The 238,584-nt window shown below is 48.3% G+C and overlaps 1 protein-coding gene across 9 annotated transcripts; it reads left to right on the forward strand.

Moving 5' to 3' along the window:
* Nucleotides 1-710: 710 nt before the first annotated feature.
* On the forward strand, nucleotides 711-201,537 carry GAS7 (growth arrest specific 7). Of its 9 annotated transcripts, none has more exons than XM_074970637.1 (15): nucleotides 711-950; nucleotides 102,775-102,898; nucleotides 128,281-128,358; nucleotides 136,678-136,763; nucleotides 144,416-144,469; nucleotides 157,693-157,782; nucleotides 161,029-161,175; nucleotides 161,736-161,851; nucleotides 164,429-164,503; nucleotides 171,916-171,994; nucleotides 173,249-173,377; nucleotides 177,787-177,910; nucleotides 191,312-191,391; nucleotides 195,765-195,863; nucleotides 200,310-201,537. In XM_074970637.1, exons 1-15 carry the CDS (start codon nucleotides 768-770, stop codon nucleotides 200,421-200,423), a joined length of 1,578 nt encoding a protein of 525 aa, XP_074826738.1. In that variant the 5' UTR covers nucleotides 711-767; the 3' UTR covers nucleotides 200,424-201,537. The 9 variants fall into 9 exon arrangements, with proteins under 9 accessions (XP_074826738.1, XP_074826739.1, XP_074826745.1 ...); XM_074970638.1 differs by having other exon boundaries at nucleotides 102,778-102,898; XM_074970644.1 differs by lacking the exon at nucleotides 161,029-161,175.
* Nucleotides 201,538-238,584: the final 37,047 nt, after the last annotated feature.

The raw sequence follows: 238,584 nt of genomic DNA on the forward strand, positions 1-238,584 counted from the left end.
CACACCTTTGAGTCACAGCCATTCCTACCCTGAGACAACCCCCCCCCACACACATGCCGTGGTGTCACTCCCAGCCGCCCCCCCCCACAGCTTAGAGTCACAGCCATCCCCACTTGAGACACTCCCCCCCCCATGGAGTCACTCTCAGACACCCCCAATACATCCCTTCACCCCCCACCACAGACCATAGTCACTCACAGCTAACCCCAACATCCCCCCACACCTTGGAGTCACTCAGCACCCTGATACATCCCATCACCCCCCCTTCCCTCCCATCGCCACACTGTGGTGTCACTCCCCCAGCCACCCCCACCCCGACACACACACACACACACACCCCCCTTGGAGTCACAGCCACCCCACCCGAGACACCTCCCCCACACACCATGGAGTCACTCTCAGCGCCCCCGATACAGCCCCTCCCCCCCGGGGGTGTCACTCCCAGCCACCCCCCCAAGACACCCCCTCGCACACACACACTCTGGACTCATTTCCAGCCCCCCCCCACACCCTGGGAGTCACCCACGGCTACCCCCGATACATCCCATCACCCCCCCGCTGCCCCCGCGGTGTCACCCTAGTCTCACCCGCCCCGACCCCCACCCGAGCCCTGCCACTCCCGGAGGCCGGGCCGGGCCCGCGGCGAGGGGCGCTGCCCGCGGGCGGCGGCCGGGCGGGCTGGGGGCGCGGCCCGGGGGCGGCTCGCGCTCGCTCGCGCTCGCTCCGCACTGCCAGCGCCGGGCGGCCGGGCAGCTCCGCGGCGCAGCATGTCGGGCTCGCGCTGCCAGACGCTGTACCCCTTCTCCGGGGAGCGGCACCGGCAGGGGCTGCGCTTCGCCGCCGGGGAGCAGCTCACGCTGCTGCAGGTGCCGGACGGCGGCTGGTGGGAAGGGCAGAAGGAGGACGGGCTGCGCGGCTGGTTCCCGGCGAGCTACGTGCAGCTGCTGGAGGTAGGAGACCGGCGGCACCGAGCCCCTGGCGCGAGAGGCTCGGGCCGCGAGGCAGGGCGGGGTAGGAGGGGAGGGTAGGATTGTGGGGAAGGGGCTCAGGAGAGGAGTTGGGGGAGTGCGGGGTTTGGGGAGCAGGGGCAAGTGCAGGGTGGGGGGGGGAAGGGGCTCAGGAGGGGAGCTGGGGGAGTGCGGGGTTTGGGGAGCAGGGGCAAGTGCAGGGTGGGGGGGGGAAGGGGCTCAGGAGGGGAGCTGGGGGAGTGCGGGGTTTGGGGAGCAGGGGCAAGTGCAGGGTGGGGGGGAAGGGGCTCAGGAGGGGAGCTGGGGGAGTGTGGGGCTTGGGGAGCAGGGGGAAGTGCAGGGGGGGGAAGGGGCTCAGGAGGGGAGCTGGGGGAGTGTGGGGCTTGGGGAACAGGGGGAAGTGCGGGGGGGGAAGGGGCTCAGGAGAGGAGTTGGGGGAGTGCGGGGTTTGGGGAGCAGGGGCAAGTGCAGGGTGGGGGGGGGAAGGGGCTCAGGAGGGGAGCTGGGGGAGTGCGGGGTTTGGGGAGCAGGGGCAAGTGCAGGGTGGGGGGGGGAAGGGGCTCAGGAGGGGAGCTGGGGGAGTGCGGGGTTTGGGGAGCAGGGGCAAGTGCAGGGTGGGGGGGGAAGGGGCTCAGGAGGGGAGTTGGGGGAGTGTGGGGCTTGGGGAGCAGGGGGAAGTGCAGGGTGGGGGGAAGGGGCTCAGGAGAGGAGTGCAGGGTGGGGGGGAAGGGGCTCGAGGGGCCCAGGAGAGGAGTTGGGGAGTGCGCGATGGGGGGGGGCAAGGGGCTCAGGGGGGAGTGCGCGATGGGGGGGGGAAGGGGCTCGGGGGGTGAGGGGGGAAGGAGATACATGGGCATCAGCCCAGGTCCTAGGAGGGAAGGATTGCACAAGTGGGGCCCTGTGATGGAGCATACATGAAAAACGCTAGGTGCTGTACGAATCTGGTGGCTTCGTGCAGGTGGCTAGCTCAGGATGGAGCTGTTGCCTTCCCCAGACCCTCTGTCTGGCCATTTGCCACTGGCTCTGCTCACGCTCCTTAACCTGTGTGCAGGGCTGAGGCCTGGCAGAGCAGTGTTGCCAGCTTGTGGCCCAGGCCTTCCCAGCATTGGAGGAGAGAGGACACCTGGGGTTAAGGCTCTTGTTAAAGTTGCTAATCACCAGTTGTATCCCAACTCTACCACACCAGTTGTATGTTTGTTAATATCACTTTTCACAGCAAGACCTGGATAATTAAGACCTGGATGGGGTGGGGATTGAGGCAACGCGGGGGCCAGGGAAGACGGATGCAGGGCTGGGGGAGGCAGCAGAGGCCAGGTGCAATGGATGGGGGCCCCCTGCTACCACATGGTTAGGGGGTGAGGATCAGTGGCTGGGGGTCAGCACCTGCTGCTGTGTGGTCAGGGCTGGGGAACGGCACCCACTGCCATGTGGCCGGGGGTTAGCACCAAGGATTGGTGCTTGGGGTCCAGGAGCAGGAGCCTGCTGCCACGTGACTGGGGCAAGGGGTAGGCATTGGTGTCCAGGGCCAGCACCCGCTGGATCCCGGGGTTGGCGTCTACTGTCATGTGACCAGGGCCAGGGATTGGTGCCTACGGCCAGCACTTGCTGGAGCCCAGGGTCGACATCCAGGAGCAGTGTCTGGTGTCAGTGGCCAGGGCTGGGGGTCGGAGTGTGTGGCCAGGGGTTGGCACGTGGGACCAGCAGCCGCCACCAGCGGTGGCATTTGGGGTCTACACCTGCTGCCGTGCAGCCAGGGCTAGGGGTTGGGATCCAGCACCTGCTCCTGCCGGAGTCTGAGGCCGGGGATCTGCATCCAGGGCCAGCAGCCAGGGCTGGGGATCTGCACCCAGGGCCGCCAGCAGCTGGAGCCCAGGGTCAGCACCCAGGGCTGGCACCCAGGGTCAGCGACCATGGCTGGGGGTCAGAGTGTGCTGCTGTTGGTCAGCACCTGGGGACAGTGACGCCATAAGTGAGAGCTGGGGATTGGAGCCTGCGGCTATAAGGCCAGGGGTTGGAGCCTGAAGACCTGAAGAGCCTGTGGTTGAAGGCCAGGGCTGCAAGGCCAGAGCTGGGGGTCAGAGCCCCAAACCCCGTGTCCAGAGCTGGCTGTTGGCTCCTGAAGCCCCATGGCTGGAGCCCTGGTCTGCAGCCAGGCTCCTTAAGTCCCCACCGCCCAACCACACCAGGGCTAAAGTGTGAGCCCCACTAAGTCTCCCTTCCTCCCAGGTAGAGAACTCACCTTGCTCCTTCAGCATTGTTCCCCACCTGTCTCCAGAGACGATGCAGGGTGGCGCATCCAGGAGCCACAGGGAGGGAGGGAAAGGAGCCGATGCTTTGCCTCCCCCTGCCATCACAGCCCAGGAAACCCCCTGATGGCTGCATGTGAGAAATGCTCATTCCTTTAAAACCCTTTCACCTTTAGTATGTTCCACACCTTGCTGAAGTTACTAGTTGCTGTCACCGTGCAATGCAGTGATATCTCAACACCCCAGTAATACAGTGCTGGGAGCTCACCAAGGGCATTTATTCAACTCACATCTGTAGTAAAGCTGTATGTCACAGTGCTTTGTATGAGGCCTTTCCTCCTGGGTTAGGGAGCCTCCCAGTTGCATCTGCTGCATAAGTATGTACCCCTCAGTGGTGAGCTTGTTTGCATCCAGATCCATGCCCTCAGGTCAGATCTGATTTGCCCTGGATTCATTATTGTATTATATAAAGCCTTGGTGTCCATATGACCTCCTGCTTGGTTAGAAACGTGTGTGTCTTTCTCTGGCTAGTGCTGCATATGCTAACAATGACAACCCGCCACTAACACAAGAACTCTTTGGGAAATGGAAACACCCCCTTCATAGCAGGTATTTCCATCTTTGTCACTAACATTGACATTTGCTTCCACCACCCCAGATCCAAGCCGTCTTCAGGGCTGTCCAGTTTTAGATTTTAGTCCTGCACTGAAAACCAACCTCAGGTACACCTCACCACCAAGCACTCATGTTATCTGATTTGCAATAGCTGAAGAGCTGCTGAGAAATTCTGAGAGTTGTGTGTCTGAGTGTGTGGTGGTGTAAGTACAGGAGGTGAGCTGTGCAGCCACATGTGACCCTGGGAAGCTCCCTCCTTACCCATGTAAGGTGTAGGGGGTGAGCTGAGGGCAGAAGAAGGCTTGGCCCTCAGGACCACTCTCAGTTATGCCAAGGACTGTGGTGGCCCCTTTGAAGGGTGTAGAGACGACATACAATGCTTGGGCTGTGCTATGATATGTCCCCAGGAGCTGTCACCTGTTGTGTCGGATTGTTTTCTAGGAAATATTCCCCTCAGAACTGAATAGCGATGTGATTGGGGTATAGATCGGCTTCCGTATGAGGAGAGATTAATAAGACTGGGACTTTTCAGCTTGGAAAAGAGGCGGCTAAGGGGGGAATATGATAGAGGTCTATAAAATCATGAGTGGTATAGAGAAAGTAAATAAGGAAGTGTTATTTACTCCTTCTCGTAATACAAGAACAAGGGGCCACCAAATGAAATTAACAGGTAGCAGGTTTAAAACAAACACAAGAAAGTATTTTTTTCACACAACGCACTGTCAACCTCTGGAACTCCTTGCCAGAGGGTGTTGTGAAGGCCAATACTATAACGGGGTTCAAAAGGGAGCTAGCTAGATTAATGGAAGATAGGTCCATCAGTGGCTATTAGCCAGGATGGGCAGGAATGGTGTCCCTAGCCTCTGTTTGCCAGAAGCTGGGATTGGGTGACAGGGCATGGATCACTTGATGATAACCTGTCTGTTCATTCCCTTTGGGGCACCTGCCATTGGCCACTGTCAGAGGACAGGATACTGGGCTTGATGGACCTTTGGTCTGACCCAGTATGGCCGTTCTTATGTCCTTGAGGTAGCAGAGTGTGCTACTCTGAATCCTATTTGTGAGTGTTTCATACACGGGTGAAGACATTTACACGATAGCAGTGTCTCAAGGGGGTTGTTTAAAAGTACATTTCAGTATCTGCTTTTCTGATTTGTGTTTAGTCAGAAATCCCTTATATAAGAAGCAGCAGTAGCATATGCAAATTCTGCATCACTGAAAATTGTCAGCACTTTTTATATCTACTGTCATCTCCCCTAGCTGCAAATCTTTGTATGGAGCAGAACGTGTCTTCCAACAATGCTGGAGATGGCTTGGGAAGCTGCCTTGGCCAGCAGCCAGCTCTGGACCAAGAACTGCCCCATTATTTTGCCTTCATTGGGTGGCACTTTCACACACTGATGTAAAAAGCAATACAAGGCACTTGTAAGGCCTCTGCAACCTCTTTGTTAGCTGTCTAGTGGGAAGTAACAGCACAGAGAATTTGTGTGTGGAGTGGAAAGTGCAGTGGCTACGTGGCTCCATTCCTGCCTTATGGCACTCCATATCCATCTCATTGCCCTCTGCAGCCTCAACATAGTGGCTGAGCTGCAGGTGGCCAAGGAATAGGATGTGGGAGACAGCTTCTGCCCATGACATGTGACTTAGTTACCAACGTGTTTAAGACTTATGTAGGTGCCTAAGGAACAATGTGTGCTGTGCCCGGAGTCTCTGGTGCTTTGGGGCAGCAGTAACTCTCTCATCACAGTGTTTTCAATCCAGGGGCTGAAAACACCTTACTGTCAGGGAGGCCAGCCATCACAGCGCTGCTGAGGGATTTGTGGGGGGCACAGGCCAGCTGAAATGTACGACCCTGGGCCTTGACAAGAATTGCAGTCTGTCCATGGGCTGGCTCCAGCAGGAAGTAGAAGGGAAGAGCGCAGGACCCCACTGGTCTTTCTCCTGACCTCTTTTACCAAAGACAGAGAGAGGATGCAGGTCTGAGGGGAATATATTCAAAAGTGCCTCATTGACGTGGGAGCCAGACTCCCACTGGCTTCCAGTGAGTCCCAGGCTCCTAAGTACCTAAGTCATTTCTGAAAATGGGTTTTGGGCTCCCAAGTCACTCAGGTGCCTTTGAAAATGTTCCACTAAGCAACTGTCTGCATGTGCACTGAAGCAAAGCCAGCGGCCTGGCAAAGGCAGGGCCAGCCTGCCGAGAAAGGTAATCTCAACAGAAGCAGATGTCAGGAATTCAGTCCTGTCTGCCCTGCCCTGCCAGACACAAGGCACAGTAGATTTTTCTGCTAAACCCTCCAAACCTAGCATAATCCAGGCAAAGAACCAGGGGAGAATGAGCAGCCATGCTGTGCTCCTGGGACGTGTGTGCCCACTGCTATCAGACACTGCAGTTTTCGATGTCTTTTAGCAAGAAAAATGTTGGCTAAATGTCTTTATCAGAGGTGCTTTGATATCATGATGATGGGCTCGGTATAGGAACCTAAATAGCACTGAATTGACTGGATAGTTCATACAGCAAAACTTAACCTGTTCCTTCTAAAAATTCCACACGTTAAATTTCCAAAAAATTGTTACACAATATGTGCAAATGATCCAGCCAGTGGCCCAGCTTTGGGTTTCTTAGTATATTCAAAGGTTTATAGTAAGGTTTCAAACACTTTCACACCAAATCTCTTTCCAGGATGTCTTGTCCCTCTCCACCTGGGGCCAGCCCTCACTCAACCCTCTTCAGACTAATCATTATTCCTTTATTTGGATTTCTTTAAAACACCATCCCCATCCTAAGCTGGGGCCCCCTTGAAGGACAACAAAACGTTCAGACAAAACCTGCTTTATATTCAGCAGCAGCCAACATGACCTTCTACACAAAGGAACCAATAAAGAAAAAGAATCCGCCCTCCCAAAAAATCCCTCTTGAGCCCGAGGAGCCCCATGAATAAAGGCGGTCCTTCCAGCGTGCTCTGCTGGCTCCAGCACCATGGGTCGATGACAGACTATGCAGGGAGAAGGCTCCAATGCTGAGGGCCCCTCATGGAGAACACCCTGTTGGCAGCTCCCTCTTCCACACTGAAGGGAATCCAGTTGGAGCATTCCATTATCTTCAGCAGTGGCAGGGTGGCACGGGCGGACGTGTATCTTAGGGAAGCAGAGTGGCACGGGGAGGTGTGTGGCACGGTGACATGGGGGAGGAGTATCTCAGGGAGGGCCACCTGGCCACAGGCAGTGGCAGGAGAGACAGTCTGTTTCCTCCCCTTGCTGGCAGGCTGGGGCTGGAGGAGTGGACTGTCCCTTCCTGAGTCTCTCCTGCAGACTGAGGTTACAGACAGGCCAGTAGCTGGGCCTGGCAGTGCTGTGCTGTGCTGGCTGGCTGCAGGGAGCTCCTCGTCTCTGGTCTCTGTGCGGGGCAGGAGCTGGGCTATCCCAGCTGTGCAAAGGGTCAGAGAGTGCTTGCAGTCTGCCTGGCTGACTTCTGCCTCTCGGTGGGTGCTGGGGTTGCTGTTTTCTCCCCTTCTCCATTGGCTGAGGGAGGAGGCTTGCCAGGATGACTGGGGGTTGCATCCCCTCCCCTCCCGCCTGCTGCTGGGGGAAGTCAGCAGCGCAGGGCTCTGTGGTAAAGCCCATGGGGCGAGCTACAGCTGCTCGAGGAGTTATTTTGGGGAAGTTCTCTGGCCTGTGCTGTGCAGGAGGTTGGACTAGTTGATCACAGTGCTCCCTTCTGGCCTTAGAGTCTATGAATGTTATTGGGTGAAGGAAAGCTCCCTCTATTGCAGTCATGAGACAGGGCTGGAGGTGAACGGGAATACATGTAGGCTGGACTAACTACAACTAGCCTTGGCTATGCAGTGTGACTTTGGAGAATTTGGAAGACCCAGGCTTATGTGCAGTTCTGGGCAGCTGCTTTGTGTCTTGCCCTGGGCTCTGGTACTCAGTGTTTTTTTTTACTGATCGTGTGGGAAGCTAATTATCCCCTGCCAGTTTAACCTACAGAATCATAGAGGGCAGCGCACAGAAGGGGGAGTGAGGGCAGGTATATGATTGTCAGTTGAACAGAACTATTATATAGAAATGAATGCAGTGACATCACTACCCATTCCAGAAGCGTTAGTTGTAGGGTTCAAGGAAATGAAAGTACTAGAAATGGAAACTCACCAGGGACTGAAATTCAGCCTTGGAATTTATGCAACAGAGATTTTCAGAATGTTGATAAAACAAAACCAAACCAAGCCAAGCCAAGCCAAACCAAACCAAGCAAATGCTCAGCACTGGGTGATCATAGGGGAAGAGCAGTCCCTGCCCACAAAGGTGATGCTCTATGGGCTCAGAGCCTGCTGGGCTGGTTTAGTAACCAGACGGTGGCACAAGCTCCTAGGCAGCCTCAGCATAGTGATTAGCTGCTCCTGATACTACCAGCTTAAGTGAAGTTAAGCTACTTTGCTCAGTAACTGTGTGGATCTACAATTTATGTCAGATTAGAAATACTTACATTTGGATAACCAGCTCAGTACAAGGCAAAGCGAAGCATCAGCAGAGCTGAGTTCAAATCCCTGCTATGCCACCAACTTATTTCATGAATGTGTCCAAAACACTTGAACAATCTCACTTTAATTTTTCTAAATGTAAATATGGAGGGAAATGATGCTCCGCTGCCTTTGCTTCCATCGATCTCCTACAGATTTATAAACCAAGTGCTGTATTAGTAATAATGTTATCATCATGTTCTCAAAACACATGCATTCCCCTTCACTTTGATAGTACTGCAGCACTCACTTCTTGTGTTAGAAGCATAGGCAAGCCAGAGCACAATATATCAGAGTAATGTGGGGGTGGCTGGGCGTGGTGAGGGTGACTCCCAGTGCTGTCAGGAATACAGCACAGCAAACCTTTGCATGATAGCATGGGTGAGGTCTAATTAGGATTTGTAAGTGGTCGGTGACAAGTCATAGTTGTTTTTGCAATGGCATTCTTGGATTTAACTGAAGATTTTATAGTATATAAATCAGAGCTATTGAAGTGTGATAGGAATACTAGCATACAGCAGCATCCCAGCCATGTAGTGGGTATGCTGCAGACCCCAGGAAAATGTGCAAGTGTTTGTTTAGAGGAAGCACACTCCACTAGGAAGCAATGCCTGTAGTTAAGATTGCACAAGCATTTCCATTGTATGGGTCTTTCCCCAATATCTTTAACTTTAATCTTTCAGTCTGAAACTTTGCACATTGATCACAAACGATTCAGAGGCTCTCATGTTCAAAGACAGTGGGAAAATGCTGTTTTGCCATTACAAAAACAGTGTTTGCTCCATATTTTTAAGGGTCTAAGGCCCCAGTAGGACATGACAGACACGTGACACATTTCTACAGTTATGGTTCCCATGTCATAGATGTGGCTAGCACTGACTTGGTGAAAATTGGTTTGGTTTGGCTGAGTTACATGGGTTAGTTAGGTACCATGTGCATCAACACTGGCTGTTGTTACACTACAATAGAGTACTGGGCACTGACCCATTGACTTTGCGTGCATGTGCCTACGTACTCCAGGTGAACAGATCCGTGAACCAATATGAAGGGGCTTCTACGTGCTGGGTGGAGGTCTCTTTGGGAGACTGCTTATTCCTTCTGTATGAGGTGAGAGCTCTGCAGGAGCCTGGGTTCGTGTGTGCAGAGCTTGTGTAGGTGACAAACTACTGCTCTGTTGCAAATAGTTGCACATGGTGGAATTTATTTCTTTATTCACTTTTGTAAACACATTAGGAAACTCCATTCAAAAACTACATGAACATTAAGATTGCAAAGTGACACACTTGAAAGTCCGGAAATGGCAAAGATCACTTCTGCAGCCTCAATTCTGCTACTTGTGTGTATGTATTAGGATTAGGGTGCAGTCTTTAAATAACTTGATCAGAGACTATTTTTTCCGACCAGATCGACCTGTCTCACTCACGTGGAGTTTGCGTTGCAGTGAGGCTGGGATCCAGAAGAATACTCCCTCATTCAGCAAGGGTCAGTGAATGAGATAGGGTTCCATTTGGCTGCTGCCTCATTCAGTGCAGTAGGCTGGTGGTATATGGTGGCTACACAATGGACAATAAGTGTACAGATAAACCTTCCTCAGTCTCTGAGCTCTGTTTCTCTTGTTCACTGAATGAGGCAGAAGAAACTAGTATGTGGTTGTGCAATTCAAGACTGTATCATCCTGTACATATACAAAGTGGCAAGGGCAACTCTATTGCTGGCCTGTCCTAACTTTGAGTGTCTGAAATTGCAACTTTAACAGCATTAATTGCATTTAGCTATCTATATGTGTAGCGCCCCAGTCCACCCAATTACCTCCTTTAGTACCCATCTCCTTACTGGTTTTGATGGACAGGTCTGGGTTCATCTGGATCCCACCTCCAGTTCAGCAGGGTGTAATTTCCTTATTTTCTTCCCATGTGAACATATTTGGTGATGCCTCCACCCCCGTCGCTCCTTTCTGGCAGGGTCACTGGGCAGGTTGGAAGAAAAATTGTAATTGCAGGTTACCCCCTGCTTTCATGCCACATAGTTAGAGACTCCCAAGAAATAACACCAACACACAATATATATTCAATAGAGTAATTATAATAAATGGGTGGTAAATATAACACAACAGGGTAAAACACAAGTCTCAGGGTCACTGGTGCCCACACTGTTAAAACCCATGAATTTCCCCAGTCACGTGATCTGAGATAGCAAGAGTAAATTTCAGTGTCGCATTGATATGCATCCTTGGAGGGACCCTTGAATGACCTGTGCCAAAGATATCTTCTGTAGTAGCAATAAGCAACTTGGGTGACTTGGTTCAGTCCTGCCCAAGGACTCGCAAGTGGGATAAGAGGGTGAGCCCCTCTGCAGGTTTAATAGGCAGCAGGTAATGAAATCCCCAAACCCTTTTCTCTGGTCTGAGGATACAGGAGCAGGGGTCTCGCAAACAATTCCCCTGACTAGCTAAGTGAAAGATGGTGCACTCAAAACTCCCTGAGTAATCCTTGGGTTCAGAGATGGCTCTGGACTCTTCAGCCACTGTTGATCACAGCTGGCAGGTGTCCTCTTCATTCAGGAATCAGGCTGCTTCTGTTCCCAAGGTTTCCCCTCTCCACAAAGGGGTGCAGGGCTCAGGTAGTAATTACAATAACTCTGCTAAAACTGCTCATTCCTGACTCCTACCCCAGCACTCAGCCACATGCCCGGCAGGCAGGCAGCCCTGAGCTGGCACCAGAGCAGCACTTGTCATGTGGTGATGGGTTTATCTAGGCACTGGAGGGCAACTCCCCTGGCTGGGGGGGAGTTTTCCAAACAAGACTCTGTACACTGGGTGTTACCTTGAACAGGGAAGGGACCCAGCTGACAGGTTGCTGCCCGGCACCCAGAGGCCGGTTCTCCGGGGACCCTGATGCACCCTGGGACTCACCTGCTCACCCACAGCCAGTCCTGCCCTTTCAGTGGCTGGCTCCAGACCCCACAAAATGGGTATTCCTCTCTTCCAGTGCTCCTGGGGATGGGCGTCTCTTTGAGGACCTGCCTGTTGGGCAGGATAGCTCTTCTTCCCAGGCTTTTACTTGTCAATCGTTCAACTCTAACCCCCCACCCAGACACTGGCCCGCCTCTGAGCAGGCAGCTGGTGGCCGTCCAGGCACCCTACCATGCTCCCCTGAGGTGACAGGGCCCCTGTCACGCTGACTTGCGGCTCTCCTCTGTCCCTCTTGGTTGCCCAGTAGACTGAGTCTGCTCTTGGCCCCCTGCCACGCAGTGACAGTGGACTACCAGCACACACACACCCTGGGAAGCTCCTTGGGAATTTGTATTTCAGGTGGTGTGTAAATAAAGCTTTCGGGAGGACGGGAGCTGCTCGGTACTGATGAATTCTGAAAGTCTGGCCACTCCTTTTTGGTGCAGTCGGTTGGAATTTGGTGGGGTTTTGCTTTCTGGAGTCCTTTGATTTATATTTGTGTGGTAAATAACTGGCCAATCAGCATTAATGAGATGCAGTAGTCATAAACTATACTACTGCTTTGATCCCTCCCCCGGCTGTTTGCTTAGGTGAGCATTTATTTAGTTTGCACATCAATGACATGTTATCAGGGCCCTACTTTCCTAAGTATGCACTTATACAGGGCTTGTTTTTATTAGAGCGTGGTGCTCTGGACTGCGCTGACTGCTCTCAACTGACACTCTCGTTGAGATTGCAGAGGTAAGCTGTTCTTTTATTAGGGCAAGCTCCCATACTTGTGGTTTTAACTCTGCATTACAGCAGCATGGCATAATAACCAGTTTTTATGGGAATCTTTGGGAATTTTGCATTTGTTTTCACTGTGGACAGAATCAGGGCTGTAACTGAGTGTGGTGAGGGAGTCATGGATTGTGTGTTATGGATTTCTGTACATCTGTCTGTTTGCAGTAAGGTGTGGGGCATGGGGAACACAACCGCTGAGCATGAGCTCATTCATTCAGCACTGCTGATTTGCACCTCAGGGCCAGCGGCTGTTCAGCTGCTCACTGCACCTACTTGCTGCCATTGTGGAGTAGCATACCACAGCGACATGTGTTTATCTTGAAAAATAAATGTATGATTTAATGGAGCTGGAATTTTTATGTTTTGCCACTGTGCGGCTGAGTGTAAAACATTACCTGGTAAAGGGTCATTGTGCAAGAAGCTTTGTATGTGTGTGAGACCTGGGATGATAGCTACCAGGGCAGTGCTGATGGGTGTGCTTGCAGGTCCAGCTGAGGCCAGCTCTTCACTACACACTTCTGCTGGCACAGCTCTGTCAGGCGGGGAGTGATCCCTGACCAGCACAGCTGTGCCAGCGAACCCCTAGTGTAGATGTAATTATAGCAGCAAAACTGCCTCTTTATAGCTTGTTTTGCTCAGGGGACTGGAATAAATTTATCAGTAAAAAGCAGAGTTTTCTAGGTGTGGTGTTCTGTCCCATCTAGTGGCACCAAGGCCACTTAGAGAGCAATTAATGAGTCTGCCCTACAGCTTAGCTAAGGGCCATGTGGCTTTTAGCTCAAGTGGTAGAGGCTCATGCACTAAACTCCAGAGATCCCAGGTTCAATCCCTCCTGCCGACAACCAGGGTTTGTTGGTGTTACACTGGTATAAAATACGATCACTTTGCTGGCACAGTACAGCTGTACTGGCAAAGCTCTCCTAGTAACGATAAATATATAATTTATATCAGGAAAAAAGTCCTTTGGCCAGTATAACTTATACCAGTTCCCTGAATGAAATAAGCTATGCTGGTAAGAAGACATGTCGGGTATGTCTACACTTAAAATGCTACAACGGCTCAGCTGCAGCGCCTCAGTGTACCACCTATGCTGGCTCTCCCGTCAGCTTAGGTACTCCACCTCCCCGAGAGGCGGTAGCTAGGTCAACAGCAGATTTCTTCTGTCAACCTAGTGCTGTCTACACTAGGGGTTAGGTCAGCATTAGCTACGTCTCTCGGGGGGTGGATTTTTCACATCTCTGAGGGACGCAGCTATACTGATGTAAGCAGTGATGAGCTGCCAAAATCTTAACAACTGGTTCCCTCCTCACCCCACGAGGCAGTCGTTGCCCACCCCCGCCCCCCGGGACTCCTGCCCCATCCAACTCCCCGCGTTCCTTGATGCCCGCCCCCCCAGGACCCCTGCCTCATCCACCCCTGTCCCCTGACTGCCACGGTAGTGGGTGCCCACCCCACCCCTAAGAGCCAGAGGGACCTGCCAGGGGGCGAGGTGGGGAGTCCTGGGGGTGCTTACCTGGAACAGCTCCCAGAAAGCATCCAGCAGGTTCCTCTGGCTCCTAGGGGTGGAGTAGCCTAGCTAGGGGGGAGCAGGGAGAGCAGCCGCTCCCCACACTGATCACATCAAAAGTGGTGCCTTAGGCGCTGACTCCACGGGTGCTCTGGGGCTGGAGCACCCAATGGGAAAATTTGGTGGGTGCAGAGCACCCACCAGCAGCTCCCCGCCCCGTGCCCGGCCCCAGCTCACCTCACCTCCGCTCCGCCGCCTCCCCTAAACGCACCACCCCGCTCTGCTTCTCCGCCCCTCTCCCCCGGCTTCCCGTGAATCAGCTGTTCGGCGGGAAGCCTGGGAGGGCTGAGAAGCAGGCGGCGGCTTCACACTCAGGCCGAGGGTGGCAGAGGTGAGCTGGGGCGGGGAGCGGTTCCCCTGCGCCGCCACCCCCCCCCCCCGGGGTTACCTGCTGCGGCGCGGGCGGCCCTCCTCGCGCCCCCCTGCCCCAGCTCACCTCCTCCTCCCTGGGCCTGAGTGCGAAGCTGCCGCCTGCTTCTCAGCCTGCCCCGGCTTCCCGCGCAAACAGCTGATTCGCGGGAAGCCTGGGGGGTGGGGGTGGAGAAGCAGAGCGGGGCGGTGTGTTCAGGGGAGGAGGCAGAGCGGAGGTGAGCTGGGGCCGGGGGTGGGGTGGGGCGGGGAGCTGCCGGTGTGTGCTCTGCACCCACCAAATTTTCCCCTTGGGTGCTCCGGCCCTGGAGCACCCATGGAGTCGGCGCCTAAGGCGCCACTTTTGGCCGGTTAAATTTAGAAGCCCTTGCGGAACAACTGGTTCTAAAAGGGCTTCTAAATTTAACAACCGGCTCTAGTGAACCAGTGGGAACCCGCTCCAGCTCACACTAGATGTAAGTTCCTAGTGTAAACCAGGCCATATGCACCAGGGCTATGTCAGCAAAACCTCACCCCGCAGTGGACATAGGTATGCCAGCAAAACTTTTCTGTGGAGACCAGGCCTAAATTATACATCTTACAAAATAAAAAGCACTTGGATAAAGCAGCCTAGAATCCAAAGGCTAGACCTGGGACTGAGCACTTCAGCCAGAAGATAAAGAGACCTCTGCACCTGGTTCCTCCATTGGTTGGATCATAGCTATCTTTGGTCCTAAGAGTACAGGCTTCCATTGATGATCAGAGCAGAGAACTGAACACTGATCCTAGTGGTATCTCAGATTGTTTTGTAATTTAGCATCTTGAATGCTAGATGATAACACCTAGGGGGCACAGGAGCTAGTAATCTGTATTTTGTAGCAAGGCAGGGGTACATAGTGTATCGGAACAAGGGAGTATCCTTTGGAATAGTTTGTGAGCCCTCTAGTGGCCCTTGGCAAGAACTGGTAGTAATCACTGTCCATTCCCAGAAAACCATTTTTATGGCTGGGCTGCTGTAAGAAGAAGCTTTAGTCTTGTCTGAAGGCGCCCGAAGCCAGCTCATGCAGCAGTGTGTGTGTACCAAGGCCAGGCATGCTGCACACATTTAGTAAACATGGCACTTTGGGTTGCACTGTGCCCGTGCAGTTCCGTTATATCGTGTGTTGTGTACACAAGAACTGGCGATGAGGATGGGGTCCTAATGACCGAATACTGAAACAGAGAGTGACTGCAAAGGCCTAGGGAATGTAAGAAGGAAACAGCAGCTTGGAACACTGGAACCATCAGTAAACTGCTCATTTAGGAAAAATAGAAAAAGGGTTAAAACATCTGGCTGTTTGGGGGAAATGGGCTTGTTTGATAAGTCACGTATTGAGGACTGGTTTACTTCTGTCAAGAGACTGGCACCGTGTACAATCAATAACAGTATAATTGAGGAGAAAAAGATGGTGGCTTTCACTATGTGTAACGGGGGCTAAACTTCGTAACTTGCTTGTCATGCTTTCCATTGGAAGTGGCAGATAAGAGTACTGGAGTGGAACCAGAGACTGTCTGTATGACACAAACCGAACCCTTGCTAGTGACAAATGCCATGGTACAATGTAACTGTAAAATGACCTAGTGCTGGCTCAAGACCATGACATTATGATGAATGGATGGCCTGACGCACACAAACAACTGTTTCCATCAGACGTTGCTCCAGAAGAGCAGGTAAGTGTATCTCAAGGGTGCCTGCTGTGTGTCACTAGAGTGGTTATTCCTATGTAGCTCCAGTCCCATGTTCTCCAAAAATTATACAAAGGCCAGTTGGGAGTTGTAACAATGGAAGTCCTGGCCAGAGGTTTTGTGTCTTGGCCAGGGATTGGTACACAAACAGGAATTAGCAAACACTGTTAAGGTTGTCAGCAAGTACAACACATAACTAAACGAGCTCTGTTGGATCATTAGGAGTGGCCAGGTGCTCCAGGGCAGTGAATCCACATAGATTGTGCTGGACTGTTTATGGGACAAATGTTTTTGTTTGCAGTAGTTGCCTATTTTAAATGGCCTGAAATATTGTGTTTGAATTCCACTGGTTCTTTGCTGATGGCGGAAGTATCAGACTCTTGTTTTCATGGATGAGGGTTTCTGAACAGATTGTAAGTGACAAAGGAACTAATTCATATCGACAGAGTTTCAGCTGTTTGTCAAAGGAAATGGTATTGAACATGTCACATCAGCTCCTCAACATCCTGCCACAAATGGGTTAGTGGAGGAAAGATTTATCCAAACATTCAAGCAACTGATTCGGGCCGGGTAAGGTAACTTACAACACAAGGTTATAGGAATGCAACCCATGCTACTACAAATCAGATGCCAGCTATGTTGTTTATAGGATATAATTTAGGGTGTTGCTGGGACTTGTTTAAGCCTCATCTACAGAGAGACACTGGTAAGAAGCAGGGTGATCAAATGGCACAGGCATCCCTGATTGCACAGATTTCACGAAGGAGAAAAGGTCTCAGAAAGAGATGAGCAAAATTATTAATAGCAATGTGGACTTCTGAAGTATTCTTTTTGAGATGGGATGAACAGTCCTGCACATGGGATCCAGGCGAGGCTGCACGTTGATTTATATAATGGCAGTAGGATATTGTTTGTATTGTCTCACTCTTATTTGTTATGCTTGATAACACCTTGTTTCAGGGATGCTGGAACAATTTGTGTAGTGGGGGTGCCGAGAGCCATTGAACCAAACTGTATAGCCTGTATATGATGGAAACCACTTCAAATTGGGGTGCGGCAGCACCCCGAGTTCCAGCACCTAGGCCTTGCTTGCTCTTTGGATTGCAGCTGCACAGGTCTTTGTTGAACCATGTACAAAGATTCCCAGGTCTTTTTCTGAATTGGTATAGTTTAGAAACCCAGTAAGGTGTCTGAGTAGTTCAAGTTTTCCCTCTCATGTCCCTTTATCACGATTAAATTTAGTTTTCCATCATGTTGCCCATTCACCTAGAAGCACAGAAAAGCGGAGTTGGAAAGAGGTCATCTAGTGACCTGCTCTGGGGCAGGATTAAGTGTTCCTGGGCCATCCCTGACAGCTGTTTCTTTAACATGTTCCTAAACCCCTCCAAGGATGGTGATTCCACATAACCTCCCTAGGTAGCATGTTCCAGTGCTTAACTATCATTAGAAGTAGAAAGAAAAGGAGTACTTGTGGCACCTTAGAGACTAACCAATTTATTTGAGCATGAGCTTTTGTGAGCTACAGCTCACTTCATCGGATGCATACTGTGGAAACTGCAGAAGACATTATATACACAGAGACCATGAAACAGGTATATATAATGTCTTCTGCAGTTTCCACAGTATGCATCCGATGAAGTGAGCTGTAGCTCACGCTCAAATAAATTGGTTAGTCTCTAAGGTGCCACAAGTACTCCTTTTCTTTTTGCGAATACAGACTAATCACGACTGTTACTCTGAAACCTGTCATTAGAAGTAGAAAGTTTTTCCTAATATCCAACCTAAATCTCCCTTGTACAATTCCTGCAGTCTCTGAGGTGAAATGACGAGGGCTTGGCCTAGAAGCAGCAGCCCCAGGATTGGGCAGGACCCTGGCTGCAGCGGGAGATGGAGAGAGAGGCATGTGAGGTGGTTGGGAGGGTAACAGAGCTGTGTGGTGGAGCTCGCTGCGTTGTGACATGGCAGGAGTCTCAGTGTGTTCTGTTTGTGGCGGCAGTGGGACGTGCAGGAGATGTGAGACTGAACACAGGGAGAGCCGTGACTGGAAGGATGAACAAACATGTCACTAAGGAAGGAACAGCCCAAAGCTGGGCTGATGAATTCAGTGCTGTTCACTCTCCCCGAGAAAGATGTCTGGGGCTTCCAATTTTATTTTTTTTTTAAAAGTTGGTTGAAGAAATCTTTCCAGCACATGACTGGATGATTTCAAGTTTGCCAATGCAATTGACTGCCTGAGCAGCAGATTTGCTTCCCCTGCACCAGCTGTTTTATAATAGGACTAGCTCATTATCTAAAGCCAAGTAATCACTTTCAATAGCAAGATTTAGATGCGAGCCCATGATTTACCCTTCTGCAGTATGTGCCACTGGCATTCACAGCGGTAATCCCGCTGTCGGATTGGGTTTCTGCTCTCAGCACTGCTCAGATATACCTTTGTGAGTCTGGATAATTGCTTTGGGAAGCCACCGCTATGGCATGCATGTGCCAGGAGGGTTAGTGATAATTCTCCAGACTCTGGATGGGGGTGTAGATAATGCGGCAGTTGTGGCCTCTCAGGCAGCAGTCCTGGCAGGGTTCATGCTGGCACCATGCTGTTATCAATGGGTGCATGTTTAACAGCAGGGCCACAAGGAAGCGTGCTGTTCTGAGGCGCTCTGAGGAAAAGGGTGGGCTGCACATACCTGAGCAGTGCCAGCCTCCAGCAAGCAGCTGTTATTCATTTGAAGGGAGGTGAGTTAATTGAGCTGAGGGGCCTTTCCTCTGAGCAGATCAGTCAGCCTTCTCTGTGTTTCCTGATCAGACTCTGGGCTCCAAAGTCTTTGAACAATAGGGCAGGCTGCCACCTGGATCTGGGTTGTTTCCTGATCCTGCGGCTTTTGTTCCAAAGGGCTTTGAACTAGTGGAAATGACTGTCTTTTACTAGCTTTGCCCCTGGTGTTCATATGTGTTCTCTGTGTCCTAGTGGTGCTGTGGGTACTCAAGGCACAGGCAGTGTCAGAGAGAGGGGAACAGTGGGAGAGGACAGGAGCAATGGCTGTTGTTGCCATTTCCTATGGCAGCCCAGGGCCCACACCAGACTTCTACACTCAGCCACCCAGCCAACAGCGGCCTGTGTTCTGAAGAGTAAGCCCGGATTAAAGAATTTTGGGGCTGTGTGCACCATGGAAATCGGGGATGTTGTATTAATTTAGGTGGACTAAATGGGCCCGAAGAGTCAAAAGTGTTAACATGATGCTTTCACTGCCTTAACATTAAACAGTTTTAAACAAGGTTTGGGATTTGGTCTACAGAGACCTCTGCCTGCTCAGGACTGGTGAGACACCAAGTCCAGCTGCATGGGATCGGGGTGGGGGAAGACTTACCATGAATGCCTGGGATTCCATTGGCAAGAAATTCTTTGCTTCTGTGATTCTGATGAACAAAAGCCATCACTCCAGACAGGAATCTGCTGCAGGTCTTCAAGGGGAGGTGCTAATGTTCCCACAGGCCAGACCTGGTCTGAAGAGACAGAAGAGAGACTGGGTGATCCCTCCAGTAAGGGTTCCTGAAAATGAGAGGGGCCCGTTCCCTAAAAATCTGGTTCAGATCAAATCCAATATGGATAAAGAGACTGAGGTCTTCTACAGCATCAGAGGGCAGGAGTGCAGATACCCTCCTAGAGGCATCGTTTTCATCGAGGAAGAGATGGGCTGGGTGAGGGTTGGACCGAGAAGAGACAAATACCGTGACAAGCAAATTGCTTGAACCTTTTACTAAAGATACAGAAAAGAGGGAAAAATAGCTAAAGCCTTTGAAATGTAAAGTAAGGCTTTTATTTTAACAATCTCCCTTATTCCCTTTCCTTTTATCTGGGGAGAGCCTTTTGAAGGGACCTCCCGTGTTTGACAGTCTTAGATTGTAATAACTGTCCTTTTGGGGAAAAAGAGAAGAAGTTAGTTGAGATGGGCTGGGGCTGCTATTGCTCCTGCTGTTGAAGTCCAGTCATAGAATCATAGAATTTCAGGGTTGGAAGGGACCTCAGGAGGTCATCTAGTCCAACCCCCTGCTCAAAGCAGGACCAATCCCCAATTTTTGGCCCAGAACCCTAAATGGCCCCCTCAAGGATTGAACTCACAACCCTGGGTTTAGCAGGCCAATGCTCAAACCACTGAGCTATCCCTCCCCCAGTCACGTTTCCCAAAAGACAAAACCAGACAAACACACATGAAGTGGGACAGAAAAGAACAGCAAAAAGAGAAAATGCAGCTTCTGTCTCTGGTGCTGACTCTCACCTGCAGCCTCACTGCTGGAAAACCACAGGCCCAGCACATGGGCTTATCAGCCACTCCCAGACCTGGCAAACTTGTGCCAGCATCTTTTAGCTGCCTCTTTCTGGTCACAGGCTTTTACAGCAGGGTTGCAAATCGCACCGATTTGGACAACTAAGCCAGGTCACATCCCAGGCAGTTGTTGGGATTTAGCTGGAGCTAGTGGAGGTGGTGATGTCATCTGTGCCTCTCTCTTGGCCCAGACTGATCAGCACGTTTCTCAGGATCAGGATGACGAAGGCCCAATAATGTTATGGTAGATCCCAGAGTCATAGGAGGTGGCGGGAATGGCAACCATGATGGAGAAGCTTGCTCCTTCTCCTTCTTCTTTCAGTCAGCAATTATTGTGCTCGCTTCTGTCCATCCATAATTTCCCTCCAAAGGGAGGGCTCCAAAAGGGAGTAACAGGTGGAACAGCTCATCCCCTTGTTGTTTTGTTCACCAGGGTAGGCCTAATTTTTAACACAACAATTTTTGTCCATTAATTTCTGGACCCACACTTCTCCTGTTTACCTGGAATGATCTTAACACTGGTATTGGGTTATATCAGGAGGCCTTTCATCGGGACTAATTCAGTCTTTTTGTCTCCCTTTTACACCTTCTAGTTATAGGTCACGGTGACATTTTATGAACTTTATCCACTTTTCCACAGTTAGGCTCACAAGTGGGCTAAATTTTTAGGCCCAATTATTACAACAGGTCCCCCTCTCACCTTTGTTAAATTAGACAGAGCATGTGATGCACAAGACAGTCTCTGCCCTAGGCAAAACTTTGGTATGCTGCCCCCCTCCAATTCCCTAGAACAGAGGTTTTCAACCGGTGGATGCATTAAACTTTTGGGGAGGAGCATAGCGAGCCTTCTGATGGTTATGGTAGAAGTGGAGAAGCCAAGCACCAGGTCACAGTGCCATTCACTCAGGTTTGGCTCAGCCACCCCCAAACCCATGGTCAGGACTGGGGTGCGACTGGGCCAAATTTGAGTGAGTGGCATTGTGTGGAATTCAAAATGATCTTAACTGTAGAAATGGTCTGAAATAAACAGGATGAAATTCAGTAAGGACAAATGCAAAGTACTCCACTTAGGAAGGAACAAACAAGGAAAATGACTGCCTAGGAAGAGAGTACTGCAGAAAAGGATCTGGGGATTACAGCGGATCACAAACTAAATGTGAGCCAACAATGTAATACTGTTGCAAAACAAGCAAACATCATTATGGGATGTGTTAGCCGGAGTGGTGTAAGCAAGACACGAGAATTCTTCAGCTCTACTCAGCACTGATAAAGCATCAGCTTGCGTACGGTGTCCAGTTCTGGGTGCTACGCTTCAGGAAAGATGTGGACAAATTGGAGAAAGTCCAGAGGAGAGCAACAAAAACGCTTAGAGGTGTAGAAAACATGATCTATGAAGAGAGAGTGAAAAAAATGGGTCTGTTTGGTCTAGAGAAGAGAAGACTGAGGGGGACATGATAAGTCTTCAAGTACGTAAAAGGTTGTTATAAAGAGGATGGCGATAAATGTTTCTCATTAACCACCAAGAACATGATAAAAAGCAGTGGTCTTAAATTGGACCAAGGGAGATTTAGGTTAGACATTAGGAAAAACTTCTGTCAGGGTAGTTAAGCACTGGCACAAATTGCCTAGGAAGTTGTGGAATTTCCGTCATTGGAGGTTTTTAAGAACAGGTTGGACAAACACCTGTCAGGGCTGGTCTATAGAATACTTATTCCTGCCTCAGCATAGGGGCTGGACTAGATGGCCAATGGAAGTCTCTTTCCGCCTTACGCTTGTATGATTCCATAGCTCTCTGAGGTCACTTTTCTGCCCACTAAGATGTCCCTCAGAAGCAGGAATGCAGGCCCTGAACAAGGTCAGCTCTGCAGCACCTCTCCTTGGTTGCTGGAGGTGACTCCGAGGGCTCTGAGCAGTCAGCCAAGATTTTCTCCTGTCCCCTCTGCTCCACTCTGTCCCTCTGCTCCCTACCTTGTTCCTCTTTGGGTCTCTCAGTGCAGCACGGGGCAGGAAAGGGAGGAGCTCAGGGCCAGTGCTGTGCTTCCTGGCCTTGAGCAGCAAGGCATTCCCTGTTCCCCCTCCCTCCGGAGGCAGCTGAGGCATGAGGGAGATTGGGAAGGGGGTGACAGAAAGTCCAGGGCAGACAAGGAGAGGGCAGAAAGAAGCCAGTAGGGAGGGGTCAGGGTGCAGCGGGACAAAAGGAAAGGCTGGTGAAGGGAAGTAGCCCAGGAGAAAGAGTGGGTTTGGGGGCAGGGGAATGGATCTGAAGGGACAAGTCAGGGAAGGTCTTGTGGCTAATGCACAGCACTGGGGGTGCTGGACTCCTAGGTTCCATTCCCAGCTCTGCCAGCTGACTCGCTGGTTGCCATGGGAAAGTACCATCATTTCTCTGTCTCACCTTAAAAGTCTACTTAGAATGATAGTGCAGCCTGACCTCCCAGGTGAGAGACAACTCCTAGGGGAGCATGGGGGCAGGTCTGTTGTAATTAAAGGGGAAAACAAGCTGAATCCAAAAAACTGCTCTCTGCACATGCTCATCTCTGCAAAGCTGTCACTCAATGAGCTACTTGGAACCTAGCAGCAGTGATCTATGTAGCTTAACAAAGAGGAAGTTAAGGGGTGACTTGATCACAGTCCATAAGTACCTACATGGGGAACAGATAGTGGGGATAGTCTAGCAGAGAAAGACTAACACATTCCAGTGGCTGGAAGTTGAAGCTAGACAAATTCAGACTGGAAATAAGGTTTGTTTAGCAGTGAGGGTAATTAACCACTGGAACAATTTACTAAGGCTCCATTACTGACAATTTTAAAATCAAGATTGGAACTTTTTCTAAAAGCTCTGCTGTAGGAATTGTTTTGGGGCAGTTCTCCGGCCTGTGTCATTCATGAAGTCAGCTTAGAGATCACAACGGTCCCTTCTGGCCTTGCAATCTATGAATCTGTGGTGGTGAAGCAGCTGTTGGCTCTTGCGTGTGGATCAAGCAGAGGCCAAAAGTGCTTTATTCTGCCTGGTGGGCAAGCAAAGCTTACCTGTGCTTGTTGGATGTAGGCGCTGTACTCCATTACCAGTGGAGAAGTGTAGCATGCTTTGCTGGGGCCGCTCCGTGTGTGGAACGTTGCTACAGGGGGCCCGTGACACAGAATCGGCTTCACAGCTGCCTTGCCTTCTGAGTCTGAATGAGATGTAATTCAAGGTGGGCATTTGTTTGAAGTAAAGTATTTAAATTTAGTCCATGGACATACGAGGAATAAGGGCAGTTTAGAAATCACACCTGCTCAGCAACATGAGTGTGCTGGAGGCAGCTCTCCTGCCCAGTCAGTCCCAACTTGTTGCAGTTTTATCCTTTTGGGCTCTAGAGATTTGTAAGAGCTTCCATCAGAGCAGAGTGGAAACACTTTGAGCAGACACCTGCCAATGCCATCAAGTGATTATCACCAAGAACAAACCAGAAGCGGTCCCAGCTGTGAAACTGAATTTGCTTCTTTTTTATCAATCCCCTGGCTTCCCCTGGGGCCCAGATTGCAGTTGCCGCTTATGCCTTCCCTGTCTGATTGTTCGGCAGAGTGACTCAGCTCTGAGTGGGTTTCCTGTTTGAAAACTGCAGGGGCAGTGTAGTGGGAGGGTGGATCTTGGCCAGGGTGCTCAGGAAGAGGAGGCTTTCAAGTTAACGCTGTCCCCAGCAATATGGAATCTTTCATACACTCTGTGCCCGATGCATGAGATGGCTCCCCAGTAAGTGCAGAACTTGGAACTTCTTGACTTTTGTGCATAGAAAATCTTAGTCACCCACTGAATTTCCATTGTGAATGTGCATAAGTGTCAGCCAGAGGGCTTTGAGCTGCAACAATCCAGCTCTTGAACAGTACTTTACACATAAGTAAATTTACTTATTTATTTATTTATTATTTATTTGGGGATCTCAAAGAGCTTTACAAAGATAATTAATTATGGCTCACAGCTGTACAATTTGCAAATTGGGGCATAGAGAGGTTAAGGAACTTGTCCGAGGTTATACAGCAAGTCACTGGTATAGTGAGAAACAGAGTCCAGGAGTCCTGATACCCAACCACCTGCTCTAACCACTAGACATGCTTCTGCTCCATTACTGCTAAGCCAAGGAGTGCTGTCTATTACAGGGGAGCAGTAGCGAGCCCAGTATTACAGCTGTGTAATGCTTTCCATTAAACAGATTCTTCAAACTGTTTTTATGAAGAGCTCTGGTGCCTCCATGGTTTGCAGCAGAACTTTGCAATGTGTCCAGGGGTGGTTGGGATTCGGGGAGGTGCTTTCTGCCGCCTCTTTGAAAATCTGTGCAGATCTGGCTGAGATGAGCAAATCCCCATTTCCCATCTGTGTTTTGCTCACTACAGGCTGTTCTTGGTCTGCCGACCATTCTGAGCCCATGCACTGTACTTCGCAGCATGCGACACGCACTGCGCCAGAACACAGGACACAGGCTGAGGGATCTGCCTCCTGTCCTGAATCCTTGCCTCAGCAAAACGCCCTTCGGCTTAGCGCAGTGCTGGCCAGCTCTTGGCCTCAAGGCCACTTGTTGCCCCAAGGGTTGGAGCCCTTACAGGTGATTGTTGCTCAGAAAATGTTGATTTGATGATGAATTCAGAGTGTGTCCCTGAGATCCCGCCATTTTTAAACTGATGTGTGAATCTGCCCTGGCGCTCTAGGGAGAAGGAACGCACACGGACTCTCCCACCACTGCCCTGACTGTCCTTCCCTGCTATAGCTGACCCCATGGTGCATTGCAGGGGTGGGAGGAGAGTAGCTCTGACTGCTCCATCCCCCACTTTGCTACTAGGCTGAGAATCCAAGGGAGAGCCTGACAGAAGTGTGACTGGCTCTGCCTGAGCCTAAGGGACCCCCAAGCAAAGACAACTCCCCTCTCCCACAGCCCCCCGGGCACCCAGTAGATGGGGAAAGAGGAGAAGCTGAGACACAACAGCTCCCTGCCCCATTACCCCATGCCTGGGGACCATGTTCCCATACCAGATGTGGTCTGGCTACAGATCTTGCTTATACACAGCAGGCGTGTTCATCATAAGATTCTTCAAAGCTCTGCCAGCTGAGGTTTGTTTAAATAAGGTAATTTACACACAGTGTTATCTAGTGGATAAACAGTAAATACAGTTTAGCATTCCATTACATCTTCCTCTTTAAGTTCTGCATTCCTATCATTTACAATATTTATTCTATCACTCTGTCATTGAGGTTCAGTCTGTTAAGTGGCTCTGAATCATGCTGAATTTTTAATTACGCATCCCAAATGCGTAACAACTTGGTCATCTGGCTGTCCATTAGTTGCAATGACTGTCTGTGGTAGGTTTGGAATCCTTGAGTAGTCTTATTCTGCATCTGCAATCTGTAGAGTTTGCTCTGTTGATTGCTCTTTCTGAGGCACAAAGTGTAGATGTCAGTGGTTTCTGCTGAACTCTCCACAGTTGGTTCTGATCGCATATGATCTGAAGTCTTTTTCTTTACAAGAGCTGGAGCTGTCCATCCATTTTCTCCATCCAGTTTGACATGAACATGATCACCAGATTCTATAGCTGGCAGTTCTCTGATTGAGCAGAACTGACAGACCAACACAACACAAAAAACATTTGTAAAAATAGTTCATAAGCGCTTTTATCTGCTTTGCGCCGTACTTTGCTACTCTCAATGTCTGGGCACTTCGAAATGGATTCTTTTCCAAAGTTGGAACAGTCTTGTCTTCCCATCAGGAGCTGTGCTGGATTATGTCCAGTAGCCACAATTGGTGTTGATCTGTAACTCAGAAGAGGAAAGAATGGATCTTCCTGCTGTTGGACTTTCGTGGCTGTCAGTACAGCTCTCTGTCTCTTCGTTCACTTGTGGGTAATGTGGGCTGCCAGTAATATCGCAATCCTATTTCATTCAGAAGGACTTAAATTCTGCTGCAATCCATTGTCTGCTACTAGTTGTTCTAGAATACCAAAATGAGCAAAAGTGCATGTCAGTTTCTTGATAATACTGTGTCCTGTTATGTTTTTCAAGTACATTACTTCTATATTCCTGGAAAAATAAGCCATGCCGACCAGGTAATGATGTCCTCTGAATTCGCATAAATCAGCAGCTATTCTCTTCCACAGTCTCTTTGGTCAGGGTGTTGTTATTAAATGTTTTTTGTGTTGTGTTGGTCTGTCAGTTCTGCAATATTCACATGCAGGTACGTTATTCTTTATGTTCTTGCTGATGCCTGGCCGCCACACTGACTGGCCCATTCACAGCATTTAGTTAATCCTTGGTATCCTTCATGGATGAGGTTTAGGATTTCTCCTCTTATTTTGTTTGGAATTACGATGCAATTGCCTTTAATCATGGGTCCATTTGACTTGCTTAATTGCAACGCACCACAAAGTACTCTCTTTCAGTTCCTTAGTGTCCTTTATACACTTGGGGGCCAGCCACCTCTAACGTAACTTAGAACTTCCTGAAGTTGCCTGTCTGTTAAGGTTGCTTTTAGTAGCTGGAGTAGTCTCTTTTCTGACGCTGGTCTGTATGTGTCTACAGCATTCACATACGCCTTTACATGATCTTTGAGCTCTAGGTCGTTGAATGTTGGGCTCAAAGGTAAAGTGTCTGCTATTACCAGGTAGTTCCCAGGAACATATTTAGCAATGATCTGAAATCACATTAACCTTAACAATAGATGCATCTGATGAAGTGAGCTGTAGCTCACGAAAGCTTATGCTCAAATAAATTTGTTAGTTTCTAAGGTGCCACAAATACTCCTTTTTTTTTTTGCGGATACAGACTAACATGGCTGCTACTCTGAAATAGATGTTTGGCATCTCAGTAGTGCTTTATCCAGGTCTTTTCCATTGGTGAGGGTTACAAGAGATTTATGGTCTGCTAGCAGTGTAACGAATCCAGTCTACATAGATATGTATAAGAGTTCTCACATGCCCACACGCTTGCCAGACACTCCTTTTCAATCTGTGCATATCATTTTTCTGCTTCTGTGAGTGTGTGAGAACAAGATGCACGTGGCTTCCACTCAGAGGCATGTTGTTGCAACTATACATCATCTAGGCCACAGCTGCTTGCACCTGGGCTGACCACTGTGGGTTTGTTCACATGTAGTACTGGAAAACTAGAGCTGTTGAGGTCATGTATTTTGCCTGGCTGAAGGCAATTTATTGATTTGGCCCCCATGGCCAAGATTTGTTGGACTTTAGCAGTTCATTCAGTGGTTTTGTCATTGTAGAAAGGTCAGGTAGGTATTGACCAATGTGATTTCCATCCCCAGTATATGTATCAGTTCTGTATCAGGGGGTAGCCGTGTTAGTCTGTATCCACAAAAACAAGGAGGAGTCCAGTGGCACCTTAAAGACTAACAGATTTATTTGGGTATAAGCTTTCATGGGTAAAAAACCCACTTCTTCAGCCATGCATCTGAAGAAGAGGGGTTTTTACCCGTGAAAGCTGATGCCCAAATAAATCTGTTAGTCTTTAAGGTGCCACTGGACTCCTCGTCATTTTTGTCTAAGTTCTGGTACATTAGTTGGTACATTTAATTTTCAAATTGCTTTTACTTTCTCAAGGCTAGGACTGATTCCATCTTTGTTTGTCTGTCCCAAAAACTCGATTTGGGGTAGGTGGAAAACACATTTTTCCTTGTTTAACTTCAGTCCAGACTAACTGATTAGACTTAGGTCTTTGTTGAGGGTTTTGTTGTTTTCTTTAGGATCCACATATCAGAATATCATCCATGAAAACTACTATGCCATTTGTGTCCATTAACAGTTCTGCCCTCTTTCTTTAGAAAATTTCAGGTGCACTGGTAATCCCAAAAGGTAACCTTCAAGAGCAAAATCTCCCAAAGGGTGTGATAAATGAAGTCAGTTTAGCACTTTTTTGGCTAAAGGAATTTTCCAGAATCCTCTCAAGGCATCCAGCTTGGAGAACACTGTAGCTCCTTTCACTTTGGGGAGGAAGTCATCCAGTGTTTTTCTCTCACAATTGCTTCATTAAATATTTTAAAATCCACACAGATACATATTTTTCCATTTTTCTTTATAATGCATACCTTTGGGGCACACCATGCTGTTGGTTCAGAGATTTTCTCAATTATGCCAATCCACTCCATTCTCTTTAACTCAGTTTCCACTCTATGAAATAATGGGATAGGAATTCCGCGAGGTGTATGTGTATGGTTCAGTGTTGTCTCTTAGGGTTATTGGTACTGGATCTCCATTCAAAAGTCCAATATCACCACATATTCCATCAGGTTCTTCCACCTGTCTCACTAGGCCCATCATAGCTGTCACACTGCAGCTGAAAAGGCTGTTGGTCTGTGATCCTTTGGTCACATGCATTCTGAATGCAAAGCTTTTGTCTTTGCAAGTTGTCTCTGTGGTGAACTGGCCCATGCAGCTCAGAACTCCTCCAGAGCTAGACAGAGCTGTGTCAGGTGATTTAATCTATGGGAAGGGATGCAGCTGTTTGTAAATCCCTTCTGAGATGAGTGTGATATAAGCTCCTGAGTCAATTTTGAAGTGTTGCCATGAATATTCAGTTTCACTCTTCAGGCAGGCTCTATGTCATCACATATGATAGATCCCAGAAACAGTGGCTTTTGATTGTCTATAATATGAGTTAACTCCCTGACTGCTTTGGTGCGGCAAAGAGCTGCAAAATGTCCAGATTTCATGCATTATTACTCCGTGTGCCTCTGGCTGGACATGCATCATCTCTTGGGATATGACTTGTTCCACTCCTTGTGCACGTAGGCTGGAATTTGTCCCTCTTAGCCTGGGGATTCTTTCTCTTTGCCTCAAGGGTTTTATGATGATGACTGTTAACACTCAAATGTCTCTTTACAGTTTCTAAGCTAGTTTCACATTTTTCAAGTTTGGCAAGTTGCTCTAGGTTTTGCTGTCTCACCAGCTCAGAATGCTTTGCTCTTTGTATAGCTGTGGCTAGGGTTAAATCTCTCTTCAATTGTTGCTGCTGTGAAAGGTTTGTATCTGTTAATCCAATAACCAGCCTGTCTCTGATATTTTCATGTTTGTGATTCCCCAAATCACAGTTTTCCACCGCTGTATGCAGAGCTCTTATAAAACATTCACCATTTGCCCATGATTCTTGAATTCTCCGGTGAAAACAGGCTCTTTCACAAATATTTCTCTGATGCATATAAAGTATGCATCAAACATAGACCGAACTCTTTCATAGTCATCTTCAGTAAAGTCAAAGGATTTAAGGAGACACTCTTTATTTCTTCCCTATAGCATACATTAAAGAAGATATCTGTATATCATCAGTTTCCTTGTGGAGATTGATAGGAATGTGAAATCTTGCAAAATATCATTTCCAGACTGTCCATTCTGCGGGTTTGTCAACGCTGAAGTTCTCTGGGGCATTGAAGAGTGGCATGTTGATGAGAGCCTGAAACCTTTGTTGCTGTTTTCCTTCTGTTTCTGTTCTTAGTTTACTCCTGATTCCATGTCATGTTCCTGTACCAGATATGGACAGGTCACAGTGTGACATTATCCAGGGTACAGTCTGGACTGATGAACAGCTGTGTCCCCTCAATTCTCCAATCTGGGGTGCTTTTTACACTGCTTCGCTGTGAGAGCAGCCACTCCTGGTCTGTTCTCACACAGCCTCCAGCATGTAAATCACTCCCAGCTATATTGTATGAGTGCTATAGCCAGCCACTCCTGAGTTATACTACAGAGCAACACCGGCAAACTCCCAGTCCCAGACTTGTCCCCAGAAATGTGTGTCTTGTACTGCCCAGCACCCTCCTGGATAATACAAGCTCATATAAAGTCAGTCATTTCTTTAATAGAAAATGAAATACACAAATCTTGTTATCTCAAATGAAGTTTCCCAAACACTTCAATCGAAACACACTGTTTTAAATAAAACAATAAAACAAGTTTATTAACTACAGGAAGATAGATTTTAAGTGATCACAAGTAATGAGGCATAAAAGTCAGAATTGTTTGTAAAGAAATAGTGAAATGTGACTAATACCTAACTTATCAAGCTACATGAATTCAAAGCAAATGTTTCTCTCACCACATGCTTAATGGCTGGATTCCTTTTAGCTAGGACCCTTCCCTCAGTTGAGTGTTACTTCCTTTTCCTTCAGGTGTTGTTGGTGCTGTGAGCAGAGAGAAAGGCAGAAGTATTTTGAAGGCATCTGTTTCTCTTTTTTAGGGTATGTCTTCACTACCAATGTTAAAGCGCTGCTGGGTTTGAGACTTGTGGGTTATCACATCACCCCCTCCCCAGGAGTGCCCTCTGGGCTACTTGGGTCCAGGTTTCTCTGCGTGGCTTCGATGGAAGATCTGAATCTGGGAGGGAGCGTGAACATTCTCAGCAGGCTCCCAAATGTGTTCATTTGGGCTGTAACCTTCCCGAACAATCAATTACCATAATTTGCCCTGCTTCATCTTACAGTTGAGGACTTTTTGCAGTCTATTCCTCCTGACCCTGTACTTGCACTGGTGGGGATGGTGATTGGGCTGTATGGGGAAATATGTTCTCAGTGTATGATTTTAGAAGTGAGATTTGGAATACAGCGTGGACTCTAAGAGAACCAGGGAGCTAGAGCTCAAAGATGGCCAAGTTGATTTGTCACCGAATCTGGTATGGACCAAGGAACTGAAGGTCTAGTTTCCATGAGAGTCTGTCCGTATGGAGGTCCTCTGCTGAAAGCCATACCTTTTGTCCTACAGAGTGAGTAGGGCCCAGTTGTCTACGTTTGCCCATATGACTTTTGTAATGTTCCTTTGCCTCGTTCAGATGTCTCTTCACCTCCTCTTGGATGCGATGGATATGTTGTATTAGTCTGAGGCAGATGGGTTGGGGGAGGATGTGGGTAATTGTGGGTGCAATCTGGGGTGGGACCCATAGTTGATAAAGAAGGGGTTGTGGGGGGTGGATGCATGGTCCCCATTATTGTATGGGAACACTGCACAGAGTGACAGTGAAGACCAGTCAAACTGGTGATGGTTGATGTAGGATCTGGTTGATGTTGTTTGACTCAGAATGGTAGGCAGAGAACCAGTGTGCATGGACTCCTAATAAATGTAGGCCCTCATGTCAGAAGTGGGCAATAAACCATGGCCCCCAGTCAGGAGGCCATGAAGACAAATTGTGTTGTTTATCCAGAGCTGAGTGGTTTTCTCTGTAGAGGATAAACCCATTCAGGGAATGAAGTGAGGCATCTTAGAAAATTGATCTCTCACCATCAGAATGCTCATGAAACTATTGAATTCTGGTAGTTCCACCACAAAGTCCAAGGAAGTGGCCTACCAGAGCCAAGATGGGGTGTCCAGAGGTAAGAGGAGATTGAGGGGTCTCTGGTATAGGATCTTGGTGCAGGCACACACCTTGCAGGAAGCCACAAAGTCTGTATTGTAGGGCACATTCAGAGCCACCAGAAGAAAGAGGACATTAATCGTTGAGTTTATATCACCCTAAGTGTCCTGCCACGGTGGAATCATAGCACAGCTGAAGACCCGTCACACTCACAAATCCTGGGAGAACATTGTTGCGATCTCTTATGAACATTATCCTGTCCATGGTATTGTGGAGTTCCCAGTTGATAATGGCCATCTTGTTGGGCAAGATTCCAGAAACGGAGGCAGAGTGGGTGAGTGACAGCAGATTCTGGCAGCAAGTTGCATAAAGGTAATTATGGGACTTGAGAATGTGGGTGGGTTCTGGACTGGGCCTTTATGGGTTGGAGCCATAGCTTCAGAAAAGGGTGTCAGCCTTGCCATTTCTGATTCCAAGGCGGTAGGTCAACATGAAGTTGAACCAGGAGAATAGGGCCCATCGGAGCTGTTGTTGGTTTAGGGCAGGGGTCTCAAACACACGGCCCGCGGGGTTCTTTCGTGCGGCCCGCCAAGCTCCCTACGCCCCCCGCTCCCCGCGTGTCCCTCTGCCTATCCAGTGGCGTTGAGAGTCCCGTGCCGCTCCCTGAAATGGCCGGAACCATGCCCCTGCAGGCCCGGAGAGGGGGGAAGAGGGCTCTGCGCGTTACGCTCACTTCCAGGCAGCGCCCCCCTCAGCTCCCATGGGTTGGGAACGGGGAACCGTGGCCAATGGGAGCTTCGGAGGAGGTACCTGGAGGAGCAGCAAGAGCAGCACACGGAGCCGTGTGCACCCCCCCACCCCCGCGGAACGTGGTTCTGGCCGCTTCCTGGAGCGGAGCAGAGCGACGCGAGGCCAGGGCAGGCAGCGAGCCTGCCCTGGCCCCAGTGTGCGCCGCTGTCACCCTGGAGCCGCTCTAGGTAAGCGGTGCCGGGCCGGAGCCTGCACCCCGAACCCCTCCTGCACCCCGCACCCCAACTCCCTGCCCTGAGCCCCCTGCCATACCCTGCACACCTCCTGCACCCCAACTCCCTGCCGAGCCCCCTGCCGCACCCTGCACCCCTCCTGCACCCCAACCCCCTGCCCTTAGCCCCCACCACACGCCGCACCCCTCCTGCTCCCCTTGGGGGCAGGGAGGGGGCGGGGTTGGGGTGGGGACTTTGGGGAAGAGATTGGAATGGGGGCAGGGAAGGGGTGGGAAGAGGCGGGGCTGGGGCAGGGCCTCATGGAAGGGATGGAGTGGGGGTGGGGCCAGGGGCAGCAAGGGTGGGGTGTCAGTGATGCGGCCCTCGGGCCAATGCACTAGTCCTCATGTGGACCCCTGGTTTAGGGCCTTGGCCCTGTGTGGGTATTCCAGGTTCTTATGGTCAGTAAACGCTTGGACCAAATTGTGGGCCCCTTCTACTTAGCGTCACCAGTCTTTGAAGATGGTCTTAATTGTCAGGAACTCCTTGTCCAACATCTCGTAGTTTCACTCAGCAGGGGTGGGCTTCCTCATGTAGTAGAGAACAGGGTGCAATATTTGCCCAGATTCATATCTTTTGGAGAGGACTTCTGTGATTGCTGTACTAGAGGCAATGGCTTCCACAACAAAAGCTTGCATCACATCTGGGCGGGCCAGTACTGGAACAGTAGTGAAGACAAGCTTCAGCTGCTCAAATGCGTGGTTGGCTTTGAGCTACCAATAGAACTGGGTGTGTTTCCAGCGAAGGGCAGGGAGGGACTTGGCTTGTTTTGAAAAATTGAAAATGAACCTCCAGTAGATGTTTGCAAAGCCTAAAAAATATTGTAGGACATGCACATTGAGGGGGGCTACCTAGTTGCAAACTGTCTGGACCTTACGTGGATGCATCTTGATTCCTTCTGGGGACGCAGGATGAAATTTAGAAACTTGGTTGAGGTCTAATTGAATATGCACTTCTCAAGCTTAACATGCAGCTGTGTTGTAGTCTCTCCAGCACTGTGTGAATGTGAGTGGTTTGTTGGCCCAGATCATCTGGGAAGATCAATATATCATCTAAGTGCACCACCACGAACTGGTCCGGTCAGTCTGATCGCACATCGTTAATGAAGTGCTGGAACATCACTGGAGCATTAGGTCAGTCCAAATGGCAGAACTAAATATTCAAAGTAGCCGTAGTGGGTCCGAAAGGCTGTCTTTCATTTGTTCCCCTCTTGGATACAGACAAAACTGTAAGCTCCCAAGAGATCCAGTTTGGTGAATATGCAGGTGGCCCACATGTGGTCCAACAACTTAGGGATCAGGGCACTGGGTAACTGTTACAGATGGTGATCTGATATTCGGATTGGTAATCAACAATTCAATACAGAAGTGGAGGCTGCCATCCTTTTTTACCAAAAGGACCGGGACGCCAGCCAGTGAGGTCAACTTGCAAATGAGCCCTCAGGCCAGGTTCTCTAGGAGGTATTCTTGCAACACTGCCAGTTCAGGCTCTGACATTGCATGTATCCATCCAACCAGTATCTTTACCCTTGGCTGAAATTCTGTGGCGAGTCATAGTTCCAGCATGGGGGCAGGTTTTCCACATTCTTCTTCTCAAAGATGGTCGTGGTGGTAGTTGTACTCGCGGGCAGGTTCCGAAGCTCCCCCAGTGGGTGTTTCACTGCAGGCGCCTACGCCTACTTGAGCTTTGTTGGGTCTGGTGCAATGTTTGCTGATCCCTGGCCATGCTGTTGGCAAAATTCCAATGGGAAAGTGAACTACTGTTCTTACCAGTGAATGAGGAGATGCCAAGGATTATGGGAAAATGCAGGGAATTGTATTATTTCTCTGTAATTGTACAACAGCCTCCAGGAGGACAATTGGAGCTGAAGACAGTGGGGAACCATCAATAGTTTCAGTTGTGTCAGACGTGGCCTTGCGGAGCAGGGAATCTGTCGTGCCTGAGCTGTACCTGCATCCATTAAATTGTCCGCTGCTCCCGAATTGATGAAGACCTGTTAGAGGGTAATCGGTTGAAAGTCTCCTTGTGTGTGCAGCTGGATACACATCTGCAATGATTGTGTTCAGGGTGTGCCTCAGTGAGGACTAAGGTATGGGCAAGGTTCTCCTCAGTGTACCTGGATCAGCTTCTTCCCTAAGCTCCTTGGCGTTTGTACTGGACAAGGCGGCGTGGCCAGGATCATAACAACAGAAGCACAGGTGGCATAGATGGCCCCATTCCTTTTTTCAAGAGTGAGTCGCTGACAAGTCATATCTTCTTGCATGCGTTCAGCAGGCAATGGAGAAGCTGAGGTCATGGTACCCAGGTAGTGGGGCTTCCGGGAACCACTTTTCTCCTCCGTTCATTCTTGCAGCTGATTTATCTATGTGCAGGGTAAGGTCCACCAGGGTGTCTAGGCCCATAGGCATCCCTACATGGACCAATTCATCTTTCATTTCTTCCTGCAAGCTATGATGGAACTGATGCAGCTGCTGTTCTTCATTCTATTCTGTAGCCACTGTGAGGCGGTGGAAGTGTGCTGCCCCTGCCGGAGTCCCCTCAGGGAGCTCTAGACGAGTTAACGTCAATTGGAGGAAGATATCCCAGTTTGACAGCACTGGGCTATGGCCTTCCAGCAGAGGGAAGGCCCAATTTAACACATTTATTGTCAGCAGTCTGGTTACCAGGGCCACCTTGGCTGAGTCAGAGGCATAGATTTGGGGACGCATCAGAAATGGAAGGTGGCTTTGGTTTATGAAACCCCAGAACCATCAGCGGTTCCTGTCGAACCATTTGGGCAAGGGTATTACAGGCCCCTATTCGGGGCAAGGTGCTGCAGCCTGAACTGCATTGCTTGCTCCTGCAGCCCCTGGTTGTCGGAGGTCAACTGCACAGCTTGGGCCTGCAGAGATTGATTATCTGCCTGGAGGTGGGAGGCCCATTTGGGTAAATCCAGTGCTTCTGACGGGTCCATTCTTCTCACACTAGGCTTAGTCCTGCAGGGTTATTGTCACAGCCAGGTCCTGGGCAGCCAGAACAAGGAGTCCACAGTCACGAGACAGAGTCGGCTAGATCAGTATATCGGGCGGCCAGCAGACAAACTGGAGATGAGAACCACGTGACAGGACCCAGACTCAGGCTGGGTCATGATACCAGGGGATCGGAAGGAGGAGACAAACTAGAGGTCGGGAACCACAAGTCATATGCCCTGGGACTCTGCCAATCAGACCTCCCACTGGGGCTGGGTTTCATGGGTTTCACGTAAGCTATTGCTAGCAGGCTGCCAAGTGGCAGGTTGGGGCGTGGCTGCTCCAATGGGCCTGGGTTTGAGACCCATGGGCCATGACAACCCACTGGAAATACACTGGCTCACTGACAATTCCTCGTTCACAGTTACATTTTGAGACCCATCAGTTAGCCTGTTTTTAATCTATTTAATGTGTGCCATGTTGATTTCATGTATGCAGTGTAATTGTAGCCTTGTCGGTCACAGGATATTAGAGAGACAATGTGGGTGAGGGTAATAGCTTTTATTGGACCAACTTCTGTTGGTGAGAGAGGCAAGTGTTCTCATGATAATTTTACATCTTTTTGACTTTTAATCAAAATGCCAGAAGGTACCAAGTCAAACAGCTTACAGAAGTCTAAGTAGATTACATCAGCGCTATTAACTTTACAACCAAATTTGTAATTTCATTGAAAGAAGAGATCAAGTTAGTTTCACACGATCTATTTTCTGTACGTCCATGTTGATTATATTACCCGCATTTAATTCTTTATTCCTGGAGTCCCATATCAGTCATTTCATTGTTTTACCCAGCATAGTTGCCAGGTTTATAATTACCCAGGTATCCTGTTTACTTTTTCTAAGTATTGGTACAACAGTCTTCTGGGACTGTCTCAAGGTTCCATAAACTACTGAAAATCATCATGAACAGTCCTGCAATCCCCGCCGCCGGCTTTTTTTTAAATTCTCGGATGGGAGTTATCTGGTCCTGCTAATTTTAAAATGTCTAACTTTAATAACTGCTGTTTAACATCCTCCTGAGTTACTACTGGAGTGGAAATGTTCCACCATCATCATACGATATGATTACATCATTTGTTTGTTTCCCAAATACAAACCAGAATTATTTATACAATACTTCTGAATTTTCTGCATTATTTTTCACAGTTTATTTCCATCTAGTAATTGGCCAACATCATCGTTAGGATTTTGTTGTTGTTGATGGTGGTTTTTTCATTAATGTAGCCTTCTTTCTTGATTGTGGCTCTTTGAGCATCTAGGAAGAAGTTTACAGATAGTTCCCAATTATCATTCACATTTTTCTGTTTACATTCTCTTTACCAACTATTTGGCTTATAATTGTTTTCACCTTTGTGAAATTGGCTCTTTTAAAGCACCGAGTATATGTATTACTGGTTTGGACTTTATTCTCTTGGCAGATTATAAATATGATCTAGTCATGATCACTTGTACCTAAGCTATCATTAAATTTTAGTCCTGTGATCATTTCCTCTTTATCTGTCAAGAGGAGGTCTCATATAGAATTCTTCCACGTTGGATGCAACACTTCTTTAGTTAGAAAATTGTCATCTACTGTATTATAATTAGAAATTCCAAGGATGTTTCAGTCCTTGCAGCATGAGACCTCCAGCATATGTCACTCAGACTGAAGTCTCCCATGATCACACAGAGGTGCTGAGACTGCAGTCTCACAGACAGCTGTATAATCCACTGGCAAAGTGCGTCTAAGGGGCCCTCTCTGGGCTACTGGGCCCCAACGCTTGGTCCTTCTATGCTTAGAGGGGAGTTATTTTAAAGCTGAAGTTTATGACTATATGCAAGTTGAATAATGTGCATAAAATGTCACACACGGAGCAGGCAAACTACCCTAGTTGCTTTCAGACTTTGGTTGTCGAGTGGGCCTGGATGGCCGAGGCAGAAGTGAAGGTGCTATCCTCATTTAGCAGAGTGTTATTCTTGGGGAGCTCTGTTCTGCCTGACCATCTCCTTCCAAGTTTTCCATTGACCTCAGTGGGTTTTGGATCAGGCCGAAAGTCTTTACAGTCAGTGGATTTTATTAAAATCCTCTAGCTTGCTGTGAATGGGCTTCTCATTGCTCCCTAGCACTCTGTCTCAACAGCCAGCCTTTTGATGAGAGTGCGGTGGGGGGCGAGCTCTGACAGGCACTGCTGGTCTGGGCTTAGCTAGCAAAGTGGCACATGCTGCACACTGTGCAAAGCGGTAGCTTCTGGGCCCCCATTCTGATGTATCAATGGCAACCATTCTTGTAGGGAACTAGGGCTGGTTCCAGCTAACAAAGTGATTGGTTGGCCGGTAAGATGAGGAGCTCTGACAATGAGTCTTTGAGATGGCGACATGGACGTCCTAGTGCAGCTGAGGGGATGAGTGAGTATTCCGTGTTTCACCAGCTGTGTATGGGAGCTGGGACTGGCTGTGTTAGATGGTAAGTGTCTGGATAGAGGCTCCGAGCCCTTCCAATCCTGAGCTGCCAGCAATGAAATCAGACAGCTCCAGTACAAGGCAAGTTTCATGAGACATCTAGAAACCCTGCTGTTCTGCCCATTTTTCCCATTCTCACACAGTATTCAGTGCCACCTGTGGGGCCTGAGGGTGGGCTTTTAGCTGGCTTGGTAGAGGTCCAGCTCTGCTAGGACAAACACATTGCCTCATATCTTGGGCCAAGTTCTGCCCCATGCCATATTTCTCACCCATGCTCCTAGCAGGACATCAGCAGGTTATGTATGTGCAGGTCTGATCTGGTAACAAGAGTCCCTGGCTCACTCAGCTGCCCATGGCAGATGCCCACTCACAGTTTGCAGCTGTTCGCATACCCTGCTCTCACACCTATGTTTTTAGGCTGGGAGTCTCAGATTTAGGCTTCCTGGGAACTCGTGTGGAGCTGTACCAAGGTGACATGGAAGTTAGTTTGGTAACTAAAGAGCCAGTGCATTGGGAAACTTCTTTACCTACCTCAACGGGGGTTTTGCTGCAAGGTGTTTCTGGGGAATGTCTGTCACACCTGCTGCACCCAGGCCTTTCTCCTCCAGTGTGATGGGCTGGGACTCACCTTGCCACAGGACCTGGAGGGACAACTTCTTTCTCTGTTTTGGAGTTCTTGACCACTGCACTGATCTGCTTGTCACCTTATCTCCAGTGGGCCTCTGAGGGCTGAGTGGGTCTGGGAAGGGCTACGTGGATCTAAGGAGCTAGTTAGGCTGTGTTCCCAGAATGGACAGCCCCTCCTGGGACTCAGAGGCCAATCTTCTCCTCAGAGAGTCCAGGAAAGCCAGGCCTGCCCAGCTAGGTGCCACTGCCCACAACTGATCCCACTCTCTTCAGCATCTTCCTGCCCCCGACACTGTTCAACCAAAGTCTTATCATAGGGACCATTTAAGCTACTGGTGGAAGATTAACATTTCCTTTAATTTAGGAAACACATCTTCTCTGTTGCTCAGCAGAGATGATCACATGATTAACTCTCTGTGACGCTGTTTAGTTGCTGATTTATTGCTGACTCTCGAAGCACAGAACATGTTTGAATGGTTTAATCTCACTCTTGTACTGCAAAATACTTTAAATTGTTTAGTTCCCAGCTCAGTAGCAGGGAAGTGGGAACACAACTGCAGTGGGCAAGTCTGGGATTGAGCCTTTCCCTACAGAGGAGTGGCTGCTGCGCTCACACAGTGACATCCGGATTTGCTGCCACTCGGCAGTCTGGTGCAGGTGATCACCAGGTGGCATCCCCGGAGAGCCATCTGTGCACAGAGCTCCTGTCACAAAGCTGAGGCATCGTGTGTGAAGGGAGTGGGTAACCACATAGCAGAGGGAAGACTGAAAAAGCCAAATTGGCTCTAGTGCCTCTGCTGACTCTAACACACATTAAGTGTTTGTGCTAAAGGTCCAGAGGCAGAGTTGCTGAGCAGCTGCAGCTGCCGTGAGCCATAATTAAAGACCACACCAAGATTGTAAACAATGATCAACAATTTTGGGAGCCTCATTTTTTGAGAGCTCATATAGAGACACCTTCAGATGCCGGATTTTCAGAGGCCATCTGATAATCAGGCCCGGTTAGGACATCTCCAGATCACTAGTCCTTTTTGAAAATCTTGGCCCCAGGCAATTCCTGTGTCTTGCTTTGCGTGATGGAGGAATTGAGGGTGTTTTCTAGGTGATAACTTCACACATTTCCTACTGAAAATGGAAGCCCATCTTCTCCTCACCCTGCTGCTAAGGCCAGCAGGGGAATGTGCTCGTCGCCACTGTGGCAGGGAGGGTACTGATGCAGTCACTGACAATATGGCCTGGATGTAATAGACACTGGTGCTGCTTTGGCTCTACGCCCTGGGGCGTGGCATGCTCAGGGTTGGGTTCGTTCTGGAATCCTCGGTGCACTGGTGCTTCTCCATCGTGGAAGGAAGCCCACATGTGGAGGGACAGACTTCTTCCAGCTTCCTATAGCAGCAAACACCTGTCTGTGGTGCTCCTGAAACTTTAGCCTTCTTGTATCTGAAAGGGGAAGAGTCAGGTCTGGGTATCGGGGGACTTATGAATGGTCCATGTTGCACAGATAGCTGCTGTGTTGGGACCAGTAGTTGTCCCGATCTCCCACCCCACTTGCCTTGATCAGGCAACATCTGAGCATAGAACTGATTCCCAGGACCATTTCTATACATTCTTAAGAAAGAGATGTTTCCCTGTCTGCCATGGGTTTCTTCCTTTGATTTATGGCTTAATATTGTTTAATTATTTCCACATTTTAGAGTTGGGCATTCCTGCTGAGCTTACGTCTTCATGTTCTTTGAGTGATTGCTTATGTCCATTCCAAGTAGGTGTGTGTGTGTGCCGCTTGCACGATCGTCGGAAAGTTTTTCCCTAGCAACCCCTGTCGGGTCAATTGTGGAGCTCCCTGAAATGGCACCTTCATGGCAGTGTATATAGGTCCCTGCTGACCTGCCGCCTCTTCAGTTCCTTCTTACCGCCAGTGATGGTTGTTGGAGCAGCTCCTCTCTTGCATTAGCAAGCGATTCCTTAGTGGTCTCTTTCTTTACTCTCTGTAAATCGTTAAAAGTATAGTTAGTGATAACGTTATAGTTAGTCTAGTTGCTAAGTTTTAGTTGGGGGTTACCTCTCCACCACTACTTTGTTCCCGTCCTGTCTCAGTCTCAGGGCTTTAAGTCATGTGGGTTGAGCCTGAAGCCCATGCCGAAGGGAGACCTACACGACTCCTCTCTTGGAGAAGGACGCCAGTCCAACAGGTGTAAAATCTGCAAGGGGTTTAAGCCCAGAACTAAGAAGGAGCAGGACTTCTGCTTAAAGCTCCTTCTGATGGAGTCAGCTCTTCAACCCCAAATGCATTAGGTGGTGTCTGACCTGGCGCTAGGTGCTTCGGTGTGCAGCGCGCCGGCCTCGCTACGGGAAGCCTCGGTACCGAGAAACGATTCAGCCAAAGTGCCACGGCACTGCCATTCCCTGACACCAAGGACCAGCTGTAGTGCAAGGCACTGCTCGCAGTCACTGGGGCTGCATAAGAAGAAGAGTGCTGACAGGGGGCTCTCCCCTGCTAGGGCAGCGGAGCAGACGAGCACTAGTGAGGTGCGTCCCGTGTCAGGATACCCAGCCTAGGGCCTGCCTAGACCAGCACTATTGGCTCCGGCCTCTTGGGGAGGTCCATTGAGTCCGGCTATGGTGGACTCCTTGGTGCGGGAAGATTTGGAGGAGGACTTGGATGCTCCCTCTACGCCAGACACATTCAAGATGGCCAGGGAGATTGTCATGACGGTGCAGTTTACCACTCCACTGGCAGGTGAACTGTCACCAGTTCAGGCTCCAGGTCTGGCACCGGCAACATTGCCAGCATCGATGCCGATCCCACATGGGGCAAGCCCACAATGATGCGGCACCAATCGCGTTCGCCGCGGCACCGATCCCCAACACCATCTCAATCTGCACTGCCCTGGTCAGATTCGGACTTCTCCTCGGAGTCAGAGGCAGACTCCTATGGTTCCAGGTGGAGCCGGCACCACTCTCGGCACCGCCCTAGACAAGATGAGGGGCAGCTGGTGCCTGTAATGTCCTGACCTCCACAATGGCAGGGAGCGATTCAGTGGCCCTTTTTGACACAATGGGCCTACCACCAAATCCAGGGCCTGGATTCCAGGTCCCTGTTGGTGGTGTCAGAGGCACGAATCCCTCCATTGGCCACGTCTGTAGCCTGGGAGCCTCCCTGGGGTAGGGATGCACAAGCTCAGGCTGATGAGAATGTCTGCACCGGCTCTGGCACCGAAGTGGCTGTGGCACTGGGTGCTACTGCCACTTCCTGCACCTCTCAAGTGGTGCAAGAGGATCCCTGTGAGTTGGAGGGGCAAGAGAACCCAGTGCCTCCGCGGGTGTCGTCTTCGTCCTCCCCAGATGAGGCAGTAGCAGGCACCCCCACAACTCTGCCCACTATGGACACCAGGGCCCATCAAGACCTGCTCAGGAGGGTGGCCCAGAATCTGAACTTGCAGGCAGAGGAGGTCTCTGAGGACACGGATCCCATGGTGGATATTCTGGCCCCTGAAGGGCCCTTGAGGATGGCTCTGCCCCTCATCAAAACTATACAAAATACCACCAAGGTACTGTGGCACACACCTGCCTCTACCCTGCCAACAGCCAAGGGCGTAGAGAACAAGTACTTTGTGGTGTATGAGCATCTCTTCACCCACCCCAGCCCAGGACCCTGTTGGTGGAGGCGGCAAACCACAAAGAGTGTCAGGGGCAACCGAGGCCTACCCCCAAATCCAAGGATGCTAAGAAGCTGGATCTCTTCGGTCGGAAAATCTACTCCAGTGGAGGGCTCCAGCTTCGCATAGCGAATCAACAAGCAGTACTGAGCCACTATGCTTATAATTCCTGGAGTTCTCTGGCCAAATTCCAGGAATTGCTTCTAGCGGATTCCCATTCGAAGTTTGGAGCGGTTCTGGAGGAGGGAAAGATGGTGGCCAGGACCTCTCTTCAGCCCGCCCTGGACTCAGCTGACTCGTCCACTCACGCCATGGCCATGAGACGCAGCTCTTGGCTACAGGTCTCAGGGCTCCCACACGAGGTCCAGAATACAATTCGGGACCTGCCCTTCAACTGCTCTGGCCTTTTTGCGGAACAGACAGACTCAAGGCTACATAGCCTTAAGGACTCGCGGGAGACCCTCAAGTCTTTGGGGCTTCATACCAGCCCCATAAAGAAAGACATTCAATCCCCAGGCCGCCCAATGGTTCTACCCTGCCCCTCCAAACAGGACTACAGTCAGAAGCAGGGCAGCAGTAATAGGAGGCGCCCATCTCAGTTCTCCTCCGGCCAAGGGCAGGGCTCGGCTAAGCAGCCCTCGGGCTAGAAGCCAAACTTTTGAAGGTGTGCCCAAGGACGGAGCACCAGTTTAATACCCGGATCCTTCCCCTCCCTTTGTGAACCACCTATCCCATTTCTACCATGCCTGAGCGCAGATAACCTCAGACTGTTGGGTCCTGAACACGGTAGAATTGGGATATTCTCTATAATTATGTTCCCTCCTGTCCTCCCACACACCCTCCATGTCCTTCTTCAGCAACTCCATGTCCTTTCTCACGAGCAACTTCTAGTGCAGGAGGTGCAAACGCTTCTACAGCTGGGGGAGGTAGAGGAGGTTCCCCTGGAGTTCAGGGGCAGGGGTTTCTACTCCCATTACTTCTTAATCCCCAAGGCTAAAGGTGGGCTCAGGTCCATTTTAGACCTGCAAAACCTCAACAAATTCATGAAGAAACTGAAGTTCCGCATGGTCTCCCTGGCCTCCATCATTCCCTCTCTGGATCTGGGGAACTGGTACACCACCCTCAAGTTGAAGGGCACGTACTTCCATATCTCCATAATCCCTTCCCACAGATGTTTTCTGCAATTTGTGGTCAGTGGCACGCATTCTCAATTCACGGTCCTCCCCTTCGGCCTACTGGCGGCGCCTCGGGTGTTCACCAAGTGTATGGCAGTCATGGTGGCCTTCCTCAGCATGGCAAAGTCAACTCTGGCTCCCAAAGAACAGAATTAATCAAAGCTCTCTTGGACTCCACCTAGGCCAGGGCATGTCTGCCCGAGTCTCGTTTTCTAGTCATGAGCGTCATCATACAGGGTCTCCACCAGTTTCCCACCATGACAGTCAGAAACTGCCTAAAATTGCTCAACCATATGGCAGCTTCAAGCTTCATCTGCAGCATACCTGGCACAGGTCCCCGTCCAGGACATCTGCAGGGCGCCGACGTGGTCATCTATTCATACCTTTACATCACGCTATGCCATCACTGAGTAGGCTAGAGACGATGCTGTGTTTGGTAGAGCAGTGCTCCAGTCTGCAGCTCAGTGAACTCTGACTCTTCCTCTGGGGGACTGCATGGGAGTCACCTACTTGGAATTGACACGAGCAATCACTCGAAGAAGAAAAACAGTTACCTACCTTTTGTCACTGTTGTTATTCAAGATGTGTTGCTCATGTCCATTCCAAGACCCACCCGCCTCCCTTCTGTCGGAGTATCCGGCAAGAATATAAACTGGCCATCAGGAAGTTTAGACTTGAAATTAGATGAAAGTTTCTAACCATCAGAGGAGTGAAGTTCTGGAACAGCCTTCCAAGGGAAGCAGTGGGGGCAAAAGACCTATCTGGTTTCAAGATTAAACTTGATAAGTTTATGGAGGAGATGGTATGATGAGATAACATGATTTTGGCAATTAATTGATCTTTAACTATTCATGGTAAATAGGCCCAATGGCCTGTGATGGAATGTTAGATGGGATGGGATCTGAGTTACTACTGGGAATTCTTTCCTGGGTATCTGGCTGGTGAATCTTGCCCACATGCTCAGGGTTCAGCTAATCGCCATATTTGGGGTCGGGAAGGAATTTTCCTCCAGGGCAGATTGGAAGAGGCTCTGGGGGTTTTTCGCCTTCCTCTGCAGCATGGGGCACGGGTCACTTGCTGAAGGATTCTCTGCACCTTGAAGTCTTTAAACCATAATTTGAGGATTTCAGTAGCTCAGACATAGGTGAGAGGTTTATTGCAGGAGTGGGTGGGTGAGATTCAGTGGCCTGCATTGTGCAGGAGGTCAGACTAGGTGATCATAATGGTCACTTCTGACCTTAATATCTATGAATCTATTAGAAGGAACTGAAGAGGCGGCAGGTTGGCAGGGACCTATATACACGGCCATGAAGGTGCCACTCCAGGGGGCTCCACAGCCAACCCACCGGGTACCGCTAGGGAAAAACCTTCTGATGATCATGCACGTGGCACGCACACACCTACTTGGAATGGACATGAGCAATACATCTTGAAGAACATCAGTTACGAAAGGTAGATAACCGTTTTTTTTTTTTCCTTTGGCACTCACCCTCATTTCCCTCTCCGTCTGAGGTCTGCTATTTGCCAGCTTCTTTCCAGTGGGCAAGTGACAACCAGTAGCCACATGCAGGACCAGCTCTAGGCACCAGCAAAGCAAGCATGTACTTGGGACGGCACAATTCCAGGGGTGGCATTCCAGCCGCCGCCTTCTTCTTTTTTTTTTTTTTGCTTGTGCAGTTGCCCTCTTGGAGCTTGGGGTGGCAAAAAACCTAGAGCTGGCTCTGGCCAGGTAGCACGAATTAGTAATGTAAGGGAGTTAAATATATCAGCCAGATGTGTGAACTGTCATTGTAAAGTTGGCTCTGAACTTAGACCTCCTGCTTTGTGACCAAAGACTTTTCTCTTTCAAGGAAGATCATAGAATAAAATGTCACATTCTTTTCTGTTGCTCACAGAATGCAAGGATAACTGCCCTCTGTTCTAGAGCCCTTCCTGGCACCCTAGAAGAAGCTAAGCCCCTGAGGAGTGAGAGGCACAAGTCACAGTGCAAGTTGAAATGATACATGCTTTTTAAACAATATTCTTTGGAGAACAATAATATTAACTGTTGCCATGGTGTAATGTGGGTGTGGCTAATTAGACAGAGTCATTGTGTTCTGGTATCCATGGCAACTATCTGGCCAAAAATACAGTAACTCAGAATAGTTTTCCCCATATAATGTAGTTCTTGTTTTCCATCACATTGTGAAACATTGCAGCTGCCCTGACACAAAGTTCTAACCCTGAATCTCTGCAAACGGAGACAATTGGAATCAGCCTAGAACTTCCCTCATTCCACCTGGTGAAACAGGCATGGGTTAGAACAGAGTACGTTTGCTGTCAGGAGTGCCCTACCTGAAATAGAGGTGAAAATGGAGCCCTGGGGGTGACGCTGTGTGTGTGTGTCCATGTCTGTCCCTGTACGGGAAGTGAGCCCTGCACTGTGTGTGGCTCCATAGGGGAAGTGAGCCCTTCTGTATTTGTGTGTGTGTGTGTGTGTGAGTGAGAGAGATGGCTGGGGGGGTGGCACAGGGGAGAGTGTACTCAAAGGCTGAGCATTAGCCACTTCTCCTTGTTCGTTAACAAGGGCCGTTTGCAGTAAAGCAAATGGCATGGTCCCATCCACAGTCTGAGGCTTCAGAAGAACATACATTCACAGGTCGTCAGGAAGGAATCTCTGTTATCCAAAGTGTGGAGTCTCTTGTGGGTTCCCACTGCTGCAGGGCATCCCTGAATTTCCCATCGGGTACACCATATCTGACCTGCACTGGCCATGCCCATACTGTGTTTTTTTTGGTTCAAGCAGTGAGGACCAATCCCATAGAAGGCTTGGAAATTCAGACTGTGACCTTGACCTGGACCCTGTGTTCAACAGGGAGCCAAGCCAGTGCAGAAAGCATTGTACTCTGGAACAAGGCAGCCGGCCCCCAGGGCGGCATGCTGGGCAGCAGAAGCAGCTGGCTAGGAATGATGGTATTTTCAGATAACTTCAGGGGTGCATTTATGTGTTTTAATGTGATGAATTGCTGCAGAAGAATGCACTAAATGGGTAAGTGCATGTACAAATGGCCAAATCAAGAGAAGAAATAGCTGTGGTCACTGCAGAAGTGTTTCGACCACTATATGATGCTGAATGCAGCAATAGTTGTACCTAAGATGGACTACTTCCCATCTTGATGTCTGTGCCCCCTGCCATTGTTACCAGCAGGAGAGCTGCCAGCCACCCAGGGTAGTGTATGGCTCGCTGTTTTATATCTGACCCCCAGACCACAATTTAGAGTAGAATCTGACCCTCTCCACAGAATGAGTTTGACATCTCAGGTCTAACACAAACCTTCTAGAGCTTTGATGTGCAGATACCAAACCCAGCAGATCTTTCTCACTGTACACACCAGTATTCCCTGTGGCGAAGAGCCCAAGGGATTTCAGGTGGAATGGTGGTAGGGTGAGATTGCTTTGGGGTGCCTTTTTGAGAGAGTGCGGTCAGGAGAGTTGTGTGAGGGGGCAGTGCTCTAATCAGAGAAAGGAGCACACAATGGAATAGAGTGGGGATGGAGGAAGGGAGTTTCCATAAGGGATCCTGGGCTGGGAGATGAAACTGTCAGCTCTGCACTTCAGCCTTTGGCAGACACTGTCTGCGGCAGGGCCCTAAGGCTCTTGGCAGAGACCACTTGGCTCAATAGACTCTGTCCAGGTCATAGGTTTGTGAAACCCTCTGAATAATGCAGTGCAGCCTGGCTTTGGAGCTGCACCAGTGAGTCAGACCGAGTTCTCTCCAACACTCCTGGGAAATGGGAGCTTCCCTGCTTGTTTGATGACTTTATGCACTGCTCTTTTAGGAGAATGTCTACACTGCAGTTAGACACTTGTGACTGGTCCGTGCCATCTGACTCAGGCTCGTCGAGCTCAGGTTAAGGGGGTGTTTGATTGCGGTGTAGGTGTTTGGGCTCAGCCTGGAGCGCGTGCTCTAGGACCCTGTAGGGTGGGAGGGCCCCAGAGCTTGGGCTGCAGCCTGAGGCCCGAAATCTACACTGCAAGAATGAAAGGGTCTGTTAGCCTGAGCCAGCTGCGGGTGTCTAATTGCAGTGTAGACATTACTGTCATTGTCTGTGAGTCCTTGCTAATGTGAGCTAAGGAAGCCCTCCCCACTCATTCCAGAAGCCTGCCCTGCTCAGAGGGGTGTTGTGCAAGTCCACAAACCTGCCTCACATGAATGAGGAGTCATCTGCACAGAGGTGACATGTCTGAGCTCCGCAATGAGCAGGGACCCTCTAAGCCATTTGGAGAATGGCCGTCTGTCCAGTGTGAAGAGAGCAGAGGTTGCATGTTTTGCTAGTGAAAGCTTACTTGCTCATGTTGGCTCATGCAACTCAGCATTAATGAGGGGTCAACACTCTGTCACTGCAGGCCTTAATGTTTTACCCACTACCACTGGCACTTGACATTGCTGTGTTCACACCTGAGTCTGTTACAGTCTAGCACAAAGAGCTAGAGTGCAAAGGGTGAAACTGCAGCACAGTAAATCAGTTTCTCAGTGATAACACTACTCATGTTGCAGGAAGAAGTGTTATGTGATGACATTGTTACAGACTTTTTCATAATGCACATACCCAGGTGGTAGGGTTACGGTTGCCCAGGCAACCTGAATTCTCATGTTTCCTGACTTTGTGGTGCTTGCCTTTGAAACCTGAACAACGTTCTGTTAATGTAGATGGGGGGTTGGATGATTGATTATGTAATTAGCTAATTTCTGTTTTCATATGATATGCAAGTATACCAACCCCCTTGCCCCTCAAAGGCCGTTGGCCTTGTTTGAACTCAAGAGCTTTGTAGAGAACTGTACAGGAGTAACTAATAATCTCTGTTGGAAATTCCCTATGTAGAGCTTGTCTCTGTATCTATGTATGTACAGCAGTGGGCACAAGAGGCCCAGTCCTGATGAGCTTTGGTGTGACCACCTAATAACAAGTTCACTAGCTGGTGGTATCAGAAGGGCATTATCTTCAATGGACCAGCCACTGGACGGGAACATGTAACACACTGGAATGATGGTTACATAAATAAGATTTCCCTTTATTATAGACAGCACAGCCAAGCATGTAGGTGTGGCAGATTCCTTCCGAGAGACAGTGTGGCCAAGTCTGTCACAGCAGAGCTGTAGGCTCTCTTCCTAGCTCTGCCAGAAGTACACCCTCACTTCCTTCTCCTGTAAATTGTGTGAGTGGATACTTGCTTCCTCCGGAGGGTAGGAGGAGTCCTGCTTAGTGCACAGAGCTATTAACACTAGTGCGGAGAAGTGGTTAGTCTTGAACTCCTGGCACAGTGTAGATCCTCTTGGCCAAAGGGCAGGCACATGAGCACCCATTTTGTCTGTGGCCCATCTGAAGGCTCCTGCAGAATGACTTAAGAGGGACGGGGGGCTGGGTTCATGAGCAGGACAGACTGACTGTCAGGAAAGACAGGAGGGAGCCTCTAGGCGGCACTACTGCAAGTAGCAGCTTTTGTGGTTCCTAACTTGGCAATGCAGCCTGATGGTCACGTGCCAGCAAAAGGCCCCTCTCAGGGGCCAGCACTATCCCCTGCAACATTTCACTTTCCTGCTCCAGACTCCTGCATGCTAGAACTCTTTATAAGCAGTGGTTAATGCTGGCAAAGTGACTGATTTCCCACCAGCCTCATCTTGGCAATATCTGCACCATCTCTGCTAAGATATCTAAAAGATCCAAGGGGAAGCAGAGGCCCAACCTGGAAAACTTCAGCTCCAGTGGTTAAAGTGTGGCAAAGTTCTAAGCACTGAAAAGCGTGGGCTAGAATGGGAAATGTTAGGCAACCCCACCACAGTGGTCGCTACCAGTGTCTCCTAAATTAATAGCGTGTCTGGAGCAAGAGGGGAAGGGGAAGGAGGAGGGCGAAGTGAGAGGAAGAGCTCTGGGGAAATACGTGCCCTACAGAAAAACATCTCTGCGTAGAAAAGGGAGGGCAAGAGCATTTGCGAGTCAGCAAGCTGGATGAAGGGAAGGAAGTGACAAGTGGTCAGAGGCAGAGTTGCTGGTTCCCAGCACATCCTGAATGCCAGTATGGGGTTGAGAGCGGTAGAATACAGGCTGGGCTTGAAGAGGTGGGGCTAGGCGGCAGGGACACATCTTTAGCCGAGGTTGGCCCTGCCAGGCGCTTGGTCCCTTGGCTCTCCCATTGGAGCTATAGCCCAGCTGTGCCCAGCATGTCACCCGTTGTTTGTCAGCTTAAGTCTGGCTCAACATGGAAGTGGTGAATGGCTTGTTAAGGGCCTGGCCTGGTGTCCACAAAAGCCATCAGGTTCATTGGGCTCAGACTCAGTCTCTAAGTGAAGGAAGGCACAGAGCGCCGGGCAGCGTCACTTCTGCATCCACGGGTGGCCAAGAGATACTGTCACTCACTCCCGTTGCATGCATCTGTAGGAGGCTAAGTGCAGTGAGATGAATCCAGCTCCAGACACCCACAGCTCCAGCGCCATTGCAGTGGGCACCAGTCCAGTCCACCTTTGTGGAGCCCAGTCACTGCATTCCATGGGCCGGCGCAGCAGCCATGTCTGCAGGGCCCCAGGAGTGAGTGTGCCTGCCGGAGCTCGCTTGCTCGCAGCGGAGAAAGGAGAAACGGCAGCTCCCTGGAGAAAGCTAGCACAGCAGGGCTTGTGGGGAATGCTGGGGTGGGACAGAAGGGGGCTTGCAGGCCTCCTCCTCACCCAGGTGGACTGCGAGGCAGGAGTTACAGTCAGAGCTGTGTCATGGCCTGGTCATGGTGGGGTTTGTCCTGGAGGAGTCCCCCACCCTCCCAACACCAAGCCAAACTGCTGCGTGTCACTCATCTGGTGTGCCTGTCCTATTTGCAGCGTGACCATCACACCTGGCCATGCTCCTGAACTAGGGCAGCCCTGCATCACCTTCCCTTGGCTCCTGGGGGTGACTCCCAGGGCTCTGAGCAGGCAGCCAAGGCTCCCTTCTCCCTCCAGTCCATGCTGCCCCTTTGCTGCCTCTGTGGTGCCCCTGGGATGCTCAGCACAGCACCAGGGCAGGAAGGGGGAGTACCTGAGGGCCAGTGCTGTGCTTCTTGGCCCTGACCAGCAGTGCAGCGCCCCCCTCCCTGGACAGGAGGTGGCCATGCTGCCACAATGGCCTGCAGAAGCTGCTACCTGTTTCCCCAAGCCTCTCAGGGTGTGTGAGAGGGGGCTGGGGTGAGGTGCAGTGTGATGGGTCCACAGGACACAGGCCAGCACAGTCAGTGCAGTGGGGGTGTGTGTGGGGGGTCATCTTTTTGGAGCCCAGCAGCCTCTCTGCTCCTTTCTCTGCTATTCTTCTTTAGCCTCTTTCTTGCAGGTCTTCCTGCTCCTCAGCAAACCCAGGCAGCCTGGGATGGGCAGGGGCAGAGCTCCCAAGGGCTGCTCTAGCACCTCTGCTGGGCATTTCACTGCTGTGTCTGATAGTGGGCTTTGGACTTTCTGTGACTATTTATGCAGGGCCCCATGCTCCTCAGCTGCAGGGTGGGGCTGGATTATAAATGCAATGATGGTGATTTCCTCCCACTGAATAGCTGTTTTGGCTGGTTTTTTTCCACAGCTGCATTTTTCCAGCCTGAATCTCATGTTGTTTCCTGCTCATATTTCTGACCTCTCCACTTTGCTGTGTGGTATGTCTGTCCTGGCTGGAGTTCATTACCCCACACTTTAGGATCATCCATGACTCTTTCTCCCAGCCATGAACGAAGATCATTATGGCCCTCCCAAGGCACCTTCCCCTAGTTTTGCCTTTACTCTTCCCTAAAGCCAATTTGTAGGCTGTGCTCGTGTTCCCATTGGTTTGAAGCCAGCCTGAATAAATACTGTACTAAGCTCTAGACACACTGTATTATTCCCTAGGGTAGCAACTCTGTCATTTGATTTAAAAAATAAATAAAATGTATCTAGTGTAACTTCTGCTTTCTAAACTCATCCGCAGTGTATAGTTCATGTTCCTTTTTCTTCTCTGTTGTTTACAGACCTTTCTCTTAATAGTTGTTCTGTTGTGTTTCTTGGCTTGTTCACACAGAAAGCGAAGCCATATTAATTAAAGGTGTGACTGTAAACTGCATTAGGGCAGGTCTGTACTAAAAAGTTAAGTTGACCCAGCTATGTTGCTCAGAGGTGTGAAAAATCCACATCTCTCAGTGACATAGTTAAGCCAGGCTAACCCCCCACTGTAGACAGCACTAGGCTGACGTAAGAATGCTTTTGTTAATTTAGCTACTGCCTCTTGGGGAGGTGGAGTACCTACAGCAATGGGAAAATGCCTCCTATTGACATAGTGAGTGTCTACACCAGTGGTTCTCAGCCTGTGGGCGGCCCATGGGACATCCTCAGGGCCATATAGGTAGTATATATATTGTGTGGATGTGGCCCACATAACACAGAGAGAGCTGCATATGTGGCCCACAGTGGTAAATATGTTGAGAACCACTAGTCTACACTGATGCAGTTCAGCAGCACATTAAGGCCCAGCAGAGCTAGAACCTTTGCCTGCCTGGCATAGGTGCTGGAACTAGCAGCACCCCCTGGCTTGAAGTGGTTTCTGTTATACACACGGTTTACAGTTTGGTTCAGTGGCTCTCACCACCCCCACTATAAAAATTGTTCCAGCACCCCTGCCTGCCACTGTAGCTACCTTGCGCCCTACTACTCATGACTATTATGGACACAAACCATGGGAAGTCCTGCCTCAAGGGGTCTGACAGGCAGCAGCCTCATGGCTCCTGATTGGCTCCCCACCCTATGCAAACCCAAAGGGTATTTCAGGGAGCATTCCTGCTCTTGAATGCCTGGCTTGGACCTTGGCTTGATTTGGACTTTGCTGGCTGATCCAGAATCTGAAACCTGACTTGGACTCTGACCTTTGGTATTGATCCTGGCCCGGAACCTGAGTGCCAACTCCTCTGCTACTCCTAGCCTCAGTCTGACTCTGCTGTGCCCCTTGGTCCTGGATGCCCTTGTTAGGATGTGCAGTGGGACTGGTGCTGCTGTAGTGGTTTAAATGTAGACATATCCTTAGCTATATCTACACTAGAGACCTTAAAGCCGCAGAGGTGTACTGCTGCAGCTGCACCACTGTAAGATCTCTCGTGTAGCCGCTCTATGCTGACAGGAGAGAGTTCTCCTGCCAACATAATTAAACCACCCTAACGAGCGGCGGTACCTAAGTTGACGGGAGAAGCTCTCTCACCGACATAGTGCTGTGCACACTACTACTTATGCTGCAACTTACGTCACTCAGAGGAGGTGTTTTTTTCTTTATTAAACTTCTTTGTGGACAATCTCATTCAGAAGCAAAGTGGCCTTAATTTGAGATCTAATGTGTTTTAATTAATGTACTTCACATTTACACATTTTGCTAATTGGGCTTAATTTCCTATGTAGACAAGCCCTGCAGACTGAGATCAGATTTACAAGACAGTAAATGGTAGCACTGATTTTCTCTTTAAAAGATTAGTACCATATGTACTTTACTCTGACCCTGAATATTATTTTACTATTAAAGTGTTAATATTCCCACACAATAAACTTTGGCCTAGTCTATGCTAGAAAAAGTATGACCATATACAGGTATAGCTATACTGGCAAACCCTTAGTGGAGATGTATCTTATACTGGCAAAAAATGCTTTTGCTGGTTTAGCTTATATTAGGTCCCCCAATGAAATAAACAATGCCAGCAAAAGAACATTTTTCCAATATAACTATGCCTGCTTTAGGACTTTTGTCAGTAGAAAAATGTTGTTCAAAAAAATCACGCCCCAGCCAACGCTATTATACCAGTAAAAGCTTCTAGCATTGACCTGGCCTTTCTTAAGGTTGCAAGCACACATCAGCGGTTTGAGTGCAGATTATTTTCCAAGAACTCTAGAAGTAATGAAATCAAAACACATGTCCCACCTACCCAACTGTTTGAAACCCAGGAATTTCAGAGTTAATGTTAGACTTAGAAACCCAAATCTTTGAAAGTATGGAAATTCTGATTTTAAAAATAGTCACCATTTATATATTTCCTATATTCATGATTTGGGACTAAACTCTTTTAATGTTACAAATGTTTTCTTAATTTCACACACATTCTATGAATATTTGTAGACTGTAGACCATTATTTCTGAGCTTTGGTCCTAGGCCAATGCAAGTTTCTGGTTCCTGTAATTATTTATATTGTTCTTTCAAACTATTTGTAACCATAGCAAGTTGTAAAATATTGACCTTAAAAGTATTACCTTCCTAGTTTCTCACTACCAGCGTTGCTGATTATAATCAGTATTAGGGACACTTGCTCAGTCTTGTAGTAAAAGACCAATTCTGCAGAAAAGGACCTGGGGATTACAGTGGACAAGAAGCTGGATATGAGTCAACAGAGTGCCCTTATTGCCAAGAAGGCTAACGGCATATTGGGCTGCATTAGTAGGAGCATTGCCAGCAGATCGAGGGAAGTGATTATTCCCCTGTATTTGGCACTGGTGAGGCCACATCTGGAGTATTGCATCCAGTTTGGGGCCCCCCACTACAGAAAGGATGTGGACGAATTGGAGAGAGTCCAACGGAGGGCAACGAAAATGATCAGCGGGCTGGGGCACATGACTTATGAGGAGAAGCTGAGGAAACTGGGCTTATTAAGTCTGCAGAAGAGAAGAGTGAGGGGGGATTTGATAGCAGCCTTCAACTACGTGAAGGGGGGTTCCCAAGAGGATGGAGCTAGGCTGTTCTCAGTGGTGGCAGATGACAGAACAAGGAGCAATGGTTTCAAGTTGCAGTGGGGGAGGTCTAGGTTGGATATTAGGAAAAACTATTTCACTAGGAAGGTGGTGAAGCACTGGAATGGGTTACCTAGGGAGGTGGTGGAATCTCCATCCTTAGAAGTTTTTAAGGCCTGGCTTGACAAAGCCCTGGCTGGGATGATTTAGTTGGGGTTGGTCCTGCTTTGAGCAGGCGGTTGGATTAGATGACCTCTTGAGATCTCTTCCAACCCTAATCTTCTATGATTCAAGGGTGCAGAAAGGTCTACAGCCTCAAAAGTTACTTCAAACCTGAATTGCATAAGTGAATATTCCCAGACAAATCTTTGCTATAGTTAAGATTGTAAACAGACAAATGGTCATCTTTAAAACAACATTTTTACACTGCTGTGTGGCTGTTTTCAATTTTAAAAGCTAAGCAAGGTTGCAGCAGTACCCAAACCTCTGCCTTTTTGGCTCCCTATCACCTCCACCATGTTACTCTCAACCAAAGGCCACAGAGCCTCACGCAGCTTTGATTACACGGCCTGTCTCTTGGGGAGGTGGGGGGGGGAGGGGGCAGAATGTGTATGCACAATGCCTAGCATGGTGGGGCCTAGATCTGTGACTGGGCCCTTAAGCACTACTGTAGTACAATCATACATCATAATAATAAGTATTATTTATTTATTAATTCTGGAGATCATTTCAGGCACTAGCCCGTATGCTGAGAACCCACCTCCTAATTAGAGGCTGGAAACCAGATTCTCCCTCCATTTTTGTCCTTGAGAGAGAAGGGCTCCTGCCCCTTGTGGCTCTCCATAAAGACAGCTGTAGGTAGGGGGAGTCAGGGGAAGAAGGGGGCTTGTTGGACACAGCTGGGGCCCTGGGAGCCTGAGTTATAACCATGCACACCTCTGGGTGCTTCTGGATCTGAACCGAGACATCCGAGACCTCAGTAATTAAGCTTCCCATTAAAATGTAGGCTAAATCTCATCCTTGTGACTATATCAGCCCAGGACTTCACGGAGGCCGCTTATGCTGTCATAGTGACCAAGGAACTCTTTTTCTGTAGCTGCCATCTTCTGCTCCAGAATCTTATTTTTAAGAAGTCTCTCACTTTTCATAAGGTAAAGAAAAACTTTAAAATGTGACCCCAGTGTAAGCATAGTTGAGTGTGCTGAGATCGTGAAGCACTAGTTCTGAGAGGTGTGAACTGCCCAGTTCACCTTGGCGAAATGTTAATTCAGATGCTCAGTGTTGCTAATTTGAATGTAAACTTGAGCTGTTCTGGTATCCATCAGAGCCTGCCAGGTTGCGCACACTGTCATGATCTGCATGCTCTGCTGGGAGTGGCAGCAAAGTCTGGTGCCATAAGTGGGTGGCATTTGGAAGGGGGCCCCAGTTTTTTTCCTAATTTGACCCATGGAGCCGAAAGGCCACAGGGGAAGAGAGTGAAAACAGAGGGCATCTGATAGAGGAGCCAACCCCAGAGAGCACTGCATGTCTCCCAGTTCCCTCCTGACCAGCCCCGACTTTTCCCAGAACAACCAGGGCCTGGTCTGCTCTGGAGGTGGAGGTGGGGCTGGCTGCAGTAGCTGCTGCTGCTCCCTGCACGGGGGGCTCCCTGCAGACTTGGACAGCCATTGCTGCATCGCTTACACTTGTCACTTTCAAACTCTTCTTCACAACTACAAGAGCTAGAAACGTGGGTTTTTTTTTTTTTTTATTTTTTTATTAAAGAAATGCAGCTTAGATTCTGCCACCATCAGATACCATTCTGGGAGCCTGTCATGTGCTTATTGTGCCTGTCTTATACCAGTCCTGCTCCTGGGCTTATCCAAACCACACTGCATGGAGCTGAGCCCCAGTGGCCCAGCAGAGCACATGTAAGTAATACCATGAGCTAGCGGAGCTTGGGAGAGGGAGGAGCAGTGCTTTGTTTCTGAAGTGCTGTCTCTACCCTCCAGCTGGGATGGCCTCAGCCTCTCAGTTTTCACTCTCCTGCCCCTCCATGCCTTTCTGGGCATGATGCTCCCACTCAAGGCTGGCCAGACACAAGACAGAGAGAAATACCTCCACATAGAGCCCAAAGAACCCTCGTGACCCCCCCACCCCATCACTGCCAGCATCCTGCCCCCCTCCATCAGCCAGGGCATGGATCTGAGATCAGATTGGCAGAACTGATGCCTGATCTCCTTGTGGCTGTGCTCTTGCTGCTGGGCTGCTCTGCAGTGCTGGCACCATTAATCGTAGAGTCCTCTGTCTCTCCTTAGAGGTGCCAGGGGTCAGTGGGATTGTGCTGGTGTCAGTCCTTTCCCCAGGAGTCATGAATGGCAACTGATCCTCCAGCACAGGGTCCATCTCATTCAGTGTCTGTTTAAACTGATGGGGGGTGGTGATGATGTAACAGCCAACAAGGTGTAAATGACATCTTGCCTCACTCAAACAGCACCATCTCCTGCATATCCAATAGCTTGACTAACCCAGCCGAATCTTGGTAAGACGAGATGTTAGTGGGGAGAGGGAAGCATTTCCAAACCATCGTCACTATACACTGAGGGCATCTGCTCTGAGATTAGGAAGGCAATCTGCAGGCTCTCTGCGCTCCTGGATACTTAATAGCAACTGCTGCAAACGGTGCTCTTTCCATCTACAGCTGGCAAGGAAACAGTGCTCCCCTTCAGTGGATTCAGCCTTTGGCCGCAGAGATCCACATATTGGAGATCTCTAGGCTTGGTTACTGTAATTCTCTGTACCTATAGAGGGTCTGTCCAAAATGCAACGTAAGCCCAGGGTTAGTAGAACTTGAGTTAGCAGATCTTGGGTTTGTTAACCATGGGTTTGAGCATCTACACTCATTTGTAACCCCAGGTTAGGAATTGTTGAACCCTGGGCCCTAATCTGGGGCTCCAATGTCTGAACTGCATTGTGCAGGCCTGAGTCCAGCCACTCATATCCCAGACTTGCCGCTCTCGCTCTTTGTTCATGGTTCAGTGTGGGAAAACGTGATTGTCCATCAAACTTGACTGTCCAGAGGACACAGAAAGTTGGCCAGTGCATTGTGGGATATTTTTGGTGGACTCCCAGGGAATGTCTACACTGCAATAAAACGCCCATGGCTGGCCTGTGTCAGCTGACTCAGGCTGTGGGGCTATAAAATTGCAGTGTAGATACTCGGGCTGGAGCCCAGGCCCAAACATCTACAGCACAGGTTTATTCCCCTGCAGCCCAAGCCCCATGAGCCCAAGTCAGCTGACACATACCTGCCATGGGTGTTGTACTGCAATGTAGACATTCCTTCAGAGCACGAATCCAGGGGGCTGCATCTTCACGGCAGAGCAGTAGAGCTTGATCCCTGGGTCTGGGCTTGACTCAGGCTTTGATCTGAATCCCCGTGGGGTCTGGGACCAAGCCCTGGGTTAGCATGACTGGAGTGTAGACAGAAGAGAGCTTAAGGCTTGAGTGTGAGTTTGAGCCCTGGGCTTACATGACAGTGTAGACATGCCCAGCAGGACAGCTGGTTGAGGCCCCAGGAGCCTGTGTGATGAGCAGCACAGGCCATTGAGAGCCTCACGCTCCAGCACTCTGATCTCTGCCTTGTCTCCTTGTGGAGTGTTATGCCAGAGCCTTCCTGCCCTCCCATAACAGCTACGGAACGATGGCACCATCTGCCGCAAGGGCGAGGCTCATTGTGCTGGAGACGGAACTTTCCTGGTGACCAGCCTGTGAATCGGGAACTCGCTCCCACAACACAGTGAGTGCTCGCAGACCTCAGAGCAAGGTGCAGAGCCCACTTCAGCTCTTGGCCATGTTGTTTTAGGCAGGGTGTGGGGCACTGCCTAAAAGGTTGCCTGTCACGTCCCATTGTAAGATCCTGTTTTCAGTTGCTTATAGCTTTGCCAAAGTAACTATTTGGACTGAAATATCCCATGCTGGGAACCTGCCTCAAGGCTGAATTTATTAGAAAACTTCAGTCAAAATGTTTCAGCTGTTTTCAAAAACAAGGATAAAACGTTGTTTTGCCCATGTTAAATTCTGCTGAACTCTTCCTTTGGAAAGCTTTAGTGTCCCCAGGCTTTGGAGAAGGGATTTGGCAGGTGGGTGGCTTTTGTGTCAGGGATGTGCTTTTTGGTGGCCCTGTCGGAAAAAATGCCCATGTTTGGCCTAGTTATAAAGCTTTGAAAATCACTGTTTGTACGTGATCAGTAGAAACTTCTTAGATTTTAGATTCTGCACTGTGCATGCTCCAGCCTAAGGCTGGGCAGGATTTTCTCTCCAATTCTTGCTCTGGGCTGCTGTGGGCCGGGCTGGGTTCAGGTGCTGTAAGTGAGGCCTTGTTGGACACCGTTTGTGGAAGTACCTGTACAGCAGTTTCCTGAACTACAAACACTTGGTGAGAGGCATGGCATCCTAATGCTCCGGTCTGAAACTGGGTGTTGTGGTTTAGCTCTAGTTACAACCTTAACTCCAGCTTCTTCAATGTCAATTTCTTCCTAATACCACTCTTAAAACACTATTTTTCTTCCAAGAGATGGGAGACCTCAGATTCTCTGTATGATCACAGGAGCAGAACTCTGTAAAGAGGGTAAAACACTCACAGCTGCACATGTGCTCTGTCAGCTCCCATTCATGTATATGGGGCCGCAGAGTGAGTGCTGGTTAGCAGCAGATGCTCTCTCCAGAGACCCCACCCCCAAGGGAGGTGAAAGTGAAATGTTTGGGGGTGTGCATAGATACATATTCCATAGGCCCAGAAAGACCCACTACGTCAGTGGGCTCTTCAGGACAAAGAAAATCTCCCCCCCACCCCCCCTCGCGCGCAAGCAGCTGTGTCTGGGCCTCTTGGACCCACAAGGTCACTCTGCATCTGCAGAGTGCATAAGACATATGTGAGTCTCAGGGGCTCTTTGGACAGGGGAATGTATACATTTATTTTAACTTATAAAAGCCAAAGCTGCCTCTCTGGTGCCAGATAAAGGGACACTGATAGCGTACAGATCTGTGCATTGTATCATTTTACAGCAATAAAAATGAAAATTTAAGTATTACATTTGTCTGAAAATGCTTTACCTATGAGTGGTTCAAGCCGCAACTGAATCCTCTGGCTGAGAAACATTGGGGTGGGGGGAAATGTCTCTCTCTTTTTCCTGTTTGCTTTGTGCATTTGACAGCACTTTGTTTCCAATCACTTTTATTGTTTCCCTGCACAGTCATTTTCCCTCTTTGTTTGTGTGGGTCTTTCACACAGAAACAGGGGAAAGAAAATCTCATTTTAAAGTGTAAGAAAATAGAATTGTAGTACCCTGGCAGGTGTGGAACCAGAAGCTAGTTTCACTATTTTTAAAAATTGTTTAGATTTCAAGTTGATGACATCCCTTCAAGATATCACATACAGCGTTTTAAAATAAAGAAAGTCCGCCCTAAAATACTGTGGGTCCTGGTAGGAGGATGAGGAAGGATTTATAGTAATTGACTGTTGGCATGCAGAAGTCTCTGAAAGCTGTGGGCATCATGTTTGGGAAGCTGCAAAGCACAACATGCCTACAAATAAGGCAAGACTTAGAATGTCGTATTGGAATGGGCAGTGAATTTTCCCAAGCCACTGGCAATACTCGATAAAAGCCAGACCCTCTGCAAAATGCTTAGCATATAGTACCCACTGCACTGTTTACACGTGGCTGTGCTGAGTTGTGCCATTCTTTTCAGAACAGTGCTAACTTGCCATCAGTGTTCTGCAGTTACCTGTTTTTTCTGGGGTAGGGTTTGGTTTTACCCTGACTCCTCTCACTTTCCTTATCCTCCTTTTTGGACTTCTAAACGGAATATTATAGCATCTCAGCCAAAAAGGCGATTTTTGGCTTGTGTACAGAATTTGGAAAGAATGTGCATAAGCTGTGAGAGCAAATGGTGCAAAGTACTAGTAATTGCAATGGCAGCCACTTAAATGATGTCAGAACTCAAGTGGAAAACTGCCGGATGGTAATCAGAATGACACACATGAGTTGGAGCACCGATATTTCCTGACCCACAGCTTGCTTGGAAAAGCTCCCCAAATTACGGCACCTAACCCTGATGCTTTGGGATTTAGCTGAGTTTGAAATGGGCTCTGAGCCTGGGGATTGTGGCAATACTTTTCTGGCAGGTGTCCAGGGCTGAACATAGTAAGTCCCCATGCTCAGCTGAGCATTTGTGTTTAGAGCTTCAGTCTGCCCTCATGATCCCTTCTGGAACGAGGCATTACATTAATGTGGGCAGCAAAGAGAGAATCTTAACCAGATTGAACTTTCAGGAAGGCCACAAGCTCTGTACAAGGACACTTGGCTTAATTCCTGGCTGTTTCATTTTGTCCAGATCAGCTGCAGTTGGAGACTTCACAGAGGTTAATAATGATATGTGCCACTTACCACTTCCAAAGAGGTGTACTTGGGGGCTACCTCCCTTACTGTACTTAAGTGGTGTCTTCTATATTGTCCATCAGCCCAGTATGTAAGTGCCAGAGAAAGAATACCTTGTTTGCTCTTGGGGAAATTCTGTACCAACAAAATAAAAAATTCTGCAACAACAAATTAAAAATTCTGCACGCAATATTTTCAAAATCTGCAAATTCTGCATATTTTATTTGTCAAAATAACAGGATATAATCACACCTGTTTCAATTTAAACACACTGGATTAGATAAAACAAGTTGAACTACAAAGAGAGAGATTTTAAGTAATGAGGCATAAAAGTCAGAAATGGTTACAAGTAAAATAACGATAAAACATGTACTGTCTTCTTCTGTTTAATGGCTGCTTCCTTTGTCCCTTCTCATACAGTGAATCAGTGGGCAGAGAGAGGAGGGGTGCCTTGGAGTGTTTGTCCCTCCTTTTTGCAGTGGCAATTTCCTCCTCTTGGAAAACACTTCCAGCTGAGACGCAGGAGACAGAGTCTATAGGAAAGGATGTTCTCTCCTGTTTTTCCTCACCTGTTGAAGCATTTTTATTTCCCTTCTTGCTTGCTTGGGGACTCTGTTTACTGGTTAAATGCAGATTAAGCAGAGCACACATTCCTTTGTCTCAGACAGACCTGTTTGCCTACCTCAATTTGGAACATGTGTTTATAACACCATACAGTGGAATCTTGTAACTTCACATACAATGTTGCCTCACATATTTAAGCAAGACAATATTGACCAGCAAATTATGAGTTTTCAGATTATACCTCACAGGGCATACTTTGTACACAGATTATTACACAGCATGTAGGGTGTGTACACAGGTACATTGTGTCACACTCTCCCTAGCAAATCCTGCCATGAAGCGTTGACAGGCTAAAGAGATAAGGAAGAGTGATCCTTCCCCCCTTTTTAGGCTACCAAGGGACAGAAAGGCTGCATGAGTTACCTGGGGTCACAGGATGGGGGGGAGTCAAACTCTGGTCTTCTGAGTTATGGGGCATGTGTTTTAACTACAAGGCTAACCTCTTTCTCTCTCCAAGAAACTTGCCCTACCCCCACAGTAATATTTGAATACCTGATGCGTGTGTGACATTAGGGACATGTGAGGAAGTTTGCAGAAGGATGGGGGAGGGGTGTTTGGAGATGACTCATTCACCAGAAGGGGAGGTTTGAATGTGTACAAGGAAAAATATTTTTACATGTAATTATGAAATTACTAATTCAGGTTTAAATCTACTAATTTTGCAAGCACTGTGTGTGTTTGTGTGTGTGTGTGTGAGAGAGAGAGAGAGAGCTGCCAGTTGGGTCCAGTGAACACAGCAAATAGTGCTGTGGCCACAGGGAGTTTTCTTCTCCAGCACACGTATGGCACAGCACAGGCTGTGCAATGCTGGTCTGATAGCAGGCATGCCATGGTGACTTTGAACGGGTTATGGCCCTACTGGATTCCCTGCCCAAGCCCCAGGCTGTGTGTTGTACTCTAACTGCCCAAGGTGTGTCTGCTGGACTACATTAATGCACTAGAGTGCACCAACAGGGTCCACCTGGGGAAGTTAGAGCACAACACAGAGCCTGTGGGTTGGGTGAGGAACCCAGTACCCCAAACCCCACTGAGAATCACCATGGCTTGGCTCCTAGCAGACCTTTGCTATGCAGTCTCCACAGGAGGAGAAGCAGGAGGGAGTGCTGGAGGAAGATTGTCCCAGGAAGGATGTCCAGGCCCAGGGCTGGCCAAGGCAACTCTGACACTTCCCAGGAGGACCCAGGGTTAAGGCACCTGTCATAAATATAAAGGGAAGGGTAACCACCTTTCTGTATGCAGAACTATAAAATCCCTCCTGGCCAGAGGCAAAACCCTTTCACCTGTAAAGGGTTAAGAAGCTAGGATAACCTCGCTGGCACCTGACCAAAATGACCAATGTGGAGGCAAGTTACTTTCAAAGCTGGGGTGGGGGGACGACAAAGGGTCTGTCGGTCTGTATGATGCTTTTGCCGGGAACAGAAAAGGAATGGAGTCTTAGAACTTAGTAAGTAATCTAGCTAGATATGCGTTAGATTTCTGTTTTGTTAAATGGCTGGTAAAATAGGTTGTGCTGAATGGAATGTATATTCCTGTTTGTGTGTCTTTTTGTAACTTAAGGTTTTGCCCAGAGGGATTCTCTATGTTTTAAATCTGATTACCCTGTAAGGTATTTACCATCCTGATTTTACAGAGGGGATTCTTTTACTTTTTCTTTCTTTTCAGAACCTGATTGCTTTTTCCTTGTTCTTAAGATCCAAGGGTTTGGGTCTGTGTTCACCTATGCAAATTGGTGAGGCTTTTTATCAAGCCTTCCCCAGGAAAGGGGGTGTAGGGCTTGGGGGGATATTTTGTGGGGGAAGACGTCTCCAGGTGGGCTCTTTCCCTGTTCTTTGTTTAACATGCTTGGTGGTGGCAGCATAGTGTTCAAGGACAAGGCAAAATTTGTACCTTGAGGAAGTTTTTAACCTAAGCTGGTAAGAATAAGCTTAGGGGGTCTTTCATGCAGGTCCCCACATCTGTACCCTAGAGTACAGAGTGGGGAAGGAATCTTGACAGCACCTCACTATCACCTGTCTTTAATATGAGGAAGTCTTGTCTGTGCCCACAATGGATCAGCTCCCTGAACCACCAGCCTCTAACAACACAAGCCCAGGCCTCACTCTCTCCATAGATGTTAGTAACTGGTGTGCACCAACCTTTCAGCATCCCTCTGGAGTGCACAGTCCCTGTTCCACCCACCACTCACAGAACTCTGAGATCTGCGATTCCCAAAGAAGTAGGGCACAGCAGCTTGTAAGATTCAACTGAGGATTAGCCCTTTGCTTTACACACAGCACTTAAACAGGTCTATAGTGAACACAGGCATTAATTGTATTATTAAAGAACAGATTCAAATGTTAGTGAGAATATTAGAAACAAATGGTGACATATCAAACAAAATCACAACACGCTTTCTAGAGACTAAAATTAACTAATAAGTTATCCTCTGTCTAGAAAAGTTTCTCACCCAAAGCTTTCTCCAGCTTTTTCAACCAAGCCAGTTTGAGAATCTTTCATGAAGCAAACTCGCTGTCCCTTTACTTCTTAAGAGAGGGATGCCAGAGTGTCTGCTTTGCCTCCCAAATATACCAGAACAAACCTTTGATGTGCACCTCAAGATAGTTTTCCCCACCCTCCTCTGTTACCCCCTGTTACTGTCTTTCCGAAGTCTCTGCAAGCTCTTCATTAGCATTTGACTTAGAATGTTAATGGTTGCCTATTGAGAACTGGAGTATACTGTACGTGTAAACAGATAAATGGATAAACATCTCGGGCCTGGAGAGAAACCTCCTTTCACTTTTCCTGGTGGCCAACCCCTGCTGTATACCCTAAGAACATATTTTCAGTCTATATGCATAGCTCCTTACACAGTATCTGTACATACATTTCTCAATAGTATTGATGACCAGTGTGACACCAGCTTTCTTCTTCAAATGCTTGCTCATGTCAATTCCATTCTAGGTGTGTGTGCACCCACATGCACAATTGCCGGAGATTTTTGACTTAGCAGTATGTGAGGGGGTCTTAAAGATTGCCAAAGGCCTCTGGCAAACCCCCTCTTCAATCCCGGTAATCTCCAAGAGGGCTGAAAAGAAGTATTTCATCCCAGCCATGGGGGTCGAATATTTATACACCCACCTGCCCCTGGGGTCAGTGGTCGTCTCTGTGGCCAATGAGAAAGATAGACGGGGGCAATCCAGTTCTACCCCTAGAAATAAAGAGGCCAAAAGGCTGGACCTTTTTGGAAGGACAGTGCATTCCACGGCCAGCCTTCTGTTTAGGGTCGCAAACCACCACGCTCTTCTGGGGAGGTATAACTTCAATTTATGGGACTCAAGGATTCCCTGCCCTAGGACTTGGCCTAGGAGTTTGGGGCCCTTGTTGAGGAGAGTACTACAGTGGCAAGATGCACCCTCCAAATGGTGTGGGATGCAGCCGATTTGGCGGCTAGGGTGGTTGCTTCAGCAGTGGTCATGAGGCGCAGTTCCTGGCTTCAAACCACAGGCCTGTCCCAGGAGATGCAGTCCTCCATCCAGGACCTCCTGTTTGGTGGGGTTGGACTCTGCAGAGCAGACGGATGCGAGGCTGCATGGGTTGAAGGACACCCAGGCTACCCTCCACTTGCTGGGCCTCAGTCGGTGAGGAATTAGTTCCGTACGCCCCCGCTGCCAAGACCCTGGCAGCCTTGTCAAGGGTCTGCAAGGAGAAGAGATAGAGACATGAGTTTTAGTCATCGTCTCCCTTCCTCCTCCTGTTCACCTGTGCAACCTGGCCCAGCAAAATCTATCATGGAGGCTAGAAGCGCTCATTTTGATGATGTGCTCGAGAGCAATGCCCCAGTCTAAATCCTGGATCTGCCTCATTTTTTCTTCAACTGTCTTCATCCTTACCATTCAGCCTGTTGCTGGTCACCTCAGACGGTTGGGTGCTAGAAATTGTATCTCTAGGCTACACCTTGCAATTCTCGGCCGCACCCTCCTCCCCCGTCCCTCTTCAGGGACCCTTCTCACAAGCAACTCCTCGTTCAGGAGGTTGACAACCTCCTACGGCTAGGGGCAGTGGAGCAGGTCCCTCGGGAAATGAGGGGGAGAGGGTTCTACTCCCACTACTTTCTGATTCCGAAAGCAAAAGGGGGCCTATGACTTTCCTGCCCAAGGTTGTTTCACATGAACCAGGACATGTTCTTGCCTGTTTTCTTCCCAAAGCCTCATAAATCTGAGGAGGAGTGTAGATTGCACTCTTTGGACATCAGGAGACCGTTAGCCTTTTACATCCAAAGGACCAAGCCATTCCGCAAGTTGACACAGATTTCATCTTGATGGCGGACAAGATGAAAAGTTGTCCAGTGTCCACCCAGAGGATTTCATCATGGATCACCACTCATAGGAACTGACTTCCCCTCTACCTGGGGGGGCTCATCCCCCTCCTGCCCAGGCCCTGCCCCAACTCCACCCCTTTCCCCAAGCCCCTCCGCCACCTCTTCCCTGCCTCTTTCCGCCCCTTCCCCTGAGCGCGCCGCATCCCTGCTCCTCCTCTCTCCTGGAGCCGACCTGCACACCGCAAAGCAGCTGTTCATAGAATCATAGAATATCAGAGTTGGAAGGGACCTCTGGAGGTCATCTAGTCCAACCCCCTGCCCAGAGCAGGACCAATCCCCAACTAAATCATCCCAGCCAGGGCTTAAAAACTTCTAAGGAAGAGGATTCTACCACCTCCCTAGGTAACTCATTCCAGTGTTTCACCACTCTCCTAGTGAAAAAGTTTTTCCTAATATCCAACCTAAATCTCCCCCACTGCAACTTGAGACCATTACTCCTTGTCCTGTCATCTGCTATCACTGAGAATAGTCTAGATCCATCCTCTTTGGAACCCCCTTTCAGGTAGTTAAAAGCAGCTATCAAATCCCCCCTCATTCTTCTCTTCTGTAGACTAAACAATCCCAGTTCCCTCAGCCTCTCCTCATAAGTCATGTGTTCCAGACCCCTAATCATTTTTGTTGCCCTCCGCTGGACTCTCTCCAATTTTTCCACATCCTTCTTGTAGTGTGGGGCCCAAAACTGGACACAGTACTCCAGATGAGGCCTCACCAATGTTGAATAGAGGGGAACGATCACGTCCCTCGATCTGCTGGCAATGCCCCTACTTATACACCCCAAAATGCCATTGGCCTTCTTGGCAACAAGGGCACACTGTTGACTCATATCCAGCTTCTCGTCCACTGTCACCCCTAGGTCCTTCTCTGCAGATTTGCTGCTTAGCCATTCGGTCCCTAGTCTGTAGCGGTGCATTGGATTCTTCCATCCTAAGTGCAGGACTCTGCACTTGTCCTTGTTGAACCTCATCAGATTTCTTTTGGCCCAATCCTCCAATTTGTCTAGGGCCCTCTGTATCCTATCCCTACCCTCCAGCGTATCTACCACTCCTCCCAGTTTAGTGTCATCCGCAAACTTGCTGAGGGTGCAATCCACACCATCCTCCAGATCTTTTATGAAGATATTGAACAAAACCGGCCCCAGGACCGACCCTTGGGGCACTCCGCTAGATACTGGCTGCCAACTAGACATGGAGCCATTGATCACTACCCGTTGATCCCGACAATCTAGCCAGCTTTCTACCCACCTTGTAGTGCATCCATCCAGCCCATACTTCTTTAACTTGCTGACAAGAATACTGTGGGAGACCGTGTCAAAAGCTTTGCTAAAGTCGAGGAATAACACGTCCACTGCTTTCCCTTCATCCACAGAACCAGTTATCTCATCATAGAAGGCAATTAGATTAGTCAGGCATGACTTTCACTTGGTGAATCCATGCTGACTGTTCCTGATCACTTTCCTCTCCTCTAAGTGCTTCAGAATTGATTCCTTGAGGACATGCTCCATGATTTTTCCAGGGACCGAGGTGAGGCTGACTGGCCTGTAGTTCCCAGGATCCTCCTCCTTCCCTGTTCATGATAGGCTGGAGGTGCTGGGAGGGAGGAGGAGAGGTAATCAGTGGGGGAGAGGCTCTGGGGGATGGGGACAAGCCCTGGAGCACCCACGGAATCAGCGCCTATGTCACCATTTGCATCTGGTTTTGCTACGAACAGGTGAAAGTGCCTCCACCGACAGTTGTAACTGCCCACTCGACTAGGGCGCAAGCCTCAGCAGCAGCCTTTCTGGCCCAAGTGGCAGTTCAGTATATCTGCAGAGCCACTACGTGGTTGTCCGTGCATACGTTCACAACTCACTATGCGCTTACCCAGCAAGCCCGAGACGACGCTGGCTTCGGTAGAGCAGTGTTGCAAGCTGCATGTCTATGAACTCCGAGCCCACCTCCAGGGATTCTGCTTGTGAGTCACCTAGAATAGAATCGACATGAGCAAGCACTTGAAGAAGAAAAAACAGTTACCTACCTGTAGTAAGTGTTGTTCTTCAAGATGTGTTGCTCATGTCCATTCCATTACCTGCCCTCCTGCCCCTGAGAGGGCATAGAGGTGGTGGCGCCTCATATACCGATGCATGAGCATGGCACTTCACAGGGCGCCACAGCGGCCCCTACAGATACTGCTAAAGCAAAAATCTCCTATAACTGTCACATGGGCACACACACCCTTAGAATGGAATGGACATGAGCAGCACATCTTGAAGAACAACAGTTACGAAAGGTAGGTAACCGTTTTTTCTGTAGAGACCTCACATGACACTCTTGGGTGAACTAGCCTGTAAATATCAGACCCCGGTATTCTAGTAACCTTTGTGCATCCCTTATGCCCTCAGCCAGTTGGCAGCAAGAGGTCCCTGGGTCACGGTAATGAAGGGCCCTAGGTGGATAGGAGGTCAGCTTTCCTTGGGCTAACACTCATCTCTCCCTGCTTGCTCCCCTGACCCCCACGCCCAGTGAAGCAGGGGCCTAGGGGGTCCAGGCCCCCCAGCCATAAACAAAGATGGAAGAGGTCTTGGTCCCGCTTGGGGACGGGAGGGGAAGAGTGAGTGCCAACCAACCTCCTTAACTTTTTTCATAAGCATCCCTAAAAGTGTCAGACCAAGGGTGGCATCTCTTCAACAGCCCCCGCCCGCCCGCCCGCCTTTAAGGGTGGAGTCCTGCCCCTCAGTTCTGGCTGGCAGAGAGTAAGCGCTGCACCGAGTCCAGCTTCTCTCCTGTAGGGGGCTGCAGTGAGTGGGCCTGAGCCCTAGGAGCCAGTCGAGTGGAAGGCTGGAGATAAAGGAAGCAGGGCAGTGGGGGCTGCACAGGGTGCCTGGAGGAAGAAGAACCCTAAAGGCTGGAGGAGGGTACAAAACAGAGTACCCTGGGCCCTGGGGGCGGGGTTGGCAAGGAGAGAGCACCCATTGTGTGTGTGGGGGGGGTGGATACACCTGGGGCAGGGAGGGGGCAGAGCTCGAGTCCTGTGGGGAGCAATCCTGTATAGAGCCTGGGTAGACAGGGCAGAGCAGAGCACATGTCATTCATACGACCCCTTCCCCGCACATGCAGCCCTCCCCGGGGAGAGCAGTCACCCTGGCCAGGGCACTCCCGGGTAGTGCTCCGGTACCACGGTGACAGGGCTGGTAGGAGAACGCAGACAAAACTGGGGGGCAGCACAGATCACTGGGGGGGAGGGGGAGAAGGAAGCCTCTTGGATGGAGCACAGCCCTTGGGAGACAGGAGGGACAGAGGTGATAGGGTGTGGGTAATGGAGAATGCTGGGGAAGAGCAGGGGTGGGGCTGGGCCCACATGGGTTAACAGGAGCATAACAGCAAGGGCTGATCTTGCATTGCCCGGGTGCTAAGGTGACGGGGCTGGGGCGATTGCAAGATGTAATTGAGGGCCAGTCCCCTTTGGCCAGAGGCCTGGATCTCTGAGGGCCAGGACCATGGCATCTGCAAGGACTGGTCCCGTCTCATCGTGCTCTGGGGTAATGGCAGGACTGTACGAAGAGGGTACTCATATGCACCCATGGGGCATGTCCTGCTGCTTGTGGTGATGGAGCCAGACCCCATTCTGGCCCTGGAGTCTGTGCTCAGGAAGCAGTTTCCCTTTTCCTTGTCTTACTTACAGCCCTAGTTCTGGCAGCTCCCCCATGTAGAGCAGCCAGCAGCCCGCCCCAGCCACAGTGATCATCTGTCCACCCACTGTGCAGCCCAGGTGTCTCCCTTCTGGCCATGCCATTCCCCTGCTGCTGGGGTGGAGGTTTGTGTCACTGTCTGCCTGGCAGCAGATCTCTGCGCCCCACGTTCAGCACAGCTCTGCAGCTGGCCTGAGCTGGGCCGTGTGCCTGCATGCATGCGGGGGTGACTCGTGCAGCACCAGGACTGCTCAACAACAGGCCTATTCTCTGCTGCAGGAGAGCACAACAAAGCCCCTTAGAGAGTTCTGGCCCAAGTGCTCTGGCTTGTACCAGGTTATGATGTCAGAGACGGGAGCTGGGACCATCCCCCTGCAGTCTAGGCTTTGCAGAGCGACATCCTGGGCCAGTTTGCACCGTGGGCCCTGAGCCCGCCCAGAGTGAACACACCTGAATGGCATCCAGCTCAGAGCTGGGGTGGTGGACTCTGCCCCTCACTGGCTCTGCCACCCTCCTTTTAGAGCCTGGGGGCCTTGGCCCCTCCTAGGTGAGGCTCTGAGTTCTCTGCAGGCAGCGGTGGATTCCGGCTGAGGCCCAGTCGCGGGCTGCTCCATGCCGTTAGCCAGTTAGCCGTTTGCAGGTGCCAGTCTAAGGCAGAGCCTGTCGTGATTGCCTGCTGGCAGCCCCGATGGCCTGCCAGTGCGGAGGCTGCTCCGTCTGTCAGACAGTTAGCAGCAGCTTCACACTCAGTCAGATGTGGCCATGGGGCATGGCCTCCCCTGCCCCTCACGGCTCACTGTCCTGGGGATGTTCCCCTCAGCCAAACCCTCTCTCACAGCTTTCTTCACTGTGATATTTAAAAGCAGGCAGCTTAGGCGTGCCAGACACCAAAGTGGTGGGGAAGTGCGGGGCTGGTGATGTTCAGCCCTGGCCCTTTCCTGTTTCTCTGGACAAAGGCCTCGTCACTTGGCCATGTGATAAGCCAAGTGGTGGCACAGGGGGCTGGGCAGTGAATCAAGGAGCTGTCCTACCATCAGCTCATGCTGGGATCATCTGGCCCTGATCCCCAGACCCTGCTGCTCTGGGGGGTGTGATGGGGCACAGAACAGCTTGTCCAAATCCCCCTCATTTTCCAAGAGCTGAGGAAAATGACAGTGCAGTGCAGTGCACAGGGTGCTCTCAGGGCCTCAACTGATACATTGTACAAAACAGGTGCTAAATAGACACCCATTGAGACTGGGAGAAATCCATGTTGCACGGAAGACCAGATGTATGGGAAGAAAGCATGTCTTCTAGTTGTGTGGGGGTAAGGGACTCTGTGGAGGGGGAGAGGTTTACAGACAATTAAAGGACATAGGAAACCTCTCAGGCACCATGGGAGGGATGGCAGAGTTCCAGGATGGAACTGGACTGCACTGAGTGGGAGGACATGCATTAAAAGCCAGCTCCTTCCTCACAGGCAGGCCCAGCACTACCAGGAGGGCAAAGGAGACATTTGTCCCCTGAACAATCTTCCCAAATTACTGTCAGAAAGGCCAAAATATGTACAAAGTTACCCAGTGTTAAGCAGTGGAACAGGAGACTATATATGTTATAAATCACAGCAAAATGTTAACCCAGTAGCCAAATATAGATTTTTTGCACTTAAAATCCAGGATTTTCAAGGGGTCTGATTAGCTCTGGGGCTTCTGGAAGGTTGTTTTTTAAATAGCAACATCCAGGGGCTTCAGATTACCCCCTTCCCCCACCCCCTAATTGATGGGGCTCTAGCCTGGGCCCTGCTCAGGGTGATTTAATTCTGTTCAAGCAGTCTTCTCCAACCTCCATTCAGCAGAGAGAGCTGCCATCCCCTTGGGCTGCGCCTCAAACTGGACAGAGCTGCAGAGGCACTGGGAGCTGCCCCAGCCTCCCCTCTGTGCCTGGGGCCCAAGTGCTGCTGCCAGCTGATCACTGTCCTTCCTGTGTGCAGTGGGTTGAAGGCGGCCAGGGAGCAGCACTGGAGCTGAGCATGTGCAGACAGTGCAGTGGGCACAATGAAAATGTCTCTGCAACTGGTGGAAACTTTCCAAACCGTTTTCAGAGTAGCAGCCGTGTTAGTCTGTATCCGCAAAAAGAAAAGGAGGACTTGTGGCATCTTAGAGACTAACAAATTTATTTGAGCATAAGCTTTCGTGAGCTACAGCTCACTTCATCGGATGCATGCAATGGAAAATACAGTCCAAACCGTGCGCGCTTGCGGGAGCCCAGGCTGCTGTGAACGGCACCTGCTGTGCGAGCTCTGGCAGCCCAGGCTGGTGCAAACGGTGCCTGCTGTGTGAGTGCTGGGGGGCCCAGGTTGGTGCGCTCTGGGGGCGCAAACTGTATTTTTCTATCCCATTAGTTCAGCTCATCTGGATCTTTCTCTAGTTCTGTCCCCCCTCCTCCCCCAGCCCACAGAGGCTCATCGGTGTGAGACTCTGTGTGCACTAGAGCTGAGCAAATCACTGAGTTTTTGGTTTAGGGGCCAAACCAAAAAATTTGGCTGGACATTTCGACCTGATGCTGAGTCCAGTTTTCTTGCTGAAATGAAAAATCCTGAATGCATCCGATGAAGTGAGCTGTAGCTCACAAAAGCTTATGCTCAAATAAATTTGTTAGTCTCTAAGGTGCCACAAGTACTCCTTTTCTTTTTGCGAATACAGACTAACACGGCTACCACTCTGAAACCTGTGACACTTTTGTATCTTTATGTCTGATTTTGTAAACTAGTAGTTTTGAAGTGAGGTAAAAATTGGGGGTACATAAGACAAATCAGGCTCCTGAAAGGGGTACAGTAGTCTGGAAAGGTTGACAGTCACTGTTGAAATCACTGTTCAGTAAGACAAACAACAAGCATGCTTATTTGCCCTCTTTTGCTTTCCCTTCCTGTGAATCAAACATCCTTTACGCTCATATCTGATCCCAAACCTAGTTAATCAGCAAAAAGAACGAGGAGTACTTGTGGCACCTTAGAGACCAACAAATCTATTTAAGCATAAGCTTTCGTGGGCTAAAACCCACTTCATCAGATGCATGCAGTGGAAAATACAGTAGGAAGATATATATATGTGTGTGTATATATATATATATATATATATATATATACACACACACACAGAAATTGCTGACTTTCTCCTTTGTACCACATAATTATCAAATAAATCATTTGGAATATAAATATTGTACTTACGTCTCAGTGTACGATATACAGAGCAGTATAAACATGTCATTGTCTGTATGAAATTTTAGTTTGTACTGACTTTGCTAGTGCTTTTTATGTAGCCTGTTAAACTAGTGGTATGTCTTCACTGCAAAGTTGTCAACAAAACTTTTGTCTTTCACAGGTATTTAAAAAAGCTCCCACACGAAAGACAAAAGTTTTGCCGACGCAAGTGGCGGTGTGAATGCGGTTTTGTCATCAGACGCGCTCTCCTCAACCAAGAGCCCGTACCCTCTCCTGCACCCCAGCCCTGAGCCCCCCCAAACCTGGAGCCCCCTCCTGCACCCCAGACCCCACACCCCCACCCAGAGCCCTCACCTCTTGCTCTACCCCAACCCACAGCCTCCTCCCACACTACAAATCCCTCGGCCCTAGCCTGGAGCCCACTCCTACACCCCAAACCCCTCATCCCCCGCCCACCCCAGAGCCTGCACCCCCAGCTGGAGCCCTCACCCCTTCACACACCCTAACTCCCTGCCCCAGCCCAGAGCCCCCTCCTGCACCCTGAACCCCTCATTTCTGGTCTCACCTCGGAGCCCACACCCCCATGTAGAGTCCTCACCCCCTCCTGCATCCCAGTCTCCTGCCCCATGCCAGTGAAAGTGAGTGAGGGTGGGGGAGCGCGAGCCATCGAGGGAAGGGGAATGTAGTGAGTGATGGGTGGGGCCTCAGGGAAGAGGTGGAACTAGGGTGTTCAGTTTTGTGTGGTTAGAAAGTTGGCAACCCTACATCCATTGCACTGTGAGCCTGGCCTGGAGCGAGGGACCGGGGCCTCCACTGCTCTGTGACCTGGGGCGAGGGTCCGGAGCCTCCATCACTCCGTGAGCCTGGCCTGGGGCAAGGGACCGGGGCTTCCATCACTCTGTGAGCCTGGGGCAAGCGTCCGGAGCCTCCATCGCTCTGTGAGCCTGGCCTGGGGCGAGGGACTGGGGCCTCCATTGCTCTGTGACCTGGGGCGAGGGTCCGGAGCCTCCATCGCTCTGTGAGCCTGGCCTGGGGCGAGGGACCGGGGCCTCCATCGCTCTGTGAGCCTGGGGCGAGGGTACAGAGCCTCCATCGCGCTGTGAGCCTGGCATGGAGTGAGGGACCAGGGCCTCCATTGCTCTGTGAACTGGGGCAAGGGACCGGAGCCTCCATTGCTCTGTGACCTGGGGTGAGGGACTGGAGCCTCCACTGCTCTGTGACCTGGGGCGAGGGACCGGAGGGTCTATGAGCTTGGCCTGGAGACTGAGTGGAACAGGCTTGGGGATGACCTAATGTCTAGTGTGGGACTGGGGGCTACAATTTCTCTTCCAGAGGCTGTTGGAGGGATGGGGAGTGGAGATCGGGCAGGGGGTTTCACAGGGTTTTGCAGCACTTGAAATGTGGGTGCAGCACCAGGTCTCTCTGTGTCTCTGGCGTCTCTGACCCTGTGATACCACGCTGCGGCCACAGCGTACCGAGGGACACAGTGGGCAGGCCAGTACCAACCCAAGAATCAGGATCTGTTAGATTCATACTAACTAGGAGTTTTGTTGGTTGCCATAACAACTGAGAGGATGTACTATAAAGCTCACATGACCCGCTCCACTTTCTAAATATAAACCTGCTTTCACACAGGGCCAAATATTGTGTAAGAACAAGCAGGGGGAAAGCAGAAATGCAGAATGGAGGATAATACTGAGATAGGCACAGCTGGGACCCTGCACCAGGCTCGGTGGGTGCCCCAGGTCCCCCACCTCTTGCTCCATCTATTGCTTGTTGCCACAGTGAATTGCATTCTCACGTTACTCTCTGAGTGTAGGCAACAAACGTCCCAGGGCCATGTGGCCCCTGGAGCGGGCAGCAGCGAAATGGCTGTTCCTTGTGTTTTTCAGCCATTGAACATGTCTCCCTTTTTGGATGAGCCCTGAGCAGAGCCCGCTCCCCTGGCCACTGGCACTATCTAATTGGCACTGGCATCAGGGCTCCTGCTGAGGGGTAGAGTGCATTTGCCAGTGTTGCTAGGGCTCCTCTTCTTCCTTCCTCCCTGACCCCTTGCTCACTGTTCTGGTGAGGTGATCCACTTTTAGCTTTGCTCTGGGTCCCCCCAGGGTATCTGAACTTTCCTCACCTGCATCTGTGAGTTGGCAGGATCTTGGGCTCCCACTGCATGCCTGCTGTGGGTACCAGTGTGAGTGTCTGTTTCCCTGGGACCGGGCCAGGGACCCTGCGTGGGCATTTCATAGTGAAGCACCCCACCCTTCTTGAGTGTGGGACCTGAGCCTGGGATCTCAGTGTGGCCAGGCCCTGTCTGTGTGGTTGGAGGTTCCATGCCCTTTGCTCTGCTGGTGGCTGAGCGCACTGATCCCTGGGGCTGCACTTGTTGTTCTCCTATAACTTTTGCTTTGCCTGAGGGTGGGTTTCAGCAGGCCCCCCAACGGTGAGAGAAGGCGCTGGGAGTCAGGTAGTGCTGGGGCAGGGCTTGTCTCTCTCTCCGCTTCCTTTGGCGCCACTGCTGGGGTCTCCTCCCTCCTGCTTTCACAGCACTGCTTCCACTGCACTGGCAGTGTGAAAATACTCAGTGCCTCCAGCCGCCGACAGCCTCTGCTGCCCCAGTCCTGGCTCTGCTGCCCATGTGCCTGCCCTCGCCTCTGCTACTGCCACCTCCACGCCCAGCTATCCCCCCACTTTTCTCTGCTCTTCCAGGGCCCCACTCCTGGCACCACCACTCCCATCTCTGCATCACTGCTGTCCTGTGTTGGCTGCTGACATCCCTGTGCTCATCTCTGCCCCTTTGTTGTTCCCACACCCACCTCTGCACCCTGGTTGCCCTCATGCCTGCCCCAGTGTTCCTGCACACCCTCTGTTGTGCTATTGGCTTATGAGACCTCCAGCCACAGCGATCAACAAGGGGACGCTCACCCTGTCTGTTGTCTGGGGGCAAGGCAGGAGTGGTCCCTACAAGACCGGATGATGTCTGGCGTGTTATCCAATTCCATTTGAGTAGCCCTAGCAACTGTGATGGGGCATCTCTCCCTTTCTTGGGGCTTTCCCTTCCATGCCTATCAGCTCCAGCATGGAAGTGACGTAGCCAACATGTCCCCTTCCCTAACTTTGCCCTGTCACTCGGCAGATGGCACAATGGGAGCTGCAGGCCTGGCTTGTGCTGCTGGCTCAGCCACGGTCGGACTATTTTGAACCAGCCAAACAACCCCCTTGAGCCTGGGAGATCGCAGGGTCCATCTACTCTGCAGCCATAGCCCTGTGGCAGCGGGCCTTAGAGCCTGGCTCAGCTGCCTGGGGCTCATGAGGCTCATGCTACAAGAGCTAAAAATATCAGTGTAGACATTCCCGCCTGGTTTCAGAGCCCAGGCTCCACTAGGTAGCTGCAGTGACCTGCTCTGGGGGGCTGTGAGTGGTGAGTCAAGTCCTTACAGCTCCTCAGCTGGGAGGGGCTAGGAACGCATGCCAGAGGATGATTCTTGTTCCTCCTAGTCTTACCCCTTGTGCCCACTACACAACCCCTCTCCTTCCTGAGTTACACCTGCAGATATTTGTCCCATGCCCTAAGTTTTACATCTCCCCTTGTTAGCACACCGGGCTGTCTGGGACAATAGGAGCCAGGGACTTGGAGCTGTTTCTCCGGACCGCTCTACATCTGCTGCCTTGCTCGGAACTGCTCCCAGCTGGTCACTGTTTTCCCAGTGATGAGTTGCAGGTGCATTTGCACCTCAGCCCTGTACAGAGGGACGACCCTGTCTCTCTTCCCTATATGCGTTTGCGTATGGAGTTCAAATATCAGTTTACGCTGGTGCCCTATCGCATTGCAAACTCACGTCTAATTGGGTCCTCTGGATCCCTGTTGCTGCCTCCTAGCTTCCTCCCTCCCATGCAGTAGGGGTGTGGGGTCTGTTACCCCCAGGAGGATCATCGGCATTTGTCCAGATGGAATCTTAGAGTGACACTGCTGCTGGGGGTCACTTTGTACTGCTTCTTGGCCCCCATTGGGGGTCAGAGATGCTCCTAATTTACTGTCCTCTGCAAATGTCACGAGTGCTCTCTCCTAGCTCAGCTGTGAATATGACTTCAGCTGGCACCTAACACATGGGGGTGGGGGTTAGATGTGCTAACTCGAATTGTGTGTCTCTGGCAAAGCTCCAGCCCTGACTCTGTCAGCATGTGCTGTGAGCTACCGTGACTCTGGTGAGTTACACAGATGTTTCCTCTCTAGGATCCCTCCTTTCAATGTGGGTTTTCCTGTCGTTTGAAATTGGGAAGCAATTTTTCTTTGTTGAGCAAGCTGAACTCATTTCACAGGGTCACCCAGCTTGGAAGGGCTCAGGGGCCACGTGCAGCACGAATTCCCACAGTCAGCCTTTGCTGTGCGAGACACCTCCACCTTGTCATGTCTGGAGAGGGAGCAGGCTGGCAGCTGGGCTGTGAAACCCTGCCGAATGCACTGAACAATACTGGCTTCTCTGGATACTGGCGAACAACCAGGGAAGAGTAACTGCAACAGGACCCTTCAAAGAATTCCTGAGTTGGGTGGAAGTCCGAGAGGAAGGGCAAGTTCTGCAGGGAGCCTGCTGAGCCAGCTGCCCCGCATGCACACTGGCACTGCTGCAGGGCCGCCCACATTGAGCGCAGCCAAAGTGCTGGGAGTGAGGGGTGGCAGCACAGGCCTCAGTGCTGCTGCTTCTGCTCTGCAAGAGATGCTCTTGTTCAAAAGGAATGACTCTGGGCCATTTCTCTGGCCTGATACACAGGAGATCAGACTACACAGTCACAGTGGTTCCTCCAGGTCTTGGAATCTATAAGACTCTATTAGTCGTCTTCTCTTGCTGAGGTTCAGATACCGGTTTTGGGGCGGGGGAGGGGTGATGCAACTGGGGGGCTAATTGTCAGTCTGCTCTGGGAAGTTACTTGATTTCTCGCCCTGGTATATTGGCCATAATGGAATGTTTCTGCCTGGGTCTCCCTAGCTCGGAGTGTGGTCTCTGGTTATGTGGCAGTGGGAGCTCTGGCACAAGGTTTCTGTGAAAGTAGTTAGCCCCTCCCCCCACCTCCTCCAGCAACTTCCAGCTTTCTCTGTCTCTCAGAGGAGCTGTGTTCAGAAACCCTGACTTCTCTGTTTCCCGCTGGGATCCCTCCTGCATTTGCTGCCTCTTTCTCTGTGACATGCTGTGACCTTAGCCCTTGGGGTGGCAGGGGCCTGCCTACACCTCCTGACAGACAGCGCTTGGCTTGGGGGAGAGAGCTTGTCAGGGATGGTAGATCAGGCATGGGGTGATTGTCATTAGATGTCCTGGTGCCTCCCTGATCTGGCTGTGGGCATTTAGTTCCCTGCAAACTCTCCCAGGGCAGACTGCTTAGGGGCACGGGGTTGGAAGTTTCAAAAGAACTTTTTCCAAATGATACTTTAGCCCTTTTTCAGTTCTGCAAGCGAAGACGGGAGTAGGAGTCGTCCCTGCGGTTACATGTCTTTCCTGCTCCTACAACTTTATAATCCCCCGTTTCTTGCAATGACACGCCTCAGATAGTTAGTTCCTCAATGGGCCAATACATTCGGGTATTCCCCTGCAGGAGACAGTTGTCACTCCCATGCATGAGAGGAAGAGGCGGAGTGTCTGTTCTTCTTGCAGCTCTGCCACACTGTCATAGCCAGAGATTTTAAGGCCAGAAGGGACTCAAAACCAGACTGATCTCCTGCAGAACACAGGCCGGAGAACCTCGCCCAGTGATTCCTGCATCCAGCTAATAACTTGTGGCTGAGTCAGAGCAGAGCTGTTAGAAAGAGACAGACAGCCTTGATTTACAGACTCCAAGAGATGGAGGATCCACCAGGGCCCTGGGTAAGTTGTTCCATGGGGTTAATTACCTTCACAATCAACAGTTTGTGCCTTTGCTCCAGTCTCAAATTTCTCTAGTCTCAGCTTCCAGCCATTGGCTCTTGTTCTGCCTTTGTCGGCAAGACCGTTTTCTCCTTGTGTAGGCACTTCTAGACAGTGATTTATAATTCTCATCAGTTATCCTGTCAATAATTCTCCTGCCATAGAAGAACTGGAAACCATCATAATAAAAGGGCCTTGAAAAATCATACAAATGAGAGGTGGAAAAGCCATATTAGGTCAGCTGCCGCATCTCCTCCTCCCCAGGTGCCTCAGCCAGGGTTTCAAGGTACACAACGGGTAGTTTTATTGGTGTTACAAAGCCCAGGAACAATGCTACATACTCATGAGTGCCATCTTCTGATACCTTTGCAACTAACCTACTAGTTTACATCTGTCAGCTGGCCTGCTGGGTGACTTCACCTCTCTGGTCACTTCACCTCTCTGTTCCTGTCCCTAGCTTGTCTTGCTGTCTGTTTAGACTGTGAATCTTCAGGGCAGGAGCTGGCTCTTACTCTGTGTTCATACAGCTTTAGTTCAGCCCTGACCCATGTGCATATGTACCAAAGCTTTACAACAGCTAGGTTGCTGGTCATGCTAACCAGCCCTGTCTCATTATGTCTTGTACTCCCCGGCCAGTCTGGCTCCATCTCGTGTCTCTTGGCAGCAATCTGGGGCAGGGACCATCTTTGTGTCCTGTTTCTATGCAGCACCTATTTCAGCACATGCTACCTGACCTGGGCTCCTAAGTGCTACAGATAAATAATAATAATGAAGTATGACACAGTCTTTAACGATGCGAGTTGAGATGAAGGCAATGAAAGCATGAAGTGGGTGTGAATAGGACAAATAGGCAGTGTGACTGCAAATTAATGCCTATTTATGCAAATGTATGCAATTTAGAATCTACTGTTTTATGCTGGCTCTCGACCGGACTCCCCCAGGCACAAAAGTATCTGAAAGCCATTGCTGCCTTCCCCCCGCCCTCTGGAATGCACCTGTGCATGTTGCACTTCCAGGAGGTTCAACCCAGCCCCAAATTCCCCCCTCTCCTGGGAGGTGGGCTTTGCACTGACTGTGCACTGGTGTCATAGAATCATAGAATATCAGGGTTGGAAGGGACCTCAGGAGGTCATCTAGTCCAACCCCCTGCTCAAAGCAGGACCAATGCACAACTAAATCATCCCAGCCAGGGCTTTGTCAAGTCTGACCTTAAAAACTTCTAAGGAAGGAGATTGCACCACCTCCCTAGGTAACGCATTCCAGTGCTTCACCACCCTCCTAGTGAAAAAGTTTTTCCTAATATCCAACCTAAACCTCCCCCACTGCAACTTGAGACCATTACTCCCTGTTCTGTCATCTGCTACCACTGAGAACAGTCTAGATCCATCCTCTTTGGAACCCCCCCTTCAGGTAGTTGAAAGCAGCTATCAAATCGCTCCTCATTCTTCTCTTCCACAGACTAAACAATCCCAGTTCCCTCAGCCTCTCCTCATAAGTCATGTGTTCCAGACCCCTAATCATTTTTGTTGCACTCCGCTGGACGTTTTCCAATTTTTCCACATCCTTCTTGTAGTGTGGGACCCAAAACTGGACCCAGTACTCCAGATGAGGCCTCACCAATGTCGAACAGAGGGGAACGATCACGTCTCTCGATCATGTCCCCCGACATGCAGTGTCAGGCAGAACAGCCAGGGCCAGGTGCTGTCAGTTGAACTCTTGTCTTTGTCCTTTATGGTCACACCCAGAATGTATGCCCAGCAGGGGAAATAACCCCCCCCCCCCCCCCCCCGCCCGAGTCGATCCCAGTCATTTATATGCTTCAAGCTGCTTTCTAGCTTTTTTTATGAGGCTGGTAGCTGTGGCCTTGTTTATGTCATCTGGCATATTTGTTTGTCTCTCTGTATTAGCGTAACCTGATTTGTTTGACTCTCCATATTAGCTTAACCTAGAAGCAGGAGAAAAATTATATGCAGGGGAAGGAGAGATTGCCATTTCAGTTTGTGATTCAGAAATGATCAGGAGAGAGTAATTGACAGCACTTAAAAAAATTCCTCAACAAACTCTTTGTACAGAAAGACTTAGAGCTGGGAGTACACAGCAGTAATTTAGGGCGGAATTCATTTACAGGGATGATGTCATCACCCGAACATAGGTGTTTTGAACCCAGGACATTCAAAGTAAGAAACCCAAACATGGGTAAAGTCCAGAAATGCAGGTAAGGCACCCAGACCGACATAACCCTGCCCTGCTGTGACAACATGCGGTTCGGAGGGGGCAGAGGAAACATAGTACAACATGTCTTTAAAAATCAGATTAAGCTATTCCGGGACCAGCCCCCGACATGCAGTTTCATCATTCTGTGGTTGTTGCCTGGGGTCAATGCTGGGCACCTACTGAGTGAGGCTGCTTCTGTGCCTTCTCTCCTGCCTTTTGTGTCTTTGGCCTCTGGGGCTGGCTCCTCTCTGGAATTCATTCTTCCTCAATCCTGCTTGGCTTAGGGAAGGAGGGCACTGCCTGGGTCCTACTGCCCCTCTGGTGGGCTGTTTCCTTTGAGCTGAGGATAAGAACAACTCCTCCTTCTGTGCACTGAGTGGGGCAGGGTCCCGTGGAAAACTGCTCTGGGAGGAGGGCATTCTGTGCGGACACATGCATGCACACACACACATGCCTGCAGTAAGGTGGGGTGGGCAGCTGTAAATTGGCGTTGGTTAACTTTGCAAACATCACGGCTTTAATACCTTTGATAGTGATCTGAAGAGATGAAATCTCAACCTGAGATCGTTTTGAAAGATTCCCCTCTCAGCTCAGCTTCACTGGTGTGCGCTGACTGCCACACGGCACCGGGGAGCCGTGTAAAGCAGCCGGTGTGCACTGGCCAGTTCAACTGGATTGACTGCTGTTTGCATGGCCAGTGCATTCAGAATTGCATGGCTGCGCACCCTACTTCCTCTTCCCTCTTGTTCTTGACGTTTCCCTGCACACCCCCTGGAAATTCCCACTGACCATGCCCCCCTCCATTCTTCTGAGCACACACATATGCACACACACATTCCTGCTTGTGTCTGCTGCATCCCCCTACTGACCTCCTGCCTAGTCTTCCCTACCTTCCTTCCCTCCCTGTGGGGTAGATCTAGTACAAGAGGTAGTGGCTGAAAAGAAAATATTTAGGATTAATGGTGATTTTTGGCCATTATTTTTCATAACAAAGTTTCTTTGTCAGCAGAGGGTGGCACATAAAATCTCCATCAGAGAAACACATGAAGAATTCTCTCTGTCAAAAGACAAGGGGTGATACAGGGCAGTACAGTTCTTTAAGTGCCTATTTCACAGTGAATCTTAACTCCTAAACTAATTAACAGATTAACTTTAATCCATTCTGTGCTCAGAGTAGGTGCTGCATGTTGGGGGAGGAGACACAGAGTGCTTTATACATACCCGAGAGGGTGAATCCCTGCTTTGAGTGCAAAAACCAACTCGTGGAAAGGGACCCTGTGGTGGACTAAGCCTTGAAGGTCTAGACCTGCAGTTCCTGTCTTCATGTATGATTTTATTATGTTGTTATGGATCATCCTTGCCTCTCCCTGGACTGTTTGCAATGTTCTGGTTGTGAGAGTCTGGAATACTCCCTTGTACACAGTACAGCCCTTGTGCATAGTACATCCAAGGCTTTAAGCTTCTTGGCTATGGGAAGCTGCAAAGCTACGACAACTTACTTCTGCCCAGCCCTTGGCGGCACTGCACTGGGTGCGCGGGTGCGCCAATGTTGGTGGGAGGCTTGGCAGCATGAAGCAGGACAGCACATGCTGCCTGCCTGGCCCAGCCCTGCCAGCCTCCCCCTCCCCTACCCACAGCTTGTCCGTGATATGCCGCTTCCGCCTCTGCTCTGTATTTCACAAGCAGGATGTTTTAAGCAAAGTTGGTTCCTCATGCTTCCAGGCAAGAAATAACCATTCCCCTGAAATTTCTCTGGCATGTGATGTTTCCAGCATATGGACGCCCCCATACAAAGTGGCGATTGTCTCTGACGGAAGGGATGTGTTACAGGGGGCGCCTTCGCTCTTGTCTTCTTGCCCTGCAGAAACTGTGCTGACTGCACAAGTTGTGCAACCACAGTGCCATTGATTTTGAGTTCTCTCCACCAATATCACTATAGTCCCTGTGCAGCAGCCTATTACAATATCCTCTGTGCTTTAGGCACAGCAGGAGCTGAGGGGAATGGAGGTCTCCCTTCCCTGAGGCCACTGTGTGACTGGGTGCAGCTAGCCCTGTTCCCCTCTCTCCCCCCTAGCACTTCCTTCCTGTGCCTCTTTATCTGACTTGGGCTGATGGACTATTTATCCCACCCAGCCTGGTTAGCTAATTACCCCCAATCACCTTCCTCCAAGGCACAGATTGGCAACTAAGTGATCAGGGTACAGGCTCCCCTGTTCGTTTCCTGCACTCTGTTCCAGTGGTTTGACACAGTGTGATGGGTTTTCCCAGGGTGCAACCTGAATTGGGGTACTGCTGAGCCCTCTGTCCCACCAACCTGGGCTCCCTCTCGCACTGTGATGTTGTTGCTAAGTCACAAACTTCTGTCAGGTCCTGCATTTACACAGGCATCCACAGGCAGGGACACACCCAACTGAGTTAAATGAATGCTTCTCCCAGCCACTCATGAACCAACAATAGAGAGAGTCCAGCCAGTTGTCCCCAGCTTCCCAGCCCTGCACCCCAAAACTGTACCATCTTGCCTTGGTCAGACGCCTAAGCAATATACATTTATAACCCAGTCTGCCCCTCTCTCACTGTGGAAAGGACATGCACCAGTTTTTGTTCCTGAGCAGATTTCCCAAGCACTTCAACCAAAACACACTGTTTTACATAAAACATAAAGCAGTTTCTTCTTTGAGTGGTGTCCCTATGGGTGCTCCGCACTAGGTGTCAGTGCATCCCTGCGCTGGAGATCGGAGATTTTTCGCAGGAGTACTCGGTCGGGGGAAGGGTGTGCACAGGAGCTGTCTCGTGCAATCGTTGGCGCCTCCTGTAGCGCGCGCACCCCCGACCGTCCCCTCAGTTCTTTCTCCACCATCCTCCACTGCAGACGGAGCTCCGTGGCAGTGCTCTCTTCGATACTTTCTGGGGAAAAAAAAAGTTACAAATTACATAGGAACTTCTTATTAGTCTATACTCAGTTTCCTTAGTATTAGTATATACATAGTTTCATTAGTTCCTCCTAGAGGTTTTTCTTCAACAACAGCAACAAAAAATTCTTTACTTAGTTCTCCATTTGGGAATAGCTCTACGGTTTAGCACTCCCACCCTCATCTATCGAGAGGAGGGGAGAGGCTTAACTGAAGTCATGCTGGGCTCAACAGGGTTTAAAAAGTGTGATTCCTGCCGTGAACCGATGCCGGTCTCTGACCATGCATCCTGCATTAGCTGTCTGGGAGAAACTCATATCTCCCAGAAATGCATACATTGCAGTAACTTGAAGTGAAGAGCAACATGTGATAGGGATCTCCATTTGAAAATGCTTCTGATGGAGAAATCCCTCCAACCTCTGCAAGAGACGTCCTCTGGGGAGTCTCATAAACCGAGATCCCTAAGCGATGATAAGGCTCCGACTTCCAAAACTATCAGGAAGCAAGCCTCGACCTCTCCAATAACAGACAACCACAAAAAGAGAGCTTCCCCAGCGAGGTCTTTACCCTCAGTGTGGCACTCATCCAGAGAGGCACCGGGCTCCTCCGGCACCGTCCCTCAGCGGACCTCTGCTGAGCCCCAAAGCGCGCCACTGGAGTTGAGACGTCAAGTCTCCTCCACAGCACCAACTACCCTGGTGCGGAGCGCAGCTCAGGCAGCGGCACTGTAATGAATGCTGCCGGCACGGGCACCGACTCCAGACTTGATGCTGGCTAACAAGGCGAATCCAGGACCGGTCAGCACTCCAGTGGTCGACTGCAACCCCAAGGCGGGACCAGTGCAACTCCTACATCATGCTGACATAGCCCTTCAAAGCGCTGCCCAAGCTCCGCTGCTGGAGCCCCTGGGGTAGCGGCGGCTGGGCTCTGGCAGCGCTTTAAAGGGCCTGGGGCTCCAGCCGCTGTGGGGAGCCCCAGGCCCTTTAAAGCACGCCCTAAGCCCCACTGCTGGAGCCCCGGGGTAGTGGCGGCAGTGCTCTGACGGTGATTTAAAGGGCTTGGAGCTCCGATGTGGTAGCGGCGGCTGGAGCCTGGGGCCCTTTAAATTGCCCCTGAGCCCCAGGGCTCCCAGCCGTCTCTGCAGCTGGTAGCTCTGGGGGTGATTTAAAGGCCCCAGGACTCCCAGCTGGAGCCGGAGCCCTGGGGCCTTTAAATCTTGATTTAAAGGGCCCAACCACGCCTCGTCTAGTCGAGGCCACACCTCTTCCGGTCGAGGCCATGCCTCCTGCTCAGGACTCTGGAGTACCAGTAAGTCCTTTACATTACTTTCACCCCGATCACAGTGTCATGCTTACCGGGATGCCAAAACACTACGGCCAACAACATCAGCAGGCACTTCTCATAGGAACTCGAGTGGGAAATCCATGACAGTGTTCTCAGCACGATACTCCAAAAATGAGATCACCCAGTAATCGACCTGCTCACCTCAGCAACAAACTACAAATGTCCACTTTTTTGCTCCAGGGCAGGCCTGGCGCTGGGATCATTAGGGGATGACTTCCTCATCCCGTGGAATGCGTTGCTCATGTACTCTTTCCCACCGATACCACTGATCCCACGGGTCATCCACAAGATACGACTTGACAGAGCATACATCATTCTCATTGTCCCCACATGACCCGGACAGACTTGGTTTTTGTACCTGTCACACCTAGCAGTCTGTGCCCCACAACCGCTGCCCTTATTGTCCCAGAACAAGAGCCTGACACTCCATCCAAACCCAGCGAAGCTCCATCTCAAAGCGTGGCTCCTGTGTGGTTCCAACATGGAGAATTGAACTGCTCGGAGAAAGTAAAACAGGGAGTACTAAATAGCTGTCACCTCACCATTAGAAATACTTACCACCACAAGTGGAGAAGATTCTCCCTTTGGTGTCAGCAAAAACAGCTGGACGCGACCAAGGCACCTCTATCTATGATCCTAGACTACCTACTAGAACTCAAGGAAACGGGGTTAGCTATAAAGTACACCTGGCTGCCATCATGGCCCTCCACGAACAGATAGAAGGGGCTTCAATATTGGCTCACCCAATTACACTGTACTTTCTCGCAGGTATATAGAACATGTACCCAGACGTAAGCCAGCCTACACCACCATGGGATCTCAGTGTTGTGCTCAAATGTCTCACAAGACAACTCTTTAAACCTCTAGCAACCTGCTCACTCTACATATGTCAATGAAGGTCGCATTCCTAGTGGCAATCACGTCTGCAAAATAGGAGCGCTGATGACTGAACCACTGTACACGGTATTTAGCAAAGACAAAATCATGTTACATCCTCACCCAAAATTCTTGCCCAAAGTGGGTACACATTTTCATATTAACCAAATCATACACTTACCTGCCTTCTATCCCAAGCCATATAAGGATTCTGGAGAAGCAACATTACACATGTTAGATGTTAGATGGGCTGTAGCCTTCTACTTGGACAGAACTAAACCATTTAGCCAGTCACCAAGACTATTTGTCTCTACAGCAGAGTGCTCCAAGGGCTCTACAGTATCGACCCAGAGATCCTCCAAACGGGTCTCTTCCTGTATTCAAACTTACTACCCCCTACATAACAAAGAACCCCCAAAGAACCCCACTCAACACAAGTCATGGCGACATCAGTTGCATTCTTGAACAATGTCCCCTTAATAGACATTTGTAGAGCTGCAACCTGGACATCAGAGCACACTTTCACAAAGCATTATGCTATCACCCAAGGCCTTGTCTCAGATTCTATCGTTGGCCTCACAGTGCTCTCATCACACACTATACATAACTCCGAACCCTTGCCACCCCTGCTGGGGCACTGCTCTACAAGCACCTAGAGTGGAGCACCCACAAGGATACCACTCGAAGAAGAAGAAGTTACTCACCTTGGGCAGTAACAATGGTTCTTCGAGATGTGTGTCCCTGTGGGTGCTCCACTACCCACCCTCCTCCCCTCTACTTCGGAGTTCACACAGCCGAGCTCTGTGGTAGAGAAGGAACAGAGAGGACGGTCGGGGGTGCACGTGATACAGGAGGCACCAACGGCTGCACGAGACAGCTCCTGTGCATGCCCTTCCCCCAACCGAGTACTGTTGCGAAAAATCGCCAATCTCCAGCGCAGGGATGCACCGACTTCTAGCGCGGAGCACCCACAGGGACACACATCTCGAAGAACCATTGTTACTGCACAAGGTGAGTAACTTCTTCTTTATTAACTACAGAAAGACAGATTGTAAGTGATAGGCATAAAGGATAGAGATGGTTACCAAAGAAAATAAAAATAAGCGCACAATCTAAGTTCTGTAAACTAAACAGGAATTGAATCAAGGAGTGTTGCACCCTGATAGATAATACAAGCAATAATTAAAGATCTTCGATACACAGGCTGGAACTCTCCTTCAGCCTGGAACCACCTCCCCAGTTCAAAATCTTTGTCCTCCAGACGTGTTTCCAGGTGTTGAGTTGTGGAGGGAGTGAGGCCAAGTGATGATGTCACTTCCCCTCTTTTATAGTTTCTTCCAGCTTGCTGGAATGATCTATGCTCATGACTTGGGGGGTCACCCACATTGTTCAAGGCTTCTCCATTGTACGCATGCTATCTCTGAGAAGTCTCCATTGTGTACAGATCCTGGGATAGTCCTTGGGAGTGTGGATTCCCTTTAATGGGCCATCACTGCATCTGGCTGATCCATTGTTGCTCCTGAAAGGCTGGTTGTGGGTGTTCCCAACCTCATAACTTATTTCAGTAACACACATAGAGCAAAACTTTGTAACTTCCCATACAATGATAGCACATACAATCCAACAGAATATTAATGTTCAACGGATCAAGACTTTCAGAATGATTCCTTGCAAGGCATACTTTGTACAAAAGTAACAAAACATATAATTATATGACAGTGGAGAATATGGGGTTCCAGGGTGCTGCTTTGAGGTACAGAGTGCCACATGCAGCTCTGCTCGTAACCAGTCTGCATGGTGGCTCCTCCATGCTGGGAATGGGCCCCACAGGCCACTGGGTGGAGTGAACATGGAACTGAGACTATTGCAGAAACTCCCAGGCAGGCAGCATAGAGAATACGAGCATTGCTTTGAGACTGGTGGCAGCAGCAGCACAGGGACTGTTGGGTGAGGGGTTCAGGCTCCAATGCAGCGCAGAGAGGAACAGCCAAGCCTTGCTTGTGTGGGCCCTGAACTGCACAGCAGGAGGCCTAAAGGTCTGTAGCAGACTGTGTGTGTATTCGTACTATATCCAGCCTTGTGATGTTTAGGGATGTATTACAGGGATTAAGACTCCCTGCTGCTAACATACTGCAGCAGGCCAAGCCCCTTGCAGTCCTTCCATCCCCACCAGCTGTGAGGCAGATCGCACTGCAGGTACTGGGTCAAATTAAGGAAACAACTGCATCTTGCACTACTTCCTGCAGGCTGCCAAACTGCTTTGGCAAGAGGAGCCATCTGCTTTTCAGCTGCACTCCTCGCCAGAGATGGAACACCTGAGATTACACTGGGATTCCTTATCCCCATAGAACTAGTTCTTCTTGGTGTGCTGCTCAGTTTTGTTTTGTGGCTCCCTGCTGCCCACAGCCTTGTCCAGCCATGGACTTGTTCTGGCTGAGGTGTGAGAGGGTGCTTTGGGATCCCACAGCACAAGGTTTGCTGGACCTGTCTGAGACACACAGGTGTTGAAATGGATCTTTTAATGGCCCACAGCTGGGCAGGTGTTAACGGTACCAGTGAGAATTCGGAAGCCAATATGCTTAATGCACTGTAATTTATTTGAGAGAGAATCACACAAGCAGTTACGGTTACATAGTACACATCTTTTTCTATAAGCCTTAACTCCCCAAGCATAAATCCTCAGTAACAGTAACAGTATCCTGATTGGCAAACAAAGCAGGCATATCTACCAGTTCTAGATGGAGACTTTTTCTCTTCTCTTCTTTCCCCTCTCAGGTAACTTGGTCTGTCAAGGGTCCCTCAAATCAGAGTCTTGGTTACTCCGATGACCTCTGGTTCTAAGATCTCGCAAAGGTCCCTCAAGGCGGGGTGTCGGTTACCCCGACGACTTCTGTCTCACAGCCTCAAATCTCTTCAGATGTTAATTGGGGAATTCATCTGACTCATTTACTTTGCTTAGCACTTATATATACCTTTTTGTTTTCAAAGGAGTCAGGATGTTCCAGAAATATGCCTCATAGGCGTTTATTACTGGTTTTCTTCATAATTTTGGAAGGGATTGCAAAGCGGACACACAGACCAAAGCTTACCCTCTCATAAATCATTCACTTAAACTCTTAGTATGAGGTTATCCAAAAAGGGTCATTTTGACCCATGTCAGAACCAAGCACTGATTGCATCATCTTAGGTGTTCTTTACTTTGTGAGCGGGTTCTCTGCAGATATATTCCAAAGTTTGGGGTTAAAACACACATGCCCATTGAGCCGTTATTAACCATTCTAATGCAGGTTTCAGAGTAACAGCCGTGTTAGTCTGTATTCGTAAAAAGAAAAAAGAAAAGGAGTACTTGTGGCACCTTAGAGACTAACCAGTTTATTTGAGCATGAGCTTTCGTGAGCTACAGCTCACTTCATCGGATGCATAGCATATCGTGGAAACTGCAGAAGACATTATATACACACAGAGACCATGAAACAAAACTTCCTCCCACCCCACTGTCCTGCTGCTAACAGCTTATCTAAAGTGATCATCAAGTGATCATCAAGGAAGGCCATTTCCAGCACAAATCAAGGTTTTCTCACTCTTCCCCCCCCCACACACACACAGACACACATACAAACTCACTCTCCTGCTGGTAATAGCCCATCCCTCTTTGAAACCTCTCTTTATAATGCGCATGATAATCAAGGTGGGTCATTTCCAGCACTAATCCAGGTTTTCTCACCCCCCCCCCCCACACACACACACCCCCTCCAAAAACCACACACACAAACTCACTCTCCTGCTGGCAATAGCTCATCTTACAATGTGCACAGCAATAATCCAAGTTTAACCAGAACGTCTTGGGGGGGGGGGTTTGTAGGAAAAAAACAAGGGGAGATAGGCTACCTTGCATAATGACTTAGCCACTCCCAGTCTCTATTCAAGCCCAAATTAATAGTATCCAATTTGCAAATGAATTCCAATTCAGCAGTTTCTCGCTGGAGTCTGGATTTGAAGTTTTTTTGCTGTAAGATAGCGACCCTCATGTCTGTGATTGCGTGACCAGAGAGATTGAAGTGTTCTCCGACTGGTTTATGAATGTTATAATTCTTAACATCTGATTTGTGTCCATTTATTCTTTTACGTAGAGACTGTCCAGTTTGACCAATGTACATGGCAGAGGGGCATTGCTGGCACATGATGGCATAGATCACATTGGTAGATGTGCAGGTGAACGAGCCTCTGATAGTGTGGCTGATGTTGTTAGGCCCTGTGATGGTGTTCTCTGAATAGATATGTGGGCACAGTTGGCAACGGGCTTTGTTGCAAGGATAGGTTCCTGGGTTAGTGGTTCTGTTGTGTGGTATGTGGTTGTTGGTGAGTATTCGCTTCAGGTTGGGGGGCTGTCTGTAGGCAAGGACTGGCCTTTCTCCCAAGATTTGTGAGAGTGTTGGGTCATCCTTCAGGATAGGTTGTAGATCCTTAATAATGCGTTGGAGGGGTTTTAGTTGGGGGCTGAAGGTGACGGCTAGTGGCGTTCTGTTATTTTCTTTGTTAGGCCTGTCCTGTAGTAGGTGACTTCTGGGAACTCTTCTGGCTCTATCAATCTGTTTCTTCACTTCCGCAGGTGGGTATTGTAGTTGTAAGAATGCTTGATAGAGATCTTGTAGGTGTTTGTCTCTGTCTGAGGGGTTGGAGCAAATGCGGTTGTATCGCAGAGCTTGGCTGTAGACGATGGATCGTGTGGTGTGGTCAGGGTGAAAGCTGGAGGCATGTAGGTAGGAATAGCGGTCAGTAGGTTTCCGGTATAGGGTGGTGTTGATGTGACCATCGTTTATTAGCACTGTAGTGTCCAGGAAGTGGATCTCATGTGTGGACTGGACCAGGCTGAGGTTGATGGTGGGATGGAAATTGTTGAAATCATGGTGGAATTCCTCAAGGGCTTCTTTTCCATGGGTCCAGATGATGAAGATGTCATCAATATAGCGCAAGTAAAGTAGGGGCGTTAGGGGATGAGAGCTGAGGAAGCGTTGTTCTAAATTAGCCATAAAAATGTTGGGATACTGTGGGGCCATGCGGGTACCCATAGCAGTGCCGCTGATCTGAAGGTATACATTGTCCCCAAATGTAAAATAGTTATGGGTAAGGACAAAGTCACAAAGTTCAGCCACCAGGTTAGCCGTGACATTATCGGGGATAGTGTTCTTGATGGCTTGTAGTCCATCTTTGTGTGGAATGTTGGTGTAGAGGGCTTCTACATCCATAGTGGCCAGGATGGTGTTATCAGGAAGATCACCAATGGATTGTAGTTTCCTCAGGAAGTCAGTGGTGTCTCGAAGGTAGCTGGGAGTGCTGGTAGCGTAGGGCCTGAGGAGTGAGTCTACATAGCCGGACAATCCTGCTGTCAGGGTGCCAATGCCTGAGATGATGGGGCGTCCAGGATTTCCAGGTTTATGGATCTTGGGTAGTAGATAGAATATCCCAGGTCGGGGTTCCAGGGGTGTGTCTGTGCGGATTTGATCTTGCGCTTTTTCAGGAAGTTTCTTGAGCAAATGCTGTAGATGCTTTTGGTAACTCTCAGTGGGATCAGAGGGTAATGGCTTGTAGAAAGTGGTGTTGGAGAGCTGCCGAGCAGCCTCTTGTTCATATTCCGACCTATTCATGATGACAACAGCACCTCCTTTGTCAGCCTTTTTGATTATGATGTCAGAGTTGTTTCTGAGGCTGTGGATGGCATTGTGTTCTGCACGGCTGAGGTTATGGGGCAAGTGATCTGCTTTTCCACAATTTCAGCCCGTGCACGTCGGCGGAAGCACTCTATGTAGAAGTCCAGTCTGCTGTTTCGACCTTCAGGAGGAGTCCATTCTAATGCAGTTTCAGCACCTCCAGTAGTTTGCCAGATCATTCATCTAATGCTGAGAGAATTCTGCTCCCAGAATCCTCTAGCAACTTCAGACATACCAAGCCATACCAAACTCACGCTTGCCACATTTATCCATATCAATGACAGCAATTCATAATAATTTGGCACCATCTCAACAGAAGGCGGGGCAGGGTGAGGTGTCCCACTCCAAGGCCTGGCAGTGGAATGCAGCTGTCAGCGCCACGCACAGTGGAATGGCACTGGGAAGCTGCTTGCCAGCCTGCAGTCTCTGGCTGGCAGCACAGGTGGTTTTGCCTTTCGGGGGGTGTTCCTGCCACCAAGGCCTCTGGGGCGGTTTTGTTCAACATCTTCATTAATAATCTGGAGGATGGTGTGGACAGCAAGTTTGTGGATGACACTAAAATGGGGGGGAGAGGTAGATACGCTGGAGGGTAGGGATAGGGTCCAGAGTGTCCCAGACAAATTGGAGGATCGGGCCAAAAGAAATCTGATGAGGTTCAACAAGGACAAGTGCAGAGTCCTGCACTAAGGACTGAAGAATCCTATGCACCGCTACAGGCTGGGGACCGACTGGCTAAGGCTGGGGACCGACTGGCTAAGCAGCAGTTCTGCAGAAAAGGACCTGTGGATTACAGTGGATGAGAAGCTGGATATGAGTCAACGGTGTGTCCTTGTTGCCAAGAAGGCTAACGGCATATTGGGCTGTATCAGTAGGAGCATTGCCAGCAGATCGAGGGATGTGATCGTTCCCCTCTATTCGGCACTGATGAGGCCACACCTGGAGTATTGCATCCAGTTTGGGGCCCCCCACTACAGAAAGAATGTGGACAAATTGGAGAGAGTCCAGTGGAGGGCAACGAAAATGATTAGGGAGCTGGGGCACATGACTTACGAGGAGGGGCTGAGGGAACTGGGGTTATTTAGTCTGCAGGAGAGAAGAGTGAAGGGGTATTTGATAGCAGCCTTCCACTACCTGAAGGGGGGTTCCAAAGAGGATGGAGCTAGGCTGTTCTCGGTGGTGACAGCTGACAGAACAAGGAGTAATGGTCTCAAGTTGCAGTGTGGGAGGTCTAGGTTGGATATTAGGAAAAAGTTTCACTAGGAGGGTGGTGAAGCATTGGAATGAGTTACCTAGGGAGGTGGTAGAATCTCCTTCCTTAGAGATTTTTAAGGTCAGGCTTGACAAAGCCCTGGCTGGGATGATTTAGTTGGGGATGGTCCTGCTTTGAGCAGGGGGTTGGACTAGATGACCTCCTGAGGTCTCTTCCAACTCTAATCTTCTGTGATTCTATGACACCCTCAGGAATGAGAGCTTGACTGAATTTTAACGGATATGCCAGTCGCTCTCAGTGAAGCAGGGGAAAGGCAGAGATGCTGTTGCCTTGTGAAGGAGCAGCCGGGGGGAGCATTTCCAGCAGCACTTTCTTAACTTCCCTTCTTATGAGATGGGAGGAAGGCTGCTCGGTCACTTTCTCTCTCTCTGTGCTGGTGACAGTGATCCTTCCTCTCTGTCTCTATTCAGAGTGAGAGGGGTGTGTCTGCAAAGTGCCCAGAACAAGGAGTCCCTGATCTAGTGCGGGGTCTGGAAGCAGAGCTGTCACCCCGATAGCACACAGCACTTACCCCAGCCTGGCAGCAGGGAGGGCAGAGCCACTCCAGCAGGGCTCTTTTCTTTTGCAGTGTTACATTCCATCAGGCAAGGCATTGTACAAGGGCCTGGGCTGAGACAGATCCCCAGCAGGACCGGAGGGGACTCAGAAGGTCATAGCGACTGACAAAGCAGCACTTGTTCGCTTGGCCTGTGCAAGGAAAGCAACCGGTCAGTGGCACAGATGTGGCCATTGTGCTGTACCACCAGCACAGCTGCTCTCAGGCTCCCAGAAGCTTTGCATCTGGGCAGTCTCCAATGAATCCTTTGGATTCTCAGCCAAGAATAAAGCAGTGCTCAGAGCTTTTCACAGGGCCCTGGAAGCAGGCCCCAGTCTTGCTTGGGGATTCAGCCATGCCGTGGAAGCTTTCCACATCCAGAGCAAGCAGGCAATGAGCTGACTTCATCTGACAACGAGGTCCTTTGTCCTTTCCCTGCTCGGCCCCTGAGCAGTGCAGAGCTGTGGCCAGCCCCAGCTTGGAGAAGATTCACGCTGGGGAGCCGCTAGCTCCCAAATGGTAAGTGAGGGGTGGAGGTGGGTTGGCTTTAACTAGGAGGAGAGCTACTCAAACGGCCTGGGCTGTACCTGGCAGTGCTCCTCATGGTTCAGCTGGAAGTCTAAATGTATTCAGAGCATCCCGGGGGAGGGGCTGGGCAAGGAGACTCTCTCCTAGGCCTTCCACTGATCCTAAGAATCAGTGTGGGGGGATAATTCCTTGTCAGCCAGAGCTGGGGGAGCTCTTGCTGTGGCTGCCTGAAGCCCACAGCGGATGTGATTCCAGCTACAGAAACGGTGAACCTGACAGAACAGAGCCCAGCTAGTGGAGTATCTGCCAAAACAGGAATCAGCTCATGTCAAACAAGACATGCTGACCGTAGCCCGTTTGGAAGCCTGTCTCCTGCAGGCTGCTCATGAGCAGCAGTGTCCTTCCAGCCACTAGACTGTAGCAAGGCCAAGCATAGGAAGGAACAGTGACGTCTCAGCATTTGAAAACCAAGATTGATAGAAAGAGGAGATGGGAAGTGGAGATGAGAAGCCCTCTCTGAGTCATGGCTGGGAAACCATTCTAGCTAGGAATAGGCGGTTTTTGTTTGGAAGATATAACACAGAGTGGCGGCTGTGGTGATGAATGAGAGAGCTGGGGAGGATGAGCATGGCTGATGAGGGGATCCTAGGAGGAGAGTCAGCTGAGCGTACTGCTTGTCAACTGGCTCCACAGCTAGTGGTCAGAGCAAAGCAAACAGCTAAGCTCAGTAGGTGGAGCGCCACCAAAAGGCAGCAGCCACCTCTGGGGTTGACAACACACTGCACCAACAGTGAGGGCAAGGAAGCTTTGCCTAGGAAGCTCGGCAAACTGGGACTTGGTGGCTGTGATGGGTTAGATCCCCCTTCTGGGATGCCACCTGATGTACTGGGTTTTCACGAGCCTCTCCTGCTCCACTAGCCTGGATTTCCTCTCCCTGTTTTGCTGAATTTGGCTCTCCAGCCTCTTGCAGCACACACACACTGGTAGGGACACACCCAGCTGCAGACACAGACTGAAGTTAGCTCTGTGTGAGAGGATGCACCCAGCACTCATGTGTACACCCCCTTTGGGGAATAAACCCAACATAATACTGTCTTGCGCTGTATAGAAAGATCTGTACAGTGCAAGCTCATAAAAATTCACCCTCTCCCTCAATGTGAAAAGAAATATGCACAACTTCTTGCCCCCCATTAGAAATTGCACAAACTGGGTTTAATAATAAACAAAACAGATTTATTAACTATAAAAGGCAGATTTTAAGTGATTATAAGGGATAGCAAATAAAACAAAACACACATACTAAGCTTAAGATCTTAAAGAGACTAGTTTCAAGAAGTAATTTCTCACCCTAAATGTTATTTTAGGCAAGTTGCAGAGTTTCTGTAGCTTAGAGTTCCAGTTATTTCTTCTTACAGACTGGACTCCTGTCTCAGTCTGGAGTCACCTCTGCCTTTCCCCTCAGGTTAGTTCCTTTTTCCCCTCAGGTACTTTCAGCATTCTTTCTTCTTGGGTAGGCAATGGAGGAGAGACTAGTTTAGCCCCCTTCCAAGCCTTAAAAAGGATTTACCTAAGACGGGAAACCTTTGTCTGATCCCCATCCCCCTATAGAGGAAAAGTACCAGCAGTGTCCAAGGTGGTATTTTGTATCAGATGATCTTATCACCTGACCTTGCAGTGTCAAAGCAACTATGAAACCAGATTTATTTGCAGTGTCCACAGGAATGAACTCCAGGCAGATGGGAGATCCACTTCTTCAAAGACTCATTGTCTTTTTCTAATGGCCCATTAAGGCTGACTCCGTACTGTCTGGTGGCCGTTTCCCCAAGTACACACACAGTTGTAATGGTTACATAGTCAATATTCCTAACTTCAGGTACAGAAATGATACATGCACACAAATTGGATAATCACATTCGGTAAATCATAACCTTCCCAGTGATACCTTACATAAAGTATATCTTAGTTATGTCATATTCATATCATAACCATATTTCTATGAAGAATATGGGGTGTAATGTCACAGTGCCAAATCCCCTTTAATTTTTAGTGGCCACACAGTACCTCGTATTTTAAGATCCATTCAAAAGCAACTCCTTGGCATTCCCCGCACTTTTGACGGGCTCCGTGACGTGTGCAGCCAGCAGACACTAGCGGTGACTGAACGTGCCACCTTCCAGCCACTGATCGGTCTGCATAGATCTAGTCATCAGCTCTCCAGCCATGTGCTGCTTATCAGAGCTGCCTGAAGTGGAGACGCTCTTATTGTGCAAACAGCTGAATGCTAGACGGCTTCAAAACCTGTGCATGCTGCAATCAGGAGAGTGTCACAGCAGAGTGCCCCTCACCCTGCCCCCTTGCACAGCTGATACAATGGTGCCTCGCAATCCCAGAGCCCACGTGGGAGTCCTCCCTCTAGGAGAAAAATCCTGGCTTGTCAGACAAATGGTGTGTCATTGATTTCCTTTGAAACATCACTATTAATTATGCCAAAGAGTTTGCTGAAACTCCCAATAGGCGAGAACCTGGTGCTGCCAGTGCCTCCTGTCCAGCAGCTGAGCTTTTCTAAGTGGAAACATCGTGGGCTCATTACGTTTGTCCTGCTGCCCACCGGCACTGGGAGCTCCTTGTTTCTTTTCCAGAGCACACCCATCTCCCATTTACAGTGACACTCCAGGCCAGAGTGGAGAGGGCTTGGGGACAGCAGATGTCTTGTCACTGACTGGCCCCTAGTTAATGGGAAAGGGAGGGCCAGTGCTGTGCTAACTGCACCCCAGCCAAGCTAGTGAGCCATGGCCAGAGACCTTCACTGCCCCTCAGGCTGCTCAGCAGACCTGCGGGATGGTCCCATAGTCATCAATCGTCAGCCTGCTGAGAGAGGCCCGGGAACAGTATCACCAGCCCCAAATGGCTAGAAATCAGCTGTCAGGCCCCCTAATACTGGATTAAAATATAGGGAATTTTCAGAATAATCAGTGTTGGGGGCTTTTATTCACCTCCTGGCTTTTGAGCCTTTGGGTCCTGCTCAGATCATGTTTCCTGGCTTTTCTTCACAACCACAGGGCTTAGAAATAGAAGTTTTAAAATGGAAGATTCTCTTGTAGTGACCTGACTCCAGGAGCTGGGGCTTTAAGGAAAACATCAAATATCACAAGAACTGGCCCCACTATGGGGAGCCTCAAACGTTGGTGATGTGGCAGGACTGGGACTTCCCCAGCACATTTGTTCACAAGATGTGGCCCTAGGAGCACCCCAATGCCTGAAGGCCAGGGCTGTTCCGGTGCTATCAGTCAGCCTCAGCTGGCCTGACCAGCTCAGCGAACCCAAGCTCACTGGTGTCATAATCTGTGTTTAGAAGGCATTGTGGAAGGTGTCATGTGTACACTGGCGACATGCTGGTCATTATTATTATTGCGTGGTGCATGCACAGGTGATATGTGAAAAATTATAAATATGCCCTGGAAATATGTTCTTAAAATTTGGTTGGCATGTAGGGTTTAAGTCACCTCACCCTGGACAAATGAATGTGGTTCCACCTGCATGGCTGTCTCTCCAGTGTAAATTCAGCAAAGAGAGAATATACAAGTATATTTACATAAAAGGTAAATACCGTAATCAAATTAGCAAATTGCAGAGGCAGCTGCTTAACTATTTGGGTGGGGAAGGGGACTGCAAAAATTTACATGGTGTCAACTCCCTGACGCCCCCAGGAGGACTGCCTGGCTTTGAAAACAAAGATAACCTTTGAGGATAACAGGCAGACAGAAAAAGGCATTTTGGCATCCTTCACTTGAGGGGACAAAGAAAGGCAGCGCTTTGGGCTCTGTGTTGGACCCTGGCTAAGGCCTGGCCAGCCATCTGGAAGAACAACTGTGGTGGCAAAATTACTTTGCTTTGTTAAGTTAGGGTTGAGTTTTATCAGCATATTTTTACTTTTGTTTGTTTGTAATCATTTCTATCCCAATTGGTTCTACTCGGTATCCCTGAAACATCTGCTCTTTGGTAATAAACTAAATCTTGTTTTATTACACAACCATCTCAGTGCAGTTTATCAAATGGAAGGGTAAGATCCTCAGCCAAACTACCAGGTGGGTGCTGTGTCCCATCTCTTGAAAGGAGCAGAGATCTTGGGAAGGTTTTATGAGTGCTGCAGGGAGAGGGGCTGAGCAGTGCAGAGGAGACAGTTTTGGGAAGACTTGGGACTGAAGTGCTGTTGGTGGTGTCACCCTGCGAGGAGTAACCAGGCTGGTGGAAGCCAGGGTGAGGCTGTCGTGCTGTGAACAGGCTGCTGGCATCAGGGCACTGAGCCAAAGCTGCACAGCATAGAAGCACCCAGGGTTACAGGGAACACAAGCCCCTACTGGTCTGGATTGACCCTGCAAAGCATCAATCCTGGTAGTGATGGGCCAGCCCAAAGGAGACCAGAATGCCTGGAAAAAAGAGGCTGAGATCCTTGGGGCTCTCTTGAGTGCTTTGACTGTTAGATTAATTCAGACTGAAATGGTTTATTGTCTTGGTTTTTATTTCTAGTCTGCAGTAAAGGTAGCACACGCACCTCAGAACTCCAGCGTGCACTCCAGCTCGCAAGGGAACCGGGGAACCGCCTCCTACCCCCACTGCCTGTCAGTCACAGCAAGGGGTTTAGGGATACAAGTGACTCCTATTGCTCCTCTTTGCCTAGCTCTGCAGGAGGGAGCTTAAAGCTGTTCCTTCAGAACTGCTGCCTGGGCCTGTCTTCCCGTGGGAGCACACAGGGGTCGTGGAGGGTTTCCAGCCGCCCTGTCCGAATGTGTCGGGGTTGGGTCTGAGCCCTCTTGGTTTCCTACCCTTGCTTTAGTATTTGGGCTTTTCTCCTCTTCCGTCATGGGTATAAGGCTGATCAGGGCAGACTGAGAGCGATGACGCCTGTCAGATAGTCTGAGCTGTGAATAGAGACCAGGGCTGAGGCTTTCACTGCTGCAGTGAGAGTGACTCGTGGCTGCCGTTTGAAGAGAGAACTGTGCAGTGGCATGGCAGGTGCCCTTGGAGTGGAGCCTGGCTGAGCACTCCACCTGTGCACACAGCCTCATTACTGCCCTTCTGCCTGGAGCGGTCACTTCTCTGCAATTCCACGTCATTCCAAATACCACAGCTGTAGCTGCCGAGCCCTCTGCTATATGCTCAGCTCACAGTGACCTCGACCAGCAGCTCTCTGGCCCATGGAGTTACCCTGAGGGGGAGATCAGATCCAGGCTTCCTGTCTTCCAGATGAGACTTCGGTATAATGCCCCCAGAACCTGACCAGCTCCTGCACAGCCATGCCAGCTCTGCCCAGCCACCCTGGCCACCACACTGCTTCCAGTACACAGCAGTGTGGCCAACTCTCTCCATTCTATCCTGAGTCTTGTGCTATTTGGTGTTTCAGTGAAGGCCCCAGCTCCTGAAATCACAGGAGCCCCTGACAATCTCAGCTTTTGTCTGAGTGCAAAGTAAGTTTCCAGCCCTCATGGTTGTGGAGAAAACTTTAAACTGTCCAACATCCACAGGCAAATAGAAACCCCACCGCTATTATTTTCAAATCTCATGGTTTTGGGGCGTGACTGATGCTTTTCAAATGCTTCGGGCTAGCAACATTACAGTGACCATGACAATGCTGAGCACTTGGCAGCCATGGCTCTCCAAGTGCATCCCAAAAGGCAGCTGGATGTACTGGCCCCATTACAGATGGCCCAGAGAGGGGATATGATTCACACAAGGTCACCCAGCACATCAGTGGCAGAGTCACAAACAGGACCCAGATCCCCTGTCCCCCAGGCCTGGGCTTAGGTCTACACTTAAAACACTACAGTGGCATAGCCACAGTGCTGGAGCTGCGCACTGTACCACTTCAGTGTAGACACTCACCATAGCGATGGGAGGTGTTTTCCTGTAGCTGTAGTTAATCCACCAGTGACTAGGTTGGTGGAAGGATTCTTCTGTCTACACCAGGGGTTAGGTCGGCATAGCTACGTCTCTCGGAAGCATGGATTTTTCACACTCCTGAGAGATGTAGCTGGGCTAACGTAAGTTTTCAGAGTAGACCAGCCCAGAGTACCTTTCTCAGACCTGAAGAAGAGCTCTTAGTAAGCTTGAAAGCTTCTCTCTGTCACCAGCAGAAGTTGGTCCAATAAAAGCTATGACCTCACCCACCTTGTCTGTCTTATATGCTGGCACCAACATGGGTACAACAAGACTACGAACAACAATGTGGTTTTATTTCTTTAATCTCACACTGAACTTTTCTTCCATTGGAAATGCAATGAATTCAGCTCTAAGATTGTGGGTTGTTAGTTGGCCTGGAAACAAGAAGAGAGCCCTGTCGATGCATAGAGTTCCCAGTGGGGTAGAGTTGGGGTTGATGTTGCCAGTGGCAGCTCAAAAGCTTGAAAGGAGCAACGCTGCCCTAGATAGGAGACTATCAAAAGCCTCTGGAAGCCAAAGCTTTTCAGTCTCATATCTACAGTAGGATGAGTGAGACTGCAAATTGTTTTGACTGCAAATATATTGATGGACAGAAGCAAATGAGACATAAAAAATCATGGAGATGGCAATCCTCTGACTAGTTCTTAGCCCTGTGCAGCGCAGCACTGGGTAAGGCTGCCTCAGTGAGCCCAGTGCTTAGAGTCTTTCAGACATCTATAGACTTGTGAAATATTCCCCTGACTGCCTGGCTTTTCCTTCTCTCTCTCTCTCTCTCTCTGCCTGAAGAGTAAGGTTTAAAGTCTGAGCAAAAACAGTTCAGTTTTTGTGGATGAAGTCAGTGGAACAAATGCATTTTGGCTTATAAACATTGTTTGTGCCCTTTTGGTTCAATTGGTTCAAAGTGCTCACGGGGGGGGAGAGTTGGAATTTGGTCTGAAGAGTGCTTGTGTTTGAGTTTTACATCATGTGTAGTAACCTAATGGCACAGGGCGTGTGTGTGCGTGGGGGGGCGGTTACATCATATGTAACCAAACACTGAAACCCTGCCTGCTCCCTGAATGAGGCTCCTTAGGAAGTTTGCAGAAGCCTTGTGCTCACCTGGCTCTGTGGAACTCCTGCCTCATTGGCAGCCCATCCTGGGTGGAGAGAATTGCTCCAATTCCGTTTGACACATTGTGTTTGGTCTGTCCCCTCGCACCTGCATCTTTTCTTTTCTTTTCTTTTTTCTTTTCTTTTCTTTTCTTTTCTTTTCTCTTTTGAAGAGATAAGTACCTAGCAAAATAAATCCAGTATCGATGTCCCAAGAATGCCCAGGAGGAAGGTGACTCCATCTTGCGCCAGACACTGCTGAGGTTGAGCCTGTGGTGCACTCACAGCAGGCCACTTGCGTATATGCATTCCAACAGTTTTTGCCCACGTACTATTTCCCCAGGACCCCTGTTAGGGTTACCAACCCTCCAGGATTGACCCGGAGTCTCCAGGAATTAAAGATTAATCTTTAATTAAAGATTATGTCATGTGATGAAACCTCCAGGAATCCATCCCACCAAAATTGACAACCCTAACTCCTGCCCAAGTTCAACAGGAAACAGTGAATGAGGCAGGGACACATAGGGTATTAAACAGGAGCCCAAGGGCCTGTGCCTCATTTGGGGCCAAAGTCTCTTTGCAGTTATTCCAGAATGCACCTGGAGTAAATCCAAAGACCTTGAGGGACGTCCTGTGAATGAGATCAGATGTGGGGCCCACCAACAGAGCTTGCATCACTGCAGGCTGGAGGATGCAGGGTCAGTAGGCAGGTCACTGAAGAGCAAGGATTAAATAAATATTCCTTAGCTACCTCATACACTGGGCACTACCCAGAGGGCTTTCCTGGAGCGTGAATCAGGCCTTGAACAGGGTGTGAGTAATGTGGAGCTCTCATCACATGTAATTGAAGACTGTCTCTGGGTGCCTGGGGGCTGAACAGAGGGGGCATGGCCCCCTAGCAGCCTCAGTTTTGCCAGTTTGAGTGTTTGGCTTTGGAACCTGAACCTTGTGTGAAGGCAGATTTGAGACTGAACAGGTGTAGTGGCACATAGCTCTGATGTTAGCAATCCCTGGGCAGGAACACCTAAACACCATGCACCATAGCATGGGGCTGAGTCCTCTACATGCGTTGTTATGCCTGGTGATCTAGGTTATGGTACTGGCCCTCAGTAGTGCCTTGATGTGACATGCTGGCTGGCACAACCGGGACAAGGGCAGTCAGATCTAGTGGTTGGAGCAGAGGCAGGCCGAGTCAGGTACCGGCAGGTCAGGGTCTGAGACAAGCCGGAGGGCAAATGGAGAGTCAGGCAGGATCAGGTCACCAGGAGATCGGGGTCAGGTGCCAGCTTGCAGGCAGCAATCGAAGAGCAAAGCCAAGGACAAACCAAAGCTGGAAGCCAGAGTCTAGGGTCTATTGCGAGCAGGGGCTGGAGCAGTTACGTCCTGGTTTAAGTCCTAGTATCAGCCAATCAGTGGGCTACAAGGGGCTGCCACTCAGGGCCTGCTAGGCCAAGTAGGGCCAGCTTTGGGTGTGGGCAGGCTGGGCGACGGCCCAATGCATGCCTTCCTGAGAGGGCACGTCCAGAGCAGGGGAGCCCTGTCCCTCCTGCTCCCTCCCGCTGCTCTTCAGCTGTCTGTTGCCACTGCTGCTCCTACCTCATGCCCCTGCTTGGAGCTGCCCCATGCCAACCTGCTCCTGGGAGCCTCCTGTGTGCTGTGCAGAGGGCAGGGGGCTGATGTTGGGGTGTCCCCATCCCCCTGCCAGTGTACCCAGTCTCCACTGAGCTGGGGTGGGGAGACAGGCCCACCACTGGTTTTTATTTGCTGTGTAGACAGACCCTAGTGACCCAGGCAGGGACTTTCCCTCTCACAGCCTGGCCTGCTCACTGGCTGCTTTGCACCTTGCTGTTCAGTGGGTCACATTGCTCCTCCCCAGAGAGCCTCCACCTCCCAGACTCCTCCCAAAGTCATATGCTCGGCACAGCATGTTGCATCAGTATAAACAGTTGATAGAAGACACACAGCAGACCTCTGCACTCTGTGCCTCTCCAGGGAGTGTCTCCAGGAGATGCGGGGCGCTTCACAATCTTGTTGGAATCCAGGGCACCCTTTCCAGGCTGGGGATGGGCAGAGCGTAGTACTGGCATTTATTAGATGTGTTTGTCTGTCTCACTCCTTCCCTGAGACCTCCAGATTGGGGGCCCACTTTCCATATCCACCTCTGTTTACACTTCGCCTTGTCTCAAAGCCAGCTTAGCAGGACTCTCTTCTTCTTCCCAGCAGAAACCCAGGAAGGTCACTCCTCAGCCAGGAGAAGATTCTCTGAATTGCCCTCTGCCCCCCGGCTGGCAGAGCTACATGTCTCCCCAGGGCCACAGGTATTATGTGAATGCCTTCACCAACGGTAAGCCCCATTCAGGCTTGTAGCACCTTGGCTCTGCTATAATGAAGGGTCTCACAGGGCTGTTTCTGGGCACTTTGAATTCACCTCTGGGCTGCCGGTGGTGGTCCACACTGGTTTTCAGGGAAACAATGCAAAGAACAAAAGCATGTGAATGGTACAAATGAATTTCATTGACAAATTCCAGTGACATCAAGAGGAACTCCCAGGAAGCACGGTTAAGCACTCACTCCGAAGTGCCAGAGTGAGGGATGTCTGTGCCACCTTAACTCTGACCCCGCAGTGTGTACTCCAAGAGACCGTCTTTAGTTCCATGGTATTTCTCTGGTGTACAGGATTCAGACTGGTGCATGTCTGATTTCAGAAGTGGCCATTATATTTTCAAACTGAAAACTATTTTTTCCATCAGCTAATAAAAATGTCTGTGTGATTCCAAGTGCAAAGTGTTCCATCGCATAAGATAGTGATAATGGCTGTCCATGTGTCTTGTCTCTTACAGAGCCCATGTGCTGTGGTAATTGGTGCTTTATAGGCAGAGGGATAAATATGGATGTAGAACCACTGATCGTGTGCAGTCACTCAGAGTTTGAACGTTGCAAGTTTGTTCTGATCTCCTATAAATGAAAAATGGCTGTGGGTTAAAACTTCCAAACGTGGTTATGTGACTTAGGAGCCAAAGTCCTCTTTTTCAAAGGCCCTTAGGCATTTAGGAGCCAGTCTTACTGGATGTCAATGGGACTTCAGCTCCTGTGTCACTTGAGCACTTTTGAAAATTTTACCCTAATTCTTAAACTTGCAAAAAGACCCCATTTCTAACCTCACTGAGTGTGTGTCAATGCAAGGGGTCTGTGGACAGCCTGAACCAGTGGCTCTAAGGGCTGTGAAATAGCTTGGGATAAGCACAGAATACATTGACAGGAACCCATTCATCTTTTTTGTCTGAGCCAGATCTGTCTAGATTTGAGCCACTGGCATCAGGAAGAGAATGCATTTTTCAAACATGGGGCTTAGGTCACTCAGGCTGCCACCCCCTCCCAAGAGGGCCTCTGCTATCGACTGCTGCTTTGAGGACTGCCCTTTTCATTTCCTTTTAAAATCCAGCTTTTCTCTTCACTCTAAAATGTTTGTGCTAAGCATTCCCCCCCACATCTGTTCAGACTCTGTGCATGTGTAACCCACACACTGCCTGGGTGTGGTGTTATGTCCCCTCTAGTGGCACCAAGACCACTTAGAGAGAGAGATTAAGGAGTCTGCTCTACAGCCTTAGCTAACAGCCATATGGCTTTTAGCTCATGCAGTAGAGGCTCATGTATTTAGCTCCAGAGTCCCAGGCTCGATCCCGCCCGCCAACGACTGGGGTCTGTCGGCATTACACATGGCCAGAGATGCTGGGAGAGAGCGAGTGGACTTTTCTCCTGCCCCATGCAGTGCTTTGGTCCTCCTAGCTGCAGGGGCAGATGATAATAATGAGAGCTGTCCCCAGAGCTGTATTTTTACAAGGCATCATCCCAGCATTCCTGACAAGGTCTGCACAGAGCTAGGGCAGAGCCAGTGGCCTACTTTTCCAGATGGTGAAACGGTGGAAAAGTAGCTTCCCAAGGCTGTGCAGCAAGGAAGTGTCCGATGGGGTGGTGGAACCCAGGGCAGTGCTAACCCACCCCACATGTTTCAGAGTAACAGCCGTGTTAGTCTGTATTCGCAAAAAGAAAAGGAGGACTTGTGGCACCTTAGAGACTAACCAATTTATTTGAGCATAAGCTTTCGTGAGCTACAGCTCACTTCATCGGATGCATACTGTGGAAAGTGTAGAAGATCTTTTTATACACACAAAGCATGAAAAAATACCTCCCCCCACCCCACTCTCCTGCTGGTAATAGCTTATCTAAAGTGATCACTCTCCTTACAATGTGTATGATAATCAAGTTGGGCCATTTCCAGCACAAATATCCAGCTGCCTGTAGTCTCTCCGCTCTTCTGTGTGAACAGTCAGGCTGACACAGACTCATGGCCAACTCTCACACAGCACATTCTCCACTGGAGATCTCAAAGTGCTGACAAAGGGGAGGCACAAGTAGCCCTATTTTCCAGGCAGCATAACTAAGCATCTCTAAAGCCACTGTTTCTGAGCGGGTCTGTCAGCTGGTGTCTGAGGCACGGATCTATCGTCACATCAGAGATATGGCTCCTGGTACCTGCTCCACCACAAGTCCCCCTACTCTCATTCATTGTTCCTCATAACTTGCCCCATCAGTTCAGGAAGAGGCGTGACATTTACAGTCCACGCGCGGCACGTGACTGGAGGATTCCCCAAGCAGCAGAGGTGAAGGGCAGAGGATTGTTAAGGCCAGTTGTCAGCATGGGTGGGAATAGAACGTGGCTTTATTTAGCCCAGGGATCATAGGTGCTGGAACTAGGGGTGCTGGGGGTGTGGCAGCACCCCCTGGCTTGAAGTGGATTCCATCATATAGAGAGTTTACAGTTTGGTTCAATGGCTCTCAGGCCCCCCACTATAAAAATTGTTCCAGCATCTACGCCTGGGTTCTGAGGTGCTCAGGGTGGGATGAAGAGGGCAGGGGAGAGTGGGGACCCTGTTTCCAGGCTGTGTGACTCACAGAACAGCTGAGTGCTGACGGCTGTAGGGCATTCTAGGGGTTCTTTAACTGCACTCCATGTCTGCTGCTGCCAGCGCTGGTGATAAGCCATAGAACAGAGTGGCCAAACCGTGGCTCACGAGCTGCATGCAGCTCTTTTACAGTTAAAGTGCGGCTCGTGGAGGACCACTTCTCCATTCTCCACCTACCAAACTCATAGACTCATAGATATTAAGGTCAGAAGGGACCATTATGATCATCTAGTTTGACCTCCTGCACAACGCAGGCCACTGAATCTCACCCACCCACTCCTGCAATAAACCTCTCACCTATGTCTGAGCTATTGAAGTCCTCAAATCATGGTTTAAAGACTTCAAGGTGCGAGAATCCTCCAGCAAACTGACGGGGAGCTCAGGGCTTCTGCCCTGTGGCGAGGTGTAGGGCTAGGGGCCATGGGCAGCGCTTGACTCCTGATCCCCTGATTTCCCCCCCCGTGGGACCCTCATCCCCCTGCCCTCCCCTGCTGCGGGGCCCTAGTCCCGCTACCCTCCCACACCGCAGGGCCCTTGTCCTCCTGACCTCCCCCCGTAGGGCCCTTGTCCTCCTCCCCTCCCCTGCCGAGCGGCCATCATCCTCCTGCCCTCCCCTGCTGCAGGACCCTCGTCCCCCTGCCCTCCCCCGGCACAGGACCCTAATCCTCTTGCCCTTCACTGCTGTGGGGCCCTAGTCCTCCTGTCCTCCACCTCCCTGGGGCCCACATCTTTCTGCCCTCCCCTGACTTGGGGCTCTCATCCCTCTGGCCTCCCCCCACAGGGCCCTCGTCTACCTGCCCTCCCTTGCCATGGGGCCCTAATCCTCCTGCCCTCCTCTGCCATGGGGCAGTTGTCCTCCTGCCCTTTCCTGCCCCGGGGCCCTCATCCTCCTGCCCTCCCCTGCCTTTGGGCCCTAGTCCTGCTACCCCCCCTCCCCCGCCTCAGGGCCCTCGTCATGCTCTCCCCTGCCGTGGGGCCCTCGTCCTCCTGTCCTCCCGTGTCACAAGGCACTTGTCCTCCTGCCTTCCCTCCCGCAGGGCCCTCATCCCGCTGCAGGCCCTCGTCTTCCTGTCCTCTCCCCTGCCGCAGGGCCCTCATCCCTCCGTGCTCCCCTGCCTTGGGACCCTCGTCCTTCTGCCCTCCCCCACCATGAGGCCCTTGTGCTCCTGCCCTCCCCTGCCATGGTGCCCTCCTCTCCCTGCCTCCCCCCCCCCACAGGGCCCTTGTCTATCTGCCCTCCCCTACCATGTGACCCTCGTCCTCCTGCTCTCCCTTGCCACAGGGCCCTCATCCCTCCATGCTTCCCTGCCTTGGGACCCTCACATAGGTGCCGACTTCTCCTCTGCTCCCCGTTTACACACTGCTGGGATAGGGGCCAGTAGCTGGGCACACCAACAGTCAGGCTCTGCCGCTCTGGCATTAGAGCACAGGCCATGGTGGGCCGCCATCTGATGGGGTTCATCCAAATACAAGTACAGGCATCTCTTCTAGTGAGTATTGAATGGAGAGGGTGAGAGGTGATCTAGGGAAAGAAAGAAAAAGAAGTTAAAAACACACAAAGCCAGTCTGAAATCCTGGAGGTCAGGGAGCTGAAATCGCTTGGTCCATTGGCTGTGCTCCTTCAGTGGTGCTGGCTGCCTAGATATGTTGGTATCTCTAGGACAGGCAGGAGGTAGGATTTCAGGACTGATGGATGAGGTGCTGTTCCACTTCAGAAAATCCTACCTTCCTTTTTTGCAACATCAGCAAAAGGCTCTTATGAAGGGCTGTTGTTTTACAAACTAAGGAACATGTTTGATATGCTGCAGATAAAACACGATCTTTTATTTATTCCCTTTGCAAGATTAGGAACAGAGCATTGTTTGTTGTACAAAATATGCATCATACTTGCATGATTTGTCCTTTCATGAACATGTGGAAAATTTGGCAACAGCTTGGCTCATCTTATCCAGTGCTCCGTGCATTTCAGTCTAGTATGTATGGGAAACTTCAGAGAACGTTGCCTTGTTGATCATAGCAGAAAACAGGCTGTATTTTCAATTAAGAAAGTCATAGACAAATTCTACGCTCCTTTCATTCTTGTAGACAATGGATTAAAAAGGTAATAAAATAGTGCAGAATTGTGGACCCATTGTATAGTATATTATATATCACCACGATCACCAAAAATCAACCCTTTTCCCTAAAAGCAACAACAAAAACCAACCGTTATTTAGGTTGCAAACTCAAGTGCTTGAAAGTTAGGGGATGCCAGATTTAAGGTAGCTTTCAGAGCCTTCATTTGGCCCTTTATACTATGTATTTTAAAACAGTGTTTAATTACATGATCACATATTTTTTCCTCAGTGGGTTTTCAGCGGGATTTGAATCTAGAAGCTTCGACTTCCCAGCACAGACTTCTGCTACTTCAGCTAAATGAGCAGTAGTCTGTTATCTGTGGCCACTAGAGGACACACTACATTTGCCAGTTGGTTACACAGCTATTAGAGTCAGAGGTGGAGTGTTGAGTATCCGGATTCCTGCATAACCAAGCACAGACTTGGTGCGTTTATTCTGAAATGCAGTGTTGTGATGTTCATGAAATGTGATTTTGTCCAGTTTGGGACCTAGGTTCTTCCACCGGCAGTTATCTTGTGCTGCCTTTCAGTTACTTTATTTGTGAATTGGATGAAGGATACTCGTCTACCTCCCAGGGCAGGGATATGGGGTCTAGGTCAGTAATGAAAGCTGGGAACAGGAACATCTGGTAAGAGAAGTGAGGGCAGAACCCATGTGTGACTGGTTGGACCCCCCTTCTGGGGTGCCACCTGATATGCTGGGGTTTAACTGAGCTTCGCCTGCTCAATAAGCCTGGGTTCCCTCTTACTGCTTTGCTGGAATAGGCTTTCCGGCCTCTTGCAGCACACACACGCAGGTAGGGCCATGCTGTGAGAGGGCTCCCCCAGCACTCATGTGCCCACTCCCTTTAAGCAGTACAAACCCAAAGGTTTAATGAAATTCGCCTGCTCCCTCAATGTGGAGGAAGATATGCACAACTAAATGATATGCCCCCCCCCCCCGTTAGAAATTACATAAACTAGGTTTTATTATGAACAAGCAATACGTTTTTTAACTACAAAAGGTGAATTTTAAGTGAATATAAGAGATAACAGACAGAACAAAGCAGATTACTGAGCAAATAAAACAAAATACTCAAGCTAAGCTCAATATACTTAAGAAACAGGATACAAAATGTAATTTCTTACCCTAAATATTATTTTAGGCAAATTGCAAAGTTTCTGTGGTCCAGAATTCCAGTTATATTTCTTTTCAGACTGGACCCCTGTCTGAGTCTGGACCCACCCCCCTCCCCCCGACCTTCCCTTTGGGTGGCTTTATCAGTCTTTCTTCTTGGGCAGACAGGCCATGGAGAGGAGGAGTCCCGTTTGCCTTCCTCCCCACCCTTAAACAGGATTTACATAAGGCGGGAATCCTTTGTTTCCCAAATTTGTCCCCCCTTCCCTTCCAGAGGAAAGTTACAAGAAGTCCCAGGTAATGTTTAGCACCAGGTGACAAGACCACCTGACTGTAGTGTCAGAGTTACCCGCCTCCCAGGAGAGAGATAGAGATTAGTATATCCTCGTTGTTGTTCCTTCAGGATGGCTCATCAAATTTGATGGCCTGTGGTCTGTTGGGTGTCTTCCCAATACACATCCAGTTGTAATTGTTACATAGTTCATATTTCTAAGTTTAGATGCAGAAATGATACATGCATACGAATTGGATAATCACATTCAGTAAATCATAACCTTTCCAGTGATACCTTACAAGATTTATCTTGCATAAACTATATCTCAGTTATGTCATATTCATATCATAAGCATATTTTTGTAAAGAATATGGAGTGAAATGTCACACCATGGATTGCAGCAAAGTGCACCATTTCCAGAGTCAGAGAGTCTGTTCCATCACATGGCAAATTGTGTGACTGAATTACCTACATCAGAGGGTTACAGAGGCTTGGGACTGAGTCTGTCTCTGTGTGTGAGAAAGTAGGGGAGTTGGGAACCCATGCGCGAGCACTGCAGCTCTGATCTGAGAGGGCAGAGGGGCTAGTTCTGTGGTTCCCTTCCCGGTAAATCCCAGCAACAAGCGTAGCCACAACCCAGCCGGGTGTGAGAGTGCCTGCCCTGCCCATCTCTGCTTAGTGCTGCCCTTCTCCAGACACTGGGCTCTGACACAAAGTTTGTGCTAATAAACACAATGAAAAACTTGATTTCATACCAGCTCAGATTGCATCAGGACAGCCCCTCCCTGCCACCCAGAACCTTAAAAGCATGGAAATAAAGATAAAAGTCTCCAGCATTCCTTGCTCCTGGACCATCACCCCAAATGCAGTACAGCACACTGCAGAACCTTAGCTCTGACCTCATGGAATCATAGGACTGGAAGGGTGTGATGAAGTGGGGATTTTCCCTTGTTATGTTGTATGTGAGTCTTACTGTTGAGCCTATGTGAGTTTGACTGTTTTGCATGAATACTGTGTGTGCCTCAGTTTCCCTGTGTCAAAATAAGGGTGTGTGACTTTGGCTGAGACCTCTGGGGCAGGTGAGGCTGCTCAAGCTGCCTGTATATATGCTATGACCGGTGCCCTTGTAACGCGAGACCCAGGATAGGGATGCGACCAGGTGACTCTTTGCCCAGAAAGCGAGACAAAGACAAGGAGGAGGAGCAATGGGGGAGGGGGGTCTGAGGTCGGGTTGCTGGGAGCTGGCAGTCTGCTTGTGGGGACTGGAAGAGGGGGAGTCCAGAGCTTCTGGCCCAGGGCTCCCCAAGATGGACTTGGCTGAAAGTCACTCATTTCTGTGATAGCAAGCTCTGTTCTGTGCTGTGTTCCTGTCAACTAATAAACCTTCTGTTTTACCGGCTGGCTGAAAGTCACATCTGACTGCGGAGCTGGGGTGCAGGGCCCTCTGGCTTCCCCAGGAGCCCTGCTCGGGCAGAATCACTGCAGGAAACACACGGTGCGGAAGGGGATGCTGAATGCTCCGAGGTCAGACGCAGGAAGATCGAAGCTACGTAAGCTTCTTGCCCTGGCGACAGTATGCTCAGAGAGAGGAGGCATGCTCCCCCAGAATCGTGACTGGCTTCATATAGAGTAGTTCCAGAGCATCACCCGGTGACTCTGTGACACAGCTTCGATCTTCCTGGGCCTGACCTCGGAGCATTCAGCATCCCCTTTCACACCGAGCTGATGAAAACCAAAGACTCCCTGCCCAGAGCTCTCCTGAAAGAGAAGAACCTAGCCTCGTCGTGCAGCACAGCAGAGAAGTCCATTTTGAAATCTGGCAATGGCCAGGGTGGGAGGGCTGGTACACACTGAAGATTGGCTTATTTCATTTCAGGCAGTGAGAAAAACAGGTTTTACACTTCTACACTTCAAGCCCATGATGATGCGGTGTATGGTGCAGTATGTTACTTCCTCTGTGTGTGTTTCACCTACCACAGGGGAGGACAAACTGCAGGCCAGATCCGACCCATCAGGGCTTTCAATCCGGCCCACGGGATTGCCAGCCCTGGGGTGTAGCAGGGCTAAGGCAGGCTTCCTTCCTGCCCAGGCCCCACCCTGCTCCCGGAAGTGGCCAGTGCCACGTCCCTGCGGCCTTTGGAGGAAGGTGGGGGCAGAGGGCTCCGTGCGCTGCCCTCGCCTGCAGGCACCGTCCCCCCACAGCTCCCATTGGCCAGGAATGGGGAACTGCAGCCAATGGAAGCTTTGGGGGTGGTACCCGCAGGTGAGGGCAGCGCGTGGTGGAGCCGCCTGCCCCACCCCACCCCCAGGAGCCACTGCCAGACATGCTGGCCACTTCCAGGAACAGCGCGGGGCCAGAGCAGGCAGAGAGCCTGCCTTAACTCCACTGCCACCCTGGAGCCGCTCGAGGTAAGTGGCACCGGACCGGAGCCAGCACCCCAAACCCCTCCTGCACCCCGCACCCCAAACTCCTGCCCTGAGCCCCTTACCCTCCTGCCTTGAGCTCCCAGCCGCACCTCTTCTGTACCCAACCCCCTGCCCTGAGCCCCTGCCACACCCCATACCCTTCGTGCACCCCAACCCCCTGCCCTGAGGCCCCTCCTGCACCCTGCACCCCTCCTGCACCCAAACCCTTGCCCTGAGCCCCTTCCTGCACACCGCACCCCCTCCCACACTCCGCACTCCCTCACTCACCACAACCCCCTGCCCCAGCCCTATATTCATGGCTCTGCATACAATTTCCCCACCCAGATGTGCCCTTGGGCCAAAAAGTTTGCACACCCCTGAACTATCAGCTCAGGTGGAGATGCAAGGGTGCTATCCAGGCTGCTGAGGGTATTGAGGAGGGGGCCAGGATATCCTACCTGGGCTTCTCATTGCCCCTCAGGTGAGGGAGGAGGGTCCCTGTCTGTACCGTCCAAATGTCAATTCATGCTGCCCATCCCCTGCTTACAGTTCATTCTCTCCCCTCACCCTGCACATGCCTGAACACACACACACACGCCCATGTGCATGCACCCCTACACATACATGCACACACACTTCATACAGAAAGAGCCCCACAGCTCAGGGAAGGCTGGCCCCTAAAAACCCCAGTCTGCCAGGCAAGAATCTGGCATGGAGCAGCTCTCTTCACCCCCTCCCCACTTAAGTGGTGTTGCTGAGCCCTGGAAGCTCCTTTCTGAGGGGCCCCTTAGCAGACCCCAGCTCCTGAATGGCCTGGCCTGACCTTATCTTTTACATTGCTCTTCTCCCTTTCTCTCATCTGAAAAGAAAGAGCATTCTGTGGCCAATGCTGTTTGTGTGAGTGTCTGTGCCTGGCATTGCCCAGCCTGCAGCAGCGAGTTCTGCGCCTTCCAAGCTGTTTCTCTGGCCTGGCACACTGGGCATTCCCTCCGTAGCTATCATGGAGAGGTGACATCTGTGCATCTCCCTCACACATGGCCAGGGCTTTCCCTGACTTTCATCTAACTCCTTGCTGTCGGCACTTAGTCTCTGAGAAAATGAGAACTTGACAAAGATGTGTTGTCACTTTTGGGGAGGGTAATTGTAGTTTCAGAGGCAAATTATGGTATAGCTCTTTTCAGCCTTCAAAACATGGCAGAACCTGCCCATTGGGAGAGCGAATATTGTCCTGTCAGCCAGTTCCAGCACAAACAAGGCTCCTGTTCTCCCATTCAGGCTTAGCGTCCTGGCAATGTTTGTGACTGTCTGTCAATGTTACCCATATGTCCCAGTGGCTGTGCTCTGGCAGGGGAGTGGGGGTGTCTGCGTGCTTGAATGCTCATTGTCTGTAGCAGGGAATGTGAGGAGTCAGGCATTTAACTGGAAAGAACGAGAACTGCTACAACACATTCATATTCAGAAAAAGCTTTATGAAAAGATCTGTAATTTGCTGTAGGGATTGGAATGGCTCCTTGGGAAGGGACAGGCCCTTGTCAGTACAGCCAAACAGTCTCATGGGCATTCTCGGCGCCACCCCTCAAAGGCTGACCTGGATTAACTCCTGGATCAGATCTGTTGGGCCTTGGAACTAGGGGGCCCCATCTCGCCTCCATTCTGCAGCCAGAACTCCCCCTAGGTCCTGCCTGTGCAGTGTCTGAGGAGCTCGTCCGATGGGACCCTGTTATGGCTCAGTTCTCCAAAGTGGAAGGCTCATTTGCTGCTGCAGCAGGAGCTGCTGTAGAGAGGATGGTTCTGTACAAAGTCCAGCTACCTCGAGCTTGGTCCGACCACTCGGCATCTCCCTTGTGTGACATTTAGAGGCACCCTGATTTGTTACACCCAGTATTTCATGTGGAAGCTCAAGTAAGGGAGGGAGGAGCTGGCTAGCCATTCTGGAGGGCTTCGACAGGGCCTTGTCCTGCAGCCTCACTGGTCCTGCTGTTGGGAGGTGGAGACCACAGTGTCTGTGCCCCAGTTTGGGGTCCCACTCCGTGGCCCAGCTCTTCACTTAGAACCAGGTGGCAACTGAGTGTGACTGAGAGACTGGAAGACAAAGGTACGTCTGCGGGATGTCTGGCTGGTGTTCCTGCCATCATGGCTGTTCATTGGGCTAGAGCACTGCTTGCTTCTCCAGACTGGGACAGCTTCCTCCAGGCTGGGACAGCTTCCAGTGTAGGGACTGGAGGAGAAAGGGGACATTAGAAAATCCCCATATATTCTGCATTGTTCACTGTATGGGACTGCTCCCCCTACCACGTCTTTGGACAGGATTCCACCGCCCCTCCCCCTCCCACCACCATACACCATCTCTTCTTTAGCCTCCCCTGCGGAGGATGGGGTGTCCTATCTCTAAACTCTATCACTACTGCTGTTGCAACAACCACATACACAAGCACACACTCACCTCACAAAGATATAAACTTTAAGGCCAGAAGGGACCATCATGATCATTTAGTCTGACCTCCTGCACATTGCAGGCCACAGAATCTCACCCACTGACTCCTGTAAGAGACCCATAACCCTAAGCTAAGTTACTGAAGACCTCAAATCATGATTTAAAAATATCAAGGTTACAGAGAATCCTCCATTTACTCTAGTTCAAACCAGCAAGTGACTCATGCCCCATGCTGCAGAGGAAAGCAATCTGACCTGGGGGAAAATTCCTTCCTGATCCCAAATATGGTGATCAGTTAGACTCTAAGCATCAGGGTGAGACCCACCATCCAACCAGCTGGGAAAGAATTTTCTGTAGTAACTCTGAGTCCTCCTCATCTAATGGTCCATCTCCGGCCTTTGGAGATATTTGCTATAGCTGTTGTGGATGGGCCACATGCCACTGTAGGCAATCTCATCATACCATACTCTCCTTAAACTTATCAAGCTCAGTCAAAACAAATTAGGTTTCTTGCCCCCACTACTGCCCTTGGAAGGCTGTTCCAGAACTTCACTCCTCTGATGGTTAGAAACCTTCATCTAATTTCAAGCCTAAACTTGTTGATGGCCAGTTTATATCCATTTGTTCTTGTGTCAGCATTGGCCCTAAAGTTAAATAACTCCTCTTGCTCCCTGGTAATTATCCCTCTGTGTTTATAGAGAGCAATCATAGCTCCCCTCAGCCTTCTTTTAGTAAGGCTAAAAAAGCCAATCTCCTTAACTTCCTTCTCGTAAGGTAGGTTCTCATTTCCTCAGATCCTCCTTCTCTGCACCTGTTTGAATTAATCTCTCTTGTACCTGGGAGGCCAGAATTGCACACAATATTCCAGATGAGGCCTCATTAGTGCCTTGTATAATGGCAATAACTCTTCCCTATCTCTACTGGAAATACCTCGCCTGATGCATTTTACGGCTGCCTTAGCCTTTTTCATGGCCGCATCACCTTGACAGCTCATAGTCATCCCCTGTGATAGTCATCCTGTGATCAAAGTCATCCAGGGCTTTCTCCTCCTGTCACTTCCAACCGATATATCCCCAGCTTATAACGTCATCTCACTCTTTCTGTGTCATTTACGCACATATGCTTGTGCACACACACAGATACACATCTGGATCCCCCCCACACACACACCCATGCGCACACACAAAGAGTACCTGGTGCTGAGGCTCTACAGGAGGGAGGCCATGGAACAGCCTGGGCTAAATTGAATACCAGGAAGAGGGAGGCCAGACATGGGCAAAAAATGAAGCATTGGGCTGGAGTCCCTGACACAGCTAGGAGTAAAGGCAATAAAATGGAAAAGCTGGGCCCAGCTGGGTCAGGGAACATCTCCTGGGTGTAAACGCCATGGAGGGAGAGAGACTGTTCAGGGTGGCACATGGAGTCAGAACTAAAAGGATTGGGATGAAGAGGTGAACATAAGGGGGATACTTGGACCCATGCAGTCATTCCCCCAGCCCACGCTCAGTCCCTCCCTCCCTATGCTCACTCCCCTCAGCCTCACACTCCCTCCCTCCTGCCCCTCGCTCAGTTCCCCCAGCCCGAGGCTCAGTCCCTCCCCCCATTCTCCGTCCCACGCCAGTCCCCACAGCCTCCACTGGAAGAGGGGCCTATATTGGGTTCCAATCTGGGCCCTCCAGTCTGCACGTTCTGGTCCTGTCTGGCTTTAGATGTGAGGTGCTGATTCTGCCCCCTCTGACACAAAGTGAAATGAGGCTTCGGGGAGCTGCTGGTTTCTTTAAGGTGCAGCCTCTCAACAAGCACTGCTGAAACTGTGAACTGGAGAAGATGTTTGACAACACCCGGGCTCACTCCCAGCTGGGAAGAGCAGAAATCCCTGCTTTTCACACCCACTCGCTCTTGGCTGACTGGCTGGCGGTCAGCCAAGTGAGGTGTAGGCTGGGGTGGTGCCTCCAGCACTGTCTGGAAGTGGACGCTGTTCAGGACTTTAGGCAGCTGTTCTGTCTCTGCGAAGTGTTGCACATGTCTGCTTCCTCCTGAGACACAAATGTATCCAGTTTGCTGTCCAGCTTGGGTTACTGGCTGCTTTTCAGCACACCAAGCAGCCTGTATATTCTCTCCAGTGTGAAGAGTCAACTAGAAACTGAGTTGTTCTGCCGGAATATCAGGAAATAAATGTCCCCAGGCCGGTTTGGATTGCAAAAGCCATGGTGTTGTGAGGCATACATAACCTGATGGAAGGAATGTGTGTGGGAAGAACATATCTGTCTGAGGCAGAAGGTGACTTGGCTGGGTGCTGACATTTGGATTCAAACTTGAGCACGTCTCTAGATACTGTGGATCTTTTGGGGGCAAATCCAGGTAAGCTGGAACCATTTCTAGTCTCTCTTTTATTTTCCTGCTACCTTGACAGTCACAATGAAATAAGAAATAACCTGACCAGTGGATACACCATTTGGACAACCAGTGCCGAATTCCTAGCTGGCACTATCTGAGCCCAAAGCAGGGAGCATGGTACTATGCCTACCATGTTACAGGATGGGGACTCTATCCTGGAAAAGGACATGGGGCTATGGTAGATAATCAGCTGAATTTGAGCTCCCAGTGCAAAGCTGTGGCCAAAAGGGCTAAAGCAGTGCTTGGATGTATAAACTGGAATCTCGAGTAGGAGCAGAGATGTTATTTTACCTCTGTGTTTGACACTGGTGCAATCACTGCTGGAATCCTGTGTCCTTCTCTGGTGCCCACAATTCAAGAAGGATAAATTGATAAATTGATAAGTTGATAAATTGGAGAGGGGTCAGGGAAGAGCCACAAGAATGATTAAAGGACGGGAAAACATGCCTTAAGGTGATTGAGCTCCTTGAGTCTATCTATTTAGTTTAACAAAGAAAAAGTTAAGGGGTGACTTGATCACAGTCTGTAAGTACCTGCCTGGAGAACAGAAATTTGGTAATAGAGGGTTCTTCAGTCTAGCAGACAAAGCTGTAATTCGATCCAATGGCTGGAAGACATTGAACAGTGAGGATAATTAACCACTGGAACAGTTTACCAAGGGTCTTGGAGGAGTCTCCATCACTGACAATTATAAAATCAAGATTGGATGTTTTTTTCCCTAAATGCTCTAGTTCAAAGTAGGGTGTCAGCTCAGAAAAATTCTGGAGGGTGGGAGGGGGGTCAAAACTAGATGAGTAACAAAGGCGAAGGATTAAGAGCCAAGTCAGGGGAGAGCACAAAGTGGAGGACATAATAGAGCATATCGACCTATGAAAAAGTGGGGAGGGTAAGCCAAGGTCAGGGGAACAACGACCCCCTTTCCCCATAGTAAATGGCACCCATAGTTCAAAGACCAGTTAATTCACTGTAGCCTGTGTAATGCAGGAGGTTGGACTAGATGGTCTTTCCAGCCCTACAATCCATGAGTCTATGGAATGGGAAGGGAGGAGGGACCAGACAAGGGGATACAGCGAGGGGGCCAGGCAAGGGGGAACAGGAGGGGAGGCGGGGCCCGGCTGAGGAGGAACAGGGGAGGAGTCAGCCAAGTGACTGATGTACTGACTCCCGTGATGTACTGTGACACTGAACTGATCCTTTTAATGCAGAGAGAAGCTCTCTTGTGCTGGGTGGGGCTGTCCCATGCCAGTGTCTGAATGCTGGATGCAGAGCAGTGTGAGACTGGACATGTGCCCAGGATGTGGAAAAGGGCTCTGCTCTGTGATTGAGGTGACTTGCTCAGCGCGAGACCCTGATTCAGGACCGCCTGTAAACACATGCTTGCGCCTGTCCCTACTCAGGAAAGCACTGAGGCTTAACTTTAAGCATATGCTTAAGTGCTTTTACAATGAATGGTGCCTTGCTCAACTGGCTGTTATGGGTGTGAGTGTGCAGTGTGTCTGCATCGTTAGGCCATCTGGGTGAGCAGTGTTGGGAAGCTGGCAGTGTTCTCCAGTTGTGTGGGTGGTGGTTTCAGCTGGAAGATGTTTGTCAGCATGTGAAGGGCTTTCCTGCTGTTGCTCTGATGTGATACAGCTGTGATACCTCTCACATTAGTCAAGGAATAATGCTTTGGAAACCTTGTCCTCCCTGTGCTGGATGAGTCCCATGCTTCTGACAAGCTGCTGTCTCCTGTTCTGGATTGAGGTCCAGTTAGATCAGGGGTTCTCACAAGAAATTTTTGGTGGCCTCACCGTGCGGCTACCAACTATTGCCGGTGGTCGCTATGACAATTTTTCCTAAAATATTCAATTAACTTTAGGAAAAACAAATAAATATGCACGTATACATGTCCAAATCATTGTAATTTATTTATGTAGGGTTTTTTTTTGCAGAGTCAATAATAAAAATAATGTACAGTCTTCTCTGTTCTTTACTGGACCTAAACAGAATAGAAACAAATAATGTGTTGTGCATGTTCTTGTCCATTTTTGTTGTTTCTTTTGCTTTTTTGGTTGCTTATTTTTTTAAGACTTGCTAGCTAGTAAATCAGTTTCTCTAAAAAGTGATATTTGTATTTTGTTAATATCACTTTTCACAGCAGCAGACTTGCTAGCTATCTGGGAGGCAGTGAAAAGTGATAGTAATAAACATACAAATATCATTTTTCACAACAGACTTACTCAGCCCTGGCAAGCTGGGGGACAAATTAAGCCCCGGATGGGGAGGTGGGGAGCAATGTTCCCTCTAAATTTTTTCCATCCGTGTGCAGAATAAATTTTGTCATGTGCACTGAGGTAATGCGTGGGTGTGTGCCACCAGTAGAAAAAAACCCCTAGATATATATATTTTAAAAGTTACCATAGCGATAATTACTCCAGCCAGGACAGGTTAGGCATTTTAGAACTCACTACTCAAAGAATTAAATTTAATTGTAAGAGAGAAATAAAAATTATGAAATGAATAGACCAGTCAAAAACTAAAATAGCACACTTCGAAAGAATAAAATTACAGAGAATATATGTGCAAGAAGTAACAACAACAATAATACAAGTATGTGTTGGGAGGTGAGTGTGAAAGACTCTGTGTGTGTGTGTGTGTGTGTGTGTGTGTGTGTGACACAGAGACAGTGTGTGTGCTGGCTGCTGGGAAGTTTCTGAGAGACTCTGTGCCCTGTCTCTTTAAGGCACTCATTGAAAGCTTTCCTGCTCCTGAGTCCTGTCCCCCCATCCCTCTCTGTGGAGATGGGTACATGGGCAGGGCAGGGAGGAGTGGGAGAGATTGTGTGTGTGTGTATGTGTGTGTGTGTGAGAGAGACAGAGACAGAGACAGTGTGAGCTGTCTGCTGGGGAAGTCTCTAAGAGACCGTGTGCTGTCTCTTTAAGGCACTCACTCACCATCCAGAAGGCTCCTTCAGACCTCAGCCCACAGCAGTTCTCTCCTGCTCTGAGTCCTGAGCCCTGTCCCCTCTGCCCTGGTCCGTGGAGATGGGGTACAGGGGCAGGGGAACACCCTGGCATCAGCACCTCCCTCCTCCTCTTCCCACTCTGCACAGCCAGCAAGTGGGTCCTGGGAGCAGCTGCAGGAGTACCGTGGCTGCAAAGCAGCGGGGAGGGGGCACCTGAACACAAGCTGCCAGATGTGCGCGGCTCTGCTAGTCAAGTGCGCTGCACTTGAATCACTCCTGGGCATTAATGTGACCATGCAGCTTAGAGGAAACACAGGTGGGTAGGGAGGCAGCTGGGGGTCAGGCGTGATGAGGAGGGGAGGTGAGCTTGGGGCCGGCTGTCACTGCCACACTGCTGGGGGATCGCATGGCTCCACGGCTCGGGGGTCAGAGCCCACTGCCGAGGTTGGGGGGTGGGTGAGCCTGGGGCCAGGGCCGGGGTGAGGGCTCAAAGCCCCTGGTCAGGGGTTGGAGCCCACCGCCACGTGGCTGGAGCCTGCCGCCTGCCACCCCAGGTCTGAAGCCCAAGCCCCACTGCCTGCCTACTCCTTCAGCGTTTGTGGCTCCAGAGGGGGACAGGGCCCTGTTGAGAGCCCTGGGGGAGGGGCCACTGCTTTGCCCCTCTCCCCAACCCAGGAGGCTGTGGCCACACAAAAAGCCCCCGGTGTGGCTGCACTTGAGAAATGCCGAGTTAGATGGTGCCTCCTACTTTCTGTAGATCTGCTTGAGTAGGAAGTTATGTCATGTCTTTACCATGTGCTAGACAGCTGTATCTCTACTAGAACCTGGGAACTCCTTTTGCATGTTGCCTTGACCCTAATTAAGGTCCACGTATGTGCATCATGGCAAAGTAGACTATTAAACTGTAGCATCGGAGGGATTCCTATGGCCTGCACCATTGAGCACTGGGACACAAACCTTCAGACAACCCTGAAAGGTGTGTACACAAGCAGTCATTCTCTTTCCAGTGAACCTCCACTGTCCCTGAGAGACCAGGACTTTAGGCTGCTCCTCCTGTTCTGGCCAGGTCCTGTGCACATTTTTGTCAGACATAGAAACACCACCCCATAGCCCCCTCCTGATGCTACAGGTCCAGTCTTTATTCCTGTGCAGCAGAGCACTGCTCTCCTGGGCACTGTACTCTGCCCTTCTTGTTTCTCCAGCTACTGAGACAGTCATGGGCCTTTCTTCTGTAGCACCCTAGGCTTATTCTCGGAAACAGATGAACCATTTGGGCTGGAATTTTCCAAAACATTCCAGCCTGAGGTAGGCTCCCAGCATGGAAAATTACAGCCCAAATGGTTAAATGTTTGACAAAGTTATAAGCAACTGAAAACAGAGTATTATAATGGGAAGAGTTGGGCAGCCTTAATAACAGGCAGCACTAGGAATTCCACTGGCAACAGTGAAAAGCCCTGAGAAGGTTGAAAGGGGACAGTCTGGCTGGGCTCCATGGATGTTACCACAGCTATGGGGCAGCTCAGCGCAGCAAGTCACTGGGACTGACATGGCCCCAGCTGAGCAGGGAGAATACCCACTCCACTCCAGGAGTCAGTGTGTGCTACACTGGCCTTAGAACTGGCCCTGACCTCTGGAGTTCATGGTTCCTATTGATTAACAGCAGGGACCTCCTCCTCCTACAAAAGCCCAGACCTCTCTAGGGCCAGTCTGGTTAATAGCATAGGAGGAAATCACCCCACTCCCTCCGAGGGGAGGGGCTGACTATGATTTAAACCAATCTCAGTGCAGGCTTCAGGTAATTTCCCTGTAACCAACCTGCCCCCTTCTATCCATCTCTCCACAGCTGCTTTTCCCCTGCTCCCCTTCTTCAATTCACTGCAACCAAGGGGCCTGTAGTGAGAAGGGGAAGGGGAAACAGGATGAGAAAAACATAAACAGCACTTTGTTTCCTGGGGTCTAAGCAAGACGTGCCCTTCCTAAAGCCAGACAGTTTCAGAACCAGCACTTTCCCTGCCAAGAAAACACCTTTACAATGATGGGCTGTTTGAGCTGTCCTGGGTGCACAGCTCTCACCAGGGGCACTTGTGGGCAGGCAGCAGCATCCCTGGCTGCAAAATTGGAGAGATACAAAGTAACATTGAAGGCAAAGGAAGAAATCTCCTGACAAATTAACAGCCTGTGAAGATGCGTAATTCCCACACGCTGCCAGCAGCATGGTCATGGGCAGAAGTGCAGGAGAGGCCTGTGCCACCCGGATGCAATACCACGCACTGTAGGAAGAAGCTCTAGGGCTCCCTGTGTGGATGGTGGGTTTCATCCCCTTCAAAGGGGTGCATTGAAGAGCCATCTATTGTCAAATTTCTGTTCCCCATGTAGATACTTATAGACATGATCAAGTCACCCCTTAGCCTTCTCTTTGTTAATCTAAATACACTGAGCTCCTGGAGTTGATCACTATCATGGATGTTTTTTAATCCTTGTCATATCCTATATAATTTCCATGGCTCTTCTCTGACCCCCCTCCAATTTATCAGCATCCTTAAACTGTGGCCACCAGAGCAGGACACAGGATTCCAGCAGTGATCACACCAGTGCCAAATACTGAGGTAAAATAACCTCTCTGCTCCTACTGGAGATCCCCCTGTTTATGCATCCCAGGCTCACATTAGCCCTTTTGGCCACAGCCTCACACTGGGAGCTGTTATTCAGCTAATTATCCCCATGATATCCAACTCCTTTTCAGAGTCACTGTTTCTGGGATAGAGGCTCCCCTCCTCTCAGGGTGGCCTGCATTCTCGTGGGGACGGGGGCTGCGGAAGGGCTCCAAGTAGTGCAGAGATCCTGAATGGTGGCTAGCCTGCCTTTCCATTACGGCAGCATTGCAGTGGGTTTGTTCTGGTTGACTAAGTCAGACTATCCATAGAGAAAAGAGGAGCAATCAGTTGGGAAAGGAGAAACAGACCATTTGGGAAGGGGGAATTGCTTGTACCTCAACTCCACATCCCACATGTCACTCAGGGTTCAGCCAAACCAGATATGGAACTGGTTCTCTCCCCTCATCTGGGAAGGTTTGGTGGTGTGGTGATAGATCTTGGGGTCCCCAGAGAAGATGGCAGCCATGATGGTGATATTTGTTTGCCCTTCCTTTTCTGTCCACCAGCTTAAACAAGCTGCCAAGTAACCCTGAGAAAAGCAGTGCCTAAAAGGTGGCAGGGTAGCTTGTGCCCCTTAAAATTATCCTTCAAAACACTGTGGTGATTCCAGTGATGGCCCCTTCAGTTCTTAGAGCCATTTTGCTGTGTGGCTCTAGCGATCTGTGCCCTCCCCAGGAGCCTTGATGCCCCAGCATAACACACCCAGTTTGTGCCAGTCTCCTTGGCTCCTTATTTCATAAGCAGTTTTCCGTAAGCAGCCCAGCTAAGCATTTGTTACCTTTTGCCCACCTGGGTACCTTGGCGCACAGTTCTCTGTACAGCATGGCTTCTCCCATCTCAGCAAAGGATGCTTTTGGAGGTAGTAGCTTGCTCTTGATCTAGAGCTGGAAGTCATGTTCTCCAGCTCCCTTTGACTGACCAGAATCTCCATGCTGTCAGGCTAGCCTTGTACCTTCAGTGGCTGGTCCAAAGAGAGCATCAGAGCCTATTACTGCTGTTAGTTAATGCAATACTCTTACAGCTCAGCTGATAGAAGCCTCTCCTTTGGTATTAAAAATCTTTCAGTCAGTCCCTACTCACCACTCGTGTCACCTACAAAGTGACAGCTTGTGTGGGGATTTCAGTTCCGGTGAACCTCAGACATCTGGCATGAGTTTTCCCAGGCACGTGTGTAATATCTCCCTTTTATGGCTGGTGTGTGTAGAGGAAATATAGCCTACTGCTGCTACCGGCTAGCATGTTACATCTGCTAATTGCACAACAGCTGCTTTTGGAACTTAAGCACACTCCTAACTTCATCTGCTGTACTTTGATCAGACCTAGTCTGCACTGGGAACTTTACTGTAGCAGTGTTTTTCGGCTAGTATGAAGTTCTGGAATCTCCAAGTTTGTGATGGCCTGGCATGTGATTTGGCTTCTTACTGCATCAGACAGATGCAGAGTGAACTTTTCTCCTCGAAATGCCATGGGTATCCTCTTTTTCAGAATCCCGTGCTTCAGAAGGAAACGGTTGGCCACCTCTGTAGCTAGCCTCTTCCGATTTGTTAGCGGTGTGTGACTTGGCTTTTCTAGTAATTTCCCTCTTGCTGCACAATTGCAGTCTGCACAGGCAACTTTCCAGTCCCTGGCTGTCATTTCCAAATGTCTGCCATGTTGCCATAGTTTCAGGAGTCATTTCTGTCTTCAGTGCTCTTCTTAATCGTTCAATGGATGTGCAGGAAGCTATTATGTGTTACTTCAGTTCACTAGCTAGACTGTATAATTAGCATGTTGTGGATGGTGTTTTCAGAAGACAGATATTTGTCAACTGCAGTGATTTTCAACCTGTGGTCTGTAGGTCCATAGACTATGTCTAAGGGGTCTGTGAAAGGTTGTCATGACCATAAAACAGTGGTTTTCAACCTGTGGTCTGCGGACCCCTGGGGTCTGTAGACTATATCTAAGATTTCCAAGGGGGTCTGCATCTCCATTCAAAAATTTTTAGGGATCCGCAAATGAAAAAAAGGTTGAAAAGCACAGTTCGGCTGTATTGTGTTATAGATTTAAAGACTTGTCCTCCATCTTCTAAATTACCGTTTGGTGACAAAAACGTGAAGATTTCACCCTAGAGATTATATGCTGGTTGTATATCCTGGTGGATTATCATACATCTCAGGTAATTTTGGACATTCTTAATAGCAAAGAACATTTCTCATCTTTTAAATAGTGCTCAGATTTTGCAAACACTGGTGTCAAAACTCATCTACATTTCGTGCATGCAAATGAATGCAGGTATTAGCTGTAATATGACATTCACTTTTGCTATCTAACAATAAGCTTGTGTGCAAATGTGAAATAAAAATCTTCTTTTTCCTAGGCAGACACTTCCAGACCCCAGTCTCCGAGACTATTTCTGCTCACTTATAATATTGTCTTGTAGTCTTTAATAGCTTCCAGTAGATGGCATTTTGACAGTGTATTTTTGCTGGGAGCCAATTGCTATTTAACTAGTCTGAAGTTGCATACTTCATTTGCTCATGTGTGAACTGAGGGTTGTTCAGTTGACTTTTTTTCTCTAAGCAAGTAAGGCAAACAAGGTTTAAAAATATTTTCTTGGTCACTTCAGTAATTCCCTGAAGGGAATAGGAATCTTTCTTTCTTTCTTTCTTTCTTTCTTTCTTTCTTTCTTTCTTTCTTTCTTTCTTTCTTTCTTTCTTTCTTTCTTTCTTTCTTTCTTTCTTTTTCTTTTAGTATATAGGATTTTGTTTGTTTCTGCTACACACTATTTCACAACTACCTCAGTTCAACAGAGGCAGAAATCCCTTACTCAAACCAGAAGGTATTTTTCCTTGTTACTGTATTTTGCTTATTTTACTATTGTCATGCAAGGGGGAGGAGGGAGTCTTCTGAGTGACTGGTTTTGTTTGTTTAGTTTACTTCATGCTACTTTGTGTCTTCGCTAGAGCAATACCAGGTTAAAGTTACGCAGAAGTTATAGATTTAAGGCTGGAAGAGAATGCTGTCCTCATCTAGTCTGACCTTCTGCATAACACACGCCATAACTTCTGGTTGCCTTAGAGCACGTCTTCTAGAGAGAAAGACATCCAGTCTTTGTTCCTTGTGTTCCATTAGGCTGCATTTTACCTTCATTGCTAGTAAAATCTCCAGTAGGGGGTTTAGGCACTGATTTCAACACTGATTTCTTTATCTCAGTAAACACAAACTGATGTCTTTCTTCTCATGGGGCACTGGCTTGAATGCATTGTGGCTGAGTTGGTAAGAACATTCCAGTTCTAAACCCAGTGTTTCTGTCACTCATAACCTTTGGAAACTTTCATCTTTGAACTGATATTTTCTGTGTGTAACCTGCTGGTGAGGGCGCTACAGGTCCCATTATATGCTAAGCACAGAGGATATGAGCTGCTACAGAGGCTTGGCAGTTTAACTCAAGTTGTAAGAGGTGTTGCTTGTTAACTCTGAAGATCCTGGTTCTATCCCCAGTGGATAAGTCAAGAGGGCAGCCACCATATATGCTGGGTCTCTGGCCCAAGGTGCATTTTATGTATTTATTGAAAATTTGAACACAAGTGTTTGAGCTGTTGGGGAGCGTGAGGAGAGTAGGAAAAACCAGACCATGAATATCAAAACTGATCAGAACATTTTTTAAAATAGCTCTCTGACAAAAAGAGCTTAGGGGAGAAAGGTGAAATTTGCCACAGAAATAGCCTTCAGTAAGGAAAAGTGCCTTTGCTCGTCCTGGAGAAATGAATTTGATCAAGTGATGAGCCTTTGAGAGTCTCACATTGCCCCTTCCCAGTCCATGGGGCACAAGTGAGGCATTCAGCTCACATAAGGCAAAGCTGAGCAAGACCGTGCTACAGAAAGAAAGAAATCTCAATACAGTCATGGTAAGAGACTTGCAGAGACTGTACCACAGAGAATAAGTATCCCTGTCTCTGCCCCAAGCCTGATGCCTTCCTCATCAGTGGGAGAGTCAGTGGGCATGGGGGGGGTGTCCTCCAGTGGACAAGTGAAGAGGGAAGGGAAGGGAATACTATTGGCAGAGCAGGGCCTGCTGGGAAATTCATACATTTTAAGGCCAGAAGGGACCATTGTGATCATCTAGCCTGCCTGCCTGCACAGCACAGGCCATGAGACTGCTCCAAAACCCCCTAGAGCAGCTCTTTTAAAAAGCATCCAGAATTGCCAGTGATGGAGACTGCAGCACAACCCTTGGCAAATGGCTCCAGTCCCTGTTAAAAATGTGTGCCTTATTTCTATATTCAACTTCCAGCCATTTGCTCATTTAGACCTTTCTCTGCTAGATTGAAAAGCCCATTAGTAACTATTTGTTCCCCATGTAGATACTTACAGACTGTAATAAAATCACCCCTTAACCTTCTCTTTGTTAAGCTAAATTCATTGAATTCCTTAAATCTATGTCTCTAAGGCAGGTTTTCTAATCTTCTAATCATTCCCATCTTCTTTGAGTCCGCTCCAATTTATCAGCATCCTTCTTGAATTGTGGGCACCAGAAAGGACGGGGTAGGAGCGTGACCTTATCATCTGGTTTGTGAGATTTACTCTCCCTGAAGCCACTGGCTCAGATCTAGACAGGTTTGTTCCAAACCTAGATGGGTGAATGGCATTCCCTGCAGGTTATTCTGGGCACTTTCCCAGCCAGACCTCCCAAGCTGAAGCTGTGCACTTATATCTGTCAGTGTGAAAGAGATTTAATTTTATGAATTTGCCAGAATTGCCAGTTAGATTTTAAAGCTGAAATCTACCAAATGAGATTTGCCAAATGGATAATGTTATAGCCCAGTGGTTTTTAACCAGGGGTCTGGGGCCCCCTGGGGGGCCACGAGTAGGCTTCGGGGGTGTGAGCTCCTGCCGCTCTGAGCGGCATAGTAAGGGGGCGGTGGTGGCATGCACGGCAGTGGAGGGGGGGGTTGGGTAGGAGGTCCTGGGGGGCAGTCAGGGGACAGGGAGCGCTTGGATGGGGCAGAGGTTCTGGGGCAGTCAGGGGTCGGGGAACAGGGGGGTTGGATAGGGCGTGGGAGTCCCGAGGGGCCTGTTGGGAGGGGTGGATAGGGGCCGGGGGGCAGTCAGGGGACAGGGAGTGGGGGGGGTTGGATGGTCAGGGGTGTGATTTGTAACCGATAGAGCTGTGCCAGCAAAAGCCACAAGTGTAGATGCTGTTCGACAGACAACACTGATCCATACAGCTTATTTCACGCAGGGGGGCTGGAGTCAAGTACCCCGGTGCAGAGCACAGCTTTGCCAGCCAGTCTGTGTCCACACCAGTAGTACTTGGTCAGTACAATATAGCAGTACAGTTGTACCAGAAACGCACTCCTGACCTCTGACTCTGGGTGGCAGCCGCTGCTTCTCTTGGGCCATTTCCGCACCTAAACCCATGCAGCCTGGAGGGGCTCCTGGGCTTGGGGATTCCACCCCCCACAATGGCTGCACAGCCTCACTGTATTGTTCATGTGACCCACCATCCTAGGAGGGAGCTGCTGCTAAAAGGCCTTTGTGCCACAGCCACATCCCCTGCCTGGAGTTTTGCTGCCGTCTCCCCAGGCTCCTCCTGCACGGACCCTCAGCAGTCAGAGTTTGCTGAATCCCACAATCAAGCCCCTCACCTAGCAAACACTCATGAAACAAGGGACCATGGCTGCCGTGAAGCCACAGCCACCAGTCACAGTCCTGGCTCCTTGCAATCACTGTCAGAGAGGGGCAGGACAGAGACCCTGGCTAGGGCTCCTCTCCGTACAGTAATTCCGTGTTGCCAACTCCACATAGCAGGAAGTCGCCAGACAAATCCTGAAAAGTCGCTAGATGTCGCTGTTTAAGCACACAAATGGAGTAAAAAATGTCACTAAACAAAATTTCCAGAGAATTTTAGATATAAATCCATTCCATGCTCTTCTTACTACATTCTGTTGCATACCAACTCAATGTCGTTACGTCTCAGTTGAGCATGTCCGGGGCTTCTTGGGCTGAGATCGCTGTAACCTGCAGGTGAGGAAAAGAAGTCTGTGGAGGCTAATTGAATACTTTGCTAAAGCCAGGCGCACTTTGGTGAGAGCAGCACATTAGCCACGGCTTGTTTTTATGCAAACGTGGTCTTTCTCGCTGCTCCGTAGTAGCTGGCACACCCTGTGATGAAGGGAAAAATGGCTAATGAAGTGGGCAGGATGGGGGAGGCAGGTTAGCCGGTGAGGAGAGCTGCACAGATGGAAGGTGGGGTGGGATCTCTGTGGGAGGGTGGGGGGAAGCATCGGGCAGTGGGTGGCACTGCACTGGCCAGGAGCTGGCAGTGTGGGGCTGAGGCAGGGCGGTGGGTGACCCATTCATTCTGTGACTGTGGCACGTGGCACTGTGCCATGCTCGTAGGGCCCCAATGCACTCACTGTGCTGTTCTCTTTGAACAGAAACCACGTGGGAACGGCCGAGCAGCGTGCCTGGGACCCCCAGGAGCCCCGGGAGCCAGAAGAGTGCTGTGCCTGCAGGTACTGTTCCCTCAGCTGGGCCTGCCCTGGAGGTTTGCCTAAGCAGCTGGGAGGGGGAGGCATTTCCGGCTGAGAAAGGAGCTCAGCGTCTCCCATGCTCTGGCCTGACAGGCCCTTCCCAGCTCAAGCATGACTGGCGGGCTCCAGGGCAGTGGCTGGTGCCCCTCTCACCATGAGCGCCTTCCCAGCCCTGAGCTATAGCTGATGTGGCTCTGTCCCCTGCAGAGAACCAGCTCAGCTGCAGCTGCTGCCCCAGGTGCAGGGCAGACCCCCACAGGGGGAAGGAGCGGAGCCCACAAGGGGTGCAGGAAGGAGGCTGGATAGGTACAATCCCCACACAGTACACACCCGGGGTAATCCAGGCCTGCTGGGTGTGGCGCTCTGTCTTCCTTTAGTGGCACCTAGACCAGCTAGGGATTGATGAACCTGCTTCAGCCACGGCTAAGAGACATGTGTCTTATGGCTCATGCAGTAGAGGTTCACACATTAAGTTCCAGAGGGCCCAGGTTTGATCCCAGCCGCCACAAACCGAGGTCTGTTGACCTTACACCTGCATGGGGGAAAGGCCTTAGCCCAGCTCAGATAACATGCCAGCCCGCCAAGGAGCCGTATAGCAGCTTGAGAGCGAAGGTATGTGCCCTGTTGGCAAAGCCCGGGACAGGCTCATGGCTCAGCGAACACCGCTGCGCAACAGCCCATCTCCTGGTGACAAGGCCTCTGTTCTGCAGAAAAGGACCTGGGGATACAGTGGATGAGAAGCTGGATATGAGTCAGCAGTGTGCCGTTGCTGCCAAGAAGGCTAACGGCATATTGGGCTGCATTAGTAGGAGCATTACCAGCAGATCAAGGGAAGTGATTATTCCCCTCTATTCGGCACTGGTGAGGCCATACCTAGAGTATTGCGTCCAGTTTTGGGCTCACCAATACAGAAAGGATGTGGACAAACTGAAGAGAGTCCAGTGAAGGGCAACAAAAATGATTAGGGGGCTGGGTCACATGATTTATAAGGAGAGGCTGAGGGAACTGGGCTTATTTAGTCTGCAGAAAAGAAGAGTGAGGGGGGATTTGATAGCAGCCTTCCACTACCTGAAGGGGGTTCCCAAGAGGATGGAGCTAGGCTAGTCTCAGTGGTGGCAGATGACAGAACAAGGAGCAATGGTCTCACGTTGCAGTGGGGGAGGTCTAGGTTGGATATTAGGAAAAAACTATTTCACTAGGAGGGTGGTGAAGCACTGGAATGGGTTACCTTGGGAGGTGGTGGAATCTTCATCCTTAGAGGTTTTTAAGGCCTGGCTTGACAAAGCCCTGGTTGGGATGATTTAGTTGGGGTTGGTCCTGCTTTGGGCAGGGGGTTGGACTAGATGACCTCCGAGGTCTCTTCCAACCCTACTCTTCTATGATTCTATGAAACACACTCAGTGGAGCCCCACTCAGCCAGCCACCAGAATGGACTCATTTAGTTCAGAGGGCCTCACTTTCAGTGCCCATTTCCTGGCACCTTGGCCGTAAGCCCCAGAGCTGTCAGCACTGCACTGTCTGCAGCCCATGCTGACCTGACCAGCTGCTTGCTAGCTGGTTGCAGTCTCATCAGCGGAAGGGAGGGGAGGCTTCCCTGGTACTCACCAGCACAGGCAGGGGATCCCGGATTCTCCTAGAGCCATACCTCCCACCCAGACCCACCCACCCTTCGGCTTAGAGCAAGCAGGGCTAGTTTGCAAAGGTTTCAAACCCTGCATTCTTTGTGGGAATCTAGGTGACTCAATTTGTCTCCTATACTCAGGGGAGGGGCTCAGCCCTCGCACCTCTGCTACCTTATACCAGGGTTCACTCTTCAGGGAGTGCAGCCCATGACTGGGAGAGAGAGCGGAGGGAGAGGAGTAACTGGGGATCCAGCTTTGGGGCAGGGACTGACCACAAGCGTTCTACTCCCGAGAGGGGTGGTTAGAAAGCAGCCAGCAGCCGAATTCCAGTGGGGTGATGGGGGTGGGGGAAGATGGGTTGTTGTAAGGTCTTGAGCACCACGTATTTTTATCTCCTAAAATACTAAAAATACAGAGTGCAGATAAACAAGAAATGGTTGGGGCCAAATCTGATTGGATATCTCAATGCTCATTCAAGGATGTGATGCCCTCTACTGTAGTCAAATGGGGTTCTTCGCAGGCCTTAAGGGAGGCACTGCGTGATGAAAGACAAACAATATACTCCCAAGGATTAATTGCCAAACTCCTGTAACTAAGGAAAGGAAAGAAAGAAAAAGGTAAACAAACATCAACCCAGACAGAACACACACAATCAGAAAACAATGGTTTCTTCAGTTATACATTCCTCTTGTGTCTCTCTCAGAGAGCTGTCTTACACCTTGAAGAGTGGGTCTTGTCTGTGGGATGCTCTCCTCTGTGTAAGTTAGGACCAGAGTGCATTATTCCCCAACTCAGCAATGAGTCCTGATTCAGAGATGGGCACAAGGATTTTGTCTAAGGCTCAGTGAATCCTTCTTGGTTTATCATGGATAATCTAAACAGTCGATAAATAGGCAGAGGTGAGTGACCTGAACTAAGTCCTATGAAACTGGACAAAGTTAATAAAAGAACCAATTCAAGGAGCAGTGTGGAGGCAGGCAAATTAATAAATATTAAGAACTTTACATTTCAATTAAATCCCTCTGAGGCTCTCTGTTTACCAAGGTTAGCTGCTGTCTTCTCTCCCAGGGTATGTGGTCTGAACAATCTGACGTTTAACAGGAGAAGATGTTAGTACCTTAAATTACCATAATATTTCCATATCCCATTGGAACTATTGCAAGAACAATTTAAATCTAAACCCTTGGCAGTGCTTTTGCAAACTCCACTTCACCAATAGTGCCCAGGTTTCTGAGATATCACCATGTGCAAAAGCCGTGCTGGACTGAAAGTTACTTCTTGGTGCTGTGTTGTAGCTTCTTTGTTCTTCTTGGTTGTCTTGCTACTCTTTGTTTGCTTCTTGAGGTGTTGACTTGGAGGTTTGGTGAGAATACGTTAACAGGCTGAGTTTGTGTGAGAATGAACATAAGAGCACAAGAAAGTGTAGTTGTGTGTAACAGCATAAAACCATAATCAGAGAGGGAGTCTCTCACTTCAGAGGAATTATACTCCTCTCTTTCCATGATCTGACTGGAGGTGGAAGGGCTTGGCTGGACTCAAGTATCAGCCACTGTCACCTTTCATTGGCTCAGCACCTTCATGGGCTGATCTTCCATTCTCAGGTATGCATGTGCAGCAGGGCCGTAACTCTTCTGATTGCATTGCTTTTGTCTTTGATGTCTCAGAACATCTTTAAAGTTAGAGTTTTAGCTTTTATTCAGTCCATTTTCTGAGATATCTCATTAGTTCCATCAGGTTTTAATAGGAGTTTAAATTCTGTTTCAAATGAATACAAACATTGCTATTTCCTATATTTCAGCCCTTAACATATTTTTTTAAAACAAATTGTTCTTAAGAAGAGTCTTTAAACGTAAATGGTGATCAAATAAAATACTGTCTTCTTAACTGTCCTTGGAGAAGTTCTTGTCTTCCTGAATTTGATAAGGAGTGCTTAAGCCCTGCCAGATAACTAATTAATTTCCCAATGAATATAAATAATTTTATACTCAAGCAGCTTCTTATATTAGTTCTCAGTTCTAGCAAGGTCATTTGATTCCCTATTTGTACAAAAAACATCTCACTATTCATATAACAGTGATATCGGGCAGTTATTGTATGGAGTGATTGAATTTAGATATAAAATATTTGTAAATGAACATCTCAAACAAAGCTTATATCATCTTAAGCATTTGAAAGACAATTCAAAGGTTCACCTTGAAGAGAAAACATGAGTTAGAAGTAATCAGTCTTCTGTAAAACATTTCTCAACCATAAATGTTCTTAAAGTTTGAAGAATGAAGGCTTTAGAAAATGTATAAAAGAAATCAGTTTCAGTGAGGATATTTCTAGAATTCTTTGTGAGGGTTTAAAACTAAAGGTTTTTCTCTTTGCAAAGAGGAAGGGTGAATAGGGTGCTTTTATGACTTGGTTTATGACTCTGGTAGCACATCTTAAGCATCACTCGTCTTTGTAATATCCTGAATAAACCAGATCTCTTTATAATCTATATCTATATATATATATCTTACAAACTTGGTTTTTTTTGAGATAAAGTACACGTGTATGCCAGCCTTGTGTTTTTCACAAGGAGAGGTGTCTTATTCTCAGAGAAGACTCTCTTTGTTAGTTGTCTGTCTTTTGACCAATTGTTCCTAGATTTGCAGCCTACCATTTATAGGTAGAGCCCTATACAAATGTGTATCCGCATTCGATCCGCCAACCGCAAAAATTATCTGCGGATATTGGCATCCGCAGATTTGCAGGGTTCTACACTGGGCGCCAGGCTGAGGCTCCGAGGCATTCCCCCACTCCCCCACCGGAGCCCAGTCAGGGAGAGCCGCGGTGTAAGCTGTGGGGAGCTGCGGGGGACCCTCCACCTGTCCTGGGTGGGGGGCCCAAGCAGTGCCTCGCCAAATGTCCCAGCCCCCCATGCCCAGTGTCCCTGCCCCCCAGCCCCCTGCCAAATATCCCTGCCCCCTAGCCCTCCCACCCAGGGCATATGGAGAGACCCAGGCTGCCACAGCTGCCAGAGTGGCTCTCCTGGACCCAGCTCTGGGCGGGGATGAGGAGGGGAGTAGCTCGGAGGCCGAGCAGCCCCAGCCCATGTCCCTGCCCCCTGCTCCACCGCCCAGGGCAGGTGGAGGATCCGTGCTGCAGTTCCTCACAGCTGCCCGTCTGGCTCTTACTGTCAGAGCCCTGCGCGGATACAAAATTTGTATCCGCATCCGCGTTACTATCTGCAGAAATGGTCTGTGGATTTCCACAGATATAAAGTGGATACCCGTAGATTTGCAGGGCTCTATTTATAGGACATTTACAATTTGCAATTAAAGATTCCTGTGAAAGGCACAAATCCAATAACTATCACGTAAGTACCTCTTTCAAATTATAGTCTAAAGAAAATTATATAGAATGTTAAACCAAAACAGAAGTTATAAAATTGCTTCCTAGAGTTTGTGTAAACACAGCTAGAGATAGTAAATATGGTTTTATGGCTAAGAAGGTGAAAGTGGAGATTTCCTAGGGGTTGTTGCAATTAGCTCAAACATTTCATTTCACTTGTATTAAATAAGCAACCAAACGCATGAGCATGTGAGCTATCCATATGCTCCAAGTGTCATGTATATGAAAATAATTGTATCTCCTAAAAACAGTAAAGGCACAGGCAAGTTTGTAATAACTCAGAATTAGAATAATTTTATTAATAATTGTTTTTGCATCAAAATATTGGGATCTGTCACCACAGCAGGGATGGGCCATGAGGATCCCACTCCCACTGGGGAGTAGGAAGCCGCTGGCAATGGGACTTCAGGTCAGGTTGCCAGCTTTTAATTAAAAAAACATTAGGAACTCTTAGGTATTGTGCAAAAATTGTATACAAATTATTTAATCAGCTGATTTGCATATTTGCAAATAATATGCATATAATAATCCATTGCAGTTTTAGAAATGTGGTGTGTAAATCTAGTGCTGGTGAAGACATCAGGCGGCAGCCCTGGTGTATGGAGCCCTCTCTTTAGCTACAAAGCAGCAGGAGCTTCCCCTGCCCACTGCCAGCATGTCTCAGCCCAGCTCTGAGGGGCTTCATCTGGGGCCCCAGGGCAGCTCAGTTCCAAAGGCCCAGGCAGTTGTTGGCCTCTCTGCTGAGTTGGCCCATTAATGCAAAGAGCACTGGGGAGTTTGTGACGTGAGAACTGGAGCTGAGACCCCCCCCACCCCCACAAATCTCCAAAGACCCAGTAGATTGGGACAGTGTTAAATCCCTGCTGAGTTGGGTTGGATGCAGGCTGGTGCCCTACCAGTGAAAGGTATATAGTGCATTAGCAGCACCCTTCGGCAGCCAGTCCCCAGTCAGTGCTTTCTTAAGAAAACGTCGATCCCTAGGAAGATAGAATCCATAGAACCCCCTTTATGTACAATGAAGGGTAAGGTTGTAAAGTCAAGTACTCAGAAGTTAGGAAATGCCAATATAATGTTACTTTAATTCTGTCTCCACTGTGATACCCTTTAATTACATACAGATATTTCTGATAGGGGACTTCATCGTGGTCTGAACCCAAGAGGACCTTCATAGCCATTCCATAGACCTTGCCCACTTGAGCTGAAGGAGAAACTCATAACGTGTCCAGGCTGTTCTTTGCATGGACCAGCTTTTAGAGGCGTGTGTGACAAACATTACCCAGCTATTTGCTAGACGGCAGTAGAATGCTGGCTATCAGGATTCCTGGGCTCTGTGCCTAGCTCTGGGAGCAGCACGTGGCTGCTGTTTAGCACAGTTGTCCCTGACAGCACAGACTCGGGGCACTTTCTGAAAGGAAGCATGGCTGAATGCTGTGACTTGGCTCTACCATATTTGGGTTCTGCTCCCAACTTTCCCAGAAGTGACCTTATCTGCAAAATGAGTATAATACTTGCCCCAGATGGGGGGACATGAAACCTTACCCAGTGTGGAGGGATGTGCAGAAATAGTAACAGCAGTGAGTGACAGAGGTGAGACTTAAACTCATGTGCGCCTGTCTGTCAGCACAGTGCAATCTGCCCTCGGGTCACAGGCTGTTTTTTACCCCAGATTGGTGAAAAATTGAGATTTGGGGCTGCCCCACAGCTCAAGTAGGGAAGGCAATCTCCTGAATTTGGAGACTGCCCCACAAGGTCAGGGGCAGGGCCTAGCCATGTGGGTCCCCAGAAGCGCCCTCCCTCTGGGGAGAGGGTGAAGCAGCTGGGGCATGGGCCTGTAGACATCTAATCTGTCTGGCTTTTGCTCTCTTGGACTGAGTCTGGAGTGCTGGGCAAGAGCCTGGCACATGGGCTGTGCTGCATGGCGGGGGCGAGGGGTGGAGAGTGCACACAAAGGTGGGGAAACACAGCTAACCAAGGCGGAGATTCTTGAGGTGTGGTGTGTATGTTTTCTGGCTAGGATGTTGTCTCTTTCCGTTTGTCTGTCTGGTCTATTCAGATTGCAATCACTTTGGGGCAGGGACAGTCTGCTTCCCCGTGTGTCCTGTGCCCAGCACAAGGGAGTCCTGACCTCACTCCATGTGCTCCCATAATACAAACAGTGACTCATTTCTAATAGCACAGCAACACAGAACTGCAGGTTTCTCTCTCCCAACACCCCTCCCTCTCTCCTAGGGCATTAGGCAGCCCCAGTTTAGGTGCCACTCTGAGTTCCGTGGCAGCTCATACCATCGGCCTGACAGGGTAACGGCAGAACTCAAGTAGCCCTGCAGCTGCCTGACTGGAATTCAGTCCCCCAGGAGCCCTCCAACGGGTCGCAGCCCAGGGGAACAGCCGTTAGTAGTAGAAATGGCTGTTTCCACAAACATCTTCTGGAGCAATCATCCTGGAGTGTGGTGGAGCCAGGAGCAGATGCTGGGGGCTATGTACATGGATTCCTCCCTCACTCGAGACAGGATTAATGTCCTCTATCCCCATTTCTCAGCCTCTATGCAACAGGCAGCTGCAGACATCTGTCCCTTAAGGAGACATTCGGATTTGGGCGTGGACCCAAGTCAAATGCTCTGAAAAGGAGGAACCAGGATGTATGAGCCCCTGAAAACTGAGGGTGCAGAAGTCTTTTGCACTCATTATTTGTTGTCAGGACTGGTTTCTGTTTTACGCTTAGTGTTGGCTTTTCAAGGAGTAGATTCAGTATCCAGCCCCAAGCAGCCACAAGTCAGGCCTGAGAAAATCAGGGGACGGGCTTTCAAATCATGCAGTTTTAAAATATAATCAGCATTGGATTGTTGTTCTTTGCCTCTAGTTTTTGGGGTGCTGGTTTGCGGAACAGAAGGGGGACTAGTATCTGCCACATGGGGGGACTAAATGGGCTGTTGGGAATTGATTCAAGTTCTAGGGCGTCTCCCTTAGACCCTTTCTACAGCCGTCTAACTCTGCTGACTTCAGTCTTCCCTGGAGCAGTGAGAGGAGGCCTGGGCCCAGAGGCTAGATACGTTTTTGGTTTCTGGGTTGGCACTGCCCCATCCAATTCTATCGAGTCAGGCCCAGGCCTGTTTAGAGGTCTGTTCAGTTCAGGCACTTCTGGGGTAAGACGGCACGTAGGGAAGGCAAGTATCTTGTTGCAGGGTTCTGTGAGTTTACCTTTATGATAAATAAAGTGACCAAGAACCATTGAAAGTCTGTATTTAAGTATTTGCTGCCTAGAGCAGCCCGTCTAACCTCCTCTGTGTGTTCCTTACAGCGAATGGATATCACACCCCTGTGACCCCTATGCATCAAATGGAGCCTGGTCATATGAGTCTTCGAAAACCCAGCGGGGACCCCCAGGTAAGTTTTGGGGAACTTTCTGAGTGGGAGTGTATAGTGTTAGGGTAGTTTGTGAGCCCACCAGTGACACGCACAGTGAGCATGCTTTAGGAGCCGCCAGAACCCAGTCAGAGCATCAGTGTGTATGTGGCTGGGCCAGGCGTTTTTGTGTATAGGCAGCAAACAGTGGAACCCCACTGGTATCGTGTGGTTTCCTCATGGTGCTTTGTTGTGAAAAGAGTGATAAACACAAGGAGGCCTTTTGATATTGAATCATACGATAGCGATACACTGCCAGCGATCCACTAAGTCTCTCCTTTCGGGACTGTGGTACAAAAGCGAAGCTTGAAAATGCATTCAAATGGCTTTACCACCCAGTAGCCATGTGTCGAGTGAGGGCATCATTTCTATGGTTACAGTTACACCCCCCTTTTTAAACCTCAGTGAGTTACTGATAACGCATTAACCTCCCAAAAGTTTTAGTACCATCTTCAAGTGCAGGCCCCAATCCTGCAAGTATACATATGTTTAGCTTTACTCCTTGAGTAGTCTGACTGAAGCTAATGGCACTACTCATCTGCGTAAAATTAAGTATGTGAATTAATACGTGCAGCACTGGGGTCTGTATCATTGTGAGTACTATAACTAGAGCTTCATCTAAACCATTATTTAAACTAGTTTTAGAATGCTGGTCCCAGTACAGAACCCTGTAAGACTCCACTTTCCCCAACCTCCACAAAGAAGACACTCCTTTACTATCTACTGACCTGTTCTAAATCTTCTGTTTAGAGCAGTTTTACAATAATCCATTATATAAAACTTTGTCAAAAACGTCTGAAAATCCATCTGTACAAAATCATATGGTTCTGCTCTTAGAGTAATAATTATTTCATTCTAAGACAGTAATAAAATGTCTGAAATGATTGACTTTTCATAAGCCCACAGCAATTCACATCTCACCTGTCTTACTTTCCAACATAGCCTTAAGCCATCTGTAAATACTTGCACATAAAACACCTCATAAATCTACCTCTCCATTCCTGACCTCTCCCTCTTGTATGGCAGACACCTTCTCCTGGATGCCCTGTAGTCCACTCAGTCTGGCAAAAACACCACTCCTCAGTTCCCCTTAAATTCTCCTCCTTCATGTCCCGTCAGTGTCATGCTTGACTCTTCCCACTTCCGTTATCACTCACAGACAGGCTACCACATTGAACCCAGCCGACAGCCTGCTGTCATGGTTGGCTCTATCTGTGTCTTGTGTCCATACAATTTGGGAACTGGTTTTCAACAGGCGCTGTGGGTGCTTCTGAAACCAGCCATGCTGAGTACTTTGTGAAGCAGCTGACCATGTGTCAATGTGGCCCCAAGGCCTGGGCGGGCACAGCAATGTGTCCTTAAGCTGGTTCAGCACACTGGCTTTCTGTAGTTTGGCTGGTCCTCCTGCCTCCAAACTCTGTGCCATAGGCATCTCCGAGTTCTTTGCCCCACGTACTTTTGATGCCGTGTATGTTCTTGGAACATAGGAGAAGGATACTGCCCAGTGTTCCCAGAATGCACTTTGACAGACATGGTTAAACAGAGTGACTATTGCAAACTAGGGCTGTCAATTAATCACAGTTAACTCACACGATTAACTAAAAAAAAATTAACCGTGATTAAAAAAATTAATCGTGATTAATCGCAGTGTTAAACAATAGAATACCAATTGAAATGTATTAAATATTTTTGGATGTTTCTCTACATTTTCAAATATATTGATTGTAATTACAACACAGAATACAAAGTGTACAGTGCTCACTTTATATTATTTTTATTAGAATTATTTGCACTGTAAAAATGATAAAATAATAGTATTTTTCAGTTCAGCTCATACAATTACTGTCATGCAATCTCTTTATCGTGCAGGTGCAACTTACAAATGTGGGGGGGGGTTGTTACATAACTGCACTCAAAAACAAAACAATATAAAACTTTACAGCCTACAGGTCCACTCAGTCCTCCTTCTTGTTCAGCCAATCGCTAAGAGAAACAAGTTTGTTTACATTTACGGGAGATAATGCTGCCCGCTTCTTAATTACAATGTCATCTGAAAGGGAGAACAGGTGTTTGCATGGCACTGTTGTAGCTGGCATCACAAGATATTTACATGCCAGATGCACTAAAGATTCATATGCCTTTTCATGGTTCGTCCATCGTTCCAGAGGACATGCTTCCATGCTGATGACGCTTGTTAAAAAAATAAAGTGTTATTTAAATTTGTGACTGAACTTCTTGGGGGAGAATTGTATGTCTCCTACTCTGTTTTACCCGCATTCTGCCATATATTTCATGTTATAGCAGTCTCAGATGATGACCCACCCCATATTTTTCATTTTAAGAACACTTTCACTGCAGATTTGACAAAATGCAAAGAAGATACCAATGTGAAATTTCTAAAGATAGCTACAGCACTCGACCCAAGGTTTAAAAATCTGAAGTGCCTTCCAAAATCTGAGAGGGACGAGATGTGGAGCATGCTTTCAGAATTCTTAAAAGAGCAACATTCTGGAGTGGAAACTACAGAACTTGAACCACCAAAAAAGAAAATCAACCTTTTGGTGTCATCTGACTCAGATGATGAAAATGAACATTCGTCGGTCCGCACTGCTTTGGATTGTTATTGAGCAGAACCCGTCATCAGCATGGACACGTCCCCTGGAATGGTGGATGAAGCTTGAAGGGACATATGAATCTTTAGTGCATCTGGCATGTAAATACCTTGTGACGCTGGCTACGACAATGCCATGCAAACATCTGTTCTCACTTTCAGGTGACATTGTAAACAAGAAACAAGGAGCATTATCTTCTGCAAATGTAAACAAACATGTTTGTCTGAGCAATTGGCTGAACAAGAAGTAGGACTGATTGGACTTGTAGGCTCTAAAGTTTTACATTGTTTTATTTTTGAAGGCAGGGTTTTTTTGTACATAATTCTACATTTGTAAGTTCAACTTTCATGATAAAGAGATTGCACTACAGTACTTGTAGGAGGTGAATTGAAAAAGACTTTTTTTTTTTACAGTGCAAATATTTTTAATCAAAAATAAATATTAAGTGAGCATTGTACACCTTGTATTCTGTGTTGTAATTGAAATCAATATATTTGAAAATGTAGAAAACATCCAAAATATTTAAATAAATGGTATTCTGTTATTGTGTAACCCCATGATTAATCGCAATTAATTTTTTTAATCTCTTGACAGCCCTAGTGCAACCACACAATCCTCTCACCTGACCTAGTTACAAACTGATCACAAAGCACTATTCACTGGACTGCTTGGATGAGCGCTGGTTACAATTTCTTCTAGGATAGCACAAAACTCCCTCTCTTTCTGCTAGTCACTACTGCAGAAAAAGGGCAGCAGCTGTTGCAAAGCTGAGATATTCTAGGCCAGCACTTAGCGCAGTCTGAAACTTTAGCTCTATTTAACCCCTGGTCTTTTATTTTTTTTTACTTTTCATAGTTTCATAGTGTTTAAATCCAGAAGGGACCACTAGATCAGTGGTTTTCAATCCGGGGTACACAGAGGTCTTTCAGGGGGTACATCAACTCCTCTACCTATTTGCCTAGTTTTACAACAGGCTACATAAAAAGCACTAGCGAAGTCAGTACAAACTAAAATTTCATAAGACAATCACTTGTTTATACTGCTCTATATACTATACATTGAAATGTAAGTATAATATTTATATCCCAATGGATTTATTTTATAATTATATGATGAAATTGAGAAAGAAAGCAATTTTTCAGGAATAGTGTGGTTGTGACACTTTTGTATTTTTCTGTCTGATTTTGTAAGCAAGTAGTTTTTAAGTGAGGTGGAACCTGGGGTACGCAAGACAAATCAGACTCCTGAAAGGGGTGCCGTAGCCCGTAAAGATGGAGAGTCACTGCACTAGATCATACAGTATGACCTCCTGCATAGCACAGGCCATTACATTTCTTGCAAATACTGCTCTATGGAGCCCAATAACTAAACCATTTCAGTCCTCAGGAAACTAAAGTGTTGTGAGTCACAGGCAGAGAACAGGAGAGACTGAGGTGCCCCCACCACCTGAGGCCACTGAAATGGCAGGGAATTCATTAGGTGAGATATACTTCTAGGGTCCCAGCAGGCAAATTGCACCCGATGCTTCAGAGAAAGAAAAAAAAATCCAATGATCTGCCAACCTGACCTAGGGAAAATTCCTTCTTGACTCAAATCTGGTGATCCCTGTGACCCTGAGCATGCGAGAAGAGCCACCAGCCAGGCATCTCGATGAAAGATTCTCTGAACCACTTCAGAGCACTGATCCACCCCACCTGCTGTCCTGTCTCTAGCTGTGGCCAATTGCTGATGCCTCAGAGGAAGGCAGAAGAAAACAAACAAAAAACCAGAATACATCTGGCCAATTGTGTGTTGAGGAAATGATTCCTTCCTGACCCCTGCAGGTGCCTTCCAGAAGCCTTGAAGCATGAGATTTGAGTATAGTTGTAATAGTGCAGAGTTGCAACGGTCCTGAGCTTGTCGAGGGCAATGCAGAGCTCCCTGTTCTCTCCCTGGCCCATGAAGGAAGAGGATGAACAGGAGGATTCATGAATTCACAGACCACCATGAACCAGAGACCACCATGACCATCCAGCCCAAACCCATCCACCCAAGTTGTAAAATTTCTCCCTTAATCTAATTTTAAAAACTACAAGTGGGGGTGAACCCACCACCTACCCTGCTAAGCTGTTCCAATGTTTAATCACTGATAGGAAATTGCATCTTATTTCAAGGCTGAATTTGTCAACCGTCCATTTCCAGCCATTGAATCTGGTTAGGCCTTTGTCAGCAAGGCTGAAAACATACCGCTCTCAGATCTCTGTTCCATGATGTGTCAGTGCCTAGACACAGTGATCACTTCATCTCTCAACCTTCTCTTCAATAAGCTGAATAAATGGAGCTCCTTGAGCCTCACATAGAAAATCTTGTTTCCCAGCTCCTGGATCATTTGGTGGCCCTCCTTTGACCTTACTCCAGAACTTCCAATCCTTCCTGCAGTGTGGATACCAGCACTGGACACAGTATTCTAGTAGTGGTCCTACCAATGGTCTGTCCCCAAGCAAGATTATTTTCCTTTGATATTCCCCTTTTCATACATTAGCCCTTTTTGCAACACATTGCACTGAGAGCTCATGTTGAGGTGATTGTTTTCAGTGACCTCTGAGACTCTGCGTTACTGCTTTCCAAGACAGTCTCCCATTCTGTAGATATAACCTGCGTTCTTGGTTCCCAGATACATTGCATGCATTTGGCTGCATTAAAATATATTTTGTTGGCTTGTGACCATTTAACCAGATGATTCAGATCACTCTGTAGCAGTATCCTGCCCTCCTCATTGTTTACTATCCTATCAATCTTTGTGTCATCTGCAAACTTTACAAGCAAACATTTTATATCATCGTTTAGATGGTTGGTACAAATAGTAAATTGTGTTGGACCAAGATCTGATCCCCGGGGAACCACACTTTGCTTGTTAATATCTCCCCATTATCAACTACATTCTGAGCTCTGTCAGTGAGCCAGGTTTTATTCCATCAAATCTATGCCCCGTTAGTTCAATACAATGCAAATTTTTAATCAAAATGTCATGTGGTACTAAGACAAATGCCTTGGCAAAAGCCAAGTATACTATATCAACACAGGTTTCAGAGTAGCAGCCGTGTTAGTCTGTATCCACAAAAAGAAAAGGAGGACTTGTGGCACCTTAGAGACTAACAAATTTATTTGCTCACTTCATCGGATGCATTCAGTGGAAAATATTTTCCACTGAATGCATCTGATGAAGTGAGCTGTAGCTCACAAAAGCTTATGCTCAAATAAATGTTAGTCTCTAAGGTGCCACAAGTCCTCCTTTTCTTTGGAATTGCCCCAGTTTTCCAATATTTGTTAAAAGTGAACATTAGTGGTTCAGACAGCCCCTCCTCGGCTAGTTCCTTTAAGACTTAAAACAGTTTCATTTGTGGTCAAGTTCCAGATTGTACAGCCTGATTCCAGGCAAAGACTGGTGAGGCTGGTGTGTTCTGTATCACTTAATTAACCACAGCAGCACCAGGGCAAGGGGAGCAGAGTCCCAGCATAGACTCTGCCTGCGGTGGTAGATTAGTCACTGGGCCAACAGGGCCCATGCTCAGGGCCCCTGGCCAATTGGGGGCCCCCAGAAAAATGGGCACCCCTGCGCCCCGACCTGCTCCACCAGCCCGGCGCTCCTGCTGGGGAGCAGGGTCAGGGTGCCGGGGCTTCACCTGCTCCATCTGCCCACACGGCACTCCTCCCAAGGTGCGGGGCAGGGGAAGCCCCCACACCCCGACCCCATTTCCCCAGCAGGAGCACCGGGGCAGGGGTGGGGGAGGAGAGACCAGGGTGGAGAGGGGCCCCCATTTGCTCTGGCCCAGGACTGCACAAAACCGTAATCCGACTCTGTCTGCCTGTGCAAGGTGAAATCCCCCTCCCTAGGAGCTAGTCTCAGAAGCCGAGGGCCCTCAGTCGGCAGTGAGGGTGGAAGAGGCCAAGGGCTAAAGCAGAGCTGAGTGCAGAAGAGCAGGGTTGCTCACTGACTGGACGAGTATCTTGGCAGTGCCTCATGCAGAGATCTGCTGGAGAGGATGGGTGAATGGCTGGGACTCACCTGGAACAGTTTCTGCTGCCTCTGAGTTCACAGCTTTGTAGCTGGTGTCTCTATCAGCTGGCTCCTGCTCAAGGCAGACATCAGTTTGCAGCTGACTCAGAACAACCTCCAGGCAGCCAGCAATGCCAGAGCAGCTGCAGGCAGGAGGTGGGGGAGTGCTAGTGTGCTGCAGGTGGCACAGAGCCGGGGGGATGTCACCCAAGCTTAGTGAAAGAGGGACAGCCCCTGATTTCAGGAGAATTCTCTGGGCAGCCCCATAAACCAGGCCTGGGGCCTCTTGGTCCTTTACAAATGGCGTCAGAACATCTGAAAAACAGGGAGGGTGTTTTGATTGCAGATTTTAAGCTCTCAGCTATTTGGGGGCAGGGCCCATGTTGGTACAGCACAAGGCCCTGCTCTGGATCAGAGCCTGTGGGCGTTAATAGAATAGAGAATTAGTTGAATTCTCCAAAGTGACACATCCCCTCAGGATCAGTTCAGTACTGCAGGAATTCAGAGCTTGGCCTTGTGGGCAGTAGGTACCATGGGGCGCAAAGGGTTCAGCGGATCTGGGGGGCTGCACAGGTTAAGTACTTCAGTGGGTGGGCACAGTGCTCAGTGGCTGGACGTAGGGGGTACAGCGGCAGTGGTGGCACAGAGGAGGGGCACAGCCAGGAAGGGGCCCAGGACTCAGTGGTGGGGGGTTGGGGTGCAGTGGAGGGGTGGAGGGGCTTAGTGGAGTGGCCCAGGGGGGAAGGAGCACCAGGGCTCAGTGGAGGAGGGCAGGGGCTCAGGGGCTCCTTGGTGCCCAAGGTTGCTCCTCAGCTCCTTCCCGGCCGCCCCTCGTCCCCGCATCACTCCCCTGCCCACTGCCCTCGCCTTTCTCGGCCGGACACTGATGCCTTTCAGTGATTCACTGCGCAGCTCGGGCCAATCACACTCACACACCCTCCCGCCATGGAGCGCAAGCTGACGATGCCTCTCTCCTCTCTCCACAGAGTCCGGGGTCCCCTCGCTTGCCCAGGAGGCTGGCCAGGGAGAGCTCGCGGACGGTAAGTACAGCCAGGACAGCTGGCAGCGCTGCAGGTAGGGGTTGAGGCCTGGACAGTGATCCCTGCCGCTGTGCTGAGGGCCAGCAGCATGTGGACCAGCTGCTGGGGCAGGGTAGAGCAGCCTGGGATGGCAAAGAAAGCCCCTGGCAGGTGGGGTGGTCCTGGGGCAGCCAGTCAAACCAGAGGGCACGTGTCTGGGGGCTCCCTGCCTGGGGCTGCTGGGCATGCCCATTGCCAACTGGGATCGTGGCACAGGGAGGCCAGGAGGTAGCCACTGTCCACACTGGGAGTCGAGCGCTCTGAGGGGTTGACAGAAGGGAGAGGGTGTATAAACACACCTAGGACAATAGTGAAACACCAGGAAATTCCCCCACAGTGTGTCCATTCTACTGTGAATTACACCTGGTCCTCTGCAAGTATCCCACCAGTCAGCCCCTCCTGGTGATTGACAGCCCTCACTGTTAAAAAATTGCACTTTATTTTCTGTCTGAATTTGTCATTAAACCCATACCATAACATGCAGGTGATAATTTTGAAGCCCCTCAAATTTCTCTGGTATTTAAGCAGTACTGTGGGCTCTTCTGCCACTTTAACCAAAGGTAAAACCAGTGCTAAAATCTTTAGTTTACAAGCCAATTCAAGGCTTCTTCCTCTTGTTGTCTATGAACTGTCAGTTCTCTTGTCAACAAAGTCTGTGTGATTTAGGCTGAACTCTTTGAAACACTCAGGGTTTCTCCCAGTAGGGAAACACCTTTTCGTCTTACAAATTGTACTACTCTTAGTATAATGAGTTTCTCCAGCCTCCACATTCTCAACTGAGTTAGTGATTAGGCATGATTTCTAGAAAACTAAGACAACCTATGAGGTAAATACAAGTACATGTCATACATTTTAGTCATTCAGAGGGTTTTAACTCAGGTACATGCTTTCTGGGAAGCATTTAGCTTAACATAACCATGTTGTCACTTGGTGAAACAATACATGTATAACTAGGCTTGTCAGACTTTGGGTTTTTGTATATATTTTTGACAGATAATAATGTTTATTTTAAGTAGGGTTAGCATATTTCAGGTTCCCACAAAGAGGACACCGCTAGATGGGGAACTGGCGGGGAGGGGTTACAGTTGGAGGGTGCTGGAGGTGTGTGTGTGTACTGGCAGGGGTACCTGGGGGGTGCTGGAGAAGGAGGTGCTGGAGAGGGTACTGGAGAGGGCCTCCCTGTGGGCCTCTCCCCCACCCCAGGGCTGGGAGCCGGAGCCTGGGTGGGTGGGATCCAGCAGCTGCATGGGAGGGATCAGTTGGGACATGGAGAGAGATCTTTCTGAGCTGTAACGTCTGCTATGTAAAAATCCCAGACGTTGCCTCTTATTTGAAAAATCTGTTCGGATAGAGGGCAGAAGATCAAAAAAGAGGCCATGTCCAGGAAAACCCAGGCATATGGTAACCCTAATTTTAAGCATTTTTTTTTTCCAGTTTTTATCAATTTAAATTTTCACAGGTGAGGGAAATTATGGAGAGTAAGACAATAGGGAGAACTCAGTAAATAATTATTTCATGACAGTAGACACTGAGTTTCAAAAAATTAAAGGTTTAACTATTAAAACACAAATTGTGAACATCCCATGTTAAAATATACCAAGTAAATATCCTTAAATCAAACTCTAGTAAGTTCTTAAGTAATTTTTCGTACATTGCCTGTCAATAAATTTCAGTTATTATTGATGGAAATATTTTTGTCAGTTTCATATATACAGTGAAATGGACATTTACTAATAAAAATCGAATCCTTCCAAGACTGTGTATTATTCATTTTGCTACTTATCAGTTAGAACTGGCCTGAAGGTGGCTTCTCCAGCTCATCTGCACAGTTGCAATGACTGGTTTCTTGAGTTAGCTAGAGAGTTAATTCATTCAGGTAATTCACTCAGGGTGTTGTGATACCAAGTTCTTGTCTCATCCAGATTTTGCAGCAGTCTCCCTCGATGGTACTTTAACAGATAAGGTTAATAGGTGCTTGTCAGTGATAGGCTTTAGTTGTTAACAGCAGGGAGTGTGTTCACTGGGCTAGGTGATGAGTCTTTCTTGTGCAGCTGGTTCTGCTGCGTGGAGCACTATGCTGAACAGTACAGGGCATATTATACGTGATGCAGCAAAGCACAGTCAGATAGCGACCCTGGCTTCTGCCAATGATCTGAAAAGTCCATCCAGGTTATAAGCTGTGTCGTTTCTCATCATCATGATAATAAAATGCTGATGGAATAGAATTGTGAGATACAGATACATCATTGCTTCTCTTCAAATACAGAACAAAAAAATTGCTGAATACTTCTGCCTTTTGTGTATCGTGGTTGATAATTTTATGTCCTTATCCTATCATAATGGCACTATACCATTGTTTGGATTTCATTTGCTTTTGACACATTTAAAGAACTGCTTCTTACTGGCATAGATTTTTCATTGATATCTTTATCAGTAGTTTGCATTTCCTAACTGTTGATGACTAGTCATTGCTGTCAGCTTCCTCATTTTTCAATTTTGTTTGTTTATATTTTAATTTCCTTCTGAACCGGAATGATTTTTTTAACCAAAGAAGCCTTCTTATATCATTGTAGCGTTGTGGGGCTTGGGGGCCATGAACAGAGCATTTCTGTGAATGTTGCTGATATAGTGTGGATTATAAAGACTTGGCATATTTGCAAGATTGGGAAAGTCATTCTCAGGGGTTGAGGACTGTGGGAGGCGCTTGTGAAGATACTGGTGGTCTAAAAGTCAGTTGCGACTCTGAAGAATTTGGAAACCGCTGCATTAGAGGATTGTTGCCTGAGGGGCTGTGGAGGGAAGCTGGGTTTTGGGAGATAGCAGATGGCTTGGGGTACAGGACTACAGACCATGTTCCAGGTTTAAGGGGCAGTTTGGGGGCAAGCATGGAGATACTTGTGGAAGGAGTGCACAAAGAGGGAGTCAGAACTGTCCAAGCACAAGATGTGCACAGGAGAGTTCAGGGACCTAGCAAAGAGATGCAGCTGGGCGTAGCATGGGAAAGAGGCCATGGAAAAAGAAACCTGCTCTTTCTGTTCTTTGATCAGCTCCTGGAGACACTGGACCAGCTGCTTACTGAGCTTGCAAATTAAGTTCCTTGGAATGTCTCTCTCCACCTGTGCAAGAGTATTTAAAGCAAAGTTGTCAACCTCGGCTGCTGGTTTCCTTGGTAGTAAGGACAGGAAGAGTCAGAGCAGCCTTGGGTTTCTTGGAAAATCCACATCTCCTGAAGCCCATTCACAGTATGGAAGCAAGGAAGGGAAGAGGCCCGACAGGCTGAGCCAAGGAATAGAGCAATGGTAGTGGGAGCTCTCTTAACCATGGACTCACTCCTGTTCCCATTGAAGGCAAAGGTGAAACTTTTGTTGACTGCGGTGGGAGTCAGACTGAGCCCAGTGTGCAAGAGTATGTCCAAGATGAGGGGCCTGTCGGTAAGGTAAACCAAGGCAGGGTTTGTGCTCAGTTCCCTTCCTGGGATTCCAGGGATGGGTGAAGTTTGGAATCGGCTTGGTTCTCAGTCTGTGGAAGCCAGGGGTCCTCCCCCATCTCTGCCTCCATGGCTCCAGCGTACGGTAGTCTCATGCTCCTGTGGGGTTCGGAGGGCCAGCGTGCTGTGTGAGTTAATGCCAACCTGGCCATTGTGGCTTCCATTCCCACAGTGCCAGGGACGTCACACTATAGAACCAGAAGCTGTAGACACTGTGACTATAGCACAAGGATGGCCAAACTGCGGCTCATGAACCGCATGCGGCTTTTACAGTTAAAGTGTGGCTTGCGAGCCCCCCCCGCCCATTCTCCACCTACCAGACTTGGGAGAGGGGGAGAGCGGCTCGGGACCTCTGCTTTTCAGCAGAGTGGTGGGGTAGAGGCTTCTGACCAGAGGGGAGAGTGGTCTCGGGGCTTCAGCCCCACAAGTTGCATCTGCCGGGGCTCGGGGCTCCAGCAGGAGTGGGCTGAAGCCCCAAGCCCCGGCAGGCGCATCCTGTGAGGCAGAAGCCCCAAGCACCGGTCGGTGCGCCTCCGCTCTTGAACTTCTGAATATCGTTGTATGCGGCTCGGAGGGTCAGTGAGTTTGGCCACCAATGCTATGGTGTATCGCACTGGTTTTCAAACTTTTTAGGTTGCACCCCTTTCCAAATAATGGAGTCTACCACGTACCCCCATCTGAGATAGCGTCATAATATACATATGATTAGATTGCCAAGTCTTACTAAATAAAATGCATTGTCCACCATTACAGGATTTTTCTCACATACTTCCTGACAAGAGCATGCATACCCCCTAAGGATAAAGGTACCCATTTGAAAACCACTGGTGTATTGCAAAAAGAAAAGGAGTACTTGTGGCACCTTAGAGACTAACAAATTTATTTGAGCATAAGATTTCGTGAGCTACAGCTCACGTCATCGGATGCATTCGGAAGTATTGTGTTATGTTAGCATGTGACCATGTCATCCAAGTCGTATTTTGATAGTGCATATGCACAATGGCAGAGTAGAAGGTGTGCACACACCCTTGACACTGGTATTTCCTGACTTGTGGCAACTCCCTTTGTAATCACAGGGTTGCATTCATTTTGGGATTGTCATTTAATTAAATAAACATCCTCATTTTGTCCCAGAGGGCGTTTCACTTGGTCACTATGCCATGCCAACCCACTAATGTCTCTCAAGAGCTCCCCAGTTCACTGCACACAGGAAGCAACGCTTTCATTTTGCCTTTTGACATTTTACTGCTTTTCCCAAGTATTTTTCAAAGGTCCTTTCAGTCTAATCCACTTTGGAGATCAAAGCAAAGAGGGAAAGAAGTGCAGTGTTATAAATCAAGTCCAAAAGAGTGTTAAACTATTCTCTATCTGCTGTAAATGGTCCAATGTACAGGGACTGAGAGTTGTTCGCCAAATCCTCCTTTGTTCTGGGTGTAGAGGACAAAAGATGAAAGGCTTAACTTCAAGAGACTGGCCACATTAGAGGATTGTCCTAGGATTCTCTGAAAATCCCTCCAGCTGATGATAGGATTTGATCCAACAGCAGCTCCTTGAGGTAGAGGTAAAGAAGTACTTTTGCATTTCATAGTTATTGCTGAGTCACTTGGCAGGAAGTTGTCTCTGTAGAGCCCTTTAACAATTCTAAACATGGATAGACTTTCCACATTACATAAATGTAAAGAGACTGTACAGTGCCTTCCCTTAGAACAGTCACATAGCTGTGCTTAGCATATATCACACAGAGAAGCCTTTAGAGACGCTGGAGTACTTAGGGATGGGAAAGGGAGGAACAAAAAGCCATTGCAAGAGGTAAACAGTTGTTCTCTGCAAATAGCCAAAGGTATTTACCAGGATGGTACTGTTAGACATGTACAGTATAAAACCCCTGGAGTGTGTTTTCCATTGCAGTGCTGCTCTTTAGAGAATTGTTCCCATTTCATGATATGATGCGAGAGAGACCTTTAAAATATTATTTTAAATATAAAATTTAGCCCCCTGGAATCCCTGTGATAGAGGAAAAGTTGAGTGAGGGGAAAAAGGAGAAAAAGGACAAGCTGGAAGAGATAACTGAAGAAGGGGTTGTTGGCACAGTGAAGAGCTGGAGCCTGCAAAAGCCTATGAGCACTGAGCAGTCCCATTGATTTTGCTGGGGCTATTGGTAGATGATATACTGAGTACATATAGAACAATGTATTGTATAAATCTCTTGGATACCACAGTGATCAGCATGTCAAGACAGAGATTAGAGTTTACGGCTGCAGTCTGCTTCCTTTCTGCAGCTTTGCCCCATATTTAATCTTACACTTTGTTTTGTTATTGCTCAGTAGCGGCGTGCACAGCCAAGCACTTCATTTGTTAATGTAAGTTTGCTCAGCAGTGCTATGCGCAGCCCAGCACCTCATTTATTATTGTAGGGTTGCTTAGCAGTGTGCACAGCCCAGAGATTGTGATCACTAGACTGTGCATATTGGTTTTCAATTTTAGGATAACTCATCCAAGAACAATTGAACCCAGTGAATTTGGCAATATATCTGAGTATTTTCTCACCACAACTGATCGAGTCTCTACTTTCTATTGAGAGGAAGCAGTTTTCTTGTCGATGTTTTTACTGTCAAATCTTACTGCAAGAAACAAGTAAAGTCATTCATAAGTATTAATTACTTTTTAAAACTCAGACAGCTTTAAAAGAAGTCCCAGGACTCCTCCATCCTCCACAATGGCTTTGAAAACAGCACTTATAACAATAACAAAGAACTTCTTTTTCCCAGTAGCTGAAGATCTGTTTACTGTGGTACAAACCTGTTTCTCCTCCCTTTGTTTAATGGAAAGTCACTTTGTCTGGATCCTGTCTGCCTCATCTGCATGTCCAAGTGCCCATCATTGTAGCTCTGACAGCGTGAGGAGAATCTCACAGCAAGTTCTCTTCCGAATGAGGCCGTATCTGCACATGCGCTACAGTGACACAACTACATGACTGCAGCTAGGCCTCTGTAGCGCCACAGTGTAGACTCTTCCAAGAGCAACAGAAGGGGTTTTTCCATCCATATAGGATGTAAAGGAGTAGAGCAGCGGTAGCTAGGTCGATGGAAGAGTTCTTCTTCAGTACCACAGTGTGAAAAGGCAGAAACCCAGCAATGCATCTGCATTCAGAGGTCACGAGTCCTGGGCAGAGTTCCAGTCCAGTGGTGAGTCTTGGGTGTTCCTGGTCATCTTCGGCACCAGTAACCTTTCCCCAGCAAACTCCTCTGGTGTCCTGTTCTGTCGCTTTCTGCAAAGCCACACAGAGCGACAACCTCCCCACTTAACTAGCTAACAGCGTCTCTCCTTATTCCAAATGCAAAGTCACAAGCTCCAATACTCACGGCCCCACATAGCTTGGGGCAGCAGTGATATTGGGTACAGCTCTGGTGTGTCCTTCTCAGGACATTCCTTCCTGGCAAAGTGCTCCTCTTGGTTCCTGTCCTGGGCTGTCCCTGATCGGCCGCTCTGTCCCTCCTGGGCTTTGGGCAGGTTCTCGGCTGCTTCACTCTGTGAGGGCCTGCTTGCTGCAGCCCTTCTGTCTGGAGTCTCCCTCTCTCCCTGCTTCTCCCCCCCCCCCCAAAAACAAACAAACAAACAAACAAAAAAACCCAAAAACAAAAACAAAAACAAAAAAAACCCCAGCACATCCTCTGCCTGGAACAATCAGCTCTTCCCCCCTCAGGACAAAGATTTAAAGGGTCCATACTCTCTAAACCCCAAGGGGGTTACACAAGTAAAAGGTACTGTGTACATCATCTGAAACTAGATTGAACCAAGAAGCTTCCTACCTTGTTTTTCTGGTACCATGGTTTACCTCTTATCTCTTTGTTCTGGACACATGCATTTCAGGTATCAAAGAGCATGAAGGCACCTCCTAGGTTTGTACTAGGGTAGAACAATCACATCTCTTGTCCTCTTCCTTTGGGACATTCCAATTCAGGCCAGTGAGAGTAACTTCCTTTCTGTTGCTATGATAAACCAGTCATCTGTCCTGATTTTGTCAGCTTCCCTATTTGCTCAAGCCAAAACTTACTTCAGTGAATGCAAGGGGTTATGGGATACTTAGCATAAGTGAGCAGGTTTATGTAAAAATCATAGTCCATTTAGGCTATATAACTGCTGTAATATTTGTGCTTAATGCATACTAATAACTATATGGTGTGGATAACACACACTATTAATATATGTATCTATGCTAGCCAGCATATATTAGTCAACAGATATGTACGCCCTATCACAATTTCCATCTCTGAAATTTGTAAGGCGGCCACTTGAAGCACAACTTGGGCCATGTCTACACTACAAAGTTAAGTCTACTTCATGTAATTCAACATTGAGCCTCCAATTTAAGCAAGTTGATCTTGTGTGTCTACACTACGCTCATTGTGTCAGCAGAGTGCATCCTCACTAGCAGGGCTTGCATCGATGCACAGAGCACTGCACTGTGGGTAGCTATCCCACAGTGCACATAGCCAAGTGGAATTTTGGGTTGGGCTTGCAATGCCTTATGGGACCAAACATGGGCGCGGGTGGTTATGGGAACATGGTGTTAGCCTCCCATGATGCACTTACCTCCCTCTCTCCCTCCCTCCATCTCTGAAATCAACTGCAGACAAACCAAGCCTTATTTGTGCCTTTTTTTGTAAGCTTGGGTTACCCACGTGGATGCCACAGCATGCTAAGCATGGACCCTGCTCAGCTGTACACCGTTGTTGTGAGCATTACAAACACCTCACACTTTATCCTGCAGTATTTACACAGCTGATACAGGCACCGCCACATGGAGCAATGTGATGCCATGCAAGCGCCCTGCTGGAAGCCCTAGAGCGGAGCAATTCCATTGCTGGTGACAGTCATGCATCACCTTGACACAGTTGAGCGCCGTTTCTGGGCCTAGGATACAAGCTCTGACTGGTAGGATTGCATTGTTATGCAGCTATGGGATGATGAGAAGTGGTTGCAGAAGTTTCGAATGTGTAAGGCCACTTTCCAGGAACTGTGTGAAGAGCTTTCCCCGGCCCTGAAGTGCAGCAATACTAAAATGAGAGCTGCTCTGACAGTTGAGATGCGAGTGGGGATTGCTCTGTGGAAGCTTGCAGTGCTAGACTGCTACCGGTCAATGGGACATCAATTTGGAGTGGGTAAATCTACTGTGGGATCTGTTGTGATCAAAGTTTGCAGGGCCATCAACAGACTTCTGCTAAGAAGGGTAGTGACGCTGAGCAAGGTGCAGGACATAGTCAGTGGTTTTACCGTGATGGGGTTCCCAACTGCAGTGGGGCAATAGGCAGAATGCATATCCCTATCTTGGCACCAGACCACCTTGCCAAAGAGTACATAAACCGAAAGGCGTACTTCTCAATGGTGTTGCAAGCGCTGGTGGATCATAGGGGCCATTTCACCGACATCAGTGTGGGATGGTCGGGGAAAGGTGCATGACATGTGCATCGTTAGGAACACAGGTCTGTTCAGAAAGCTGCAAGCAGGCACTTTCTTTCAAGACTGCAAAATAACCATTGGTGATGTTGAAATGCCAGTCGTGATCCTGGGAGACCCAGCCTACCCCTTGCTCCCATGGCTCATGAACCCGTACACAGGCAGCCTGGACAACAGTAAGAACTGGTTCAACCATAGGCTGAGCAAGTGCAGAATGGTGATGGAATGTGCCTTTGGACCTCTAAAAAGGTTGCTGGCATTGTTTGCTTACTACGTTAGACCTCAGTGAAAGTAATATCCCCATTGTTATTGCTGCCTTCTGTGTGCTCCATAATATCTGTGAAACAAAGGGAGAAAAGTTTCCACTGGGGTGGGGGGTTAAGGCAGATCGCCTGGCAGTCAATTTTGAGCAGCCAGACACCAGGGCAATAAGAACAGCATATCGAGGAGCTCTGCATCTCCATGAGGTTTTGAAAACCAGTTTCAGCAATGAGCCAGAGTAATGTGACACTTATCTGTGTTCCTTACCAAACTGTCCCCTCCATTGCATTTTCTCCCCTGTAAACACCACCCCACCAACCACTGGCTGTTGAATGAAAAAATAGCCTTTTCTCCTCAATCCGTTAAGTTTTATTATACACACAAACACACAGAGACAGCAAAGAAAAGTAAGACAACCTGGGGCAAAAGCACTGATAATACTGTGGTGGGAGAAACAAGGACAGCTGGCTTACAGATGCACTGCAATAACTATCAAAGGTCTGGGAATGGGCACCTTCTGGTCCTTGTACCCTCCCCTGGTGTTAAGTGCAAGGGATACCGAATTCCCCCTCCCCCGCCTCATAGGACATTTCGGGGAGGTGGATATAGAACTGGGCGATGATGGCAGCAGGTTCAGCATAGGCTGCAGCATCCAGCTGCCTTTCTTGAACCTCAACCAGAGGCCTCAACCTGTCTGATTGCTCCTTCATAATCCGCAGCATCTCTTCCTGCATGGCACACTCTTGTTCCCTGTTCTCCTGTCTTCCCTGTCCATGTCCTCAGACAGTGTAATCCTCCATGCTCTGAGCTCTGTCTTGTCACTCTGGAGGCATGCATTAACTCATTAAACATGTCCTCCCGAGTCTTCTTTTTTGCGCCTTCTGATCTGGGAACGTCTCTGTCCCAGCGTGCGTCAACAGACAGGTTTTCGGCTGCAAGGAATGCAGAGCACCAGGATAGCATTGACAGTGCATAGATTGTTTCTGGTGCAAGGTTAATTTTTTTTCTTAAAAAAAAACACCCCTCAATACACTCCACTGCAAGCCAAAATGTAATCATAACCACCGGCTACTGCAAGAGTCAGTTTGCTGCTCCAGCATGGTGAGTAAGGCCACGAGGCATGGGCAAGAGGTCTTGTGCTGCTGCTTTTGTGAAGACATCCTTGGGATCCCTTTCCCCTAGCAACCTGAGGAGAGGCACCAGTGTAAAGTCCCCTAAATAGTTTGTTTTTTACAAAAGCAGCACCGGGTTGGGGGGGCAGGGAGACAAACAGGAAGCTCCCCCCCCCTTTTTTTTTCAATGCTGCTTGCAATACACTGTGATCTCTTCCAACCACAACCACGGCACGTTTGGGAAAGCATCGTTGTGTGACCCAAATTTCACCAACGGGGTGGATTACTTGTTGAATTGTTTGCGATTTAAGGGCTAGCATTGAAAACTTCCCCCGTTTCCCCTCGGTGACCCTATGTGATTTCACTCTCCTGAGAGTAACAGAGCAAATGCTGCAAGCGTCTGGGTAGACACCTGGTCCTTATGCTACAATGCTGTGCGCTGCAATGATGCCAGCAGAGGTAATACTGGAGTGGCATGGGAAAGTGCCCTACCATGGTGGATGAAATAAGGCAGCCCTTCCCAGAAGCATCCTGCAAAGGATTGCGGAGTACCTTCATGAAAGCTTCCTAGAGCTCTCCATGGAGGATTCCCGGGCCATCCCCGTGCACATAAAGAGTCTTTTTTCGGAGAGCGCCCTCTGCATGGCTGGAGTGGCCACTGATACCCACTACACCTACTTTTTTGTTGAGATTAAACATACAGAATAATAGCATGTAACCCCTACAGTTTGATTAGCAATGTGCACTCATCAGGCGTGTCTTCCCCAGCATCACGCTCTGCTGCCAACTGGTCCTGTGAAGGGATGGGCTCCAGGATTAAAAACAGTTCTTGGCTGTCAGGGAGAGTGGATCCTCCACTTGCCTGCCTCACATTCTCCTCCTTCTCTTTCTTGTCAGCAACGTCCTCCTTGTTGTTGCTCGAGGTTACCCAGGGCTCCTGGGAGGTATCCACAGAGCGTTTTGGGGTAGTGATGGGGTTGCCCCCAAGAATCGCATGCAACTCCTCATAAAAGTGACGTGTCTGTGGGGCAGAACCAGAGCGACTGTTTGCCTCCTTTGTCTTCTGGTACGCTTGCCGAACCTCCTTTATTTTCACACGGCACTGCTGCGTGTCCCTAGTGTAGCCCTTCTCCCCCATGCCCTGCACAATCTTGGCAGAGATGTCAGCATTTCTTCTGCTGGATCAGAGCTGTGCCTGCACAGACTCTTTTCCCCATACAGCAATAAGATCCACCACCTCCTGTGTACTCCATGTGTTTATTCCCCTCTATTAGGCACTGGTGAGGCCACATCTGGAGTATTGTGTCCAGTTTTGGGCCTCCCACTACAGAAAGGATGTGGACAAATTGGACAGAGTCCAACAGAGGGTAACGAAAATGAATAGGGGGCTGGGGCACATGACTTATGAGGAGAGGCTGAGGGAACTGAGCTTATTTAGTTGGGGATTGGCCCTGCTTTGAGCAGGGGGTTGGACTAGATGACCTCCTGAGGTCCCTTCCAACCCTGATATTCTATGATTCTATGATTTAGTCTGCAGAAAAGAAGCGTGAAGGGGGATTTGATAGCAGCCTTTCACTGCCTGAAGGGGGGTTCCAAAGACGATGGACCTCGGCTGTTCTCAGTGGTGACAGATGACAGAACAAGGAGCAATGGTCTCAAATTGCAGTGGGGGAGGTCTAGGTTGGATATTAGGAAAACCTATTTCAGTAGGAGGGTGGTGAAGCACTGGAATGGGTTACCTAGGGAAGTGGTGGAATCTCCATCCTTAGAGGTTTTTAAGGCCCGGCTTGACAAAGCCCTGGCTGGGATGATTTAGTTGGGGATTGGTTCTGCTTTGAGAAGGGGATTGGACTAGATGACCTCCTGAGGTCTCTTCCAACCCTAATCTTCGATTATTCTAGTTTAGGTATTCCTGAATAACTCCATGTATAGACATTCTTAATCCGGAATAAGAGCACCTTGTTCCTGTTACACTTAATCTGCTTTCAAAGTGGATTAAACTAAAGAGGAACAAGGTGCTCTTAATAAGCGTATTTACACATGGGAATAAGAGTATTCACACATGGGGTTATTCCATTATAGTTATTGCAGTTTGCATTTACGCCCCACTTCAGTCGGAATTAATTTTCAAGTGTAAAAGACAAGCCTGCTAGGTTTTATTGCTCTAACCCTTGGCCTTCCTTGCACTTTCTTAGTTGCTGTTAATTGCTGTGCAATAGCCGCTTGGAAACTGCTCTGGGTGGGCACCTACATGAAGCCTCGTTGACTTCAGAGTGGCCTGTAGAGCATTTGGCAGGACTGGGGCTTTCATTTGAATGCTCTTTGGGCACATGTAAAGCATCCTGTGCAGTAGGAATAACAAAAAAATGTGATTCTGTCAAACACCAAAGGAACCACGTGTGTCTGAGGTGATGTGCAATTTGTAAAACCCTCAGTGCTGTTGCCTGTTGCTTGTGGTTCTGTTTATTCTTTAGAAGTTTGCAGTTTTCTTTGCATCTTTGTTCCATTGTTTCATTATGTCGAGGATGGCATAACTGCTTCATGTTTACTTATTCTCACCTAACAATTAGAGATACAGGTTCATTGCGCTGGATGGCAGTTGCCAGAATCTGGATGCTTTCATTTTTTTGAAAATGGGTACCATATTTGCTTTCATCCAAGCTGTCACTACCTCTTTGTCTTTCCAAATATTATTGTCTATAATTCAGCAAATTCAACAGCTACTTCTCTTGCAGTCAGATGCATGTCACCTAGACTTGCTGCTTTGGACGCGCACAAATTTCACTCACTTGCTTCTTATCAATTCACAAGCATTTAGTTGTTTTTTACCTGCCCCGTCTGACAGGCCTTTTGCTTGGTTTTTGCAGATAAACTGCGTGACTTTTCCACACCCAGACACAATGCAAGAACAGCAGTTGCTGAAACCCACTGAATGGAGCTACTGTGATTATTTCTGGGTAAGTAGGCAGCCAGCCACATGCCACACGCTGCAGCGTCTGAGTTTCAGGAAGAGCGGAACAAATTGCTAGGTTTGTGTTAGAGAGCAAATCAGGATTCAGTGTGGCAAGGCGCTGAAAAAGACACACTGCAGCAAGGAGCAGCACCAACTCTGCTGCATTACTTCTGCAGGGCCTTTAATAAAGCACACAGCACAGCATGGTGCTAGAGGTGCTCTCCAGAACAAAGAGAAAACAAGGGAAAGGCTCAAGGGAGGGACCACAGCTCCTGCAGGGAGAGTGGAGTGTTTGTTAGCCTCAGCCCCAACCACCAGAGCAGGGTGCACTGAGGAGAGAGAGAGCAGCTAAGGTGCTGATGTAACTCCGACAGACCCTGGTCATCAGCAGGAGGGATTGGACCTGGGACCTCTGGAGCTTAGTGCATGAGCCTCTACCTCATGAGCTAAAAGCTGTAAGGCTGTTAGCTAAGGCTGTAGAGCAGACTCATTAATCACTCTCTATGTGGCCTCAGTGCCACTAGATGGGACAGAGCACTACGCCCAGGAGGTGTGTGGGTTACAGAGATAGTCTGAGAGGGCAGGGAAAGCTCCAGCTGGATGGGCAGGTAGGGTGGGCAGAGAAAAGTCCAAACTCTGGTGAGAGGAGTCAGAGGAGTCTCAGTCAATCAGAAAACTGGATGCATGGCAGCAACAGCAAGGAGCCCCAGAAAGGAGGGAGCAAGACACACACTGCAGGCAGAGAAAAAAGCTACCTTAATGGTAAAGAAACAGCAGGAAACCCCTAAAAGAATGCTTCTGTAGACGCACAGTAATTCTTGTGACGGGAGATGGGTCAGAATCTCCTGTAACCCTTCTAGTGAACTGAAACTTTGCTGATACATGAGCCTGGCCAAAGGGGATAAGCCATTTTGAGTAGTTTCATGTTGTATCAGGACTTGCTAATAATTATGATGAGCACCAGGATAGGGACTGGTCCTGCAGCTGTTTCCATGCTGGCAGACTGCACCTTTGCCAAACCAGTTGCAGAACTGGGGCCATCATCTCCTCGTCTGTACTATGGGAGATGAGGCGGATCACACTCTGCTGATGTCAAGCCCAAGGCCAGAAAAGAAGAACGTGTGGAAAATACTGAAGACACTGATGTCTGTTGCACAGGGGATGCTGAGCAGCCCCCCCCCCCACCTCCGAACATTACCTGGGAATCATCTGGATGTAAATCTCAATGCACTGCAGACATGTAGAGAACAAAGCCAGAGTCACTCCAGCTGAAGACTTGGGGACGAGAACCAAAGAATGGAAAACATGTCTAGCTTGCCATACCCTCCCTGTCTCTGTCTTCGCCCATCCCCAACAATCTCGGGAAATGGTGCCAGCCTGAGGATATGAATGCCAGAATGCAGGAGATGTACAGCTGATCAGATAGCTTCTGTCAGAAAATGCTGGCTTAACCAAATCCAAATGTTTTCCGGTTGCGAATCAATTTCATCCTAATTTTCAGTTGGAAATTATCAAAATGTTTGATTTGATTTTATCGTTTTACTTTTATGATGGAACAGAATAGCTGAAATGATAAATGATATGTTTCAGAATATTTCATTTAATGAAAAATTCAGAGACTTCGACTTTGGGTCCCCACTTGGGGCAAAACAAAATTTCAAAGATCTCAGCATTTCCTGTGGGATGGACATACCATTATTTGACGTGCTCCGACAAAGAGTGTCCTTATTCACCATTATTCAGAGCTTCAAAGTGGCATATGGCATAACAGAGCCCGAGGTGATGCCCACCCGAGAGCAGCCATTGTCTGAGGACACCCATGCTCCGAACCAGGTACAGAACCACAGAAAGAGATTGCCCAGCAGATTTAGTAACAGGGCTGCCAATGGCTGACAGTGGTGTAGCTCAAATGGCAAGGAGCCAGAGAAAGATACCCCCAATATGATGAATGACAGAGAGGCCTCTCCTGGTCAGTGAGAGAAGCTATCACTGGTGTCCAAATGACAGACACTGAAAGCTCTAAATAACTGAGAACTTCTTCACTTACCTTCCGGGTTTGTTTCTCGGAAGTGCTAGATGCAAGTCATGTAGCTTATAGGTTAGTGTCTGACATTTGTGCACTTTACTGCACATTGCTATCACAGCAAGGCAATTTCAGCAACACACATTCAGAGCACCCTAGACACATGCCCTGCTTGAGAGGAACCTCTTCCCAAGTATTATGCGCCTGGCTGCGATGGGAGTATAAGTATGGAAAGGGTCTGACATGGCAATACATTCTTTTATGAGCCTATGAATAAGACACAAAATGTGGTTCCTTGCTCTTCTCTTGGTGATCTCATCCACAAACACCGCTTTGATGATCATCTTTACCTATCTATGGTATTTATCTGGCCTACATCACCACAGTATTTGAGTGCCTCACAAATTTTAATGTATTGATTCTCACATACTCCTGTTAGGTAGGGCAGTGTTGTTATCCCCATTATAGAGAGAGAGACTGAGGCCCAGAGACCTTAAGGCCTGGTTTACACCTAAAATTTAGGTCAACCTAGATACATCCCTCAGGTGTGTGAAAAGTTCACGCCCTGAGAAACGTAGTTTAACTTTGACATTGCTAGGTCAACACAAGAATTCTTCCATCGACCTAGCTACTGCCTTTCAATGGTATGGATTTACTACAGAGATGGAAAAACCCTTTCTGTCGCTGTAGCAAGTGTCTACATTATGGCGTACAGTGGCATAGCTGCAGTGCCATAGCTGTGCCACTGTAGCATCTGTAGTGTAGACATACCCTAAGGTTGGACTTTTTAAAGGGGCCTAAGGGAGGTAGGGCCAGATTTCTAAAGCTTTCTCCAAAGATGTTTACATCGATAGGAGTTAGGCACCCAGGTGCTTTTGACAATTCCACAAGGTACCACTTCACATCTTTAGACACCTGAACACCTTTAAGAATATGGCCGTAGGGGTCTTGCCTAAAGTCATGCGCAGAGTCTGTGGCAGAGCAGATGGGAACTCACATCTCCAGCATCCAAGGCTAGCATTCAGCCCACGTCCTCTCTTCATGCTGATGACTCACAGAGCTACTTCTCTGCTCTGGACCTGGCCAAAATGGAACTCCTGATTTCCCACACCCCTCCCCCCAACACACACAAGTCCTTCTGTCTTCCCCTTTTCTCTGTCATGATGGACAGCACCACTACCTTCTCTGTCATTCAAACTAGCAACCTTGCCTCTATCTTTGCCTCAGCCCTCTCTGTCGACCTACACGTCAGCCACGTCACTTGCCACTTCTTCCTGCACAGCTTCTCCAGGATCCGGCCTGTCGTCATGGCGAAAACTCTCATCCAAGTCCTGCTCATCTTGCTTTTTGATTACTGCAGTCTTTACTATATATGTGAGTACAGCATGCAGCACAGTGAGGCAAAAAGCATAGCAATTCTGAAAATATCCCCTTTGCCTATGTGTCAGAGAGATGGGGAGGGGGTGGAGTTAGACATTATTCAAAAGTGTAGGCAAGAGGGAAAGAGAAAAGGCGAAAATGAAACAGAGAGGGGGGCTCCAAAGTCAATGGAATTATCCTAGGGATGAACTGGTCCAAGTAACGAAACAAACAATGATTGAAAGACTGAATGAATGGCATTATTATTAGCCCATGAAATGAGGTGGTCTTTTACACACTGAAAGGGCTATCACACTGGGTACATTCTATCAGGCACTGATGGATTAGATGGTGAGCAGAGGGGAGGAAGTCATTTAATGGTCTTCCGAGATGCATTTCAAAGTGTTTTTAATGTTCTGATCAGATGCTTAGATCCCAGGAGGAGGCTCCTGTGAAGAAAAGCAGCTGTTCCCACCCCTGGAATGCCCTTTTTTGGCAGCATTGATGTAGTTAGGATTCTAGGAGCCTTGGCATGTCTTGTGTTGTTCACGTCCTAGCTGCCATTTCTCTTCCAGGCTGATAAGAAGGATCCACAAGGGAACAACACAGTATCAGGGTTTGAAATTCTGCTCCAAAAGCAACTCAAGGGGAAACAAATGCAGAAAGAAATGGCAGAGTTTGTTCGAGAAAGGTAATTGGAAGCTTTCTGTTGAGTTTAATATTTCTTGTAATCACTTTATTTGCATGAATTGAACACATAGTCTGAACTCTGGAAGTTGTGCATATTTTATGAAACACATACAGATATTTAATTTCATCACTATCCATCCAAACTCTCCAATCTTCACCAAAAAATGTTCTCCTTCAGTGCACCTATTAGCTTTAGACTTCCCATGTCTCTTTAAGGTTTGTGAGTCACTTAACTTGGTGGAATGAGGATAATCAATGGGATGCAGTAATACCAGGGTACAGAACATATAAGAATGGCAGAATAGGTTGTACTGGTGGGGGAGTGGCACTATATGTGAAAGAAAGCATAGAGTCAAATAAAGTGAAAATCTTGAATGAATCAAACTGTACCATAGAATCTCTGTGGATAGAAATTCCATGCTTGAAATATAAGACAATTTAGGTGCTAAAGGAGCATTCAAGGAATACAAGGCCATTGCAAGAAGCTAAATTAATTCTTTGCAGCAGTCTTCACTTCAGAGGATGTGGGGGAGATTCCCACACCTGGGCCATTCTTTTTAGGTGACAGATCTGAGACACTGTCCCAGATGGAGGTGTCAATCAAGTGGATTTTGGAACAAATTGATAAATTAAACAGTAATGAGTCATCAGTACCAGATAGTATTCATCGAAGAGTTGTGAAGGAACTCAAATGTGAAGTTGCAGAACTACTAACTGTGATATATAAACTATTGCTTAAATCAGCCTCTATACCATATGTCTGGAGGATAGTTAATGGTAATGTCAATTTTTAAAAAGGTCGTCAGAGGCGATCCTGGCAATTATAGGTCAGTAAGCCTAACTTCAGTACCAGGCAAATTGGTTGAAACAGAACTATCAGACACACAGATAAACAGGATATGTTGGTGAAGAATAAACATGGTTATTGCAAAGGGAAATCATGCTTCACCAATCTACTCAAATTCTTTGAGGGGTTCAACAAGTACATGGACAATGGTGCTCCAGTTGATATAGTGTACTTGGACTTTTAGAAAACCTTTGACAAAGGTTCTTAAACAAAGGCTCTTAAGCAAAGTAAGTAGTCATGGGATAAGAGGGAAGGTCCTCTCATGGATCAGTAACTGGTTAAAAGATAGGGATCAACAGGTAGAAATAAATGGTCAGTTTTCACAATGGAGAGAGGTAAATAGCAGGGTCCACTAAGGACCTGTAATGGGATGAATGCTTTTGAACATATTCATAAATGATCTGGAAAAGGGGGTGAACAGCTAGGTGGCAAAATTTACAGACAATACAAAATTATTCAAGAAATTTAAGTCCAAGCTGAATGTGAAGAGATACAAAGTGTTCTTATTAAACTGGGTGGCTGGGCCACAAAATGGCAGATGAAATTAAATGCTGGTGAGTGCAAAGTAATGCACACTGGGAAAAAATATGTTACCACTCAAGAAAGAATTGGAGTCATTGTGGATAGTTCTCTGAAAACATCCACTTAATGTGCAACTGCAGTCAAAAAAAGCGAACAGAATGTTAGGAACCATTTGAAAAGTGATAGATGATAAAACAGAAGATTTTATAATGCTCCCATGCTCTGGGTGTCCCTAAACCTCTGACTGACAGAAACTGGGACTGGACAACAGGGAATGGGATCACACAGTAATTGCCCTGCTCTGTTCATTTCCTCTGAAGCATCTGGCATTGGCCACTGTCAGAAGACAGGCTACTGGGCTAGATGGACCATTGGTCTGACCCAGTATGGCGATTCTTATGTTCTTCTAATACCACTATGTAAATCCATAGTACCCCACACCTTGAATACGGCACGTAGTTCTGGTTGTCCTACCTCAAAAAAGATATATTAGAATTGGAAAAAGTACGGCGAAAGGCAACAAAAATTATTAGGGGTATGGAAAAACTTCCATACGAGGAGAGATTAAAAAGACTGGGACTATTCATTTTAGACTAAGAGGGGGTATGTTAGAGGTCTATAAAATCATGAATGATATGGAGAATATGAATAGAGAAGTGTTATTTAGCCCTTCCCTAATACAAGAACCTTATGAAATTAAGAGGCAACAGGTTTGAAACAAAGTACTTCTTTACACAATACACAGTCAACCTTTGGAACTCTCTGCCAGGGGATGTTTTTAATGCCAAAAGTATAATTGGGTTCAGAAAAGAATTAGATAAGTTCATGGAGCATAGTTCCATCAATGGCTATGAGCCAGGATGGTCAGGGATGCAATCCCATGCTCTAGGTGTCCCTAGACCTCCAACTGTGAGAAGATGGGACTGGACAACAGGGGATGGATCACTCAGAATTGCCTCAGAAGCATCTGGCACTGTCCACTGTCAGAACATAGGATACTGGGCTAGCTGAATCATTGGTTTGCCCCAGTATGGCCATTCTTATGGGTCAACAATATCTTTCATCAGTGAGTTCCACAGGTTGATTATAATAGGAGATAAAAAGAAACATTCATGAGTAAGGCCCCACTGGAAAATCTGATGATTTACTTTGCCGTGTAGTGATTCCTTCCATATTTAATATATTTTCACTGCTGTCTGTTTTCTGTAGGATAAAGATTGAGGAAGAATATGCCAAGAACTTGTCCAAACTGTCTCAGAACTCATTGGCTGCTCAAGAAGAAGGGTAAGGAGCCTTTGCACAAAAGGCATTTCCCCTAACTTAGGCACATGCTCTTCTCTTGAAGCCCTCCATAGAGCAATGGGTAATTCAGCCTATTATCCTGGCTCTATTGGGGCGGGGGGTAGAACCTTCTGGAGCAGTAGTCCATTGATTGACAGGATCAGTATGTTTTTAAGAGCAATTGTGCAAAATGTTAAAAATTTTAATCATTTGTGTTTAATATTATAGCTTTTCTAAACTACAGCAATACTTGGGATTCAGCACATGGCAGCATTGCATTGCTGGAATCACAGAGGGATCTGTGCATTAAATGAAGTTGCTGATTACTGACCCTCAGGGGGCCCAGTAGCGTCAGGAGAGAGGGAGATGCAACAGTATCTTCTAATCCTGGGTTCTTTCCTCCAGTGGAGCAAAAGGAGAGACCCTCTCTCCTTTGCACTGTGTCTGCCCTGGGGAGGAGGTAGGAGGCCCAGGAGTGATATGCCGAAGAAGGCAGGGGAGGGCTCATGTACACTGCTTTAGTTTTCCTGCACTAGCACATTTCTGTGCCATTGACAGAAATCACTGATGTGGAGGCCCCGTCACTAGACGTGTTCAAGAGAAGACTGGGAGAATCTTTTGGGAGCTAGAATATAGGGATGCTAGGAGTTGGTTTCACGATTAATGGTCTATATTAAAAATCTTTATAATATAATTCATTTAATAAACAAAAACCATTTAAAAGGGTTTAAAGTAGGGCTGTTGACTCACACAATTAACTCAAAAAAATTAATCGCAATTAAAAAAATGAATCGCGATTAATCGCACTGTTAAAAAGTAGAATACCAATTGAAATTTATTAAATTTTTTGGATGTTTTTCTACATTTTCAAATATATTGATTTCAATTATAACACAGTATACAAAGTAGACAGTTCTCACTTTACGTTGTTATTTTTTATTACAAATATTTGCACTGTAAAAATGGCAAGCAAAAGAAATAGTATTTTTCAATTCACCTCATACAAGTACTGTAGTGCAATCTCTTTATCATGAAAGTGCAACTTACAAATATAGATTTTTTGTTACATAACTGCACTCAAAAACAAAACAATGTAAAACTTTAGAGCCTAAAAGTCCACTCAGTCCTACTTCTTGTTCAGCCAATCGCTAAGACAAACAAGTTTGTTTACATTTACGAGTGATGATGCTGTCTGCTTCTTATTTACAATGTCACCTGAAAGTGAGAACAGGCAGTCACATGGCACTTTTGTAGCTGGCATTGCAAAGTATTTATGTGCCAGACATGCTAAACATTCGTATGGCCCTTCATGCTTTGGCCACCATTCCAGAGGACATGCTTCCATGCTGATGATGTTCATTAAAAAACTTGCGTTAATTAAATTTGTGACTTAACTCCTTGGTGGGGAGAATTGTGTGTCTCCTACTCTGTTTTACCCGCATTCTGCCATATATTTCATGTTGTAGCAGTCTTGGATGATGACCCAGCACATGTTCATTTTAAGAACACTTTCACAGCAGATTTGACAAAAAGCAAAGAATGTACCAATGTGAGATTTCTAAAGATAGTTACAGCACTTGATCTAAGGTTTAAGAATCTGAAGTGCCTTCCAAAACCTGAGAGGTGTGGAGCATGCTTTCAGAAGTCTTAAAAGAGCAAGTCAGATGTGGAAACTACAGAGCCCGAACCAACAAAAACGAAAATCAACCTTCTGCTGGTGGCATCTGACTCAGCTGATGAGAATGAACACATGTTCATTTGCACTGCTTTGGATGGTTATCGAGCAAAACTCGTTATCCAGATGGACGCATTCCCCTGGAATGGTGGTTGAAGCATGAAGGGACATATGAATCTTTAGCACATCTGGCACATAAATATCTTGCAATGCCAGCTACAACAGCGACATGAGAACACCTGTTCTCACTTTCAGGTAATATTGTAAACGAGAAGCGGGCAGCATTATCTCCTGCAAATGTAAACAAACTGGTTTGTCTGAGCGATTGGCTGAACAAGAAGTAGGACTTGTAGGCTCTAAAGTTTTACATTGTTTTACTTTTGAATGCAGTTTTTTTTGTACATAATTCTATATATGTAAGTTCAACTTTCATGATAAAGAGTTTCCACTACAGTACTTGTATTAGGTGAATTGAAAAATACTATTAGAGTACTTTTCTTTTTTTACAGTGCAAATATTTGTAATCAAAAATAAATATAAAGTGAGCGCTGTACACTTTGTACTCTGTGTTGTAAGTGAAATCAGTATATTTGAAAATGTAGAAAATATCCAAAACTGTTTAAATAAATGGTATTCTATTATTGTTTAACAGTGCGATAAATTGTGCGATTAATCACGATTATTTTTTTTAATTGTGTGACTAATTGTGATTAATTTTTTTAATCACTTGACAGCCCTTCTTTAAAGTTAGGTAAGCGTGACAGCCCCCCAGGCAAACACTTCAAACAAAAGAAAGCCAAGTTATGGGACATCTCTTATCTGCGTCTTAACATCACCCAGCACCTTTCTAGTGGCAGTGAGAGATTCCACAGCTTCACAGAGAGCTTCCTTCTACATCCAGTGAAAGAAACATCTTTACACACCACACAGCAATCCCCTTCACTATATAAACACCACACCTTGACTACAAGCTGAGCAGGAGCTGCTCCTATTCAGCACTGCCATCTGTGTGCAGACTCAATGTGTGGTGTGTGTTTCTGGGAGAAGTCTAAGGTTCTGTGCAGGTGGGGTTGGATTCTGTGGAGAGCATTGATGAGTTCATCTACCTAGGCTGCACACAGAGTTCAAACGGCTGCAGCAAACTGGATGTTCTTTGGTGGATAGGACTTGCCACCTCCAGTATGAAGTCCATGTCTCAGTTATGGATGCAGAAATGTCTTTGTACTGAGACAGAATTCATGATCTATCAAACTTCTGTACAACTTGTATTGCTATGCGGGTCAGAAATCTGGATCCTTCTTACAGGCAGACTTGGAGCAGCTAGAAGCATTCCTTAAAGGAAACATTTTTAGTTTATTTTTACTCATCTTCTGAATACTAGATTTACTTGAAATCCTCCAGAAATTCAGCCTTCACTCACAGATTAGGTGTTGTAAATTTGGGGAGGGTACACTTATCTTCATACAGAAACAAAAACAAATCCATAGATTGAATTCCTGCTTAAAATAAAGGATCAAATTCAGTGTTAAGTAAAGAGGAACTGCTGTGTCTCTCTATAGCACATTTAAGCACTGTTCATCTGTCAATCTTAAAACACTTTACAAAGGAGGGTGAGGATCTTTATCCCCATTTTACAGATAGGGAAACTGAGACCTCTTGGCCTCTCTGTAGTTAAGGTTGTCACTGCATTTCTAATAAGGGGCTTTCAGCACTTCAGTCTCAACAAAATTCTCAGGAAATGTCCATTCAGAGTGCAGCTTGCCACATGTCAGCTGGGAGACAGGGCATAGTTTTTTCCAAACCCTGGGTGAATTGGCCTATTCTATTCCAAGATACAGAAAGTTGAAAAATTAGATATTTGTCCCATTTGGCAACGTCTTGTCACTACTTGTTTTTTGTTCCCATGATGTCTGAGAAATGTGAGGCCTAGAAATAATGAGGGATCATCTACAAAGTGCACTAGAGGGGTGTAAATTCTAGTGCGCACTAGCATATCTCCCACTAACTGACCTGTGTCGACCCTGCTGGCACAGACAAAAAGTTCCCTAATGCATGTTAAAATGTCCCATTTCAAACAGGGAGCTTTTAGTGTGCACCAGCAGGGTCCACACAGGCCAGTTAGTGCACGACACACTAGTGCACTCTAGAATTTGCACCCCTCATTACAGACTAATGCATCATGTAGCAAGCCCTGATTGTTGGGGAAATTACTCCAGGGGAGTTAATACTATCAGAAGTATGCTTGGTCCATACATTGTGGACTGCTGAGGTCTGGCCGAGGTTTGATAAGAGTATGAATGATTCAGCAAGTTCCTCAGATCCATGATTGGCTTCCAGATTCTGGTGGAGCTTCCCAGCACAGCGTGGGGCATACTGGATATTAGGAGTAATAAATAAAGTTTTCAAACCCTCACAAGTCTGCAGAGGGATCCAGCATAGCTCATTAATCCTGTGGCACTCCTAAACCTCCCAGAGACAGAACCAGTCATATGAAAGAACTTTAAGAAATCCATAGATGAAATATGGTAGAAAACTGGTTGCAATTCTAGCAAGCAGGAGACCAAGTGTAGTGAGGCGAAGTGGCCTCCCACTGACCCAGAGGGGGAGGGACCACTCACAGAGCCCTGGTGGTGGGTGGAGTCAGGCCCTGCTCACCCCTCCCACCGGCAGTCAGGGGGCAGGACAGGAAGTATAAAAGGCAGGTCTGGGAGCTCAGTTGGGCTGCAGCTGCTGAAGGGGCCAGACACTTCCTGCCTGCTCCCGAGCTGGGAGACTGCTGCGGGCCCTGTGGTGCTGAGGACTGGTCGACGTTGCCGGGACTGCCACTGGCCTTCTACCCGATGATCCAGAGGAACTCTTATGGACCCAGGTTCACTACTGGGGGAGATAGGAAGTAGCCCAGGGGAACTAGACAACTGTCTGGTTAAGAGCTGGCCTGCGACAAGGTCAGTGTGTTGCAGGCAGATCCCCGCTGATCCAGTGGCGGACCCACTCTGCCACTGTTAGGGCGCTGGGCTGGGATGCAGTGGAGATGGGTGTCCCCACTGGCACCCCACCCTGGGGTGGCAGTACTCCCCCTCCTGTAAGCCAGAGGGCCTGCATCCACCTACAGTCCGCCGAGTGAGGACACTAGGCGCTGCTCCTGCCCGAGCTCCCCTAGTCTGTGTTTGGGGTGCTTTAACTCCTTCCCAAGACCCCTAGCCTGCGGTTGGGTGCTCTACCCCAGCCTGAGCCCGGAGGACTTGTTGCCCCACCCTGACTAAGGGTCTGGGCTCTGAACTATTTGTTTGCCACCAGTCCTGAGTGTAGGCCCAAGAACCAGACTCTGGATCTCCCCACCCTAAGGGCTCGGCTTACTGTTTGCTGCTCGGCCCAGAGTACAGGTCCGAGCCACAGACCCTTCGCTGCCCTGATTGCGGGCTAGAGACCCTAACTGCCTATCACCCTGCCCAAACTGTCGACCAGAGCTACAGGCCGAGGGTGATTCGGCTAATTCCCCAACTGTGAGCAACGCCCGCTATGTAATGAGGCTGAGTGGCCTTCCACTGACCCAGAGGGGGAGGGGTCACTGCTAACTCACTACACCAAGATATAGTGAATAACACAGCTGTCCTCTTGAGCCCACTAGCCATGGCCAAGAGTTCATTTTTTACAAAAGCAAAGAGAAAAACAAACAGAAAAGTTAGAAAAATACAAGTGTTTATTCACAATGAGAGACGCTGGATTCAGGTTAAGCTGAACAAGGAAAACTTTATTTAACCCTGTGCACTGCTCCGTCCAGGTGGCTTCCCGCCTAAGTCCTCCATATTGCCTGTTTCTCTGATGTCCCCTTAATAACAGCCCCCGCAGGGAACAATGGCCCTCTGAGTCCAGTTCATGATACATCTTTTTTATTTTACAAACATTTTATATAAACATTACAAACCAACAATTGACTCCCACTCTGTGTCCCTTTGGCTGGAGGTTGCTAACCCATAACTGAGTTTGGGTATCGTCCAGACCCAGCTGGTTACACAATCTTTGATCTAGTTTGATCTCCTCAACAGGTGACCACTCCAGGAGTGATCTATTTCTGTTTCCTGGGTCCACTCACCAAGTCTAGCAAACTGTTTCTGTGTGGAGTCTCCTTGGCGGGTGGTTTTCTGACTCTCCATTCTGTGATGATCTCAGTATCTCTGCAGGCTCTCTGGGTGTTGTCTGCTGGCTCATAAGTGCCTCCTGTTCCTTCTGCCACTTGTCCCTCTTGCACAGACATCTCATATAACTTGGGTGCCATTGCATCCCTCACAAGGCCTTTAGTCCAGTCCTTCTAGTGTCTGTCTAATGGCTGATTCCTCACGGTAGGTCCTTGGCTGACCTGTCATACTCTAATGCCTGCTTTCTCTTATTGTTGGCCATCTCTTCTGAGCCATATCTCCATCCGTCTGGCTTCAGCATGTCTCCCCTCATTGGTAGCAAGGTTTCGGTCCTTTGTCCCATCAGTGCCTGTGATGTACTGTTTGACACCCCTGTGATGGGGTATTCCTGTGTGCCAAAAATGCTAATGAGGAATGCTAACCAGAAGAAACAACCTTGGGTAAAAGTCTTAGCTATTTGCACAGCTGATTCCACATTACCAGTTCTCTGTGGTTATGCTGGGGAGGAGGTGTGGTTATCAAACTCCCATTTGCCTGCAAATTCCCTGAAATCTTCTGAGGCAAATTGGGGTCTGTTAGTGAATGCAGCATCCAGAATGCCGAAGTGCCAGTCACTCACTTGCTTCTTGTATCAGGCAGGGCACTGACGTCCCAAAAGTTTAAGTAGTATCCCTTATAATCAAGTACTGCTTTTCATTGAATATGTAAGTTCACTCTCATCTTTCCCATGGTGGGGCGGGCAGTTCATGTGGTAACAGTCTCTTTCGGCTGGTGGTTATGACACCCTTCTTTCAAGGAGCAGAGTTGTGTATTCATTCCTGGCTGGTAAACACACTCTTGAGTCCATCTCAGAGAGCTGTCAATGCCCGGGTGTGAGGCATGAATTTCTTGCACAGTATCCTATGTAATGAGGCAGCGACAACAGCTCTCTGGCCTCAAAATATGATTCCATCTTGCACACTCAGTTCATCGTTAATTTGAAAATATTAATCTGCTCCTACCATTACTTGGCTTTTTGCCTTCTGGGCACTCTGCTACTGTTGCTCTCTTGACTGCCTGTAGTTGGAGGTCCCTTTCCATAGCCTCTTTCATTTCCATCATTTTCACTGTGGAAAGTGGGACACTGTGCACTTCATTGATTTGCCTGGAGATGTGACAATGTTTTCAGCAGCAGGTGTCTTTAAGACAGAACTGAGGGCTATGAAGCAGACATGTAGCTAAACCACTTTTGTACACAGGGTTTCAGAGGTCTGCAGGCTCAGGGATTCTAAACATTGTGGGTGGTAGAAGGTTTTAATGACTATACTTTTTCCATTAGCTAATGTGAGGGAATTCTATAAGGGGGCTGTCCAGGTCTTTGTGTCTGAGATGTGAGAGGTGTGAAGTGGTACTACTGTCTTAATGCTGAGGGGACAACAGTCTGATTGATTAAGCTGTAGTAGCTGGATGGTGCATACATCAGTATGTTGAGTATGATACAATGAAGGTCTGATAACAATATACACTGCACAAACAAAAGGTTGTCTCATGAATTCCGGTGGGGGCTATGCATGGGTACAAGACTCAGATCAGGGCACTGACCAGTGATGCATTGTGTTTTTCAGCACCCTAGGAGAGGCCTGGGCCCAGCTGAAGAAAAGTCTGGCGGATGAGGCAGAGGTTCATCTCAAATTTTCTTCTAAGGTAATCTTCAAGCTCCTCTGTTCACACAGAGCATTCTCCAGGAGTTTGGTAGTGGTCTAGCCTTTGTGGAATATTAATAAGGAAAATATGAACATACACAGGTAGTCCAAATGGCAAAATCTGAGCGCACTAAGGAAATCTGTGTGTTTGCCTATGCTCTCTGCAAACACTGTTCTAACCCGTTAGACCCCACTCTGTTGCCAAAGCTGAGAACAGAACATAAGAGTCAGATGGGGGAATATTATTATTATCACCCTGTCCTACAGAGAGGGACGCTGACACCAAAAGGCAAAGGGGATCGATAGCCTTGGTGGTAGCAGCAGGATTCAAACTCACAGGCCAGTATGTGGCCAGCTCATGTGCAGGGTTATTGGGGGGGGGGGGAAGACACCTCCTGCCTCTTGCACACCTGGTGAGAGGGCTGGAAAACACTGCAGGCCATTTGCTAAGTGGAGCACACAGCCACCTCTGTCCAAGTATGTTGACAGTATGCGATTTCCCAATGCAAAGGGAAGGAGGCAGAGCCATAGTCCCACTCCCTCCCTCCCTCCCACTCACTGTCGTCCAAGGCCACCTGCAGTGCGGGATGCACTGACAGCCTGTGTGGTCCCCAGCTCAGTGGAGAGCTCAGGGTGTGAGTGTGATGCCTGCGCTGTGCCTGGGAGAGGCAGCTTCCTGCCACCTTCGAGCTTGGGTGGGGACCGGGACAGTCTTGTGGTAAGGCACAGGAGGTTTGAGTTTAATTCCTGGTCCTGCCACTGGCTCCCTGGGTCACTTGGTGTAAGTCACTCACTCTTTCTGGGCCTCAGTTCCCATCAGAAAATGGGGATAACAGCACTGTCCCCCCAGGGCATGGGCTGGGGAAATTCGTTACCTGTGTACGAGGCACTGTGACGGTGGCTGTTACAAGTATCTCTATAGGAGATTAAAGGTTTCAGGCTTTCTGATGAGAGAGGATAGCAAGAGCCTAAGAATCTTGTGACCTTTGAGAAATTCCTCCTACGCTCCCTTAACTGACGGGCTGGGGTGGAGGCAGCTTTGCTCCAGGCTTTCTTTGGGAAAGGAAAGATCCCTAGCCCGTTCTGCTATCATGCGGCTAAAATTGCATCTCTGGCTAAGTATGAGCACTGCATTCTCGTCCATTGTGAACAAGCCTTCCAGGAGAAACAGCTAACTGCATCCAGCCATGTTATGCTCCCGATCAGTGCTTGGCTGTTATCACTTCCCAATGCCCCTTTCTATTGTCATTCCCAGCTCCAGAGTGAGGTGGAGAAACCACTGCTCAACTTCAGAGAGAACTTTAAGAAAGACATGAAGAAATATGACCATCACATTGCAGATTTACGGAAGCAGCTGGCTAGTCGCTACACAGCAGTAGAAAAGGTAAGAGCAAAGAATGAAGCTGAGTGAGCTTTGGTGGGATAATCTCCTCTGGGACACAAGAAAAAACTCATGGAATGCTTCTCTTCAGCTTCTAATTACACAGGAGAGGACTCTGCCAGAGGCGGAGTGTGGTCTGCTGTGCTAAACTCCTAAAGTCTTGTTCTGTTCTGGTGATTCATAGGAAACCAGGGAAGCAGTGTCATGTCTGGAGATATTTGTGTTACATTGAATTATGTCTCTAACCCAACCCTTCTCACTCTCTAAGTTAATATATTGCTATGGCATTAGGTGAAAATATCCATCCTGATGCATGCTCTGCAGTCACATTAGCCAGACAGGGCCTGGCAGGGATGTCAGTCTAACATGGGTTACCTAAGGTCACCAGCAAAGCCTCTGCCAGTTGTACACACACCTTCAGCAGACAGCTGAGGTCATGCCCCATCCCCTGTTCTGCATTCCACCCCTTCTCCTGACTGACTCTCTGACTGGAGAAAGGGCAGGAAAAACCAGGTGCCAGCACTGTTTGTGTCCTGTATGAAGCCAAAACACAATACTGCTGAATGATCCAGGTGTTGGTTGTTATGTCCCCGCAGAGCATTCTCAGGAACCAAACTATATGCTGGAGTGCACATCACATGGCCTTCCCAGACGGCCAGGGACACAGCACATGGAAAACTGTCAGTCTGCACGGCTTACATGGAAAGCACTTTCCCCAGCTGTGCTAAGTTCTTTAGACTTGTGTCTGAAGCAAACATTATCCAACCATTTATCCAGAGGGATAATTAAATCAATGGATTAGAAAACAAATGCAGAACCCCTGGGTGGCATCTGCTCAGCATGACACAGACAAAGGAGGTAGCCCTCTGCCAGGCTCCATTTCCATCAGCTTCAATGCCCTCTTATGGCCTGGCCAGCTAAGCCCAATACCAAATATTCCTCCCTCAAAATCTTTCAAAGCTGCAAAATTAACGCACCAGTAATTGCCTGTGAAGTCGATGTAGAGAGCCATTATTCCAGGGCTGGGATGTCTGTGTGTAACTCAACACATACACAAAAAGCAGCCTCCAAATTAGGTCAAAATCTTCAATATGTTACCGGGGGCAAGGGAGTGTTGGCCTGATTTTTAACTAAACAGGCAACAGCTTGTGCAAAACACGTCTACCTTGTGTGTTTAGGTAACCTCAGCAACTGTGCATACAGATAGGGTACATGTATTCACAGGTGGCTAACATGATAATGTGTGCGTACAGTTTCCTCACCTGCATGTACAGTGGCAGTAATTACTGGTATACTCTCAAATTAGGTCTGTTAACATGATGGAACCATTTAAATCAAGGTGATTGATTTAAATCATTATTTAAAGCACTTGATTTTTTTTTTAAAATGTTAATTTAAATCAGATTAAGGCTTTGGAAAAACTAATGTAAAATTTTGTTACTGCAATTTCAGATTAAAATGTTTAAAAAAAGAAAAAGAAAACAGAAAAAATCACTGAAATTCTATAACAATCAGAAAACTAAAGAAAAGTTCAAGACATCCACATTCATAATTGAAGCCTATAAAATAAGAACACAGTAGAGAACAAGCACCATGCAAATAAAAAAAAATCTGACCAACATATTCAAAATAAGGATTTGGATTTAAAAATCAGTTTTTAATCATGATTTTTAACCACCCTGGTCTTAAATGCTTAGACTCTGAAGAGCCCTTTTCTAGAGTAGGTGAACTGAGCTCTTTTTTGCTTGCTGTTCAAGGTATACTTTTTCTTCCCTGGCTGTCTATCTTTATATTTTACCTCTGCTACACAGAAACAGGCTGATATAAAGCACTCTGTAGATTAAACTAATTCTGAATTGCCCTGTGAAAGCCTTTTTGTATATGAATTCATTGGGCACATTGAAGGAGCCCAGTTCTCCAACAGTTTTTTTATTCCCAATGGACAGTATTACAAGGGCTGAGTGTCTGGCTTGCTCCGTTGGTGACTGGAGATGATTCATATTTTTGGACTATCTGCACTGCTTTCATCATTGTAGTGTCAATGCCTCACAATCATTCATGAATTTTATCCTCACAACACTGCTGTGGTGCAGGAAAATGCTATCCCTGCTTTTACAGAAGGGAACTGAAGCAAAGAATAGATTGAGGAACTTGCCTAAGGTCACTCAGGAAGCCTGTGGCTGAGCCAGGAATTGAAAGCAGATTCCCTGCATCTCCGTGCAGTACCCTAGCCACTGGACCTCCCTTCCTGTAATTACTCTCACCCATTGCAAGAGGCGAGGGCATGGGCAAGAAGCTGTGACACACACCCCAAGCCTTATACTTACATGTCATGGGAATGTAGGCATTGCCAGGCTGCATGAGACCTGAGGACCATCTAGTCCAGAATCCTGTCTCTGATAGTGGCCAGCAGCTGCCACTGCCTAGGAAAGTGCCAGAACCCTGCAGTAGCAGATGTGGGGGAATGACTCCCCTTGAAAGTCTCCTCTTAGCCCCTCATACGCAGCGCCTGGTAGCAGGAGGGTTTGTATTCCTTTCAACATTCTCTCTTTTTAGTATTTACTATGATAACTCTGGATATTTTTGTATTACAAAAAATGTCCAATCCCCCTTTGAATCTTGGTAAGTTCTGGGCCTCGGTGACATTCAGTGGCAGTGAGTTCCACAGGCTGATGACACATTTTGTGAAAAAGTATTTTCTTTTATCAGTTTTGAATTTTCCACCTTTTAATTTCACCTGTTCTTGTGCCCCAAGACAGAAAGAATAGACCCATGGCTTCTTCCTCCCTCCTGCAGTGCCCCATCTCCCTTCAAGCCCCAGACCTGACCCAGATCGCCAGTTTCTCTGCAGAGTTTCCCTTCATCACAGAGAAACCCCTTGCACCCTGGCCACCTGATTTCAGTTTGCCAGTGTGTCTACACTATGTGGGGAGGGCAGCAGTCCTTCCTCTGATGACACTAGTGCACAGCTGTCAAATTGGGGGTGGCAGTGTCCCCCCCTTAGCAGCTGCTGGAGATGGGGATCCCAACCAGCCACCCCCAGAAGGTAACAGGAACAAAGTGGAGAAGCCTTTGTGTCCCTAACATAAGACCCCTGGGTAAGGGGGCAGCAATTAGGACTGTCAAATGAATCTGGTGTTTAATATTGCTAACCCTTATAACATGAGGCCTCACTACTTCGGACTAAAGCTGAGCAATAATCAATTCATCCGTTTGTTGGTCAAACCAAAAACCCAATCCCAGTATATTTCAGATCAACCCAAAATGAAAATTCTTTGGTTTTCTCAGTGAAACAAACATTTTGGGTCATATTAATGTATCGCTTAGATGTCAGGCATTTTAAACCACTTTTTCTATTAAAAGCAAATGAAATTTGAAATGCCATTCACAAAGCCTCTAAAGGAAGAGATACCCCCCACTCCAGATCCTATAGCCTGGTGATTAGGGCTCTTGCTTTTAAACTGCAAGGCTTAAGGTCATAGTCCTGCTCTACATCAGCCACAGGGGACTTGAACTTGGGTTTCTAGTATTACAGCCAAAGGCCCCATCCACTGAGCTGTCAGATATTCTGAGGCTGTGGGGGTGGGCTCTCCTGCTGAAGCTGTAGCACTTTGTATAAATATTAAATATTTATTGAGCCAGAGAAAGAGCAGACGAGTGGCTCTGTAAGCCTGGTGATCTGGGGGCTACGTGGATTCCAGTCCCTGCTGCAATACATATTTGATTAGTTATGTAGAATGGAACAGCTTCAAGAGGAAATTGAGAGACCCACCCCCCGAGGACTCAAGAGTCCAGTGCTGAGGGCACTCACCTGCAATATGGGAAACCCAATTGTTGTACTCACTAGTAGCTGCAGCTGATTTAAAACTACATTTTTGGCAAGTAAATGATTCATCCAGGAAATTTCACCCAGCGCTAATGGGTCATTAACTACAGGGTAACACCCGGGTTCTTGTAAGTTGTCATTTCTTCTCATGAAATTGCCTGGCCAGGTCCCCAGTGTCTGTGGCTTGTTAAGCAGACCACAGAGCCATCAAGAGCAGACCTAAGAAGGGCTCTGTGCCGCTTGGTGCATGATCACCTGTGCAGGTTGCATTGTCATTGCCATAGCGTGTTTTCAATCTAAGTCAGGAGGGACAATTCCCTCAGCTTTTCACTTGGCTTCTTGGTTTGCAAAAGAGAGTTGTCTGTACTCAAACCTAATCACTGCTGAGACAGGCTGGCTGAAGCTGATGAGACACTTTAAAGGACACTTTGGGTGACATAAAATGTCCCCAGCATGCACATCACTACAGAGTACCTACTTGCTGTACTGGGATTATTTCATTTGGGAGGAGATGGACTCTATAGACATCATGAGGCAGCTGGAAGTTCTTCTATAAGGCATGTCTGGTGTGCTTTGTTTATTCAAGGCCCGGAAAGCCCTGACAGAGAGGCAGAAGGATCTGGAAATGAAAACCCAGCAGTTGGAGATAAAGCTCAGCAACAAGACAGAAGAGGAGATCAAGAAAGCGAGGCGGAAATCCACTCAGGCTGGTGAGTGGGTGAGGCTTGAGATTCATATCTGGTAAACTGAATTAGGGAAGCCAGAGAGGAGTATGTTGCAGTAGATAGGGTGCAAAGGGGGCCAGAATGAGAGATGAGGCTGTCGGGATGGGAAGAAAAAGATGTTCCTGGTGAGGAGTTGAGGAAGCAGCAGCAGCATTTGCAGTATGGAGGAAGGAAAAGGGAGGAGGGAAAAGTAACCACCAGATTGTGGGTCTGAGTGGTGTGGAGGATGGGGATGTTGTCAACAGTGATAGAGAAGGGGGGAACTGGTGAAGGTTTGGGAAGGAAGAGAAGGAGCTTGATTTTGGCTGTGTTAAGCTTAACGGATGACAAGACATCCAAGAGGCAATATCGGCGAGACAGGCCAAACTAGGAAATTTAATGGAAGGAGAAACGTCAATGGTGGAAAGAGAGATTTGTGAGTCAGCAGCATAGAACTGATACCTGAACCCAGTGAGCTGATAAGTGACAGGGAGTCAAGTGAGACAAGCAGGGAGCAAAGGGCACAGCGTTGGGATACCCCACTGACAGGGCGGAGGAGGACCCACAGGAAGGGAAATGGAAGAAACTATCAGGGAGGCAGGAGGGAAACCAGGAGAGGATGTTATTTTGAAAAGCTGGGAGGAAAAGATCTCGGCAAGGAGAGGATGGCTGACAGAGTGAAAAGCAGCAGAGGTGAGAGAAAATGGAGTAAAGACCCTTAGGTGTGGCCAGAAAGAGGTCACTGGGGACCTCAGTGAGAGTGGTGTGGGTAGAAAGAAGAAGGCCCAACATGTCTTAGATTGGACTTACAAATCTATTGAAAGACAATTTGGCCTATGATTTCTATCCCACTCCTTCCAGTTAGTCAGCGATGGAGCTGGCAGCAAAACCCCTAGTTAAAGTTGGCCAATACTTTCTACTATAAGACCCTTATAACTTCAACAAACTTTAACTGTTCTGGGTAAAATTCCCTGTGCGTGGTGTCTGCCTTATGCTGAAGTTTTTTGGAAAGTTCCAACAAAACTGGTCTAGCCATTTCCAAGAACAGGGTGTTGGGAAAATATATTGTTTTGCCAACGGTTGCCAAATGTGGTTTTTCCAACATTCCCTACTACCCTGTCTCTGAGAAGCTCTAATACCTGTGTGCTTTGCTCCCAACCTTACTGATGACCCATCTGCAGGTTGATGTGCGTGAGGCTTGTGGGTTGCTGGCAGGCTGTTGAGGTCAGAGCTCTGGACCTAAGTTGCACAGGCACAAGACACCCAGGGTCACAAGGCTGATAGTGACCAAACAACCTCCTCCAGGCAGATTTTGAATGGGACCCAATCATACGTACCAGATCAGGCCCCACCGGTACCTTCCGGCAGGTATCTTCACCCGGTTCATGGATTGCAGTAGAACTTAGGCAGGAGACAGGCAGAAGTGGACATACCCCAGTGCAGAAATGTAGGCAGCTAGGGAACTGTTACAGCGAAAAGTTAGGTGCCAAGTGAATTTAACACCTGCAAGGTTCAGTGGCAGCCAAGCAGGGGTTTTGTGGACTTAGTGGTGCCTAACACTACGACTTAGGCACCTAAATCTGAGGCTTAGGCACCTAAGTACCTTTGAGTATGTGGGCCTTATTCTTCATAGCTTTCACAATTACTGGCCTTTACAAAACTATGAATATGTTGGTTGATTCTGTCCACTAGGTGGCAGGAGAGAGCCTTGGGATTGTCCACTTGAGACAACACATGATGTGAGAACATCATCAAAACAATGTTTTTTTTTAATATAATAGTTTATTTTTGCCTGTCTGTAAATCAAGCAGCTCCTCTGGCTCCTGGTGGAGTTGATAAGGAGCACAGAGGCAGCAGCAGAAGCTGTCCACAGACAGCCTTGCAAGGGATGTGGCTGCATCTTCTAAAACTTCCATAAATCGCTGACTTTTGTGCTCAAAATAGCTGGCAGTGATGCAGGTACTACATGCTCCACTCTCTGCAGATTGGCCATATGTTCTGAGTGAAACACTGGGGGACTGCTGTGGTGTGTAACTGGGAACTGTTTAGCTAGGGAGGTGTGTGAGAATCGGGCCCCTCCTCACACCCTTTCAACTTGTCAGAGTGACAAACGGGGGAACTGTACAGAAAAGGACAGGGTGGAGGCAAGCTGTATTCATCCCTCTGTGACCTCTCGTTGCTCTATCCTCATCCCAGCCTAGTCCTACCCACTCCCCTAAAAATCTAGACCTTCCCTGTTCCCTGCCTACATCCCCCGCCCGCCAGTCCACCCTCCCCCTCATTTACAAGTGCAGATATGCAAACTCTCCCGAATTAAGTCCAAGGGACACGATTTCTAAGTAAAATTAAGCCCGACTCCTGCTCTCATGAGAGAACTCGAGGATTTTTTTTTCAGCTGCTGTCAGTTCACCCTGGGTGGCCGAGGGCTCCCGCTGGCAGTCAGCCTGGGGGATGACAATGGGAGCCACAGCCACCCAGGGCTGGCCTCTTCGCAGGGCGGGCTGACTGTAGCAGCCCTGCCATGCTGCAAGGAGAGCCTCCAACTGTCAGCCAGCCCTGGTTGGCTGGTGCTCCTGATGTCAGCCCCAGTCCCGTGGGGGCCAGGGCTGCCACTCTCAGCCTGGGAAGTGGGAGAGGGGATCCCACTGCAGCCCTCCTAGGCTTGGGGTGGGTGAAGAACCCTAAGGGAAGCAGAGGTGAGTCTGGGGGGGCTGAAGGGTGTGTGTGAAGTGACGAGGGTGGTGGCTGATAGGGTGGTGCCAGGGATGAGGGGTTTGGGGTACAGGAGGGGGCTCAGGGCTGGGACAGGGAGTTGGGGTGGGGGGGTGCAGGCTCTGGGAGGGAATTTTGGTGCAGGAGGGGACTCCGGGCTGCAGCAGGGAGTTGGGGTGCGGGAGGAGGTTCGGGTTGCGGGGTCCCTGCGGCGCCACCCGTACAGCTCCTATTGGTTGTGGTTCCCAGCCAATGGGAGCTGCAGAGCTGGCACTTGGGGCAGGGGCAGCATGCGGAGCCTCCCTGGTGGCCCATATGCCTAGGGGCCGCCAGGATCTGGCAGCCATTTCCGGTAGCCATGCAGAGCCAGGGCAGGCAGGGAGCCTGCCTTAGCCCCTGGCCCCCGGTACCGACTGGACTTTTAGGGGATGCCTGGCACACCTATCTCCCCCATGCTGAGAACCCCCCACCCAACCACACCTCAGCTCTGAACCCCCACCCAAACTCTGAATGCAGCCACACACTCACACGCTATTGCCTGCATACACACATGCACCCACCAGGCTCGGGGCTCTTCCCCTGTTCCCTGGCACCCACCACCAGACTCCGAAGCCCCCTGCTCCTGCTGGATCTGGCAGATCGGGAGAACAGGCAGCAAGGGACATGTGCACATGATCTGGAGTTGCCCCACAGAAGCCTGAGATCCCTACTCTGTGCTGTCTCTTCCTGGGATCTATGCTGCAGGGCCAGGAGCCCCGCTGGCAGCCAGCTGTGCTGCAGTGTGGCAGCCACTTCCCAAGGCATGCAGTGCAGCTGGCAGGGAGGGGCTAGTGAGCAGGGGCGGCTCTACCAATTTTGCCGCCCCAAGCAGTCGCCACTGAATTGCCGCAGTGCCTGGAAGAGCGGCGGAGCTGCTGCCGAATTGCCGCCGCGGGACACGGACTGCCGCCCCATTCTCAATGCCGCTCCAGGCACCTGCTTAGAAAGCTGGTGCCTGGAGCCGGCCCTGCTAGTGAGAGGGCTTCATCACAGTGACCCCGCACCCCTAATGAATAGCTTAATCCTGGAAGCAGATTTACTCTTTCAAAGAAATCTCTGGGCCTCAGCCCATCTAACCTAACCCAGGGTTTTCCTGGTGCTCAGCCCCAAGATGTCTGAGAGAGCCAAATCCCGAGAGGTGCTAAGTGCCTCCAGCACAGGCGGGGCTCTGCTGCCTTCGCAGAAACCGCAGCTAGTGCAAGTAAAATCCATAGTCTGGAGGTAGCTAGCTAATGGGCCCTGGAATGCTGCTCCATTGCCAAGGCTCTGGACATTGTCTGAGACAGAGCACAAGGAAAATGGAGCCTGGAATACATAGAATGCAGCTTCTTCATTGCTGTGTATAATAATAACTCAGTGCTCGCCCCAGGCTCTGTGTCCTTTGATGTGTCACAGCAAGAAATGAGATGGAAACTCATATAATAACTTGGTTACGAGCTGCCCATCTTACCCTAAAAATTACAGCTACAGCTGCCTGCCAAAAAGCAAAATAACTTCGCCTTTCATCAGTCTTCTCTCCAAATGCGAGGGGAAAATACAGCTCTTACAGTACATGCAGAAGGCCAAAAATCCAGGCTCTTGTGGAGCAGGGGGAAGGGAATTCCAGAGGCTAGCGTATTCATAAAGAACGTGCTGCCCCTGCCCCGGGAGCTCCACTGCTTACAGCCAGCAGTTTGGCACAGGGAGAGGTGGTCTTCCAGGCTCCAAACCTGAGAGTGCTTTGAAGGTCCAAATGGACACTTTGATCTGCACTTGGAACCTGCTAGGCAGACAGTGCAGCTTCCAAAGCACATTGGTAAAGGCACTCCCTAACAAGCAGGCCGCTGTATTTCTGCACAAGCTTCCTCTTCCAGGCAGTCACACATGTGATGGTCCCCATGCAGAGTGTATTAGAGTAGTCTAGTCTTGCAATCTTAAAGGGGCAGGATGGTCTGGTGGTTAGGACACTAGCTGTGGGCTGGGGAGACCAGGTTCAGTTCCCTGCTGTGTCACACACTCCCTGTGTGACTTTGGGCTAGTCACTTAGCCTCTCGGGGCTGCAGTTCCTGCTCTCTGAAATGGTGGGAATTGCGCTGCCCTCCCTCAGGGGAGTTGTGCAGCTACCTTCATCAAAGACTGTGAGGTGCTTAGGTGCCATGCTGATAAGTGACAAAGGGGTGGATAAGTGTTGCAAGGTCTGCATGTGAAAGGAAAGAGTTGACTCACTTTAACAGGCACAGATGGCGGGGCGGGGGGGGAAGCATACTTACTGCTGTGCAAACCTTGAACAGCAATGGCAAATCTGTCCCATAAGTACTCTGAATTGTGAACCTGTATCACACGGAGCAGCTCGGCTCCCTCAGTCACTGGTCCTGATACAATTCTCACCAGTTCTTTCAGGGTGTTCCCTTAACATTGCCACAACTTGGTTCTCATGCAAACACTGGGTCGCTGTACTACTGTTGGGATTGCGTCTGTTACAGACCTGGGGCTGGGTGCCAGCAAAACACTATCATCTGTATTTCTTCACTAAAACACTTAGGAAACTCCTTTCTGTATTTAAGTGGGAGTAGAGGGAGATTGCTGCAGTAGCCCGTCATGCTTCCTATAAGGAATAGTGCAAATACTGTGGCAGTGTTACCAACTAGAAAAGGCAGCTGGGTGGTTGTATTCTAAAATGCCATCAAGGGTTTCGGTGTTTACCTGGTCTCAGTAATTTCCATGTCAAATGTGCTCAGATCACTAGGAAAATTATCTTGAACTTCCAGGCCTGCCAACTCAATGTGTGGTGACCTTCTCACAAGTGAGCACACTGTGCGGACCAGGTTAGACCCTAAGTTCTTCAAGTAGATGCAGACGTGTATTCCACTTAGGTGTGTGTGCACCTAGCACATCACAGCTGGAGGTTTTGCCTAGCAGTACCTGTAGAGGGGCTGTGCTTGCACCTCGTGGCTGTGGCCCCTCCCATGGCATATGGAGTGCCGCCACCCCGACCCTCCTCAGTCCCTTCTTACTGCCCATGGCTGGAGTCAGAGCTCTGTGTGGTTATAGTCTCATAACCTCACAATTAGTCCTAGCCTAGTTTTATTGTAAAAAGTGAGTGAGTGTTGGTTGTTAAAGTCTGGCTCCATGGTGAGTTCAAACATTATCCATTGTGTGGAGGAGCAATCCCTAACATCGATCTCCATTCATGGCGCTTGCTTTGTCTCAGTGAGACCCACCTTAAAGAGCGTTGTTCAATCTGCAGATATTTCAAGAAAAGGCTCGGGACTTTCACCTCAAGCGGCACCTGCTCAAACAGGCCATATGGCCTGATCCAGTACCGAGGCCCTCATCAGGCTGAAGATTGCCCTCTGGCTCTGAGAGCACTGCCACCCATTCAGGGGCAGGCACCTCCCCGAATAGGCGGAGGAGCTGCTCCCCATTGATAGCATCAAGGAAGATGTCTTGTAAGACCAATTGAGACTTCTTCAGGTCTCAGGCGATCTTTCTGCCTCCCCCAGAAAGATCACGGACCAGCCAGTGGCCGACGCAGGATGGCGCAGGTACCTCTGACCCTTCTCTGGTACCGAGTAGGGAGGTCAGAAACCCTGTACCCCCAACTCCAGTTCCAGCCTCCAGGCATCCGTCTAGTCAGGTACTGATGTTAACAATGCCAGTACCAATTGTATCCACAGCATAAGGCGTACCAGTCAGCTGCAGACCTCCTCTGATTTTTGGTCCTGACCTCATCACTGGTCCAAGACTTTCCTAGGACTGCACCTTCGATAGCCCTTCCAACTGAGTATGCTGCTGAATCCTTGTATCTCTCAGCACTGCACCCCTCCTGGTAGTTGGGATAGAGCCAGTACCAGAATCATACAACCATAGAATATCAGGGTTGGAAGAGACCTCAGGAGGTCATCTAGTCCAACCCCCTGCTCAAAACAGGACCAACCCCAATTAAATCATCCCAGCCAGGGCTTTGTCAAGCCGGGCCTTGAAAACCTCTAAGGATGGAGATTCCACCACCTCCCTAGGTGACCCATTCCAGTGCTTCACCACCCTCCTGGTGAAATAGTTTTTCCTAATATCCAACCTAGACCTCCCCCACTGCAACTTGAGACCATTGCTCCTTAATCCAGGATTGACAAAACCCTGGCTGGGATGATTTAGTTGGGGATTGGTCCTGCTTTGAGCCGGGGGTTGGACTAGATGACCTCCTGAGGTCCTTTCCAACCCTGATATTCTATGATTCTATGATTCTTCTTGTTCTGTCATATGCTACCACTGAGAACAGCCTAGCTCCATCCTCTTTGGAACCCCCCTTCAGGTAGTTGAAGGCTGCTATCAAATTCCCCACCCCCCACTCTTCTCTTCTGCAGACTAAATATGCCCAGTTCTCTCAGCCTCTCCTCAGAAGTCATGAGCCCCACTCCCTCTGGTATTGTTCCACCCCTGTCACCGAGATCCCGGGACTCTTCCACATCCATTCCGCATAACTCAATGAGCACCGAGGGCTGCTAATGGACGGTTATGGCTCTCAGGATTGCCATGTGCCCCATGAGCTCCTGGCCTGGTGCCTGCTGGCTACTGATGCCATACCCATATCAGTGGCCACCTTGGACCCAGTGGGACACCGCTTGCTCGCGGAGGTCTCACTTCTTGTTCCATTCAAAGGTGAGATCACCTGCCAGATCAACAGTGATGGCTACAGATAAGCCATGAGCCCAGGCATCAGCAGGTTTCCTCCCCATAGAGCCTCCGGAGTCCTTCCACCAGGGTATGTCATCCCGGGAGCAAGATCCAATAAAGCACTCATAAATTGGTGGACAGTCTACAGCCATCTGTCCCTGGGTTAGGTGCCTTCCTGATCAATGACACACTCCTCGAACTGGTAAAAGCCCTCTGGAGCACACTGGCATCTGTACTGCCAGTGGGTAGGTGCATGGAGAAGCACTATTTCATTCCAGTGCAGGGATTTGAGGGGTTCTATTTCCATCCAGCCCTGAATTCTCTCATTGGAATGGTGGTGAATGACAGGGCCTGACAGGTCAGATTCAAATCCACCTCCAAAGACGGAGACTCCAAGCACTTGGACCTTCTGGGAAGGAAAATCTACTCATCCTTGTCCCTACATCTGTGGATTGCCAATCAACAAGCCTTGCTATCCAAATACGATTTCCTTAATTGGACAGCTCTGTGCAAATTCGTGGACCAGCTACCTGAGGCCTCAAGTGAGGTTTGGGCATTTGTCACAGAAGGCTGTTTGGTGGCCAAGACACCCCTGCTGTCTGCCCTTGATGTTGCGAACACTTCAGTCAGGATGATGGCCTCTGCAGTCACTATGAGAGAGAGAGAGTTTTCGTGGCTGGAAAACTCTGGAATCACTCCTGATGTCTAGCAAGCCATTGAGGACTTGCCTTTTGGCAGCCGGACCTTGTTCTGCAACCAGATCAATGACCGATTGCACTCCTTTAAGGACTCCAGAGTGACCTGGAGGTCCTTGGGGATGTACACACCATCAACACAGAGGTGCCACTGTGGTACTCAGCAGCAGCAGTATCGCCCACAGGACTGCTTTGTGCATCCCTTCCCCCGAAACACTGGGACTACCCCAGAAAGAGAGATCCCACAAGAGGAAGCAGTTACATTTGGGGTTTGGCGAGGCCCTGCACCCTCCTGTGGTGCCCTTTACATGCCCATTTTGACTCCTTGGTCCAGAGCACTGGTCCAGTTGTTGCTCTCCCCTCTTCTTTCTCCTGCCCCTTTGGGGACAGGATGGCCCACTTTTACAATGCTTGGGGATCGATTACTTCTGGCAACAGGGTCCTAGACACTATCATATTATGCCATCCAGTTCCTCTCCATCCCTCCTCCCCACTTTCGCTCCCTGTGCCTCTTCAGGGACCGCTCTCATGAGACACTGCTCATTGAGCAGGTCAACTCTCTGCTGGCAATGGGAGCAGTGGAGGAAGTTCCACTTCACAGCCTCTACTCCCAGCACTTCCTGATGCAAAGGTGACCAAATGCAAGGGTGGGATGAGACGCATCCTCGACCTTCGCAGCCTCAATAAATTTATCAAATACGTGAGATTCCAAATGGTCACTCTGTTGACTATCCTTCCCACATTGTCTCAGATTGGCTGGTTCACTGCTCTGAACCTTCAGGACATGTATTGTATGTGGTGATTCTGCAGAGCCACAGGAAGCTTCTTCATTTCATTATAGGAGAATGCCACTTTCAGTATATGATTTGCCCATTCAGCCACTCTTCCGATCCCCAAATATTCACCAAATGCCTGACTGTGATTATGGGATATGTTAGGAGGAAAGGAATCCACATCTTCCCATAACTTGATGACTGGCTACTAAGGGGTGTCTCCAGAGAGGAAGTTCTTGCCCACATCAACACCACATTGCATTTGCTCAACCATCTGTGTCTTGGTTTAAACACTGGAAAGTCAACCTGGGCTCCCCCACTAGTCCTGGACTCCTTACAGTGGTGAACGTGCCCACGCAATGTTTGCGAGACTGTTGCCTTTGCTCGGCCTTCTCCAACCAAGTCAGTGGTTATTGATACTCCCCTTCTGGGTTGGGGGGGTGCATCTGGATTCGTTGAGGGTGCAGGGCCTGTGGTTGGGCTGTATCAGTGTGCTGGAGCTTTAGGCCATTCCCAAGGCATGCCATGTCTTCTGGGACCCTATCAAACACTCAGTGGCTCACATACTCACCAACAATACCACCATAATGTGCTATGTAAACAAACAAGGGGAGCACAGTCCATGTTATTCTGCCTAGAGGCAACACCCTGTGGCAATTCTGCATCAACAATTGGATAGCTAAAAGAAAAGGAGTACTTGTGGCACCTTAGAGACTAACCAATTTATTTGAGCATGAGCTTTCGTGAGCTACAGCTCACTTCATCGGATGCATACTGTGGAAACTGCAGAAGACATTATATACACAGAGACCATGAAACAATACCTCCTCCCACCCCACTCTCCTGCTGGTAATAGCTTATCTAAAGTGATCATCAAGTTGGGCCATTTCCAGCACAAATCCAGGTTTTCTCACCCCCCCACCCCCCTCTAAAAACCACACACACAAACTCACTCTCCTGCTGGTAATAGCTTATCCAAAGTGACCACCCTCCCTACAATGTGCATGATAATCAAGGTGGGCTTCCACTTGCCCAGGGAGCAGAATCATTTCATGGAGCATGTCAGTGGGATTTTCTCCATGAGTCATGAGCGGTCCCTGAAGGAGAGCATCCTCTGGGTCATCTTCTCAGTGTGGAGCATTCCTACGATCGACCTGTTCACAACTAGGGAAAAAAGGAAGTGTCGCCTATTCTGCTCTCAGGGGGGTCTCAGCCCGGGCTCCCTCTCCAATGTCTTTCACTGTAGCTGGCAGTCAACTCTTCCATATGCCTTCCCCTGTTAGGGGGCTTATTCCTTCACCCACTTACTTCCCTGGTCCTTCTCGCATGAACAGAGAGCAACAATACCCGAAGTCCAAAGGTGCAAACAATTCAATGTTTATTGGGGTGTACTTCCAGCAAGCATGATTCCAGTTTCCTTCCTTAGTTCCCCCTTCCTAGCTCTGACACCACAGAGGCTTACCTGTGTCCCTGTCCCCATTTCCCCCTTTAGCTAAACATGATTCCAATTTCCCCACCCCCATTCCCTGTTCCCATTTCCCCCTTTAGCAAAACATGATTCCAATTTCCCCACCTATACACCCACCCACTTCCTGATTGACTGCAGACTATATAGTAAAACTTGAGTTCTGCTTAGCTATACCTTAACCAATCATTTTCCTGAAATTTAACTAACCAATCCTAATATATTGTAACATGATTATGTAACCAATTGTATCCCACCACCTTAATTAGTTTACACCCAGCAAAATTAATTATACAGCAGACAGGAACAATCACAGAACCAGACAGAGATTATAAAGACAAACAATAGCAAAGTGGGAACTATAATGACAAAACAATACAGAAGGGAGGATTTCACATCGCAGCTATTGATAAGTGAGTTCTTGCCAGGCAGGATGCTATCAAACTAAGTTTCCTTTTACATCTTCTAGGCACTTCCCTTTCTCTGGAGGCGATAGGCACTATCAGGACAGAATTGTATTCCTAACAGCCCAATAGCACCTTCTTTCAATGTGACTAGGTTGGAATGTGAGGATGTGACCGTTCGCTTCCCAGCTTATGGCTGCCTCTGTTGCTTAGCCAAAGGCCTTAGCCTAAGAACAGGGCCTCAGACTGTCACAGTAAGAGAAGGACCTTACACCGGCAGACAGTGACTTTGATTCTTTCTTTTATACCTCTATAACTAGCTAAGTGATAAGAATACACCTAAATTCATAGAGTATAGGCTTTTACTGACAGGCCTGAATATCTATATCCTAACATCCCCCCCGTACCGATCATTCCTCAGGTCATCCTCAAGTTCAAGGCGGATTGGACCAAGCTCATCCTCATTGCTCCAGCATGGCTGAAACAGTGCTGGTTCTCGGACCTTCTTGCGCTGTTGGTTCAGCCTCCCGTACCTCTTCCTCCCTATCCCAACTTGCCCACTCAGAACCAGAGCCACACCCTCCATCTTGTGCTTAGCTCCCTGCATTTTATGGCATTGCTGCTGCATGATTGGATGAAGAGGAAGAGCAGTGCTTGTCAGCAGTTCAGCAAGTCCTACTTAATAGTAGGAAGCCCTTTACTAGGATGGCCTATGTAACGAAGTAGAAGAGGTTTTCGGTGTGGTCCTTGGCCTGCGGGATGTAACTGATGCAATCTTCTATCCAGGACAACTTGGAGTACCTGCTATATCTTCAGAAACTGGGTCTTGTGCTCAGTTCACTGAGAGAGCCTCTGGCAGCGATATCAGAGTTTCACCCCCCTATTCAGGGAAAATCAATTTTTTCCAATGCCATGGCAACAAGATTTCTAAAAGGACTTCTCCGTTTACGTTCTCCAGTCTTAGAGCCAGTTCCCTTGTGGAATCTAAACATGGGTCTGGTAGCTCTTACTAAGCCTTCCATTCAAGCCCCTGACGTCCTGTCCACTGCCCTTTTTGTCTCAGAAAACCACATTCCTGATAGCCATTATGTCTGCAAGGAGGGTGTATACGGAATTCTCACACATCTCCACCGACACAGTAACTTTATGACCACACCCAAAGTTTTTACCAGTGTGATCTCTGTTTCATTTGAACAAGGTGGTATATTTGCCTGGGTTTTTTTCCTAAGCCGCATTCATTCCTGGAGGAGCAGTCCTCACACATTAGATGTCAGACGATGTCTGACCTTCTACCTGGACAGGACTAAACTCTTCCATGCTTCACTTCATCTGTTTGTGTCGGATGCAGACTGTATGAAAGGACAGGCAATCTCCTCTCAGACAAACTCTTTAAGTGGAGAACTGCCTGCATCAAGACTGCATATGAAACAGCTTCAGCTGTGACCCCTCAGCAGATCCAAGCCCATTCTGCGAGAGCGCAAGCTACATCACTAGCCTTCTTAAGTGATTTCTCAATATTGGATATTTACAGGGCTGCTGCATGGTTGTTGATACGGACATACATTTACGAACCATTATGCCATTACTGTGGCATCCAGAGTAGATGCAAACTTTGAGAAGGTGGTCCTGCAATCTGTTTAAATAGACTCTGAGCCCCACCCCTGGGGGTACAGCTTGTGAATCACCTAAATAAAATACACAGCTGCACCTACTCAAAGAAGGAGAAACCGTTACTTACTGTAATTGTATTTCTTCGAAATGTGATGCAGACATGTATTCCACGACCCACCCTCCACTACCTCTGCATCAGAGTTTCGTCTCTGGGCGTTCGGTGTGAAGCAACTGAGGGGGGTCATATCGGTGCTGCCTCATATGCCCAGGGGACAGGCTATGGCCGTGAGGTACGAATGCCACCCTTCTACAGGTATTGCTAGGTACAATTCTCTGGCTCCAGATGCTCTGGGCGTGCACACACCTGAGTGGAATACACGGCCATATCACATCTCGAAGAACCACAGTTACAGTAAGTAACCATTTCTTCCTGATATATTTTTAAAATTCCATGGCCATCTAGTTTCAGCACAAAACAGGGTTTATACCCCATGTTAAACCCATTTTCAAATGCAGTCTTAACTGTGGAGTTGCTACCAGGCAGGTCCAGAATTCATTGTTTTCAAATTCTCCTAGTTTCAGTTTGTCATAAGTTGCTGTTTTTAAACTTTTTATTGCTGCTTTCACTTTTCATCTTAACCAGGATGTATTTTTAACTGAAGTTGCCTTCTTTCATGATGGCAGAATTGTGGCTTTTTAGGCTTCCAGTAAAATGTTTTTAAAGGAGTCCCAATTATTGTTCACATTTTTATGTGTAAATCCCCCCCCCCCATTAGTTTTTTCTAATAAATGTTTTCAGCTTTGGAAAACTGGCCAACTGGCCCTTTTCTAGCACAGGGTATACGGTGGGATTGTTTTCTGTTTGCACATAACAAATCTAATACAGATGTGCTCTAGTTCAACCAGAAATTATGGCTGTTCTATGTATGGGGTCAAACTAGATGACCTAATGGCCTTCAAATATATGACTATAAATGAAAAGTAACCTGTCACTTCCCACTCCGCTCCTTTATGAGGACTAGGAGGATGACTTACTGCTATCTTGATCTTTCCAGGAGATGACCTGATGCGTTGTGTGGATCTTTATAATCAAGCCCAATCCAAGTGGTTTGAAGAAATGGTGACCAGCACTCTGGTATGTATCAGTGTGTAGCACTTTGTGTTTCTAATACTGCTCTTTTTTTTATTTCTCCTTGTGATGAAAGCCCTTCAAGATAATCTATCATGTTGATCACCCTAGTATCTCTCCATTTGCAGCCACAATACAGAAGAGATAACAGACTTTAACCTGCCACTATGTTGCTCATCCAGTAAATCAAGCATAATATCATTTGGGGAGAAAAAAGAAAACATTTTCCTCACAGTATGAGTGTAAAGGGGCAGTAGTTTGAAGCTGCTCAGGTGTTAGGAATGGTGGAAGCAGGCCACGAAAATTGGGGTAGTGGAAAGAGGGCAGAGCAGTAAGAGATTCATGCTAAATTGTGAATACATTTATAAATTAATAAGGTTTGTAATCATTTTTTATCCCATGGTTTTGCAATTTAGCACATAGAGTGAGATAATTGCTGGTAATTCTGCTTCTCTGAAGCATCTTATCACAGAACTCTCGTTCTTGGGGCTCATACTTCTGGGGTTACTCATGTGGGAAATGTCCTGGCATTTATGTATTTAATACTGCTGGGGGCATTCTGTGCCAAAAAAATAAAAATTCAGTGCACAATATTTTAAAATTCTGCAGAATTCTGCAAATTTTATTTGTCAAAATAACACTACATAATGATGCCAGTTTCAATTAGTTTGGTAATTTATTTCAAAATTCCTGTCAGCAAGTATGTCTGTAACAATACGGACACACAAAAATTCCCCCAGGAGTAGAGAGTTAAAGAAACCCCTATGACAACCCAGTTCCTGTTTCTCTGCCCCCTTCCCCCCCTGCCCCAACCTGAGCCCAGCCAGGGGGGCAAACACTCACAATGCCCCTTCCCCACCCCAGAGCTCAGCCCCAGGGCCCCCCTGGCCCAGATACCCACAACCTCCCTCCAGAGCCCAGGGATCCAGAGGGAGTAACATTCTGATGCTCCATCCCAGGCTTGCACGGAGTTTCCTGTGCACCGCCGTCTCCTTCCCTCAGGGCATGCTGGGAACTGCAGCGGCCAGGAACTCTCTAGCTCCTCAGTAGTGTCTTCTGTCTGCGATCTGGGCTCTGCTGGGTCCAGCGGCCCCTAGTGGTGGCTAGCAGCACTGCAGCCCATTTCTGTGGGGGAAAGGAAATTCTGTGCACACAATGTTAATTTCTGCAAAATTCTGCATTGCGCAGTGGTGCATGATTCCCCAAGGAGTAATTTAAGGCCTTCTGAAGCACCTGTAAGTGGGCTGCAGGGCTCTTCTCCAATCGACCTCACATGCTCCCTGTGGGCATGCTCCAAACAGCGGTACCTCAGGGGCTTTAAAGATTGCAGCCGGTTCCTTTTAAGAATGGGAAGTTGGAGCTCTCCTGACAGGCAATTAAAAAGTAACCCATTTTTTTATTCAAACAAATACAAAGGAATGAGCCATTCTAGATCAGCCCTGGGCAGTTCAGAACTGCGTACCCATTGGGCAGACCCAGCATTCAACACTCAAAGTCCATTAACTCCCAGGGGAGGCAGGTGGGTGAGTGAAAATCCTGAGAGGTGATCTCTTCAGAGAAGCAGAATGACTGACGGTAAGTAATTATCTGTCTCTCCTACTGTGGGGCTGGATTGATTCTTCTCTCATTTACACTGGGGCAAATCCATTGACATCCATGGCGCAATGACTCTTGCTGTGTACTGGTGTAAAGGAGCAGAATTCTCATTCCTGGGGAGTTGATAGAGCTCACAAGTCCTGCAGCGGCAGACAGAGTCCACTGCCCAACAAGCAACATGAAAGATTTGTTTTAAATCAAAGTAGGTTGAGAAATGTCCCCATAAGGCTGTATCTTCATACACATAAAGACTCTTGACTGAAATGCAGTTCAGTTCCAAATGAAACCCATACTCAGATTTTGATTTTTTTTAAAATTTTCTTTATTTAACTTCCTCAGGGAAGTTTCTGTCTAAGGGTATGCCTACATGGCAGCTGGAGATGTAATTTCCAGCTCAGATAGATGTACATGCACTATTTTTGATTGACCTAGCATACTAAAAATAGATGTGTAGTCACCACAGCTCAAGCAGCAAGATGGGCTAGCTGCACCTAGGCCCTGGGCAGAATTGTACTGGGGTGGCTAGCCAGTCCCACTGCCCGTGCTACACCGCTCTTTATAGCGCACTAGCTCAATCAAAGCCAGTTTGGGTATTTCTGTCCAAGCTGGAATTTATATCTTCAGCTCCAGCTTAGAGGTGTCCTTAACCACATGCAAATCAGTCACACGATCCTCCCCACAAAGAATTGTTTGGTTCCTTTTCGAGTGATGGTCCCTATTGTTTTCCACTGAGGGTTTACACATGCACATGTGTCCGGAGCCAAAGAATTTGAAAGTAGTGTCTGTAGGTCCACACATGTGCCCTTGCTCTGCCTCATGGTTTTGTCCGAGGCGATAAAGGGCGGGGTGGACTGACCACACCCTCAGTTCCTTCTCCCCACGGACAAAGTCAGAGTTGTTAGTGTCCCCTCATCTCTCACTGACGCATTTTAAAAAGAGTTTTAGAATTGTGCATAGTTTTTCTTGTTTTTACTTGTAGTTTTAGTGTTTTTAGTGTTAATTTGGGGAATTAAGAGACTATGGGGATCCGTTTTTTTCACCAGTCCCCCCCTCCCCACCCAGCACCCACGAATGGGTACTGAATTATTCCAGAGATGCCAGGGTTCAAGATCTGTGCATCCTGCCTGCATTTGTTCTTGGTCAACAACAAGTGCCAACTCTCTCTCTAGTGTTTGGGAGAAGCCTACATTTCATCCAGGTGCAGTATCTGCCTGTCCTTCCCAAGCGGGCTGTGCTCTCCGCCTCAAGAAGAATTTTGTGGAGGTCTCCATGAGGCCTCAGTCAGATCCAGCCTGGGGAACCCCCCTGTACATTGGCCTGAGAAACCCAGGAGCACACCTCCACCAGGAAGATTGAGTCTCGTTCTGCCAGTACCAGTACTATGGACCCCGTACCGGTGCCTAGTTGGGAGGCAAGGAAGCATGCTCATAAGCATGGCAGGAAGTCTTCTTCCAGGCCCAAGAAGAGCGATGCCCATGAGTTCCAACCCAGAGAAGTGGTACGTTCCAAGGCACAAAAGCATGATAAAAATTGCACAGGTTGGCAGATCCATCGGTACCAACCATCAAGCTACGCATGCCTTCCAAGGTGGCACCCCCTAAATCAAGGCAGCTGTTGGTTCCAAAACAGCCCTCCATTCTGGCTCCGGTTCCAGCTATGGAGCATGTCAACTACCTGAAGGGGTTCCAAAGAGGATGGAGCTCGGCTGTTCTCGGTGGTGGCAGATGACAGAACAAGGAGCAATGGTCTCAAGTTGCAGTAGGGGAGGTCTAGGTTGGATATTAGGAAACACTGTTTCACTAGGAGTGGTGAAGCTCTGGAATGGGTTACCCAGGGAGGAGGTGATGTGAAGGCAGACACTGTTTCTCATGATGGAAGGCAGACGTTTGCTCCTTTGCATGTCATTGTAAGAGACAGAGCTTTCTTCCTGACAGAACAGCTTTCCGGCCTGACAAGTCTTATAGGCCAAACTCTCTCAGCAGCGTCAAAAAGCAGGCAGGGACCACGTTCAGGGGGCTTGGATACATCATCAGAATCCAAGAGACACAAGTATCAGGGGGGAGCTGTGTTAGTCTATATCCACAAAAACAACAAGGAGTCCGGTGGCACCTTAAAGACTAACAGATCTATTTGGGCATAAGCTTTGGTGGGTAAAAAACCCACTTCTTCAGATGCACAGTGGCCTGAGGCTCAGCTGACCTCAGTGGGGGCAGAAAAGGATGGGCAGGGACAAAACCTTGATTGTGTCCACTGCTGGCTGAGTTATGGGAAGCTAATTTACACATAGCCATTCCCCCAGTGAATAAGCCCTCTGGGCATAAACCCATGTCGCCAGGACTCCAGAGCAGTGCTTCCAGGGTAACTTCTGGAGCTAGCAGCACAATAAGCTGGGCTGCAGCCAGGAAACAGGGCCTCGTTGTCCCTGTCCTGCCCCTGTAGTTTCTGCCTTTCCCCATCTCTAAGGACGCTCACCTTGGGCAAGGTTCAGAATTGTTGAGGAACTGCACAAGTCTCCTTCCCTGCTGCACTGTCTCCTTACTGGTTCCCCCACCAGTGGCACTGGGCACAGGCCAGACCTGCTGTTGCTGCTCCTGCTCTTGCACTAAGTGTACTTACTGAGACACTGTGCACACAGCCCGGCTCTGAAGCCCAGACCTGGGGTAGCTGCCCCAGCTGTCGCCAGTGGTGGGAACCTTGACCATTAGAAAACCCTATGCTGGGCCTGCATGCAGCACTCTGGGCATAGCCACTGATCAAGATATGGGCCTATTTTTCTCTCACAGGAGCTGGAGAGGCTGGAGGTGGAGCGGGTGGAAATGATTCGGCAGCACCTTTGCCAGTACACACAGCTGCGGCACGAGACAGACATGTTCAACCAAAGCGTGAGTCTACTCTTCCTTTAGGTCCCTTTGGTCCAAGAGCTGTAGTGAGGCTCTGCTGAACTCAAGCCTGGTCTTGTATACAGTGTGCTAAATTCCACTGTCTAGTGGAGACTGAGATGTAAGTGGTGCCAGTTTGGGAGTCTGTGGTTGTGCACCTACCATGAATCTCCAGAGACATCCAGAGTCTGGGGGTGAGACAGATGGAAGAGCAGAGAAGCTGGTCAGAAGGGACACGTCCACTGGAATGGAAAGCCCTGTGGTGAAAGCCCCATGGTGCAGGATGTGGCTGAGAAGTGCTTGACAGGAAGGCATAAGGCAAAGCAGCCTCTTACTTTAATTTACACCTCTCCTAGATAGATGCTTATCACTCTCCCAGCAGCGCACACAGTCCTTCATTGTTGCAGGAAAGATGGTAATCACAGCAACCATTATTTCAAAATGAAAATGTAAAATCTTGTAAAACTGGCACCTTTTCAAATACTTGCATATGTGGTATGTATTCTGATGCACGTGGTATTCAGTATATTGGGATATATTTGGAGGTATATATTCACATTACAGAAATCATATAATCATAGCCGTATACATCATAACATATAGAGATAATTGTCATAGTGCAGGTTGTCCCAGTGCTCCCTACTGCACGCAGGCCTGGTGCCGTGAGTGAGCCCTGCCTTGGTTTCCCCTCACCCAGGCAATAAACAGTTCCAAGCAGGCCTTTGGGAATCACAGAGCACCTTCTTCTGTGGGTCTCTTTTATGAAATAGAAAAGAACAACACAAAACATAAGCAAAATCTTCAGTCAGCTCTCCACCGGAAACCCTCTGCTTCTGGGTGTAACTAGTCTTACATCTTGGTCCTTTAGCCATGGAGCACTCGCACACTGAATTCCTTGTCTGGGGCGTGGGCCTCTGCGGGGCATTCTGCTGGCTGCCACTCTTCCCAGACCATGCTGCTCTTTGCTGAGTAAGTCCCTAATGGCTCCCAGTTCATTCTCCTGGGCTGCTCCTGTCCTTTCCATGGGAGAACCTTTTCTCTGGGATTGCTCCTCTCTCCATGAGCCCCTCTTTCTGAGAGCAGCTTCCCTAACCAAACTCAGGTAGCCTTTTTTATTAGCTCCAGGTGCTTGTTTACTAATTAACCACTAAGCAGCCACCTAGGAGAGTGAATTACTCCTAGATAGACCTTAAGAAGGCAGTCACTGGGCAGTCTGGGCCGTGACTCTCCTTAAAGGGCCAGTCTCCCCAGGATAATAATATTCAAAAGAAAATATGTTAAAAGAATGGTTGAAAAGTCAAGCATCTAAAAGTTAGGAAATACCAGAGTTACAGCTGCCAGTGCAATCTTAATTTGGATCCTTGAGCATGTGCATTATGGTACTCTCTAATTACGTGATCACATATTTTATTCACTGGATGATCATGTAGTTTATCCTCAGCATTCAACATGTGCCTCCATTACTACAAACCATCTAAACATTACACTCAGTTTTTATTTCTTCATCGGTGTTTCTGTGGTGCTCATCACCATAGTACCTGAGTCTCACAAACATTAATGAATTTACCTTTACAACACCTTGAAGGCAGGGAAGTATTAGTATCCCCATTTTACGAATGGGGACAGGAGGTACAGAGAAATTAAACTCAAATTGCAAAAGTCCCCAGTAATTTCAGGTGCACAGTGATTGGGTGATCAGTTTTTCTGAGTTGTTGAGCTAGTGCAAATCAGGCCTCAGATGTCTCGGGCTGGTCACCCACAAAATAGGAACACATAATTAGTGGCCACCTCTGAAAATTTTCATTTTAAGTAGTATGCCTAATATCACATAGGAACCCTGTTGCAGAGCCGAGGAAAGAACCCAGATTTCACAAGTCCCAGGAAGACTGCTTTAAACACAAGCTCCTGTTTTCCCTTTCTGCAGTTCACTACCACAGTTACTGCATACTTTCTATCTTCTGCTGTGGACAGCCTCATTCACTACACAGCCCTGCCTCTTTTAACAGCCATCCTGTGCACCATATGAGGCAGGTGTCCTGTGAAAATAATAGTACATGATCGTGCAATTAAAGACTTTTCCATAATGCAAACACACAAGGGGCCAAATTAAGGTTGCAAATGCAGTCTTAGTTCTGGGATTGGAGTCCTTCATTTTACAAATGTTTGACCATTCTTTTCATATAATTTTTGTAGGGAATTCCCTGGAAGGGGAAAGAGGAGGGGACTGGTCACATGTTTTAAGAAAAATGGATCAACACATGTGCAACTATTTGCTAAGCAGCAGAATGCTACAAATCGGGTTTTGTTCCTAGCTCTTGGAGGGAAGTGTGATCTACTAGTTAGATCAGCCAATTGGGAATTAGGATTTCTGTGTGCTGTTGTATAAAATGATGTGTACATTTATCAGTGAGTTTGTAAGCAAAGAACAGTAAGCAAAGAACAGAATTTTACAGAAAGCAAGATGAAACACTTAGATGTGGAACTTCCTTTGTGAGAAGCATAGGTCAGGAATTGGGGTTCTATTCCAAGCTGTCCCAGAAGCAACTGTTCTAGTCTTCAGTGATCCTATCTGTAAAATATGGGAAATAATTCTTAACTCCCCATTCAGTACAGAGAGGAGGTGCTCCTGCCATAGACCAAGGAGTATTTCGATGTGCAGGTGCAGGGATTTTGCCTGAACCCATATGGAAACACAGTTCCATGCAAAAGCGGCAAAGAGTCCTGTGGCACCTTATAGACTAACAGACATACTGGAGCATAAGCTTTCGTGGGTGAATACCCACTTTTTCAGATGCATGTAGTGGAAATTTCCAGAGGCAGGTATAAATATGCAAGCAAGAATCAGGCTAGGGATAATGAGGTTAGTTCAGTCAGGGATTCTTGCTTGCATATTTATACCTGCCTCTGGAAATTTCCACTACATGCATTTGAAGAAGTGGGTGTTCACTCATGAAAGCATATGCTCCAATACGTCTGTAAGTCTATAAGGTGCCACAGGACTCTTTGCCGCTTTTACAGATCCAGACTAACACGGCTACCCCTATGCTACTTGAGTTCCATGCAATCACTCCAAAACAATACAATGTGGCAAGATTGAGCAATCATTGAAGAAGTTCAGCTGCAAATGGTGATTTCCACATTTTAGAACTTGGCTAAATTGAGACAGATTTTTGGGGGGACAGTGTAAGACATTTTTCTGACCCTATGACTATCCCCCTGGAAATTCCAAGTTCCTGCCCCAAGCCCATGAAGATCTAGAGGTCTTCAAGCAATGGTTTGATTTTTTTTTTTAACTGGCAGATTTTTTCCCCACTAAGTTTGTTCTCACAAAACCTGAACCATTTTTGCTCAGACATTTCCAAAAACTCAACCTGTGCAAGACATTTGTCACAATAACAAGCCAGTGAAAACAGAGAGTGGAAGGATAGTCTTGTGGTTCAGGCAGTGGCCTACGACTCAGGAATTCTGGGCTAGTTCTGCCACAGATTCTCTGAGTGACCTTGGGTAAGTCACTTACTCTCCCTCTGCCTACAGTTCCCATCTGTAAAATAGGGACACTTGTGCTCCCTTTGTTCCACCCTTTGGTTGTCTTGGCTGTTCATAGTTTGTAAGCTTTTCAGGGCAGGGACTGTCTGTACAGTGCCTAGCACAGGGGCCCCTTGCAGGGCGCAGCGTGGAGACAGGACAGGTAGGAATTAGCCTGCCTTAGCCCCCCCTCTCCCCCCACCCCACACACTGCGCTGCTGATTGGGAGCCGACGGAGGTAAGCCTGTGCCCCAACCCTGAGGCCCAACCCCCTGCCCCAGCCCTGAGCCTCCCCCAAACCCAGAATCCCCTCTTGCACCCCAAACCCCTCTGCCCCACCCCCCAGCCTGGACCCCTCTCCAGCACCCCAGACCCCTCATACCCAGCCCCACCCCCGAGCCCGCACCCCCAGATGGAGACCTCACCCTCTTCTGCACCCCAACCTCCAGCCCGGAGCCTTCCCTGCACCCTGAACCCCTCATTTCTGGCCCCACTCTGGAGCCCACACCCCCAGTTACAGCCCTCACCCCCTCCCGCACCCCAGCCCTTTGAAAGTGAGTGAGGGTGGGGAAAAGTGAGCCACCGAGGGAGGGGAAATGTAGTGAGCGGAGGGCAGAGCCTCAGGGAAGGGGGCGTGGCCTCATGGAAGGTGCGGGGCTAGGATGTTCGGTTTTGTGCGATTAGAAAGTTGGCAACCCTACTGTCACACCAGGAATTGGATGCAGCATACACTGGACTTGCCTCACCAATGGTATGATTCCTACTGCAAAGCCTGTATTTTGTCTGACCTCCCATTTATGGATCCAGCTAATTGAGAGGAGGCTGTTAGTCCTGTGACAGTGACACAGCTGATTCAGTTGCAAGGAATTGCTGTGTTCTGATATGTGCTTTTGACAATTTGCTTCTCATTCTGATCTTTTTTAGACAATAGAGCCTGTCGATCAGTTACTTCAAAAAGTGGAGCCTGCCAAAGACAGGGAACTGTGGGTACAAGAACACAAAACTGGAGATATCAGACCTGTGGACATGGAAATATAGACTGATCTGATTAGTGATATGTGATGGTTTCACTGGTTTAACCAGGCCAACGGGTTCTGTAAAGGGTCAGAAGAGGTACAGGACAGCAAAAGGGTTGCTCTGCTACCAGATACCTTGTATTTATTGTCTGTAGGGAGTGTCTCTGTCACATTTGATCATCACATCAGTTCCCATTGTGCTATGCCTTAAGCTCCCAACATTCCAGGGTTAAGAAGCCAGATGTCTGTTCTTCCTGTCAGAAGTTTCCAGCTGCCAGGGATGTACTGCTGCCAGGAGAAACTGAGGACCTTGCTTCCTGGTACAGAGCAAGCTCTGTTCTTCAGTGACTGTGCACTACACCCATTGCATGACTCTTTGTGTAAAATGTAAGAACAGCCATGCAGCAAGCCTCTGCCATGGAAGCAGACTAGTGATTTGACCATGATGCTGGAAGCAAGGAGCTCCTGAACATGGATCCCAACACTGCCACTGCTCAGCTGGATGGCCTTGGGCATATTACATAACTTTTCTGGTTCCTCCATTTATAATAATGGGCTCATAATACTTACCTACCTCACAGGGGTGTTGTGAGGGTACATTGATTTTGTATAATACTTTTTAGCACAACTACCTTGCTACGGTAGTATGTCTGAGTGCAGGAAGGTATGGGCTTTTCCCCAAAGCAGTAAACAAGGCAAAAGGCTAGGAGAAAACCCCACAGAGGAAAGACACCTGTTCAAGCCCTTCCTGTTTTATAATCCCACTCAGAGACATATAGACCCTCTATAATCTCCATTTCTCTTTGAGGCTGATAGAAAGTAAGCTTGAAAGGGACCTCTTGCACCATCTATTTACCAGGAAGGACTCGGTTGTGCTGCAGCTACCTCATTTATTGTCTGGTTGACTTTGGTGGCAAAAAGACCATGGAAGAAATTAGACCTTCAAGTCCATTTCTGCCTATACAGTGTGATGTCCTACAGCAGAGGCGGGCAAACTACGGCCCGTAGGCCACATCTGGCCCATGGGACTATCCTGCCCAGCCTCTGAGCTCCCAGCCAGGGAGGCTATCCCCCGACCCCTCCCCTGCTGTCACCCCTCCCCTGCAGCCTCACCTCGCCGCCCCACCAGCGCTCTGGCCCGCTGTTCCTGTCAGGCAGTGTGGTGGCATGGCTGGCTCCAGCATGCTAAGGGGGCGGGAAGCGGGGGGGTTGGATGAGGGACAGTCAGGGGACAGGGAGCAGGGGGCGGTTGGATGGGGCAAAGGTTCGGGGCAGGCAGTCAGGGGACGGGGAGCAGGGGGAGTTGGATAGGGGGTGAGATCCCAGGGGGTGGTTAGGGGCAGGGGGTCAAGAGGCAGGGGGGGTTGGATGGGGCAGGAGTTCTGAGGGGGGCAGGAAGTGGGAAGGGATGGATGGGGGTGGGGGCCAGACTGTTTGGGGAGGCACAGCCTTCCCTACCTGCCCTTCCATACAGTTGCGCAACCCCAATGTGGCCCTCGGGCCAAAAAGTTTGCCCACCCCTGTCCTACAGTTTCTGCTTTCTGCAGGATCTTCTAACACTCCATTTGGGAGGTCCTTTCCCAGCCAAATAGATCCAAGTTTAAATTGGCCTTTGTCTAATTTCCTCGAAATAACTCCTAGATTGTGGTCTTTTGGATGCCCATGCACTCTGTCTCTCCATCTCTTTCTCGCTTTCCTTGATGTTTATACCCATCAGATGTCTGCAGATAGTTAGCAGGTCTATTCTATTCTGTATAGGTCTTTATATTGCACTCATCACTAGTATCTGATGATGCACTTTCCAGCAGTGCATTAAGCAGTGCAACTACACATCTGTCACATGTTGTTTGTTCTCTCATCCTCCCCCAGAAGGAGAAACATGAAGTGAAGTGTTTTGTTTTTAAAAAATTCTTATTTATTAAATATCCCTGTCTCTACATGTTTATATTCGAGAAAGCAAGGTCAAAGTAATGTGCCTTGCACTTGGAGCTTGAATGTGGTGAGGTTATAATAGTCATTACTTCCTGGGGGAGTTCATTCCACGGTCTTGGACTGGCCCCAGAGAAAATTCTGTCTCCTGCACAAATAAGCTTGACTCTTATTGTTGAGTGTTCCTCTGTGCCAAAAGAACGTAGCTGACTATTGGGCTTCGTCATGGAGCTTTAGATGGTCTTTTAGGGCCCTGACCATGCAGTGCTTTGATGATAAGGACCAAGACCATGAACTTGATTTGAAATTCTATGGGAAGGTCACAGTGTAGAGCTGGAGGACAGGCTCGCGATAGCCTGTGTTGCTAAGGAGACACACTGCAGTGTTTTGCACTAGTTGGAGTTTCCAAACAGCTGAAGGTTTCATGCCCAGGTATATCACATTGTTGTAGTCCAGCAGTGATGGAGGCACAAATAACTGAGGCCAGGTTTTCATCTGCCAGGATGGGACAGAGATTACTCACAGCTGTTGTGATGTGAGAGGTCAACATTTGCGAGGAATCCAAGAGTACTTCTAGACTACCAGCTGAATTGACCAGTTGTGGATATGAACCTTCAGCCGAAGAAGACTTCATCGGGGCCGCAAACTCTTCAAAATATTTTCCTCTGCCAACCAGATTTTCTAAGGCATCAACCACGTGCATATCCAGCTGACTGACTTTCAGTGGAGTTGAGGGCACCCAGTACTTTTGAACATCAGGAACCTGTCCTTATAATTGTAGCCCCTTTTCCAATGTTGTTGCTCTTCTCTGAATTTGTTCCTTTTTCTCACTGTCAGAACTAGGGACAGAATGCTCACCAATGCCATTTGATATTCATAGCTCTTTGATGTTATACATCTGTGTAAGTTTGACATTATCTTTGAATTACAGTTTTTTCTTGTCTCCAATATTATTCCCGTTGTTAAACTTTGCAGTTAACCCTTTCTTGACATTGCACAGGACTGCAAGATCCTTTTTTAAGATTCAGCAGAAATCTTGGTTCTGGCTCTTTTGGTCCTGCCACTTGATTATCACATTGTTAACTGGAAGAGATTTGGAGAAGGGCTATTAGGATGATCAGTGGAATGGAAAGATGATTTTAGAGAAAATTAAAAGAGCTAGGCTTGTTTAGCCCAGCAAATACCTTCACACTTTCTCCCACACCACCCCATATGCATAGGGGCTCTCTGTAAAAACCTACAATGCTTTTACACTGTCCTCCTTCAAATGCCACCTTACAGCACTCCTCTGCCATCATGCCTACAAAGCTGGTGCACCAGCGTGCTGGGACTGCAGCTTAGTACTCTGATCAGAATCATCTCCTGTTACCCTGAGTTGCTGGGCTTTCTGCTCCTTCCTCTCCACTCCTGAGGGGTGGGGGAGAGAGCTGCCTGCTTCCTGCAGCAGCCATGATTGGCTGCTCTTCCCCAGGAGGCAGACAAATGGGGCCAGGCAGCCAATCAGAGAGGAGTTTTCCCTAGATGGTATTAAATATGTGTGCCCCTTAGCCACCTGTCTCACTATTTAGACACTGGCTAGACTAGAACCCAGTTCACCTGACTTGCCTTGCTGCTCTAATGAGTACATCACATTCTGCTATCCTGACTTTCCTGCTGTTCCTCTGATCACTCCCAATCCTCATCACTTGTTTGGTTTGATTATTATTACATTGGTTTTCTGCTTTAGTCATGTGTCCTTCTGTTATCTTTACTGAGCACTTTGGGTGACAGGCACTGGAAAAGTCAATAAAAATGTAAGGTAATGTTTTCAAAAGTACAATTTCCAAAAGTGACTCTGGCATTTAAGAGCCTACGTCTTACTGCAGGTCAATTTGAAAATTTTGTCTATTAGCACAACAGTGGCTTTCTTCCAGTCCTCTGGTACTATCCCTGTTTCCAAGATTTAGTACAAATTAAAATCAATAATTTGGAGAGCTCTTCAGCCAACTCTTTTAAAACTTTTGTGTGCAGATTATCAGTTTTGCAGATTTTGTGTAACATCTTTCTTAGTTACTGTTGAAACAGAAAGTGTTTCAGCATAATTATATAAATAACTAACTACATAGTTCAACTTCATTCCAAATGCAGGACATAAATATTTATTGAACACTTCTGCCTTTTCTGCATCATTACTGACTATTTTAGCATTCCATCTAGTAATGGAACCTACATCACTGGACATAAATAAATTACAATAATTATTTTAACCATATTGACCATAGATTTTTTGGTAATACCTTTAGCTTCCCTTATCAATTACCTGCATTTCTTCACTTTAATTTATATTTATTATTAACAATTTCCCCTTTTTTATTCATCAGTTTTGTTTTGCCTTTTTCACATTCCTTCTTAAGCTAGTGGATGGTTTTATGGGTATTTGGGTTTTTTGTTTGCTTTTTAACTAAACAGCCTTTTCTCATGACTGAAGAATTGTGGACTTTGGGACATGTAGTAAAGCATTCTTAAATGAGTAATTATTTTAATGCATACATTTCTATTCAAGTTTTTTGTCCCCAATAAGTTTTGCTCATAATTAATTTACCTTTTGGAAACTGGCCTGTTTAAAATGCTAAGTATATATACATATTACTAGTTGGGATTGTATTCTTTTTGCTAATAAATATTTCAGTCAGATCATAATAACTAGCACCTATTCGACAGTCAATCTTTTATGTCAGTAATAAATTAATCTTTGAGTCAGAATGAGGACTGCAATACTTTGTGTTAGACAATCGTCATGTATAATTTAAAGAGACTCCAAAGAAGTTTTATTGTTGGCACTAGAAGATATCCAGTTTATGATTTGTGTATTTGTTTCCACACAAAGGACAATTAGTGAGAATTTCCCAGCATTTCTCAGGATGCTGTTTGTCCAATGCCTTGTTTTTCACCCCAGAGGTGATATACTGTTCTTTTCTCTAAATCTGAAACAAATGCAGGTATTTTGAACCACATCCTTCAGCAGTGGGTCCCCAGCCTCTTGTGTCCAGCTGACTGTCAGTCTTGAGTTTTCAGTAGCCACTTTTCTCAGCTTGATTGTCCTCGCTCACCAAGGGTGGAATATTTATTACCATTGTCTAGGCTGAATGGCTTTGTATGCTCCCCTTCATTTCTGCCACATTGTTCAATCTCATTCACATCTACTCCTTCCATGGCCTCAAACACTTCCTTTCCCTTCACAACTGCAGTGTAATCTATCCATTTTAACTTCTTTATGTTGCCAGCAGCCTGAGCTTGTCTGAGTCCTTCACATTCTACCACAGAATGTAAAACAGTTTGCATGTCACACACAGGTAGCCTTTTCTGTCTTCATACACCAGCCTACCATGCATTTTTGGGCAGCCATTTATTGATGCACCTTAATTAAAGCAAACCATCTTTTTAAAGCCTATCTTTCTCACTCTTTGAATTCCTTCTGGAACCAACCCATTTGCCATTTCCAGTTCATTGCTAGCTGGATGTGCTAAACCCTGGCTTTAACATAGGAGTCATATCTGCCTCTTCAATGACTGACAAGCCACTAGCTGTTCTCACAGACAAAGAGCTGCCAAATGAGGCTGCTGAAAGATTCCAAACCTGCTCTAAAAGCTCTCAGATCCATAACCAGCATTTGTGTGCAGCCACTCAGCACTCAGGTTGCTGTAAGCCTGTGAGACACTCACCCTTAGGAACACTGGGTCAATGACTGTGACAGCCTGAGAGCTCTGGAGGCTGCATTTTACAAGATGAGTGAGTTATTCTAAAAAAGTCATGAAGTCATGGAACAAAATCCTATAGAAATAGCTTTTTTTCTCCTACCAGAGTAATTTTCTCATATACAACTCTGCCTAAGTGCACATCTGGAGCCGCTTCCCTGGAACAGCTGTGACTTTGTTTGCAATGAGCACTAGAAGCAAACCTTCTCCACTGCAGTGTATAAAAGAGGAAAATGTTTGCTTGCTCACAGGGTTATTGTTTCATTGTGTTTCTCTTTTCTGTGCAGTTTCACACTGCTTTGTTGCTGCTTTCCATTTGCATGTTTCCTACACAACAGTGTTACCAGTGTGCTTAACCGTTCTCTGGTAGAAGGTTACATTCCCAACACACTATTTTAACAACATATCAGATATTTTCAATGGGAATTATGACTAAAGCTTTTGGAGAAGGTTGGGTCAGTGGATTCAAACCAGCTCTAGTAATAACTGCTCAGACTGTCTGAGAAGGGTACTACCCAACCTCTGCATTTCAGCAAAGTTTTAAAAAATGGGAAAGTTGGACTCCTTGGTCCACATATAGAAATACATGACCTGCTCTCCAGAAGTGCTGAGCATTCACAAGTCTCTTGGAAGTAAATGGGACCTAAAAGGTGAAGAGAATCTTTGGAAATAAAACTACTGATCTAGGTGGCTAAATAAGGTCTTGGACGTAATTAAGGCTTCCATTTAAATAACAAATTGTGACCTTTCAAGTATAAATAGTGACTGAGCACTCAAAAATAAGAGCCTCAGATACCTGAGTGTGAAAGGCTCCAGCTTATTCAAAGAAAATTAACTTCACCATCTGCTGAAAGACAAGGCATTATGCTACCACGCTGGGCTGGAGGGGACCCAGTTACTTGTTGGGTTTAGAAAAGTCTGTGGGCTCCCTCTAACATGGCACCTGATCCTCTCCATCAATGAAGACATACTGAGACCCAAACACCCTTTGATATTCCCGGCTGCTCCTTCTCTATACAATAGTCACAAAGCTCAACTTCCATATCCATAGTGTCCTGCAGCACTCTGAACCCAAGCTCTGCCAGACCACGATGGGGAGCCAGGAAAGTGGGAGGGGCCCACCACTCACCATGCTTTGCTGCCAGCAAGTGAAGAAAGCACAAACCCCACGGCAAACAGCAAGAGTGAACTGTTAGATCTCTACTCCCACAGTCAGACACGGGGAGACAGACCGCTGCTCACACAGCTGGCTCCCTGACTATCGAGAACTTTACAAATCATAACCACCCCTTGAAGGTTCCCAGAGTGGGTACCTGGCTCGTGGAGCAATGTGATCACAGTGGGTCTCTCCTTTCAAGGCACCAGCTGCTGTGTTCTGCACTAGCTGAATCTACTCAGTCCTTTTCCAGGAGCTCGAGAACCCAGTGGGTCCATCAGCCTCGTAAAGCTGATCCCAGATGCAGCTAACCACCTGCACCACAAGAGCAACATCTGCCAAAAGTTTTGTTAAGAAAATACAATTCTCTGTTCAGGGGATCCAGCCATGGAACAAACTTCTAGCGATCAGGCCAATCCAGAGTCTGACCAGCTTTGGGAGTTAGAGGGAGCAGTAGCTACTAAAGCCAGGGGAGAGTATCAGCACGTCACGAGCAAATGTCTTCCCACCCCAATACAGAAACACCAGTTCTGCTACTAATTTGAATTAAATTATGGCCAAAACAATGCTGGGAAGAATTCAAACGGTACAAGATCCATAATGTACCCATAGAGAAATGCCCTACTGTTGTTCCAGATCCTTTTCACCATGGCATGTGAGCTGGCTTGCCTGATACTCACTAATACAGTGACTCCCTGGTCACTTCTCAAGGGTTCATCAGGATACTGATGTATGGCAACACCCATGTCATGTCCAAAGATTTCCCAGGTTCCTGGGAGTGTGGTCGTGTCCAGAACCACACTAGGCCACTGCACGACTCAGGGTCCCACATACACAAACGCCGCCTCAGGCATCCTCCAAGACTTGGGAGCACATGCTTCTGTGACATAATGAGGACACATTCTTTTTCATTAGCATGTCTTTTCTTTGGGGATTTCTCCTCCCCAACTGCTATCTGTGCAATGGTGAATACGTCATATTTTAAAGTAGATCTTATCCATAAAGGTACATGATTTCTGTTTCTGAATGCTCAGCTCCTAATTGTTATTTTAGACACATTTCCACCAGCGCTATATCTGTTTCCAAGCATTTTGTTCTTCAGTTTAGATTTTCAGGTGTCACTGGCATGTTTATATTGCACTGATGTTCAGAACACGATGTCATGCTTCTTAGATAATTTCTGAAAGTGACTGGTACTCAAACTATGCTTCAAACTGCTGTGGTTGGAAGTGCAATTACTCCTTTTTGGGCTATACACCATATACTCCACTAATCCTTCCTAGTATGTTCACCAATGGGACCAATACTTGGCATAATTTGATTTCTAATTTTTAATCCCATGCACTCCACAAGGCAGAATCTTTTTGGGCCTATCTAAAGATGATTCTAACATGCGTACATTACTAAAGTCTTGTAAAGACCTTTTAAATAACATTTCAGGTCAATAGCATAAGAAACAGAGAAAATATTTAATCAAATTTGAAACAGATGTGCAAATTTAATTTCCCTCAACTTATATGAAGTTGGACTATTTTTTAGTTATGGTGTGAAAGAGAAACTCAGTAGGAATGCAGAAAAAGCCTACCAGTTACTGTGTTCAGATTCCCTGAGCTTCCAGGAATACAATTTGAGCAAATTGGTTTCATTGCTGCAGATTTCTTAAGTAACTGAACAATGGTTTGAACCTTAACTGCAATTCCACAAAAATACAATTAGTCACTCCCCCAAATTCTAAGCGCTTCTTTAAATCGTACCTGCTACAGCTACACAAGTATAAAAATGCATAGACCCACCTTATGAACTTCCACAGGAACAGCCAGTGTACAGACCTCAGCAGCTTTCTGAGTTCCCCTTTGTTGCTCCCACACTGTCACTCAGTGCAGACCCAAACCCACTTGATGTTACCGCACTGATTATTAATGTCAAGTATGGACATCAGAAATGCTTGCCGCTGAAATTGAGGGTATAGCGAACTTTAGCCGTGTTAAAGAGAAGGCCCACCCACTGCCCCTTCGTCTTGAACTAGCCTCTGCTTCCTTCTCCTCCGCTCTTTGTTGGGCCTATTCCTTGTTTTGGGAGAGATCCTTTGAGCTTTCTAGTGCACATTCATTTCAGTGGAAGTTGAGGTCATTCAGCACTTCATAGATTCATAGATACTAAGGTCAGAAGGGACCATTATGATCATCTTAGTCTGACTTCCTGCATAACGCAGGCCACAGAATCTCACCCACCCACTCCTGCGAAAAACCTCACCTATGTCTGAGCTATTGAAGTCCTCAAATCGTGGTTTAAAGACTTCAAGGAGTAGAGAATCCTCCAGCAAGTGACCCGTGCCCCATGCTACAGAGGAAGGCGAAAAACCCCCAGGGCCTCTTCCAATCTGCCCTGGAGGAAAATTCCTTCCCCACCCCAAATATGGTGATCAACTAAACCCTGAGCATATGGGCAAGATTCACCAGCCAGTTACTACAGAAAATTCTTTACTTCACATGACCAGGGGCTATGTCACACTTGCCTTGGAAGGGTAGAGTCATTCATGCCACACAAAGAGAAATGACCCTGTCCTAAAGGGCGTTCAGAACAACCTCCTAAGCTAATCTTACAACAAAAGGTCCTTCCATACAGGGGTGCCATTAAAACTAGCAACAAACGTCACATAATGGGTCTGAATAAAGGCCACACTGGACCCAAGCAAATGCTTTTTCTGATGAGGTCCCTGTAAATGAGGACTCTTCCCTCTGAGGCTGTCACTGTGGCAAAGTGACTAAGCATGTGGGTGGGGTTACCATGTGTATTGGCTGAGGATTGGGACTGGAGTTCGAAGAGGATTTCTTGGGGTGCTCAGGTTTGCAAGACGTCACTGTCTAGTTATTTAGATTTAGGAACGTTTGTCCTGAGATGTGCTACTCCTTCAGAGTAATGGGTACCGAGGCTGTGATTTTTAAAGCTGCCTTGGGGGTTTGCCCAATTTCCATTCGCTTGGTGATACACAGAGAGAACACCATCTATAAGAGCAACAGTATCGGTCTGTTCTGGACAGAGCAGGTGGTAATATCGGACAAATGGAATCTCCTCTTTTTAAACTTGTTTTCTTTGTTTCAACAGTCCAAAAGCAGGTGGGCAATCCAGTGAGGAGTTTGGTAGACGGTCTAACTGCAGTTGTTCAAAAGCAGATCAGATCGGGGGGAGCCACGCTCTCAAGCAGGTTTCTAATAAAATGTAGTTGCCTATATGGTCCTTTTGCTAAATACTGTCTAACTGTTTAAAGTGACAGTTGTCTTTTGCCAGTACTAACGACCTCTTTTTAAAATGTGTTTAATCAAAATTTTATATCTTGCCACAAATATTGTCTGAATAGACCCTTAAATAACTGATGTAACATAAGATCTGTATCTGAATAACAACAGTAAATCTTTGATCAGTGTGTAAATTGTAATGTTGTCATTGTCCCATAAAAACATACGATCGAATCATTTTGGCTGAAGAATTGAATGCTCAAAAGGTTTAAGGGCCAGCTCCTTAGCTGGGTAAATTGGCATAGCTCCATTTAAGTTAATAGGGCAGTGCTGATTTACACCAGCTGTTGATCTGGTCTTTAAGTGTTGAAAGCATTTGCTATACATAATTTTTCTGTCTTATTGCAAAAAGTAAACTGTATTTTCCTGCATTATTCATGAGTGTGTATGCACCTCAGTGCTTCATCTCATCCTTTGTAAAATAAACTGTACAGAGATACATCGGCCGACCATGGTGTTATATTTACAGAATTGTTGTTTTAAATCAAAAGCACATTGTCATAACAATTACACGTGTGGCTGTATCTCCCCCACCTGCTGCTCCAATGAATTTCTGCGATAAGATCGGGCTCATCAATTGAAAGTGACAAAGGAGGAGAAAGACCTGGTTGTATTCGTTGATTATAGGATGACTATATGTGATGCAGCTGTAAAAATGGCAAATGCAATCCTAGGATGCATCAGGCAAGGTATATCCAGTAAAAATAGACTCGCCTTGGTAAGACCTCTTCTGGATACTCTGTATAATTTTGGTCACCCATGTTCAAGAAAGATTAGTTCAAAGTGGAACAGGTACAGAGAAGAGCTACCAGGATGATCAGGGATGGCGAATCTATCCTTTGACAAAAGGCTGGAGGCACATACGTTGTTTAGCCTAGCAAAATGAAGGCTGAGAGGGGATCTGATTGCTGTCTATGAATACATCTGGGGAGGGGTAAACACCAGGGAGAGTGAAGGGCTATTTAAGGTAATGGACAGAATTGGCACAAGAACAAATGGGGATAATCTGCTTGTGAATACATTTAGGTTGAAAATTAGAAGAAGGTTTCTAATAGAGCTGGGCAAAAAAAATTGGTGAGTAGTTTATTTGCTGAAATATGCAGTTTTGGTTGACCGAAAACTATTTGTGAATTTGTGTCAAGGTCACCAAATAGTTTCATGTGAACGGAAAACTTTAAATGTTTCAGTAATAGCAAAATGAATAATTTTTGTTTTAACATTACTAAAGCATTTTGATTTTTCAGGCTAGAGTCACAAAGCAGCTGGAGGAGGCAGTAGTGTTCTTATAACTTCTAGCCCAGTGGTTAGGGCACTCATGTAGGATGTGCGGGATCCAGGTTCAGTCCCCCAAGTCAGAACTTCAGAAGCGATTTCAACATGGGTTTCCTACAGTGGAGGATAATGCCCTAGCTATAACCTAGCTTCACAGGGGGTCTGTTTCAATCACACCTGTTGAGGCTGTTCCACTTTTTAAAAATAATTAATGAGTCACGGAAGCAGATACTTGAACCTGGGTCTTATGGTTCGTAAGTGAATTCCCTTAACACCAGGCTAGATTCATTCTTTTTCTTTTTCAGCCTTGGCTGAGTGAGTATTCATCATCACTCATATTGTGCAATTCATAATGATTCATAATGAAGTTCTGTATTAGATAATCCCATACCCCAGTGGCTAGGACACTCTCCTGCAATGTGGGATACTTAAGTTCAAGTTCCTTCTCCATATCAGCGAAATAGGAGTTGGCTCCAGGTCTCCCTCCTAAAAGGTAAGTGCTCCAACCAATGGGCTAAAAGCTATCAAGAAGAAACCTCCAGCCCCACCTCCTTTTCTGGCCATTCAGGGAGTGTAGGCATTCTTTTCTGTTGTTAAAAAGGCCAAAACAAAGCAATAAAAAAAAAATCGAGTCACATCCAGCTTGTCGTTCAACCCATCTCAACATTTTTCTTTTTTCAAATATATTTCTGACTTTTCAATTTCCAAAAGTTTTGAAAGCTTTCATTTTCAGTTTGATCCAGAATGAAACCTTTTTGAACTTGCCAGCTGTGACATTCCCTGAGGTGCAACATGGCCCACTGAACTGCTGTATCCCCTTAACTCTCCAGCCTGGGATGCCTTTCAGACTCCTTTGCTGGTAAACAGCAATCTCCTGTCCTCTCACACAGCCACTAGCATGTAAAAATCACTCCCAGGTGAATACATTACTGCTCTCCCAGCCAGCCATGAATTACATACAGGACAACATCTGCATATTCTTAGTTCCAGCCTTGCACCCCAGAAATGTAAATCTTTAAACTGCTCAGTAGACCCCTGGGCAGTATAAACTCATAAATAGTCTGACATTCCAAAGGGTAATGTTTATGCAGCAGCCTTTGTTATCTCAAGTAGTGTTTTCCCAAACACTTCAATCAAACACACTGGTTTAGATAAAATAATAGAACAAGTTTATTAGCTAGAGAAAGATAGATTTTAAGTGATTATAAGTGGTAAGGCATAAAAGTCAGAATTGGTGACAAAAGAAAAAAAGAGATAAAACTAAAATCTAATTCCTAAACTTTACCAAAGTTAATAGTTCTAGAAACAAAATAAGTGTCTCACCATTAGCTGCAATACATTTCACAGGCTGCGTCGGCTTCCATGTTCTTCAGGTGATGTCATGGAGATAGAGAGGAAAAGAGAAGTGGCCACAGGCCTTTTTTCCTCTTCTTATACTCTAACCCTTTGTACTAGAAAAGTCTTTGCTGGGTCATGGGGTCAGGCAGTTCTATTGCGTACGTGAGCTGCCAACTGTCCGTCACTTAAATTGTAAATACTTTGTTTATACCTTCCCCACCCCCTTGCTGGGGAACGTCGGATTAAGTAGATAATGGATCTTTAGCACCTGGCTGGTGTGCAAGTGTGTCTTTGTCTCTGGGAAACTGGCTTGTGTGTGTTACCCAGAATGACAACACATTTCAGTAACACCCATATTGAAAAATCTCAATTTTTTATGCATGGTTATTTCAACAGATTTCAACAGGATGATAATATGCAGTAGATTATGAGTTTTCAAATGATACCTCACAAGGCAAAATATATCATAACCATGTGGGGTACTGGGTGTCAGACCAGCAAACTGACAAATCCATTGTCCTACTGCTAGTTTCTAATAATGGGATGACTAAGGTTCTGGAGCAGCCATGCAATAGGAGTGGGGGCTGCCTGCAATAGCAGGGACTGGACTTGGTGACTCCGGGGCTCCCTTCCAGTCCTAAGTTCCTAATGGCCAATTTGAGCACCCAAAAATGGGAAGGGGCATCTTGAGTGTCAGTCATGCTCGTCTGCTCGGTTGAGATTTTCCTGTCAGAAGCTCCATGGAAATTACGACTTAAAACACGGAAACACTAATGTCACCTTCTGATTTTCTAAATTGCGGTCTCAGATGTTCTACAAATTAAAATAAGTTTTATAAACTGGTCCTACAGAAATATTTACACCAAAGACAAACATTGCTGCTGAACCAGCCAACATCCATGCACTCCTGTTTGCAATGAATCTATTTTCACAAGTTGCTATGGAGGGAGGCCATGAACTTTCAACTTCAATATTATTTTCATTTCCTGATGTCTCATATAGAAAGCCAAACACTCAGCCCTTTTGAAGATACTGCATAAATTATACCCTTTTATATACAGAGCTATGACTTGTTTTAGACCCAACAAACGTATTAACACTACATCAGTTTAAACAACTTGTTTCTTTGAGACCTAAACTGTCCTTTAGTTGTCAGTTGTTTACATGTATCCTAGCTGACCTCTCCAGTGTGAGCTGTCTCCTCAGGTGACATGAACATTTGACACGTTCTGCTCAGAGATTCAGGCCTCAGTATCTTTTCCCTACTATGAGCTGACTTTTTGGAACATCTCTTTCATGGGGGCAAGGGGCAGGAAAGGATGTTGTTGTGGCAGAGGCACAGGTATGGGAAAAGCGCGCTCACTCCTTGTGTAAACCACTTTGGGTCACAGTCTCAAGGTTAGAAGTACAGACTTTTGCATATCTGTAATTACAGGCATAAGAGGGACTTTGCAGGCTCAAATTGGTGCAAATACAGCTGAACACCTAATTGTATTTATAAACGACCAGTTTGCACATGCTGTTGTAGTAAAAGCAGATACCAAAGAAATGTGTATAGACCCTGGCCTCTCATTCTGAATGTTGTCCCATTATCTCTCTATGCCTCATTTTATACATCTATATTACAGAAGAGCTCTGTGCGCCCTGCAAGTTTGTCTCTTTCCCCAATAGAAGTTGGTCCAATAAAAGATATTACCTCACCCCTCTCAGTACCCACCTGACAGGTGTATGGAGAGTCAGAATTCCCCAATGATCCAAGCCCTGAAGTGAATGGGAATTTTAACTGAGGGCTTGTCCACAGGAACACAGCTTGCAGCAAACTGAGGTGTAACTCTACCACGCCACGCCCTAACGCTCCACTAGTGCTGCTGACTCTGCTGCTGTGCACTGTAAGTTCTCCAGTGCACATTGAAACTGGCATATTTAAAATGCACTAGGGACCAGTTACTGTGCAGCAGCAGGGTCCACATGGCCCTTTAGTGTGCAGCAGGTAGATTTACACCCCCTCTTGCTGCAAACTATATGTCTGTGTAGAGAAGCTCTGAATAACAACAACTAACATCCATCCATCCGGCAGCGGCTCCTAGATGGAGGGGCCAGGGTGTCTCTGTGCAATGCTGCCCGCAGGCACCGCCCCTGCAGCTCCCATTTGGCACAGTTCCCGGCCAATGGGAGCTGCAGAGTCGGCGCTCTGGCTGGGGGCAGCGCGTGGAGACTCCCTAGCCCCCCTCCCTCCCACCCAGGGGCTGCAAGAACGGTGCTGGCTGCTTCTGGGCGTGGCGGAGAGCCAGGCCAGGCAGGGAGCCTGCCTTAGCCTCACTGCGCTGCCGGACTTTTAGCACCCAAAATCTCCCAGTTTGGCTGAAGTAGCCTCCAGGAGATAGAGCATGATTCCAGGAGACTTCCGGCAAAAGCAGGAGGGTTGGCAATGCTACACCGTGCACCCTCCTGCCCTCGGGGTGGGGGGGCGCAGGGCAGGGACATGGGCCGGGGGCTGCTCTTGACCCCTGTACCCCAGGCAGGTGGATGGTCCACGGTGTGGCTCCCCACAGCTGCCTGAGCTCCCTGGCTGGGCTCCAGGTCATGATGGGAGGGCGGGGCCTTTGGGGGGAAGAGGAGGAACAGAGACAGGGTGGGGCCCCAGCCAAAAAGTGGACAGTGTAGGCCCATCCACTTTCAAACGTGGGAGGGCCCTGCCCCCCCATCCCCTCCTATTCTGGCACCTCTGCAACCCACTGCTAAGATCGTCTCCTTGCCTGTCACTCTGTCCGCATCATCCCCTTTCAATCACTGCATAGTCCTGTCATGCAGCTCAGGAAACACACACACACACATTTTAGGGCTGTCACACATTCCCACACCACCAGCAACACATCATGCCTTTTTTTTCAAACTCAAGACCTTCCCCACACACACCTGGGGAGAGGTGCATCGAGCCACAAACCAAGCACCCAGGAGCTCTAATTCCAGCTGTTCTCCTGACTTTTTTTAATATTTCTGTGTGCTGCACGACCCTTACTAACCAATCCCTCTAGACCGACCTTAATGGAGGCAATCACCATTCGCCCATTTCACAGATAAGGTAACAGCTGTCGGACAAGGCCACCGTAGGCAACCTGGGTACAGAACCCTGGTCTCTAATATGTCAGAGCTGAGTCACAACCACATTCCCAGAATGCCTTTGGAGAGACAGGGCCAAACTACCTCCTGCCGTAACTCACACTAACACAGTGTGGAGCTTGAGCGTCTGGGCTCCATGTGGAGGATTATGAGCCTGCTGCTATCTCCACACTCCTAGGCTGGTGGTAGTAGTTCCTGCATTTACACTGAGCAAGCCTAGGGTCAGTCTCTGTAAGTGACCCAAACAGTGTCATTGCTGCTCTTGACTACAGTGTCTTTACCCGCTGGAGCATTCCCTGGTCAAAGAGGCAGGAACAGGACCCAGGACTCCTGACCAGAGCTGGTCAAACCATTTGCAATGGAACAAATGTTGTTGGAAAAATGCAGTTTTGTCAAAATCGAACCATTTTGCAGGAACATATCGGTTCTGACATTTTTGATGGCAACTGTCAAATGGTTTGTTTCGCCTTTATTGTTTTGTTTTGCTAAAATTGAAGTGTTTTATTATGACTTTATTAGCTCCATTTTGTTTGGCCATTTATATATTAAATTAATATAATATAATGAAATATATTGATATATTAAACATAAAATATATTTAATATTTGGTATTATACTGTTTTGATATTACGGAAACATATTTTACATTGTAAAAACAATATGACATTATCAAAATAATATGTTGAGATATTTCCAAATAGATTTTTTCCTAATTTTAGTTCTGCTCAAATTTCATTCTGATTCAGCATGAAAACAATTTTTGAAATGTCAGAATTTCGCATTGAGTAGAATTCTATTTTCTGTCCCATCTCATGCTGACACACGACATTTCTTGGGTTCACAAAGAGATGTCTAACCCCAGGAGTGTGTGGTGTGGCCCCAGCTAGGGACTGAGCCTCCCAGATCATAGAACAGCAGGACTCCCTCACCAGCGACTCCTATAGTTGACATGCTAGAAGTGTGTGCTGCTGGTCTTAAGACTGTGGATTCAAACCTGCCTCCTAGCCATGCGTGAGGAAAATATATGTAAATTATTGTGAGGGCTCTGGCATAATTTTTGAAATGATTGTATATTGCAGAGTATTATATTTAGAGGTGAACATGGATGTTGTGTTAATGTTTTTTAAAATCTGTATTTTGGTTAATGGGGACTTTAAGTTAAGGGTGTGACTGTCCCTTTAAGAACAGTGTGGGACATCACTAACCTGCTAAGCAGTCTGGGGCAGGACCCAACTTTTTGTTCTGTGTTCATACAGCACCTCACACAATGAGGCCTAGTCATGGCTGGGACTCCTAGGCACTATGGTAATACAAACATAATACTACGATTTGTTGGAGGAGGCTGATCACATTGATGTTCCCTGTGTGAGCAGGGTACTGTGAGGTGAGTGGATCCTACCTGTACAAGCTCCAAATAGGTAAGAACTTGATTTACTAAGCAAACAGCAGCCTCACCCACCAAAGTATCACATTAGTGTTTCTGGGAACTGGCTGCCTGTGACATACCAGGGCACAATCCAGACTGATGACTTGATGAGTAGCTGTGTCACGTCTGCCCTGTAACCTGGGGTGCCCTTTACAATACCTTGCTGCTCATAAACAGCCTCCAGCATGTAAATCACTCCCAGTCATGTCTGTGTGTGCAGCCAGCCAGCCACACCTTGGCTCTTACTAGCCTTAACAATTACCACAAGGTAAGCCCAACACACTCTTAGTCTCAGATTTTCATAGAATCATAGAAGAGAATCATAAGAATGTTAGGGTTGGAAGAGACCTCAGGAGGTCATCTAGTCCAATCCCCTGCTCAAAGCAGGACCATTTCCCCCAGAAATGTTTGTCCTGTCTGCCCTGCCCTCTCCTAGACAGTACAAATGTATTGAGTCTGTTATTCCTTTAAGGGAATAATATGCACACAACTTGTTACCCCAAATGTAGTGATCCACAGACTTCAGCTTGAACACACTGGATTGGATAAAACAATAAAAAAATAATACTATCGAATTATACTAGATTCAAGCAGTTTCACACCACATGCTCCAGCAGATAACTTGCCAAACTCTCAGGTCAGGACCCCTCCCCCAGAGGCCAGCACTTGCTTCCTTTGTGTCTTCAGGTGCAGTGAATGCAGTGGGCGAGGGCAGAGGGGGTTGCCTTTCAGTGTTTGCCCCTCCTTTTTATAGTTTGAGTCCCCCTCTTGAAAAACATTGCCTGCTGAGAACCAAGAGCCAAAAGGAGCCTATGAGGAAGGACAGTCTCTGCTGGTTTTTTCACCTGTTTGAACTTTCTTTGTCTTTTTTTCCTGCTTGATGACTCTGTTTACTGCTTAAATGCAAACTAAGCTGAGCATATGTCCTTTGTTTAGGACAAACCTGTTTGCCAACTTCCGTTTGGCTAGGGCTGTGGGGTTTGAAACGTGTTAATAACACCATAGAGGGGAATGTTTTAACTTCACATACAATGTTGCCACACATTTTACCAGGACAATATTTCTCAGCAAATTATCAGTTTTCCAGTGATCCCTTACAAGGCATACTTTGTACAAAGATTATAACAGTGGCGTGTAGGGTGTGACTACAGGGGTGTATTCTGTCACACTGCTGTGGGGTGTTGCTAATGCACTACAGAACTTTCCACCTAGAGGGCACCAGCCTGAGTCCAGCCCAGCTCAGCTGGAATTAAACATTGTCCCCATCTGATGGCTGTTTGGTGGGCTCTGAGTGAGACACGTTTGGTAGGTCTCACATCAGCTCCCATGTCACAGACTCCCCACCGTGCTTTGCACTAATAGGCCAACTCAGCAGTGAGGCCAAAAATGGCTGGGGCCATGGGACACCCAAAGGAAACCCCCCAGATCAGGACTGATGCTGAGCCATGATGGTAGTACAGTGTATGGAGCAAGCATACCCTGTAGGGTATGGGCACTAAAGCCCTACAATATTTGTAAAGCCAGACTTTACTGTTATATGCAAATTAATTGTATAAATGCAAATGAGATCATTAGATTATTTACATAAGCCATCATACACAAAGCTGCATAAAATTTGGCACATCAAGCTCAGACTTCTTGTTTTCACTTTTAAGGCTCTTTTCACCTGTCTCCTATTTATCCAGTCTATGACCACACAACACCCCCATGGATTCCAGCAAGGGTTAGCATCCCTCACCCTCAGGCTGCTGGAGAAGGAAGCACACTCTTGCTGCTCTCCCCGCTGGCTGGAGAGCCAGTGCTGGCAGCCTCTCTCTCCCCAGCACCTGTGAGTTCCTGAATGATTATAGGGTGCATTTTGTAAATTGGGACTACACAGTTTACAGTCCCCTCCCCCAAACACAGGTTAGAGATTTCAAATGATGCTTGAACTAAGACCTCATTTGCAAGAAGGTCACTGTTTTCAAGACAGCGTGGTGGTTTATTTAGAACTGGGGAGCTTGTAATGCTTCTTTAAAAACAAAGCATGTGGATGGTCATCTGGATTTGACATGCACTGTCTTCCTCTGATAGGATAAATAATATGATTATATTCCAATGATTAAATTTGTTGATTAATATAGTTACCAACTTGCCTTTTAACAGAATCCATGTAATATTGAAATAATGCAAGAGATTGTTTTTACCAGGCCTCCTGGGTCTGATTATATAAGATCAGTTGATTTCTATAAACAGAAACAGGCAGAAAGATTATACATGCATGAGAGAGAAGAAATGCCAGTCACTATAAACTGTGGCCAGCAACATCAGAGGCTGCCTTCTTCCCCAGGGGAAATATCTGATCCAAAGAAGTGGTTGAAACCACAATTTTTGATGAGAAATAATAATATGATCATAAGCTTTTCATTTCTCAAGCACTTCTACTGGGGTACACAGATAAAATACATTCAGAACCAGAGGAAATAGAACACTTTTCAAAGTCTAAAACCACACATTTAGGAGAAATAAGGCTTTTTTTTTCAAGTGGGGCAGAAGTACTGAAATTAATGGCAGATATGCACAACCTAGGGCACACCACAGCAAAAACACTGCTCTAAAGGCTGATGTGGTGTCCCTTAAGGGACGATGGCATTTGAGCACAGACACCCATTTAGGTGAAGCTCCAGGAGTATGTCTCAAAACTAACCAGGGCCTACATTAATCTGGGCTTTAAAACAAGTAGAATTATCTTAAAATCACTCAATCACTAATTTTAATCTAATTAAAAATACAAGATCAGTGCCATGTATATTACTTGAATTAAAGGCTGACAGATTTCTAAAAGTAATCAATAATGGGGAGACATCATCCAGAGGGCATGTTCCAGGTGAGGTGGTACCACAGAGATCTGCCCTTGGCCCAGTGCTATTCTGTAACTTCATCAATGATGTGAAAGAAAATACAGAATCACTGCTGGTAAAGTTTGCAGAGGGCACACAAAAATTGTTGCAGTGGAAAACAGTGATGAGGACAGGTCTGTTATACAGAGATGTCTTGATTGCTTGGTAAGCTGGATTCATTAAAACAACATGTTTTAAAACAGCCAAATGCACGATCTACAATGAGGGAGGGAATGTAGGTCATACTTATAGAATGGGAGACTTCATCCTGGAAAGCAGTGACTTTGTGAGTGATGCTGTGGTGAAGAGGGCTAATGCAAGTCTTGGAGGTATGCACAGGTAAAATTGAGTAGGAGTAGGGAAATGTCTGTCCCAAAAACTTTATTTGGGATAGGTGGAAAATGCAGTTTTCCTTGTTTAGCTTCAGTCTGAACTGGCTGATTAGGCTTAGAATGTTGTGGTCTTTTTTCCGGTCAAAGACTCATATACCAAAATATTGCCCATGAAAACTATGTCCATTTGTGTCCTGCCGTCTTTCTCTGGAAAATTTCAGTGCACTGCTAATCCCAAAAGGGAACCTTCAAGAGCAAAACATCCCAAAGGGTGTGATAAATGAAGTCAGTTTAGCACTTTTTTGGCTAAAGGAATTTGACAGAATCCACGCAAGGTATCCAGCTTGTAGATTACTGTAGCTCCTTTCATTTTGGGGAAGAAGATATCCGGTGTTGGGAGGATGTATTTTTCTCTCACAACTGCTTCTTTAAGTCGTTTAGAATCCACACCGTTTTGTATTTTTTCATTTTGCTTTGTAACTGGTACCACTGGGGCACACCAGGCTGTTGGCTCAAAGATTTTTCTCAATAATGCCAATCTGCTCCATTTTCTTTAACTCAGTTTCCACTTTATGAAGTAATGGGATAGGAATCCGGTGAGGTGTATGTACACTATATGATCCAGCATTTTTATTTGTAAATATTTATTTATTTATTTGTACCGGAGCTCCTTTCAAAAGTCCAATATCACCAAATATTCCATTGAATTTTCCCACTTTTCTCACCAGGCCTATCATGGCTGCCATGCATGGCACAGAAAGCTGTTGGTCTGTGATCCTTTGATTCTATGATCCTTTGAATGCAAAGCTTTTGTCTTTGCAAGTTCTTTCTATGGAGAACTGGCTCATGTAGTTCAGAATATCTCCAGGGCAATTCATGACTGTGTCAGGTGATTTTTGCTTTGGGAGGGGTTCAAAGTGATTGTAAATCCTTTCTGAGATGTCCGCTTCTGAGTCAACTTTAAAGTCAATAGTCTTTCCATGAATATTCAGTTTCATTCTCTAGGCAGGCTTTGTGCCATCATACTTGATAAGATTCAAGGGATATTGATTGTCTGTAATATTAGTCAACTCCCTGACAGCTTTGGTACAAACAGATCCAAAATCTGCATATTTTGTGCACTTATTACTTTGCGCTTTTGGTGCAACATACATCTGTTGGACTAGGAATTTTTCCACGTCTTGTGCATTAGGGCTGTAAGGCTTTGGTGTTTGACTTGAATTTGTACGCTTATCCTGAGAACTCTCTCTCCTGGCCTCAGTGTTCTTATGGCAATGACTTGTCGCACTCATGCTGCATCTGTTAACAGCTTCTAAAGCTAGCTACTTGTTTTTCAAGTTTGGGAAGTTGCTCTTGGTTTTGCTGTCTCACCATCTCAGATGGCTATTCAAGTAGCAAAGCAGTACACAGGGTATGTCTATTCTTATTTATAGGTGCTGAGAAATGTTTTTTCTGTTAACCTGTTAGCAGCACAATTCCCCCCCTCCCCCCGCCCGCACTCTGGGTGCAACGGCCCTCTACAGGTTAATGGGACCTTTTCCCAGTAAAAGAGCCTTTATCACACAGTGAATATTCTTAAACATGTGCATGTATTTATTAGCAATCAACAACTAATCAGCACAATACACACACTAAGTGTCCAGTGCTCACCTCTCCCAACAGAACAGATTACATCTCCCAGTGGTCAGTCAGGATCCTATCTCGTCCAGGGCTCCGGCTTCTACGCAGTCTAGTTGTGCAGGGATTAAAAATCCTAGCAGCTTTGGTCTTGAGCTGTATCCCAGAGTTAAGTTCCAATGAGCTTGTTTTCTGACCCTCATTGTATAGTTAAAATGAGAGTTCTTCTTATCAATACCTTCACCAGTTATTTTACTCAAAGCATGTCTATGCAAAAACACATTAGCCAATCATTTTCTCTATACGGGGGTTCAGATGCCTAAAAATACTTTTGTATTTTTCAAAGTTAATAAAAACTTTTCAAGGCCACTTCTCTTTATGCTTCATTAGTGGGATACATTTGCAACAGCAAAACCTCACACTTTTTATTATCGGGAAGAAGCTGCAGGAACTCAAGGTCAGGTTGTCCATTCCCTCTCCAGTCTCATGACTTTGAATATCTATCTGTCCCTGCTCCTGATGCTGCAGCTGACACTCTTCTATCGGTCTGCCCACATGAAGTCTGAATTCTCCTGACTCTCTCATTTTCTTTCCAACTTATGGGGACTGACAACCAGCCTGTCTCTGATATTTCCAAGGTTTGCAGTTCCAAAAGCAGTTTGGGGCCAATGCATGCAGAGCGCTTATAAAACTTTCAACATTTTCCCCTAGTCCTTGAAATCTCTGTTGAAAACATGCTCTTTCATAAACAACATTTCTCTGAGATATAAAGTATTCATCAAACATAGCCCAAACTCTTTCATAATCATCTTTGTGACTGTCTTCAGTGAAGCCAAAGGATTTAAGGATATGCTCTGTTTGCTTCCCTTTAGCATGAATTAATGATGATACCTGAATATCCTCAATTTCCTTATAGAGTTTCACAGCAATTCAAAATCTTGCAAAATGCTGCTTCCACTATGTCCATTTTGAAGGGCTGTCAAAGCCGAAGTTCTCTGGGGCACTGAGGAGCAGCACGGTGATGAGATCCTGCAACCTTCATTGCTTTATTTCTTCTATTTGCTTTGGTGCTGTTTTCCTTCGGTTTCTGTTCTCTTCTGGCTCTAGTTTACTCCTGACACCATGTCATGTACGCTGTGTGCGAGGCAGGTTGCAGGGCTGCTGCTACCAGGTTAGGCTTCTGTACATGGTTACGGAGCTCCCTTTTGCCTGAGATGCATACCAGATGTGTTGACTATAAGAGCCTTCAATGCTCTGCCAGGTATGGCTATTGTGAACTTAAGTAATGTATGTTTGCAGTGTTCTTGTAGCCATGTTGCTCTATTTCAATGACATAAGTTAGCCCACCTTTCTGTCCACATAAGGGATGTTACACACATTGCCACCTAGTGCCTGAACAATATAATACAGTTTAGCAGTCCATTACAGGCACCATGTTTTAAGCTGTTGTTTAAGACTAGGGCTGTGAAGTGATTAAAAAAATTAATCGCGATTAATTGCACGATTAAAAAAAACACGATTAATCGCACTGTTAAACAATAATAGAATACCATTAATTTAAATATAGTTGTCTACGTTTTCAAATATATTGATTTCAATTACAACACAGACTACAAATTCTTGTCTAAAACTCTGATTTGTAAAATCAGACAAATTTGCAGGCAAACTCAGCATACTGAAAATCTTCTAATCAGAATTGTGTTGTTCCAGGTTCAAGGCATGGCTCCAAATGTATTCTTTATTGATGTATTCTTCCAGTGGATGATTTCTGAACACTTTCAAAATTCCGTGAGATAATCTGACTGTACGGACCATGGTTGGAGAGCTAACCCTTATGGTCGTTTGATTAGTTTGAAATGTGATCAGGAGATAGCTCATCTCCAAGAGCAATAGCGCTGTACAGGCAAACCCATTTCTGCCTGCAAACAATGCCTGTCAAGTTCTCAAAGTCACTGCAGTTGTTTAAAAAGTAAATTAGGAGGAAGTTTGCAGCACGGAGCTGTCCATACACATTCCTTTCCCTGCAGAAGCCTGTCTAGAGGTGCCTTCCAATTTCATACGGCGTTATGTGACCATGTGACTACCTTCTGGCCAGATCGTGGCATGCTGTACAGTGCATGCAGGTGTGGCCAACTCAAGTGTGACCATGTACAATTGGTCAGGTGAGGACAGGGTGAGGTAGCCTCTGTCACGGAGTGTGGGGGAGTCCAGGCCCTGCACCCCTCTTCCTGGGATTCACTGAGACTCTCAGCCAGCCAGTAAAACAGAAGGTTTATTGGACAACAGGAACACAGTCCAAAACAGAGCTTGTGGGTACACCCAAGACCCCTCAGTGAAGTCCTTCTGGGGGAGCAGGGAGCTTAGACCCCAGCCCTGGGGTTCCCTGTGTTCCTCCACCCAGCCCCAAACTGAAACTAAACCCACCCAGCAGGTTCCCTGCTGCAGCCTCCATCCACATTCCTGGGCAGAGGTGTCACCTCCCCCTCCCCTCCTGGCTCAGGTGACAGGCTCTCAGGTCTCCCGTCCCCAGGGCACATTCCCAGGTCAACACTCCCCCCTCCCTGCTGCGTCACATCGTCACATCTCTCCCCCCTTCGAGACTGAACTGAGCGGGGTCACTGTGACCAGTGACCTGGGGAAGTTCGGGGCCCCCTCTCCGGGACAGCGCATCCACTATCAGGTTGGCACTTCCCTTCACATGGACCACGTCCATGTCGTAATCCTGCAGGAGCAGGCTCCACCTCAGGAGCTTGGCGTTGGCTCCTTTCATCTGGTGCAGCCAGGTCAGGGGAGAGTGGTCGGTGTACACGGTGAAGTGTCGCCCGAAGAGATAGGGCTCTAGTTTCTTGAGGGCCCACACCATGGCCAGGCACTCCTTCTCGATGGCCGCGTAGTGTTGCTCCCGGGGTAGCAACTTCTTGCTCAGGTACACGATGGGGTGTCTCTCCCCCTTTTCATCCTCCTGCATTAACACCGCCCCCAGTCCCGTGTCGGAGGCGTCGGTGAACACCACAAAGGGCTTGTCAAAGTCTGGGTTTGCTAGAACTGGGCCACTGACCAGAGCCTCCTTCAGCGCCCGGAAAGCCTCCTGGCGCTGCTCGGTCCAGACCACCTTGTCTGGCTTCCCCTTCTTGCATAGCTCAGTGATGGGGGTGGCTATGGCGCTAAAGTGGGGCACAAATCTTCGGTAGTATCCTGCCATCCCAATAAAGGCTTGGACCTGCTTTTTGGTGTGGGGAGCGGGCCAGTCTCTGATCACCTCCACCTTGGCCGGTTCCGGCTTTAGGCGGCCGCTCCCCACCCGATGGCCCAGGTAAGATACTTCAGCCATCCCCACCTTGCACTTCTCCGCTTTGACAGTCAGCCCAGCCCCCTGGAGTCGGTCCAGCACTTGTCTAATCTGGGACACGTGGTCCTCCCAGGTCTGGCTAAAGACACAGATGTCGTCAATATACGCCACGGCAAAACTCTCCATCCCCCTCAGGAGCTGGTCCACCAGGCGCTGGAAGGTGGCCGGCGCTCCCTTGAGGCCGAAAGGCAGGGTCAGAAACTCATAGAGCCCCAGAGGGGTGATAAAGGCCGATTTCAGCCGGGCATCTGCATCCAGCGGCACTTGCCAGTAGCCCTTTGTAAGGTCCATGGTGGTAAGGTACCGAGCTCCTCCCAGCTTGTCTAGGAGCTCGTCCGGCCTGGGCATGGGGTAGGCATCCGATACAGTGATGGCATTGAGCTTCCGATAGTCCACACAGAACCGGACTGACCCATCCTTTTTGGGGACCAGCACCACCGGCGAGGCCCAAGGGCTGGCCGATGGCTGGATCACCCCCAAAGCCAGCATGTCCCGGACCTCTCTTTCCAGGTCCTGAGCAGTTTTCCCTGTGACTCGGAAGGGGGAGCATCTTATCGGCGGGTGCGACCCTGTCTGCACCCGGTGGACAGTCAGATTAGTGCGTCCAGGCTGGTTGGAAAACAGCTGTCGGTACGGATGCAGCACCCCCCTGACCTCAGCTTGCTGGGCAGGGGTGAGCTGATCCGAGAGGGGGATTGTTTCCAGGGGGGAACCAGCTCTGGTCCCAGGGAATAGATCTACTAAAGGGTCATCTCCCTGCTCCTCCCACTGACCACACACAGCTAACACCACATTCCCCCTGGCATAATATGGCTTCATCATATTCACATGGTACACCCGGCAGTGGTGGGCCTGGTTCGACAGCTCCACCACATAGTTTACCTCATTGAGCTGCTTGACGACCTTGAACGGGCCCTCCCAGGCGGCCTGTAGTTTGTTCTTTCTCACGGGGATGAGAACCATCACCTGATCCCCGGTGGCGTAGGCACGGGCCCGCGCCGTGTGGTCATACCAGACCTTCTGCTTCCTCTGGGCTCTGGCCAGATTCTCCCTGGCCAGGCCCATGAGTTCAGCCAGTCTCTCTCGGAAGGTCAGGACATACTCCACCACTGACTCTCCATCGGGAGTGGCCTTCCCCTCCCACTCGTCTCTCATCAGGTCCAGGGGGCCCCTCACCCTCCTTCCATATAACAGTTCGAAAGGCGAAAATCCGGTAGACTCCTGGGGCACCTCCCTGTACGCGAACAGCAGGTGAGGTAAGTACTTGTCCCAATCCTGCGGGTGCTGGTTCATAAAGGTTTTCAGCATCATCTTTAGCGTCCCGTTAAACCTCTCCACCAGCCCATTGGACTGGGGGTGATACGCTGAGGCCCAGTCATGCCGGACCCCACATTTCTCCCACAAGCACCGGAGCAGGGCCGACATGAAGTTGGAGCCTTGGTCTGTCAAGACTTCCCTGGGGAACCCCACTCGGCTGAAAATGGTCAGGAGCGCATCTGCCACGGTGTCTGCTTCAATGGAAGCTAAGGGCACTGCCTCGGGGTAGCGGGTGGCGAAATCTACCACCACCAGAATGTATTTCTTCCCCGACCGGGTCGTCTTGCTGAGAGGCCCCACGATGTCCATGGCCACCTTCTGGAAAGGCTCCTCTATGATGGGCAAAGGTCTCAACGCCGCTTTCCCCTTGTCCCGGGCCTTCCCCACCCTCTGACAGGGGTCACAGGATCGGCAATACTGCCGGACGGTGGTAAAGACCCCGGGCCAGTAAAAGTTCTGTAGCAACCTCTGCCGGGTGCGCCGGATTCCCTGGTGCCCTGCGAGGGGGATGTCATGGGCCAGGGACAGGAGCTTGCGGCGGTACTTCTGGGGGACCACCAGCTGCCTCCTGATCCCACAGGACTCCCCTTCCCCTGGGGGAGCCCATTCTCGGTACAGGAACCTCTCCTGGCAGCCTCTCCTCATGGTCCGTCCCTCACTGAGGTCGGCCAGGTCCCTGAGCTTCTGCAAGGAGGGAATCTTTCCTCAACTCGGCCTGGAACTCAGCGGCTGGGGAAGGGATGGGGCCCGGTTCCCCCTCCGTGGCCAGGTCTGAGGCCGCAGCCTCTCTGAGCCGTGCCCCTCGGCGCTCCCTCCCCACCCGAGTAGGGTCTCGCGCCTCCAGTGTGGTACCCTCCCCAGGGTCAGGTCACAGTGCCCCTCGCCGGCTCTGGCTACGGGTCACAACCAGGGCGGTCTGGGGGTCGCTTGGCCAGTCCTCTAGGTCTCCCCCCATCAAAACTTCAGTGGGCAAATGGTGGTGTACCCCCACATCCTTGGGGCCCTCCTTGGTCCCCCATTTCAGGTGTACCCTTGCCACGGGCACCTTAAATGGGGTCCCGCCCACCCCCGTCAGGGTCAGGTAGGTGTTGGGCACCACCCGATCTGGGGCCACCACCTCGGGCCGGGCCAGCGTCACCTCCGCGCCCGTATCCCAGTATCCATTGACCTTCCTCCCATCCACCTCCAGGGGAACAAGGCACTCTCTCCGGAGGGACAGCCCCGCACCCACCCTGTAAACCGAGCACCCTGAGTCCAGAGCCTCCAGCCCTCTGGCGGGGCTGGCTGGGGGTACTCTTCCCTCCTGAGCAGGTGGCAAACTGGTAGCCCCCCTTTCCTGGGTCGCCTGCCCCTCGTCCAGCTGAGTCCCTACCCAGTTAACCCTGGGTAGGTTGGGTCTGCTCAGTTTGTCCCTGAGCCCGGGGCACTGGGCCCGTACGTGGCCTCTCTGGCCACAGTGATAGCAGCTCAGGTCACGTTGGTCCCCTCGAACGGGTCGGAGGGGCCCGACACCAGGCGTTCCCCTTTGGAGGGGGTTCTCCCTATTTCCCCGCTGGGAGGCCCCATGGTGACTCTCTCTCTGCATCGGGGGGGGCCTGTTCTTTTGGGACTCCTCCCGGCTACCCCCTGACCGACTGTTCACAAACTCGTCGGCCAGCTGCCCTGCATGCTGGGGGTTCGCGAGCTTTTTGTCCACCAGCCATAGCCTCAGGTCGGAAGGGCACTGTTCATACAGGTGCTCCAGTACAAACAGGTCAAGCAGGTCCTCTTTAGTTTGGGCCCCCGCTGTCCACTTGCGGGCATATCCCTGCATCCTGTTGACCAGTTGTAGGTAGGTGACCTCAGGCGTTTTACGCTGACTCCGGAACCTTCTCCGGTACATCTCGGGGGTCAGCCCAAACTCACGGAGCAGGGCCTGTTTGAACAGTTCATAGTCCCCTGCCTCTGCCCCTGTCATCCGGCTGTAGACCTCCACGGCTTTGGGGTCCAGTAAGGGGGTGAGGAACTGGAGCCTGTCTGCAGGGTCAACCCTGTGCAGCTCGCAGGCATTCTCAAAGGCCATCAGGAAGCTATCTATGTCCTCCCCCTCCTTCCGCTGGGCCAGGACGCACTTATCAAAGCTCCTTGCAGTCTTGGGTCCCCCCTCACTCACCGCAGCCGGGGCCCCACTGCTCCTCAGCCTGGCCAGCTCCAGTTCATGCTGTCTTTGTTTCTCCTTCTCCTGCTGCCCATGTTGACGTTCCCTCTCCTTCTCCTGACGTTCCCTCTCCTTCTCCTGACGTTCCCTCTCCTTCTCCTGACGCTCCCTCTCCTTCTCCTCCTCCTCATGTTGACGTTGTTTCTCCTCATGTTGACGTTGTTTTTCATGATCCTCCAGCTCCCTCATTTTCCTCTCCCTCTCCCATTCCAGCCGCATCCGCTCCAGGGATGGGGAGCTCCGCTGGGAGGATCCCCTGCTGGCTGCTGGGGTCAGGGGGCCCTCGGTATTCGCTGGGCTTCCCACAACCCCTCCCCCAGGCATAGGTAGGAAGGGTCTCGGGGTGTCCTGGGCAGCAGTCTGACCCCTCCCAGCCTGGTCAGGCCCCAGGGCCCACGCTGCGTCCGCCGGGCGGCTTCCCTCAGGGACAGGGATCGGGTCATCCAAGCGATCCCTCTCCTCCAGCTGGGCAATCAGCTGTTCCTTGGTGGACCTCCCGACGCGCAGCCCCCTCTGCCTGCACAGCTCCACCAGGTCGCTCTTAAGGCGTTTAGCGTACATCTCCCGGCTGGCCACTCGCAGGCCGGGCAGCTGTCCACGGTTTCCAGGAAAAGCCCCTAGTGTGCCAGTCCTTCTTGAGGTCACCACCTCTTTGCCAGGGTCGAGCTGCAGACTCCTCCGCCCCTGGGACCGCTCGCTGCAATCCCCCGGGGGACCCTGTTACTGCAAAAGTCCTTCTCTCTGGTCACACACTCCCAGGGGTTAACCGCCCCCTGAAACCGTCTCTCTCTGAATCTTCAGCACGCCTGGTCCCCGTCAATCCCCCTTCGTTTTACTGTTCCCCAGTCACTTACTGCAGGAAGCGCCGTTCACGGGGTGCAGTAGATCCCACCGCTGCCACCAGTTGTCACGGAGTGTGGGGGAGTCCAGGCCCTGCACCCCTCTTCCTGGGATTCACTGAGACTCTCAGCCAGCCAGTAAAACAGAAGGTTTATTGGACAACAGGAACACAGTCCAAAACAGAGCTTGTGGGTACACCCAGGACCCCTCAGTGAAGTCCTTCTGGGGGAGCAGGGAGCTTAGACCCCAGCCCTGGGGTTCCCTGTGTTCCTCCACCCAGCCCCAAACTGAAACTAAACCCACCGAGCAGGTTCCCTGCTGCAGCCTCCATCCACATTCCTGGGCAGAGGTGTCACCTCCCCCTCCCCCTCCCGGCTCAGGTGACAGGCTCTCAGGTCTCCCGTCCCCAGGGCACATTCCCAGGTCAACACTCCCCCCTCCCTGCTGCGTCACATCGTCACAGCCTCCATAGGAGCTCTGGTGTCAGTCATAGAATCATAGAAGATTAGGGTTGGAAGAGACCTCAGGAGGTCATCTAGTCCAACCCCCTGCTCAAAGCAGGACCAACACCAACTAAATCATCCCAGGCAGGGCTTTGTCAAGCTGGGCCTTAAAAGCCTCTAAGGAAGGAGATTCCACCACCTCCCTAGGTAACCCATTCCAGTGCTTCACCACCCTCCTAGTGAAATAGTGTTTCCTAATATCTAATATAGACCTCCCCCACTGCAACTTGAGACCATTGCTTCTTGTTCTGTCCTCTGCCACCACTGAGAACAGCCAAGCTCCATCCTCTTTGGAACCCCCTTTCAGGTAGTTGAAAGCAGCTATCAAATCCCCCTTCACTCTCCTCTTCTGCAGACTAAATAACCCCAGTTCTCTCAGCCTCTCCTCGTAAGTCATGTGCCCCAGCCCCCTAATCATTTTCATTTCACAGTCACTGAACTCTTCACAGGCCTGCTGGTGGCATCTACTCAAAGAGTCACAGATTATGGAACTTTTATTTTTCCTTGGTTTTTTTAATGTTTCAAAAATGTCTGAGGTGCCTGACTCCAAGAGGGGGTTCACAACTAAGAATCCCAGGCAGAGATGGGCAACCTCTGTCTGTCATGGACTTAGGTTCCTAACTCCCTGAGATGGGTGGGCCTTAAATGTATCTTAGCTGTACAGCACTGCACATGATAATGGACCTGTCAGTGTAAAACTGGAATAACTTCACTGAAATCAATGGGGATACGCTGGTGTAAAATCAGCATCAGTCAGGCCCTAGTCTTATCTCTGAAGCTCTCTATGGGCTAGGAGTAGGTTATAGGACCAGCACAGTCACCGAGAGGAACTACTCAGCAAGCATCAGTTCCTGACATACAAACTCTCCAGCATTTCCTAGTGATTACTTAGTTACCAAGAAGTTCTTATTTTTTAAACTACATTACATAGTAATTACTAACACCATGTAAAACAAGCACCACATTGTTACTAGCTATTACGCAGAATTACTTAAAACGAATAGCTTGTCTTGAAAACTTTGAAATTACTTACAAGTAGCTGGCATGTGAACTGTTCACACGCATTGGTGCATTTATATCCCATCACTCTGACTCCATGCGGTGGGGCAGGGCTAGTAGCCCCAAAGCCCAGAGGCCTAGGGGTACATCTACACTGCATTTTAAAAACTCACAGCAGTGAGTCTCAGAGCCCAGGTCTACAGCCCCCTCCCCAAGGTGTCAGAGCCTGAGCTCCAGCCCAAGCATCTACACATCTGTGTTTAGTGCTGTAGCTCAAGCCCCATGAGCCTGAGGCTGAGACTTGCTGGCTATGGGTTTTAAAACACAGTGTAGATGTACCCTAGGGGACTTGCCTACAGTACTTCTGAGGCAGAGCAGAGAACAGAGCCCATGCTTTCTGAGTCCTAGTCCAATGCCTTATACACAAGAGCCTCCTTCCTATCCAGCACGGACATACACACTGACGTACAGTTGGTCTCCCACCCTTACACAAGAGGAGGGGATTCATATAGGGCAAACTCCATAGGGATTTTGTGGACGCTCCTCCCAAGGTGCACCATCGGGGCTGGGAGTGAGGCTGAGGGTATCAGTCACTCTCTGGGGGACTGTGTATGGTCACCTTATGGATATCCGTGTGGCGTTCCCAGTAGAAGTTAGGAAATTAGCTGCTGCAAACACTACTAATGCCTTCTGTGTCCCCTTGAAGCTGCACCTCAACAGACATGGGATCCCACAGATGTAGAGACGGGCCTAGTGGCAGTATGAAAGGGGGCAGCTCCTACTCCTGTGGGTGTTCCGTTCCCTAGAGCTACCCAGGATGTGTGGGGTTGAGGCATCTCACTCTCTGGCTTTGATATATGAGCAACGTGTTGGACTTGCAGGCTATTGTTTTAAGAGTGTGAGTGTTTGTTTGTGTGTGGCTTGCGGGAGGTGGTTCCCTGGTTCTGCTTGCAGTCTTGAGTGGTCTGGACCAAAGCAGGTGATCGGCGTCAGTTTTCAGCTAGCCTCGCGTAAGGTGCGGTGAGTTGTGCCTCTGTTTTAGGGAGCGGCCTGCTTTTTTATCTCGGTTGTGGGGTTCTTGAGTGCTATTGTTCTTAATTCTACGAAAGGAAGTTGTGTTGCATTGCAACCTTCCAGTAAGCACAATGATGTTTTTTTCTTATTTCTCTGTGTGTGGGGGCTGTGAATATAACACTGGCCTCTGCCAAAACTTCTTGGAGATAGAGGACCATTTCCTGGACAATTGGTAGTGGTCCCAGAGAGTCCCAGCCTTACTGCCTCCTCCATGCCCATGGATTGGCATGAGAGAACCCCTATGTGGCACTCCCACAGAAATTCAGACACAGAGTAGAAGTTTTCCTTCCAAAGCTCCCTCACCCCCAAACACAGACCCAACACCTAGGTGCTAGAGCTGCCCTTTGGGTGCATTTCCCACCCTCTGGGCCCTTCCCAGGTGCACTGCAGGCCCAACCCATTTTGATAAATAACTTCCCAATAGGGGAACACTAGGATAACATTCTTATATATAGGGCAATGTCTACAAATTTAGTGAACTCTACTTTCAGGAGACTCTGTCAGGATCAAACTGTTTCCTCGGGAAAAATCAACTGGAAATAGACCCCCACATTGGAACTTGCATGCTCATCACAAAGAAAAATTCCAGTGGCACTAAATAATCCAGTATGTAAAGAGTGGTAAATCCTGCAGAGCCGACATATCATAGCACCTGTAGAGGCCAGTACAGCCTGGGTAAGCAGCATGGTAGTGGTAAAGAAGCCATCAGCAAAATTATGCATCTGCATAGACCCAAAGGAACTGACCTGGGCATTAAAAGATGCTACTAACCACAATTAATGACATCTTGCCAGAACTTTCCAAAGCTAGAATCTTTAAGATCTGTGATGTAAGGAATGTTTTTGGCACATAAACCTGGATAAATAGTCCAGCATGCTGGCAACCTGTGCAACACCATTTGGTTGCTACAGATGGCTGAACATGCCAATGACCATAAGCCCAGCACCAGATGTGTTCCAGAAAAGACTGCCCCTACCACTATAAAGACTTTCTGGGTGAAAATAATTGCAGATAATATCTTCATTGTAGGCAAAGGGAGCAATGATACCATGACAGAAAACTACAGTGAGACATGGACAAGAACATAAAACTGAACTAAGAAAAAAGGAACTGAAACAGTGTGAGGTGACATACATTGGACATCTACACACAGCGGGGGACTGAAAGCAGATTACAAGAAGATCAAGGCAGTCAGGGACACTCCAGATCCAGTGGACGTGAAAGGAGACCAGCACTTCATAGGCATGATACATTTTCTGTCCAAGTTCTGTCCTGACCTGGCTGCAGGAGCGGAACCTATGCATCCGCACACAAGGCAGGATATTGCGTGGGACTGGGCAGGTCCCCAGTGGCAAGCATTTGACATGCTGAAACAAATACTAATGCATGCCCCTGTCCTGCAGTACTGCCATCCAGGAGAGCCACGGATACTCCAGTGTGATGTATCAGCTAAAGGACTGCAGTATAATACCAAGCCTGCTTGTTTGTTTATAGATCTTTTCTTATGGGTTTCTTATTTTCGTATGGGTTTGATTATTTGTTTTATTATAACAGGTTTATATTAGAGTATTTTTGGCTGTAACGCAAGGGACCTACAAGCCACATCCTGTATGTTGAGCTAAGGCAAAGTTTGTGTACATATGTTTGGGACCTTTCACCTAGATAGGTGGTGATGAGCTAAAGCGTAAGGTCCATGTATGGTTACGACCTTTAACATAGATAGATAAAGGATGTGTGGAAGCAGGTTGGTATAGGGAGCTTCCTAAGTTCATACCTCCTTTTTAAACTTAACAGGTACACCACAAAGAACTTGGAAAGAACCGAAATAAACGGATAGGACAGAAATAACAAATGTGAGAATGAGCTAATGTCATTAATATGTGTGTATATATCATTATGTACAAACATACCAGCCTATAGTGTAAGTGTATTCGGACATTTCTGTGGGTGGGGAAACTAAATTTGGACATAGAAGGAGGGCTCAGGTGTTCAAGCTGTATAAGAGGGGTGACCCACCATGCCAAGGAAGCTTCTTCATTCTTAGTTCTTAGTTTATTATCCTTTTGTTTCTTAGTCTGTCTGTTAGTTCTTAATTGTAAGTTTTAAGTCAGTTAGCTTTTTAAATCTTCTATAGCTCTTACACTTCTCCTAAGCACTCTACCTCCCACTCAAGAATTGAGGAACCTGGATCTGAACTCTCTTGGCATGCCAGGGGTGAGGCTGGTCCTTTGTCTCTTACCACCAGGTTATCAAGAAAGGGTGTGAGTATATTAATCAAAAGCTTTATAGTGCATAATATCACATGTATCTCTAGAACAATATTATTGCCTTGGTAACTCTGATTATTTCACTTGATTTGATTTGATTACTATTCCACTGATCTCAGTAAAAGTCTTTAAGGCTACATTTGTCTCAGTGTGAGTGTCCTTGTCATACATCCTGAGGGCCCTTGCAAAGTCTGTGTAGCCTGATTCTGGGACAAGAACCTTGCTATCTTCTGATCAGATCAATTGGCGAGCCTCTAACCCATATTATCCAAGCAAGAATATTAACCTCCTAAAATCAGGCAACAGGCTCTGTTGACTAAACGCAGACAAAGTTTGTGGATTTCCCATTTAATGGGCAATTTAGAGATAATGCATTTAGTTACAGCCACCCAGACAAGCTTTCATTAGTTTACAGGAATAAAGAGATAGCCAGAAACAATCTTTCATTTGTTTTTTTCATGCAGTTTTACATATTAAATAAATTCTTATCCTAATGCTAACATGCTTTTTGATCTAGGGCTAAATAAGTACAATGTTCCAGAGTAACAGCCGTGTTAGTCTGTATTCGCAAAAAGAAAAGGAGGACTTGTGGCGCCTTAGAGACTAACCAATTTATTTGAGCATAAGCTTTCGTGAGCTACAGCTCACTTCATCGGATGCATACTGTGGAAATTGCAGAAGACATTATATACACAGACACCATGAAACAATACCTCCTCCCACCCCACTCTCCTGCTGGTAATAGCTTATCTAAAGTGATCATCAAGTTGGGCCATTTCCAGCACAAATCCAGGTTTTCTCACCCTCCGCCCCCCCACAGAGAAACTCACTCTCTTGCTGGTAATAGCCCATCCAAAGTGACCACTCTCTTCACAATGTGTATGATAATCAAGGTGGGCCATTTCCTGCAGAAATCCAGGTTCTCTCACCCCCTCACCCCCCTCCAAAAACCACACACACAAACTCACTCTCCTGCTGGTCATAGCCTATCCAAAGTGACCACTCTCCTTACAACCTGCATGAAAATCAAGGTGGGCCATTTCCAGCACAAATCCAGGTTTTCTTACTCCCCCACCCCCATACACACACAAACTCACTCTCCTGCTGGTAATAGCTCATCCAAAGTGAGCACTCTCCCTACAATGTGCATGATAATCAAGGTGGGCCATTTCCAGCACAAATCCAGGTTTTCTCCCCCCCACACACAAACTCACTCTCCTGCTGGCAATAGCTCATCCAAACTGACCACTCTCCCCACAATGTGCATGACAATCAAGGTGGGCCACTTCCAGCATAAATCCAAGTTTAACCAGAACGTCTGGGGGGGGGGGGGAACAAGGGAAAATAGGTTACCTTGCATAATGACTTAGCCACTCCCAGTCTCTATTTAAGCCTAAATTAATAGTATCCAATTTGCAAATGAATTCCAATTCAGCAGTTTCTTGCTGGACTCTGGATTTGAAGTTTTTTTCTTGTAAGATAGCGACCTTCATGTCTCTGATTGCGTGACCAGAGAGATTGAAGTGTTCTCCGACTGGTTTATGAATGTTATAATTCTTGACATCTGATTTGTGTCCATTTATTCTTTTACGTAGAGACTGTCCAGTTTGACCAATGTACATGGCAGAGGGGCATTGCTGGCACATGATGGCATATATCACATTGGTGGATGTGCAGGTGAACGAGCCTCTGATAGTGTGGCTGATGTTATTAGGCCCTGTGATGGTGTCCCCTGAATAGATATGTGGGCACAGTTGGCAACGGGCTTTGTTGCGAGGATAGGTTCCTGGGTTAGTGGTTCTGTTGTGTGGTATGTGGTTGATGGTGAGTATTCGCTTCAGGTTGGGGGGCTGTCTGTAGGCAAGGACTGGCCTGTCTCCCAAGATCTTGGTAATAGCCTATCCAAAGTGACCACTCTCCTTACAACCTGCATGAAAATCAAGGTGGGCCATTTCCAGCACAAATACAGGTTTTCTCACTCCCCCACCCCCATACACACACAAACTCACTCTCCTGCTGGTAATCTTGTGAGACAGGCCAGTCCTTGCCTACAGACAACCCCCCAACCTGAAGCGAATACTCACCAACAACCACATTCATAAATCAGTCAGAGAACACTTCAATCTCTCTGGTCACGCAATCAGAGACATGAAAGTCGCTATCTTACAACAAAAAAACTTCAAATCCAGAGTCCAGCGAGAAACTGCTGAATTGGAATTCATTTGCAAATTGGATACTATTAATTTAGGCTTAAATAGAGACTGGGAGTGGCTAAGTCATTATGCAATGTAGCCTATTTCCCCTTGTTTTTTCCTCCCCCCCCCCACGTTCTGGTTAAACTTGGATTTATGCTGGAAGTGGCCCACCTTGATTGTCATGCACATTGTGGGGAGAGTGGTCAGTTTGGATGAGCTATTGCCAGCAGGAGAGTGAGTCTGTGTGTGTGTGGGGGGGGGGGTGAGAAAACCTGGATTTGTGCTGGAAATGGCCCACCTTGATTTTCATGCAGGTTGTAAGGAGAGTGGTCACTTTGGATAGGCTATGACCAGCAGGAGAGTGAGTTTGTGTGTGTGGTTTTTGGAGGGGGGTGAGGGGGTGAGAGAACCTGGATTTCTGCAGGAAATGGCCCACCTTGATTATCATACACATTGTGAAGAGAGTGGTCACTTTGGATGGGCTATTACCAGCAAGAGAGTGAGTTTCTCTGTGGGGGGGCGGAGGGTGAGAAAACCTGGATTTGTGCTGGAAATGGCCCAACTTGATGATCACTTTAGATAAGCTATTACCAGCAGGAGAGTGGGGTGGGAGGAGGTATTGTTTCATGGTGTCTGTGTATATAATGTCTTCTGCAATTTCCACAGTATGCATCCGATGAAGTGAGCTGTAGCTCACGAAAGCTTATGCTCAAATAAATTGGTTAGTCTCTAAGGTGCCACAAGTCCTCCTTTTCTTTTTAAGTACAATGTGAGTCAACAAGTTTCAGATGAGTGAAGACAATAACGTTGGCATTTCAATAGTTTTTAAGTCTCTAGGGCAAATGCACTGATCAGGCACCTGCCATGTACGTGCAGTATGATAACATCCCCCTTTGTTCTATTCTAACAAGTGAATTGGCTTGAAGTCACTATGACCTTTTAGCATTTCTTTGGTTTCTATTGGCATGCAGGTGAATTATCCTGCTACCTTGGTTTGAGCTGGCAGCCTGCTGGGCAGCATCACGCCCTGTTCAGCTGCTGTCTACCCCAGTAGGTGCCTATGTTTCCACTGGCAAAGTCCCCTAAGTGCCTACATTTCAGCAGCTAGGCATATGATTAGCTGCCAAAGACATGATACCGTCCAGCAGCTCAGGTTCCCTAACTTACCCTTTAGGTCCAGCAGGGTTCCTGAACTAGGCTTCCCTACGCCTCTCTTGCCTTTGGGGTCTGTTGTGACAACTGGGCGTACACATTCCCCTGAACTGTGAGTTCAGCTGTAAAAAGTAGGTAAAAGTTCATAAGATAACCCATAATAACAAATGCTGATGGAAAAAGGTATGAAA

This window comes from Natator depressus, chromosome 14 (genome assembly GCF_965152275.1).
Source record: "Natator depressus isolate rNatDep1 chromosome 14, rNatDep2.hap1, whole genome shotgun sequence".
Classification (NCBI taxonomy): Eukaryota; Metazoa; Chordata; order Testudines; family Cheloniidae; genus Natator; species Natator depressus.

What these genes read in the sequence shown, in the direction of transcription:
- GAS7 (XM_074970637.1), top strand. Translation starts at nt 768, where the DNA reads ATGTCGGGCTCGCGCTGCCAGACGCTGTACCCCTTCTCCGGGGAGCGG. An exon ending in GCTACGTGCAGCTGCTGGAG is followed by an intron (nt 951 to 102,774) that starts GTAGGAGACCGG and finishes TCTTCTTCCCAG; the next exon opens with CAGAAACCCAGGAAGGTCAC. An exon ending in GCTACACAGCAGTAGAAAAG is followed by an intron (nt 173,378 to 177,786) that starts GTAAGAGCAAAG and finishes TGTTTATTCAAG; the next exon opens with GCCCGGAAAGCCCTGACAGA.